The 288358-nt window shown below is 35.8% G+C and overlaps 2 protein-coding genes and 1 long non-coding RNA gene across 13 annotated transcripts; all 3 read right to left on the bottom strand.

The window, feature by feature from the left end:
- Positions 1–87726: 87726 nt before the first annotated feature.
- On the bottom strand, positions 87727–230993 carry LOC149572475 (ubiquitin-like protein ATG12). 11 transcript variants are annotated; one of them, XM_089813625.1, is made up of 6 exons: positions 230371–230993; positions 230201–230272; positions 171850–171918; positions 171486–171548; positions 137770–137820; positions 95882–96157 (listed from the first exon to the last, which is right to left on the bottom strand). In XM_089813625.1, exons 2-6 carry the CDS (start codon positions 230243–230245, stop codon positions 96077–96079), a joined length of 309 nt encoding a protein of 102 aa, XP_089669751.1. In that variant the 5' UTR covers positions 230246–230272; positions 230371–230993; the 3' UTR covers positions 95882–96076. The 11 variants fall into 11 exon arrangements, 7 of the variants coding, with proteins under 7 accessions (XP_089669751.1, XP_089669754.1, XP_089669753.1 ...); XM_089813628.1 differs by having other exon boundaries at positions 95882–96136; positions 230371–230992; XM_089813624.1 differs by lacking the exon at positions 95882–96157 and adding an exon at positions 121242–121574.
- Positions 119212–120255, bottom strand: LOC149572476 (uncharacterized). Its single transcript, XR_016359156.1, has 2 exons — positions 120007–120255; positions 119212–119766 (listed from the first exon to the last, which is right to left on the bottom strand). It is a non-coding gene; the product is annotated as an uncharacterized LOC149572476 (long non-coding RNA).
- LOC149572477 (uncharacterized) lies at positions 161673–165565 on the bottom strand. The gene is made up of 6 exons (XM_089813623.1): positions 164167–165565; positions 163723–164021; positions 163183–163580; positions 162854–163077; positions 162556–162743; positions 161673–162459 (listed from the first exon to the last, which is right to left on the bottom strand). Exons 1-6 carry the CDS (start codon positions 164904–164906, stop codon positions 161846–161848), a joined length of 2463 nt encoding a protein of 820 aa, XP_089669749.1. The 5' UTR covers positions 164907–165565; the 3' UTR covers positions 161673–161845.
- Positions 230994–288358: the final 57365 nt, after the last annotated feature.

The raw sequence follows: 288358 nt of genomic DNA on the forward strand, positions 1-288358 counted from the left end.
TAAAATAGCTCTCAGAATAGCATCTTAGTGATAGTTCTAAAATGGGAGAATGCTGAAAAATAAATATGCAATGAACTAACAAGTGATAAATGATCCCAAATAACACAAAATAATGCTAAAATGCTATGAAAAATGCTACAATAAGAATGCTAGATGATAAATCAAAATGTGCCTATAGTGAAAATGCCTAAGACTTGGGTCCCTTTGTTCTTGAAATCTCCTTCTATTTATAGGATTTTAGAAGGGGTTGGGGTAAGAATTTGGGTTTTACCTTTCACTTGGTGGATAGAAGTGAAATTGAAAAATAGCTCAAAAGTCCTGATTGGAAGCTCCATGTGATTTTCATGTTAACAAAAATGTATCATGAGAGACAAGAGAAAGATCTCAAAAGTCATGATTTGTGGCTAAATAAAGCTTCATTTCAACAAAAATTTCTCATGAGAGACAAGAGAAGGAGCCCAAAAGTCATGATTTGTGGCTAAATATGACTTTTATTTTCAACAAAAATGTCTCATGAGAGACAAGAGAGGGAGCCCAAAAGTCATGATTTGTGGCTAAATATGAATTTTATTTTCAACAAAAATGTCTCATGATAGACAAGAGAGGGAGCCCAAAAGTCATGATTTGTGGCTAAATATGACTTTTATTTTTAACAAAAATGTCTCATGAGAGACAAGAGAAGGAGCCCAAAAGTCATGATTTGTGGCTAAATATGACTTTTATTTTCAACAAAAATGTCTAATGAGAGACAAGAGAAGGAGCCCAAAAAGTCATGATTTATAGCTAAATTTGGATTTCTTTTAATTCTTTATATAAAAGGAGGATTTTTATTTTGTGAGAATAAATGAATTTATTGATTTAATAAAAGTTCCATTTATTCTCAAACATTTGTCTTTTCCCTCTCCTTTTTTTGAATTTTATTTTATGATTTTGAATTGCTTCTATCCTCTTTTGAAGTTGATTTAGGTCTTATTAATTTGATAGATAATTTTTTGTTTAATTTGCACTGATTGATCAGAATTGTGTGATTTATGTCTTTACCAATTTTTGAGTGTCTACAAATGCCCCTCTTTGAGCTAATATGTGAAGCATATTAGTTCAAAGACTATCTTGATTTTCTGATTTTAGGTCAAATTCTGATGATTGGATGTCTGTTCGTTGATATCTGATTGTTGACGATTTGATGATTTGATTGTTGCTGACTTGATGTTTTGATTGCCATTGATTTGGTGATTGGATTGTCATTGATTTGATGATTTGATTGTCATTGATTTGATGATTTGATTGTGATGTTGATTTGGTGTTGCAATAGTTTTGTTTGGATGTCTTGGTTTTGGTAGCCTTGATGTTTGAAATTTTTTGGCTGGGGTAGGATGTTTTTGATGTTTCAGAAAATTTTGACCTCGGCTTGAATGCCCTAGTTTGGATGCCCTTGGTTTGATATAGATATATTACCCCCTCAGAAATGAAATTGGAAAAAATGTATGTGCAACATAGGGACGTTCCAATTTTATTTTTGAAAATGTTGATGAGAACCATTGGTAGGGAAGGTCGAGTCACAAAGTGATGGGTAGAATCAATCAAGTAATGTTGATACATAGAAAAAGTGTCCCCCTCAGGATACAAAGTAGGGAGAACTAACATGTCCATCTCAGGATATAGAGTAGGACAAATAACTGGTTCAAGATAGAGCCATTAGTTGAATAGCTAGATGTTGAGATTTGATTAATGTAGGATGATCACTTGTGATGAAAAATTGATGTCATTTTTCGGTGTTCGATTGTTCAAGATGAGGTGAGTGCTCCTGAGTAATAGGGGATCTTCGGATTAGTCACAAACAGACGATGTAGGTGGTGTGACATAGGGTTGATTTGTGGAGCTTCATTTTATTGGCTATCATGTATGTCATTTATGATGAGGACCCTTTTCTGGTGAGACCTTATGATGTTGATGATTCAATCTTTTTGATATATGAGACATTTGAGATTTTTTGATGTTCGGACTTGTGCACTTGAGATATCATGGACTTATGTATGCATGTGATGATTCGATGTGATGATTATGGTAGTAGTGGATGCAAATGTGGATATATATGTGAATGATTAATGTAGATGGATAATGATGTAGAATAGATGGTATGTTATTGATGATGTAATGAAAATGTGAGTTAGTAATATGACATGACATGAAATGTGGTAAGATAGAATGTGAAAATGAAAGGAGATGGAGAATGGGAAAAGATGATGCAGTGAATCAGAGGAGATGGAATGTGGTGAAACAATATTATTTGAGATATGAAAGTCATGCAAGTCAACAGATGATGTTGGGCAATTTGATAACGACTAGAATTGTTTGAGATGCGAAAGCCATATAATGCAATGAGTAAAATGAGAAGATGAATGCATGAAGTGTAATGCTAGTGTGGATATTGTGAAGAGACAAAGTCTATGAGAGTGGAGTGCTAGGAGCTTGTCATGATGTGGATGTTGATGTTGTTGTCCACTTTTTGATAACCAATCGTGAAGCTATGAACTAACATTTGTGAATCATATCCTGATTTATGTGCCAACCATTTGTGTGCAAAGGAACCCAAGACGAATATGCAGACTAAATGAATGCAACAAACTGTCACTTTTTTTTATTTTAAAAAGATGCAAACTAATTGTCATCATAGAGTGTGTAATAAAACAAAAGTGATGAAGTACAACCACCACTAGCTCAGCTATAGTGATATGAATACTATGTCACACCGAGAAGTACCAGCAAAGATGAATAATGTACAAGAAAACATGGCAACCATTAAGAACCAGAAGCTATAGCCGCACAAATAATAAAAATAGGCATGCAAACAGTCACATGTTAGTGAAAAGATCTCACCCAAGATATCACACAAAATTGGTCGAGGTATACATGGCACTCCATATGAGAGGAGGCACTTATAAGTGGACACCAACAATGTGTGAAACCAAAGGATCATTGAAGCTAAAGAGTGAAAACCAAAAAAAAGATCATGAGTTCATCCTAGTACCTCTAGTCAAGTACATCATCGAGGTACTAAAAGCACATGATAGCATAGGAAATCATTATTTGCAGACCAGGCGTGTTTCCAGTTGTGCAAAATATTATCGAGTTTGTTTAGTTCTACTAGGGAGTAACTGATGTTGATTGTAAAGCATTGTCATGTGTATTTTTGGTATTTTTGAAATATATTTGGATGTTTTTGTGGTTTTATCAAATATTTAAATGTTTTTGGGATATTTGGTAGATATTTGAATATTTTTGTGGTTTTATCAAATATTTAAATGTTTTTGGGATTTTTGGCAGATATTTGAATGTTTTTGTGTTTTTGTGATAAATGTTGGAATGGCTTGGCTCTTGTAAAGGTGGGAACAATACAATCTGTAGAGTGAGGATAACTGTGATTGGTAGGTGAGAATGCCTGTTGGTAGGCAAGTGGGGAGCTAATGTCTTGTTGCATAGCCAAATTGAGAAATTGCCAAAAATTTTGGGGTGTTGTTGACAGGAATTGCCCTCGTTTTGAATGCCTTTGGCTAGTTGTGAATTTTTTTATTTTTTTTGCTATTTTTAGATGATTTTTGATTTTTTTTTTATAGTTTTGAATGATTTTTGAATTTTTTTGATAGTTTTGAGCTATTTTAAATTTTTTTTGGCATTGTTGGATTTTATTTTATTTTATTGAATTGTTTTATATAGTTTTAAGCTATTTTAAATTTTTTTTGGCATTTTTGGACAATTTTTGAATTTTTTGATAATTTTGGATGATTTTTGAATTTTTTTTTTGATATTTTTGGACAATTTTTGAAAATTTTGGATGATTTTTTATTTTTTTTGGTATTTTGGATAATTTTTGGGTATGTAGGGGTGAAACGGAGGATGTGAGTGAGATTTGGTGGAATACGGGGGTAACTAGGACCATGTGAGGTACCTAAAGAGGTAATGAAGGAAGTTCATGATGCCAAGTGGGTTGACTAAGGGCTAAAATTTATCTTGGAGATCATTAGCCAAGGGGGGATAGCGGAGATGTGCATTGATTTTCCTACAATTCATGTCTATGGTATCTCAATACATAATCAGACTCCATGTTTCCTCTGAGTCACAACCTTCCTTCTATCCAGCTACCTCTACTTTCATCCATTCCTAATGCTGAGCAACCACTGATTGGCAGAGTAGAACTTAAAAACCTAGAGTGTTTGTCAATTTGGGTATCTGTAAAATTAATTTGAGATCGAATACCAACCTGATAGACCACTCTAGTCTAGGCTATGAGCTTATCAACCCAAATAAACAAATAATCTTCTATCAAATACCTCCAAATAATTCAATTGTAAATGCTACCCCTTTCTCTTATTGCTATCTTCGACTAATTGTAATGGAAAGCCACAAAGAACCAAAATTTGTCTCAGAGAGGGAAAATCAACCATTCAACTATAGCCCCTTTTCAACATTGAAGGCCTTGTGTTGTTTAGGGAAGTCCAAAAGTGCTATCTCTTGCTCCTTTTCAAACTAAAAGTGGCATTCTCACTTCTTTTGTACCCTTTTTTTTCGAAGTTTTTCTCAAAGCTTTTAGACATAAAACCATTTGAGATGGATGCTATTGATAGGTTCTGCTAATTCTGTACCATCAAAATCTAAAAGTTGATAAGTACCAGTCCCAAAGGATTTTGTGATAAGGTAAGGACCGATCTAGTTGGCTTCCTATTTTCTTTTCTTTTCCCTTGCTGCTTGGTTCTTAGGATTTTCTCTGAGCACTAGGTCACCAATCTGGAAGACACGAGGTTTGACCTTTTTGTTATAATGCCTTGATAATCTATTTTGATACACTTTAAGATGTTCATGCGCTATATGTCGATGTTCTTCCAACAACTCTAGCTATTCTAGATAGGGCACTCTGTAATCCTCATCTGATAGGACATCTTGAAGAGTAACTCTCAAGGATGGGATCTCAAGCTCCAAAGGGAGAATGGCTTCACAACCATAAACCAAAGAGAAGGGTGTTGTGCCTGTAGGCATCCTAACACTCATCCTGTAGGCCTAAAGGGTGGGGTTCAACTGTAAATGCCAATCCCTACCAGTATTATTGACAATTTTTTTGAGGATGTTGATGATGGTTTTGTTGGTAGCCTCTGCTTGGCCATTGCCTTGGGGATAATAAATTGACAAAGAATGGTGTATAATGTAAAATTTTTCACATAATTCATCAATTATTTGGTTTTTGAAATACAAGACATTATTTGTGAGAATTGCATGAGGTATTCCAAATTGACAAGTGATATGGTTGAGAATAAAAGAGGAGATCTATTTTCCCATAGAGTCGGTAAGTGACACGACTTCAACCCACTTGGTGAAGTATTCGATGGTGGTGATAATCCATTTATGCCCACTAGAGGAGGGTGGATGGATGGATTCAATCAGATCAAAACCCCACTTGTAAAAGGGCCATGGTGTGGCCAAAAGATTTAGCTCTTGGGCTGGTGCATGAACAATGTTACCATGGATTTGACATTTTTTGTAGGTTTTGACAAAATCAATAGAATCCTTTTCCATGGTTGGCCAAAAATGGCCCATTCTAAGAATCTTCTTTGCTAATGTAAAACAATTGGAGTGTGATTCACAAATCCCTGCATGGACTTCTTGCAGAGTGACTATAGACTCATCCTTTTCAAGCCACCTAAATAAAGTACAGTCAAGACCTTTCCTATACAATGTATCAGCCACCAAGGTGTAGCAGGAGGCTTGGTGAATGAAATTTCATTTTTGGTTACATGAGAGGTCAGATGGAATGATGTTATCATGGAGGTAAGTGATAACGGGATTGTACCAAAGGGAATCTGGGGTGTTTAGATGGAAAATGATAAGGGAATCGGGTTGAGTAAATATAGGTTGAACCACCTCTTCCACTAGGAACTCATACCGCTCATGCTGTTTTGAGAGTTGAAGTAAGGAGGCCAAGGTGGCCATGGCATTTACTGCTCTGTTCCTTTCTCTAGGAATTTGTTCAAAAGTAATGTGAACAAAACATGTCTTGAGTGTATTGACTATATGTTTATAAGGCAACAATTTTTCATCTTTTTTCTGATAAGTATCAATAACTTGATTGATGATTAACTGGGAGTCTCCATAAAATTCTAGGGCTGTCAGTTTCCATTCCAAAGACAGCTTGAGACCCAAGACCAAAGCTTCATATTTGGCCATGTTGTTGGTGCAAGGGAAGAGCAATTTGTAAGATTTTGGGATGGTAACACCAAGTGGTGTGATGAACAAAATGTCGATGCCTGACCCATGGTGTGTGTAGGAACCATCAAAATAAAATTTCCATGTTATTGGCTCTGTCTAAAGGATGTGCATATCAGGGAAGTCAACTAAGATAGGATTGGAACTTTATAGGTGCATTTGCTAATTGATCAGCAATGGCCTATCCTTTTATTGCCTTCCTATCTACTTACTCAATATCAAATTCACTTAGGATCATCACCCATTTGGCCAATCTACCTATTAATGCTATCTTGCTGAGAAGGTATTTGAGAGGATCAATGTTGGAGATGAGCTTGACTTTGTGTGTTAGAAGATAATGATGTAGTTTTTGGGAAGAAAAAACTATGGCTAGGCAAGCCTTTTCAATGAAAGAGTAATTAAGTTCATAGTTGACCAAGGTGTGACTGATGTAGTAAATGGCTCGTTCTTTTCTTTAGTCATTTTCTTGTGCCAGGAGGGCTCCAATTGACTTATCTGTTACATAAATATACAATAGTAATGGTTTGTGTGATATCGAAGGTACCAACATAGGCAAATTCATCAAATAGGTTTTAAGTATGTTAAAAGCCTTCTGACATTGATCATCCCATTTAAAATGTTTTTCTTTATGTAGCAAGTGTGTGAAAGGTATACACTTTTTCACCAACTAAGAAATGAACCAACGAACTGATTGAAGCCTGCCTTGAAGAGAGCATAACTGATTTAGGTTATGTGGAGGTTGCATACTAATTATGGCTTGTACCTTCTTGGGGTCAACTTCTACCCCTTTGGCTAAGACAATGTATCCTAGGAGCTTGCTTGATTTGACACCAAAAGCACATTTCTTGGGATTAAGCCTGACCTTGAATGCTTCTAGGCGAGTGAATATTTTGGGCAGTATGGGAAGATGTTCTTCTCGACTATGGGATTTGGCAAGAATATCATCCACATAATCTTCCATGAAGATATGCATCATATCATGAAAGATAGTGGTCTTGGCCCATTGATAGGTAGCCCCAACATTCTTTAACCCAAAAGGCATTACATTCCAACAAAATGTGCCCCATGCACAAGAAAAAGCTATTTTCTCTTGATCTTCTGGTGCTATTCTGATTTGATTATAACCAAAAAATCCATCCATGAGTGAAAACATGGAATGACCTACAGTGAGATCAACAATGGTGTTGATATTAGGCAGGGGAAAGTCATCTTTAGGACATGCTTTGTTTAAATCTCAAAAGTTGATATAGATGCGTATGTTGCCATTCTTCTTTGATATGGGGACAATGTTGGAGATCCATGATGCATACGCTAGAGGCCGGATGAAATTGGTATTGATTAATTTTTCCAATTTTGCTTTCATAAACAGGGCTATATGAGGATGCATCTTTCTAAGTTTTTGTTTCACTGGCTTGACCTCTTGAGAGATGTTAAGATGGTGGAGGATTAAGGTTGAGTCTAAGCCAAACATGTCCACATAAGACCATGCAAAGTTTATTTGTCTTTCTTTGAAGAACTCGATAAATGCCGTCCTTTCCTCTAGGCTCAAGGATTGTGCCAAATAAATGACCTTTGGTTCTTGTTCCGTGCCAAGGTTCACCGATTTTGTTGGCTCAATGAAAATAGAAGATCACTCCTTGGAATGTTCAGGTAAGGTATCAATTATCCCATCCGCGGGTGCCATAGTTAGGTTTTCACCTTGGGATACGTCACTTCTGTTTGTTTCCATTTTTTTTATCAAGATTAGCCACAACTTGGTAGTGGTCAATAAGGTTGTGGGATGCTTGCCTGACTCTAGTGTGACTGAGGTGATTGATACCCAACCCGACTATATTCTCTTCTTCCATTCTTTGTTGACGAGATGGTTCAACCGTGTTAAGGTAGATGAAAACTTCATGGTCAGTGTCAAAATGAGGGAGGTGATGAGGCTCGGTTGTATCCTAGTTAATGAGTTCGAGATGGACTAGGGAAAGCAATTTGTAGTATGGGAAAGGTTCAATGTGGCTTAAAGACATAACTTCATTAGATGGCTCATACACTATGTCTGTCAGATCTATGACATGAACTTCTTCTAGAGTGTCTGGGAAAGTAGAGCTTGTGAGGGGCTTGTATTATTCATCTTCAACTTCTACTAGGAAGAAGTCAGGGAATAAGGTTTCAAATTGAAACCCTTCAATGTATTCATCTTCTAAGCCATCCTAATGTACTATGTTTCTTGGTGAAGTGGATCTAGAACTATGAGTTGTTCTTGTATTGCCAAACTATCAGGGGTGGGTAAGTGGACAACATCACATTCTTTGTCATGGAGAGATTCTTCAGATAGAGACTCAAATTCCCATTTAGCGGAATCATCATCATCTTCATTATTGGAGGCATTTATGGGTAGTTCTTCTACGAAATGTGAACTTGAGAGGGACAAATTTGCATTTAGGAGATCAATTGTTGCTGGGGTATAACTGTCCTTTTTCTTGGGTACCCACACCAAGGTAGAAGAGGAAGAATCATTATGCTTTGGGTGAGCTTTGAAAGAGGTTTGCACCTTGTTTTGTCCATCATACCCTACCCTTGCTTTAGATTTATTTGACTTGAATTATGCCATCAAAGTTTCGATGATTCCTTTCCCTTTTCCTAAGGGACCATCTCCCGTGTATCCCATCTTTTTAATTAAGTCAAAGCCTTTCCTATGTAGGTGGGAGGAGATGTTGATGTTTTGTTGATTGACATCTTCCACTGGGTTTGGAGGTGTGCCACTTGCTTTGATAAAATGCACATGATATGGTTTGGTGGACATCAATTTTCCATGAGACCTTGGAGGAAGTGGGGGATCAAATAGGGAGACTAAGTACTCACCTACCCCTTTACGGTGAAACTTACACTTTCTATCAAATTCTTTCATTAGTTTATCCATTTCTTAATAGTGTAGTTATTTATGATCTTTTGATGATGATGGTGGTGGAAGAGCGGAAGGACCCAAACAAACCACTTTCTCTTTACCCTTAGTTGATGTTGATATGTGACTACTCGTTTCATTAGTGGAGTGTGAAGTGCCTATAACTATGGATTGTTTGCTAGCATCTGTCAGTGTATCAACTTCTTTTCTGTTATGAGGGACAAGTGAGTTACAATATTGGGCAAAGTGTTGATCTCCAATTATGGTTATCTCTTGACCCATGTATGGAAATTTGAGGCACTGGTGGTAGGTGGAGGGAATGGCTTGCATGTCATGAATCCATGGTCTTCCCAACAAAATGTTGTAAGTTAATTGTAGGTCTAAGACCTAACAGATAGTTTCTTTCATGACTGGCCCTACTCTAATTGGTAATATGACCATGCCTTTGGAGGATCTTTCTTCATCATCATAAGCCTTGATGGTAATATTTTTTCTTGGGTCAACAACATCCTCTGCGTACCCGAGGGCTTTCACCAAACTGAGAGTGCAAATATTGAGACCAGCCCCGCCATCGATCAATGCTCTCTTAACTCGATTCCTATAAATGAATACTTCTATGTGCAAAGGAGAATTTTGTGGCTGTATGATAGACATGCCATCTTGGGAAGAAAAAGACACACAATAAGGAGCAACTAAATTGCTGACCATGTTTTGGAATCTATTCACATCTAAATCATTTGGAACTAAAGCTTTGGTGAGTATCTCTTTATGCTCCGGGGAGATTTGCAATAGTTCAAAAATGGAGATGTGGAACGAAGTCTTGAGTAATTGGTTAACTAGGTTATACTTGGGCATGGAGGAACTTGGAGTTGCTTGTTTAGGATTTGTCATTGGTCCTGGTAGGATAATTTTGGAGGCTTGGCCCCGGGTGACAACATTTGAGGACTATTTTTTATTTTTATCTTTAATTATGATGACATTTACAGTGTCATCAACTCCAAAAATCATGCCAATGGTATTATCATAGTGGTGCACATAATTAACCTTGGTTTGCGAAGGTGCATTTTGATTGGCCGTGGAGGATTCTCCCTTCTCATGACTCATGAAGGGGTTCTTGAAGGCCGTATGGTCTTCACTATTACTAAGATTGTTTACTTCAATGGTTCCATCTTTATCAATTTTTGGATGACCCCCTTAAGGGCAAAATAATTGTTTGTCAAATGCCCCTGATTGCGATGATAGGCACAAATGTGTTTGTCATTCCATCATTTTGGCTTGACTTGGAGTTCATATGGTTTAGCCTCCAGTAACACGATGAGGTCATCGACCAAGAGTGTTTGTTAAGCACTCTCATAGGACACCCCTATGGGTGTATACTCCTTAGGAATATCAGAAGACTAATATCTTTATGGTGGAGGAGCTTGATTGTAAGCCACTTGTTGGTTAGACATAGGGGGAGTCTTTGTGTTACGTTAGTTACGTCGGTAAAATAGGCAGTCATTATTTAGTTGAGGTGTGACACTGGGACTTGATCGATTTAAAGGGGGTTGAGTTTGAGTTTTGACATGATTGGCTTCAACTACCCCATCATTTGTGATATTTTTATTATTGTTTCTCCACCACGCTTTCTGTTTATCAGTGGACCGATTAGAGGAATTGTGCATTTATGTGAAATTGTTGGAGAAACTTTTACCGTCTTTAGATAATTTAATTGTCATTGTTTACCAAAGTTTCTTCCACTTTAGCCACATTTTCTAAAGTGGTTTTAAAATCTTTAGGCCCTTGGAGTTGGAGCCAATAATTTATTGGTTTTGAGAGACTATTGATGAAGATATCTGTCTTCTCCTTATCCGGTATGTCTCTATGATATTTAACAAACATGTGCCTCCACCATTGTAAGAAGGTCTTGAAGATTCACCTGGGAGTTGTTTTGTGTTACATAGATCAATCATTGTAACCTCTCTTTCAATGTTGTAAGAATATTGGGTGATAAAAATGGAGGCCAATTGATCGAAGCTTTTGATATTGGAGGGTAATTTGGAGAACCACTCCATGGCTTGTCCTCCAAGGCTCCTAGGAAATATATGCATTAATATGTTGTGTCATGGACAAACTCCATGCTTAGCATATGGAATTGCCTTAGGTGATCTTGTGGATCCGTCCTGCAAAAATATTTGTCATACTTTGCTATCTACACATTTGGAGGAAAATGTGCGAAGGTAATGTTTTTATCGAATGGCAAGGGACACACCTTTTCGAGCCTAAACTCTGTGAGTTGTGTTTTTCCTCCTTTCATCTTTCCATTTCTAGTTGTAAGTCTTGCAATTTTTGTGTGACTATGTCTAAAGGTGACTCTTCTTCATCTCATTTTAGGTTGGTCACATCAAAATCGAATGTCAATTTTGCACCTTGTTGTGCTAATGTGATTATGTATCATTCTTTGTGTTTATTCAGAATCTTGTCCATAATATCAACAAGTTCAAGATTTTGTTGAAAATTTTCAATTTTAGTTTTGATGCTTCTATCATCCCATGCATCAGATGAACCCATTGCAACTAAGGTTTCCAAATTTTGATCAAACAAGGGTGACTTGTAAGTAATCATGTTCGGCAAGCAATCTGTTGCTGTAGTAGATTTGAGGAGGTTTAGAGGTTCTGTGCGTTTGATGGTTCTACTTGCTATCCTAGCACTCACTCGTATGGGTGACTATTTTGGTTTTGTTGAGACACTTGTTTTGTGTTGTGGCATGAAAGATAAATTGGATTCTTTTAGTATCTAGGCATTCTTCAAAAGGTGAAAGTTTTTGTTGATCGTGATTTGTTTGTAGCAACAAGCTAAATTGGACAAGGTGTTTGCTAATGTTGATAGAATAAGGTTCACTTTTGCGAAGTCAGGTATGGATGTGTGTTTCCAAATGTTCCTAGCTTGATGTGCAAAGTGAGGTAATGGTAACTATTGGGTTGATGATGATGTAGCTTCGCTTGTTTTCAAAAGATGTTTTCGGTCAAACATAGAAATTTCCAGACTTTGTAAAATACCAGCATGGAAAAGGGTATCCAAATTTATTGTTTGTTCGCAAGTGTCATGTTTGCAGATAGCCTTTGTTTCATGTTTTTGCTTAGATACATCACAAGAATGGTCAGATGCACTATTTTAGTGATCAAATGCGCTATTTCATTACTTAGATGCGTCGTAGGGATGGTCAGATGCATTGTTTGAAGGCTCAAATGTGTTGTTCTACAGGCATATGCGTCATGATAGAGATCAAAAGCATTATAGGAATGTTCAAAAGCACTGTTTTATGTAGTGTAAGTTCAAAAATGTCTTGGTTTTGAACTTGGTTTCTTAATACTAGTTTGAGGTTTGTCCTTCTCGAAGGTTTATGATCCACACTGGTGTTTGTTATTAAGTTTTAAAACACTTCCAAGCATAATAGCAGTAGAACCAATGCAAGATATAAAAACTGCACACACCTAAAAAATGGAAGAAAATGGCTTCCTGATAAGGTTATCTAAAGGTTGGTGACTAGTGGATCTTAGTGTTCCAACTATGTTCAAATTTACCTCTCTTGTGATTGAGAGCTTCCCACCAACACCAGGGAGGTTTAGCACAATCTTTTGTGGGACTACTAGAGGAAGGCTATGTTCCAAACATAGGTGGCTTGCATTCAATTAGGAATACAAGATTGGAGGTAATCCCTCTCATTGGCCCTACTAAGGCAACTCGGGAGGTAGCCCTTCTATGGCTAGATAATCCTACCTAGTGAAAAGCAAGAAATGGAAGTCACAAACAGGTTTCAGACTCTAATCACTCAAGAAGAGTGAGAGTATATCCCTACTGTTCTAGTTCCCAAAACATGATAGACATAAAGGATTAATTACTAGCCCTTATACTACTGAAGACAGGGGGCTCCTAATTAGACTATGTGTGGGTTCTTTTCCTTGTTCACTGTAACTGATCTTTACAAAATGTTGGGCATTTTGATCAACTCCAAAGAGTTGAGAGCATAGGCTGACTTCTTTATCAAATCAACAAGATTGAATGTTCTTATTAAACTATGTTTGAAAATTTGAGAAATGCCACACTTTTAATTGACAAGAGCCGTGGCCCACCTACTTGATTCGAAGCTAGAAAGGGCTAGGCGCATTTTTGAGAGTCTTCATTCCTATCACACATTTATAGTAGCCTTGTGGTTGTGATTTTTGATAGATCTAATATTTGTGAGCTTGGAAATGCCTTTAAAAGTTTTTCGATCTTGGTATGAAGCTTTTCACATGCTATAAAACCTACAAAAGATCAAATTCAAGTACACCACAAAATAAGAGATTCAAGGATCCAATATGCATGCAAATGGAGATGAAAACTAATCTAAATGATAACAATGCAAAATAATGCAAGAAAGGAAATGTAATAACAATGCACTACTAATCTATGAAAATAAATATGGATCTAAGCTAATATGCAAATATAAGGATGAAAACTCATGATGGAAGCTAGGGATGTATGAGAGAAGAAGACAAGAAGATAGAAGTTCTCCACAAAAAGCTTTAGTATTTAAACTCCTTTAAAAATCACTCTCCAAACCTGCAACACAAAAATAGCATAATAATGGATCTAAAAGAATAATAATAGATTAGCAAAAAAACTTGAAGAACAAAGAGGCTTTAATACGAAGCCCCACGGTGGGTGCCAATTTGTACATGGTGTGAATGCATATTCATAAAACCTTAGTGTAGAATGCAAATGGACTGATGACAAACTAAACTATACCCAAGATATCATCATTAGAATGTAATCTCTATGAGCATCTCATGTTTCTCTAACTACAACTACTAAAATAGCTCTCAGACTAGCATCTTAGTGACAATTCTAGAATGAGAGAATGCTGAAAAATAAATATGCAATGAACTAACAAGTGATAAATGATGCTAAATAACACAAAATAATCCTAAAATGCTATGAAAAATGCTACAATAAGAATTCTAGATGATGAATCAAAATGTGCCTATAGTGAAAATGCCTAAGACTTGGGTCCCTTTTCTCTTGAAATCTTCTTCTATTTGTAGGATTTTAGAAGGGGTTGGGGTAAGAATTTGGGTTTTACCTTTCACTTGGTGGATAGAAGTGAAATTGAAAAACAACTCAAAAGTCTTGATTGGAGGCTCCATGTGATTTTCATGTTAACAAAAATGTCTCATGAGAGACAAGAGAAGGAAGGATCTCAAAAGTCATGATTTGTGGCTAAATAAGGCTTTATTTCAATAAAAATGTCTCATGGGAGACAAGAGAAGGAACCCAAAAGTCATAATTTGTGGCTAAATATGACTTTTTCAACAAAAATGTCTCATGAGAGACAAGAGAAGGAGCCCAAAATCATATTTGTGGCTAAATATGACTTTTATTTTCAACAAAGATGTCTCATGAGAGACAAGAGAAGGAGCCCAAAAGTCATGATTTGTGGCTAAATATGACTTTTATTTTCAACAAAAATGTCTCACGAGAGACAAGAGAGGGAGCCCAAAATTCATAATTTGTGGCTAAATATGACTTTTATTTTCAACAAAAATGTCTGATGAGAGACAAGAGAAGGAGCTCAAAAGTCATGATTTGTGGCTAAATATGACTTTTATTTTCAACAAAAATGTCTCATGAGAGACAAGAGAAGGAGCCCAAAAAGTCATGATTTATGGCTAAATTTGGATTTCTTTTAATTCTTTATATAAAAGGAAGATTTTTATTTTGTGAGAATAAATAGATTTATTGATTTAATAAAAGTTCCATTTATTCTCAAACATTTGTCTTTTCCCTCTCCTTTTTTTGAATTTCATTTTAAGAATTTGAATTGCTTCTCTCCTCTTTTGAAGTCGATTTAGGTCTTATTAATTTGATAGATGATTTTTTTAAAAATTTGCACTGATTGATCAGAATTGCGTGATTTATGTCTTTGCCAATTTTTGGGTGTCTACACTTTCTTTACATGATTTCACTAAAGGTTTTCAAGCTGATTGTGATGCTAGTGGGAGTGTAATTAGACCTGTTTTGAGTCAAGAAGGTAAGCTTGTAGATTTTTACAGTCATAAGTTGAATGATACTAGGAAGAACTATTCAATTTATGACCAAGAATTCTATGCTATTATTCAAGCCTTGAAGACATGGAGACATTACTTGATGCCTAGAGAATTTGTGTGGTACACTGATTATAAAGCCTTACAATATGTGGAAAGTCATAATAAGTTGAATCAGAGACATATGAAACGGGTTGAGTATATGCCAAAAAATTATTTTATGTTGAAACATAGGAGTGGAGAGTCTAATATAGTTGATGATGCTTTGAGTAGGGGAAGAACCTTGTTGACAGAGAGGAGAGTTGAAGTGCTTGGATTTGATGATATGAAGAACTTGTATGAAATTGATCTTGACTTTGTAGAACCTTGGAAGGATTGTATGAACCTTGTGACCGATAAGAAAGACAAGGGGATTGATTATTTCATTCTGGAAGACATGTTGTTTAAAGGAATTCAATTGTGTGTACCCAGATGATCTATGAGGAAAAATATCATTAAAGAGAAACATAGTGGTGGACTTGCAAGACATTTAGTGACTAATAAGACAACAAATTTTATTTTAGAGAGATATTGTTTTCCATAGATGTTTAAGGATGTTCTGAAGATGGTGAAGAGTTTTAGAATTCATCAAGTTGCTATTGTCACAAAAGCTTGCACCCTTGTCCAAAGTCATACCTAAGGACAACCTCGTGAAACATGGAAACAACCTCCAAGCTGTGGGACTTGAACTATGAGGTTGAGTCTCCGAAAAATGCCGACTTCCTCTACTATTAGGATGCACTTAAACTATTCTTGAAGAGAAATGGGAGAAGGAATGCATGAAAGTAACTACCTAATCTATTCTGAAGAGGTGATGCATGAAAATAGGGTGTCTTGACCAGTCTCTACCTATACATGCATAGTGCTATTATTATGATAGTCTAAAAAATATACGGATTCAACTTTGCTTTAATTTGTAAACTACACAAAGATCAGACAACCATATGAGTGACACAAGGAAAATGCTCACTCCTTATGATTCACGGGCCAAAGAGATACAAAGAATATAGATTATAAATATTCACAGTACGTTGAGGAAAGACAAACAAACTTATATAGTATGACGATGGTTGAAAGAGATAAGGCAGAAAGTCATATAACTCATAGGCAAAAGGGAATTTACAGTAGCATGCCAAGTTAGTACTAGAGAAATAGAGAAGATCTGACCCCAAGAAAGAATACAATATTTTCCTTTATAGTACAAGCATAACTTGGATGACTTCCTTCATAAGACAAAAAACCAATCACTCACATCAAATCTCTAGAGAATATTTACTGCAAAGCTGAAAAGATCTGGCCATTGAGTAAATCCACACATGAGAGGATCACTTCTGCACCAAACAAATCTCTGAGAGGTCAGGATAATAGTCATTTAATCTTTGGCTGAATGAATGGATCAATTAATGGTGGTGGGGTATTTCTTTTACATTTATCAAGCCTAGGGATTGATGAGAGTAGTTGCAAGGGATCAAAAATATTAGATTCATCATTCAATGAACTGCTCCTACTGCCATCAACTCCCAACTCAATCATGACCCTTCGTCAACTGAGGTTTAACCATTAAGTCTTGCTACATGGACCAAACATTTCTCACCATTATGCCACCCTATCAATAGTCCAATCCCTATGCCTTGTGTTCAATCATCTATGATTGCAACCTTGCCATCACCTTTCCTTAATAACTATTATTTCTTATGAAATCGCAATCCACTAATCATCGCTACCTTGCATCCTGCACTTGGCATTCTTTACTAACCATTGCAACCTTGCAAAAGTTAAGGTTAGACCATATCTGAACTATTGCAACTCAAACTAATGTTATTGTGTGACCCTTGTGATCAAGCAAAAAAAGGAAATGACTACTTTGCAACTCAAATCTTAACCATTTCTTGATTCATGGAGATCATGCACTGGCCGTAGATCTGGATGATCTAACAGTGCAAGATATGTCTTGAAACACTGAAGATCTATCTTTGTCGTATCATTGCAACTTAAACCATAGCATGTCAATATAACCATGTGATCAGGTGAAATCAAAGCAAAGCACACCTTTGCCATCTTGACCTTAGTCAGCACTTAACTGATTGCAACCATGCAAATCATATGATTGCAACTTAAAACATTACAAGGCATAACATGAGATAAGGAATATGGCCAACATTAAAACATTTCACAAGAACCCTATGTGATCATTACAATAGATCATTATTTTAATTTGATTTTTTGGTGAGAGGGAAACTTTGGGCTAACATTTCTGGTGACTTAGGGGGATTCAAGCCTGCTTATCATATGACCAGTGACCATCAAAAGATCTATTGGGCTATAAAGTCTCGAAAACTATGAAACTCGTCAATTTAACACCTTTGCTAGATTTTGAACCATAACATGCCTTCTTCCTATGCAATTTGCAAAAGCAACTTTATAACCAGACCCATTTCCTACAAAACAAAACATGTGCCTGTGCACTTCTTTGAAAACAAGAAAGAACAGGAAAAACAAAACTACTCTGACTATGTACATGATCATTGATTTTCATCAGAAATAGGGCTTAAGATATATCCCATTGACTAGAATAGGTAAGACTTCGCTATTAGGCCTGCTCAACTAAAAGACATTATATTGTTTGCAATTGATGATCACATAGGGGCCACTCCATAACACATCAAACTTTGAGTGTCTCCTTGCCTTTGCTCTGTCTGTATCTGATTTAAGCACAAGTTCACCTTCTCTAAAATTTCTAGCCTTAGCCTTCTTGTCAAAACTCCTCTTCATCTTTTGCTGATGTATTTTTAAGGTCTGTATTGCCTAACCTCTTTTCTCCTCTAGCTCCATTAGATCTACCATTCTTATAGACATAGCATCATTTTCAATCAACTCCAGCCGATGAGCCAATTCAAGAGCAGGAAACTCCATTGGGACAGGAAGCCTAGCTTCCCTTCCATAGACTAACATGAAAGGAGAATTTCCTATGGCTCTCTTAGGCATTATCCTATCAACCCAAAGGGTAGTCTTTAACTTCTGGTGCTAACACCTTTGGTTATCCTCAATAGTCCTCTTGATGATCCTGATCAAATTCTTATAGGATGACTCGACCAAGCCATTACCCTGAGGGTAATAATTAGAGGATGTGCTCAAGTAAATACCATGATCAAGTGCCCATGTACAAATCTGAGCTCCTATGAATGATTTGACATCATCTAAAATGAAATTTAAAGAGACACCAAACCTGGTTACAATTCCATCAAGGAATTTAGCGACTGGAGGTTTTGTGACATCCTTTAGTGCTAATGCCTCTATCTACTTTGTAAAATAATTTGTACCAGCTAGAATCCATTTATGACTAGAGTTGGAAGGAGGATTTATGGGACCAATAAAATTTAATCCCCATCAAGCACAAGGTTGATCAACTTGGATAGGATGAAGTGGAAGAGCTGCAAGTTTCTACTTACCTATGAAGACAACACACTTCTCACACTTCCTTGCATGTTTGTGGCAATAATGGAACAAGGATGACTAGTAGTAACCAGCTCATAATTTTCATTGCAGTAATTCTTGCCAAAAAGTGGCCACCATCAGGATCATTATGAAGTTCTTTAACTATCCTCTCTACTTGATCTGTATCAACACATCTTAGCTAGGCTCCATTGAAATCCTTCCTAAAAAGAACACCATCAATTATAGCATAAGGAATAGACTATAGTTTGAATTGTTTTCTCTTAGCTTTATCCAACCCTTGAGGATAGCCATCCCTAGTTAAGAAGGTCTTCATATGATCCATTCAACTCCTTGGATTGTCATCTCTTGTCTCTTGTTGTTCTGCCAACACCAAGAAAACCTCTTCATCAGTCGCATGCGATGAGATCGTCTATTTGCATAATCATTTTCCCCTTATCAATTTGGTGATCTAAATATGCACATCATATTCCATTACCTTGGTGATCCAACTAGATCTTTTCTCACTAATGTCTTTGCTTAACAAAAAATCCTTTACACTAGCATGAGGAACCAACAAATGGATTTTTTTATGAGACAAAAATTGTCCTTATCAAAATTTGGATTAGTGAGAGTAGGAACTGAAGCTATGGTTTCTTTGATATCTTCAAAACTTGCTTTCCCTTCCTTGATCCATAAGAAGGCCATATCCTTTTTTAGCATAGCTGTAAGAGGTTTCACCATGGTAGCTAGGTTAGGAATAAATCTTCTCACAAAATTTATTCTACCAAGGAAAATTTGCAAACCTTTCTTGTGACTAGGAAGAGAGAGGGCAAGTATTGCCTTTATCCTTTTTGGATCAATGGTCAAACCCTCTTTAGATACAATATGTCCTAATAGTTTGCCTTGATTAGTGGTGAAGACACACTTGCTTGGATTCAAGGACACCCTATACTCTCTACATCTCACAAATACTTGCTTGAGATGACAAAAATGCTCTACTACATCCTTTGAGTATACTATGATATCATCAAGGTAGACTAACACAAACCTCTCAATCATATTTTTGAAGGCCATCTCCATTGCTTTTAAAAATGTGGCACCTATATTTGTTAGTCCAAAGACATCTTACTATAGGCATAGGTACCCCATTTGGTAGTGAAAATAGTTTTATGTTTGTCAATTTCCTTAACCAACACCTGATTATAACCCAAGATTTCATCCAAGAAGGAGAATCTCTTTGAACCACTAACCTTAGACAACATCTATTCCATAGAAGGAAGAGGATGATGATCTTTAAGGGAGGCTTGGATAAGATCCATAAAATCTATACATAGTCTAATCTCTCCATTCTTTTTGCTAACTAGGACAAGGTTCACAACCCAAGAGGAGTGCTTGATAGGGAAAATGACATTGGCTTGAATTAATTTGGACAACTCATTTCTCATTAGGGGTTCAATCTTGGGATTTACTGGTCTCTATTTTTTCCTAACAGGCTTGACATTATCCACTAGATCTATAGTATGTTGAAACATACTTGGGTCAAATCCCCTAAGATCATCATATGTCCAAGAAAATATATCATTAAATTCTTGACACATTTGGAACTGTGATTGGCACATGGTCTCTTTTTTTTGTAGCAAGATTCATGCCTCCTTCCCTCATTTGGTCATTAGGGTTGAAGACACTCTCTAAAATAATGAGACCCTTAGGTAATTTTTTGGAGCTGAGTTTGATGATTTGGTCAACATATTGGTCATACAATCTCAACTAATTTATATCTAAAATTCTACTTCGTTCTGCAAGAAACTCACAATTTGTGCATTAGATTCAAAGACCTACCAATTGATACCATTATTAGGAACAACGGGCCTGACCACCTTTTAATTTTCTATCTCTTATCATCTTCAAGGCATCTTAGGACATCATAAGATGCATCCACTACCACAAGCCTACCAGCATGTCTATTTTCTTTCTAAGAATGATTTGAATATTAAATGCACTGAAACCTTCAAGAAAATCCCATGCCCTATGTTTTTAAGACTTTAGAAAATTATTCTTAGTGACATTTTGATTCCTCACTTGATTGATCACTAGCTCACTATCCCCATACACACTTAATGCTTGGATTCATCTTTTCTAAGCAATTAAAAAAACCCTGAATCAAAGCCTCATATTTAGTTACATTATTAGTACAATTGAACTATAGCCTAAATGAAAAATAGTACTTTTCTAGTGCAAGAGAAACCAATATTACACCAGCTCCTGACCCATTTTTATTTCTTGATCCATCAAAGTACATGCTCCATATCCCACTTGTGTCTTCTTTGACTTACATCAAGTTAGGGACAAGAGCATCCTTTTCTGCTATACAATACATACCTAAGCCAGTCTCTAAGGTTTCTGATATAGGATAAAACTGATAAGCATTAGCCCATTCATCCAAAAGGAAATCAGGTGTATTAGATAAGGAAGTGGCAAGCTCATTTGTTGTATCATTTTCATATATCTCTAAGATGGTACAATTCATATTGATGAGATTAGGAGTATAGGGCTCAATATGATGGAGGGCTAATGGTTCTACTTTGATTGAAGCCTTGGTTCCATATCTAGTTCTAAAAAAAATATATGACAAATTAGAAAATATTTAACCACCTATTTGAGCAGTGCAATCTCTTGACAAACAAATGGAAAAATATGGCTTGACTTCAACAATTGGTATATCCTAAACTATAGTGCAACCCGGACAGGCATGTAAGGTCATTTCAAAATTCCTAAGAATTTCCATAATCTTGATAGTACTACCATCTAATTACAATACCTCCTTAACAATAGGTTCATATTTCATTTCTAAAGTATCAGCAACACACTTGGGCACTATTGAACTACTGGCCCCTAAATCAATCATGCAGTTGTGGACTAGCCTATCTCCTATAAGTAGAGAAACATAAAATGGAGTAGGCCTAACCTTTTTGCTTATTTCTACCTCCTTTGATGGTTGTATCAAACTTGTGGCATTCTCTATGCTAGCCGGCTGATCTCTGAGTTCAATGCTTTCCAACTCATGCTGCAGTAGCCTCCTTTGTGAAAGTACAATAGTTACAACATCCCACATAGAAATGTTTGCTTTGGTCTTCCTCATTTTCTCTATCACACTAAAAGAAACATAAGATGTTCTAGCAGGAACCTTGGAAGTAGAAGCTTGAGGTGGGACAATCTATGTGTTATTCACGTTATCTCTATTTTCACCTTGCCTTTGTTGCTAAGAAGCATTGGCAGGCTGATCTGCATTATGTTGCTAGGAAACTGCTTGTACACATGGTGCTACACTTGATGCATATGAATCATTCTTTAAATTATCATGCTCTTCTACTAGGTGGTTCATAAAAGAACAATCATTCTGCTAAAAAGTATCAACGGGTTGATTAGCATTATGTTGTTGGGCAACCGCTTGCTCTAGTACAATTAAAGCCAAGTAAGATTCTTCCTTCTAACACATGCAGTATCCATAGGAGTAGTTACATGAAGGGAACAAATCTTGATCTTGGGCAAGGTAGTTCTAAGGAACTAAGGCCTTGTTTAGGTTGGTGTTTGAAGACTGAGGGTGATTGATAGGTCTATTCTGATTGTAGGGGGTATGACTTTGATTTGGAGGTCTACTATGAATGAGACCTTGACTCTGGAGTTGGAGAGGCTTATTATTCCGATCTTGTTGCCTCTTCATGGTCACCAACTCATTTCCCATTTTCTACACTACTACACTATTCTCCTCCATCTTCTTTTCTTGATCCAACATCCTTCTATCTACATTCTGCATCAATGTTTGCATCATACGCTCAATCCTATCAACTCCACTAGAGGATGTAGAGGCTATGGGGAAGAAAGGCATTAGGAGTCTTGGAGCTAACTTCCCTCCCTATATCAAAATATTTTCAGCTCTTATGAAAACCTCATAAGCATTTGGTAAAGTCTCTCCTCCCATAGATTGCAAGGTAGTAGCAATATCACGGTTGAAGGCTCTAAGATAATACAAAAATGCATTATTAGGAGAGGCCTTCATTGCAGTAGGCATTCTATCCCATTTTTTCTAAAATCTATAATTGAAATTAGTCATACATTCATTCAGGGCCCTCTTGATAGTTGTCAACTGCTCTAAAAGTGATAGGTGGTCACTTTTTTCCTCAAAGTTCTTGCATAGGGCTGCCCCTAACCCAGCCCAATTAGTAATAGAGTTATGAGGCAAACCTCTATACCATTGTAATGGGTTTCCTTTCAAAGATGAGGCTAGAAATCTGATCGTTAGATCATGACATGAATATTACAGACATTAGACACTTCTTGAATATGTTTAATAGGGAATGTGGAGGTCTCACTAGTAAACTCAGGTACACTTTTGATAGTTGATAGTGTTATGTCATGCCTTTGGGATAATAGGAGGGGGATCCCACCATTAAAGGTGGAAAAAATGTGAGCTCTAGCCATATAAGCAAGTGTTCTATTGATATGAGAATATGGTATCCTAGGATGAGACCTAACAAAATGAGGAGTGGAGATAGATCTTATAGGGGTATGTGTTTCTATCACACTCCTAATTGGTGATAAGGATACTCCAACCTTTCTTCCTGGATTAGAAAGATAAATTTCTTGATACTAGAACTTACCTATGGAAGATGCCCTTCTATGTCTCTTGGGCATGAATTACAAAAACTTTGGTCTAGAAACTAGATGCATTTGAAGCTTAGAGTCACCAAGTACTTTTGAACAATGAGCCTTTCTAAAGCTTTATATTGAAGGCAATAATATCTCCTCAACATGAACAAGAATCTCTTCCTGACGCCAGTGAACTTTAGAATATTAGAATATATGATGTCCCACCGGGTGTGCCAAAAGCTATTGTCACAAAAGCTTGCACCCTTGTCCAAAGTCTTACCTACGGATAGCCTCATGAAATATGAAAACAAGCTCCAAGCTATGGGACTTGAACTATGAGGTTGAGTCTCTGGAGAAAGTTGGCTTCCTCTACTATTAGGATGCACTTAAACTATTCTTGAAGAGAAAAGGGAGAATGAATACATGAAAGTAACTACCTAATCTATTATAAAGAGGTGATGCACCAAAATAGGAAAATGCTTCACTCCTTTATAATAGATTAGGTAGTTACTTTCATGTATGAGTGACAAAAGGAAAATGCTTCACTCCTTATCATTCATGGGACAAAGAGGTACAAAGAATGAAAATTACAGATATTCACAGTATGTTGAAGAATGGAAAATGAGCTTAGATAGTATGACGACGGTTGAAAGAGATAATGTAGAAAGTCATATAACTCATAGGCAAAAGGGAATTTACAATAGCATGCCAAGGCAATACTAGAGAAACAAAGAAGATCTAACCCTAAGAAAGAGTACAATACTTTCCTTTATAGTGCAAGCATAACTTGGATGACTTCCCTCATAAGACAAAAAACCAATCACTACCATCAAATCTCTAGAGAATAGTGACTACAAAGATGAAAAGATCTAGCCATTGAGTAAATCCACACATTAGACAATCACTTCCGCACCAAAAAAATCTTTGAGAGGTTAGGAGTGATGGTCATTTAATCTCTAGTTGAATGATTTGATCAAAAAATGGTGGTGGAGTATTTCTTTTGCATTTATCAAGCCTAGGGATCAATGAGAGTAGTTGCAAGGGATCAAAAAGATTAGATTCATCATTCAAGGAACTGCTCTTGCTGCCATCAACTCCCAACTCGATGATGACTCTTGGTCAACTAAGGTTTAACCATTAAGTCCTACTATGTGGACCAAACATTTCTCACCATTATTCCACCCTATCAGCCAATCCCTATGCCTTGCATTCAATCATCCACGATTGCAACCTTGCCATCACCTTTCCTTAATAACTATTACTGCTTGTGAAACTATGATCCACTGATCATCATTGCCTGGTATCCTACACTTGGAATTCTTTACTAACCATCGTGACCTTGTGAAATTTGAGGTTAGACCATATCCACACTTTTTCAACTTAAACTGATGTTACTATCTGACCCTTGCGATTGAGCGAAACAAGGAAACCGCTACTTTGCAACTCAAACCTTAATCATTTCTTGATTGTAGATCTAGATGATCTAACAGTGCATGATATGTGTTGAAATACTGAAGATCTAACTTTTCCTTATCATTGCAACTTAAACCATAACATGTCAATATAACCATGCGATCAGGCGAAATCAAAGCAAAGTGCACCTTCATCACCATCTTGAGCTTAGTCGACACTTAATTGGCCATGACCTTGTGAATCACACGATCACGACTTAAAATATTACAAGGAATAACATGATATAAGGAATATGGCCAATGTTAAAATATTTCATGAGAACACTAGGTGACCATTACAATAGATCATTTTGATTTTTTGGCGGGAGGGAAACTTTGGGCTAACAGTTACTTAAGGGACTAGTCAAACTTGTAGGACATTTTGAGATTGATAAGACATTAAATTTTATTTTGGAGAGATAGTTTTGTCTATAGATATATAAGGATGTTTTGAGGATGGTGAATAGTTTGAAAATTTTCCAAGTTGCTAAAGGGACTAGTTAGAATGTTGGATTATATACACCTTTGCCTGTTCCTCGTAAACCTTAGGAAGATATCAATATGTAATTTATTTTGGGATTACCTAAAACTCAAAGAGGTAATGATTATATCTTTTTAGTGGTTGACATATTATATAAGATGATAGATTTCATACCTTTAAAGAAGACATCACATGTGGTACACATAGCAAACTTATTTTTCAAAGAGATTGTGAGATTACATGGATTGCCTAAGACTATTATTTTAGACAAAGATACCAAGTTTACTAGATACTTTTGGAGAAAACTTTGGAAGAAGTTGAATATTAAGATTAAGTTTAGTTATATATTTCACCCACAACTAGATGGATAAACTAAGGTTGTGAACAAAATTTTGGGTAATTTATTGAGATGTTCGATTGGAGACAAACCTACTAATTGGGACTTGGTCTTGGAACAAGATAAATTTGCATATAATAGTTCAATGAACATAAATACTAAGAAGACATATTTTGATATAGTAAATGGAATGTATACTAGAGGAACTATAGAGTTGAGGAACTTGAATGTTGAGTTGAAACATAGTGCTAAAGTTGAGGAATTTGTTGATTTTAGGAAGAATTTTCATGAATAAGTGAGAAGTAATTTGAATATTAATAATCATGAGTATAAGAGAGACCAAATAAGAAGATAAGACATACTAATTTTTAGGTTGGAGATAAAGTGATGGTACATTTGAAGAAGAACACATTTCTTGTTGGTACTTATAACAAGATGAAGATGAAGAAGTTTGGTCCTTGAAAAACATCAAGGAAGTGTGATAGTGGAAATACCTTTGAAGTTGAATTGCCTAATGACATGGATATTTTTCCTATTTTCAATATTTAAGACATTTATGAGTATTATGAATCTAATGCAAAAACACTTAATAAACCTAATTATCCTAAGAAAAAGACATAGGGAATTGAAAACATTTTGGATACTAAGTTGACAAAAGCACTAGAGGAAGAAATTACAAAAATTACTTAGTAAAATGGAAGAATAAATGAGTTGAAGACAATTCTTGGATATCACAAGATGAGTTTGATATTTATGATACTTGTAAAGACATTAGAGCTTCCTAATGTGGACAAAAATATTTTATTTACTCCATGTTTCTAATGCAAAAGAATCTTGGGTAATTTGGAAATCCTACATCAACCAAAAAGATTTCTTTTCACTTGTTCATGTATGTTGTTTGAGGAATGGATCTTTTTTTTTGTTCTTTGTCTTTCTATGCAGTCGGCTACATAATCTAGACCTGTCATGGATCCTTTCCCTATGTTTGTAGAAAATAATTCATTCATTTGTTGGAGTTATGCTCTCTCTTTGCTTGTGGCATGTTCTTTCCTAGTAGCTTGAGTAGCACGTGGATTTGGCTTTGATGAGGTTCCATATGGTATCAAGACTTTCCATGACCTTGGAGTGTTCTTCTTGGATCACATGCAGACATATCTATGTCCCTACATATGATATTTTTATTGATTGTAAGGTCACTAAATTCTCCATTGGGGTAGGACCTATATTTTGTAGTAATTTGTTTGATAGGAACTCTTATGGTCTTGCTGGCTATATTTTTTGAGATTAAGGATTAGGGAAGTAGAGATTGAAATTAGATAAAAAGAAAACATTGATATTTGGTTCCTTAAGCCTAAGCTTTTAAGATCATAGAATGCATTTTAGATGTTTATGACTACAACCACATAGACCTTATACCTAACATGTTGATGGAAGATTATTTCACATATTTACATTGGGTCACGTATAATTTCTTATGGTTTCTACTATATATTAGCTTCTATATGTAACTCTTAACAAGGATACCTTAAGATTTCCTTCTTTGGGCTCCTAGCCCTCCTATCATTATCCCATGTGATGTCTTATATTCACTTGTATCTCAAGATTAGACAACTAAAAATCCATATGAATTACCTTTCCACTCAACATTAAATCCACTTTAGAGTATTTTCTAAGAAAAATAGAATTAGAGGAAAAAAAATCCATGCTATTGAAAATACCACAAGGAAAATAGAAGTGAAATAAATATTTAAAATTTGAAAATGTTGAAAAACACTTCCATTGTTGAATTTAAAGTTGATTTATAGTGGCCTAATAGGTTTTTGAGGTTTTTGAGATTAGTTACAATTGAAAGAAATGAAGATTGAAGTAGTACCATCCACTTCAAAGAAGATGGGGTTCAAATTGCAAATGCACACAAAATGCCTAGGTCTCAAGGTTTGTAACCTTCTTTCTCTACTTCCATTGTAATCGAGATCTATTATTGAATTTATAGTGTTGTAGAAGTTTATGAAGTATTTTTCATGGTCTATTGCAAAATTGAAATTAAATGACTTGCATTTCGTCTTGATTAGTTTTAGAAAAGTCAAATTTTATGGTTATTGTTAAGTGCCACTTAGGAAAAGAGCTTCAAAGGAAATTTGTATTTTTTCTTATTGATATTGGGTACACATATTCTATGAAAATTGTAAAAAAGAAAATGATTATATTAGTATTGTGTAGGGTTTCTAAAAAATATGGGTTTTATAATTTTTGTTCTTCCATAATTTCAAAAATCATGTGCTATTGTTGTTGATATTTGGAGTAGAAAAGTAAATAACTAAGTGTATAATTATATGAGTACTACTAGGGTTTTAGGGTTTATAATACTTAATTACTCAAATTTTTTGTGTGCTTGCTTAGTTTTTTTTCTCTTTTGTGGATGTAGGAGGATGACATTCTTTTGTCTCTAGCTATGGGCTTTGTTAGGTAGGAGCAAGTGAGAGAAGAAACTAAACTGGTGGCAAACATGACTCATCAAAACAATATTATTGTTTATGCCTTTCTTAGAGATAATCTTGGTTCTAGAAAAACTACTATTGCATTGGATATCTACTAGGAGATTGAAAGAAAGGTATTTAGTCCAATAGATGCATGAACACTCACAAAACAAAGTTTCAATGGTTGCAAGAATAGTCACAAAGTAAAGTTCATGTCATTGAACCACATAATTATAGGTCATTTTTGTTGTTATCCCAAGTCATATCTTATGTTGACTTAATTTTTGTTGTTGGAAATTTAATAGGGACAGTAAGGTGCTAAGCAAGGAGGGGTGTAAATCACAATCTATAAAAATCTCACCACTTCAAACATGAATCACATTTATACTTAATTTACACACATCTCAATATTTATTAAATATTTACATGCAACATCATATATCAACATGTAATGTCAGATCTAACATCTAGTAACATGAATAAAACTTATAAGAAAAAGATCAACACATGACATAAGATATGGTTACAGATAAACCCTCCAAGGTGGACGTAAAATTATGGTGGAGATGACACCCACACAATCTTCACTACTACAATAATAAAGTGTGCCTGCTAGGGCTACAATGTTTGATCACTTATAATGATCTACCATGTGAGGGGTTTTCACTATTAAGAGCTTACAAGACTATTAAATATACCTTGATTAAAGAATTTTACACCACAATAAAGTGAGCACTCTATTAGGAAATTTACAATAGGCCTATTAGGACCACTCTATTAAGAGACTCACCTGATTCACTAGTTAGAATGAAATCAATACCATGATCCTTTAGTTTACACTTGATTAATGATGAAAATTTTTGTCTTTCCAATATTCAATCACCTCAATGTGAAAGATATATTTTATCTCCTCTCTGCACTACTTGGTCACCTTAGTCATTTAACCTCTATAATACCTTCAACAATGCAATCATCTCTCTAACACTATCACCAACACTTCAACAACCTAACAACTTGAAAATGGGTCTCAAACCCTCCCTAAATAGACAATCTATGAAGCTTCTAGATCTTAATAATGATTAGAATTAATTATTTTTTCCACTTGACCTTTCCATTTTTTTGATTGTCTTATCACATAACATATAAAGGATTAATGATCTACAATTACAGGTGTAATTACCTCTATCATTGACTCCTTGATCATACAAACACGCTTCTAACTCAGTAAAACAATTTACATATGAGTTTGTGCCATTTGAAAATCAAATACATCAAACTGTGTTACTCGACTCATATAACTTCTGACACTCGACTCTTCTTGTTCTAAGATGTTGTCGCTCGCCATGAAGTTGACTTAGCTATAACTGAGTTAACCTTCTAGATTACTTAATGCTTGTTTCCCAGTGGATCACTCAACAATTATTGAACTACTCAATGATTCTTATGTGCACTCAACATCTATATATGCCTTGATACCAATTGAACTTCCTCATTGCACTACTTAATCACTCAACCTTTATAGTGGCAACGTTGCCTAGTTAATAACTAAGTGTTTAGCATTAACTGACAGTACTATAACTACCTTTAGGGTCAACAATCTCCCACTTTGGCATTAGTAGAAAAAAAAAAACTTATCATTATAAAAAATGCTCATAACAAAACTTAAAAACTTCAAAATTGTAAGTCCCCCTTTGGATATACTTCATACCTTGGCTTGGTAACTATATACATGACTTTGTTCCTCACTATAGAAAATTTTCCCTTAGTCTGATGCCGATCTCTGTACATTTCTCCCTTGTTTTTGTTACGATTGCCTTCTTATCTAGTTAGTTGGGGACTAGGAAGTAAACCATACTTAGTCAAAAATTGTTTATGCCATTCCAAGATGAGATCCATTGTGGTATCCCAATTCTTCTTTAGTGTCTCAAGAATGTGATGTTCAATTTCCATTCTACCAGTTAAATCTACCATATTGTTTGCAATGAATGAATTTTGATGACTATGAATCAGATCCTTGGCCTTCTGCAAATGTCTTTCTTGACCTCCAAATAAGGTGTCAAAAAATCTTGAACTAATATGATCTCGGTCCTTATCTTTCTCTCCTCCTATAGAAACCCAGATTGCTTTCCTTGCAAGAATCTCAATTTTGAAAAATGAACTGAGCTTGAACTTGCATCCAAGGTCAGTATATCTCCACTTTTCTACAAATCAACATCAATCTTTTCCATCTAATCTCTATTTATTTTGTAAATGATGATTTGTAATATAGCTTCATAAATAACATATTTACATTTTGAACAATTTTCTCAAAATCCTTTACAAAAATAGAAAGTTCAACCTACCTCACTGTAATCTTTGTCGCAACTTTCTCCATCACTTTATTCTCAAAATTTCTCTCTAACCTCTACATAAAATTTTCTCTTGTAACAATGTCAGGGTCATTTAAATTTTCCACAATTTGAACCAGTTATCATTCAATGATTGGGGCTTGTTCATTCAGATTATCAACATCAATAGTTTTAAGGAATATCTCCTTGATCTCAGATAGTACTTGCCTCTGTAGATGTTCTCTCCTCATTTCTTCTTGTTTGGTCTTCCTTACAAATAACCTAGTCAATATTTTCAACTGATTAAGAGTCAAATTATTTGTATCCCAATTGGGGATCTCAATCACTTTGTCTAAGGTAACAAGATTACCTTGAATTCCCACTAGAGATTTGATTTGATTTTTCTTTATCCTCTTCTCCTTTGAGTCTGGGGTGCTGGAGCTTGGCATAATCAACTGTAGACCTTCAGTTTATATACTAGTGCTCAGTTTAACTATCTCCTTGGTCTATTTCTATTTCATAATTATTGTTTGACTATCAATAGTAGTCACTTACTATTTAGGTGCATGCTCCTTTTCCTTCTCAATATTTGAAGTGAGTTCTCCTGTAGAACTTAGTTTACAACCTCCTTTTCTCTCTCAATTTGAAGTCCTAAGGAAATTGGTCTATTACCTATAGTGGATTGATTCACATGATTATTTTGGCTCTTTTCAGTCTTCTCTTCAAAATTCATATTTGCATTTCTCTCACTAGCATCATTTTGCTATTCTTGCACTTGGATATTTTTCTCTTCATTCATCAACACAAGTTGTTCTCATCCTAACCAACAATTTTGTCTCCTTTTCTTGACTTACTATGATAAATGGAATATTGGGGGTAAAATGTGTAGGTTGTACCTATGGTGTGGACTCCTGTGCATTAATTTTTGGGTAGTCTTTCACTTGCACAATTACAGGATTGTGGTGCAACAACTTTTCATGAGTTGAAATCTATACTAACTCGATCTGTATAGGGTACTCACTTTGCTTCCTTGGCTTAGATGTAACAATCCCTTCACTTAACATATTTTTATTAGGGCTCTTCTCTGGTTCATCATCAATGACCACTATCTTAGTCTTCCCTTCATTAAGTTGCACCAAATTGTTGAATGTATCAACAAGATTATCTTGACCATCATCAGCATCTTCAATGTTGTCCAGTTCCACATGTTCCTATTTATCCTTTTTTATCTCATTCTTTTGTTCATCATCAAGAATCAATCCATATAATTTATTCTATATTAATTCTCTCCACAACAATAGGTTCAATTTTTATATTCAAAATTAGGAAATCCCTCCTCTTAGGTACAAATCTATTATTGAACTCTTTCGTGGATTTTGCAATTTTCTTCTTATTCAACTGAGGCATGACTTGGGAAAGTGTGCCCTCTCTTATTGTACTTTCAATTTTTAGTGCATATTCCCATTTTCCATCTACTCTACCATAGATCTCACTGGGTATCATATTTCCTAACTCTAGTGGTGTATACTTAAAATTAGCCATCATATCTAACATTTCTTATTCCACCTTGTTTTTATCTTCATTGCCTAATTTATCAAACTTAATAGAATGAAATCTTCACAATCTTGCATTGCCCCTTATATTTTTACATACCTCATAATTTCTCCTAGGATTATTTTGTACAACCACTTTGAATTGGATTGTGTCCTTTGATTTTGTTCTATCTTCATCATCATCTTTTTTGGCAACTATGAGCCTTCTCTTCAACTTCTTCACTATTTGGCTTAGCTTGGCCCCTTTAGTATTAACCTTCCTCTTTGCTACACTCCATTCTTGAGTAGGTCTTGTAAATTTTACTATTCCCTTCCTCTGTGGCCAAACGACTACAATAGAAGCAACCTTATTTCTTTGTCATGGCACTCTCTATGTTTTATGGGTAGGCTTGGAATCCTTCTTCTTTCCTTTGATTGTCTGTGGCTCAGCCGTAATTATCTCTTTTCCTTTACCCTTGACCTCTTCTTCTTCTTTTCCTTCTTCTTCTCTATCTCTTACTTCTTCATCTCCTCCTTCTTCATCATCATCATTGGATATATCTTCTCCTTTGCCTTCAATGATCTGCAGGGGTGCCTCTTGCTTAGCTCCTTCACCCAAAATGCTTTCTAGATTCTTGATCATCCCTTTTCTCTTCCTCTTCAACTTAAGAATATTTTCTTCCATCATGATCTTAATCTTTGAAATTTCATATGTACCAAATGGCTTGACTTCTTTATCTATTGGTTTATCCAGTAATGCTATGATTGTTGTTACTACTTCATCAATGTTGATTTCATAACCTAGTGGCTTTAGCCATGCAATTCTAGGTATGGTTGCTTGGATCTATGTTTGATCTATATCTACTAGAAAAAATATACTTTCATAATACTTATCAACCAAAGACTTAGGGATCCTAAAGCTCTCCTTGAAGTTTCTTCTTGAATTCATCAAAGCATCCATCCATCAAATTCTCAAAATCATCTCCCAACTAATTAATAAACTCATTGATTTTTCGGGTGACCGACTTCTTATTCCATGCAAAATTTCCTTTAGCAAGGAAATAATTTTGCACATATAAAAAATGCAAACTAACAAAGAGCCAAACTTACACATGATATTCTTCCAACAGTTGCAATTAAAGCTCAACTAGGTCATATAAGTGACCTTTCTTTGCATTTTTCTGGGCGACATCAACTACAACATATGGAACATTGTCTGACCTATTGGATTGATAGAATTTGTGAGATATTACCCTCATAGAAATTTTTTTCTTGATGTTATGAATAGTGGAAATAATCATTCCATGCTTGTTCCACACTGCCAATGTATTGGCCTTGATCACATCTTGTCTTTGACATCTGATGGTCTTAACTTTGTTAGTTGTAGGTTAACCAGTCACTCAATGTATAATCTTCTTTTTTATTTCCACTAGTCCACCCTCAAGAAATAAATTCATCTCATGTACACGACTTAGGATAACCTTGATCCGTTCAACATTAAAAACATTTGGGAAACCTAGGACATGGGTGAGTTCGGCTTCAACAATATGTTTGTGCTCCTCCTTCAGCTTTCCATAAATGTATAACCTATCATATGCATTCCTAAGTTCAAAATAACCCATCTCACCAATCTTTCATGTGTAACATGACCTAACATCATGAATCATTATAACCCTAGGTGAGATGGATGACAAGGCACTAGATGCATCACCCTTAAATTCAATCTCAAGATAAGCTTTAAACATTGGTGATTTCACTGCTTCATTATAAATTAATTGTACATCACTAACCTTTGATGCCTCACCCTTCTCAATTTTTGAACTTGAAGTCATTTCTTTGTTTGGGGTTTCAAACTTAAACTCTATTTAGCCCAGTGATAATACAACTTTCAAATCTCTCCAATTGTCAATGATGCACTATAGAATATTCACACAAGTTACTTATCTTTTCTCTCAAATCACTCTAACTCTACTCTTATCTAGAATATAAAATGCAATGTGTTCAAAATGATTGAAAAAATTCATTATAATGGTCAAAATTTCAATTATAGGGCCTCATAAATTCTTCATACATATAGTGGGTGTATGGAAACTATCTCGTCTTTCACCATGAAAATTAGAAAACATAATTAGCACTTCCTCCAAATTAGTTAGTACCATAACTCAATCCATACTAGTGATCACACCTAGCTACTTAACACTTTCATCCTTCAATAGTGACACTCAACCATCTCTAACTTATCAACTTAGTCTCCACACACTACTTGTTTCTAACTTCATATTTGTCCTTATGCATTTGATAATATGGAGATTTGAACTTTTGCACTTTCAATATTAGGAATTGATGTATGATTTAGAAAAATTAGAATACAATTCCATACATACCTCTTTTTTTAGTTTGAGGTGGGGGAATCACCTAATCCATTGGATTGGGTGATTACAACTTCACCATTTGCACTTCTTTCTCCTTCAAATTTTTTTTATTAACCTGGCTTCTCACTTCTTTAGTATTAACCTTTTTCTTTCCATTGTTCTCTTCATTATTTTTTATTGGTGCTTGGTCCATGTAGTCTTTTCTTAGGTGACCAACCTTCTGATAGTTAAAACATATTGGTTTGAAATTCCTCCAATTTCTTGATCTTCCTCTAAGATGCGTCCTTGCACAATTTGCTGCAATATGTCCATACTTTCCACATAACTGAGAATTGACCCAAGTACGGTAATCTCAATTTATAACATTGCCTTGCCTACTTGCTTTACCTTGAACTTTAGGTGTCCAACTATTCTTTTCCTTAGATTTACAATCTTGTGCATTATGACCATACTTCTGACATGTGTAACAATAACCTTCAAATCTAGATGTAGCTTGTGCCTCATTAGTCTTTGATATGCATTCATGTGCTTAATGTCCATACTTGTTACAATTGAAACAATTACCATTGAATTTAGGCTTAGGAATTGACTTACCAATTTTATTCTTGCAGATGTTTTCTATATGCTTTGGTTTTCCATAGTGATTGCATATAGGTTTAGTGGCATTCCTTTGTTCCCCATGATTTGATGACTCTCCTTTATTGGTAGATAATATGAACTCAGTATAAACTATCCTAGTAGTGTTATGAGGTCTTCTTTGTGCTCTTAGTTGTTCATCAAGTTGTCTCATAGCCTCCCTAGATCTGTTCATTCTCTCTATGATTCCTTTTTCATCTCTCAATGTAGCTTTCAGTTGATTGTTCTCAGATCTCAGATTTGCAATCTCTTCCATCTTGCTAGCAATATCATGGTTGACACTTAATAACTTATTGACCATGTTAAATCTATTGTGAGTTAGCCTTTGTACTTCATCGATCCTTTCATCAAGATTTGTAGCCATCTCCCTTTTCTCTTCATCAACCATTACCTTATCTTCTTCAGCCTTTTTCTTTTGTTCCGTCACTTTACATAGCCTCACTGGTTGTATTTCATGGTCTCTTTTTAGTGCTATTATTTCTTCATTTAGAATGTTGTTTCTCTCTAATAGATCTACTATTGCTACATCAGTTTCACTACATTTTCCTTCATCACATAAGTCTTTAATTCTTTCTTCTCTATACTGTGTGTCATTTTTTTGAATTGGCATCTCCTTCCTTCTCTTTAGGGATTTATTTAGTTCCTCCGTTGTAGCCTTGAATTTTTCAAATGCAAGCTGTAGATCAATCTTTTGATTCTCAATAACCTTATCTAACTTGTAGGCTTCCATCTCCATGGTCATTGACTCTCAAGTGGTTAGACCTCTTCATTAGAGAACTCATCTTTAATGCCAATTGTTGGAAATATAATAGGGAAAGTAAGATTCTAAGGGGGAGGGGGAGGGGAGGGGTGAATTAGGATCTATAAAACTTTCACCACTTCAAACATTAATCACATTCATACTTAATTAACCACACATCTCAATCTTAACATACACCATTATATATCAACATGTAATGCCAAATATAATATCTAATAACATGAATGAAAATTATAAACAATAGATCAACACATGACATAAGACATGGTAATAGATAGACCCTCCAAGATGAAAGTAAAACTATGGTGGGGATGACACCCACAAAATCTTCACTATTGTAGTAATAAAGTGTGCTTGTTAGGGATACAAAGTTTGATCAATTCTAATGATCTACCCTGTGATATGTCTACCATGTTAAGAACTTATAAGACTGTTAAGTCTACCTTGATTAAAATATTTTCATCATAATAAAGTGAGTATTCTATTAGGAGATTTACAATGGACTTGTTAGGATCACTCTGTTAAGAGATTCACCTTATTTGTTGGCTAGAATGAAATCAGTACCATGATCCTTTAGTTTGCACTCGATTGCTAATGACACATATTCTCTTTCCAATATTAAATCACCTTAGTGTGACAAATATACTTTATATCCTCTCTGCACTGCTCAGCCACCTTAGTCCTTCAACCTCTATAATACCTTCAATTGCATAATCCTATCTCTAACAACTTCAACAACACTTTAGCAACCCAACAACTCAAAATTAGGTCTCAAAACCTCCTTAAATAATCGTTTGATGAAGCTTCTAGATCTTAATCAATGATAATAATTCATTCTTTTTGCTACTTGACCTTTCCATTTTTCTGATTGGCTAATCACATAACATAGGGATAATGATCCATAATTATCAACATATTTACCTCTATCATTGACTCCTCAATCATATAAACACGCTTCCAACTTGGAAAAATGGTTTACATATGATTTTGTTTCATTCCAAACTAAGATACATCAAATTGTGTTACTTGGCTCATATAGCTTTTGACACTCGACTCTTCTTGTTCTAGCAGACTGTCCTTCGACATGAACTTGACTCGGCTATAACTAAATTTACCTTCTGGATTGCTATACGCTTGTTGCCTCCTGAATCACTTCAAAACTATTGAAATGCTTGGCAATGCTTATGTGCACTTGAAAACTATATACACCTTTGTGCCAACTAAACTTCCTTATTGTGCTATTTAATCGCTCAACCTTTATAGTGGCTTGGTTGCAATGTTGACTAACCAACATTGCCTAGTTAATGACTAAGTGTTTTGTACTAATTAACAATACTATGATTGCATTTAGGGTCAATTTTTTTTTTGGTGCCTATGGTCCTTTATTTATTTCTTAATTTCTTGAATGTCATGGTCTTATTGGTATATATCAAAGAATTTTTCATCAAACCAAAATAATTGAAATTTAAACTAAAAAATAGAAAGAGAAGATAAAGGGACAAAGAAACAAAAACTAAATTGACCCCACCTCTACAAGCATTAAACAATTTACATCCACTACAACAAAACAATAAGCATTAAAATGTATTAATTCCCTCTCCTTGGTTATTCAAGATAAGGGTTCTCCCTAATGTGGCTGCCTTGCAATTTTTATGTTGTGAATAACAATTGTCTTATTTCTTTTCTTTGCATGTAAATCATGAATCTATAGCATATATAATGAGGTATTTGGGAAAGGGAAGAATTTTGTATCTACATTCCCACAACACTCACAATTTTATGTGCTCATTTTGATTCCTCCATTCACAAGGTTACTTGCACTTTTCTATTTGTTTCTCATTAGTTTGTCAGTAAAATTTTTTTTTCTTTCGAATTATTACTCTTTAATGCCCAATTCAGAACAATATCTTATCACAAATAGTTGGAAAGCTCTTTATGGATATTTTAGCTTTCCTCTGAATTGGTAGGTACAACCTAAAATAGATTTAGAATGAATTCTGTTTTCTTCCTAAACTACTTTAGGGTATGTTCTTAACCTGAGAACAATAGAGGGATAACCGAGCTAGACCCAAATAAAATCAAACTCAGGTAGGTAAAAAAAACTTCTCAATTTTGAAACAGATTTATGCATCCACACATCTTATGAATCCATGAATTCCATCCACATAATTAACTGATGCTTAACTAAGCTAATTCGAATCTAAACTATGTCTAATAAATTGGAAATACTAGCAAAATCTCTTTGTCGAATGAACTATAACAATACTTATCACATTCATCCGTTGCCTCAAAACAGGGGTGGTAAAACTCTATTCTTCCCTTATTCCAATTCACATGAAAGAGAAAACATAAACTAAATACAATACTCCCTGGAATAGAAAATGATTTACATAAAATACCATTCAATTGTCTCTGCAAAAAAAAGTACTTCACACCAAAAATTTGCTGACCTTTCATTAATCTTTTCAATTCATACATATAAAATTTTGAGATGACTGTTACAGAGGAAGTTTAATCGGTTCATCTTTTGAGGCTGACAAGTGGCAAGATGCCAATTTGTCATATTACAAAATTACAAAAGAAAATAAAAAGAGGGTATAATATGAATCATTTAGATTTCTTCCCCTTTTGAGTTTTCACTCTATGTGACTTGGCAGCAACCATTATTGGGATCAGCTCTTCATGATTGGGCAAGTGTATATTGGTGAATCTCAAAAGCCATTTTGCATATTCCCTTGCTAACTCTTTTATGACATTCAATTGATCTAGAAACTCTTCTGCAGCCACATGTATCCATCCATTGAGCGCCTAGAGTTCTACAGTTATGTTTTGGCTACTAGAAGCTACTGTAGACAAATTATCTAAAAAAGTAGAGAAGTTACTTTTCATCACTTCTATTCTAATGAGGTCCTTTCCTTGACCACAAGTTTGAGAGTTAGTGTGGAACCCTCTCATCAGCTCAAATCCTCTATCTTGAGTCTTCTTTATTTTTCCCTCTATCTCCTTGAGCCCCTTCTCAGCTTCTTGGATCATTTTTAGTTTGAACTGCATACTTTAGAACCATTCAAACAAAGGTTCATTCCCTTTCTTTAGAATCTTGGCTTTCACTACTTCCTTTGCTTTCATTTGGATGATCATCTTCAAAAGGGAGATGCATTCATCACACCTGACTCTTTCTCCTGCCAGAGTATTACTATTAGATAATATGTTATCCTTTTTTTTTTCAATCTAAGGATAACATTTCTAATTTGATCTATGAGAGAAACTCCTTCTGATTTGAGTCTTTCAATCCACTCTCTACCGATCTGACCATAATGCCTATCTTCCTGGAGCTGGGATATGAGAGCTTGCATTTCAGCTACACTAGGAGTCTGAGTCTCAGACATACCAGAAATAGTTGCTAGTGGAGTGACTAGCTATTTAATAAACTTATTCAATTCTTCTATTTCTACCTTCATCTTGATCTTTGACAATTTGAGACTCTCTAGTTGTCCTTCTATCACTTCCTTACTTGATCTCCATAAGCCAACCTTTGTATCATGTCTGGCTTCCCCAAGGTCGATTGAATGAAAAGTAAAATCATTAGGAGTCATATCCTCAATTCTCCCTCCTTGGTTTGGCTTTGCTATCTCCATTGTCAAGTGCCTTGTTTCTGGATCTTGCCCAAGTATAGACAGAGTCTTCTATTTCTTGACCTTTGTCAATGCAATCCCATAATGAATCGCAAGGGATAATGTGTCTTTTGTAGAAAAACCCTCATCCATTCTCTTTCTTTTCCTTTCCAAAGTATCTTCTAGCCAAGAATCAGTTCCTATCACCTTGGAAGCTATTCTGAGTGATTCAATGCTGAACATCTTCTTCTTCACTGGAGTCATGGCCACAACAGTTGAAGAGAAAGGATTCTTTGAATCCTTGGAGATGAGTCTGGAAGAAGCCTAGCCCTCCTCCATCTCCAAAGTCTTCCTCGTCACTTCATCCGATTCAACTGACTCACAGGTGCTACTTTTTCCATCCCCTAAGTCTACTATCTGTATGGGAGAGCCACCTAGTCTCAATAGGGAAGCATTTGCTGATGGCACGAAGCTATGATAAGGGGATGGGATTAGAGTGCTACACGGAGAAGGAACAGGGGTAGTGTGAGGAGATGGAACGAGAGTAGTATGTGGGGAAGGTACTGGGGTAGGAGCATTGTCCTTTGGTTCTTATGCTTTCTTCTCTTCAATGCCAGTTTGGGTTCCTATAATTGGCAAGGATCAATCATGACATGTTGGGGCTATAGGAACATTCTTACCTGGTGTTTGATCACCTCTTCCCAAAGGTTTGAGCTGATCCTTGGCTGGAAGCTATGGTCACACCCACTGTAGCACTCTGAAATGAAGTAGGTGTTGTAGCTACTGGAGAGGCTTGAGTGGCTGCACCCTTACTTTGACTCTTTTTGGTTGTCCACTCGACCCATTTCCTAGTTCTCTTAATTATCCTTACCATCATAATATCAAGACTCTCCTCCACATCCACATATGGCTCAGATTTAATAGGAATTCCTCTTAATTTAGTCAGATATGTATTGCTATACAAATTTTGACCATCATCCTCTAATCCCTCTATGTTGAGATCAATGCCATATGTCTTTATTTGTTCCACCGCGAGTCTGGAAAATGCATGATCACGACTCTCCAACTCATCTCTACTATCTACCTAATAATCCTCTAGAGTGGTGACATGTTTGATCACACTCTCGATTTGAAGCACCTCCCTTGCATATCCATTTGGGTCAAACATGGGCCTCATAACTTCATATTCCTCAAATTTGTACTTATTCTTGAATGCTTTAAGTATGTTTTTAGCATCAGACTGAGAATCACAACTATAAGCCCCGACATTCATGGGGAACTCATATACCTTCTTCTTTAGACTAGCACTCAACACGTTCACTTGGATAGCTTGTCTTATGATCTCTATGAGCACGATCATGTCGCTTGGGTATCTGGGCAGCTTCAGAGGAAATCCCTCGAAAGTTGCAAGACACAAATATGAGAAGGATGAGAATTGAATGAAGTAGCTACCAAACTAACTAATGGTCACCATCGCTTCTGCGCTAAACCTCCTCTCTGGGCATCCCTGTAGCTCCCTGCAAATCCTCATTGTAAAAGAGTCATTAACCCTGACATACTCTACATAACTATTCTATAACTGCAAGTGTGGATAAAATTCATAACTTTTTACATCATCAAAAAAATCCTCTATTCTAGGAAGACCCAACCACAATTGTAAAGAAGCCAACATATAAATCAGGAAAGAAGACACGTAGAAGGTATTGTAGAACTTTGCAGCACTGAGAGCTCTAGATAGATGTTCACTCACCTCATATACCCAATCAACATAATGTGTGTCTGAAAAAATGATTTTCATTAAAAAGAAATATTGTTCTATGAAATTGAGTGCTTCTACCTCACCTTTCAACTGGTGCAAAAGAACCTAGATATCCACGATTTCAGGCTTGAGATTAGTGCCAAAAATGGTCTTAGGAACCTTACTCTCAGGTCCTAGTGGCTTTTGGAACCAAGACCTCATAATTTCCTTCTACCACACCATCTTCTTTAAGGAGAACTCATACATGGCTCCTCCCATGGTCAAATCAAAAAATTCTTCCCGCTTTGGAATTTGGAGTCAATTGACTACAGTTTGGTAGTCAATTGAGATCAGAATTGTATGATCTGAAAACATAATTTGTTTAATATCTAGATTGTAATGGTCAATGCATTCAATGATTATCTCAGGGGCTTGAATTACTATTGGAAACCTAGCTGCTTCCACTAGTCCGCTTGCTCAGAGTTTCTCTATTATGGGGTGGATTAGCTCCATCTCCAACCTTCTTTGGAATTCTTGCATGTCGAAGAAGCAGAGTGAAGTATCTGTAACATTCTGCAATGTCAACTTAATCCCATTCAGTCCATCGAAACCAACAAATCTTGTTGCCATCTTAACTGAGATAGAGATGAATTGTAAATCTTAAAATTGGAAATAGTACATAGGGTAGAGTTTTGCAGCTATGAGGATTTTGAAATCACTATTCAATTCAATAGCATAACAATTCAAATAAGAAAGTGGTAGTTTGAAAATTTGTTATGTTCATCTCTATATAGAAATCCCAATCCACCTGTTAATCTTTAAGATCTGTGCCACACGAGTGAATTAAAGGATAAATCCATTAGATTAGTAAATGTGGGGGTTTCTAATGGATTTTTACATATCATTTCACTATTTCCCATTGGCCCAACGATTACTTTCCTTTATTATAGACTTACTTTCCCATTTTTTACCAAGTTGCAGAGAATTAAGAACAGAGTACTCTGTGGGAAAAAATCCACCTAGCCAGATTTTGCTCAAGAAACCTCCCCAAATGTGATCAACTAGCTTTCATTATCCTTTTTAAGCATCTTGTGATTGATGTATGAGCCCAATAGGTTTGCAGAAGTAATTTTTCAATGGATGCAGAAAATTGCTTCAAAGGATTGAAAACCTACCGAGGAGAAGGCAACCTCTGTTTTTTTGCCTTTGTCTTATTTTCACTTAGCCCTTTAATTCAATGTGTCTCTAAGCTTTAGGAAATTTTAAAAGGGCTACGAAAATGAAAAGGGACCCACTTACTTGCTTCTCTCCCTTACAAATGCCTTTGTCAAAAAATTGATTTCCTTGGTCGAAAACCCACAATGGAGAAGCTACTTTAGAGTTTTCCACTAGATGCTATTCTGATCATCATAATGATTTCATAGTAACTCCCGAGGTAGAATAATACAACGTAGGAACAATCTATCCATAAAACAACTCATTTCTTCTTTATTTTAACCTGTAAACCTCATTTATTGGCCTCCACAAAAAATTGCCTACACAGTGCAAAAATCTGCCAAGGAGAAGCTGATGCTAGGTTTTCCACAAACTTCATTTTCTTTATGTGTAAACTATAATGAGTCATGAGAAAGTTCATTCTTGGAAATGTATTTGTGAAGATCATTATACGAACCAAGAATCTCCATCGAAAGGGATCCTAGACTACCTGCAAAACTCATGACAACAAGGGAAACCCACCCAGTTATGTAATGCAAGAGAAGGAAGAAGATGAAAACTTGATGGAGAGAATTTTCACTTGAGGAGAAGAAACAAACTCAGACATACCTTAACCTAATTGAGACACAAGACCATTTTCCACTTTGCATAATGGGTACAAGATGAAAAGTGGGGCAACAACTGGCTCTAACTGGGGACTTGGGTTGAGCATACCCAAGCAAGGAACTCAAAATCTTTGGTTTCGCAAAGAAGGTAAAAAGGTGGCAACACAAAAAAACACAACGAGACAAAGAACAGGAAAACAAAAGCAAAGGGAAAATACTAATTAGGAAGCACAAGAAGATACTATGCCTAACTATAATACAAATAGAAGGGTTACCTATTTTCAGTCAACAATTTGATAAAGCTTTAGATCCTGACCATTATAGGTTAGGGGTAGTACTTCACTATCTTCATATGCCAATTTGAAAGAATTATTTTCAAATGCTCGATGAATTTTGAATGGACCTTTCCATAAACTATCAAACTTCTTTTTCATTCCTTTTGGAGCACTTCGGTTATCCTAGAGCAACACACTATCTCCAACCATGAATTTTTGTGGTCTTGTTCTCTTATCAAACAGATATTTCACTCGCATCTAGTGTTTTGTGATGTGGTCTATGATTTCCTCCCTTTCTTCTTCAAGTTTACTCAAGTACAAGATCCTCTTTTCTAAACCATCTTTGAAAATATCATCTTTGATCACCATTCTTAGTTTATTTGTGGCTAACTCCAAAGGTAAGGGAAGATTAGCTTCGGTTTCATAAACCAACTTGAAAGGAGATATGCCAATTGCCCTTTTAGGTGTCACTCTATCTGCCCACAATGCCTCATGAATCTTTTTGTGCCAAGTCTTTTGAAAATTTGAAACCATTTTCTTAACAATATTCATCAAATTCTTATTACTTGACTTAGCTTGACCATTTCCTTGAGGAAAATAGTCAGATGAATGACCCATGGTGATCCCATACTCAAAGCAAAAATCAGTAATTTCAATCGAAGAAAAATAAGATGCATTATCCATTACCAATTTAATTGGAACACCAAACTTGACCAATATGCTCTCCTTTATGAATTCATACACCACTTTGGAAGTAGTTTTCTTAGTAGCTTTAGCTTCTACCCACTTGGTGAAGTAGTCAATTGCAGTTATCACGTATTGGTGACTTGCACTAGATGTAGGACTAATCAGACCAATGAAGTTGAGACCCCATTGTTGAAAAGGTCCTTTGATGATAACAGGTCTCAATGGAAAAGCAACTAATTCAGGACGTCCAGAGAACATCTTGCACTTCTTGCATTTTGCTACCCAGGCATATCATCTTTAAACATCCTAGGCCAGTAATAACACTGCCTTAGTATCTTAAAAGCTATGTCTGAAGATGAGAAATGACCTCCGCAAGCCTCATCATGAAATGTTCTTAATAGTTTCTCCTGTTGTTGTTTGTCTATGCACCTAAGAAAGGTGCCATCAATGGATTTTTTGAATAGCTTACCGTCCCAAATCACATACTTAGCTACTTTCAATTTAAGATCTCTTCTTTGTTTTGCATTTAGACCTTCTAGAAATTCACCATATGTCAACATATAAGAGATATTTTCAAACCATGGATCATAGAGGCCTACAGCCAATACCAACTACTTCTCTCCTAATTCTTTCGATTCTTCAGTTATCTTATTTTTTGCAATCGCCTTGCACAGATCATTTCCCCTTATTAGCTTCGTAGGTTTTATTTCTATATCATACTCCTAGATTTTTGCCACCCATGCTCCTCTGAGATTACAACCCACATCCTACTATGTCAATACACTCTTTACTGCTACATCCGGGACAAAGACCATAGAATGTGAATGCAAGATATAAAATCAAAATTTTTTAAGGGCATTAACTACTGCAAAGGCATGCTTTTCAATCTGTGAATATTTTAATTCATGTTTCTTCAAAGGTATGCTCATGAAAGCTATTGGGGCTTGTACCCCCTCATCATTTTCTTGCATAGGTATGGCTGATAGGGTGTGTTCAGAAGCATAACAATAAATGATGAAATCTCGTTTATAATTCAAATGACATAACACTGGGGCATTAGCAATAGCAGTCTTTATATCTTTAAAGGCTTGTTTTCCTGCCTCATTCCATTTGAAACTTGAATTTCCTTTCATCATATCCACTATATGTTTAGTTGTTTTTACGAAATTAGGCACAAACCTTCTCAGGAAATTCAGCTGCCCAATGAAAGATTTAACTCCTATTTTATTCAAAGGCAAGCTCAATCTTTGAATGGCCTCTACCCATTCATGGTCGATCCTAATGCCTTCTTGGGAAACTATATGACCTAGGAGTTTCCCCTCTATTACACATAAAACTAACTACTTGGGATTGAGAGAAATTCCATGCTCTCTGCATCTTTGCAAAACTTTCCTCAAATCTTCCATATGATCTTTCATTTTTCTCTAGAACACAGTGAGGTCATCTAGGTATATGACTATGATTCGGTCTTTCAAATCAGTGAATGTCTTACTCATGCACCTTTGGAATGTAGCACCAGTGTTGATAAGTCCAAAAGGCATTCTGCGATATGCAAATGTACCCCAAGGAGTAGTGAACACCGTGTTATGCTGGTCTTTCTCCTCTACTTCGACTTGATTATAACTTAAGAAGCTATTGAGCATAGACATCATTTAAAATCCTACCACTGTTTGCAATAAATAATCCATATTAGGAAGAGCAAAGTTATCTTTTAGGGACAATTGGTTCAGATTGTGGAAATCAACAAAAATTCTTATTTCTCCTTTCTTCTTTCTAACGGGTACTATATTGGTTATCCAGGTGGAATGATGAATGGGATAAATGATTCTCGCTTTTAACATCTTATCTACTTCCTGAAAGATGGCATCAATGACCTTAGGATTGTAGTTCCTTTGTTTCTGCCGAAAAGGGACTGCATCAGGCTTCAGCGGGATTTGGTGTTTTACCTTCCCATCTCTATAAATTTTCAAATCTTCATAGCTCCATGCAAAAACATCGCTATATTCCATGAATATATTTCTCACGGATTCTTTCTCTTCAAGTGAACAACACTTCCTAATGTTAATCATTCTGGGATTATGAATATCTCCAATATTAACTCCTTCATATTCACCCATTGTTGGCCCCTTTTCTGCTCTCTTCTGCTTTATGTAAGCATCATGTCTATTAATTTTTGTTTTCTAAAGCCACGTAATATGGAGGAATAATATTACCTTTTAGCTGAACTTCTCCATTTTGATTTCATTCCCCACTTGCACCAGAGCTTTCATGATTACTTCCACTAGATTCATGCTCAAAACTAGACTTGTCATTTTCAAGGAACATCTTCAAACTCTTATCATCATTGGAAACTTGCCATGATTTTGTGTTATCTAGAATGGCAGATTGATACACAATTTCCATCTAATACATTTTGTCTTTGAAATCTAGGTGAGGAAGTAACAGGGATGCTGAGGCTGCTAAGGAATCAACTTTGGTATTCATCTCTCTCGGAACCGCTTCAATAGAGAAGGCATTTAGACTTCAATCTCATCCCTGACTCTGTTTCTATAATTCTTCAGCTTGTGATTCTTAACATAATACTATCCTTTTACCTGCTTTACAATAACCTCTGCATCGCCTTGAGCTTTTAAAATCTTTATCCATCTTTATTTTGTTGTCATTATTCCTAGTAATAAGGTCTCACATCCGCAATGTTATTTGTTTTCCCAAACTCTAATTTGAAAGCCAAAGGTTCAGGTTCTCCTTCTGGGGATATCAATACAAAACCTGCTCCAGATCCTGAGGTGGCACAACTTCCATCAAATTCAAGTGTCCATATACTCGATGCATCTTTATTTCCTTTAAAAACTTCATTGCTTTGACTCTCATCCATTTTTTCATCTGAGCCTTCTTCAGTAAACAACATATAGTTTTCGAATTCCAGCTCTTGGTAGAGATTTGAGCTTTAGGGTCATCTGATTTCAAGACTGTGAACTTTACCTTCTCCTCAAGTTCTAATTTGACTTTCTTATTCCCAATAGGTATCACTGCCTGTGACTAGTATAACTTTATTTCTCCTCCTAAGTCTCAACACAAACTTCTACTTAAAAGGAGTCCATAACTAGCTGGAATATCAGCTACCAAAATAGTCAATAGGAGCTTCTTTTTTGGGTGAGAAGCTAAGGCTACCTGAGCATCTTTAATTTTCCCAAGTAAGGGAACTTGTTTAGCATCCATCAAGTAGCACCTTCATGTACTTTTGTGAGACTGAGACCCAAGGCTTTGGCTACGGAATAAGGCATAACATTATTTGATGCACTTGAGTCTATTATACAATTACTGAGTTTACATCCATTAATATACAATGAAATATAAAAAGGCTCAAGTTTTTGCCTTGGGGATGTTGCCAAGACTGTAGAGTCTTCTTGGTTAAACAAACCAGATGTCAAGTTTTCATCTTCTTTCTCAACCATTACATTACAATTCGTATATGATGTACTTCCTTTACACTGGTCTACTAGCCTTTTTAACTTAGAAGGATGTGACTTTAAATAATCAATAGTGGAAATTTGAATTTTTGACTCTTCACAAAATTGAATGAAATCAAAGGATGTCTTGTCCTTACCCATTTGTGAAGTAGTTGTTCCTTGATCGATATTTGTATTATTTGTCGAAGGACTAGAGTCATTTTTGTGAGTGTGACTAGAGGATTGATTCTTCGACCTTTGCCCACAGGTAAGCATTGTGTATGAAGTTCCATCAATTGTTGCGTAGCACTCACCTTTTGATTCAGAATCTGATTTGTATTCCAAAAATAAATTTCTAGAGTTGCCATTTGGATAGGAATCGAGCTCTGAACAAGGAGTCGCAGTGTTTAATTTGTTAGTGGATAACAATTGCATCATGTAGGTAGTCTCCAAACAACTCTCGCTGTCATGATTTGTGGTCAAATGAAAGACACGCATATTTCCTTTTTTCAGTGCTACCTCAATTTGCAACCTGGGTTGTGAACTTGTAAGCTACGAAAATCTACTTTCATTGCTTCTTCCCGATGAATTTTGATAATTCCACTGATAGTCCCTATTGAATCCAAGTAACTGTTTCTTCATTGCTACTCATTTGACAACTTCTATATCATCTCCTCTAATGACTTGGTATTACTGGAACTTCCTTTAGTTTGAAGTTCTCGTTTCCATTTTCCTATAGAAATCAAATCATCCCCACACTCAATCACATTCTTTTGTGCGTCAGCTAGGTCTGTGGGATGTGCCCTCCTTAAATCATAATTGACATCTGTAGGCATTGCACTAATAAAGAAGGTTTTCAAATTACTAGTTGTGGGTCTGTCAGCAACTGGAATTTTGCTCATAATCTTATTAAATTTGGCAACGAAATTCCTCATGCTCATAGTTGGTTGCTTCTTAATTGAAGTCAACTATGTTAGCAGGGCATGTTCATCTTTTGCGGTCTTAAATCTTGTCTCAAAGGCTGTCCTCAATGTATCCCAATCAGTTATTGAGCCATCAGCTAGATGGTAAAACCAATCCACTGCATTGTCTATGAGGGTCTCTGCGAACAACCTTACAACCACATCTTCATCTCCCACCCCTAAGATATGAGTGGCTACAAAGAAAGCTTTAATGTGTTTGTTTGTAGTGACTTTCCCATCACCTAAGAATTTAGGGAAATTATTCCTTGAACCGACCAAAAGTGGATGATAAGCATTTAACGCTAAGGGTCCTATTACCACAGCCCATGGAGCAACCATGATTGTCCTGGTAGTATATGGCGGGAAATTAACAACTAGAGGAGCAATAACTCCATGTAGTGCTAACACCTGACATGTGGAATGCGAAGTGCTGGTGTCTTGATTTCTAATAGGGGAAGGGGATCTGCTCTGGCTTTTACATTCACTTTTCCACTTTGAGATGTCTAAAATAGGAAAGCCAAGATATGCAAGCTTATCAAAGATAGGGTCTTTCCCACCCTATTCCTTGGTACTTTTGAGGAACCTAAATTGTTCCAGGATGCTAGGTCTAGTTTATCTCTAAGCTTCTTGTCTCAATTGTCTTTTTGCTCTTTGGATATCTCTCCTTTGAACAAATCTCTCCAAGGCTTCAACTCTTCTCTCTTCTTCCTCCAATACTTGGCTAGTGTTCCTGTACTGTTCAACATTCCTTCTATGTCTCCAAACAAATGTGTTTAGGGATGAAATTATGTACTCTTGGTTGTCTTGAAAACCAAGGTTAGGTTGGAGCAATGGAATTATGTTTTCATGAGCTAGTACCATTTTCCTTCATGACATAGGCTTTTCGATCAAGTGACTGTTCGTCTCCCCAATAGAGTTGCCAAAAATTTGTTGGTAAATAGATTTGTTCTTCCACATTATTACTCTTTAATGCCCAATTCGGAACAATATCTTATCACAGATAGTTGGAAAGCTCTTTATGGATATTTTAGCTTTCCTCTGAATTGGTAGGTACAGCTCCCTAAAATAGATTTACAATGAATTCTATTTTCTTCCTAAACTATTTTAGGGTATGTTCTTAACCCAAGAATAGAAGAGGGATAATCGAGCTAGACCCAAATAAAATCCAACACAGGCAGGTAAAAAAACTTCTCAATTTTGAAATAGATAATGCATCCACACATCTTATGAATCTATAAATTCCATCCACATAATTAACTGATCCTTAACTAAGCTAATTCGAATCTAAACTATGTCTAATAAATTGTAAATACTAGCAAAATCTCTTTGTCGAATAAACTATAACAATACTTATCACATTCATCCATTGCCTCGAAATAGGGGAGGTAAAACTCAGTTCTTCCCTTATTCCAATTCACACGAAAGAGAAAACGTAAACTAAATACTATACTCCCTGGAATAGTAAATGATTGACATTAAATACCATTCAATTGTCTCTGCAACAAAAAGTACTTCACACCAAAATTTTTTCGACCTTTCATTAATCTTTTCAATTCATACATATAGAGTTTTGAGATGACCGTTACAAAGGAAGTTTAATCGGTTCATCTTCTGAGGGTGACAAGTGGCAAGATGCCAGTTTGTCATCTTACAAAATTACAAAAGAAAACAAAAAGAGGGTATAATATGAATAATTTAGATTTCTTCCCCTTTTCAATTTTCATTCTATGTGACTTAGCAACAACTATTATTAGGATCAGCTCTTCATGATTGGGCAAGTGTATATTGGTGAATGCCAAAAGCCATTTTGCATGTTCCCTTGCCAACTCTTTTACCGCATTCAATTGATGTGACAACTCTTCCATGGCCACGTGTATCAATCCACTAAGTGCCTGGAGTTTTGTAGTTCTATTCTAGCTACTGGAAGCTACTGCAGACAAATTATCTAAAAAAATAGAGAAGTTACTTTTCATCACTTCTATTCTAATGAGGTCCTTTCCTTGAGCACTAGTTTGAGAGTCAGTGTGTAACCCTCTCATTAGCTCAAATCCTCTATCTTGAGTCTTCTTTATTTTTCCCTCTATCTCCTTGAGCCCCTTCTTAGCTTCTTGGATCATTTCTAGTTTGAACTGCATACTTTGGAACCATTCAAACAAAGGTTCATTCCCTTTCTTTAGAATCTTGGCTTCGACTACTTCCTTTGCTTTCATTTGGATGATCATCTTCAAAAGGTAGATGCATTCATCACACTTGACTCTTTCTCTAGCTAGAGTATTACTGTTAGATAACATGTTATCCTTTTCTGTTTCCAATCCGAGGATAACATTTCCAATTTGATCTATGAGAGAAACTCCTTCTGATTTGAGTCTCTCAATCCACTCTCTACCGATATGACTATAGTGCCTATCTTCCTAGAGCTAGGATATGAGAGCTTGCACTTCACCTGCACTAGGAGTATGAGTCACAGATATACCATAAATAGTTGCTAGTGGAGTAACTAGCTATCTAATAAACTTATTCAATTCTTCTATTTTTACCTTCATCTTGATCTTTGACAATTTGAGACTCTCTAATTGTCCGTCTATCACTTCGTTACTTGATCTCCATAAGCCAACCTTTGTATCATGTCTGGCTTCCCCAAGGTCAATTGAATGCAATGTAAAATCATCAGGAGTCATATCCTTAATTCTCCCTCCTTTGTTTGGCTTTGCTATCTCCATTGTCAAGTGCCTTGTTTCTAGATCTTGTCCAAGTATGGACAGAGTCTTCTGTTTCTTGACCTTTGTCAATGTGGTCCCAGAACGAACCGCGAGGGATATAGTATCTTTTGCAGAAACACCCTCATCCATTCTCTTTCTTTTCCTTTTTGAAGTATCTTCTAGCCAAGAATCAGTTCCTATCACATTGGAAGCTATTCCAGGTGATTTGATGCTGAACATCTTCTTCTTCACTGGAGTCATGGCCACAATAGTTGAAGAGAAAGGATTCTTTGAATCCTTGAGATGAGTCTCGAAGAATCCTGGCCCTTCTCCATCTCTGAAGTCTTCCTCGTCTCTTCATCTGATTTAGTTGACTCATTGGTGCTACTCTTTCCATCCCCTAAGTCTACTATTTGTATAGGAGAGCCACCTGATCTCAATAGGGAGACACTTGCTGATGGCATGGGGCTATGATGAGAGGATGGGATCGGAGTGCTATGTGAAGAAGGAATAGGGGTAGTGTGAGGAGATGGAATGGGAGTAGTATGTGGGGAAGGTACTGGGGCAGGAGCATTGTCCTTTGGTTCTTCTTCTTTCTTCTCTTCAATGCTAGTCTGGGTTCCTATAACTGGCAATGATCCATCATTACATGTTGGGGCTATAGGAACATTCTTATCTAGGGGTTGATCACCTCTGCCCATAGGTTGAGCTGGTCCTTGGGTGGAAGCTATGGTCACACCCACTATAACACTCTAAGATCAAGTAGGTGTTGTAGTTGCTGGAGAGGCTTGAGTGGCTGCACCCTTACTCCAGCTCTTTTTGGTTGTCCACTCGACCCATTTCCCAGTTCTCTTGATTATCCTTACCATCATAATATCGAGACTATCCTCCACATCCACATATGGCTCAGAACTGATAGGAATTCCAATTAATTTAGTCATATATGTATTGCTATACATATTTTGACCGTCATCCTCTAATCCCTCTATGTTGAGATCAACACCATATGTATTTATTTGTTCCACCGTGAGTCTAAAAAATGCACGATCACGGCTCTCCAACTCATCTCTACAATCTACCCAATAATCCTCTAGAGTGGTGACATGTTGGATCATACTCCCGATTTGAAGCACCTCCCTTGCATATCCATTTGGGTCAAACATGGGCCTCATAACTTCATATTCCTCCAATTTTTACTTATTCTCAAATTCCTTAAGCATGTTTTTAGCATCAGACTGAGAATCACAACTGTAAGCCCCAACCTTCATGGGGAACTCATATCCCTTCTTACTTAGATTGGCACTTAGCATGTTCACTTGGATAGCTTGTCTTATGATCTGTATGAGCACAATTATGTCACTTGGGTATCTAGGCATCTTTAGAGGAAATCCCTCAAAAGTTGCAAGACACAAATATGAGAAGGATGAGAATTGAATGAAGTAGCTACCAAATCGACTAATGGTCACCATCACTTCTACGCTAAACCTCCTCTCTGGGCATCCCTATAGCTCCCTGCAAATCCTCATTGTAAAAGAGTCATTAACCCTAACATACTCTGCATAACTATTCTATAACTACAAGCGTGGATAAAATTCATAACTTTTTACATCATCAAAAAAATCCTCTATTCTAGGAAGATCCGACCACAATTGTAAAGAAGCCAACATATAAATTAGGAAAGAAGACATGTAGAAGGTATTGTAGAACTTTGCAGCACTGAGAGCTCTAGATAGATGTTCACTCACCTCATATACCCAATCAACATAATTTGTGTCTGAACAAATGATTTTCATTAAAAAGAAATATTGTTCTACGAAATTGAGTGCTTCTACCTCACCTTTCAACCGGTGCAAAAGAACCTGGATATCCATGATTTTAGGCTTGAGATTAGTGCCAAAAAGGGTCTTAGTAACCTTACTCTTAGGTCCTCATGGCTTTTAGAACCAAGACCTCATAATTTCCTTCTGCCACACCATCTTCTTCAAGGAGAACTCATACATGGCTCCTCCCATGGTCAAATCGAAAAATTCTTCTCGCTCTGGAATTTGGAGGCAATTGACTACAGTTTGGCAGTCAATTGAGATCAGAATTGTATGATCCGACAACATAATTTGTTTAATATATGGATTGTAATGGTCAATGCATTCAACGATTAGCTCAAAGGCTTGAATTACTATTGGAAACCCAGCTGCTTCCACTAGTCCGCTTCCTCAGAGTTTCTCTATTATGGGGTGGATTAGCTCCGTCTCCAACCTTCTTTAGAAATCTTGCATGTCGAAGAAGCGGAGTAAAGTATCTGTAACATTCTGCAATGTCAACTTAATCCCATTCAGTCCATCAAAACTAGCAAATCTTGTTGCCATCTTAATTGAGATAGAGATGAACTGTAAATCTTAAAATTGAAAATAGTACATAGGGTAGAGTTTTGCAGCTGTGAGGATTTGTGAAATCACTATTCAATTCAATAGCATAACAGTTCAAATAAGAAAGTGGTAGTTTGAAAATCTGTTATGTTCATCTCTATATAGAAATCCTGATCCATCCATTAATCTTTAAGATCCACGCCACACAAGTGAATTAAAGGATAAATCCATTAGATTAGTAAATGCAGGGGTTTCTAATAGATTTTTACATGTCATTTCACTCTTTCCCATTGGCCCAACAATTACTTTCCTTTATTACAGACTTACTTTCCCATTTTTTACCAAGTTGCGGAGAATTAAGAACAAAATACTCCGTGGGAAAAAATCCACCCAACCAAATTTTTCTCAAGATACCTTCCCAAATGTGATCAAATGGCTTCCATTATTCTTTTTAAGCATCCTATGATTGATCTATGAGCACAACACATTTGCAGAAGTAATTTTTCAATGGAGGCCAAAAATCGCTTCAAAGGGTTGAAAACCCACTGAGGAGAAGGCAACCTCTGTTTTTTCACCTTTGTCTTATTTTCAGTTAGCCCTTTAAGTCAATGTGTCTCTAAGCTTTGAAAATTTTTAAAAGGGCTGAGAAAATGAAAAAGGGACCCACTTGCTTTTCTCCCTTGCAAATGCCTTTGTCATAAAATTGACTTCCTTGGTCGAAAACCCGCCATGGAGAAGCTACTTTAGAGTTTTCCGCTAGATACTATTCTGATCATCATAATGATTTTTGAGTAACTCCCGAGGTAGAATACTGCAACGTAGGAACAATCTATCCATAAAAAAACTCATTTCTTCTTTGTTTTAGCCTGTAAACCTCATTTGTTGGCCTCCGTGAAAAATTGCCTACACAGTGCGAATATTCGCCAAGGAGAAGTTGATGCAAGGTTTTTCGCAAACTTCATTTTCTTTATGTGTAAACTATAATGAGTTGTGAGCAAGTTCATTCTTGGAAATGAATTTGTGAAGATCATCATACGAACCAAGAATCTCCATCGAAAAGGATCCTAGACTACCCACAAAACTCATGACAACAAGAGAAACCCACCCAGTTATGTAATGTGGCAGAAGGAGGAAGATGAAAACCCAATGGAGAGACTTTTCACTTTGGGAGAAGAAACAAACTTAGACATACCTTAATCTAATTGAGACACAATACCATTTTCTACTTTGCATAATGGGTACAGGATGAAAAGTGGGGCAACATAGTTCAACTTCTAAGATATTAGTTTTGGTTTGGGCTTACATTATTTATAAAGAAAGGAAAATGAAGATCATTTAATATCATGCTTCTCTTTAAATCATTTACATTTATAACTTTTAAATTTCAAATTTATTAGCCATTTACATGTGTTCTCATGTTGTGTCCATTAATCAACCTGTCTTATTTAATGTCAAAGCATTATGGTTAATGTTTCATGCTTCTGTCTTATGACTATATATTCTTATGTGTTATACTTTAGTGAAAATTTCCCCTTCCACAATAAATTAGCCTCATGTTTTCATGTTCTTTAAGTTGTGTTACATTTATTCTAGTGAGAAATGTGATAAGCTCAAGCCCAATCAAAACAATATGAATGGAGTAAGTTGTATTTGATAGGACAAAACACAATCAAACTGAATAGAAGGAACCTTGGCAGGAGAGAGAGACATGTATTGAGTGCTAGCAGAAAAAATAGAGGAAACCCATAATAATAATAATAATAATTATGTATTTTGATTAATTATTATTATTTTATTAAGCTCAGACCTCTCAGATAAGAATTATATTATTAATATTTGACTTTTGAATAAGTTTTAGATTAATAATCAGCTGCAGCAACATAAGGAAAAGTCGGCGAGCTATCGCCCAAGTGAAAGCCTATTGGCTAATAAGTGTAAGGAATGAAATAAATTTGATGTAGTTTTTAAGATCGAAAAATTTGTGCAACTATTTAAGAGTCCACAAAATGTGGATCAAGTAATAAACTTACCAAGTGTTTTTTTAGACTATTATCACCAAAGTGTATTTGGGCACAATACTTCTATATAATAATGGAGTATTCAAACAAGTCATGTAAAATTGAGATTGTCATATTTAATATGATATTTTGATGAAACATTCAAACCAATCAAATTCTTGTGTGGCAAAAAAAGTGACTCATATGGGAAGAGAAATTAGTAGCAATATGTCAACGAAAAGGAAGTGAATATATAAGTTGCACCATTTAGTTGGGAGTAACACTAATTATAGGAATATTTAACCTATAAAGTTAAGATGTAAATATTAATTGTTTTTATCTTATGAGAAATTAATGATTATAGATATGGGAAATTGGTCACCTTAGGTTATCATATGTGATATTAATAAGGATTTTTCAATTTATTAATGAAACTAACAAGTATATGTAATATATATTGGGATCAATAATTAATATGAAATAAGTTTCTTTACACTAATGAGATAATGAACATAGGTACAAGAGCTATGAAATATAATGTGACATTAATACTATGAAACTGGTTATTAAAATTGACTTTTTATGAGCTATTTGTCTTTATCTTTTCCTCCAAGAATGATATTGTAGGAAAATGGAGACTAATATTAGATTCAAAGGGAATTTGAAACTTCTTCAAAGGTTGAGGATCTTAGAATATTGGTGTTTAGAGGGAGTTTGACACATTTGCCTAAGGAGTGAATAGAGCATATGTCTCAGCTGATCATTGAAGATCTTGATCATATCAGAATCAAAGGGGGTTTTGAGTTCATGTAAAATTTCATTATCATGTGTGTGACTATATGATTTAATGGCTTGACCCCTATGCACATCATGATGAAGTGATGAATTCCAAATAATTTTCACTTGTAGTTGCATAAGTTATTGAAAGATGACGATCTTTCTATAACTTACTTTTCTATTATGATGGATATCTTACGATGTCTATGAAGATCAAGATAGATTATACTTTGCATGGTGAATGTTTATATGGTATGCATAATGAGAATGCATCTGCAAATACCTTAAACATTTTGAGTACATGGTGAATGTTATGCAAATTTATGTTCTAGAGGGCCATTACGAAGAGTACTTGGTGAATATCACGTGACTTGATTTTCTAGAGACCATTATTCACAATACTTGGTGAATATATTGTATCTCGACATTCTGGAAGGCCATTACTCAAAGAGTATTTGGTGAATATCATTGATATTCTAGAAGAATAATGCTCATGATATTAGATGTGATATCAAACCTTATTGAGTAATTGGTGAATATCATGTATTCTAGAAGACCAATACTCATGATATCAGATTTCATATCGAACCTTATTGAGTACTTGGTGCATATCATGTATTTTGGGAGACCAATACTCATGATAGCAGATGTGATATCAAACCTTACTGAGTACTTAGTGAATATCATGTATTATAGCAGACCAATACTCATGCTATCAGATGTGATATTAAACCTTATTTATGTACTTGGTGAATATCATGTGTTGATATCCTGGAAGACCAATATTCATGATATCAAATGTGATATCAAAATGTTACTTAGAGTATTTGGTGAATATTACATGTTGATAATCTAGAAGACCAATACTCATTATATACAATGTGATATCAAAATGATGGATATCTTATTATCAAAATTATCCTAATAATTTATCATTCCTTATATTACCAATGGTGTAATATATGTCTTGTGTTTATCCTCCCTAGCAAAGAGGGAGTGTTAATATTTGGTAGCTTTAGTTGGATAAACTCATGAGACTAAATTGAAGCTATATATATGAAATATATTTATGTGATTTATATATGTGTGTGATATATACATATACATGTACACAGACACATATATACATATATATGCATAAATACATATATACAAACACACACACACACACACACACACACACACACACACACACACACACACACACACACACATATTAACATATAATGAAATATCCCTAACCAGATATTTACTAAATTTCTTCTCAAAATAAGATTTACGTAGTAGAGACATAAAATCGTATCATAGGTAAACCAACAATGTAAACCATAGGAAATAATCCAACTGATAATTATCTAATTACTTCCTCAAACTGATATTCAAAACTTAAACCAAAGGTATACAAATTATGAACAACAGTAGAAAACCAGTTGATTCTTCAATAAATATAAACTTGCTCTTTTTAGATTAGTATTCAGGATTTGAAGCATATAGGAATGCATTACAGACCCATAATGATAAACTAGAAAACTCTCTTACAACTTCGTAAATACATTATTATATTATACAACAACAATACAATAACCTATAAAAAAAACCTAGTCTTAAATACATATTAACAATCAGATTGGAATACTAGGATAAGAACCTGTAAGTGCGAATAAAACACTTGAATTGATGTCTCTCAGACAATGGGTTTGTGTCCACTGTCTGCCAACATGAAGGGCTATATTCTCATACTAGCTGAAAGATGAAGCTTTTTGAATAACTCTCACAAAAGAGAAAATTAAAACTGAATCATAAGTCAAGCATGCCCAGGAATGAGCCTCTTTCCCCTTTTAGTACACAAACTAAGACTCTTTGACTCCCCTTTGGCTTTTGTCCTATTCCCTTGTGACTCTTCAACTTCCCTCTGGCATTTTGTCTTATTCCACCTTGACCTCCTACCCTCTTTATAACATTAAATTGACCTTTTAATAATTTGAGTCTACGTCTCAGAGTCGATTTTAACATTATATGAAATAAGACTTCAATATTTCTAATGTCCCAAAAATGGGACATTACAAATCTCCCCTCCTTAAAATTGTTTGTCCTCAAGCAATTACTACCAGAATCCCATACGAGTCTGCAAGTAGCCCTATAGTCCAAACTGAAAACAATTCTGACCACACTACGCATCAAGATGTCACTTTGCAATCTATCTCTCAACCAGATCCCTGGATCCCATATAATTCTCTAGAAAAACTCTACACCTATAAACTAAACAACTCTAATCATCACTAATACCACTGAATCCAATCAAAAAATAAGAAGAATTACAACAAAGTCCTCAACAAGACATGAATACATATGATCAACACCTGGATCCCAAACCCTGTTGTCATAACTAGCTAATATCATAAGATAGAAATGTATCAGTGAACTATGCATAACTCAATAGATGGTGATAACCAGACCAAAATAAATGATGAAATACACAAGCCTCTCAAAAATTGAAAGTAACACACTGGGCGCATCAAATACCATATGGTCATCATCAATTTGGATAACCTCTAGGTACATGGGTACTATGAATAAGAATGAAGCTAAAAGAGAATTCCCTATGATCAACACATAACTCTCCTCAATACTAAACAAAAAACTATCCAAAGCTTGATGTATGTAATTCAACCAACTCTTGTATGGTACGAAATTAGGAACCCTATGTGGATTGATCCAATGATGCACAACCATAGTCAAAACACCACTTCCATCCCATGACCCATATTCATTACTAGGAATCGTACCAAGATTCCACATCCTGAAATCAAAATAATTTTCCTTATGATACTCAAAAGGAGAGTCCTCATTTATCTCAAAAAGAGGATTATCAGAAATCCAATTAGCATCTACTTCAAACACGGGTTTATCAATAAGATGAATGTGATCTGAAACTTTAGTACTTGATCTTTTAGGACAACCATCCAAGTCATTAGTTTGCTGAATGCTACCAAGCTCAACAATGACTTCTTTGAAAAACTCTTGCCTCACCTTACCTTCATGTTCTCGAGAGTGATTCGTGATCCTAATCTGATTTTCTGCTTCCTGAAGGGAAATTTGGGCATCATTTAATGCCTCTTATGTTTCTTTAAGCTCTTTACTAAGCTCCTTAATCTCATTCTTTTCTTTACTTAGCTGATCAACACATGTTTCAACAACCTTAAGAAGGCTATCCCTATCAAAAAGCAAATACAAATATTCTGATTTCATAGTTTTAAGGGTTGTTTTTACCACTTGCAAATTAGGAACAAGCCATTATTCTTCCACTCGTTTTTAAACTTTCCTATAGAGATCCTCAATCATCTTGTGAGTGTTGTAATAATGTACCAAAGATGCCACAACCATTTCTTTGTTAACCTTCAACTAATAAGTAGGAGATGATTTCCACAGCTAGTCAAATTGTGATGTGAATATCAGGATTTAACTGTGTGATTTTTGAGTCAAACTCGATGACCCATGTTTCATGAGTAGTGATTCAACATGAATCCATCTCTCATGAGAATAAATGGAACACTTAGCATCACCTAGATCCAATGAGTGCTAAGTGTTCCATTTATTCTCATGAGAGATGGATTCATGTTGAATCACTACTCATGAAACATGGGTCATCGAGTTTGACTCAAAAATCACACAGTTAAATCCTGATATTCACATCACAACCTTCAACTAGTTTCTAAATACATGCATTTCATTATCATGTTGATACATCTCATCATCTTGTAGTGTCATCTTAGATTGTTACTCTAACTTCCTATCATGGATGTAGGAAATATATGGTTCATCATGTAAAAACTCCAACTTGCTATCATCTCGTGTGCAATCAATCTCCTCAACCTATTTATCAAAGCTAATCTCACAATCACCAATATAGAAACTTGCACCTTGTGTAACCTCTTCTGCATGATCATCAGAAAGTTGCAAATAAAATGGGGTTGACTACTCTACCTTTTCAAATTCCTCTATTCGATGATTTTGATCTACTGAAAAATCCTCATACCCAGTTTTGCACTGGTCTTTTTGAAGGAGATCTTGATCCAATTCCAAATACTTCCTTTTTTCCATATCCATCTTATTTTGCTGCTCTAGATGAAATTCTACGTAATCACTGAACGGTAAGTCATTCTGGATTCGGGTAGGAAGTTCTCTATACTCTCCATAAATGTCGAGTATTTCTGCTCTTATATTGAATTCAAAATTCTAGGTTAATTGCTCTTGCGGCTTCATATTACCCTTCTTGATTTTAACCAAACCTTTTCTCATTGTTGAATGTCTTCAAAAGTTGGGTAGATATAATCTGACTCGGATTATATAGAATAAAGCTTCACTGTATGACATCACAGATTTAAGAAATGACAGACTTGTTCAATTTATGCCAAATGAAGTTATCCACGTGATTGCAGACATCAATGAGAGACTCCAGCTAACTCTGTTAACACCACCTTCAGAGATTTACTAAGAACCATATCAAAATTAAAGTCACTTACACAAGATGCTGTCCCCTTTTGGAATACAATTTGCAAAAGATAATTTATGAGTAGTTTTGTTGATCTTGCATTTACTCAACTATACTAATAACTATGATGGTCTGGACTTGAAAATAATTTGTAATCATCTTTAACTTCCCTTCCTAACACTGAATTTGGTAAGCAATTGTTTTCTCGAAGGCTCACCTCTTTCAAAAGCAACCAGTATAGCCATAGTTATAGCAGAGATTTGACAAGGTTGTGTACAAACAATATTTCACTTCACTCCATGAGGTGGTTCAATTCATCTTCCAATATAATTTGAGGTATTTAAGTTATGTTGCCTCAACTAGCTTCATCAGAAACAATCACAACCTCTGTTTATAAATCATAACCATGTTCTAAAGCAACCCTTTTCATTTTATCATCTATCCCATCACCCAACGTGTCATGGTCAAGGCCTATTTGATCACCCTCCTAAACTAAGTCACCACTCCAATCCTCCTTACCTTTCTGCGAGTTTTTCAATTCTACCTAATTTCTAATAAAAAGAGTTTGGCTGTGAATAGTCAGTATGGAATCCTCCAAACAACCCATGTTCAAAATCGTCAGCTAACTCAATAGACGACTCTCTTTCATTGGAAGAAGATCTAGGATCAAAACCATCTGAAGTTCCAACGGATTAGATCCAGTTCCTAAAACTTTGGATGTTACCTGTTCCTTTTAGTCTATTTTCTAATTGGTTTGAAGTGTGGGTATTCTCAGCTTGATCTCCTGATAACTGCTTCCATGACGTTGTCACCTGTCGGATGTCTTTATTCCTTACTTAGTCTTCCCGCAAATACAAAATGGAAAGGTAAAATGGTATGTCAGGAATTTTCTTATAGGGATATAATGATAACATTTGTCTAATATTCTTCGATTGTGTTTCATCTCCAGTGGCGATAAATGCTTGGACGATAGACAAGGAGAACAATCATCCCATAGTAGAAGAGGAGTAACAACTTTCAACTAATCTTCCTTGTCCTCTTCTAAAAGTAACGCCTACCAATCTCCATTCATTAATATCAATGCGATGCTTCTTTGCAATGTAGACTAGTTTATCATCCAGTATGTTGAACCGGTGAGGATTATCATCCTCAAACTTGCCTCTGAACTATTCTATCTTCCTTCTTGCAAGATTCTAGATTGTGAATCAACTTTCTAGGACTCTGTCGAGGATGTTTGTATCTGCTCCCAACTTTTTGTAGTCTTATGTTCTTCAATCCTCAACTAAATCCACCACTCAAAATATGCCGTAGTATGAAGGAGCAACAATATAACAGTATAGATGATCAAGAGTCTGGTATTTTGCGAAGGAACATCTACCTCATCACGTAGCCAGTATCATAGAATAGAGTTTGTACAGGTGGTCTAGTTTAATTTTTTGAGATCTGCCTCAACATTTTTTGTTTTTTTAATGCCCTCGACTGGACTGGTATTACACATACCTGATGTCTTGTGGTGTTACTTGCTATGCCTACCCGAGCTGCTACTCCTTACAAAGTCAGTTTCCGATTTCCTCTCATCCTGAGATAAGGGCATGCAACAATGCCAGTCCCAATCCTCACACCATGTCCTAGGGAAAGAAGAATATTAGTGGCTTCTCAATCTACATCTTGTCTAGGACCAATATATATATTAGGTGCTCACTCTCTAAGTGGATGTCAAACCCACTAGTGTTGAATACAATCAGAAACTGGACGGATGCAACAATGACCACATGCCTCCTAGTTACGTTCGAACACTCTCACTAACTTCACAGCATGTTGCTAACAACTATAAAACACTACCCTCACTGTCGTATATACTGAAGACTTAGCTTGCAGTTTCCAACTGCATTAAAACTCACAAATGCCTACTCATACTACACAGACTTAATTCTGAGTATAGAGTCACTGAAACAAACATTCCTCTATAGTTTGACCCATTTCCAATGCAATACTGGAATATCATGTTTCTAGCCAATCCTATGAGCTCTTGCTTGTGCCTATAGATTGACGAGTCAGGTCTGTTGAACTGCTCAATAAGAGCTCCTCAATCATTTCCACTAGTATGTCCATCCAGGCGAAGATACTAATAGCCCTTCCATGTCCAGTACTCTTGCACCTCCAAAAGAGCACAACTTCAAAACATTTATCAGAAAATTTAAACCATTCTTTGTGAAATGTTTCTGATGAAATCTCTAGTTAGAATTTTTGATAAACAATTTTCAAAAACCACACAGGCTGGCAGAATACACTGCTCTGATACTACTGAAATATCCCAACTAGATATTTACTAAATTTCTTTACAGAATAACATTTAGGTAGTAGAAACATAAAATTGTATCATAGGTAAACTGGCAATCTAAACCATAGTAAATAATCCAACTGATAGTTATCTAATTGCTTCCTCAAACTGATATTCAGAACTTAAACCAAAGGTATACAAATTACGAACAATAGTAGAAATTAGTTGATTCTCCAATAAATATAAACTTGCTCTTTTTAGATTAGTATTTAGGATTTCAAGCATATAGGAATGCATTACAGATCCACAATGATAAACCAGAAAACTCTCTTACAACTCCATAAACACGTTATTCTATTATACAACAACAATACAATAACTAGTACAAAAACTCAATTTTAAATACAGATTAACAATCAGATTGGAATACTAGGATAAGAACCTATAAGCATGAAGGAAACACCTGAATTGATGTCTCTCAAACAATGGGTTTACATCCATTGTCTGTCGACACAAGAGTTGCATCCTCATACTAGCTCAAAGCTGAAGTTTTTTTAATAACTCTCACAAGAGAGAAAACTGAAACTGAATCATAAATCAAGCATGCCCAAGAATGAGCCTCTTTCCCCTTTTAATACACAAACTAAGACTCTTTGACTCCCCTCTAACTTTTGTCCTATTCCCTTGTGACTCTTCAACTTCCCTCTGCCATTTCGTCTTATTCCACCTTGACCTTTTGCCCTCTTTATAATATTAAATTGAACTTTTAATAATTTGAGTCTATGTCTCAGAGTCAATTTTAAAATTATATGAAATAAAACTTCAATATTTCTAATGTCCCAAAAAGGGGACATTGAATATACATACATACATACATATATTTTTGTATGTAGTTAAATAATATATTATTAAGTAAGATATTATTTATTAATATCTAATTATTGAATAGACATGTCCCATGAAGGGGCATGTATCTTCATAGCCTTTTCTTATTATAAATTAGAGGTTGTTTCCATTTGGAACACACATACCATACACCAACAATACTTAGTACATTTGCAACAATCCTCCAAAATCAACAAAAATGATTTGAAGAGTGGGTACCATCAAATGTGGATCAAAGAAGGTGATGAGTGGAAAAAAATATTCAAGGCTAAATATGGATTGTATGAGTGGCTGGTCATGTCAATTGGATTGAAAAATGTACCTTGCACCTTGATGAGATTGATGAATGAAGTGCTTAAGTTAGTAAGTTTGTAATTATTAATCTTGATGATATTTTGATTATTAGTAAAATAAAAAAGGATCATTTAGAACATTTTAGATTACAAATGAAGAAGAATTGTTGATAAATTTAAAGAAATATAAATATATTAAGGCGTTGTCATTTCATATGAAGGGCTAAGAATGGATCCAAAAAAGGTAAAGGCCTTAGTGTATTGGTCATCACCAAAGAGAAAATTGGAAGAAAAAAGTATTCATGACCTAGCAAGCTTCTATAGAAAGTTTATCAAAAATTTCAGCAGTACATGTGCTCTGATCACAAAGACTATAAAGGAAAAAGAATATGATTATTTATGGACAACAATAATAGAAAAGAGTTTTTAGCTCCCAAAAGAAAAGGTAACATCCCAACTTGAATTGGCATTACCAAATTTTAATTGAGTATTCTAGAAGACTATGAGCTGAGTAGAACAACCATTAAGGTAGTATTAAGTCAAAAAAGTAAACCCATAACCTATTTCAAGGAATAGTTAAGTAAAAGGCAAAAGAACCTAGTTTTCCTATGGCAAACAAATTATGCCATTATTCTGGCACATAAGATTAGAGGCACAACTTGCTTCAAAAGGAATTTATCCTATACAAAAATTATCAGGAATTGCAATACATAAATAGATAAGGTAAATTTAATTAATGACATTTATTGGGTTGAGTTTCTACAAATTTATTCATTTGTTTATGTTAAATTGAGTGATGTATGTCATGAGTAGGAGATGGTTGTTTCGTGTTGCTGACTAAAATTAGGATAAAGGTCATTGGTTTTGATGCAATGTAGTGTGAGAATGCTGCAAATTTACAAAAAAAAATGGGTTACATGTAAGAGCATGAATACAATGATTGGATTATCTCATCTACGAGGAGCTACTATTGAGAGGGAAATGCTTATGCATAACTCAAAGATCCGTGGGATAAAAATTAATGAATGAAACACAATGAACGATTAGCTAGCTCATTCAAAGTGCATAAGACATTGGCATTGTAATGGGCACCCACTGGTTATAATTTTGTGAAACACTTTGCAAGCAAGCTCTGATACCATTGTACTGGGCACCCTGGAAATGCCCAAGATCTGAACCAACAAGAAGGAATTTATGCAAATTGAAGATTGAATCACTGCTGAAATAATATTAGTTCTCAAACTAATAAAATCAAATACATAGAAATGAATTCCAAAGGCCAAACCCCAAGGGAATGACATCTAGAATGTCACAAGAGAGAATAGACATCCTCTAATGCCAAGAACAAATCTATAACTCACACCTCCAAGCTCTTATCAAATCCCATTCACAATAATCCGATGCTAAACAATGAAGCTTACACCTCTATTTATACTTTTCCTTCACCCTTCTAGAAGGAAATAAAATATTAATTAATTGCATTTACTAGAGGCTTCCCCCTTTCAATAATTAATGCACTCTCTTGAAACTTCTCCCTTGCAATACAATAATTAATTGTGCTTCTAGAAAATTAAATTACTAGAGGCTTCCCCTTTTCCAATAATTAACACACTGTCTAGAAGCTTCTCCTTGCAATACAATAATTAATTGTGCTTCTAGAAAATTAAATTAATTAAATATAAAGTCACCTTTTAATTTTAATTTATTTAATGACTTTATAAGAAATTAATTTGATCAATTTCTCCTTATTTTTCCACTTAGCCTTTGGAGAACGTAATTGCTAAGAACTCCACTGAGTTGCTAAAAAGATGGGGACACTACAATCCACCCTCCTTGAAATTACTTGTCCTCAAGCAATCCAGTAACACAATGAACTCCAACCTCCACCTAGATCCCAAATGAAGTAGTATGTGACATTCCAGTGGACATTAAACTGATTGCAAACTAGCATCATCAGGACCAACCACATGTCCTGCAGTCTAGCACCCGAAACTTGTGTTGATGATGTAGAAGTCAGAATGTCACCAGAAGGCAACTTTGTAGAAGATCTATGAAAACTCTTCTTCCCTATATCCACCTACATAATATATATTGGACTAGAATCCTAATCATCACCAACATGCATTGAAAAAGATGTAGCTACAGGCAAATAATATGCACTCATGGAAACTATATCAACAATAAGTGTAGCCACATCAAAGTATATGGACATAGGAACAACACTAACTGCCACAACAGAAAACTGAACCAAATCTATAGTTGATAAAAACTCATAATCATCGACATGTATGCCATCATTAGAACACACATCAACAACTGCACGCATACTGCTAAACTCCCTATTGGATGGATCAACTAACACAGAAGTGGTTGCTAATATGACAATATCCTTAATCCAACTATTATTGCATCACCATCCCCTGACAAAGCCTCATATGTGGACTCCTGACCCTGCACACATGACTCAATGCCAAATTGCGAATCAATAATACTAGAGCGCAAACCCACATCTATTGACTCTGTTGAAACACACACATCACCACTATCGTAGTTCGATGGCTCTATACATGTCTCGATCCCATTATTATTGCCCCTATTGTTGTCGTTTCCTCCATTGTTGACATCATCTAGATTAATATTGATGCCCATCTATCTAGCCATAAGCTACAACATCATATCCATTTTCTTATTCTGCTCCTCTTGCATATGTTGTCCCTCCTTTAATGTACCCAATAACTGTCTTAGCATTTTGTCAAACACTTTCCCCTCTATCTGGTTATCCCAAATTTCCTATAAGACCTCCATAGGATGGCAAGACTTATAGCTCTGATATCGCTGTAATGGGCACCCACTGGTTATAACTTTGTGAAACACTTTACAAGCAAGCTCTGATACCACTGTACTAGGCACTCTGGAAATGCCCAAGATTTGAATCAACAAGAAGGAATCTATGCAAATTGAAGATTGTGTGAGGCCTCGCCCCGACCCATCGTAGCATAGTGATACATTACTCCTATTTTTTTGTTATCCGCGACTCGAAATGTCGAGACATTATCTGATGCTTAGAACATATTTTATTATTTCATGTTGTGTGATGTTATTTCCAGATATATTTGATGATTGTCATTTAATGATCATGTATATGTATGTTGACGAAATCAGTAAAATTGAGATTTGATTTAAGATATTTCAATGGTTAAGAATTATGTAGGATGAAGAAACTCTTATTTGATGTATGTTTTAATTTATGAAGATTTCTGATACATATGCGTTTATATACATGTGATTTTACGGGACTACTGATGTGTGCAATGAGTGTGCAGATATTTAGCCGAGAAACCCTACGGAGGGACAAAACTGATCTCCATGTGCTAAAATTTGGAAACCCTTTTTGTTCGTAATTATGTTCTTTCAGTGTCACTTGATACTCGTAAAATGTTTTGTGCTTGTTTTGCTAGTTAGAGTTGTTAGATGGACCTATTTTATTCCTAGATTTTATTTTGTCTCTAAACCTTTTTCCTAGGCTTTTAGCATGTTTTTATTCTAACCAAAGGGTATGGGTATGGGTTAGGGGTCTTTTCCAACCCCTAAGCCCCTAGCTTTGACTTTTGAGGGCACTCAAAAAGTCCCTTTTTGCCTTTGTGCGAAAATTGCAAGTGGTTGTCATGAGTTGTCTTACCCCACCTCCTCTTAGGGTTTAACCATGGTGTAGGTTGAGTTAGGAGTTTCTAGTGTGGCTAGTGGGTGGAAATAGTTATTGCTCCTTTTTGGGTGGTTGAGTTGGAGGCTTATTTAGAGGCCTTCCTTGGTCTAGTGGTTTGGTTACCCAATCTCTACTTTTAGAGAAGATTTCTTGAAGCTTGAAGGAAGGAGGGATACTCTACTCAAATTGGTTCATTGCCATTACCTCTTTGTGAAGGTAGGAAACTCCCATCTCCCTTATTCAGTTTTTATGTTTTGTTTCATGTTCTTGTTACTTTGTTGTTGTTTTACTGTTGTATGGTTGTGGGTATGTTGGAAAGATTTGCAAACCATGTTTTTTTTTGTTATTTTCCTTTCTTGTTTATGTTTGAAATTTTGAGTTTTCCTTGCATGGATGTTTTGGTATTACTCACCCTAGGAGAGGGTAGAAGTGACCAATTTTGGGAGAGGTCTGTTTAGTTGGACTCCAACCTGTGTAGAGTCTCTTCTCAGGATGAGAAGAGGGATAAAGGGTAGGGTGTTATGGGCCCCTACCCGTCAGCACAAACCTGGTATGAGTATGGCAAGTTGGAATGGAAGAACGGAAGTTCTTGGTTATTAGCCCCGATTGGGCATCTGAATTGGTGTTGTGCTTGACTTCTCCAATTGGAAGAATCCACCTCTCCCTAGTCTTGATTCACTGTGAATCTTATTGTGTAAACCATGTATGATTATGCATGCTTGATGTTCCTTTGGTTCTGCTTGGTTGTCACCCAATCAGTCATTGGTTTCCTCCATGGTTCTTGAAATGAGATTCAAAAGACATTACAAACTCCTTGATTATGATCATGAAGAAAATTTGATAAAATTATTGAAAATTGGGATTGAGATCCTATTGTAAATTGTATTTTCTTAAACCCCATTATATATGGCAATGAAGCCGGGTTTTCTTCGTGATTCTTTCTCGGCTGAGCCTTGAATCAGGTTGATAATAAAATAAGTGATTGAGTAAATTTACTTCTCTTAAATTTTTCGTATTCTATGTTGTCATGTGAATGTGTATCAAAGACAAGATGCAACAATGATGTTCAAATATACAAGATTCAATTTGTGATGTGTGGTGATGCCTCTATTCATATGGACTGTAGAGAGGGATGTTGCTAATCCATGTAAATGTATGGTGTCTTTATCAAGTTGGAAATGATTTAGTTTATGTAAGGTTGTGTTGAAAGTGAAATTGCAAGAACATGAAGGAAAGAATTACGTCAAGAGATCCAAGCTAAAATTGAAACATGATAGAGAAATAACTTTGTGTATTTTGATACGCACTTCAAAAAGGAATGGAGCATTATCATTTTGATCTCTTATTTTCTCAATTGCCTTAAGACTAGTTTAGTCATCTTGTTGTTCCAATGTTGATCCATCAGTTTTATTAGATAGTTAAATAAATATGTAGATGGTTATTTCATGAAATGTGGTTCCATTGAAAATGCATGGCCAATTGAGGTTCATGGAAATAATAGAGTTGAAATTTATAAGAGAATGTATACACCTATTGCTGTAATATAGTTGCAAAGAAATATACAATGAGTTTCAAGAGAGAAAGAGAAGACAAATTATCAAATATCCACTTACAGGATGCTGGAAATTGTATGGGGAAGTAATTTACTCTCTTGATTGAACAGAGAATATTCCCCTTTGGATCCCTTGTTTAATTTTAAATTTTCAAAATTTATAATAAAAAAAAAAGGATTATGATTAACTAAATAAGCATTACACTAATAACTTAATATCTAATTGTTTTTTTGCTACCTATAAAACTTTATCCAATGAATGCTTTGTGCAAGTCAAACTGTCATCACAGGTGATGACATCATCCTTGTCCCATCACTACCTTCCTCCAAATTGGGCGCTCAGATTTGAGGGAAGGCATTAAAGTTTTGAGTTTAAAAAATATATATATATACAAAATCTTTGCAAGAAATTCCTCCTGCATCCGTCCACTTTCTACCCAATCAAGCGCTTGAGTGAGGGAGGGTGAGGGAGTCTGTCACGCCTCCCTTAGGCAGAGCGCTGTCCCAAGGACAACGCTTGGGAAGCACTCCTTGGGAAGCGCTTGCCCAAGTGGGGGCATAGGGTTAGTATAGGATGGAGTAGGAAGTAGTTAGTAGTTAGTGTTAGTTGTTTTTTTTGTTTAGTTTATGTGTAGTTTTTTTTGCTTTACTAATTATTAATTTAGTTTTAATTTAAGTTAGTGAGTTAGTTTAAAATGTAACTAAGTTGGATTTAGTAGTATATATTATGTTTTTTTTTTTGTTACTTATGTTATTGATTAAATTGTAGTTACTCTTAATTAGTTAATTTTAAAAGTAATTTAAGAATGTTAGTATGTTATGTTTATAGAAAAAAAAAGGGGTTGTAAAGTTTGCATTAAAATTAGTAATAGATCTTGTAGAATAGTTGTATCACTTTAAGATATTTGGTTAAAGTTAGTTTAATATTAGTTGAAATATAGTTAGAACTTTAAATTGACTGAAGTATAGTCAGTTGATTTAATAAAGTTTAGGGTCATTTCATGTTTTGATTAAGGACATTTGGGGTAATTGTTAATAATGTTAGTTAGTTAGCTATGCTTAATTTTATAATACTAATATAATTAGTTTTAATTTAAATAAACTTTAACTGCCTTAACCATGGAATAGTTTAAATTTATCGATTAATTGGCTATTTAAGTAAGCTTTAATGTAGGTTTGATTGATTCATTAAAGCAAGTAATTTTAACTCCGAACTCAAGTACATTGTTATGTAAGTAATTTTGATTGCATATCATTGCAAATTAATGTAATATCATAGGTTATCGATATCAATCTTGTAACAAAGTTTTAAAAATCTGAACGATGTGATCGTTCTCATGTTTTAATCTTAAGACATAATGTAGAGAACCTGTACTAAAACTTCTACCTCAATCATATCAAACTTAGAGCATGTTTAATTATTAGTTATTTTTAATTCAAAAAAAAATTGTGTGTGTTTTTGCCCTCTTAGTTTGGGCATGACAGATTGAATCACTGCTGAAATAATATTAGTTCTCAAACTAATAAAATCAAATACATAACAATGAATTCCAAAGGCCAAACTCCAAAGAGAATGACGTCTAGAATGTCACAAGAGAGGATAGACGTCCTCTAATGCCAAGGACAAATCTATAACTCACACCTCCAAGCTCTTATCAAATGCCATTCACAATAATCCAATGCTAAACAATAAGGCTTCCACCACTATTTATACTTTTCCTTCACCCTTTGACAAGGAAATAATTTATTTATTAATTACATTTACTAGAAGCTTCCCCCATCCAATAATAAATGCACTCTCTTGAAACCCCTCCCTTGCAATACAATAATTAATTGTGCTTCTAGAAAATTAAATTACTAGAGGCTTCCCCTTCTCCAATAATTAATGCACTATCTAGAAGCTTCTCCTTGCAATACAATAATTAATTGTGCTTCTAGAAAATTAAATTAATTAAATATAAAGTCAACTTTAAATTTTAATTTATTTAATGATTTTATAAGAAATTAATTTAATCAATTTCTCCCTTTTTTTCCACTTAGCCTTTGGAGAACGTAAAGGCTAAGAACTCCACTAAGTTGCTAAAAAGATGGGGATATTAGAGACATAGTTGAGAAAGCATTATTATTGGCCTAAGACATTCAAGGATGTGAATCAAATGATACAAAACATCAGAATTTGCCAATATGCCAATGGACGAGTCCAAAATATTGGACAACACCATTTACATATTGTTAATTTAAAGCCACAGGAGTATGTATGGGGATTATTCTTGGGCTTCCAAGAATGAAAAGAGGTAACCATTCAATCTATGTCGTAGTTAATTCTTTCTATGAGATGACTTGCTTCATTTGTTGTAAGATGTCAAATCTAATTTTACACATATGTTCTAGTTAAGGAGGTAGTAAGGCTCCATAGTTTACTGAGGAGCATAGTCTTTGATAGATATATGAAATTTGTAGTTCATTTTTGCAAATCTTAAGGAGAAAATTGGATACCCAATTAAGTTTTGATTTAGTCTACCACCTTCAAAAAAATGTACAAAAATAAGTTTTAACTAGTAGTTTGGGATATCTCTAAAGATATTTAGTAGGAAAGAAGCCCCCTCAATCATATATGGTGCTAGCTCTGGCAGAATTTTCCTACTAGAACTCAATAATTAAAAGAATAATTAAAACCCCTTTTCAAATCATGTGGGGGTAAAACCCAATGGAGGTAGGTACCTTAAAAGATGTCAAAGATTTAGATAGAAAAGTGTAGAAGTGTAAGACTTTTGTGAATATGTTTATTGATGAAGGATGTTCCCTTAATATCACAAACACATTAAAAAACAAAGAAATAACAAAAAATTGCAAGAACAAAATATGGGCTTCTTATTATTGTTGTAAAGGCGAAATTGCAAAATTTTGAAATGCAATACACAAACCCACATGGACGCCTTCCTTATAATAATTTGCAACAAAGAGCTATGAACTATCACCCAAAGTTGTCCTAGACAATGTATGAGCATTCCTAATATAGGCATTTTTACACTGCCCAAGAAGTTGCTAGACATCAAACCCTAACCTTTGAGACCAACTAACTCTAAAATCACATATAGAGTCAACTTGATACCCCTTTGACACTAATTTTGGACATTTTGGTCGACCTAACTTTAGAAGGCTATAATTTTCTAAACATTGCTCTAATTGGCTTTTATAACCACTTTTTAGAATCCCCAGCTTATGATCTATAGGGCTTGACTCATGCAAGCTCCAGTTGACCCCATTTCAGAGCCCATCTAGGGCCTCTAAGACCATCAACATTGATCTTAAAGTTTTTATACCAATTCACACACCAAAAATATATAATAAATCCATGAATACTCATGATATGGCATTGAGCCTAATCTGGTAAGCCGATATATCTAAGATAAACATCCACCTCTGAAATTAGGACATTCTAAGTTCGTATGACTAATTTACTAAGTAGAAAGCCTTTACAGACAACAACTTTGCACTAAGACAACTCTTATTTAAGAAACAAAAAGGGAAATATTATTGGGTGATGCAAGATTGCTCTTACACCCAAGATGCTCCTACATTAGACACTCGAGGTAATTTGAGAAGTGATCTCGCCATGTCTTAGGTAGTTAAAGGAAAACCAAGATAGTCAACCTCCTCATGTTTTAGCCATGATGAATCCTCCATTGGTTTCCCTTTCCATTTGATCATACACTCTTCATATGTTCTTCTCCTTGTGCTCTTGCCAACACAACTATCCAATATCCCCTTAATCTCCTTTCTAGTTGAACTAGTTGCTAGAATAATCCATTGCACTTCTACAACTTCATCTCTATCACCTCCTTCATAATACTTCATCAAATCTAAAATGTTAAATACTAGTGAAGTATTTAGTTCACCAGGCAACTCTACCTCATAGGCAAATCCAAATAATTCCTTTTCACTATCTTGCATGGTCCAAACTTCTTCATTTTCACCTTATTATATGTACCCACTAGAAAATGCTCCTTTCTCAAATGAACCATGAATTCATCTCCAATCTAAAATTTATTATGCCTCATTTTCACATATGCCTTAACCTTGTACTACATATTCATCTTTTAGAAGTGCTTCTTTACATCCTCATGGATGTTCTTCAAATGTTCAACAAAATCTTCTACTTTAACACTACTTATTTCTCCTTTATCCAACTGCCTCAATTCATAAGCATTTTTGGGACTGCTCCCATATACAATTTGGAATGGTAATTTATCAATACTCTTGTTAATAGAATTATCATATGCAAATTCTACATGTGGTAAAATCAGATCCCAACCTTTTGGTTTATCCCCAACCAAACATCTCAAAAAATTCCCCAAACTCTAGTTCACAACTTATGTTTGTCCACCAATCTGTGGATGCTGGGATAAACTAAACTTTAACTTTGTCTTCAATTTCTTCCATAATGTATGCCAAAAATACCATACATACTTGGTATCTCAACAAAAACTATACCCTTTTCCAGACCATGTAGTTTCACCACTTCTCTGAAAAATAACTCCGCAACATGAACAACATCACTAGTCTTCTTGCAAGGAATGAAATGTGCTATTTTTGAAAATCTATCAACCACCACAAATATGGGATCATGCCCTCTATGTGTCATTTGTAAACCAAGAATGAAATCCATGCTAACATCCTTCCATGGCTTCTTTGGTATAGGTAATGGCTGATACAACCCACTATTCTGCTTCACTCCTTTTGCCATCTAACATACTTTGTAACTCTTCACAAACCTCTTCAGATATAGCTACAACTATGGCCAGTAATAATTCTTGACAACCAAAACAATAGGACTATCTCTACCAAAGTGTCCAAGCTATCCTCCACTATGCTTCTCCTTGATGAGATTCTCTCTCACAGAACTTTTGGGAATGCACAACTGACTTCCATTGAACAACATACCATATTATAGGATTATGAAATCCAAACACTTTGTCTTGTCAAGTGTAATAGGTCTTCTTTTTCTCAACCTCATCCTTGTTCTTCTGATCCTCATTTTGGCCTCTAGAAGACCGTCTTCCAGAGCTTCCACTGTGACCTATACCACTATTTTTGTTATCAAATTTTTTTTTCAGCCTCTCCACAAATGTTAAGGAAAATTGGTACGCCTCCTCAATATTGGTCATTCAAACTATACTCACCTCCTCCTAAATGCTTAGCCTTAACCCATTAAAATAATGGGAAACTTTATCCTTATCATCTTCCACATGGATGGTTCTAATGCGAACTTGGTAGAACTAGTCTTTAGTATACTCTTGAACAGATCTTCTTGCTTGTTTCAACCCTTGCATTTTCTTTAGTAGATCAAGGTCATGATCCATAGGAATGAATTGTCACTTTGAATTAGCTATCATCTGGTCCCATATGGCGATTTTGTCCTCTCCTTTTCTATTTCACTCCAACTGAATCTCCTATCACCAGATCTTTGCATGCCCCTTCAGTTTTGCCTTCGCAAACTTGACCTTATTAGGATCCTCAATATCTTCATACTCAAAGTATTCCTCCAATTCAGTGATCCAATTAATCAACTCCTCTAGGTTAAGATTCTCCAAAAATATGAGAACCTCAAACTTAGGTCTTTTTCCAATCTTGGAGACGGCCTTAAAAATATGTTTTTCTTCTAGGTTTGGAACTGCCTCTACTTCAACATTTTCTTCTTCTTTCTCCTCATCCTCACTTTCATCTCTTATGACAACATTTATTCCTCTATGTGTTTTTTCTTTTAGTGCTTACATTTTTTCCTAGGGGGCTCTAAAACCGTCAAGTGTAACACCTACAACTCTTCCATCATGCTCTATTCGTGGAGGCATTTTTCATGCTTTTGTCAAAACCCCAATGCAAACTACCTCACAATCAGTAATCTCTCTACATGCTCAACCCAAACCATGGTCTTGGTGCAACTTCTTCATAGTCGGTGATTTGTTTACACACTTAGGAACTCCTTCTCTGATACCTTTTGATAAAAAAAATACTCCCGTTAATACCACAAACACATATATAAAAAAAAAAATAACAATTTGCGAGAACAAAACATGGGCTTCTTATTATTGCCACAAATGCAAAATTACAAAATTTTGAAATACAATATGCAAACCCACATGGGTGCCTTCCTTACGATAATTCACAATACATAGTTGCAAACTATCACCCTAAGTTTCCTAGACAATGTATGAGCATTCCTTATATAGGCATTTTTACACTGTCAGAGATGTTTCTAGACATCAAATCCCAACCCTTGGGACTGACTAACTTTAAAATTGCATATAGAATCAGACGGATACAACTTTGACACTTATTTTGGAAATTTTGGTTAGCCCAACTTCAGAAGGCCATAAATTTTTTACCGTTTCTCTAATTGGCTATTATAAGGACTTTCAAAATCCTCATCTACTCATATACATGGCCCAATTTGCGCAAGCTCTAGTCGAACCCATTTTGAAGCCCATTTGGGGCTCTGAGGCTTGCAACACTGGTCATGAAGTATTTATACCAAAATTGCACACCAAAAATTAGTAAGAAATCCACGAATACTCATGATATGACACTGAGCATCAAATAGTAGGCTGATATATCTGAGATGAACATCCACCTCTAAAATTAGGACATTTTGAGCTCATATGACTAACTTGCTAAGTAGCAAGCCTTCACAGACAACAACTCTGCACTGAGATAACCCTTATTCAAGAAACACAAAGGAAATATTTTTGGGTGATGTAAGATTGTTCTTACATCTAGGATACTCCTACATCATTTATGAACTACACCAAGGATTCATGAAGAACGTGGGGGTAACTACAATGAAATAAAATAAACATGTTGATCATAAAAATAAAGAGTGAAAATTTCAAGTTGGACATCTTGTAATAAGAAACTCACAAAAGGAATGATTTCCTCAAGAAACGTCCAAAAAACCAGAATGGAAGAAAATTGGATTATGCAAGGCCTTGAGGAAGTTTTAAAAAATTCTTATGAGTTAGAGCTCCCTAAAGTTATTGACATTTCACCAATTTTTAGTATCATGATTATAGAGGAAAAAATTATAGAGGAAAAAATTATAGAGAAAAAGGTGCATGTGCTCCATATAGAAGGAAGAATAGTTCAAAAAATGGAAGAGAAAGAGTCAGATGAGTTATACACAATCATTGATTTCAAAGTAGCCAAAAATACAAGAGGAAGGACAAGAAGTACTTGATAAAGTAAAAAAAAATACAATTAAAGAGGTGACTTGGACGATGAAGCATAAGTAAAAAAGTAGGAATTAATAGTTCTAGAATCATTCCAATGATCATAAGTTGCCAATGTACACATCATTTTGATCTATTTGAGCTATTTGATGCAAAACCATATGAATTTCAATAAATTATGCATTGAGAACATAGTTTCCTTTTTCTTTGTTGTCAATTTTAATTGAAATTCACTTGTAATTACACATGAGAAACCCATATTTAATTAACCATTAACTATATGAAAAGGGTGACAATTTTTGGGAGCTATTGCAAATCTTGAATGACTTGTAATAAAGTTTGAATACATTTTTCATCTCCAAAACTCCATGGTGGCTATTTTTAAATGCATTACAATGTATTTTAACCAAACAATTTTATAACATGCTCATGGGTTCAAACAACTAGTTCTCACTAAAGAGGCAATTTTGAAACACTTTACATGTTTGTTAATACATGTCCTTATGTGTGAATGGATTCCTAAAGCCTGTTATTACTTCTTGGGCATATAACATGCTTAAAAAACACATTTTTTCAATATATGTTGTGTTTTCCTTCTCAAGTTCAAGGCTAGTGATTTTTATGAGCTTTTTATATGCAATCTCATGTTCATGGGTCCAAATAGCTCATCTCAAGCCAAAATGACATTTTTAAAAATATTACATATTCCAAATGCATGTTAGTGAGTTGTTAAAACCTGTTATTTATGTTTTTTTTAATCAAAAACATCATGCATTGTGGGTTATAAATCTCATCATTGGCATTTCATATTTTTATTCCTTCTATAACAAAAGGACAACTCCTCATTATGTCAATTAACTACTCCAAGTCTACAACCAACTCAAGTGTCCAAAGACACTATTCAAGACCAAATACCAATTGTCCTTATTGACCCAACTCATAACAAATACTCCCCATACATGAAGCATAATCATTCAGTCTAGTCTAATAATAATGTTATGTATCACTAGAATGATGCAATCTTTGCACAATCTACTTAGAAGTAGGCATGGGCATAACCCCAAGCATACCCCTCAAGTACTCAAATGTATCTTTAGGTAAGGGCTTCATAAAGATATCTACAATCTGATCTTGAGTACTCACATATTCCAATCTAATATCCTTTTTTGTCGTCTTTTCTCTCAAGACATGATACTTAATAGATATATGCTTAGTCTTAGAATGCAATGCATGATACTTAGACATACTCACTATACTATTGTTATCATAGTATATGATAACAAGTTTTGCCAACTCAATCCTTACATCGTTTAGCACCTGTTTCATCCATATCACTTGATTATAATTGTTTGTTACTGCAACATACTCTACCTCAGCCATACTTTGTGAAATACAATCTTGTTTCTTGTTTACTCAAGAAACCAATCTTCCTCCAAGAAAGAATGATCCACCACTGGTGCTCTTTTTTTCATCCATACTGCCTATCCATCTGCATTAGTATTTGCACATAAAGTGAAATCACTCAATCTATCATACCAAATTCCATAATCAGATGTTTCTTTCAAATATCTGAATATCCTCTTCAGTGTTGCATAATGATACTCTTTAGGTCATCTTCAAATCTAGCTACAATCCCAACTACATTTTCTATATCTTGTCTAGAGTGAGTTAGATATTGAAAACCTCCAATCATAGATCTGTATTTCTTCTGCTCAACTGTAGGTATCTCATCTTTGCTAGATAACTTGTGACCAATTCTCATAGGTGTGCCAATAGGTTTACAATTTTCCAATCCAAATCTCTTCAACAAGTCTTTCAAGTACTTAGCTTGTGAAATGAAAATAGCATCACTCTTCTATACAATCTACAATCCTAGGAAAAACTTCATTTCTCCTATGATGCTCATCTCAAACTCATTTTTCATCTCTTCAACAAACTTATCAATTGCTTCATCATTACCTCCAAATAATATATCATCAAAAAATATTACTATTATCAAAAAATCATTCTTAATTTCTTTCAAATACAAGTTATTATTTGTCATACCTTTAGAAAATCCAAGTTTTGCCAAATAGTTGTCCAACCTTGCATACTAGGTTCTGGGTGCTTGCTTCAATCCATATAGAGATTTATTTAGTCCACATACCATATCTTTGTCTTCTATTAGAGGAAAACCTTTAGGTTGCTCAATATATACCTCTTCTTCAAGTTCTCCATTCAGGGAAGTTGATTTAACATCCATATGATATACTTTGAACTTTTTAGTCGTTGTATAATCCAAGAACATTCTTACTACTTCCATTCTGGCTATAGGGGCACATGTATCCTCATAGTCCATTCATTCTTGCTATGAGTATCCTTTGCACACAATTCTACCCTTGTTTCTTACAGCTTCCCCTTGCTCCTCCATCTTGTTTTTGAATACCCATTTGGTTCCTATCACATTCTTGTCTTTAGGTCTAGGAACTAACTCCCATGTTTCATTCTTCACAATTTGATCCAATTCTTCCTTCATTGCTTGAATCCAATGATCATCTTTACATGCTTCATCTGCACTTTTAGGTTCAACTTGAAAAATCAAGCATATCTCCTCATTAACTTAGTTTCTTGTCATCACACCTTCGTCTTTACTTCCAATTATCTATTTTGGAGGGTGATTCTTTGGCATGTTTCTATTAGGGGTAGGAGTTGTCATCTCAACTCTTAATCTCATCTCTAGGTTTAAATCTTTGCTCTCCTCTTTGTTCAACAATTTGCACATCATTCTACATCATTGTTAATCTTAAAGAAAACTTCTACATTTTGTTTTACAATTCCAAAATTATCTTCTTCTTCATTTGAATTGTAATCTAACATCTTTTCCTTAATTCCAAACTTTCCATCAATCTTTACATTTATGCACTCAACTATTGTCTTGGTTCTGTGATTAAAACATCTATATGCCTTGTTTTTCAATGAATAGAAAAGAAACATACCTTTATCACTTCTTGGATCAAACTTACCAAAATCATCATCTCTCTTAATATAACACTTGCTTTCAAATATTCTGAAATACTTAACTGGTGGTGAATGACCAAACCATAATTCATAAGGGGTCTTGCTCATACATTTTTTGATCTGTACTTTGTTCATAGTGTACATTGTTGTATTGACTGCTTCTCTCCAAAATGTATTGGATACATCATTCTCAAACAACATTGTTCTTGTTTCCTCTGCTACTGATCTGTTTCTTCATTCTGCAATCCCATTCTATTTAGGTGTCCTAGGTGAAGATAACTATCTCTTGATTCCATTCTCTTCACAAAATATATTAAACTCTCTAGTGGTGAACTCTCCTCCTCAAACATTTTTTCTTAACACCAGATTCAATCTCAACTCTATTCTTAAATATCTTAAACTTCTCAAAAGCTTCAGTCTTCTCTTTAAGAAATGCTACCCACATCATTCTAGTAAAATCATTAACGAAAATCATGAAATACCTTTCACCATAGAATTCTCTTGTTTTATAGGGACCACTTAGATTTGTGTGAACAATCTCCATCTTCTCTTTGGTTGTGAACTTCTTTCTAGGAAATGATACCTTCTTTTGCTTAGCCAAAATACATTCTTTAGAAACAACATTAGACAACTTTATTATCTGAGGCAAATCTCTTATTGCAAACGTGCTACTAACCTTTACAATATTATCAAAGTTTATATGATAGAATCTCCTATGCCATAACCAACTGTTATCCACTTCAGAAACCAAACATGGTATTTCAGTGAGATTTAACTTAATACATTACCTCTCGACCTAGTTCCAATTCCAATCATTTTACTACCCTTATCCTTGATAGTGCAAGTTATTTCTTGTGAATTGCAATTAATACCCTTTGTCCACCAACTATCCAACACTCAACAAATTATGCTTTGGTCCATCAACAAAATAAACATCACTAGTGTTAGTTCTTCCATCTAAAGCAATGGATTCAATCCCTGTAATATGACAAGTTGCATTGGTACCAACTCTAATAATACCTCCATCGTCGTTTTTGAATTTAACAAACTTATCCATATCACTAGTCATGTGATGTGAATAACCATTTTCTATTATCCAATTAAATTTCTTTTCAACTTGAGACACTAGAGCCTTTTCTTCTCTAATTTCTCTATCAAGATCATCTTCCTTAATAGCTACAAATCATAGCCCATCATCACTTTCACTCAAACCTTTTTCCTTTGATTCCTCTTCTTCATTAGCATACAAGCGATTCCTAGGTCTCCTACAATTGAACTTTCCCATATACTTTTTCTCTCTTTTAGGAAATTTAGATGCATAATGGCCAATCTCATTACATATCCAACATTTAAAGATATTCTTACCATCTTTTACTCTTCTCACAAGAAGTGTTATACCTTCTTCACTCTTCTTCTCTTCATCAGATCTAGTTCTATTGGTGCTAGAAAAATATCCATGTCTACTTGCGCTTCTAGACAGATTTGGTCGAACATTCAAGGCACGAAAAGCTATCTTTGCTCTTGTCAATTCTCCTGACTGCCTCAGACCTACTTTTTGTACATCTAATCTTCAAAGCAATATTTCCCTCATAAACTCCTTAGTACAGGGTATAAGTAGTTAAATCATTTGAGCTTCTTGCCTGAATGGTGATGTCAAAGTCTTCAAAATATTCCACACCACTTCATCGTCTTCCTTGGTTCCACCATATCACTTAATTCCTGAAACAATATCTGATATCCTTCAAATATAGCTTCTTATAGAGTCATCTTCCATCATGTTAGCATCTTGAAATGCACATATCTAATTCTGCAATCTTACTCTATTCATATGTGTATCACCTTCAAAAATAGATTATAATGTTTTCTAAATCTTCTGCGATGTTTCTAGTGATTTTACTTGACTGTATTCATTCTCTAGAAGAGATGATAGTAAAGCTTCTCTAGCTCTCATGTTGCACATGAACAAATCTATCTTTGCTTCACTACATTCTTCAAGTTTCCCTTCTTCGACAATTGCCTTTTCACTCTTTATCAAGAGCTAATAACCTAGAGCCATACACAATAGATGAGTCTTCATCTTCTTCTTCCAATAGTCATAGTTGGCCCCATCAAATGAGGGGGGGGGGTGAGTGTTGGTGAATTAGTTAGCTAACTAATATCACAATTATTAACCTTATTAAACTTTAACCATATGAGCAATATAATAAGAAACCACAACAAGATACTCATGCACAATAACACTAGATATGTTAACTAGGGAAACCATTGATCAGAGGGAAAACCTCGGTGGGGATGGTACCAACAAGATGATGTACTAATATAAATATTTCTTGTTAGAGGACGAACCATATTATGAGTCTTTGACAACATTCAGTACATATCAATCCCTGTTAGGAGATTCCAACCTTGTTAGGAGTTGTGAAAGATAACTGGACCCATTGCCCAAATAGCTTCAAGGGTAAAATCAATGAACCCACTGTCCAAATGATCTTTGTATTATTCTTTGCAGAATAATAGAAATGAATTGCACTTCCTTCCTCTTTCTCTATCCTGTCAACCAAACTCTTGCTCCTTTTGATCTTGTAACTAGATCACAAAACTCGCATGCAGTAAACCTTTGGATCGCTTACTCGCATTTAGTAAACTGAACTTCTGCTCCTTTTGATCTTGTAACTAGATCACAAAACTCGCATGTAATAAACCTTTGGATCGCTTACTCGCATTCAGTAAACACTTTGCTCCTTTCGCACTTCAAACTCAATAGAATACTTAATACACGCATAGAAACAAGGAAAACATCTTTCTTTTATACCATATCTTCAAAATAATTCCTTTAGTCGTCCTTGAGGCTTTCCCAATTAATTATAATAAGATAATTAATTAATTTACAATTACAATAGCACTGTTGGCTCACAGTATATACAAAAATTCACATGTGCGACTTTAGGACTTGTGCAATTGCTGACATCATCATTAGACTATCCTCTATCACTAGTTGAATGCACATCAACATATTATATCATTGTCAAAGGATATAATGCAAACATCAAAAACTGCTTCTCATGTACTCATCTCTGTATTGTTCTCTGTATATCAGAAACAAATTTCGTATGTCTTCGATTTATGTGTTGCACATTTAACCTTCACATCAGGACACTATACTGAACATGTCCATGAACACACATTGCCAGAAAATCAAAACATTGACTGTACAACTAAGATCTCTATTTGCTACTCTGTTAAGTCTTCATAGACTTGTTGCTATGTTACATCAATGACAAAAATGATCATGCATGCAAAATTTCAATACTTTTCAATTCTTAGGATACTACACCAATGTAGTACCATCAGCATTCATGCTAACAATGACATCTTCTAAAATGCATACAAACACATGTTTGTCTTCAAGAAGCATGTTTTTGGGCTTTTTCTGCAAAATGTGGTTCATAGAAGCTTGCATTTTAAATAAGAAGCTCAATACAACGATTTAGTAGGCGTGTGCAAGGCACAAAGCTCCAACTTGTTTGCATATGGAGTAAAGGATATGGTAAAGCTTGATTTTATCTAAGCTATTATCTAAAGTAGTAGATGCTAAAAAGAAACCTATTTTTAGGAGGAAGCATTTAAACATGCAAATCTTTCAAAGAAGCTTGTGTTGGAAAAACAACACAGCTCATTTGCAGCATGTAATAGCTTCAAAAAACCATGTTTTGCCTCCAATTGGCACCATTTTTGTACTACTTTGCATCTCCATTGCAATCTCAAACATTTGTAGGTTTGAAACATTCCACTTTTGGATTGCTTTGCATCTCAATTGCAAACTCAAACATTTGCAAGTTTGAAACATTCTTTCAGTTTCTATTCTTATGCATGGTAATCCTCCATAATAGACATTTTCAAGAATTTGTTCTTGACTAATGAATGCATTTATTTTAAAGAAGAATTAATCAAACTTCTTTGCCTATGTAGGACCAATCTTGGGATCTTTTCTCAATCTGAAATCACTTAGTTTTGATCAAGATTTGTTCAAATATTTTGAGAGATTTCTTTCCTTGCATTTTTCAAGAGAAGGTGAGCTTTACTTTGCAATTTCTAGGGCTTTCTTTTCAGGTTTTTGTAAATAATTATGCTTTTTTATTGTGAATGCAAATCTTTCAATTCAATTTAATATTTGTATATATATTTAAGAGTTGATTTCTTCATTTTCGTCTCAATATTTCTTCTAAGTTGCTTATACAAGAAGTTCATCATTCTTGCATATGCAGTTAGGATTAATAATCTTATTGTACATTTTGAATCACTTCAAAAAGAGCGAGTTTTTACCAACTATGCAATGCAAACTAAAAGGCCAACATTTAAGCATTTTTCATACACCTTCCCTCTTTTTCCAAGGCTGCAAATGGAGTTTGGAATCTTGTTTGTATGTATCTAGAGCCTTCTAGAAAACCTGTAGTGGAACATAAAAACCCCACATATGAGTATATGAACTTTATTTATATATATATATATATATGTAAATATTCACCCCATTTACTTGTTTCAAACTTGTTGTCCACATGTGCAATGCCTCCATAAAAACTTTCTTTTAGGTGTCTTTGCTCATTTAAATCAGCCTTCTATGCATCCATTAAATGATTATGTACTCCCACTCTGGGATTTCCACATAACAATGTCTCTTATGCACAATCTTGTAATGTCAAAAGAAGTTGTTCCTTGGAAGGGCAAAGAAAATAAGAAAATGGAGTTTTAGTATGATAAGTACCAAAATATATTTCTTCTTCTCAAGTCGCATCATATGTTGATGAGATTTGTAATATAGAGCTCATCACTTGAATATGGGTTAGTTTATTCAAAGGGCTAATGAATCTTCAACCATAGATAAGGAGGCAATTTGTTCATGTCCATCGTCTTGAGGACCTCTACATTGACCTAGTACAAAGGTTGATATCAAAACTTTAGACTTTTGCAGGTTAACTACAAAACAGACAGTGGACCTCAACTTGGCAAATATTTTTTACAAGGTTGAAGATGATGAAGATATCCTTGATCTCAATACAAAGTTTGTATAGGTATCGTTGCCTTATACATATGGTTTGAGCTTTATTCATGGTACAGTTCTTTGGCCATGCCAAAAATTTCCCATCCATGAAGGTAATTCTATATCTTTTGTCTTCAAAGGAATATATGTATACAATTTTTTTCTTAATTTCTAATAAAAATAGTACCCCAGTGAGTTGAATAGAGATTCTTGATTCCAATTGGACAGTGCAAGTTCCAACCCCTTTTTCTTAATTTCTAATAAAAATAGTACCCCAGTGAGTTGAATAGAGATTCTTGATTCCAATTGAACAGTGTAGAATAATCCTCAATTGTTACTTCTTCATCAGTTTCTTTTACCATAGCATCTAGGTGTTCTTTGAACTTTGTGATGTACCTTAATGATCCACTATCAATCACCCAAGTGTCTGATACTTGGTTTGATAATGTTGAGTAGAAAAACAACTTCTCATAATCATGTTCATTATTTGTTTTTCCAACTTTAGAAAATGATGTTTTTTTCTTTATTCTATCAAGACATTTGATTGCATAGTGTCCATATTGATCACATCTAAAAACATTGAGTTTAGGAAACTTCTTTCCTCTGCTTGGATGAACCCTTTCCATGAAAATTTCCCTTTCTTTTGAAATTCTTCTTATTTTTATAATGAGAATTTGTGTTTAAAACATGCATATCCTCATCTATAAGTTTCTATTTGTTTCCTTTTCTCATCTATCTTGTTTTTTCTTGTAGACAATCCGATCTCAATCAATCAAAATTTGGGAGTTTTGATCTTGAACTTATTCCTTGAACAAATGACCCTCATGAATTAGGTAGGTCTCTTAAAGCTATTAGTGTTAATTCTTTGCTATCAATTTCATACCCAACTATTGATAATTTATCCCTTAGCTTAGTGGTTCTGATGGAGTATGCATTGATAGAATCTCCTTTACTCATATAATTAATTTGCCTCTTTAGTGCAAGGGTTTTGGCGGTGTTGTTTGTTTCAAATGTTTTATCAAGGGATTTGAACATAAGGCTTGCAATCTCCTATTTTGCCAATATAGGTACTATATGATCCCTAATTGTGTCTACTATAAGTTTCATGGCTTTTTCATTGTTCTCAATCCATTGAGTTTTGTCTAGGTCATTCTTAGGTTATGTCCTCTTTTCTTTCACAAATGAGTCTAACTTATTATCTTGTAGTATTATCATAATTGTGAGTTTCCACGATGTGAAATCGTTTGCACCCTCAAGGCAATCCTCAAATTTGATTACACTTGACATAATAAAGAATGAAATGTGATTGTAATATCAAGAGAGAGTAATATGATATCTCAAATTTAATTGGATCTTCCTTAGCAAGGCTATGATACCAAGTAAATGTAAATTAAATTTCTATCAGATTTAGAGTAATGTATATCTTTTATATTTTAAAATTTAATGATTCCCAATCTTTGATTTTTTATAGGCAAATTTAAATCAGAAAATATGGATCTTGCTCTTATACCAAATGTAGAAGTGATGCAAGTTCAATATTTACAAAAAATGAATATTTCCAAGACTGATATGATTCTGATAATGCTCAATCTACTTTAGATAAATACTTATCAATTTTGATGTTGTCTAGGAACATTGTTTCAAGTATATATATTATTTTGAATGGACGTGTCTTTGGATGAACATGTCTCCACACGATGGAGACACGTCCATTCACAACATGTCCTCTAATATGCATTGGTTCATTGGAAAGGAGAGACCCAATCATTTAATTAGGATATATATATATATATATATATATGAATAATCTGTGTGTGTGTAGCTATATATTATCTACAACTAATCGTGAAGATAGAACATGAAATACTCTTAATTTGTACAAATAGATTTGATAATATACTTGGAATTTCAATTATGATTTGGTATGTGAATGATGAATAATTTTTCAATCTATGTAATGTGTGTGTATATATGTATGCACATCAATATCATTCATATTTCTAACCATAGCTATCACACTTTAACAGAAGTAACTTGGATGGACAATTTGTGACAGGCGAAGTTCTTTTTAACACAAGATAAAGCAAATAGTCAGGTACTGATATCCTAGGCCATTAATTCACAATATACTATTCATGGGCTCATTGGGAAGAGCCCAAACATGATATTTCTTGATTCTCACGTGTTGTGTCCCTCTTAATCTAAGAGGAGAACCGATATAAGAAGCGATCGCCAAAATTACACATCATATAATCTTCAAAGTATGGAAAATAAAAGCCTCCTTTCTATATGGTTGACAACTGTTAGTGATGAAGCTCAAGTAGCCTTATGCATCTACTAAGGGGAACACAAATGACGAGTACTTCAGAGAAGCCTAGTTGGTTACCAAGGATAATAAGGGTGGCTACTAGTTGGTTTATAGTTAGGTCTATGGTGTCCTCCCAATCAGTTTGTACGCATGTGACTCACTTAAGAGCCTAGTTGACCATGCCAAAATTATATGGATATTCACCTACCTTGATCTACCATCGACGCACCTCGCCTGAGCTTGAGAGGATAGACAAGAGTTTACTCAATGCCTTGTTTATATATTGGACGACTAATTTACAAGTTTGAGGTCGTACTCCAATGGGGAAGTGTGTTCGCATTGAACATGCCTCTCTAGGAAAAAAACAAAGCATTTTGTATCTTTCTCTTCACCCAAGTTCCATGAAGGCAAGGGGAGAGGATATAGATATCAAGAGACTCTATTTCACATCACGCAATTAATGGGATTTAAATAGCTCATAAGAAGTTTTTAGAAAAATTTCATCAAACACACCATAGTCTTGGGTTCTTTTCAAATTGAAACCTAATTAAAGAAACTAAATTGTCTAACTAGCAAAAGATACTCCCATAAAGCAAGTGTGTTCTTAGAGCATTCAAGATTGATCAATTTATTTCCAAAGCAAAAGATGAATTGTTCATCCAATTAACATTTATTCCAATAGATGTGAAAGTTCATTCTTCAATCATTCATTCCAATTGAAACAATAGTAAATTTCCTTCAGGCATTCAAGATTTGATTGGAAAATATTAGGCTTTAGCATACAAGAGTGATGTTTTGATTTTACAACTTTATTGCAATGTATATTCAATGACAAGTGTTTAATTCATACAAGTTTATTTTCCAAAGTTTAGGTCTCCAAAAGTAGAAACCTGCAAGTCAAGTGATCAATAGTCATTAAAATAAAATTGAGAAATCAACTAATGCAATAAGAAACATTATTAAATTAGTGAACTTAAATAATCTACGAAAACAAAAGAATATAGTCGCAGATGCCAATCTAAGTAGATGACAGAATAAAAATACCCAAGACACCAAAATACTAAAAATTATAATTATACTTTATTTTGTTACCTATCAAGCGTAGACACCAGATTAGCTACAAAGATGCCAAACTACGCAGATGACCAATTGTAGATGCTAAACTACAGAGATGCCAAAACAAAACTTACATAGATGACATAGTTAAACACATATAGAAAACAAGTTAAAATCACTAAAAATCAATTTTTCTAGTACTTCTACTATGTATGATCAATTTATTGTTAAAACCCCAAAAGTAAAAACTGTGAAATTGCTAGAAAATTGATTTAAAGTGGTTAAAAATTGATGGGTTGGTGAAACAACAAAAGCAATGAAGTCTAGGCACAAACACCAAACTGTGTAAATGAGAGAACATGCAAATGCAAAAATGTCAAGGTAGTATACTGATAGAGAGGCAGAGATGCCAATATACAGGCTATGCAAATGTTGAAGTGCTAAGCGCAAACATCAAAAGGCTCTACAAGGTGATACTGCCTATTGCACCAATGCCAAAGCATTTTTTTGGACCCGAGAATATGAATTTTGTGTTAAAATTTAAGAGCAAAAAAGGGACATGGGTCCCACTGGGTGTGCCAAAATGTATATGTGAAAACCTAACCTATTGAAATTATGCTTAAACAAGACACACATTACTTACAACAAGCATTTATATAAACCAAGAAATATAGTCTCCACACAACCTCAGAGCAACTCAACAAGTGCACCCTCTACTCAAGTTTGTGGTATGTGGTTGTGCTCTCCCAAAACACAAGAAGAATCCCACCATATAAATGAAATGTTATAAATGAGGATGAAACCAATATTAAATGAGATGGAAGAATGCCTTCAAGAAGTGGTTATGGAAGCAACCACTCTCAAATGCATTCAATAAAGATGGAAATGGTGGATGCACAAGTAAATGTAAGCTATTGCAAACTACTGAGAAGTAAATGCAAGATATAACATCTACCAAACAAGGTTAGAAACATAAATGCAATAAAATTTGTTTAAGAAATTTAGATGCAAACTAGCGTGATAACAATGCAAAATGGGAGATGATCAATGCTTGAGACAAGAGCTCTATTTATAGGATTTTGAGGACGTGTCATCTACATAGGTGCTACAAGGGAGACACATAAGTCATGCAAAGTCCAAGGTTTGCTCACACGTGTGAGAAACTTGGGATGTGATGGGTCAATTGAACCTCAATTACATGTGTAAGGTGTGTGAGAGGGTGTCATAAGGTGTAAGAGGAAAAGACCAATAAAACACTTTTAGAAAGTGTAAGAGATATTATAAGGGATATAAGAGTCCCTTATTTGGGGAAAATAAGGAAAGTTTGAGGAAAAATATTTGTTTTGATTTATTTGAATATTTTTTTTGTCATGTATTGGAGCAAACAATCAAGGTTAATTTGTGTAGTGAATAAAAAAATACTCTAATTATTAGTGAGTAGGGTTATAAGATAGAAAGTGTTGTTAGTAGGGTAGGATCTAGGAATAAATTAGGATTAAACTAAATAAGATTTGATTTAATAGTGGGTTTAAGAAGATTTAATCATGTGGAGGAATTAAAAAAATAATATTTATTTAAAATGGGACTTATGGAGGAAACATGGATTAAATTAAATTTAATACATTACGGACTTTGTATTTGAATTTAATTCAAATACCTTTGGAAAGTGAACAAAATTAATTAAATAGGTGGATACATATAACCAATATAATTAATTAATTAATAATTAACTATAGTGCTATAAGAGATAGTAAATACATTATAAAGTGTGGGATGATTTTAAGCGTCTACACCCATGATAAACTATATTGTGTTAGAAGTATAACTTATTACAAAGTGAATGCACTTCCATTTAGGCACACTAAGTAGAGCACAATATTCAAGTACAATGGAAGGTTCACTGCCTTACAACTTTGGACTACAACCCAATATTACATGAACTACTTGATAGCATTTATCTTATGCCTGTTTATTTTTGTTGAAGCTCATCATATTCCACTCGTGTCTCTTCCTTTTCTACTAATGCGTGGATCACATCCACAATCACACCACACACACTTCTCACCCTCAAAAAATTACATTCATTATGTAAGTCATCCACCTTGAAGAAGCAATACAAGGTCAACCCTATCTAATATTTAATTACAAAAGCATTTCTTAAATACAATACAATCAATCCATTGAGTGTCAGCTAAGACATAACAATGTCCCAAAACAACATGCTCGAACATGCCAATAAGTCTTCAAGCTTGCTATAATTCTCAAAATGTCTCACTACAAGTCGACCTCAAACACTGTCTATCTAGGAACCATCAACTTTGTCACCTTAGAACCTAACAGTCTCTGCTCGTTATCATGAACCAATCATATCATAGATACATAATGGTGTCCTTGATACAAAACCATCACTACTCATAAATTGTTCCCATCAACACTCATTGATGCTAGCACTGTCACCCTATCTTTCCTAAAACCATCTATTTGCCATTTTACTAGTCTACCTTACCCACTTAACATATATCATCTACGTGTACCTCTTAATCCATATGTCACATCGTGCCACTTTATCTTTCATACAGTGGCCTCACCAATCTAATCTTCTTGCTTGAACTTTCTTGTACTAACTATGTCAAAGTATTTGAACATAGAAATATGTTGACACAAATAACAACACATCTTTCAAATATGTGGCGACACATAGTTGTACAATACTTTGCATAAGGGTCACGCCATTGGCTAGACACATTGCCCATAGATATGAAGTATCAAGAAAAGCTTACATCAATTCTAGTTGGATGGAATAGGTCAAAAGAGAATATGACTTTTTGGAACGAAATGGAAGTATTGTTACTCACCTGTGTGTGATAGTTCCCTTATTCACTTTGTTTATGTCAAATTCTCTTTGGATATGTGGAATTGAAGTATTAATTATGAGTGAATCCAAGTAAGTTGATATGGATGCAACCAAATAAGATATTAAATTACAAATTGTTTCTCCTTTGTATAAGTCAGAGACTACATAAGATTTGGAAGCCAAAGAATAGTGAAGCCAACAAGGGCTTTTTAAGAGGAAACAACATTGATAGAATTGAGCATGATCTTACAATCATAAAATCAAGGATATTGATCAAAGCAACGAGAGTAACTGATATTAAGGAGAGGACCAAGGAGTTGGTGGGTTTGGATGATGCCTCTAAACATGGAGATTTGTTTTATTAATTTCCCTTCAAATTTACGAAAAATGGGAGAGCCTCTTTAGTGAGCCTTTGTGCCATCTGAAAACATTCTCTCTACAATTGGTATTTCTCAAACTACAATGGTGGTTGGAAGCTCTATTACAAAGTGGAAAGAGAACTAGTTGAAAAGACATAAAAAAGGACCATGGAAAGCTAACACAAATATGTCCCAATGTATCATACAAACCTTCTCACCAAGGAATAGAGAGATTTAACTCCTCTCTTGACTTCTAACATTAATTTTAAATTATAATTCTCAATTTAGTTTCAATTTTGATTTCTATGGGTTGGGTTTAATTACAGGCTTTAAGGACTATTAATGATGGTTTTAGTTTTAGTGTTTTGTATTGGGGTTGGTGGTATTTGATGTCATGGTTAGTCCAATCTCCTATATTTTAGTCTCTCTTGGTCAACTTGGCTTTGGTAAGGATCCTTTCAAAAAGGAAAAAAGACTTGCTAACTTGATAAATTGTGAATTGAATCATCCCCAATGAGGACCAAGGGTTCAGACTTGAGCTCAACCGAGTCTAGAAAAGACTCATTGAAACTTGCATATTTGTCGACTCCTATTATTTAGATGTACAAGTGAAACTAAAAAACTAAAAATGTTTTTAGTTTTTTTTTTCATTTATGTTTACTCCACACCCTGAAAAGCATTGCGATTTCATTTTGTTTGCAAAATAGGAGAAGAAAGGAGAGTTGTGGGGAAAATCAAGAACACATTATAGAGAAATCATAAAAAAAAGGTAGGGTAAAAGTCCATCAAATCACATTTGGGCAACTCCATACTCACATTAGGTGCATCAAGAGGTGTCTATCAATAATGATTGGAAAGCATTTTCATTTGATTTCAAGTTTTAATTTAAGAGGTAAGGCAATGTTGGTGAGGGTGTCACGAAGACACAAGTAGAGGTTATGGTTGTTGCATCATCGAAGATCTATCCTAGATGCTTTTACAAGAGGAATGCAAGCTCTTCTACGTCGTAGACTTGTAATTATTGTTTTAATATTTGTTTGAAACATTTTTTATATTGCATAAGTTTTGTCTACATTTGACAATATTTATATATCGAAGTATGTTATTTCTTGCAGCTACAATTTGCATTTATACATGTGATGATGTGCACTTCTGTATGTGATCAAATTAACTTCCATTTGATGATGTTATTGTGTCTTTAATGCCTTTTGCAAAAGGTGCATGAAACAAGTTTTAAATCTTCAAAAATCTCTAAATTTCTTGGGTTTTCACTTTGCCAAGTCTACACAAGTTCTTTTGCAGACTCTCAAGTCAAGCCACCCTCAACCAGTCTATGTTGAGCCCAAGTCTCATAACTTTGCTTCAAACCCTTCACTATTGAAAAAAGTGAAATCAGCACATTAATATACAATCTACTAATTTGTAAAACAACTAAATACACTTCTATAAGTCTTACATACCATAAAAATTCATCAGGTCACCATACGTCTATTTGTTCAACAAGTTTATCATACCATCGATAGCAAATTGCGTTGAAATACACACACACACACACACACACACACACACACACACATTGTGTATGTATGTATTCTCATTGTATATCAAGCTAATAACAGGCTAACAAGAGTGATCAAAAAAAGCTCAAAACGATTGATTTGGTTGGAATTAGCACACTAAAATAACCTAAATTTTTACATGCAGGGACTGAGAGAAGATAACATGATGATTTTATGGATTCTTCTTACAAGACTGCAAAAACTGTCAATTATAATGAAGATGAAGTCCTACCATCACATCTTGAACTGTGTTTGTCCGCATAAAACTATCTTTGTTGAAAGAGTAGAGAAGATTGTGCTTTCATGAATAACCTCTTAAAAAGTAGAGTACACAAGTTTCTGATGTCCTCAACAAAGTCCACAAGAATAAATAAGTTTCTACAACAATGAAAAATGTGAGATTCATTATATATCACTAAAATTCAACGAATACTGTTCGATTTCTTTTTTCACTCATTGAAAAGATTGATCAGAGAATATTATGGCCATTATTCATTTGTATTTTGTATTTGCTGACAATAGACTACTATTTAGAAGACTGTTAATGACACACGTTCATTCTATGACTCTTGTCAGGATCGTCATTTTTTCAATCGACATCGTCAACACCCCTATTAGTGTATGAATGTCTTATAAATTTAGCACACTGGGGCTATATTTTTCAGATTTATGGTGCGTCAGACTTTGGTATGTTAAAATTTGGTTGTAAAGGTGGGAGATATGGGAGACTCTTTAGAAGATTCCCTTATTTGTGATGAATAGAGTGGGGATGTAGAAGTTTCTTATAATTTGTAGGGGGTAATGAAATTTCATGTAATTTTCAAGGGAGCAATGAAAGTGGATCATTTACATGTTCAAGTGAGTTAGGAAAGAGGATTGCAGATGAATCAATGAAAATATGGGCTATTGCATGGCTTGACATATTCAATCGCCTAGCTCTGAATGGAACAAGTGTTGTGGCTCGAGCTTTTGAAGGACACCTGGGCAATTAGAACTGGCTATCATTGCCATTACCCACTATTATCATTTTGGGATTCAATTTAGGACTCTTTGTAAGTATATGAATATGAATGTAAAATTTTAAGTCAAGCTAGGAAAATCCAACTTTTGAAGTCTATTCGCCAAAATATGCATGTGTATGCATTAGGCCTTTTCTCTATTCTTGCTAAGTATGGTAATATAACTTAAAAATCTAGAAGTTTCTTTGGATGGACATGGAGGAGAAGGTTCATTTTTCATAGTGTCTTATGAAAACTACTGCAAACCAATTAAGAAGGGATGTATTAGCATCAACACTATCAGTATGATTAACAAATTTCTTCTCTCTGAACAAATTTAGAGAATATTTGAAGAGGAAAAAGAATGGAACTCTCTAATTAAGAAAAAGTATGTCTTTGCATCTCCTAACCTTGAGGATTACCTCTATTTAGATGTTTCGATTAATGGCTACTAGATCTAGAGCAGTATCCATAAAGATAAGAACATGTTAAGCAAGGAAAAAGATGGAACCTTGGTAATGGATGGAGGATCAAGTTTAGGGGTGACAGTTGGATTATGGATAATCCTATTTTTGAAGATCTATCTTCTTCCAGCATGCATAAAAATGCTAGAATTTACCAAGGATTGAACTTAGAAACTACTAGAGAAACAATTAATGAATTATAATTAAGGATGTGAATCCTACTCTTCCTCCTATTAAGTAAAATCCAAATTCCTATTTTACTAGATCGAGTATTAATGATAATATGTTCTACAACCATAAGTTTGATGGAAGGTTCTTTGTTTCCTCTATTTTATCTATGAGTTTTAAAGACTTTGAGAGTTCATTTTGATCTAAAGCTTGGATTAACTCTCTAATTCCTAAAATAAATATCTTTTACTAGCTCTTTCAAAATAAGGTATTGACTACTGACAATTTATGCAAAAAAAGGCTTTACTCCTCCTAATCAATCATGGGCAATATATATGATTTTGTCATTTTTTTAATCAAATATGTTTGGATCATTATTCTTTAGCCTAAATGGCCCAATGTGGGAAAATATTACTTATTTTTGCCTTAATGAAATTCATGAATCCTTTTGATGAGTTTGTTATGTTTGCTCATTGCTCGAGATGCTTTGTTCAACAGCCTTGGAAGAACATTTAAATCCACATTAAGGGTACAGTAGTGTCTCGTTCCATTTGTTGAATCAATTTTCAAGTTTTAAGGTAAGTGTACATTTCAAGCCTCAAGGTCAATTTGCTTAAGGAAATTTATGTCTTTCCTAGTCTTAGGTCTAACAAATTTCATGGGCTCCTTTAAATTTCATGGTCTAACAGATTTTGCCAACTGTAGGCCTATTAGATTTTGTCATTCATGTAAATATCATGCAAGTTTATAACCAATCCCTAGAGTTTGGTGAACCATCATTAGTTTTATTATTCATCTTAAAACCCTAATCGGTCACTACAAGGATTTTAATGTATTCTAATAATATTTACATGCTAAAGAGATTTGATCTCGTTCAAGGGTGTCTTTAACAACTAGTTTATAGACACTGTTGCTATGCAAATGAATCAAGTTCCTCTAACGACCAGTCTATAAAGACAAAGGTGTCTCATTTAAGGGTATTTGTAACCACCGGTCTATAAAGACACCAAAGATGTGGAGAAATAATGGAAATCTGGTTCCTTATCAAGTGCAATTTCACTCAATAGACCTCTTGATGGGACTTTCAATCTGTGGGAAAATCCAATTTTTGAGAACCTAGGCACAACTTATAGCTAGGTAAATAAGATATGAAGGATAAAACCTTCAATTTGGGCTTGCAAATAGCATGAATCATGAAATACTAATTTCCTCCTAGATAATGTGACAAATGCACTTAAGAAAATAGAAGAGTACTAGATAGAGAAAAAATGAATTTGGTTTAAAACAAGATAAGTCTTGCAAATTATTTTCTAAAAACCCTTACCTTCAAAGGCATTGTAAAAATCTTTGTGAAGCCTCCTTCCCACTCGCACTTTGCCATGTGAATAAATGAAGTTTCACCTTTCTTTTTTGTTTATATCCTTGAGAACGTAGAAATTTCGACGCTAAACTTAACTATCATCGAAATTTCGATGTTATTGGGATCATATTTTTAAAAAAATCAATTTGACAAGCCAAATTGGCTTGTTGTCGAAAATTTTGGTCAAAAATGACCCCCAAATGTACTAGTGAAACAAATGATCTTTATATTGAAAATTAAAAGGGATTAGCTCATGACAAGTTTCTTCGGTTCAAAAAATTTGATTAATATAATATATTGGTCTCTTGATTTTTTTGATCATATACAGATCAACAAAATAAACTTAACAAATGGATGATCAAGCCATCAAATTTAGAATTTTGAAACCATCTTTAGATAAAGTATCAACCCCATGCCATCGAGCAAGCATAATTCACCACCAATTTTCCATCACTAGCAAATTTCTGTTCACAATACAACCAAACCTACATCGTATAGTTAGTTTACATTCAGTGAACCGTAAATTTCTGTAAGTGCCATGATCACATATTCTAGATTAAGATTCATTGGTAGACTGATCACAAGGAATTTAGGCAACTAAGTGTGGAGTGGATGTTAGCATTAACAAAACTTCAAGCAAAATACTCAAAGAAAATATGTTTTAATATTCTAATGTATAAAGAGAAATTAAAAAGCAATCAATGCAAGTGGTAAGTACGTAAACCCAAACATCCATTCAACATCTACATCCTAAAAGTGTAATTTCAAAAGGAGATTAATAACACTACCACAGATAATGGATATGATAGCCTTGCCAATCCTCAAATGTTGTATAAATTGATATCTAAGTCTTGAAAAGAAATATAACATATTTCTATTAACTATTTGAAAATTTCTTAAGTAATTATGCTTTTGAATCTTGATAATTCTTGCTATTATTGATATTACTGCTTTGCATGTTGAATTAACATCTCCAATGATAATATCATCATCCTCCTATAACTAAATTACATCAACCCATGATCATGTGCTGCTAAATTATATCAAGAAACATGTAAATTCAAGCAAATATTGTTGGTAACCTATACCTGTGGTATATATATATCAATTCCTAAATATTTGATTTAGTGCAATTCATTTTAGCATTATAAATTATGTTCTTAAAGTGATTACTGATTAGAATAAAACTAAATTCTCGTAGCATATCCTGATTTAGAATATCATCAGAAATTCACAATCTTGTTTCAAATCAATAATAAAATTATCCTTGCAGAGAACAAACCTATCAAGAATAATATTCTATGAAAATAAATATGCAAATGATGGATACAAACAGAATTAAGATACAAAAAGAGAAGCCTCCTAGATTAATGGAAGATGAAATAGAATTAAATGTAAAATGATAACATATCTGAGAGAGAATGCACATGGTGACATAATCTCATGATACAACTACAAAGCATTACTTGGAAATTAGATGTTAGAGTAAGGTCATTTAGGATTAGGAAGTACTCTAGAAACCATTATAAAGTTGAGTTGTTCACCAATTCATTGCAGAAAGGCTTGTTGAATAACTCTTATTCAATAATACTAATAATTCATTTTAGGAACAACTGTATAAAAAACACATAGCCTATGTATAACCACGCACTATCTTTAGCACAAGAAAAACTATGCCTCTTCAGTACTAATGATATCAACAAAGCAATATTTAATCTAATAACTCTCCCTCCCCCTGATGACCAAACCCAAAATAATTCTAAGTTTATCTCTTAACAAACTTATCTCTACCAACTGGGATAGTCATTATCAGTAGTTAGGTTTGTTGTGGCATACGAATAACAACATGTGGCTTTATCATCAACCATCAAATGTAATGTGTTGTCGGGTTATTAGGTAGTTAGACGGCTGGCACGTCCAAGGGAGTTACACGGTTGTGACAGTTTGCCTCACGACCCCTCAGACACTATATGTATACATCATTTCCCTTTGCATTTCATGTTGAATATTTTACTTTCTATACGTAATTAGTCTTTGTTACCCCACGAGGCTAAACATTTGGCGTGGTTACCATTTCAAATTTGGGGAAAGTGATGCGACCAATGGCATACGACAAATAGAGTAAATGGGAATACCTCTAGAGGAAAACGTGAGAGTTAACAAAAATGGAATACTTGAGTTGTTGAAAGGGGAGCACGAATTGACGGAGAACTTCCACATTTTGTTCCACTCAAGTATTGAAACCTTCGTATGGAGAGAAGTTGTATGGGAAGAAGTTTCAGAGGACACTATATGGGATTCACTGAACATGAGCCCCACTGCCAACCAACAGAGTGTGATGAAAACAACTGAAGGTCCCACCCATGAGCCCTAGGCCATTGCGAATGTGAGTAGAGTGTGAGTGAAAAAGAGTACTAACCTTTGTAATGGTCGAACAAACGACCATAATGAAGTATGAAGATTTACATAAATAAAAGTGTTCTTGTTAACTATGATGTTTTTTTAGGATTAATGTGAAATCAATTGAACAAAAATAAAAATAAAAATGAACAAAATAATGATGATAGTTAGGCTGCACAAAGAGCTTTGATCCTCGCACAACAAGTCAAGCGACAACAAAGGCTGAAGCAACTCGCTGATGAGTACGATGGTGGGGTCATAGAGGGTGACTTCAGTGCCACAGGATGTGCACTGAACAAAGAGCAGGGTTCACCTAACTATCTGCGACTGAGAAGTACCAAGGATTTACTCGAAGAGACGTAGCAAAGGTTGAATTTGGTTGAGGAGATGAGGGAGAAATTTTTGAAGTTACATATGCCACAGGTGGAGAACCCAGACAAAAGTAAAGAGGGAACCAATGCGGCTCAAGTTGCTAAAGGAGCACGAGCACACATTGATTACTTTATCCAAGATACACCGTTCAAGGGAATACAATTCAATAGTAGACCATGCCACTTCGCAGAAATTATCGCACTGCAGTGCACATAGGCACAAGTGCACACACAACAACCGTTACAGACACAATAACCTATTGCACCACAACAGTCGCCTGTTATGGCAAGGTTGAAACATAAATTACCCAAGTTTACAGGAAGGAAGATCATGTCAGACATTGTCGTATGTGTGAAACTATCTAGGCAGCAAATGGTGATCCCGACAAAGATGAATGGGTTCAACAATTTCTTGAAACACTATGGGGTGTTGCCATTGACTGGCATTCAAACATGGACAAAGGAAAAATAAATACATGGGACAATCTCAAGAAAGAATTCCAAGTAGAATTTAAACTGCTTCAAGATGACAATGAGATCGTCGCAGATATTTACAATGCTAAGAAAAGAAAGAAGGAAAATATCCAAGCATACAATAAAAGGCTGAAGGAAGATGGAAACCCAACTGGCAAATGAATTAAAGAAGAGATGGTTCATCGACAGATTAAACACATCTCTAAAAAGAAAAATGAGGATGGTACCTCTAACATCGTACAATGACACGTACGATAGAGCGATGAATTTGGAAAGCAACAGAAAAACCTTAAAGAATAAAAAGAAAACAAAGTCATCATTCAAGAGCACAAATCCTTAGACGAGGATAGTAGCAATGACGATGAATCTAATAAAAAGGTACAAGCGTTATAAAAGGATATGGAACGCATGATGTGGGAGTTTAAAACAATGAAAGGAGGCGCATGGTGGAATGACAAAGGAGAAATGTGGTGCAGTGCATGGAGTGAAAAGAAAGCAGACATAAAAAAGGAGTGTGTCCTAAAAATTCATTATGTGATATCTACCAGGTGACGAGTCATTCCACCAAGGAGTACTCGTATAACTTAAAGACAACATGACCATAAGTCCTTTTCACTCAGGAACAACCATCTACCTCCGGGCCACCAACCAACAAACAAACAATGCATCATCTAGCGGGTTCCGAAATAATCGGTGAGGAGGAAGAGGAGGTAATGAAAACAAAATCCAAATACAAATATGATTCGAAGGGCTAACCGATGATTTAGTGTCAGGCATGCAACTAGTAGGGCCATTTTGCTTGAGACTGTGACATGAGTGACACAACACAAAAGTTGTATCGATGGTGTGGTCTTGGAGATCATGAAGAAGCCAATTGCACGAAGCCTCTGATCAACTTACTCAACATTGAGGAAGAAGAAGTATTGGCAGTCACTCATAACCAAGTGAAACAAGCCATTAAAGGGGAGATACTGAAAATGTAGGTTTTGATTAAAGTACAAGACCTCCTCCACACCTTACCCCACTACACTACACAATTAAGTGCCAACACCATACAATAGCCAACCCTTTCGGGAGGATTAGCAATAGACCCTATGCTACTTGCATTGAACAACTGACGGTACCCCACAATAGTGGAGATAGGTATCCTCGGGACAATCCTCACTGATACCATAGCTGATGGTGGGTTGAGGGTATTGTGCTTCCAGAGAGGACATGGAAAAAACTTGGGAAGCCTACCCTGTGGCCCCCTATTGTGGTCTCACAACGCACGCATCATTTCTCCTAGAAATGGTAACCCCCTAATAAAACAAATTCACCCAGACCCCTAATCCGGGGCCTGGTTCATTTTTGGACTCCCAAGGAGTACGGGTCAAGCCGCAATCTCTGACTGGGGAAGTCCAAAGTGTTTGATCCGGACGAAAATGGAGTTTTTAGCGTCAAAGTGCTAAAAGTCTGCACTAGTACACATGCACACCTCCTCAAGGTGCGCACGTGTGCTCGGTACACGAGTGCGCACTCATCTCCTGAGATCCACACACGTGCACTTGTGCATATGTGCACCTCTGGAAGGTGTACCCTCGAGCCTGGGGTCTATATAAACCCTAGAACCCCTTCCATCTCCTCATTCTTCCTCGCGCTCAACCAGCTTTCGCACCTTTACACTCCTAGACCTGCGCTACTCCGCTTGCACCTATAATCAAAACAGTCAAACAAAGACTAAGGTCAAGAAAACCAAGAAGGTGTGCACATGCGCAACCTAAAACAACAAAACCCTAAAACCTAAGATAAGCTATGCTACCAAGAAGGTGCGCATTTTGCTTTTAAAAACACTTTATAACGTACTAAGGGTGCACACATGTGCACCCATCAAGGTGCGCATGTGCATACCCTTGTGCACAAAAGATTAATAAATAAATTTTTTAAAAAAATTGGTTAATTACCCCTTGTGCACTTGCATAGAGCATGGTGCGCACATGCGCAAGTTCGCATAAATGGCCAAATAGGGGTCATTCAGTGGACCTAGTGCACCTATAACGGTGTGCTAGGTGTGTTGATCTGCATAACAGGGCTAATGAGGGGAATGACTAGTTTTTGACTGTTTTGGGTGGATATGTGCTATGTTTAGGGTCAATTAGGGTTTTTTTAAGGTTGATCTTTAGCTTTCCGGACTAATGTCTCCTCTCTTGTGCAGATAAAATGGCGTCATCATCCTCTATGGCAGAAAAGGTAACTCCCAAACCTATTGTTTTCAAATAGCAAGGTGCACCAAGAAAATCTCATTTTCAAGATGGACATGCTAAGATCAGAGATACTGAACTCGAACATATAGACCGGAACGTGTTCTTCACCATTTGTAACAAGCCGAAAGAACAATCTGCAATGGTATCAGCTATGATCAGATTAGGTCTAGTCAACACGACATCCTACATCCGTTCAGTCTTTGAAATTGATAATGGCTCTTGCAGAAAACTACTTGACCAAAGCGAAGGTCGTCAAGAGTGTCACAGGGAAGATAGTCCTAGACCTTCGATCTCGAAACATCGAGAAGGTGTTCCACCTTCCCAAAGTCTATCAATCTTTGCAGATTTCTTATGAAAGAGCTGAGAGATGGTATCAAGAAAATGAGAAAGAAGCTAGAGAGATAATCCAATCATCTTTCTTGATTGATAGAACACCAGTGGGCCGCAAAGTCGGCAAAGTAGACATGACCCGAGGATATATGAAGGATGACGTTGGATATGCCATTGTGCTTTTGAGAAGAGTTATGGGACTAGCAACAATAGGACACCTTCACATCTAGATGGTCCATTTCATAGAAACCATTAGGACATGTCGATTGATTGGGCCACAATTCTAAGTGATAACCTAGACGAGTAGTTGGTAGTTGTCAAAGCTGATCCAAAATTCTACATGACATCATATTTGGTGTACTTACTGGCGGTTAGAATGACAGACTACCTAGGACTTTGCAAGAAGGGAAGCAAGCAAGATGCTAATGCCTAGCCCTATGTGGTGTATCCTCAACTGGTAAAGAAGAAACTCTTAGAGCAAAGCATAAAATATAGGGTAGTGAATGACAGTTTCATATTTGCAATCATCTGATTCATAGAGGGTGATTATGCTAAATAGATGTCAGTAGATGCAGCAGCCAGGATCATAGAGATCAGCACGTACTACATCCAATTCAAAACATTCACCTACCTAAGGGTAGCAAGTACATTGGAGAACCCAAAGAAGCTCCTGAGATATCCATTAGATAGGCTCATTTTATTGGACATTGCCCAACAACTCACGTCTGTATATGATAGAGTGAGGAAACAACACAAAAAGATAGGTATGGCCTATCACAATTGGTGCTTTTGAGGTCAAGCAAAAGCAAGATATTGCCACTTTTGATTTTGAGTGGGGATCAATATCCATTGGAAGAGTGCAATTCCCCTCGCCCCTACTACGACAACATAAGCATGGTACAACATTTTGCAAGGAAGCAATTTGTGCATGAAGATGCATTAGAAGATCATTAGATGAACACAATAGATGACTATGATATCCGCATAAGGGATTATTGTAGGATGACTATATTTGGTGGAGAAGGGAATCAAAATGAAGATCTTGTTAAAGTCTTACCAAAAAGACACAGAAGACATCTTGGATCCTCTCTATAATAGGGACAAGATTTACGACAGGCCTATAATGAATGTGGAGATCGAAAGAGATGAAAATGCAGACATCAATCATAGGGCCAGGCACATAGTGCAATTAACAAAGGACTGGATCAAGAAACCTTTCAAACTTGATCCAATTCCTCAGGCTATCCTCTTCAAGCCACAACACACCCTATGAAGGGTAAAGGTGCAAAAGTTACAGTACCAACCTTCCTAGCACAATCTACCGTGAGGTCAAAAACAATGCATCAACATGAGCGGGAGATTGAGTATTTTGAAGCAAATAAGGCTGTCAAAAGGAGGAGAGCTCCTGCAAAGGCAAAGAAGGAAATGACTCGGGATCAAGTACCTCAACAAGAACAAACATAACTTGCACAGGAACAAGAGTCATGAGATGAGCTTGAAGCTCAGGAGCCCAAACAAGAGCCCAACCAAGAGCCATAGTACATCCACACAAAGAACAAATGCAGGATGAACAGACATAAGAAGGTCAGCTAGAAGAGCTGAGGGTGCCTCCAGCAGCTACACCAGAGGAAGAAACTTCACCCTCGACTCCAAAAAGGACAAGGATTGAATCGACTCTGGTGGGAACACGAAGGAGAAGACTAAAGAAAAAGGGTACTTCACCCTCACAAGTTCCTGAAACAATTCCAAAACCTGAAGCAGAAGAAGAGGCTGAGAAAATTGAATGTCCCCTTAAGTCAAAGGACTCGCTCAGCATGAGCAACAGAAGAGGAGAGAAGAAGCTTGACATTGGCACCTCCATCTGCTCCTAAAGAACCTATTCATGTTTCCACATCAAAAGATTTGCAACAACAATGGATAGATGATATGGAGGGGCAAGAAACAGATGTGTTCAAGCTCTCTGATTTTGACTTCATGCCAATAGGTACTAAGATGGTAGGAGAAAAGATAAGAGATAGCCCCAAGAGTGAATCCTTAGGAGAGGACTGGAGTCAAATGGCGCCTCTACCTCAAGTACCCCTAGGCATGCCACCACCACCACCATTTTAGGACTTAACATTCCTGAACAAAGGTTGAGCAACACCACTTCCTCTAGCTACAAAAATAGAAGAACGAGCAATGGAGGAAACCGAGCCCCAACAATTGCAAGTCGATGAAGTATCAGAGGAAAGGCAAATACCTAAAGAGCCTCAACAAAATCCTCATGATACAAAGGTTGGGAATTTAGCCCAAACAATTACAGAAACTCCAACTGGTGATCTTTCTCAATGGGAAAAGACTCCAGAGAGGACAGACAAGGGAAAAGGGCCTGCAATGGTAATCACCTCTTTAGTCAAGTACATGTCTCCAATGGGCACTACACTGGCATGGTTGAAGAGGGAGGTTATGTTTTGGCAAAAGAAGCAGCTGGATTTAACTGTTGAGGAGGGAATGAGAGAGTTGGTTAAAGCCATCGAGAAGCCTAAACCACCTACAGGTGATGCACGAGCACTGCCCTTCATAATGAAGAACCAAGATTAGGACTTGCTTGCGCAAATAGCTATTCCTCCTCTGCATGTTGACACAAAACAACTGACTTTTAAGGACTATCAAATAAAGGAGGACATGTTTGGAAGACCCACGATAGACGTTGCTAAAGTGATGATTACTACGGGTATGAAAGAGGTGTTCAGACATATGGACTGGGATGAGTCTGAATTGATTGCGTTGCAGAAACAAAATGAGCTTTTAAGAGGCTATTAGCATGGAGTTGTAGGATCTATAGACATGGATAATCCAAAGATCACTCTTGTTGCGGCACTAGGGAGGAAAGAGAAGAAGAATGTACAATTAAACCCATTTTTGGAGGCATGTTAGCAATGGCGGGACAATTTTGAGGAGAAAGGTGTACAAATAATACAGGGGAACTTGAACTTGTTACAGCTTATTCAATTGAGTGCTGATAAGCTGGCATCCATAGTGAACCAGGATTTTGGATTGATGGATGAGGTACATACTAGGGCTAAAGACCTACAGGTGCTCAATCAATAAAAGGTCAAAGGTATCATATGCTCATGGAAGTATATACAACTGAGTAGGATAAACTCGATCATTGGATTGAAAAGATATCTGCCAGCAATAAAGTCACGGAGGATCTACATGCAGATATTCAGAAAATAAGAGACCAAACTCAAGAGCAAATTTTGGAAGCAAAAAGGTATTACAACACTACTTGCCTTGAGTTTTTTGAAGATGAGTCACGGTGCAATCAATAGCCTAACAATTTCGAGGAACCTTTGAAGATGCTTCGTCAAATGAAGATATCAAGCAAGCATTCAAGACTTACGAGGCATCGCTGGAGCTAGACACTAAGCTTGAGGATTTCGTGGCAACCCGAATAGAAGTTAGCAACTATTGACAATTAGTAAAGGATAAATATGGAGCTCTGGATTTGCCTGAAGCAACTCAAGTGACGAAAATGGTAGAGAAATTCAAAAGCAAACATCCAAACATCATTTTGGTATGAAGGGGAAGAAAACCCAGATGTTGGAAATTCAGTATTGACACTTGGGGGGAAATTTTGCATTTTTGAAACCTGTCATCAAGTTGTGTAGGTGCACAAGTGCGCAGGTGTGCTATTCGCAGAGGTGTGCCGACAATTTTGAAGAAGCAGTAGTGCGCCGACAGTTAACTATTAGTTGCTATTTTAAGAGCATTCCATGCACCGATAATGCATTTTGACGGTAGTTCAACTCCCAGAAACATTCAAAGAAGGCCAAACTTCTATTTTTAGAGCTTCCAGTGACTCTCAGATCCTCTTACAACTTCCTTCTTCTTATCTACTTCTTTCATTGTTTTAAGTCATGCAAAGGCTCATGCACCCTATAATTGATATAAACAATGGCAGAGACCTACTTAGCACCATTTAGAGAGTTAGTTTGTATATAATTAGATTTGTTTTAATGGTTTTTAGCATGAATTGCATTTTAAGAACTCTCTCTCGTAACACAAAGGGAGGAGATGATTTTTTATAAATACATGGATGTAATATGTACTTCAAGCCATTATTTTGGTGCAATAATATATGCTATTGGTGCTCTCATTCTAAGTGTAGTTATTCTTGCTAGAGTGTATTATTTTTGTGAATGCATGTTTGTGAATAATAATGGAGCTAATGGTTTTATTGTATTGCTATGATTGCGCGACCTTTTAGTTATGGTGTTTGCCTCATGTTAATGAATTCCGCTGACATACCAAGTTGGAGAAAAGATCACCTATTGTTTATGCATAACTTCTTGTCTCACATGAGCGCACTTTCTGTGGCCTTGTGATTTGATGAGAAGTGAAACATCTTTCAGTTATTATTGAGTTCCCATCACAATTGCATTAGTGGAATTGAGGAAGCGTTGCTCCTATTTTCATTGGTTTCCTACCCAATCTTTTTCACAAATTAACTCGCAGACGTGTTGTTACCGTGGTTTATGTCCGTTAGGAATTTCCCTTTCAAGTTATTTGCTTTAATCTCTCGTTACCTTATATTTTTTATTTGCTTTGCTAACAATTGGTTAAAATAGGAATTCATATAGTTGCATCGATAAATTGCATTCATCATAAAATAGAAAATACCAAAATATATCTCTTTTGTGGTTACTTTTTAAACATCAGATCAAACATTGAATCTGAAATCAGTCGAACCAGCAAAGGCCTCCTCATGAACATACACATTTATCTTCAATTAAGCGAATTCCAGTAGATCGCAAGAGTGCCTGAAAGCTTGGAGTTGATCTTAGATTAGATTTTCAAGAGAAAAGTTCAAAAGGATTCCTATCGTTATGCATCGTGCAAAACGACAACTCAACACACCCCGCCTTCAACTTACTTGGTGCAGAATAACATGGAATCAAACCTCTGGGAACATTGATGGTTCAACAAGTCACCATTGGAACCCAACCATTCATACTAGATTTCGTCGTAATCCCATTGAGGAAGGGATATGATGCCATTCTCGAAAGGGGATGGCTAGTAATAGCAAGGGCAAACCACAACTGGAAGAGCAATACATTTTCATTGTAGAGCAACGAAGGAAGTTCGTTATCGACCTCTAGACACAAATGGTAAGTGAGGAGACGGCATCAGAATCTGAGTCTGACAGAGAATCTGGGGGAAGGGACGAGATCGAATGGAGCCTAATGACGAAGGTGTGTTGGAACTTAAAAGATGTTTGGAAGATGTCTTAGATTCCTTGAATGACCTTATTCATTGACAAATGGAAGATTATGAGTTATTTCCAAGCTGCAACATGCTAGGAGTGGAAGGAATGGATGCAGAAGAGGAGGATTTCCATCGGAGTTCAGAGAGTCCAAAGAAAGAGAAACTTGGGTGAATAAAAGTCTAGCTCACAACAAATATGAAGAACCATCCGTACGTGTCACAAATCTTGGGGATGAAGAGAGTTCATGCAACATTCTTGTTGGCGATGATTGGAATCCTATGTTGAAGGTGACAAGATTCAAATCCTTCGTGGAATACAAAGATGTGTTTGCTTGGAGTTACAAGGACTTGAAGGGTGTACCACCAGAGTTGTGTGTACACCATATACCCCTAGTGCTTGGCGCGGTACTTGTGCAAAAGAGAATGTACAAAATGAACAAGATTATGCAACTAGGGTTGATGAAGAGATCCAATGCATGTTGGAGGCAGGAAACATATTTCGAGTTGAAACAAGCGAATGGGTGTTGCCCATTATGATATCATTGAAAAAGGAGGCAAACCAAAGTAGGATCTGTGTCGATTTTCGCTGCTTGAATGTTGTCACTATAAAAGACCCCTTCCCTATCCTTTTCACAAATACAATACTTGAAGAAGTTGTTGGACATGAAATGTACTCATTTATCGATGGGTTCTTTGGCTATGACTAGATATCGATAGCAGGTGACGATAAGTTGAAGACCACTTTTGTGGTAGAAGATGGCGTCTATGCATATAACCAGATGTCGATTGTGCAATGCACCAACGACCTTACAAAGAATAATCCTCCATATCTTTGATAAAATGTCTATAGGGAACTTTCGTGCATTCTTGGATGACTGGTCTATCTTTAGTGGACAAAACACGCATTTGGTAGCACTTGAAAAATGCATGGAAAGATGGTGTTGGGTCAAGCTAGTACCGAACACGAAGAAATGCATATTCATGGTACCCCAAGGTAAGCTATTGGGGCACATTGTATGTAAGACGAGACTCAAAACTGATCTCGACAAGATACGCATGATTGTGGAGATGAAAGCACTGACCTATGTCAGTGGAGTCAAATCATTATTAAGGCATATTGGATATTATAAAAGAACGTTCATAAAGAACTTTTCTCAAGTTCTATGCCCCCTCGATGGGCTGACAAGAAAAGGGGAACCTATGTTTGGGATACGAAGCAAGAAACCTCCTTTACAGAATTAAAGACGAGATTGCTAGGGGCACCAATTCTGGCATACACGAATTAGGATAAAGAGTTTCACGTGCACGTGCTTGCATCTAACTTTGCAATTGGCACAAGACTTGCACAAATGGGTGATCATGGTCTGAGTCATCCTATCTACTTTGCAAACAGATTGTTGTCAAATGTGGAGAAGAACTACAACACGACGAAATGGGAGGTTTTAGGAATGGTGTACGATGTACAAAAATTTAGACACTATCTGTTGGCAACGCCCTTCACATTCTACGTAGACCATGACGCATTGATGTACTTGGTAAACAAACCCATCATTTAGGGGAGAGTGAGCATATGGTTGTTGCTGCTCCAGGAATTTACAGTCACCATCGCAGTGTGACTGGGGAAGAGCCATGTTATAGTCGATCAACTATCTCAGATCAGGTCAGAGGAGCCGCCATAAGGAGTTAATGATGACTTCCCAGATGCACATTTATTTTGTATAGCCATCCTTTCAGAGTGGTGCAAAAGCATTCGCGAATACCTATCCACTTTACAATTCCCCATGGAGCTGCCACCAAGCAAACAACAAAAGTTGGCATTAAAGAGTAGAATGTTTTCCCTAATCAATGATCTATTGCATAAAATGGGGCCAGACCAAGTATTGAGAAGATGCCTCATGAAGTACAAAGCATCCTTCGAGAAGCCCACGAAGGCTCGACAGGAGGGCAAATGGGATCGAACACGATGGTCAGGAAAGTACTTCTAGCAGGGCTATGATGGCCTACATTATACAATGATGCCAAGGAGTGGGTGGTCAACTGCAACACTTGTCAACACGTAGGTAAACCCTTGAAATGGGATTTAGTGCCGCCCAATACGTCACATGCCCAAGATAATTTGAACGATGGGGTTTAGATTTCGTCGGACCCCTAAAGCCAAGTTGAGGTTGGAGATGCCGCTACATTGTGGTAGCAATGCAATATCTCACGAAGTGGGTGGAGGCATGAGCATTGCCTGATAACTTGGCCATAAGCACAACAAAGTTCATTTATGAGTAGATAATCATGCATTATGGCATACCTATCTAGTTGACTAGTGACAAGGGAGGTCAATTCATCAATCATGTGATCCGACTACTCACAACCGAGTTAAAAAAATTTATGTCGAGCTTGTACTAACCGAGAGTCAACAGCCAGGTGGAAGCAACGAACAAAATTCTAGTGTCAGTCATATATAAGTCATGCAAGGTGGAGCAAGCCGATTGGGAAGAAAAAATATCATCAACACTTTGGGCATATTGCACAACGTACAAAGTCACAACAAGACAAATGTCATTCCAACGAATGTTTGGACAAAAAGCGGTCGTGCTGGCAGAATTTATGGTCCCAAGCCTCCAAATAGCAATTGACAATAGACTCGGCGATATGGAAAGTCTTAGGGAGAGATTATATAGGCTACACAAGCTAGATAAAAGATCGTTGATAGTGCAATTGGCAACTAAGGTAGTGCAAAGGCATCCTAAAGCATGCAATGATAAAGATTTGAAGCAGACAAGGTTTCAGCCAAGATAGTTGTTGCTAAGGTAAAATGGGCGTAATAAGATTAAACCTAAGAAGTTCAAGGTGAAATGGCTAGGACACTACAAGGTATAGGAAGTTGGTGACAATGGAGCCATTAAGTTATGGACAAGAGATATGAATGGCTCGAAACTCGAAATCTATCACCGACAACATGAAGGATGGAGCGACCCACTAAGCAAACTAGCTATGTGAATTAAGTAAAAGGAAAAAGAAAGAAACAACATATATATATATATATATATATATATATATATATATATATATATATATATATATATATATATATATATATATATATATATATATATATATATATATATATATATATATATATATATATTAACAACTTTAAAATTGAAACTAGTTGCGGACATGGTTTGTGAACAAGTCTCGCGGAGATGTCATGTCCCGCAGACATATGACATGTCCCACAAACACATAATGGTGTTGTTCAATATTCTTTCTTCAAGTATGATACACTCAACTCTTCAGAGCTTGCACACATTCTTGTTGTCCTATAAAAGAGGGGTGGTGCCAATTGATTAAGAACTAAAGAACTGAAGATGAAAATCACTAGAAATTGTTTGAGACCATATTGTTTTACAACCTACACTGACTACTACTAACCTATTGTTCCTTTTTAAATCCAATCCCACTAATTCCTTTTACTAAAGTGGCTGCTGGCAGTTACTTCCATCTTGGAGTTGGCTATAATCTCTAGCATATGGCCTTTTTCATTATAAATGCTATTCTTAATAGTTAGGCATGTAAGAATTTGGCTTGGGGAAAAAATAACACCAAGATCAAGAAGTTGAAACACTAGCACAAGATGGACCAATAATGGATGATCAAAATAACAATAATGAGAATATCATATGTACAATACACACTAGAAGTGCCTATATGTAAAGGCATCTAGAATGACTAGGAGTTAGCAAAGTGATAGGCCTCACAACTAAGCACATGTTCACCAAGACTGGATTATCCTCCATTAAGCACAAAAGTTAGTGTGATGATGAGAGGATAAGCTTACATAGGTGTATCTCGTAAAGAGATGTAGACAACATGTGCTCAGTTGAAGTGCAAACAACTGTGTTGTCTACGTGACAACTCAAATGAATATGCAAACTCCTATGTTGTCAACAAAATAACTCTCATAACTACGCATACTCCTAGGTGTCTATATGATAAATAATAAAATAATGCATTTAACCTAAGTAAATTTAAGTAAAGTGTAATAATAAGTAATTATTTACACTAACACCCCCACTTAAGTGCAACTTGGCGGAATGCACTTAAGCTCACAAAAGCTATGATGAAAATGCATGATGGGTCCCAACTACTAGGCCATGTTAGGTACCCATGTAGAAATGCAATGCTCTACACACAATGCAATGCAATCTCTCTGAAAACAGAGAAAGAGGAAAAACCGCATGGGAAAAAAAACCTTCCCCAAAAAGAGAGATACAATAAAGAAGATGAGAGAGAAGAAGACCTTATGTAAGGAAAAAATCCCTCTCATAAGAAAGAAGAGAGAAGTCAAGGGACTCCCCTTTTTGAAATATCCTGCACACCCAAGAGATCTCGCAAATGAAGATACTTGACCTCATTGAAGGGTTTGGTGAAGATATCTGCAACCTGCTCTAATGTAGGACAATACTGCAATGCAATGACCTGCTCATGAATCAGCTCTCTGATGTAGTGCATATGAACTTCAATATGTTTGGTCCATTGATGCTAAACTGGATGTTTTGAGATCTCAATAGCACTCTAATTATCACAATGAATGACTGTGGATTTAGGTATGTCAAATCCAAACTCCTTCAGAATATGTTGTAACCAAATAGCTTCTATAGCCGCAATGACAGCTCCTTGATACTCAGCCTCAGTTGAAGAAAGAGCAATAGTGTTTTGCTTCTTATTTTGCCAACAAATGGGGTCGGAACCAAGATGAAACATGTAACCTAAAGTAGACTTGCGAGAATCAAGATCCCCCGCATACTCTGAGTCTGTATAACCAACCAACTGAAGTTCAGTACTTGTTGCATTGTGTATCCCATGTCTATGTGTACCCTGTATGTAGTGCAAGATGCGTTTGGCGGCCTTCCAATGAAGCTCATGTGGCTCTTGCATGAAGCGAGAAACCATGCCAACTGCAAAAGCTATGTCAGGGTGTGTATGTGTCAAGTAAATGAGACTCCCAACCAACTATCTGTACAATGTATCATCAACAAGTGGAAAGGAACATTTGGTCTCTAACTTAACACCTGAAAAAAAGGGAGTAGGTGCAGGCTTGCAGTCACTCATGCGAAATTGAGAAAGTAAATCAAGAGCATACTTGGGTTGACAAAGTGTAATCCCAGTTGAAGGTTGTGTGATCTCAATACCAAGAAAATAATGAAGTGAACCCAAGTTTGTCATAGAAAATATGTTCTACAAAGAAGTCTTGACATTGGCAATGATGGATGAAGTACTTCCTGTAATGATCAAGTCATCTACATAAAGCACAAGTATCCATCTTGGCATACCAAGCCCGAGAAGCCTACTTAAGACCATAGATAGACTTCTTCAACTTGCAAACCAAAGTAGTATCCTGAATAAAACCTTGTGGCTGCTCCTTATAAATCTCCTCAAGAAGATCACCATTCAAGAATGCACTCTTCACATCCATCTGATGTACAACCCAACCATGAGCTGCAGCAATAGCTAGTGTCAAACAAATGGAGTTCATCTTAGCTATTGGTGCAAAGATCTCGGTATAGTCAATACCAGGAACTTGTGAGAAACCTTTGGCAACAAGTCTAGCCTTATACTTATCCACACTTCCATCCGCTGCAAACTTGGTCCAATAGATCCACTAACACCAAACCAACTTTCTTCCCTTAGGAAGAGGAACTAAATCCAAAGTGTTGTTTTTCATTAAAGAGTTGTATTCTTCCTTCATGGCCTTGTCTCATTCAAGAATCCTTGATGCTTCCTTAAATGATTGTGCATCAGAAGCAATGGCAATGTATGCATGTGGAAATGATTTGTGTTGTGACCTTGTCCTCCTAGTATCTGAAGGATTCCCCATCAATGAACTTGTTAAATCAAGTGTTTTTTGTGCCCATCGAGGTCTAGTGGAAGAAGAAGAAGGCATATCCTCAACTGTTTGTGAACCCTGCAAAGGTGGTGTTCTGCGAATCAAAGTTGAAGGAATACCATCTTCTAAGTCACTATCATCACGTTCCATTAAGGAGGAAGGAGTTGAAGGAGCCAAACTTGGACAAGTTTCTTCAAAGTGAACACTCCTCTCAAAGAATATTTCATGTGTCTCTAGATCCATGAGTTTGTATGCCTTAATGTGGTCAAGATATCCAACAAATATACAAGGTTTTCTTTGAGGTTCCAATGCCTTCTGTCTTTGTTGAGGTATCCTTGCCCATTCTGGGCAACCAAAAACTTTAAAGTGTTTTACACTTGATTTTCTGCCACACCAAGCCTCAAAAGGTGTAATTCCATCTAAGGCCTTATGGGGACTTCTGTTTTGGATGTAATTGGCACAACACATGGCTTCTGCACAAAAAACGTGATCTAGAGACTTATGTTGAAGCATACAAGTGGTCATCTCCTTAAGGGTTCTATTCTTCTGTTCAACAACACCATTTTGTTGTGGAGTGTATGAAATTGAATGTTGAAGATCAATACCCTCATGAGTACAAGACTCTATAAGCCTTGAGTTCAGATATTCCCTTCCATTATTTGTTCGTGGAATCTTGATGGCTTTCCCTGATTGCTTCTCAACTTGAGCTTTGAAGGTGATAAACTTATCAAACACTTCACTCTTATGAGCAAGAAAGAAGACCCAAGTATAGCATGAAAATTCATCAATGAAGGTGAGAACATAGCAAGCCTTTCCAAATGATGGTAATGGAAATGGGCCAGCTACATCACTATGAACCAATTCAAGAACAACAGTAGCTCTCCAAGACTTCCCCTTGTCAAACTTATTTTTGGGATGCTTGCCTGCTTCACAACCTGAACATATACCCTCTGAATACTTGACTTGAGGTAGACCTATGATCATATCCTTGTTGCTAAGTTGTTGAAGATAGCGGTAATTGAGATGTCCAAACCTCTCATGCAATAGTTTACTTTGTGAATTTCAGTGGGTCAACAAGGCAAGGGAAGTGGACTTAGGCACAAAATGAGAAAAAGAATAAAGTCTTGTTTCATGATTAGCCTTTCCAATTGCCACCATAGAATCATCATTTAGAATTTTCACCCCAACTGAATCAGGAATGAATTCCACTTTGTTGCCACATCCATAGTGAATTATTTGGTAGATTGAACGAAGGTTGGTGCTAAGGTTGGGAACATGAAGAACATCCTTGAAGACTCCATTGTCCAACTCAACATTTCATTTTCCTTCAACTTCTACTTGCATGTCATTTCCCACATAGATGTAAGGTACATGTGATGGTTTCAAAGAGGAAAAATGCTCCCTTGAGGCACCCATATGATGTGTAGCTCCTGAATCAAGAACCCATTCCTCATAATTGCTTGAACTTCCTAACAAAGCTTGTTCCTTACCTTTTGAAGTGGATGAAGATCCCTTGTCCTTATAGGCATTTGGTACATCAATTTTATGTTTCTTCATTAAGTTTAGCATCTCATCAATTTGCTTATCCTTGCACTCATGTTCATCATGACCATTCTTCTTGCAATAGGCACAAGTTTTCTTCTCCCTTTTGTTGAAGTTGTTTCCCTTCTTATTGTTTTTTCAAAAAGACTTGCCTTGTTGTGAAGAAGATTGTTGTGTGGAGGAGGATTGTTGTGTAGAGGAAGATTGATGTGTAAAGGAAAATTGTTGTGTGTCATCTTGTGGCTTAGCCTTCCACTACTTTTGCTTCTTGTTGGAATTTTTACCACCTTGATTCCCCTTATTAGCCACCAAGGCTTTGGACTTGGAAGTCTGGAAAATTCCCATACTCACTAACTTTTCATGTTCTAAGACTAACATTCCTAAAAATGACTTGAATGAAGGCTTAGTGAAGGCACTACCAATTGTTAACTTGTGAGTATTATAACTTGAAACAAAAGTGGCATATTCAAGAGGAAGATGAGTCATCACATGTTTGATCAACTTTCCATCCTTGATGGGTTCACCACAATCCTTAAGTTGTGCCCTATACATGTCTACTTGGGTAAGATAATCTTTGATGGTGTCGAAATTCCTAGGATCCAATTTGAGAAAATTGTCCTCAATGGTGTAGGCCATATCTTCATCTACTATCTCATACAATGCCCCAAGTTTATCCCAAACTTCTATTGGATTGTTAAGGTTCCTGATGTGGTATTTGACAAGATCTGAGATATTCTTTAACAAGGTTCCTAGGGCCATTTCTTGTTTTGATGCCTAGTCTTCTTTATGAGACTCATCACCATCATCATCAGGTTTCTTTACTGCACCAGTTACACAACACAATAAACATTTTTCATTCAATGGTTCCTTTATCTTTTCTTTCCAAGATTATGTGGTGTTAACTTAGAGAAAGAACCCATAATGCAAAAGAAAGAGCACAATATCAAGGAGACATAAGAACACAAGACACACCCACCCTTTTCACTCAATCAAAGAACACCCCCCCCCCCGAATGAATGCTTTAGGCACTTTATATGTAGTGTGTTTACAATAGGCCACTTGTCAAAATAGACAAAAGTGGACTTCTAATTTTTCTGTTTACAACCTCTTCTTGGAGTTCAAATCTAGTACTTAGCAATGTAGCTTAGATATACAACAAATTTGAAGTTTAATCAAAGCAATACAATGCAAAAAAAAGGACCTATTTTTTAAAATGGTATTTTTGTACACGCAAGCCTATAATCTGATTGCAGATGTGGAAAGTGTACAAAATTATGCACTTTCAAAAAAAATGAAACCTAAATATGTGTCCAGATGAGCCCGAACTAAGCTTTTAAAGTTGCAAAAATTGAAATTTGGGATTTGCAGAAAAATTCAGGAACAAAGATCTCAAACATCCTGCACCAAAGTGTAGATCACAAAATTCTACCCCAAAATTAAAAAAATTGCTTAGGAAAACGAGTTTGTATGAGGGAGATATCATTGTTTAAAAATCACTTTTGCAATTATTTTTCCTAAAACGCCACCGTCGCACATCCAAAAATCAATTGACTCTAGAATTCACCTCAGATGTTTGATTTTGATGAAACAAAAGTCAATTTGGGGGTTTTTTTAACTTCTGAATATGATGTCAATATTTGATTTGCACCAGCAAGCTCCAATCTTGTCTTGTAAAAAATCTCTCCTACTAGCCTAAAAGGCCAATTTTTTCAAAGAATTTCGGAAAAAAAATGCAAATCCGAAAAGTAAAAATGCAGAGACACAAAAATATTTAGATTTGAAAAATTAATTACACAAATCTAAAGAGATCATACCAATTTCGCAAATTGGATCTTCCGGTTTCGGTTTGTAAAATTTTTTTGCCTCAGATTTGACTATGGCCTAAGGTAGGCAAATTTATAATCAAAATTCATAAAATCGATCCTCTGGACGCAATGGTGAGGACCGCTTTGGCTCTAAATGCTCCCAATAACTATAGATACTCTGGATCTGAATCGTGCTCCTCTGAGAGGTGAAGCAAAAATGGTCTCCAATGGCTATGTGAAGAGAAGCTCCCTCAACTCTAGTACCATGTAAGAATTTGGCTTATGGAAAAATAAGATCAAGATCAAGAAGCTCAAACACTAGCACAATATGGACCAATAATGGATGATCAAAATAATAATAACGAGAATATCATATGTACAAAACACACTAGAAGTGTCTATATATAAAGACATCTAGAATGACTAGGAGTCAACAAAGTGATAAGCCTCATAACTAAGCACATGTCCACCAAGAGTGGATTATCCTCCATTGAGTACAGAAGTTAGTGCAATGATGAGAGCATAAACTTACATAGGTGTATCTCGTAAAGAGAGCATAAACTTTTGGATTTGTGAATTTAGGGCAAAATATAGGCTGATCCCAGGGAGGGATATTAAAAGGGTACTGTGAAAGTTTTTTTCCTAAGAAGGTATGGTAGCATATTAGTTAATCTGGTGGTATTCAAATTCTTTGACAATATTTGGGTTTTCAAGGCATGCATGCCTATTGTGTAGCAGTTAAATCCAGAAGGGATTATGATCATATTAAAACCTGGAAAGCGTTGTCTCATTCACTGCGTTTAAAAACATTTGGGTCTGACTGCACCATTTGTTATCAAAGCTGGAACGGCCTTAAATTAGTTGTGCAGGTCTTAAAGATGGCTCATGGTAATACTAGATAAGAAGAGGGGCTAAGAGCAATAGCAGCAAGCTTGGAATCCTCAGAAATGGCACAAAATATACACATACTAGTAGAATTTTTTAAATGAAGATGAACAAGCAGAAGGAGAGGCTGAACAAGGAGGAGAACATATGAATGAGCCATTCATTTGGACTATATCTCTTATTATAAATAGGTCATAGATGAAAACTCCAGGCTACAATTGAAGTTTGAATGTGAAAGAATTGATAGGTTGGTTTTCAAAGATGGAAAAAAACTTTTGAGTATGATTTTGAAGAGGACATCCATAGGTTGAAATTAGCAAGCACCAAGCTAAAGGGTCGGTCACGTGTCCCTTTAATGGGATCATTTGCAAACAGAGAGAGAAAGAAAGGGAAAGGGGAATAACCTGTCATTGAAACAGATGGTAGCCATGTTAAAATCAAGTTCCCACCTATTGATTATCATCTCAATTTGTTGAAGTAGTTGCCAAATCTAAAGCATATGGTACTGAGAGTCCTTGTATAGATTGAAGAGTTTCAACAGTTCAACGTTCGAGCTGATTGAGTTTAGTTTGATGAGGGAAAAAAAAAAGTTGCTATAGATGAGTTTAGCATAATTTGAGTGTGGACAGTAGAAGAAGCTGAAGAGAAGTTGGAAAGGACGTAATAAAATAACTCCAAAGGAAGAGAATAATTTGGTGAAGATAAAAGGCAGCAAAATTATTGAGAGTCTAGTACTCCTTGTAATCACAACCACAATCCGGACACAAGAGGGCAAAGAAACACCGTCAAAGGAAGAAATAGCTTAGAAAGAGGAAGAGATGGAATTTCACCTGTTATCGGTACGTTGAGGAGGGTCATAGGGCCTATGAATGTCCTCGAGGTTACTATAGGATTTGTTATTGAAGCCAATGAAAAGTATAAAACATCCCTGTTAAGATTTTGAACTCAGGAATCAAAAGATAAACAGCAATAAAGAAAACGTAAAAGAAATACAATCAACACCAGAAATATCCAAGGAAAACCCTTCAAGAATGAAGGAAAAAACCCAACCACACAATAAAAATATATCTTTATTGATAATGAAATGTTCAAGTGTACAATATCCTTTGGTAGATGCGAATACATAGCAATAGGAGAGACTCTTCACATTATAACTGAAGGTCTCTTGAGATTCCCATAACTCCTATAATTAATAATAACTATTCGAATATTCATGCCTCAATGCATGTGAATGACACACGTCATTACATTTGATATTACAATTTAAACATAAGTGTCCTTTTCAGCTGAACATAATAATAACGGTAATAATGTTCATATTTCCAAAGATAAAGATCTCTATCGTAGCTACCATCTTCAACACTCCCTCTTAGCCAAAGAGAGATCTTTAACTGTAACCAAAATGTTAATGATGAAATCTCATCCCGTATATCCTATAAGATTCATGAAAACCTATAACAATCAATCACATTCATGAAATCGCTCAACATGAAACATTATAACAATTAATCACATTCATGGAATCACTCAACATGAAAACCTGTAATAGTTAATCACATTCATGGAATCTCTCAACATGAAAACCTGTAACAATTAATCACATTCGTGGAATCTCTCAACATGATAGATTTGTAAGACTCATAGCTAAGCCTTTAATTATGATCTCATAAACTGTCATGGAATCTCTCAACATGATGTTTATGGACTCTCTCACCGTGATGACATCATGGACTCTCTCAACATGATGTTTACTATCGCATAGTGAAAAGGTTATCATAGCTGATCTTACAATCTCATTTATTTACACAAAAGTAAAAAATAGACATAACAAAATAAGACTTAGTTCCACTTAAGTCAAATTTACTAATACCATAAGCATCACAAGCACATATAACAATGAAAGGAATTCCATAAGCATTTCCTCTTAATTATGAAACCTCCCTCTAAAGCTAATATCTCCCTATAAAGCTAATATCTCCCAAAGCAACCTATTGGCTTTCTTGTTGCATCCTGCAATGAAGAGAGATTAAAAATCATAAAGATTAATTGAGGACCATTTTGATCATTAGAAAAATAGCAAAAGAAATCTCCCTCTTAAGCTGAATCATTTCCCTTCGGATGCAAAGCAACGCTCTCATCTTAATACATCTTGTTGCATCCTGCAACCAAGAGAGGAAAATCAACATACTATTTCAAAAACATTATGATCTAAGAAATATAATCATAAAATATTTTTCCTCTATGCTTGTGAGAAACCATTATCATCTTTCTGCAGCTTCATAATTGTATAATAACATACACTAATCAAATCAATATTCAATGAAGAAAAGCTTAGCTTTTTTATTTTCTTCAATGTCATTATTAGTCTTATCAACTTCTGACAGGTCTTCCTTTTCAACTTTATTCAATAAATCAACACCATGCAGCTAGGAGCTCACTCATCGAAAGCCCATGATAAAAAAGACACTAACAATCGCATTGGGCCATATAAGCAATCGATTCGTCAAAGCAATGCCTAACATACAATTCCCTTATATTCTCACCACCACAATCCACTGCAATCACCATTTTATCAATTTTTTGTCTGAAATTCTACAATCCACCATAAAGCAATTGCCTTGGTACTTCCAAAATACAGTTCAAAATCAACAATTTGCCATAAATATGGATCATGCGAAGCCTTAAACCACGATTTGCATACAGTGGATGCACTATTCCATCTCTCCTCCAAATTCAGCCTTGAGAATATTTAAACGAGCGCCTACTCTGTAAGATCCAACCAATTGATGTCTCGACATTTCAACCCCTTTTTTATTCTGTGGAGATTTGTCACTGTAGAATACCTCTTCAAAACCGTATGGAGAAAACTCATCTACACAATTTGCTTCCATCGAAGATCAACCAGAGTTATGCCTGAAAAAAATATTATCAAATCTCCAGGCATTAAACTAAAGAACGCATCATTCTGAAAAATAATCAAGTGAGTATGAAAAGAAGGTAATGCTAACAAAAGACTCTTCTCAACATGCGTTACTATCCTTTTAGAGTAATTGATGCGCCCATCTTTGATTTCCAAAACATACAATATGCGAACATTGTACACATGCTTTGAATGCTGACAACTGTTAACCTTCCAAAAGAAATGCCACTAACCTGGCGGTGATAGTTATAGATTGAATAGTATATCCATTCCTCTTACTTCCTGTGAGTCCCAACTGAGCATTCTCAACAAACACAGGATTAATCTTCTCAGTAAGAAAACATTGATGAACATCATAACACGATATCGCATAAAAATAATAAAAAATAAATAAAATTTAAATGAAAGATTGCAAGCTCAACTCCTGTTGAGCAAGGAAAACATCAGACCCAAGCAATCTCCAGAACCTCACATAACACGAGCATTCTTCCTTACACCATCAGACTTGCACAAAATGTAAAATACGATGCCACCAAAAGCTTGATAGCTTGATAATCAGAAAAATCAAGAACATATTCCGATGCCTGCACAAACTAACAGAATATACTCTTGAGATGACATTCAGCTTTTTCTTTTCTCCATCATGGTTGCTGGAAATGGATCCTCTTTGCCCTATCTTCTAAAGTGAGAGCTAGGTGGACGTCACCAAACTTTTCGCCAACGAAACTTTTGTGCATCAGGCGAGTATGATAAAGAGCAAGAAAAGCATCTATTTGGGTGCGTAATTGGCTAAGATTGAAGCTTGGCTTATCTACCTTTGTCATTAAAATTTCATCAATGAGACAGGTAGGAGTGAGTGCAAATGCAAATGGGAAGCAATAGAAGACATGTTCAGAGTAATGATTCAACCACAGGAGACTGCGCAAATGAATCTACCTCTGAAACCCTTAAAAAACACGCGGAAAGCTTTAAAAGAGTCTCCATGCGAATTCGATGAGAGCACGACCAAAACGAAAGGGCTAAAACTAGTAGTCACAATAAAATCACCCTGATAACTCTTGATGCTTCTCAGATTGCAAAATGCTAACAAATCTAATGGACGTTAAAAAGAATTCGACTCCGCAAAGAGAAGAGACACTGGATAATATTGCCAAATATCGAATTAGCCGGCATCCAAATTTGCACATGATTAAATAGGTGTAGTGTGATTCTAACGAACACTTCTAAGATAAAAACACCACACAATATACTTGTACAATAACAAGAAAATTCATCATTTTATTTGATCGGGCATTAAACCGGTCATGCCAAGGATCCTTAATTGCTATCATCAGAACCTGGCTCTGATACCATGTTAAGATTTGAACTCAGGAAGCAAAAGATAAACAACAATAAAGAAAGCATAAAAGAAATACAATCAACACTAGAAATATCCTAGGAAAACCCTTCGAGAATGAAGGTAAGAACCTAGCCACACAATAAAAATATATCTTTATTGATAATGAAATGTTCAAGTGTACAATATCCTTTGGTAGATGCGAATATATAGCAATAGGAGAGACTCTTCACATTATAACCAAAGGTCTCTTGAGATTCCCATAACTCCTATAATTAATAATAACTCTTCAAATATTCATGCCTCAATGCATGTGAATGACACGTCATTACATTTAATATTACAATTTAAACATAAGTGTCCTTTTCAGCTGAACATAACAATAACGGTAATAATGTTCATATTTCTAGAGATAAAGATCTCTATCGCAGCTACCATCTTCAACAATCCCGACATGCAGCAAAGCTAGAACAAGGAGAGGCTGTTATGATAAGAAAAGGTATCAATAAAATCAGAAAAGTAGAAAACAGAAACAACACAAAGAAAAAATATTTCTCAATCTCAAGGTAAGGTTGCGAGAAAGTAATTCACATTGGAAGCAATATAAAGATGAAATATTGTGACATCATGCACATCAATGCTTGCCACATTTTGCTTTCATGGCCTTGGCAATATAATAGGAGAGCTATTCATCATAGCAAGAAAAACACCAAAACTATCATAAAAAACGGAATGCAGTACACATTAAATCTATTGACTAGAGGAGAAGAGATCAACAATAACCAAAGGTATGCTTAGTTGCTAGAAAACAAATTTTGAATGATGTAAAGGAATAAAAAATGTGTTTTGCAATTGTTTCTAAGCCTACAAAAATAAAAACATAAAGTATAGAAGAATAGATCCCATTAGAAATACAATGTTTGCTTGAAGAAAAGGTCAATATCTTGTCACATTAGTTCCAAGACAAGTTGCCTCCTATCAAGAGCATTAATGTATTACATATATTTGATCCCTGTAGCCAGCTTACCAAACAAGGCAGCATATTAAATGACTTGTGAAGAATGAAGAGGTGAAGAGACAAGTTCAAGAGCTGCTAAAAACAGGTTTGATCAATGAGAAATAAAGTCCTTAAGACCAACAATACTATTACCAGAGAAAGATGGGGAATGGTGTATGTGCACATATTCTTGGGTCATAAATAAGGTCATGGTAAAATATCAATTATCTCTACCCAGGATAGATGATTTGATGGATTGTTTCAGCAGCAAAAGGCATTTCACAAAAAATGATTTGAAGAGTGGGTACCATCAGCTGCGGATCAAACAAGGTGATGAGTGAAAAAAAATTCAATACTAAAGATGGATTGTATGAGCAGTTGGTCATGCCAATTGGGTTGACAAATGCACCTAGCACCTTGATGAGATTGATGAATGAAATGCTTAAGTTAGTAAAATTGTAATTATTTATCTTGATGGCATTTTGGTTATTACAAAAATAAAAATAGGATCATTTAGAACATTTGAGATTACAAATGAAGAAGAAGAATTGTTGATAAATTTGAAGAAATATTAATATATTAAGCCTTTGTCATTTCATAGGAAGGGCTAAGAATGGATCCAAAGAAGCTAAGGGCCATAATAGATTGGTCATCACCAAAGAGAAAATTTGAAGAATAAAGTTTTGATGGCCTGCAGGATTCTATAGAATGTTAATCAAAAATTTCAGCAGTATATGTGCTCTGATCACAAAGAGCATGAAGGAAAAGAATCTGATTATTTATGGACAGCAGCTACAGAAAAGAATTTAGAACATTTAGAACATTTGAGATTACAAATGAAGAAGAAGAATTGTTGATAAATTTGAAGAAATATCAATATATTAAGCCTTTGTCATTTCATAGGAAGGGCTAAGAATGGATCTAAAGAAGGTAAGGGCCATAATAGATTGGTCATCACCAAAGAGAAAATTTGAAGAATAAAGTTTTCATGGCCTGCGGGATTCTATAGAATGTTTATCAAAAATTTCAGCAGTATATGTGCTCTGATCACGGAGAGCATGAAGGAAAAGAATCTGATTATTTATGGAAAGCAGCTACAGAAAAGAATTTTTAGCTCCCAAATGTAAAGGGAACAGCCCAACTTGAATTGGCATTACCAAATTTTAACAAAGTATTCTAGCAGATTGTGAGGTGAGTAGGACGGCCATTAAGGCAGTGTTAAGTCAAAAAAGTAAACCCATAACCTATTTCAGTGAACAGTTAAGTAAAAGCCAAAAGAAACTACTATGCCTAGGGCAAAAACAATTATGCCATTATTCTGGTACTTAAGATTGGAGGCACTACTTGCTTCCAAAGGAACTTATCCTATACAACAATCATCAGGCATTGCAACACATAAACAGATAAGGTAAATTTAAAAAATGACATGTACTAGGCTGAGCTCCTACAAATTTATTCATTTGTTTTGAAACAGATGAGTGGTACCTTAAATCGAGTGTTGTATGCCATGAGTAGGAGACGGTTGTTGCTTTTTGCTGACTAAAATTAGGATAAAGGTCATTGGTTTTGATGCAATGAAGTAGTGTGAGAATGGTGCAAATTTTCAAAAAACATGGGCTACATGCAAGAGCCCAAATACAATGGTTGGATAATTTCGTCTGGGAGGGGCTACTATTAAGAGGGAAATACTTATCTATACCTCAAAGATCCATGGGAGAAAAATTAATGAACAAAACACAGCGGAGGATTAGCTAGCAAAGTGGCTCGTTTGGAATGCATAAGATAATGGCAGAGTTGAGAGAGAATTACCATTGGCCTGAGACATTCAAGGATTTGAAACAAACGCTACAACACAACAGAATTTGCCAATATGCCAGTAGACAAGTCCAAAATACTGAACAACACCCCTTACATATTCCTAGAAAGCCATGGGAGTGTGTATGGAGGTTGTTCTTGGGCTGCCAAGAATGCAAAGAGGTAACCCGTTCAATCTATGTTGTAGTTAAATATTTCTATAAGATGACTCGATTCATTTGTTGGAAGAAGTCAAATCCTACTTCGCAAATTTGTTCTCTTAAAGGAGGTAGTAAGGCTCCATGGTTTACCAAGGAGTATAGTCTTTGACAGATATATCAGATTTGTGGTTCACTTTTGCAAATCTTGAGGAGAAAATTGGATAACCAATTAAGTTTTGATTCAGTCTATCACCTTCAGACAAATTTACAACTAGAAGTTTTAACCAGTAGTTTAAGATATCTCTAAAGATATTTAGTAGGAAAGGAGCCCCACCAATCGGGCATTGTGCTAGCTCTGGCAGAATTTGCCTACGAGAACTCAATACACAAAAACAAAATTAAAACCCCTTTTCAAATTGTGTGGGGGTAAAACCCAATGGAGGTAGATACCTACAAAGATGTCAAAGATTTAGACAGAAAAGTGCAGAAGCATAAGACTTTGGTGAATATGTTTATAAACTGCACCAAGAATTCATGAAAAACTTGGGGATAACTGCAATGAAATACAAGGAACATGCTGATCATAAAAATAGAGAGTGAAAATTTCAAGTTGGAGATCTTATTATAACAGACTCACACAGAAATATTTCCTCGAGAAACATCCAACAAACTAGAATGGAAGAAAATTGGATTGTGTAAGGTTTTGAGAAAGTTAAAAAAAAATCCTACGAGTTGGTGCTCCCTAAAGGTATTGATCATAGTTACGGGACTCTACGAGTCCGAGCAAGACTTTGTGAGTAAGAGCCAGAGTCCACATTTCCGAGGCAAATGGCCTCTGGACTCGAACTCGGACTCGACAGAGTCAGCATGGAATCGTCGAGTCCAAGGACTCTCTTGACTCACAAAGTCTTGAGCTCTGGTCTCTCAATGGCAGCATCACTCATAAAGTGTAAAAAATAATAAAATAAAGGGTTAAGTGAATTGTTTGTGCTTTATATAACATTTATTTTACCTAAAAAGGTCATTCCATCCTTTGCCAATGCTTGTGATAGAGAGAAAAGAGTTAGAGAAGAGTATTTGGGTTTTGAGAGAGAAATTAGCAAACCGGTTGACTCTCCCATTTCGATTGCTGATTGTTTGTGCAACTTTGTAGCTTGCACTTAAGTATTGAGAGGAGCTAAAGGAAGCATTGGAGGAGGCTTCTACAAACTTACTTGCATTTCCATTGTTCGTGCAAAACTTGAATGATTTTGTCTTTGTATTATGTTCACTACCACCTTCACCTTCTCCATAGACAAATCCAGGGCACCAATATATCACCGATTGTATTAGAGATTGTTGATCCACATGTAGAGTGGAACACAAAGATTATTGATCCTGTCTTCAGTGATGAAAACGTGGAGTGCATTGATTAGGTGGATTGGGAGGCAAAGGCAGTAGCGATGGCAGTCGAGGAGGCTACAACGCAAGGAGACTGAGTGCAGGACCCTGAGGCTAGGAGTGATGGGTTTGAGTCTAATGATGAAGATTATGTGGGTGTGGATGAGGATGAGGATGCCCTTGAGGTTCAGCCTCAAACACAAGGAGAGAGGATGGCTCTAGACTCTTCCATGACTTACCTTGGGCATATTCGTAGGAGGACATAGGCTAATATGAGCCTTAGTCTTCTACACTCTAGCTGATATTTTGATATATGTTTTGAAATTTTGATTCCATGGATTTCACATATTGTAGACATTTGATAGTGACACTATGTTTAAATTTTAACTTTATATTATGTTATTTAGTTTTTTTCCTTCAGAAATTTGCTTTTATACTTATGTGATCTTTGCAAAATTGTGTATGAGTGTTAAATAGCTTCTATTTATCTTAATTATTGTGTATTCGATGTTAATTGACTAAATGATGCATGAAAAAACCTTTAACTCCTTAAAAATCTTTGAATTTCATGGGTTTTTCTATTTTCCAAGTCCTACCGAGTCCTAGCTGAGTGTGAGTTCAAGCCCAATTTTGACTTTCCAAGTTAGAGGCGAGTCCGAGTCCCATAACACTTTTATTGATATTTCAACAATTTAGTACTGCTGATTATAGAGAAAAAAATTATGAAGAGAAAAGTGCAAGTGCTACATAACAGAAGAAAGTTCAACAAATGGAAGATAAAGAAGTAAATGAGTTATACACAATCATTGATATCAAAGTAGCCAAAAAGACGAGGAAGTATACGAAGAACTTGTTAAAAAAAACAATGATACAATTAAAGAGGCGACTTGGACGTATGAAGCAGAAGTAAAAAAGTAAGAGTTAATAGTTATAGAATCATTCCAATGATCATAAGTTGCAAACTCGTGGATTTTGATCTATCCAAGCTATTTGATGCAAAAGCATCTAAACTTCAAGCAATTCTGCATAGAGAACATAGTTTCCTTTTTCTTCCTTGTCAATTTTAATTTTAATTTGCTTGCAATTACACATGAGTTGTTGTCGGTAAACCTATAGTATAGTCAACAGGATTAGTTAGTGTCTGAAAGGTTGCATAACGGTTGAGTCAACCCTTCGGGACATATATGTACATCGTCTGAATGAAATTATGAAGCATCATTGTACTCGTGATTGTATATCTTCTTATATGAATAAAGTACTATCTTGTTTTGTGTTACATTCTAGTCTCTTAATGCGGTAACTATCTATTTACCCTGTACGGTAAACATTTGGCATTGTTGCTAGTCGAACCTAGTACAAAAGATGTGTTATGAAGATTAATGCCAAATTTGCTCAATAAAGATCAAAATAAAATAAAATAAAAGGATGATGTATGCACAGCACGGGAAGCATTAATTCTCACACAATTGCGGAGCGAAAGAAAAAGTTTCAACAACTCGCCAACGAACATTGAAGTGGTGAAGGAGCACGGATTGACAAAGTGCATTCACCTAACAAACTAAGGAGTGTCGAGGACTTGCTTGAGGAGACGTGGCAAAGATTGAATTTGGTGGAAGAGAAAAGGGAGGAGTTCCTAAACTTGTATACGCCAAGGGTAGAGAATCTAGATGGAAGACAAGGAATCCGCACGCCTTGAAGTGCCGAAGGAGCCTGAGCATGGGGTGAACTCTTCATTCTCGATATACCAAATAAACGGATACAAGCTGAGAATTGAACAACTTCACTTCTAGAAGACCTCTTCACACCATAGAGTAACACGCTTGTCCAAAGTAGTGCGATTGTGCAGAACAACACAGGTACACAGAACAATGTGGGTACTCAGAACAACGCGGGTGTGCAGAACAGCCCAGGTGCATAGAACAACATGGGTACCCAACAACTACAACAAATACACAAGAAGTTAACAATGGCAGCGCCAAAGGAAAAACTACCAAAATTTAATGGCAATGGGACGATCGATCCAATTTGACATTGTAAAACGTGTGAAATGATATGGACTGTGAACAGTGTAACAAACCAAGATGACTGGATCCAGCAGTTTCTAGCTACCCTACAAGGTGTAGCAATTGATTGGCTTTCAGACATCGACCAGACGAAGCTAACTACATGGGTGGATGTCATGAAGGAATTTGCAGTAGAGCTCCAACTACTCAAAGATGACAACAAGATCGTAGCAAAAATTTACAGTACAAAATAGGGGAAAAATGAAACAGTCCTTGTAAATGTGAGGAGATTGAAAGAGCTAGTAGGAAAAATGGAAAGCCAACCAATGGATAGGTTGAAGAAAAGATGGTTCCTCGAAGGGCTACGACCAACACTACAGAAAAAGGTGAAAATAGTACCACCAACAGCATACATTGATGCCTATAACCGCACGATAGACTTTGAGAGTGAACATAAACCGGCAAAAGAAGAAAGATAGATCTTCGGACTCTGAAGACTAATCCTCCGAAAGCAATGATGAGGGATCGAGTAAAAAAGTTTGTGCATTACAGAAGGATATGCTACGCATGATGAAAGAATTTAAAAACATGAAAAAGAACCTTCACCCAAAAAAAGGAAGGGGAACTATGGTGTACGGATTTCAAGGAAGAGGGCCAAACAAAGGGCTCTTGCCCTACGAAACCAATTTTGTGATATCTGTCAGATTGTGGGACATTCAACCAAGGAATGCCCATTCAATACGAAAACAAGGGACATCAGCAAGTGCTACTAATGCAAGAAGTGTCCACCTCGTGAGCAGGAACAAATACAAACAATGATGCGGGAACATCAAGAGGGTATGAAAACAACAATTGACGCAAAGGAGGTGGCAATAACAATAACAAGGGCCATAGTCGGATACAATACGATCCAACCGGATGGCCAATGATACATTGTTGTGCATGTAACCTCTGGGCCACTTCGCCAGAGATCATACTATGAAGGTCACACCGCAACTATTGTGTAGATGGTGTGGTCCTGGAGACCATGATGACTCAAAATGCCCTAAGCCTGGGGTGAACCTGTTGACCATAGAAAGATGTGACAAGGAAACATTAGCAATCACTCAAGCACAAGCAAAGAAGACAATGTATCTCGATTTGAAAGAGGAAAAGAAAAGGATGCAACAGGCAAAAACAGAAATAGAAAAAGAGATAGAGGCTAGAAAATCACAAATGAAGGACACCACTGGCACTTCAAGAAGGAACCAGGCAAAATAAAACATCATACAACAGGTAATGCAAGCTGAGGTTCCCATGAAACTAAACGACCTTCTTCTTGCAATGCCTTAGATACAGACTGCAATCTTAAACATAACACAATCCCCAAAGGCGGTGGAAGAGTCGGGGAAGAACACACAAGGTGGAAGCGGAACGACCATGGTAGACCCAATGCTACTCACACTGAACACAGTAAGACACCCTGCAGTAGTAGAGATGGGTATTCTCGAGACTATCCTCATGGACACCTTCGTAGATTGAGAGTCAGGCGTAAATGTATTGCCTGAAGAAACATGGAAGAAGTTGGAACAACCTACCCTATGGCCGCCTACATTCCAACTAGTCACTGCCGATCAACACAGAATCAAACCCGTGGGAACTCTAATGGCGCAACCCGTAACGATCGAGACACAACCCTTCTTACTCAACTTTATGGTCATTCCATTAAAGAGGAAAGGGTACGACACCATCCTCGAAAGGGGTTGGCTAGTACAAGCAAAGGTGAAACGCGACTGGAAAAGGAACCCTCTGTCCATAGAAAGAGGAGGTCGTAGGTTCGTAATTGACCTGCACACCCAAATGGTGGGAGAAGAGGCGGCATCGTCAAACTCTGAAGGGGAAGAAGGAGACAACAAAGGAAAGAAAAGAATGGAACCCAATGAAGAAGGAATCCTAAAGTTGGAAAGAGGATCCGACGATGATGACTTGGACTCGGTGAATGGTCTACTCCATTGGCAAATGGAGGACTATGAACTCTTTCCGAGTTGTCACATGTTAGGGGTTGAAGAAGGAAGTAAGGGAGAGGAAAAGAACGAATTTCCAACGGAATACAGAGAAGTCAAAGGAGAGGCGCAAATAGATGAAACACCTACACATACATTCAGCGACAAGAAGCCTATTAAATATGAAGAACCCACCGTGAAGACAGTGAACTTAGGGGATGAGGCTAATCCAAAAAACATATTTGTAGGAGATGACTAGAATCCAATTTTGAAAGCAGCAACATTTAAGATATTTATGTAGTATAAGGGTGTTTTCACGTGGACATAGGACCTAAAGAGGGTACCGCCAGAATTGTGTCCACCGCATCCCAAAGTGCACCATAGTACACCTACTGATATCTCAAAGGCTAAGACAGAAACTAAAGAATGCATTGATGAAGTGAAACCCATATGTATTGTCCATAGGGATGATGTATCTAATGCAACAAGGGATCAAATGTTGGGGATAAATGATTATGAAATTTGTTTATTTACAAATGCTCTTGTTGATAAGGAAAAGGAACAATGTGATATCATATTCAAGAGATTCAAAGTATTACATGATCAAAATCAGGTGTTTGATAAAGGAAAGAATCAATGTTCACTTTAAGGGGGCCTGGGGCCACCCAATTTCACTTTCCATCTGGTTAAGTGAGGATAGTTGGTCTTCTTCTCCAGAAATAGCTGGAATCTCGTTATGCCCACATGCGGCATATGTCCCCCATGAGCCACCAATGGAACTCTAAAATTTGACAGAATTTAGAGTCCCAAATGTCATGCCTAAGCGTGAACCTTCATATATGACTATGTGTAAATCCTCATCTTCAAAACATTCATGGAATGGCAATGCTTTCTGTAATACGAGCAGACCAATGAGACAATTTGCAGAGTTTTGATGACTATATGTTGTGAGTTTCTTGAGGACGATTGGGAAAAGGAAAGCACGATCTTTTACTCAATCTGAGTTGTCTTCCAATCAGTTCCAAAGAAAATGGTGGCATCACTTCGTCTATTATAAGTCGAAGTTTATCAGGTACAGCAATCCCATATCTCTCATAGAGCGCACAACATATGGAGATAATGCCTACAACTGAGGAATCATTTTAAGAAAAGAAAGCTTCAGCTTATGCAAATGTTGTGGGGAATCTTAATACTCAAAGAGAAAGTGGTCTTCTTTTCAGGGTAGCACAAACAAGCAGTCTTTTGCAGCATCAAAAGGCTCCATAAAATAAAAGGTCACTCACAAATTTCAGAGTTCGAATAATGTATGTAGAGAAGAGGATGACGAAAAGATTGTCATTGATGTCAGGATGATTTTCACGAGTAAAGAAGACAGCTACGACAATGCTCATACTTGATAGACACAAATAGTGGTGGAGCAAATAAGGCATATGCCATGTGGAAGATAATATTGCAATGATTAGAGAACATTGCAGATTTGTAATACACAGTGGAACATACAACAAAAATATTGGCATTCATTGATAGGTGTACTCATACACTAGTATAAAGCATGATGTGTTCCTTAGATACATCCAAAATTGTCAAAAAGTAAAGATGCGAAAGTCCTTAGGGGATATAAAATTGATGGAAGTTTGAACAAAACACATTAGTAGCATAAGTATGTCAGCAGTGGGAATTCACTACAGAAGCATGTTCGCTACCAGAGATAACAAAGTTGCTTAATTTTTATTCAAAGAATAATACCATAAAGAACTATTAACAGCAGTGCAGAAGAATTGAATTATGTTAAACATCATTGCCAAAGAAATAGGGGTTCGATATTTTAAAAGGTTGTGATGGTGCACAAGAAGGGACAAGTCAATTTGATAAACTCTGAAGATGAACAGATACACATATTCCTTAGATACCAGTGACACAATACAAAGACGAAGATAGTAATACAAGCATGACAGCAACAACATGGTCAATAGATGTCAAATAAGCGATGTAGTAAACAATGATAAGAGATAATGAAATATGGAAACAAGTATGAGGTTCAAGTGCATCGATAATATTATATATGTGCCCAATGACAATCTGATGTATCAAGGATCAGTATCCCAGAAAAGAGAAACGATAAATATGCTGATGATTCTGGAAGAGTCGAATAGAAAATTGAGATGCAACGGAAGTTTCTATCTCAGGAGTCAGAGTTGCTCGATTGAAAAGCGATAAAATTCATTGCGCCAGAAAGAATAAATATACTCTACACACAGGCAGCTCGAGTGATATGTTGGCCAGTATCACGTCAGTACCAATGATATTAAGGAAAACAGAGTTACATATTATGGAGGCACATGTTATCAAAAAGCAATCACAAAAATGAAGACCCCTCTATACGGAAGTATAAGAATTATGAAAAGCACATATGCAGAGGTTGAGACACGATAACATGTGCTTCTGTGCAGCTCCCGATACTGCTACATGGCGGACATAATTTTCTCTCACAAGTCAATGGACTGGAGAAGCTTCGGAGTGGAAGATACACAAGAAACCAAAGATGTCAAATCACCACAGATTAAATTTGTATGATATGCATGATAATCTTCATAATGATAAAGTACTGCCGATAAATCAAAGATATATATATTTACTGGAAACCTGTCTATGTACGCGATAAAGCAAAGATCAATGGATGCGGAGGCTCGGTGGATACAAAACCAAAATTTTGGAGTTTATGGAAAAACATAGAGATGTCGTTAGACTCTTTCTATATTTAATATCATGAAAACAATAATATGTGAACGGCATATAAGTCCAAAATGGAGTTCAAACAATAAGTGGCATGTAAACATTAATATCGAAATAGGAGATGAGAATAAACGAAGGCAAGGGCAAAAATATGCAATTTATTGTGTCGTCAATCCTGTTGGCATTCAAAGGGTTAATACAAAATTATTATGCCGCAACTAGAGATAATTTTATATTGATTAAATTATTAATATTGATTATATTTCGAAGAGGGGTGATTTAGTTATGAAGACAAGTATTCTTTCAATTTTATAAAGTTGCCTCCTTTTATTTATCGAATATAAATGAGTGAGAGCATATAAAAAAAGAGATAATTTTGAGGAGAAAAAAGAAATTGCAGGGAGATATAAGAAGTAAAAGGAATGACTTGTACTATGAATCCATATAAACTATTTTAATGATTAGTAAAAAATCTTCTTTTGTAAAATGGAAAGAGAATAAAATTACGATTTGGATTCGTCCTACATGATCAATAAGAAGATAATTGAATTATTCTGCAAAGGCTTTTGCGTTGGACGTTTTTCGTACTCTATTCAACAAATAGGGATGTCATGAACTATACATACGTTTCCTAGTCTTTGGCTAATCGGACTTCCCACTGAAGAAGTAATTCCTTTTGGCTAACATAAAATTGCATATTGAATTTATCTCTAGCAGAGCACAAGAGTAATTGATGGTATTTGATAAATATTGTTTCATAAAGTTGTACGTAATAATCTTTGTTGTGGTTGACTTTGTTGCGCGGATAAGCAAAGAGACCGGTCTTTTAATACAATTATTGGATTTATTGTTGAATTCATAAATCTATATACTTCCTTCTTGCAAGCATCTAATCTATTATTGATAAACATTATAGAAAACATTCAAGAATTTCAAGCATTCACAATACTTTATTTGATTGAGTTTAAGGATTTTGCCAACCAAATAACTCACAAAGACTAAATTCATATAAAAGCTTTGAGCAAGGTGATCAAGTTTGAAGTGAATGTCTACTTGCCTAGGTGTAGCGAAGCCTAAAGTGCAAGGGGGTCAAAGTCATTCCCATTCGTTGGCCAAAACTAATTGTAGACTCCTATTGGAGAATTGGCAAGCTCTTGGATTTCCAATCTGTGGTTTTGGGAACCAACAAGCCCTTCTATGATCAAACTTGCCATGCCCATCTTTTCAGTTGCTCTAGCATGTATATCAGAGGATCAAAATGGAAGCTTAGAGAACATATTTGATGCATACTCTACATTCCCCTCCATGACTAATGCACCTATGACATTGCTTGACACTAGAACTACAAAATTTGAGCAATTCATGGTTGAGGTTGCATAGAGTAGCTTGACACCAGTAGCGACTCACACAAAATCCCCTACTATAGGTCACCATTGTTGCAGGTGGAGACACTGACTATAATGGCTACTACATCAACATCTAGTTCTTCTTCTTTCTCCTTACTTCTATAGTTGAGTTCTATCACTCAAAAGAGGAAACAAGAAATTTTGGTTGAAGATTTTAATTCTAGGCAGGTCAACAAAGCCAAGACCCCAAAGAATAAAAAATGCAAAAATAGTTTCTAGGGTCATGGTGGATGAGCATGAAATCAAGTATGCTAAGATAGCTAAGACACTAGCTAATAAGCTAGACGGAGAGCAACAAGTTGTTGACTACAAGTTTTCCAAAGTTGAACTTGGCAAACAAACACAATTTGGGTGTCAGCAAGATTCAAAAGATGCACTTACTTTGCTTACACAAAGGAACAACAAAATGTAGAAGAAATATATTTTGAAGGAAGAAAATGTGCTTCTCTTGAAAACAATCAAGAAGATGAACAACTCCTCACAAAGAGGTGATCCCATCTCCTCATCTTACCTAGAGGAGCCTAGCAGACATACTAAGCAATTGGAATGTAAGGCCAAAGCCATTAATGATTAGCACAGTCACTTGGAGTAGCAAAGTGTATAAGTAATCCAAGATGGACTTAGCATATTGAAGAATGTTACGATAAGTGTTGCTAGTTTGAATGAACACCTCGCATCATTCAATCAATAACTAAAAGTGTTGAATGAAGATTTGAATGTTTGGAAGACTATGCCAAATGTTGAGTTGGAAACACTGTGTGAATATGAGATCATTCCCTCATTGGAAATATATTGCCTCTGCTTAGACTTGATGACAACAAACAAAATGTCATCTAGGAGCTAGTGATAGAGTTGAAGACAACAGTAGGCTTGTGCAATGAGCATGATCGCATGACTAGGGATGGCTTTTAGGAACTAGCATGCAGAATGGTCATTGAGAATGGCTAACTGGTTGAGGAAGAAACTGTAATGGCAGAGTTTGCGGAAGTGATTTGCCAACAGTTTGAGGTAAGTGACTTCGATTTCAAAACCATTGACATGTTGACAAGTTATAAATTTTTGCTGACCAATATTCAAAAGAACATAGGGGAGTACAACAAGCTCATCTCCAAAGGCACAGACACAATTCATAAAACAACTGTCATTGCACGAAACACAAGCATGCCAAATTTGAATGTTGTATATGAATCTCTTAATAGATTTGAACTTGAAAGGAACCTGAAAGTGTTGCTAGCCTAAATGAGCACCTCACATCATTCAATCAACTAAAAGTGTTGGATGGAGATCTAGAGTGTTAGGAAGACTATGTTTGGAAACACAGAGATAAACACCAATAAGGAAGACCCAACATATACAAGAAACACACAAGATTATCTTGGGAAAACCCTTCTAGAATGAAGGGAAAACCCAGCCATCAAAAGATCATTTTATTGATAATAAATTCAAGTGTACAATGTCTTTCGCTTGATGCGATATATATAACATAAAGAGAGACTCTTCACATTCCAACCGAATGTCTTCAATTTCCAAACCATAACTCTTTATTACAAATACAAATCTTCGTGTTTCTTGGCTTAACGCATGTCGAATGACATGTCTTTATATTTAATATTATAATTTAATCACGAGTGTCCTTTTTCAGCTGAAGGTGACCATAACGATAATAACGTCCATATTTCTACCGATAATGATCTCTATCACAACTACAATCTCCAACACTCTCTTTTAGCCAAAGAGAGATCTTTAGTTGAACAGTCACACAAGGTTGCAACCAAAATATCAATAATAAAATCTAATCACATGGATAAAATTCATGGAATCACTCAACATGAAACCCCTGCAAGAAACACAACTGACTTTCATCGTGATGTTCTCATGGAATCTCTCAACGTGACATTAAGATAACAATTTACTCGTTAATAATCATGGAATCAATCAACATGAAAAAGCTGCAAAAATCATATTCAACTTTCATCATGGACTCACTCAACGTGATGTTGTCATGGAATCTCTCAACATGACAAACCTGCAAAAATCACAATCACCTTTCACCATGGACTCACTCAATGTGATGTCATGGAATCTCTTAACATGACAAGTTAGTAAGGTTTGCAACCAGCATTTTATCACGGACTCAATGTGATACAGTCATGCACTCTCAACATGACTTCTAACTCCTATCATTGAATCTCTCAACGTGATGACATCATGAACCCTCTCAACATGAAGTTCATTATAAATCTCTAATAAGTAAAAGAGTTATCAGGTTGTCCTTACAGCTTATTAATTTTACATGAATAGAAACTCATAAAATCACAGTTGAAGCTCTTTTCCAACAAGAGTCTCAAAGTAAGCATCTACCACAAGCATTAAAAGCATATATAAGGAGGACAGGGATGCTCCCTCTCAAGAACAATTCCCTCTAAAGTTGAACATCTCCCTGTGAATTCCATATCTGAATGCAAATATGCATTTAATTTAATTCAATAAGCAACATCATCATGCAGTCCACATAATCACCTCATTGCATCCTAAATTAAATAACTCATAAAATCAAATAGAGATTAATGCTCTACACATTTTCCAGTGATGTAATAAGAATTGAAGAGCATAAGAGACTTATCTCTAATTGTGCGAATGTATAGAATCTAAAGAAAAATTGTTTCTGACATCTATTGGACTCGTGCAATTTTGTCTCTTTACCATATAAAGTTGCAGTTGCCTATGCTTTCCTTTACAACTGCCTATACTTTCCTTTAAAGTTATCTTCAAAGAACCTCATGGAACTCTGAGTATGACAAACTTTCTTCTTAAGAATGATATTCCATTGTCTCAACTAAATAATAGCACATATATATTCTAAAGTCAGAATAATGATCCATACTCGAAATAAAATACTATTCTCTTTTGTGATCTAAGCTCAGCAAGTCAGAATCTACTATAGTTGTTAAGGAGGCTCTCAAGTGTTCTGTCTAGCTAGTACGGGTCCTGAAAATGATTGATTTCCTCTCAGCTAACACCATACTACAAGCCCAAGATGATATTGATTCTTTAAACAATAGTCAATAGTCACCTGATACTTCAACCGTGTTTGTCACCCTGATGGAGGGGAGCCCGACTTTCAAACATCAACCAAAACGTCAGTTGAGAAGCATCAGTCCTGTTGTTTAACTTTTCCAAACACCCCCAACTTCTGCAACATAGTGCCTCTACAACCAACAGTGCCTTTGAACCTCCTTTCATTCTTTCTAGTAACCTGATTGGTTAAAGTCAAACTCTTGAACTCCTGAAATCAGCGGCTACAGTTCTTCCTCCGAACCATGGAATCACCTCTGTACTAAACTCTTGAGCTCCAGCCCTTTCAGCGATAGAAATATAAAAACACCTTGTATAAAGAACAAAATGTCGTCTCTTGAGAAATTGTAGACTTTAAGAGAAATCGGTGATAGAGACGTGCTCAAGAGTCCAATCACAATAAAAAACCAAAGTGGCAGTTACAAATAGGAAATAGAAACGAGAAAGTCAGAAAGGCACATGACGAGAAGGGAGCTGAGTTGCTGCGAGTGAGACACAACAAAGGTAATGGAAAATATAAAGAGATCAATATAGATGATCATGCTTGAATCTTAGATTAGAATGGACGGAGGCTTTTCCACAATTAAATGTCTGATGAAAAATAAAAGAATTGGTTGTCGCTGACAATAATGCCTTTCCGACTATACTTCACATAAAATATTCAAACCAAGAAAGAATGATGAATATGCTTGATGAACAAGAGTTCAACAAAAATATCGTCAATATCAATCATGACTGATCACCTGCATAAGCAACACTATCAACAAGGATAGAAACATACACGTAAAATTTAGTGAAGAAAAACTATTGCATAGACACCACGAGAAGATTTCCTCAGTAACAAACGTCTTTTTAAAAATAAAAACTTAACCAGCTAAAATCAAAGAAATGCATATCCTTTAAAGTTTCAAATATTGCAATATTCAAATAGAGAAAATATAAGTAAACTTATCTATCTAATGCAACACCTAAGATATAAACACGACAAGTTGAGATGCAAATATGCTTTTGTGAAGATCTTTGGAAGCATTGACAAGAAACAAGATTGGACCAAGTCAGAAAGCCAGGGCCACGGATATCTAAGCAAATCAAGCATTATGTGATAGAATCGAGAAATCAGATCACTCACATTTGTCTGCCTCCGTGATTTGGTGCAATAACCATCGCTATGTAAAGAACCCTAAGAAAGACAAGCGGCCAAAAAGCAAAACATGAACAACATGTAAAACAATCTGTGCATGCATCCTAGTTCATTGTCAATATTTCAAAAAATGCATGAACATGACTAGAAACAACTGATTTTATCTCTAGTAGGCTTAGGATGAAGCTACTATCACTAGCCAATACAAACTTTCTATGCCCAGATAGAGACTTCCAATATTGAATCCTTATGAAATAATGGAAGCAAGAACTACCAATAGTTTGTTTAAATAAAATAAGATATAGAGTAACCTAAGAAAATTTGATTTTTAAAATTATTTTTCTCCTGATGATGCTTTTTAAATATACATGCAATCCATGGTGCATGCAAACTAGAAATGTGGATGTTGTGCACTCAACACAAAGATGCCTACAATTTCCCTTAGTTCTTAGTAGAGCCTAGTGACTATTATACACAAAATAAATTTTCCTAAGGCACCCTTACAGGAATTAAAACTTCATTTTCAGAGACTTATTGTTGTAATCATAACTAAGCTCTGATGCCATGTTTGATTTAACCCAGAAACAGAGATAAACAACAATAAGGAAGACCCAAAAGATACAAGAAATACAAAGGATTAACATGAGGAAACCCTTCTAGAATGAAGGGAGAAACCCAACCACATGACAAAAGATCATTTTATTGATAATAAATTCAAGCTTACAATGTCTTTTGCTTGAAGCAATATATATAACATAAAGAGATACTCTTTGCATTCCAGCCGAAGGTCTCTTCAATTTCCAAAACATAACTCTTTATTACAAATACAACTCTTAGTATTTTTGTGCGTTAACGCATGTTGAATGACAGATGTCTTTATATTTGATATTACAATTTAATAATAAGTGTCCTCTTCAGCTAAAGGTGACCATAATGATAATAACGATAGTAACATCCATATTTCTAGAGATAAATATCTCTATCGCAGCTACAATCTCCAACATCCCTCACTAGAAATGTACTATGACTATTCAAACTTGATGACCAACAAACATGATGTCATCTAGGGGCTAGTGATAGAGTTCGTCGAAGTGATTCATCTACAATTTGACATGACTTTGATTTCAACACCATTAGCAGGTTGACAAGCTATAAAAGTTTGCTAAGAAATCTTTGAAAGAGCATATGGGAGTACAACAAGCTCATGTCCGAAAGTGCAGACACAATTTGCCAAATCAAAAGCCCCAATACAAAGAATGCAACACCACTGTAAGTCTCTACACATAGGTATCCGATCATCCCAATCAAATAATCCAATTGAACTGCAACCTTAATCAGCCTATCAATGATCTACTCAGATAGTCCTTTTGCAGTTATGTTGTGCCAAATAGACAATCATGCCATGTACGTCATCCTAGGGTCATTGGTTGTTTTCATATGATTGTAATACAACTGTCAATTTTAATCAAGCTAATACATGACATCATCACTGGTTTTAAATCTTTGGCTTCACCATTGGAATTTTTCGTTTTGCAGCCCAACTTCAAGCACCCATAACTTGCTCAATTTTGATCCTTTTTTCAAGCAAAGTTTTTAGTTTGTGGTAGAATTCTTTGAAGTTTTCAATGGTAGTAATAGTTTCAAATTTTGGTTGCCAGTTTGGTAAGAAATTGCAGATTTTCATGATTGTTCATGTCTAATCCTACATTTGACAACTTCCAGAGCTTCACTTGGGCACATATGATAACATTCTCTAGTGCAATTTTTTTTTTTAAAAGCATTATTTTTCGTCTAGTTTCCAAATCGGCCCTCGGGTTTTCAAAGATATGGAGTGGACATATCACTTCCAAAAATAGGTCATTCTAGGGCTATATTTGCACTTGGTTAATCCTTGGATTTCAATTTTCTTAGCTCAATCATCTCTCATGATTTGCTATATCATATCGCATCTTGCACACATCCTCATGATGCTTAAACAACCTTGGAGGGACGATGCAAGAGCATCCTAGGGTTTTTAGCAATCTTGCATGTTGGAGGCATCTTAGCTAAGTGTCGTGGACTCGGTCACCAAATAGTGGTACCCGGTCGCTGAACAATGTAGTTGTGGCTGAGGAGCTCGGTCATTGAAGGGGCTTGGTTGCTGAAGGAGCTCAGCAAATACAAATTGCTTGGCATTCACTGCAGTGCTTGACATGTGTTGGTTGCTCGACACTCTATGTGCTCGGCATGTGTTAGGAGCTCATGATGCACTGGGAGCTCAAGATGCTTGTGGTTTGGCTGATGTTTTTTCTGTCACTCAGTCTAGTCTTAATTTCTATAGGTGCCAAGTTGTCTATGAACCGATATTTGGCATTTAATTCTTGTATGGGTATTTAATTCGTGTTGTAGCCGACTTATGGCTCAACATATATTTAATGTAAGGGTTTTAATTTAATTTGTAATGAACTGGGCCGACTTGTGGTTTAGTTAGGTATAAGTAGGGGATCTTGTGAAGTCTTTTAAAAAAAAGTGATCCATCTTGGAGAATAGGATGCGAACTTTGAAGAGCTAGTAGCTGTTGCTTGAAGACTAGGAGATTGTTTGGTGGGCTTGCGAGCACAAGTTAAGATTTCCTTGGAGGTTTCTACTAGAGTGTGGACTGGACTAGCTGGGAGAAGTGTTTGGATTGGATCTTAAGGGATCTTGTAGAACTATTATTGTATTTGGCCCTAACCCGGAAGGCCTTATAGTCAGGTATATTGCAACTAAAGTTATTTTATAAATAAAGAATTGTGATTAGGTATCAGGTCTTGCATTATTGTTCTGTTTTCGTTGTGTGGTTATCTGCTAGGGGCTAGGACATCTCCTTTGGGAATTCTCCTGCCTTGCACTACATCAGATGGTATCAAAGCGAGGTTTTCCTAAGTGTGTAGATAGATCGCCAAAGCTGAGGCATTTTGCACCAGGACTTGTGTGAAGCTGGAAGAGAAGGTTGATCTAGTAGAGTTGATTAATCTTTTGGATTTGTGGATCTATTGTTTAGGGTTTGTGAAAATCTTGGAAAATGCCTCCAAGAAGATTGGACCCTAGGGCAATTGATGATCTTAGTGAGGAATATGAAAATATATACTTAGTTGTACTTGATAAATACTTTATAAATATTAGACTCAAATTGAGGAATGGATGCAATTTTGAATTTTATAGACAATTCATATACAATTCCCTAAATTTTATATTCCCAAATACACTATATGCCACTTGATGTATTATATTATTTCAATGGCAAATAAATGAAATTTTTGAACCAAGCCCATGGATTGTGAATTATTGAATAAATTCTTATGTGATTCTGGAGTCAGATTGTAATGGATAGATCATCCGTAAGGAGTGTCTCCACTGCAATTTTATTTCTAGCATGATCAGTAAGAAACATTTATTTTATTTTTTGCATGAAGCTTTAGAGTTTTAAATTATTATTAAGTCGTGTCCTTTATAAATATTTTATTTATTTTCTATAAATATTTTAATATTCGGATAAGTGGATTAGGTCATTATTACATTTCAAACTTGATAAACATAGATATTGTGAAATATTTAATTGTTTCCATATTTATGTCTAGTTTGTCTCCGCAGGAGTTAAATTGCATTGTAAACTAGTTTAGAATTGCATTCATATTATTGATCTGTTACGTCTAAATTGTTAAAATTATTTATAGTTTAAATATATTGAATTTTATAAAGTTGTTCGTGTCAGCTAATAATAATATTGACTCTGATTGCCAATTTAATTAAGCACTGGTCTTTTACTCTTGATTCATAATCCATATGCTGGCAATTGTTTCATTTCTTTCCTTTGAAGAGTTAATATATTGATTTGTTGCATTAATCTATACTTATTCTTATTTTGAAAACATTCATACAATCATTTACTTTTGTTCTCAATTCATAATTTGCAAGTTTGAAGTTTTTTATAATTCTAGTTGTTTGGGAAACTTTCAATACATTTGCATTCTAATCGAGTTGCTTTGAATATCTTGGATGCAAGGTTGTTGTCCAGGATCAAGTACACCTGCCTCGGTTTTGCAAAGCCGAAAGCACAGGGGATTTGGATCACATCGATCAATCCCATCAAGTTGGCCTTAACCGGATGGATATCCCAACATCGAGCAGGCAAGGTGTTGATGCAATTTTTGTATCACTTACATAACATATTAGGATTTGAAAATTCGATACAGAGTATCAATCATACAATTCCTCTCTTGAAAAGTTATTGCTCATGGGATATGAGAATAACTCCAATGTTCCTTACTCTTGTGGATACTCACTCAGTTTTATCGATGTGATTTGTTGGTAATCACGTAGGCGGCCTTATGCTATTCATTCGAGGATGACTTGGACTTTGGTGGAATGATGGAGATGATGATGGGTTTGTGAAATATGCGAGTGGCAGATAATGTTGATGGTGATGGTGATGAAGGATGTGTCTGCCAGTGATGATGTTGATGGGAAAGCGATGGTTGTGGAAGGTGAATGGATGTGCTCTAATACTTAACTTACTCCTCTAACTTGCTTCTCTAAGCTTCGACTACCCAGCTACTTACTATTCTACTCCTACTCCTATCAATGGAAGGTTAGCAAATGGACGGGGATCGAACCTAATGAGAGCTGACCAGCGGCCTCACTTTCACAGGTGCAATGATTCAAAGGAATAATAAACTAGTTTACCACACAAAGCTTCCTAACTAGCCGCTAGGATGCTAGTGGCCTAGTATTGATCCCTATCAAACATTTACCAATGCTACCATACAACTATCCATCTACTTTAACTTCACTTAAACAACTTCAAATGCAACCAACTTTAACAACTTGAAAGGAAATCTAACTAAGTGGAAGTAGAAAACATGCAATAACACCCAATGTTCTTAATCAACATGCCAATCGCAACAATGAAAAAGAGAGCAATTTTGGTATTATCTTTGCAACAATTTCTCCAACCACTTTACAAACAAGAGAAAATGGCCTTTTATAGGGGCCAGAAATACAACAGACGGAGGAGATCAAAACAAGATCAACGATCCAGATTGGATCCTCAAAACCCTAATTAGGGTTGCCACCCCATCGGCCAATGAGAAGATGCCACCTCATCAATGGACCAATGAAAAAAGTGCAAAAAGTGGCAACCAATGAGAAGGCACCAAAAATGGTGGCCAATCAAAAATAGGCACTTGTCCTATTCTAGAAGAAAGGGAAATTGCCACTTGGGCTTACATCAAATGATCTTCTAATATAAATCTTCCCTTTTCTTTCATTTTCTTAGCTAAGGCAATGAACTTAGCTAGCCTTTCATTAACTTCTTCCATAGGAGGACAAGGTGTGTGCTTCACCCTGAGTTCCGCTGACTTCGCCACCCTGCTTGCTGCTTGTAGTATCCTTTCATGATCCTTCTCATATTCTTTTGCAAATCCAATAAAAGCATTGAGAGAGGAAAGGATGCCCAAATGCTTCTTCTTGATAGCAACCTTTCCTAACTCACCCAACCTCTATCCAAAATCTGTTTCATTGACATCCTCTTCTCTGATATCCTCAAAATCAAGTGTCACCTCAACATTGCTCATCATGGTTGAAATAGAAGTGTTGACGCTTGGGCTGTGATGTGCAACTGCCTTTTGTATATCCTTTTATTGTACCACCATTGGTATTGGTTATTCGCCTCATTTTCAAGAAGAAGAGTGTTTTGGGCATCATATCCTCTTTGTCTTTCTCAGTGTTTTCCCGCTTGGGATTCTTACTTGCACTAACATCCTCCATGCTCGTCGCCCTATTACGAGATAGTAGAGTGGTGGACCAGAAGGCAAGAAGAACCCAGAGGAGCAATCCTTAGACTAGAGCAAAAGATGGATGTCAACTTAAGGACCCCTTGCAACTCTAAATGATTTAAAATTACCTCTACCTATAGCCAAGAGGGATTGTCCTTCCTTTAGTCTATCCTTCATCCGTATCATGTCCACTGTAGCGATATTGGTGTCGGTTATTCTCTTCATTTTCGAGAAGAAGGGAGTTTTGGGCATCATATCCTCTTTGTCTTTCTCAGTGTTTGCCTACTTGAGATTCTTACTTGCACTACCATCCTCCATGCTCGTCGCCCTATTACGGGATGGTAGAGTGGTGGACCAGAAGGCAAGAAGAACTAAGAGGAGCAATCCTTAGACTAGAGCGAAAGATGGATGTCAGCTTAAGGACCCCTTGCAACTCTAGATGATGAAAATTCACCTTAACCAATAATCTTACAGCGACTTTTTGGAACCTAGGATATGATTTCAAGAATTTCAAATCCCTTGCAAATCAGAAATTTATCATGCAATTCACCTCCAAATAAAATTACCCAACCTAGGGCAAAAATCGCAACCTCTTGAAAAATCAGAATTTTATCTTCCACAAATTTCGCCCTTCACAAAATTCGGCTCCCACAAATTTTGGCTCCCACAAATTTCGCCCTCCACAAATTTCGCCTTCCACAAATTTCGCCAAGCAAGAAGAGTGCAGATCTGCTCTTGCAAAATCACCAACACCTTGAGAAGGAGAAGTGAGAAGTGAGGAAGAAATGGGAGAGAGGCCTCCTCTTATACCCAACTTTCTTCTTGGACCCTGGGAGAAAGAAAACCAAATAATTAATGCAAAATTATGACCCAAAATTAAATACTTAACGAAAATTAATTTTGCCATGATGAAAATTAACTTTCTAAATTGCCAATTAGTTCTAAATTGCAAAAAGAAATTAAATAATGCCTTGAGGGTGTTAAATATTTCCATTTAATGGGGGTTTAGTAATTAATATGTCATTAAATTTGGATTTTGGCTAACCAAAAGCCATTTTTTCAATATTAAATCACCAATTTCATTAAAGGCAAAAACTTTTCAAGGCAACTTTAATCTATTAAAACCAATTTTTTGCAACTTCTCTCTAAATCGATTTTGCTATGCCAATAAAAATAAAATAAAATTGCATCTAAAACCAAAAATCAATTTTGCAATTTTATTTCACCATCACAAAAATTAATTTTCTTCACCAAAAAAAAAAAAGAGATTTTCCAAAACCAAATTTAACAAAAATTTTCATTTTTTGAAAATTATCCAAATTTATACAATTATATCCAAAATTTCAAAAGCAAATGTCTAAGTGCAAAATTTACAATTTTATCCTGCCAAGTGTTGCTCTTTTAAAATTTGTTTGGCCTAAGGATGAAATTGGTGGCTTTGGAAAATCAAGTTGAAACCGGTGAAAATAAATCTAACCCTCTCTCCACTGGCCCTGAAGGTGTCCAAGACGTGAAATCTTCAAATTTGAAACCTCTGGACCGAAAATTGCTAAGGCAATCGAAAAAAAAAAGGGTCCCCAAAATTTTGGGGCGATGGTGTGAAAACCTCACAACATCTAGCATCAACATCATCCCTGGCAGACACATCCTTCATCACCACCACCATCAACATTATCTGCCACCCGCACATTTCACAAACCCATCATCATCTCCATCATTCCACCAAAGTTCAAGTCATCCTCGAATGAATAACGTAAGGCCGCCTACGTGATTACCAACAAATCACATCGATAAAACTGAGCGAGTATCCACCGGTGTAAGGAACATTGGAGCTATTGCTTATGTCTTCATGAGTAATAACTTTTCAAGAGAGGAGTTGCATGTTTGATATCCCATATTGAATATTCAAATCCTAATATGTTATGTAAGTGATACAAAACTCGCATCAACACAAGGCTCGTAGGATTCCAATCTGCGGTTTTGATAACCAACAGATCTTTTGAATATCCTCAAGGTAGGAGAGTTGTTTTTGTTGTGAATGCGGTTGTAGTCCAAGACAGTCAGCTTGAGCAAGGAGAGAGTTTACTGGCTTGGCGAGTACCGGTTGGTCAAAGGAAACTGGAATCTTGTCAAAGGACAAGTTTGTTCAAGACTTGTAAGTCTGGTGGTAAAGTTTGCAAGGTGATTGTGGATGGTGGTAGTACTTATAACCTTGTTGCTGAGGAGATCGTTTCGAAACTTGGTTTGAAGAGAGTGAGACATCCTTATACGATTGGCTGGTTGCAAGGTGAGCATGCTTTGGAGGTGAGGGAGCAATGCCTTGTTAATTTCCAGATTGGGCAGTATAAGGATCAAGTGTTGTGTGATATTGTATAAATAAACAGTTGTCATGTGTTGCTTGGTAGACCTTGGTAGTATGATTGTAGGGTTGTGGATGATTGTGTCAAAAACGTGGTTACTATTGTGAAAGGTGGCAGGAAGCATTCCCTTATTCCTTTGCAGAATGAAGAGCTTGGTAGGAGGAACTTGAGTATTGGTAGCCGAGTTGAGTTGAAAGATTCTGAGAAGATTGGAGATCAGCATGGAAAGAAGACCTGTAGCACACCTAGGATGGATGTGAAGAAGCAAAAGAAGGAAAGAGTGTGTAAGTTGAGGACTTGGAGGACATGTATGTAAAGAACTAGTTTGGGATTTATGTGTTGAATCCCAAAAGATGTTCTTCCAACTACTGAGAACATCTTTTCGAACCTAGGGTGTTGTGGAATCGATCACCAAACAGTGGTGCTCAGTCGCTGAAGGGTGTAGTTGTGGCCGAGGAGCTCAGTCATTGAAGAGGCTCAATCGCTAAAGGAGCTCAGGAGATACAGACTGCTCGACATTCATTGCAATGCTCAGCATGTGTTGGTTATTCAAAACTCTGTGTGCTCGGCATGTGTTAGGAGCTCAGCGTGCACTGGAAGCTCAGCGATGCTTTTGGTTTGGCTGATGCTCGGCTTGGTTTTCCTGACGCTTGGTCTGGTCTTAGTTCTTGTAGGTGTTGAGTTGTCTGTGAGCCAACTTTTGGCATTTAATTTTTGTATGGATATTTAATTTGTGTTGTAGCTGACTTGTGGCTCAACATATATTTAATGTAAGGGTTTTAATTTAATTTGTAATGAACTGGGCTCATTTGTGGCTTAAGTAGGGGGTCTTGTGGAGTCTTTTAAAAAGGGCAATCCATCTTGGAGAAGAGGATGCAAACTTTAAAGAGCTAGTAGTTGCGGCTTGAAGACTAGTAGATTACTTGGTGGGCTTGCGAGCACAAGTTAAGATTTCCTTCGAGGTTTCTACCAAAGTGTGAATCAGAACTAGCAAGGATTAGTGTTTGGATTGGATCTTGCAAAACTGTTATTGTAATTGTTGTTGTATTTAACCCTGACCCAAAAGGCCTTACAGCTGGGCATATTGCATGTAATCAGTTATCTTATGAATAAAGAGTTGTGATTTGGTATCAGATCTTGCATTGTTTTTGTGTTTCCATTGTGTGGTTATTTGTTGGGGGCTAGGACATCTCCTTTGGGGATTCTCCTACCTTGCACTGCATCAAGGGAATCTTTGGTAAACCTGATAGAATGAGAAAATTCAGATTGGAGAATTAGCTCATAGCTCTAAATCCTACTGATTTTGACAATATTCAAGACTTTATCTCTAAGTTCAATTCTATTATATTAGAGTTTTCTAATTGTGGCATTACTAAAGATGATGAATAATTGATGTTATCTATTCTTCTGAAGCTAGGTTTTGAATATTCAATCTTTGTTTCTACATTCTATGCTACTATGGATGCTCTTGGTAGTGCATACAAAATGCCTTCTCTAGATGAATTTGTGGCTCAACTCACAAGGGAAAAAGCAAAGCTAGCATACATGGGTTAATTGAAGCCTTCAAAGCATCAAGCATTGGTTGCAAATGACTCCACCCTACAAACTTCTAAAGGTAAAGGAAAGAAGAAACATAAGGATCCTAAGAAACATGACAAAGGTGATGATTCTCCTTCAAATACTTTTGAATCCAAGTCATCTTCAAGAGAGGGATCATCTAGAAGAAAGAGAGATAAATATGCATATTGTAAAAAGCTAGAATATGATAAGCATAAATGTTTTCATAAAAAGATTGATGAGGTCACTAACATTCTTCCAATATTAAATTTACACATTTGGCAGCTTCTACATCTACATCATCATCCAAGGATAAAGGTAAAGGTGAAGCACTAACAGCTTCCACACATCCCAAGCAGGGTAAATGGCTTCTCAACTCACGTGCATCACATTGTATGGCATCTTCTATGGATATGCTTTCTTCTTTTAAGCCTTGTAATTATCCACACATATTGATGGGTAACAACACATACATGAAGGTTTGTGGGAAAGGTTTTATTACTATGGGAGATGGGACATTTAATGATGCTCTTTGTGTACCATTCTTGCTCACTAATCTCCTTTCTATTTACCAAATTACTAATGGGGCACAAGGTAAAATTGTTGAGTTCACTCCTAATTATGTCTACACCGAAGACACAAAGACTAAAGATGTCATAGCTATGGGAGTTGTTAATCATGCATCAAGCTTGTTTTCTTTTTCACATTTTGTTGATGATGATGATGATATTCATGATGTATTTGCCTCTTTACCAAGGGTGAATTTTGTATGTGAGAACTTTGGACACTTGAATCATTATGTTCTTGAGACAAGTGTTGATCTTCCTAATCCTCCATCTCCTGCTTCTTCATACTTTAGTTCTACTATTCAGCATGGTGATCATAGAGCTTCAAATCTTACTATGTGTAATGACTACTTGGATGACATTTCAACATTGTTTGTTGAGTCTCATATTGCAGACTTGGGAGACAAATTTGAGGGGGTTTCTCTTCGTTTTTATGACAATTTCATCATAGTTGGAGATACTTCTTCACCTTCTTTGTAGATTGGCATTCTTGATTCTTCTCCTTCACTTGGTTTGTCACATTTCATAGGCCAGCTTGATAACATAATTGAATCTTTGTGCTTGCAAAGACCTATTCAATCTTCAGAGAAATATGCTTGAAGAACTATTCATGTCTCCTACTATCCTTCCTATGGTGGGATCATTTATTGTATATACATGATGTATCTAGTCCTTAGGGGGTCTTGAGTTCTCCATCCATCCATGCATCTTGTGTGTTTTCATCTCTCTTTATGGGGGAGGGTTTTTCCCATGAGATTTTCCCTCTTTCTCAACTTTATAAGAGATTGCATTTCATGTATAGCATTACATATTGTACATGGGTACCTAACATAACCTAATTGTCAGGACACTGAGAGACATCCTCCATTTTGAGTTTAAGTACACTTCCTAAGCTGCACTTAAGGGGGTGTTAGTATAATTAAATATTCACTAATTACACTTTACTTAAGCTTCCTTATAATGAATTGCATAGTAGTTGTTATGAGTTCTCACACCATTGCCCCAAAAAATTTGGGGACCTCATTTTTTCAATCGCCTTGGCAAATTTTTGACCTTGTCCAAAAATTTCAATTTTAAAAAAAATTTACGTCTTGGACACCTTCAGGCCAGAGGGGAGAGGGTTAGATTTATTTTCACCCGATTTTAACTTGATTTTCCAAAACAACCAATTTCATCCTTATAGGCCGAACAAAATTTCAAAGAGCAACACTTGGCAGGATAAAATTGCAAATTTGTACTTAGAAGTTTACTTTTGAAAATCCGGATATAACTGTGTAAATTTGAATAATTTTCAAAAAAGAAATTTTGTTATACTTGAGTTTGGAAAATCTTAAATTTTTCTTTGGTGAAAAAAAATTAATTTTGCAGAAATGAGGCCAAATTGCAAAATCGATTTTAGACTCTAGAAGTAATTTTATTTTTGTCAAAAAAAATTTAAATGGCATAGCAAAATCAATTTGGATAAAAAATTGCAAAAAAGTTTTTAATAGATTAAAATGGCCTTGAAAACTTTTTGCCTTAATGAAATTGGAAATTTAATATTGAACAAAATGGCTTTTGGTTAGCCAAAATTCAATTTTAATGACGTATTAATTACTAAATCCTCATTAAATGGAAATATTTAACACCCCCAAGGCATTATTTAATTTATTTTTGCAACTTGGAACTAATTGGCAATTTAAAAAAGCAATTTTCATTTTGGCAAAATTAACTTTTAGCTAGGTATTTAATTTTGGGCCATAACTTTGCATTAATTATTGTTTTTCTTGCTCCCAAGGTCCAAGTCGGCCAGCTAGGAGGAAATTGGAAAGTTGGGTATAAGAGGAGGCCTCCCTCCCATTTTCTCCTCACTTCTCACTTTTCCTCCTCAAGGTTGGCGATTTAGCAAGAGTAGTCCTCTCTCCGTTTTGGGCGAATTTGGATTTGGAGCAGCTTTTCTCCTCCTAGGCGATTTCTTTTTCGAGGCAGCTTTTCTCCTCCTAGGTGATTTCTTTTTCGAGGCAGATTTTCTTGCATTATTGGGGCAATTTTGTTTGCAATCAACCATTTTTAGACCTTGGTGATTTCTCTTGGTGGCAGAATTTTGCATTATTTGGTGATCTTTTCTCCTACTAGGGCTGCAATTTATGCCCTAGGTGATTTTTGAGGGCAAATTGGAGACTTTCCATGCTTGGGCAAATGTGTTTGAAGGAAAAACTTTCCATTCTTGGAAAATTTTGAAGAGCAGACCTGATTTTGTGCCATAGGAGATACATGGTGAAAGTCTGATTTTCTCCTTTTGGGACTGTACTTTTTTATATCAGGCTTAAGCGATTTTGGTTGGGATAGGAAATACATTGATGGAAGTCTGATTTTTGTGGACAAATGGTGGATAGTTTCAAATGTTTAAATTTCTGATTTGCAAGAGGGTTTAAAATTCTCAAGGTCTGATCCTAAATTCCAAAAGCGTCAAGATCCGGCTATTGGTAGAGGTGACTTCTAATCATTATGAGTTGAAAGGGGTCCTTAAGCTGACTTCCTTCTTTCGTTCTAGTCTAAGGATTGCCTCCCTTGGTTCTGCTTGTCTATTGTCCACCACTTTACTATCCCGTAATAGGGCGACGAGATGGAGGATGTTAGTACAAGCAAGAATCCTAAGGGGACAAACACTAAGAAAGACAAAGAGGATATGATGCCCAAAACACCTTTCTTCTCGAAAATGAAGCAAATAACCAACACTAATATCGATTCAATAGACATGATACGGGTAAAGGACAGACTAAGAGAAGGACAGTCCCCCTTGGCAAAGAAGATATACAAAAGTGGAATTGTGCACGCAGCAACTTTTCCTCCTACATTGCCCTGTCCGGAATTGATTATGGAATGTGCATCCCAGTTCGATCTAATAAGTAAATCCATCATCTTTGACGAAGGGAAGAGTGTGTTGGCCAACATTGGCGGACTAGCAATTGAAGAAACATTTATCATTCTCCAATATAAGAACATGACAGTAGTGATGATGGATCAAGCAGCTAAATCATTTCAGGAAAATCGAGAGGCCTATTTCACACATCTAAAGCAGAATTGGCTACACGAGGGTAGGAAAGGCATCAACAGATCATCGAGGCTTACAGTGGCGGACTTCAAATCAAAATACGGAGATCTCATAGCGCTTCTCAGTTGAATCATGGGCCTAGCTCAGGGGATGCAATTTGAAAATTAGATGTACTTCTTCATTGATGAAATTGAAAAGGGAAAAAGAAGATTGATTGGGCCAAGATCATAAGCAAGCACCTAGAGTTGCAACTTAGAACCGTCCAAAACCAAAAGCAATTCTACATGGGATCCTATCTATTCTACCTAATTGCTAGATTATACAAGAGTCTGGGGCTTAAAGCTTTAGGAGAAGTTGGCAAAGGGCCGGGGCAATATTTGGTGCACGAATGCTATCCACAGCTTCATTTGCACAACAACAAGGATTACAAGATATTCTGTGATGCCTTTGCCACGAAGACAGTAAGGGTACTACAAGGGACACCTGCTAAGAGACTTTCATCAGAAGCGGAGGCAAAGATAAAGAGGTTTGGAAGTTGGTTCATCCAATTTTCGCAATTCACCTACATTAGAGTAGCAGGGAGTACAGTTTGTCCCAAGAGGCTTCCAAGATACCCACCCAACAAGGTAGTTTTAATGGAATTGGCTAGGCAACTTGAGCATTATGATAGAATAATGAGAAATGAAGGTAAAACAAGCATTACCTTCTCACTTGCAATTGGTAATGATAGTTGCTCCAATCGAGCTGCCTTTGCAGCTGCAGAGAAAGAACTGCAATAGTATCATCTGGGATGGTACTAAGCAAGGCAAGGGTTTGATCCTAATGGTCTTATCAAGGTATCTCATGGAAATGAATTTAAGCATGTTCCCACTATAAAGGACTTTTGGGCCAATGCCAAGGATGACTTTCATGTGAGAAAGCTAGCTTTCTCAAGGCTATTGGTGAACATGATGAGAGATATCAAATGGAGAGGCCTTGATATTTCGGATCAGCTGGAGGATGATGGAAATGTGTTGAGAGAAGATTATTATATGGCAGAAGGAACAAAATTGAATCCAGTTGATTGGGATGATCATCAGGATCCTTCCTTGGAAGCAGTCACAAGGGCAGTAGAATTGCATACCAAGTCGTGGTATAATGAAAGATTAAGGAGGCTACAAAGGCAAAGGGTCCCCCTTACTTATGAGATGATGAAGCCAAAAGTGAGGCAAACAAAATCAGTCAAACAAAGGAATGAAGGAAGTAGCCGGCAACAGGAAGCAGCCAAAGACAAGAAGAGAGCCTTGGAGGTAGAGAAGGGCAAAGAACATTCAGAACCTCCGGCTAAGAGACAGCATACAGTTCCATCGAGGGAAAGCATAGTTGAGGCTAGAAGCCAAGAGGTCAATTCAAGTGATAAAGGGGCCGCAATAGAAGTGAGCTTTGATTCAAAATCAAGTGGTTACAGTGAAAGCACCGAGTACTCCCCTCTCTCAGAAAACTAGCAAGGAGATGATATGGCAGAAACTAGTGGAGAAGAAGATGGGCCGATTGACATCGAGGCAATAAGTTAGGCACCCGAGGCCGTTGGCGATGCTTTGTTAGTCGAACCAAATCTAGATTTGGGGAGATGCACCGCACCACTATGGTTAAAACAAATGCTTATGCCAAGAGGCGAGGTAGTAACTACCCGAACAACAGAAGACATCCAAGGATTAATAGAAAAGGGTGATAGTGAGAACCAGAAACAAATAGCAAAGACGGTGGTGAAGGTATTTAGGAGCGACAATGATGGTCACCAAAAGGTTCAAATTGTTATACCAACAGTCAATAAGGCAATGGATGAGATCGCAGCCCAGGAATATGAGATAGTGGAACATAACTTGGGAAGAAACACTGATGATATGGAATGTGAGGAGATTCAGAAGGGTATAGCTTCAATCAGAGAAAGGTTGAGGAAGGCAAATGAAAGGATTGTAAAGTTGGAGGCCGAGAACAAATATTGGAAAAATTGCCAGCCTATCCAATAGTTGCACCAGGCAGCCCTTCCTCAAGACAACAGGAGCAACCTCGAAGAGATATCAGCTCAGCTACATGAAGTTAGGGATTGGATCCATGATCCAATCCAAGATGGACGAAATTTCTTGCCTTCCTTCATCTCGACATTCCGTTCATTAGTCACTATTAGAGGCAAGTTCAAATTATTTGAAGAAGAGTGGAAGGATTTCCTTCCCATCAAAGATTTAGCTATTCCCAAGCTACAGGTGTTCATTGGGCTACTGGAGGCATATTTGCAAAAAGTCAAGTTGGTTGATGAGAGAGCATTGAGTACGATCAAATCTTGGTTTGTCGCCTTGACTACTAGATTGAGAATACTCGAAGAGATACGAGAAGCAGTTGCACAGCACAACCCAAGTGTCGACACTTTCATTTCAACCATGATGAGCGATGTTGGGATGGCACTTGATTTTGAAGACATCAGAGAGGGAGATATCAATGAGACAAGACTTGGATTGAGATTGGATGAGCTAGGAAAGGTTGCCATCAAAAAGAAACGTTTGAACACCCTTTCCTCCCTAAATGCTTTCATCGGATTCACAAAGGAATATGAGAAAGATCATGAGAAGATACTACAAGCAGCAAACAACATGATGAGATCAACGAAGCTCAAGATAAAGCACACACCTTGTCCTCCTATGGAAGAAATCAATGAAAGGCTAGCTAGGCTCACTGCCTTAGCTAAAAGAACAAAAGAAAAAGGGAGTCATATTAGAAGATCATTTAATGTAAGCCCAAATGGCAATTTCTCTTTCTTCTAGAATAGGAAAAGTGTCATTTTTTTATTGGTCACCATTTTGGTGCCTTCTCATTGGTTGCCACTTTTTACACTTTTTTCATTGGTCCATTGATGAGGTGGCATCTTCTCATTGGCCGATGGGGTGGCAACCCTAATTAGGGTTTCTAGGATTCAATCTGGATCGTCGGTTTTGCTTTTGATCTCTACCGTCAGTTGTAATTTTGACATCTATAAAAGGCCATTTGCTCTCATTTGTAAGGGTTGGAGAAAATTGTTGCATAAGATAATACCAAAATTCGCTATTTCTTTCCCATTGTTGTGACTTGCATGGTGATTAAGGGCCTTTGGTATTATTGCATGGTTTCTACTTCCAAAAGTTAGAGTAGATTTATTTTCAAGTTGTTCAAGCAAATTTCATTTCAAGTTGCTTAGTAAGAGTAAAGTAGATGGATAGTTGTATGGTGGCATTAGTAGGTGTTTGATGGGGATCAATACTAGACCACTAGCATCCTAGCGGCTGGTTAGGGAGCCTTGTGTGGCAAACTAGTTTATTTTTCCTTTGAATTATTGCACCTGTGGAAGTGAGGCCGCTAGTTCACTTTCATTAGGTTCGATCCCAGTCCATTTGCTAGTCTTCCATCCATAGGAGTAGGAGTAGGATAGCAACTTAAGACTTAGAACTTATGAGAAAAGAGTTAGAAAAACAACAGTCGTAAGAACCATTCACCCTCTACCACCATCACTTTCCATCAACATCATCTAGCATTCACACTGAACCACCATCTCCATCATCCCACCAAAGTCCAAGTCATCCTCAACAATTTGCGTAAGGCCACCTACATGATTACCAGCAAATCACATCGATAAAAATGAGCGAGTATCCACAAGAGTAAGGAACATTGGAGTTGTTCTCATATCCCATGAGCAATAACTTTTCAAGAGAGGAATTGTATGTTTGATACTCCGTATCGGATATTCAATTACTAATATGTTATGTAAGTGATACATAACTCCCATCAACAGTAGTTTGTCATTGAAACATCTAAGAGTTCACACCTCAATTAAGTACATGGTATTGAAGAAATCTACTCTAGGTGGTGATGGTTGTTATCTCATTCCACTTTTTGTGTAACATAAACCTTTAGTGCACATATCACATTATCATCCTCATCATTACATAAATTCATTGCATAATGAAGGATGATCTTCCTTCGGTGGACATGTGATTCCACCTTGTACAGGTGATAACGTATCTAGATCTTATCATTGTCTCTTATTGCCTTTCCTATATAAGGAGGCCTATTATGCAAATTTCAATAATTTCGAATAATGTAAGGATCATGTCCATTAATCAATAATATAAGATAATAACTCTAATTAATTAAATTAAGCCAAGAGTTGCAACCCTTGGTGTGTTAGAATCTAAAAAGATTAATAACCCAGAAAACTAGTGCAAAGAATAGATATCTAAACTATGAATGCAAATGATACAAAATCAAAATAGCAACACAAAGTTAGTCTCCAAGAGAGTAATGCAAATGCTAGAAGCAAAATAGCATTAAGAGGATGCAAAAATAAGAGATGCAAATACAAGTCAAGTAGCATGCTAATATAGGCTAGGAAGAGAGAGGAGGTGGCAACACTGACCAATGAGGAGCAACCATCTATCGGACTAAAGATAGCAAAGTATCTTCCTAAGATAGCTAATGGATGCTCACATGTAAGAAGATGACACCTTGCAACCATTCACCTAATAAGACATGCTTTATTAACCTAAGCGAGATTATTAAAAGTGTAGGAAAAACCTAGCAATATAGGGAAAAATAAATAACCTACTAGGAAATAAAAAGCTACACTAACACCCCCCAATAAGCGAAGCTTAGGTGGATGTAGAAATGGGTCCCGGCAAGTCAAGCCTGATGAGGTACCCATGTACATAAAATTCTCCCGAAAGAGAGACAAAAGAGACCTCCAAAAAAAGTCAGGACTCCGAGTGAGAAGAAGAGGCCCCCCTAAAAGAAGAAGAGGCACCCCTAGCAAAGCTTGCAAATGAAGGAACTTGCTCTCAGTGAAGGGTTTGGTGAAGATATTAGCAACCTGCTCAGAAGTTGGACAATAGCAAGGTCGATGACGTGACCATGGATGAGCTCCCGGATGTAGTGCATGTGGACCTCTATGTGTTTGGTTCGTTGATGATGGACCAGATTCCGTGAGCTCTGAATGGCGCTCCAGTTGTCACAAAATATGATTGATGGCCATCTAATCTGGATACCAAACTTAGTGAGAAGATGTTGAAGCCAAATGGCCTCAGTGGCGACATTTACAGCCCCCCGATACTCAGCCTCAGTAGAAGATAGAGCAATAGCAGACTGCTTTTTGCTCGATCAACAAACAAGACCTGAACCAAGTGAGAAGCTGTAACCTGAAGTAGACTTGCAATCCTGAGAATCACCCGCCCAATCTCAATTTGTGTAGCCCACCAAATCAAGCTCAATACCTACTGCGTAGTGAATCCCACAACTGTGAGGACCCTGAATGTAGTGAAGGATCCACTTGGCTGCTTTCCAGTGTAGCTCATGAGGCTCCTACATGAATCGAGAGACCATGCCTATAGCATATGAGATGTCAAGTCTCGTATGAGTCAGATAAATGAGACTCCCAACAAGTTGGTGGTACAAAGTGCCATCAACAAGTGGAGAAGAACATTGAGCCTCAAGTTTGACTCCAGAAAGGAAGGGAGTCAGAGCAGACTTACAATCAGCCATATGAAACCTCGAGAGTAAATCTAGAGCATACTTGGACTGTGTGATGGTGATCCCAGAAGGAGACTGAAAGATCTCAATCTCGAGAAAGTAATGCAACAAGCCCAAGTCAGTCATCAAAAAATTGTCCTAAATGGCAACTTTGACAACCTTAATGGTGGGTGAAGGACTTCTTGTGATCAGCAAATCATCAACATACAAAACCAAAAATAGAAGTGAATCACCCTGTTGCAAAATGTAGACATTAGGATCAGAATGGCACCGAGTGAACCCAACTGATAGAAGGAAGGAGTCCATCTTGGCATAACAAGCCCGAGGAGCCTGTTTGAGGCCATAGAGAGACTTTTGAAGACGGCACACAAGTGAAGAATCCTGAAGGAATCCTTGTGGCTGCTCCATGTAAATCTCCTCATGAAGGTCATCGTGAAGAAAAGCACTCTTCACGTCCATCTGATGTACTTCCCAACGATTAGCTGTAGCAATAAAAAGAAAAAATCGAATGGAATTCATTCGGGCAACTCGCACAAAAGTCTCAGAGTAGTCAATCCCAAAAACCTGGGAGAATCCTTTGGCGACCAAGCGAGCCTTGTGTTTGTCAACTGACCCATTTGCTACAAATTTTGTCCGATAGATCCACTTACATCGAACAAGTTTTCTTCCCTTAGGAAGAGGGACAAGATCCCAAGTGTGGTTCCTCATCAAGGAACTATACTCTTCCTGCATAGTTGTATCCCACTCAGGAATACCAAAAGCCTCATGAAAGGACTGTGAATCTGAGGCAGTAGCAATGAAGACATGTGGAGCATCCTGGAATTGTGAACGAGTCCGCTTGGTGTCTGATGGATCCCCAACCCAATCACCTGCAGATTGCAAGGTCTATCTAGCCAAAGTGGACCAAAAGATGGGGAATCTGGAGGGGAATCATTAACCTCTGAATGATGACTAGGAGAGGAAGGAGGTGAGTTCTCTGAATCACTCTTTGCATCAAAAATGGAGGTAGAAGACTGCTCAGGTGAATCTGACTCATCAGAAGATCTGTCATGTATTCCAAGTGACTCCAATGTCAAAGTAGGAGTTGGAGAAGTGATAGAAAGTGAGCTTGACGATCCCTCCTCAAATTGAACACTCCTCTCAATGAACAACTCATGTGTAGTAGGGTGGAGCAACCGATAACCCTTCACACCATCAGGATAACCTACAAATATGCACGGTCTGCTCTGCGGATCCAAGGTCTTGTGTTTCTCTGCAGGAATGTGGGCCCATGCAGGAGAGCCAAAAACTTGAAAGTGCTTAACTAATGGTTTCCAACCGCTCCAAGCTTCAAAAGGAGTAACTCCCTTCAAGGCTCAGTGAGAAACACGGTTTTGGATATAACAAGCACAATTAATGGCCTCTCCCCAATACTATGGTGCAAGAGATCTAGAGTGAATCATATAATTTTCCATTTCCTTCAAGGATCTATTCTTTCTTTCTACAACACCATTTTGTTGAGGATTGTAGGGAACTGAATGTTGTAAATCAATCCCCTCTGAAGTGCAAAATCTTTCAAACCAATGGCTGACATACTCACCACCATTGTCTATGCGCATAACTTTGATAGCTTTCCTCGATTGCTTTTCTACAAAAATTTTGAAGTCCTGAAAATGATCAAATACCTCTGACTTCTGTTTGAGAAAGTACACCCAAGTATATCGAGAAAAGTCATCAATGAATGTGAGGACATATCGAACCCTGCTGAAAGAAGGATGCTGAAATGGACCAGCCAAATCACTGTGAACTAACTCTAGTATCTGTGAAGCTCTCCATGCCTTACTTTTGTCAAACTATTCCTTAGGATGCTTACCAAGAATGCAACCTTGGCAAACACCGCCTGAGAGCTGAACCGAAGGCAACCTTGTGGCCATGCTCTACTAGTTGAGCTGATGTAAATAGCAGAAGTTAAGATGGCCAAACCGCTCATGCCATAATTTACTCACATCATTAGAGTGAGTGAGCAAAATAGTCGAAGGAGGATCAAGAACAAAGTGAAAAAACAGATAGAGTCATGACTGATGATATGCTCTCCCAACTGCAACTGTAGAATCACTGTGCAACTTATGTATCTCCACTAAATTAGGAGTGAACTCAACCCACTTGCCTGAACCTGCATGAGTGATCTGGTATACCAATAGGAGATTAGTTGATAATGAGGGTACACAAAGAATGTCATGGAATGTGCCATCCCCCACATCAACAAACCCTCTCCCACACACCTCAATAGGAGTGTCATCACCCATCAAAATAGAAGGCATAGTACACAGCTCCAAGGATGCAAGTTCTTCCTTAGATGAAGCCATGTGGTGCGAAGCACCCAAATCAAGAACCCAAGTGGATGGTGAGGAAGCAACTACAACAAGGGCCTTGCCCTTTCCTTTGCCCTTGTTGTTTTCTTTTGCCTTGTTAGACCCTTCATCAAAACTTTGTTTGATAGACTCAAGAACACTGATATTATTCTTCTCAAGAATGTGTGTCAAGTGATCAATTTGTTTCTTCAAACATTTATGTTCATTATGACCAAGTCTTTTACAATAGGCACATTGGATTATTTCTTTCTTAGGCTTATCACCCTTGGAAGATGGGGTATCAATAGTTGCTTTTGAAGCAACCGGTATCTAATCTTTCTTCTCCTTGCTATTATTTTGTTTCTCATCCTTACTATTGTTGTTACTACTTTGTCCTTTTTGTTCTTTTGTACCTTGGTTGGCAGCCAAGGCATGTGACTTAGAGGACTTCAGAGTGCCCATCTAGATTAGTTTGTCTTGTTCTCGAATGAGATTGACAGCAAAATCATCTAAAGATGACATGGTAAATTGAGTACCAAGTGCACCCTTAGTAGCATAGAAGGTAGAGACAAACACAGAATATTTTGAACTTAGCTTAGAGTGAATACTAAGAATTAGTTGTTCATCTTTCTTTTCAATTCCACATTGTTTTAACTGCAGCTCTAGTGATTTCAATTTAGTGAAAAAATCCTGGATTGTGTTGAAATTTCCTAGACTTAAACTAATTAGTTCATTTTCCAACATATGACCCCTCATTGAATCTTGTGTGCCAAATAGTGTTTCTAGCTCTGTCCATATTTCATTTGGTGTATCCGAAGACTCAATGTGAAATAGCAAGTCAAGAGAAATAGACAAACACAATGTTTCATATGCCTCGTCACATTTGTTAAACCACTTACGCTTATCTTCATCTTTATCAGGTTCAATTTCAAGTCCCATAGTTATCCTATTTAATCCAACTTTTTTTAAGTGAATTGTCATGCGTGATTACCAGTCAAAGCAATTGTATGGAGTTAGGATTGGCATATTTTTGTTTGATCCATGGTGAAGAAATGTAGAGAAGAAATGCTAAAAAAAAGAGAACCCAACCACAACAATGCCTCCCATTTTACTCAATCAAAGAAACCCCACCAAAGAAATATGATTTGGCACTTTATTTTAGTGCATCTACAACTACCACTAGCAAGAAACACTAAGTGGTCTTGATTTCAATGCATTACAAAAACCCTCATGAAGAGCATATGTTGAACGTGAAACTTGGGCACAATACTCAAGGAAACAAATACCACCAATGCAATCTACTCAAAAAATCATGCACTTTCAAAACAAGAATCGCCACGATACGAAGTCGTATGAGAAACTTATGATCCTCCGAAGTTTCCAATACAAGAACTGTGCAAAGTCACGGCCGAGAATCTACAATTTCTAAAAAAATTATGCATGAAAATCAAAAAACGACTGCACTAGTGGATAAAGCATGAAAAAATAGCCAAGATCATAACAAGAATCATCGAAATCGGAATCCGTATGAGCAAGAACGAGGCATTTGAAAACTGCATTCAAATCTACAACTGCCAACGGAGAGGGGTACGGCTGTAGCTTTCCGTGCTTGATTCTTAAAAATATACAAATTGCATGCAAAAACTAAAAGATACCCAGATGGTATTTTGGGGCTGCAAACAACATCTAGAAAGCGTTTTTCTTGCTGATGTACAGAAGATGTAGCTATAGTGTAAATCAAACGCCTTTAACAACAAAAAACAGCCCCAACAACCAAAAAACAACCCCAACCACCAAAAGACGTCATGAAAAGGTTGAATCAGCTACCTAAGTCAATCAATGGCATGCTGGAACCTGCAATATTGATTGAAAATACCAAATATGCAAGTTGGTTGTCAGATTTGAGATTGAAACTCCAGTTTCACAAATTGAATGACGATCTCCGATCTTAGTGAAATGAAGGCCAAAATATGACTTTTTCAAACCTCCTGGACGCGTTGGAACAACCAAAAATTTTGCCAATATAACCAGAAATGCTGCAATCACCCAGATTTCATAAAACACGTGTAAACCCCAGAGATTAAAAACGTTGTTGTCAAACTTTTCTGATTCTCAAGATCATCCGAAGATGCCAGAGAAGATCATACTGGGTTTTTAAAAACCCTACAATAAGATTTATTAGCCCCCCGTCACCCACCCTCCACCCTCCCACCCCCCAACCACCCGACCCCCAAATCTCTCAAATAAGGAAACTAAAATCTATTCTTGCACATAGAATGGCTCTAATACCATGTTAGAATCTGAAAAGATTAATAACCCAGAAAACTAGTGCAAAGAATAGATATCTAAACTATGAATGCAAATGATACAAAATCAAAATGGCAACACAGAGTTAGTCTCCAAGAGAGTAATGCAAATGCTAGAGAAAAATAGCATTAAGAGGATGCAAAAACAAGATATGCAAATAGAAGTCAGGTAGCATGCTTATATAGGCTAGGAAGAGGGAAGAGGTGGTAACACCCATAGTTGGAAAACTCGCCAAATGCAAAAACTCACCAAGCCCCCCAAAAGTTTAATCGGGAAAAACTCGGCGATTTAAAAAAAAAACTCGGGAAAAACTCGGGAACCTAAAAAACCGCTGAAATTTAATTAAAAATACATTTATTTTGCAAAATTTAATGAGAAGATGCATCTAATAAGTTAATTAAAGACAATACAAAAGAAAGAAACAAAGTTTAGATATATATAAATGCATAATGCGTACAAAATTGCATTCTCATGCAGAATGCTCATGGTAGGAAGCAAAATAGTAAATTACTAAATAGTTTCAATCTGTCAAACTAGAAGTAAATACTAAAAGTCTAAATACATCAATACAATGTGACAATGCCAATCACATCTTCCTCTTTCCACTTGCACTAGCAGGAAAGCGAGGGGGTCTAGTCCTAGAAGAAGTGCCCCGCACTGGGATAGGGCGTGAGCTGCGTGACTGTGAACTCTGTGGCTGTGCCCCCTCGCTCGACGTCCCTACTGACTGGCTCGGCGTCCTGGAAGAGGATGCATCTCCTCCTAATGGTAATGTCTGATCCTCGCCTGAATCATCATCATCCTCGTCCTCATCCTCAATGTCATCCATAGTGAACTGAAAATCAGTGTCAACCTCCCCCTCCATGGCCTGCCTCTCCAAATCAGCGATCTCATCTGGTGTAAACAATGGACTTGGCTCCTGTGCTGTCCAATCAGAATAAGGATCTATCTCATCTAGATCAAGCGGACCAGGTAGTTCTAAGAGTTGTGACTTTTTTATGCGCAACTTAAGATTATAGTGCACATAAACAAGGTCATTAAGCCGTTTTTGAGTCATTCTGTTTCTTTTCTTTGTATGGATGGACTCAAATAAGCTCCAATTGCGCTCACAATGGGATGAGCTACAAGGTTGGGATAGGACTCTGAGAGCAAATTTCCTTAAATTGGGGGTATTGCCACCCCAACTTGCCCACCAAGCATCTGCAAAACAAAATTTAAAAAGTTATAAAGCAATAAAAAACAAAATTAGAAGCACAACTTATCAATTAGCAAAAGTTTTAATGTTTGACGCTTTACCTGGTGCTTGAGTAGATCTTGCTCTCTTTGCTAGCATAGAAGAGAACAAAGGACCCCTTGATTCCACATAGATTTGTTGTTCGGTCACAATAAGGTCTCTCTCCTCTTCACTTGATATCATTCTCTCAATGCATTTAGAGAGACCTTCCATGACCTCTCCATTAGGATCTGAGTAGGAATCATCAGCCCTAAAACAAATAGAAAATGATATCAAGTCTTACTACACAACCTTAAAAAGTAAAGTAAAATAAAGACTTATTAAAATCCCAACTTCAAGGACAATCAATTATCATAATACCTGAATTTGGGATTGAGGAAGTAGCCTGCTGCATGAATAGGTTGGTGGAGCATATTGTTCCACCTCCTATCAATTATTTCCCAAATGGGGTCAAATCTGAGACTGTCCCCGTGATAGTAACTTCTAACAGCCTCTTTCGCCCTATCCATGGCCTCATAAAGACCTCCCATTGGGGATTGCTGCCCATCACATGTGCGCAAGACTAGAACCAGGGGCAGAGACATCTACATTTGAAATTTGAAAAATACAAATTAGTTAATAACATAGTAAGTTATGAATTGAAAATGAAACTTGAATAAACTAAAAGTCTAAAAATATAATGAAGTTACCTCCACAATCTCCTTAGCCTTTGCAAAAAAGCTATCATCAAAGACTATTCGTGCCACAGCTTCTCCTTCGGGCTTCTTTGAGTAAGGTGAAGCAACCCAATCAGCACACACAAACATTTGCTTCAAAGCCAATATGTGGTCAAGAATACTTTGCAACGTCAAGAAGACCGTTGCAAACCTTGTCATAGCAGGTCTCATCAAATCTTTGCCTTTAGTGGCTTTTCTCATCAAACTGAGAACCCATGGGTGATTATAGATATATTTCGTGACTCGCCTAGCATCTTCCACAACTGGACTCACCCAATCAAGTTTTCCTATGTCCTCCAAAAGAAGGTCAAGGACATGTGCTGCACAAGGTGACCAAAAAAGTGTGGGATGCCTCTCTTGGAGGATTCTACCTAAAAGATTAGCAAAAAATCAATAATCAGTAACAAACTTTCCATATTTAGTATTTACAAATTACATCAAATCTAAATTGAATAATACCATAGCATTACATTCATGATTCATATTGATTAAAATATAAAAAATTAAATCTACCTGCTGCCACATATGCTGCTGCATTATCTGTGATTATTTGCACCACATTCTCTATTCCCACCTCCATGACAACATTCTCCAACATTAAAGCCAATGTGGCTGCATTTTTCACTTTGTTGGAGGCATCGACAGATTTCCAAAACACCACATCATCTTTGCAAGCAATCAAGAAGTTAATAATGGTTCTACTTCTTCCATCTGTCCACCCATCAGATAAAATGGTGCAGCCATACTTCTTCCACTCTTTCTTTTGGTCTTCTATCAACAATCTTGCCCTACCAACCGCTTTGTCAAGCAACCTACAAAATTTAAGTGTAATATTAAATAAAGTGTAAGTGTTAGTAAAAAATTAGGAAATAAGTTATAACAATTAAGATTTAAAATATAACAATGAACTAAAGTGAATCTCAATTATTTACAATTACTAAATAGTAAAATACTAACCTTCCACTCATATCCTTGCGATTAGGCGGCTTGTACCCTTTGCCTGATATTGTCATTGCATTCACCATATTGACCCAATAGGGACTATCAGCGGCATTCATTGAGATATTGTTGAAAAACCAAAAATCAGCTGCTGCAATATCAGTTTGCTCATGCACCTCCTTAAACCATGCAGTGCCCTCTAATGATGGCTGTGCTCCAGGTGTGTTCCTGGGCACAAAATAACCACCTATCCCTGATGGGGATCTAGATGGTGATGATGAAGAAGTAGGAGATGTAGAAGAAGTGGAACCGGTAAAAGAGAAATTTTGTTTGCGGATCCGTGGGCCACGAAGAGATCCGGGTATGTTCTCAAGTGCTTCTTCTTCCTCTTGCATATCAAAAGGAGCTCCTTCAGATTCAGCTATGGCTGCCCTCATAGCTATTTTTGCCCTCTCCCTATTCAATTTTTTCTCTTCAGCAGCTGCAAGTAGGGCATGGATGAATCTTTTTTCTTCATCAGTTACCTTGAGACAAGGATTTGAGTCATGTTTCTTTATGCCTGCAAGGTGGTATTTGAGGCGGTTTATGCCTCCAGAAATAATTCTCTCACAGGGAATGCATATCACCTTCCCAATATCATTTGGATTTGGAGCTTCATAGGCATACCGCCATGCCTTATCTCTTGCATTTTTAGGTCGAGTGCCTATATATCCAGATGGGCATGGTGTTTGTGGCCACTCTTCTTGTGGGTTTGTCATTTTTTTAATGGTTGACCGTTGCCCTACACATAAATATATAGAGAAATGAATAAACAAAGTTAGAACTTAGAAGCTAGGGTTTCAAATGATTCAAACTTCAAACTTGAACCATATCCTTAGCAAACAACAAACTTCAACCATATCCTTAGAAGCTAGGGTTTCAAATGATTCAAAATGATTTTAAATGATTTGAAAACATTTACAAAAAACAACAAAAACAAAAGAACATTTGTTATAAAACTATAAAAAGTTTTCAAACTATGATAAGATGAACATACCTGGAAAGAAATTTGTCTTCTAAAATCGGTTAGAATCCTCTACAATCCACTCAAATCCGCCTTGAATCACTTGCAATCAGCCAAGAATGCCTCCAAACCTTCTTCTCTTCACTCCTCAAGGTTCTAAACAATGCAAATACAAGAAAGAATGAGAAAAAACACACTCACTGCCGCTTAAATCCTCACAGGCCGCGTTCACCAGTAAACCGCGAGTTTTTAGGAAAAACTCGCCGAGTTTTTGCCGACTACTCGCCGATTACTCGGCGAGTTTTTACCAGTTTGCCGAGTTTTTAAATCGGCGAGTTAACTGGTTAAAAACTCGCCGAGCTAGGAAACTCGGCGAGTTTTAAAAACTCGCCGAGTACTCGGCGAGTTTTCCATCTATGGTAACACCGACCAATGAGAAGCAACCATCTATTGGACTAAAGATAGCAAAGTATCTTCCCAAGATAGTTAATGGATGCTCACATGTAAGAAAGTGACACCTCACAACCATTCCCCTAATAAGACATGCTTTATTAACCTAAGTGAGATTATTAAAAGTGTAGGAAAAACCTAGCAATATAGAGAAAAATAAATAACCTACTAGGAAATAAAAAACTACACTAACATGGTGAAGGGCACTAAGAATGTATAAAAAGGAAGACCAAATCTTCCTCTTGAAAAAAAAAGAATATACATACATAATCTGAAAGTAATCAGAATTTCAACAATATAGAGTTGATGACAGGCAAAGACATAAGTGCAGACATGAGAGGATAATAAGGAAAATATATAAGGAAGAAAAAGCAGAAAGAGATACTAATAGCAATGACCAACTTAGGTATATAATATTTTTACTATTGATAAGGGGAAACGACTATAGAGATAAAAATTTATGGATATAATGTTTTTAGAGAGGTGATATAGATATGGTATTGGGATACATATACATATGTGCAAGCTGTATTTCATAAATGTAGGATATTAAATGGGATATCAATATATAATATATATACTAATAGAACCCAGTCAATTACAATTAGGGTCATACCAAGACATGTACATATAGAAGTATATATACATCTCATAATGATAATTAATAGATTTATATGGATCATTTGAATATATCAAAGAATTAGAATGTCGTCAATCTATTCCTTTATCAGTTATTATAATCCCTTAAGATGATAGGTTCATGTCAATTTGAGAGAGGAAGAATAAAGCCTAACAAGATAAGTGAATTCCAAGATGATTAAGGAAATGTATTTCCAATGCCTTGAGGGTCAATTTTGAGATGGGTACAAGCATACAATCCCAATGCCTAAAGGAAGCCTACTTGTAGATTGTTGTCTAGCACCTTGTGACATGGGAATTTCCCATCCCTCTTAAGGTTGGCATGTTAAGAATGAAAAAGGAATCATTTGTTAACTGTCAAATTTATTATGAGCTATTCATTGTTTCTTTAAAATTGATAGTCCTTGAGTAGGGGACATTACACTAGTGCACATAACAAAAAACAACAAAACTAAAAAAATGCATGCATACAGAAATATGGACACTCGTAAATGCAGGTTGAGAATATTGCCAAAAATAGGCCAATGACCACTAACAACCAAATAACCAAAAAGTTCCTTGCAGCTACTAGTGAAAAAAAACACAAACCTACACGCCCTGGTGATGTGGAACTGTGAAAAATTGTATCACAAATTATAAACAAATTGGGTGTGAGAAATCTTTAACCTTGGACTTGGAAGGCTGTTGTATGCAAGAAAAAATGGTTTATGCCTTAAAAAAAACTCCACTCCAAACAAAATCGTAGGGGCAGGCCAAAATATTGTCTGACACAATTTGGTGGTTTATCCTGCTGAAACAAAAAAACACTTACAAGAATATGCAATAAACCCTAACAGGTTTAACCGGATTGCATAAATTTTTTTGAAAAGTTAATTTCAAAATTCACCTTCAAAAGAATTCACCCAAAGAAACTCAACTGCTCTGATACCATGAAATTGTTAAAAATGGGATAATGATTCTGATAACAATTATCTCTTTATTTTCCAAACACTACTTATAGCATAGTGTAAACATAAATTAAACTAAAAAAACTAAAAAAGGCCTAAATGACCATTAATTAAAGTTCTAGAAGAACAAGCTAAATATAACAAGATACTAAAAACACTAAAAGTATTCCAATAGGGCATCAACTTTGTAATAAGGGGATGAGGTCTCCCATTTGTGGCCTCAATGGTTCATAGCTCTAGGTTAAAAACTCTTCATGTGGAGTTGGAGAGCATTTCGTGCCAACATCATTGATCGCATTAAAAAGTTAATCTAGCATTTTTAAAAAGGCATTTGGGTCCACAAACAATTTTGTGCCACCAAAGAAAATATTAGTTTATGATTAAATGGATCATGTGCTCTTTTAAGTTTGATTGTTTTGTTTGGAAGGTTTTTCATTGGACATGCATCTCAAAGCACTATTGCAAGTTGCTATAAGTATGTGTCAAATAAGTTGTTTTGGGTATTCTATAGTGCGTCATAGGTCGTATAGGAGGTAGCCATAGGTACTCTAGAATGAGTTATAGGTACTTGAAGACTACTCCAAGTATCTTATAATGTTGTGCAATGTCATCTTTTTGGTATTGCCCTAATTCTTGCACTTGAATCACAAATTCCATTAAAAACAGATTAATACGATGGCTAGAAATATAACTCTACCAATTAAATTGCCTTTTAACAAGAAAAATCCTAATTTAGGTCTTGCAATCACCAATAAGAAATAAGTGCACATATATTTATATAAACTAATTATATCATTAGTATAATATAATCAGTCTTAAGCTTACAAATCGATAAATAAATTAATGTATAACCGTAACCTAGAGATTTGGCAACATAAACAATACATATTACTCTACCCTACTCACCCCATATGATTAGGGATCACAATAATTATTTCATATGAGTTGGGGTAAGGAATACAATAGGGCACTCTTAACTTGACCCTAGGCCCAAGAGCAGAATCTCTTGTTCCTCTTGGTCTCATGCTTCATGAGGTAGTGTACCTAGTGAGGCCTCACTATTCTCCCTTATTGAAATTACATCCCATCCATATGGACCATCCTTCACAAATAGTGCCTCTATATGATGTCGCTCATGCCCATTCCATCGCAGGCCTTCTCCCCTTGCCTTTGTATGATGTAGCTCCAGTCCATTGCCCCCAAGGACTTATCCCTTGGCTTTGTATGATGTACCATGGCCAATTCCACCTTTGTATGATGTAGCATGGCCCATTCCACCACAAAACTTACCTATCTTGCGAGGTATTAATTTAATGTGATTAAAAATATAAATACATGTTCTATTCTACCCATTTCGCATATTCCACAAGTCCATTTATCAAACTATAGATACGAATTAGCAATTATCTAAATATAAGCACAGTGCATCCTATCTTAGAAGTATGATACTATATGGATGTTTGTTGCGAGTAATATAAGCATTCACAAGTATTAATTATATGCACTGAGCAGTAACGATTATTATGTCATGAATATCAGATACTCATAACAAATATCACAGGCAATCTATTCTATTGATTGTTGTCCGTACTTTTCCTTCTTTGTTTCTATTCGATGATTATTTCCTTGTGTATGTTGATGGTTCTCTTGTAATCTCGGTTGTGTTTCTTGGATCTTCCATGCTTGGCTTCCTATACTTCTCCAATGAAGTTCTTCTCTTTTATATCCCCTTCAAGTGCAAGGAGTCTCACCCTTTCATTTGTAAATGCCCTTATGAAAGGGTCACACCCTTTCGTTATGAAAAGATTATATATGTTTGACAATTACTGCCCATTTCACTTCTCTCTCTCACTTCTCAAATATGTCTTTACTACTTTTCAGATATGTACATATCCCATTTAAGATCTGCATATATTCTTCTTCTAGATCTTCATATCTTATCTTCTTATTTCCTTCTCCATTCTTATTTTAAATACCTCCTAATACTTCTGCTCTAAATCTGGTCTAAATCTCTTCTACTCCTTTCTTCCTCCTTCCATTTGATCCTTCTTCCCATGTGAGGGAGAGGTCACACCTATTCTTCATGTCTGCATTTTGGCAAGAGTCGGAACTCTTCATAATTGTCCATCTTTTGAAAAACCACAACCCTTTCAGAAAGTTACAACCCTTTTGAACAGTCATAACCTTCTAATTACAACCCTTCCAAAGAGTCGCACACCTTCATCATTGTTGTCATTTAAAAGAGTCACTTATTTTCTTCACATTCCTTTCTTCTTCCATTAATCCTTCTTTAGTTCCTGCTCTCTTCTTCTTCCTTCCTCTGTATCCCCTTTCAAATGAACTCTCCTCCCTTTTATATCTTATTTTGAGGGAGCCACAACTCTTCATTACATATCTTTTGACCTTTCATTAAATTCAGCTAATTTGATTATTTATTTATTTATTCATATTTGATTTTTATTAAGACAGGGGGCATGACATGTAGTAAAGGCACCCTGGAGACTGCGACCAGTGTTTGGGAAATGCTATATGCATACAGGAAATCGCTACAAATACATTGGGAAGTGGGCACGATAATATGTTACAGGCCTTTTATGATAGATCATAAACTTGGTTGACTTGATCAGGTAATTATAATCACTGTTGGTAAAAGAATTAATGCCAAACAAATGTGCAGCAGTCTCATGTGCAGCCATTGCTCCACTTGAGGATCAGCAAATCGTTATGGCTCAGCTGTTGATTTCTAGTTTTCTGCCATGTCTTTCAGTCCTTTAAAGTGGAAACTATTCATATTCTTTTCGGTGGATGCTTTCATTATTTGCTAGTGATTGTGGAAGTTGGATGGTGACATTTGGAGTCCAAGCTGACATCTTGGATTCATTGGAGAATTATTTGGTAGTTGACTGTGGACATACAAATCAATTAAGATTCTTTCGTCAGCATCCAACAGGAAATACAGGGGGAGCTTGATCAAGAATATAAAGCAATACTTATAAAAATGAAAATAAAAGCCATAAGTCAGAACAGAAGGCTACAAATAGAATAGGGCAGAAAAATGAAAAGATAAAAAAAATGATTTTAATTCGCAGTTTATACATCAAAGTCATAAACTGTTATTTGGCTGGCTTCTGATCTGTGTAACCATTATTTCTTCCTTTTACCATGTTTATAAGTGTTTGAAATTTGAAAAGACAGAGGTATCCAGATTAATGCAAATAGAAACAATTTTGTGCTTCAACTGACTTGAGTGACTGTTTGAGACAGCCTTTTGCTAGACCCCCTTCCCTACACTGCATCGTCTTTGTTTGATCAAACATCAAATGCAATTGCATCTTCGAAGGTGATTTTATCTTTCATTTGAAATTATTAGATCTACTACATGCAAGAATTTCCTTTATCAATTATATTTCAATACGGTTAATTCCTTAACCCAGGGCTTGACCAAGGCCAATCTTTAGGATCTCATAACTTCATATTCTACCAAACAACCAAACAATGTTAAATACCATCCATAACAATCAAACAAAAAAACCTCCTAGACCACAGGAACAATTGAACCTGAAATTCTCTAATGCAAAGAGAAACAATTTTGTGCTTCAACTGACTTAAGTGACTGTTTGAGACAACCTTTTGCTAGATCCCCTTCCCTACACTGCATCGTCTTTGTTTGATCACACATCAAATGCAATTGCATCCTCAAAGGTGATTTTATCTTTCATTTGAAACTATTCAGATCTACTACATGCAAGAATTTCCTTTATCAATTATATTTCAATTTACGGTTAATTCCTTAACCTAGGACTTGACCAAGGCCAATCGTTAGGATCTCATGACTTCATATTCTACCAAACTACCAAACAATGTTGAATACCATCGATAACAATCAAACAACAAAACCTCCTAGACCACAAGAACAATTGAACCTGAGAGACTCTACCTTCTTCTACCAAGCTTTCACTTCTATTGCCCCTGCCTACATCATACAGACAAACTGCCAAATTTTTACCAATATAGACCAAATGCTCTCATATGGATCCTTAAATGGCAGTTCAGTATTGTGTAATGTAACATGATTCAAAAAAAAACAATCTCAAATTAAATACACATGTTAGTAATCATCCAAGGCAGAGAAATAAGTGAAGATGTTCAAGTTTGGCATTATGGAAAAGGTTGTAGGGTAAGATCTTTGGTAATTATGAAAAAGTGCTCATAAATAGTGGCAAAAAAGTTCATAATTTAAGTAGAATAATGCATGAAATAAATGGCTACAGGTAAAAGAGATGGAAGAATAGGCTTACATCATATAAATCAATGACCGTACCATCAGGATTGGGAGAGAAGGCACTGTTGATATACACAAACTGGAAACCCAAGTGAAATCAATAAATTAATGATTTTAACAATAAACAAGAACCTCTCTATAATCACATATTCATAAAAATAAAACAACACTAAGAAGTATAGAATCATACAAAAGTACCTTGTTGATACTAACACCTCCCTAGAAAAGACTTTCAAAATAACATTTATACAACTTCTTTGATAAATGGATGTAAACATAATTACTGATGGCCTACCCTATTCAGACATTCCCTGAAACTTTAAAGCTTATCTCCAATGAATTGGTAGTTACAAAGCATATGATTTTGGAGTAGCAATTACAAGAGCGTCCCTGTGTAGTTGCCTTCTTAAGAAGTCAATAACCTTGGCAAACTTCTCTGTTGCTCCAATCTATAATATTGAGATTGAATTATGAGGTCAGGGCAAGATCAAGATGTTCTGATATAAAATTTTACATATATGAAATGAAAAATTGAAGATAAAAACTTACTTTTTGCAGCAAACGAATTCATTACTATGTCACAGCAAGTTGTCATTCAACCAACACAGATACATAGACTTTATAGCTTTCTTCTCTCAGACATTTTCCTTTGACTTAATTATCAATATAGCTTGCATCAAGGATTTGGTGCCGACAATTTTGATGATACACTCATAATCAGATTTTGTGAGGGTTGCAGATCAATCAAGGTTCTCACTTTTGGAAGGGTGAAATATATTGATGTTTGTCCAATTCAAAGGTTCAAGAGTTGATTATTTTCTTTCGGCTGTAAACAATTTAGCTGATAATAAACTATTCTCCACTCAATTTCCATTGTGGATTAGACTCGGCAAGACTTGTTTAGTGTGTCTATAAAACTTAAAAGCTAATAATAAACTACTATCCTTTTAAGCCTCATGCTGAGTCAGGTGTCAGCAACAATTTCCTCATCCTGTGGCCGTAATTTTTTTAGCTAATTATAAACTATTCTACTTTTAAGTGTCATGCTTTAAGTGTTGCATTTTTAAAAAGCAATTATGAGTGTTGAAGAAATTAAAATAATTATAAAATGAATTGAACTTTAAAGTGATCCAGTAAGGGAGAATCCTTCTGTGGCATGTTATACACTGGGATCCATGATTGTTAATTCAGTCCATTCCCCATATTAATGTTGTTCAAGTTCAATTCAATTGCTCACACTGCCTTTAAAACTGTTTAAATTCAACTCAATTCCTAAAACAGGAGGTATTGTATAAAACAGGAGGATGGCACCTTCTTTAGATGTGTTGACAACAAGCAGCAAGAAAATTTGTTGAAACTTTATCATGCTGATGCTTGCGGTGGACATTTTTCCTCCACAGTAATAGCTTTTAAAATCCTCAGAAACTGTTTCTATTGGCCAGGGATGTTCAAAGATAGCTACCTCTATGTCAAAAACTGTGAGAAATGTAAGCTATTCACCAGTCATCCTCAGCTTGCAGCCTTACCCCTAAAACCTGTGGTAATAGATGAACCATTTAAACAGTGGGGCATAGACTTCATTGGACCTTTGAACCTACCATCTAGTGCTGGTCATGTTTATATTTTGACGACAACTGACTGTTTTACCAAATGGGTAGAGGCGATCCCCACGAAGAAGGTCAATTCCTAGGTAGTATGTGATTTTTTGATGAACTTCATATTCGTCAAGTTCGAGATACCTCAGATAGTAGTTACAGACAACACTACATACTTTTCCTCTGAAGAGATTTCAATGTTCTGTTATGAACATGGAATATCCCTGGCCCACTCTTCAGATTACTTCCCTCAAGAAACGGACAGGTGGAGTCTAGCAATAAAAATCTGATTGCAATAATGAAGAAACTGGTGAATGACAATGTTCGTAATTGGCACAAGAAATTGTATGAAGCTTTACAGGCCAATAGGATTACACCAAAAAGAGCTATAGGAATGGCACCTTTTGAACTGGTCTATGGAGTAGGAGCACAAGTGTCTTTACCTTTGGAACTGTCAGCTCCAAAACTACAATCGGTGATTGAAGATCCACTTTTCCAAAACTCTTTGGAGAAAAGAGTAGTGTACCTCACCAAACTCAAAGAAGAGAAAGACAAATAGGCAGATCATATCACTGAACATCAGATGAAGGTCAAACAGATTTTCGACATGAGAGCTTGAGGTCATAATTTCATGAAAGGAGATGAGGTCTTATTGTGGGACAGAAGAAGAGAACCAAAGGGGGCGCATGGGAAATTCGGTTCTTTGTGGAAAGGTCCTTTCATTATTTCAGAAGTGATTGATTCAAATGCCTTCCGTTTGGCCTATCCGGATGGTACTCCCCTGCCTTTTACCTATAATGGGCAGGACCTGAAATTATTCAAGCTGTAATGCTTCTCTCGAGTTCTTCTCCTGTATATAATAGTTAGTCTTCCCCTTTCTTTTTTGGTTTTGGGTCTTGTGGTTTGTTTCTTTCCCTTCTTGCTAGTTTAAGTTTCCAGTGATCTGAGTTCTCTGTGCACCTCATGCACGCAGTTCCTAGTCAGAGCCGAGTCACCATTTATATACATCTTCTCTTTCATTTCTCTTTTCCGAGTTAGAGTTTTCAAACCCTTATTGTCTCGCCTCTTTTTCGTCTCACCCCACCGAGTGTGCCCTTCATGAGTTATATTGATCCCTTCAAAGGTCCATGTGTCATTCTAGGTGTATAGGACTAAATGGATTGTATAATAGCTATGACCAAGTCTTTTGAACCAGTCCAAACCACTTTGTACCGAAGTTCAAAAGAGTTCAAACCAATTCCATTGAAGAATTTTGGACTAACGCTTGTTTTGCAGGTGGACCTACCAAATGAGTTGCAGGCTGTATCCAAACCACTTTGTATGAAGTTTCGAAGAGGTTTAAATGAGTTTCAATGTTGAAAAACAGCGTCGAGAAGTATAATCAATGATTGATGGGATAGCCACCTTTAAAACGTGAAAAGTAACATCCTAATAATGATGGAAAGGTCGTCTTAGAATCAATAACATCAAGTATAGATGATGAGTTGGCAGCGCAAGTTAAAAAGCCAAATCTTCAAATGAAAACTAAATCTAAATTGTTAGAGGGATATTACTGATCATTTGGACAATTTTCTCAAGCGATCATTTAATGAAAGTGTAATGTTCCCGTTATAAAATAAATTATTTATCAAACTATTGTCAATGGGCCGATTGATTTGATATATCTCAGACCCATTTTTGTTTGGTTTCCATAGTTTTGTGTATCCGCCAGCTATCTTTGTACAACCTCAGAAAGCTTTCCCTGATGATTATTTAAGCACGACTTGTAGGTAGTCGTTAGGCATGCAATTATGGATTATTTCTTTATACTGCGAATGCCCATTGGGATTCTCTGTTGTTCGCCATTTCGGAAGTGAATGATCTTCCCTACTTGGCTTGTTCGATTTCGGTGGGATTCAACCATCACCTTATTCCGTTGCATGTAATACTTCGCTTCGATTTGGCAAATCAGAGCACCATCTTTTCGCAATTATTAATTGAAAGATTATTCATGTTCAATCTCTTGTTTAGCCTTATTTCATGAATTTGAATCTATAAGTTTTGGTTGCATGATTGAATCCACCTTTTATCGGTACACCATCCGCTACCCTTGGTTTGGTGCAACACACAGTGTATCTATCCGTGCTGCAGCATTACCATTCTGTACGGCCATCTCTATTCATGCTACAACATTACCATACCGTACGGCCATCTTTGTCCGTACTACAACATCTCCATACCGTACAGGTCCCCAAGCTACCGTACGACCAATCAACACCACCGTTTGTACTCCATTCCAAGCTATCATACGGTCCACCCCAAACAGGTCATGCATCACTATTCACTCCATTCAACTATATTGTACGACCATTAGGTCATTGCCTATTAGGCACACGGGACCAATGGGTAACTGGTCATCAAGCACACGAGACCAACGGGTAACTGGCCATCAAGCACACGGGACCAACGAGTACCTTCCCATCACGCACATGGGACCAATGGGTAACTGGCCATCAGGCACACAAGACCAACAGGTACCTGGCCATCAAACACACGGGACCAATGCGTAATTGGCCATCTGGTACACAAGACCAATGGGTAACTGGCCATTACGCACACGAGACCAACGAGTAGCTGGTCATCAAGCACAGAGAACTAACGAGTAACTGCTATCAGGCACATGAGACGAATGGATCATTATAGTGGTATTAGAGCTTTGATCCTACCAACCCATGGACAATGAATGAGTTTATAGCCAAAAGAGAAGAACCCATTCCATTGATAGAATGGCTGCAAAACCGGAACCCACAGCTGCCAAACAAGTGGCACTACTAAGAGAACTTGCCAAGAATCCGGCATAGATCAATGATACTCAGCGACTCATGAAAGAAATTCTCAAGAAGCTAGCGGATAATAAAATATTCGGTGTACAAAATGGTCACAGCGCGGACTCGATGTTGGGTAAAGCAAACCCTCATCTAGCATGCTCTCGACCTTCCATGCCGTATTTTCCACCACGGACGGAGGCACCGCATGGAGAGAAGTAGCCGACCTTTGAAGAAATGGAAGAGCAGCTAAGAGAAGATTGAAAGAATGTGAATTTTGAGAAAGATATATCCTACAAAGATTACGCAGATCTGAGGATGAGATATTCGAGAGGCAGAAATAGAGGATATTTTAACGATGATCTCAGGAGGAAGTTGAGTAAAGTAAATCTGCCACCATTTGAGGGATCTGTATCCATATTTGTGCAAACATGGGTAATGAAGTTGGATACTTACTTCCAGCTTAATCCCATGCTAGAAGAAGCAATTAAATTAGTAGCCTTACAGTTGGAGGGAGTAGCGGATAAATGGTGGCATCATGGTACCATCACACTAGGGCATGATCAGATAAATACCTATACGGAATTCACTGAAAGACTAATAGATTGATTTGATGGTAAAGATCCAGAACTCAATTTCAAAGATTTGGTACAATTGAGGCAAATTGGATCGGTTGACTAGTATATTGCGAAATTTCAGAAACTCTTTGTTTTGGTCACAGACATTTCTAAAAGAAGACGGATAGTGCTTTTCATGGACGGACTAACATGACCACTAAAAGGTTGGATAAAAGGGTTCAATTCTGCCACCCTGTCGGAAGCCATTAAGAAGGCACAGAGTATGGTATCATCATCAACATCATCCTCTCGAGGTTACTCAGATTCCAAACTGCCGAGAGACAGATAATAATCCTCTATTGAGGAAGCCATTGTTGGACGAAGCTACCAGGCAAGAGCTTTGAAGGAAGAAACTATGTTTCAACTGCAAGGGACCATGGGAACTTGGGCACAGATGCCTTAGCAAAGGAAAAATCCACTACATTGAGGTTGTATCTGATGATGAGGACGAACAAGAAGATATAACTTCCGAAGACAACCAACCCCACCAGGACACCAAAATGGTTAATTTGAAATGTACAGAAAGAATTGCAGCATTGGTACAACACAAAGGAACTATCGCCCTAGCCGGTAGCCCGAGGTGCACGGTGTTTCATGTACGAAGAACCCTTCAAGGACAAAGGGTTATGGTGATGCTTGATAGCGGAGCCACTCTAAAATTTATACACTCATCTCTGGTGAAACAAAGAGGTCTACCTACGGAGACACACGCAAGATTCCAAGTCAAGGTTGCTAGAGTAACCTTGCTGCCATCACACACCTTGTTCCTCAACTAAGTATCACAATGGTAAATCACACGGTGACCAAGGATTTCTTCATAGTGGATCTTAATGATATGGAGGTTATTCTAGGCATACAGTGGATGGAGACACTTGATAAATACACTCAGAGCCTCAAACGAATGGACTTCACTTTTGTTGATGATGGAAAGAAGGTTGTTCTCCGCGGAATGGAATATGAGGGTCCAAAGGAAGTTTCTGCACATCAAATGGAGGCAATTTTTCAACGTATTGATGTTGCTTGGGTTACACACTATTTTGTCTTTGCAAAACCTACAAAAGGGCAATGAACACCTCTCTAGGATGATGATCTCCAGAATATCTTGAGTGATCATGATAAAGTTTTTATAGACATCCCTCCTGGCATACCTCCTCATCGAGGGTTTGAACATACTATAGAGTTGGAAGCAGGATCCAAGCCGGTCATAACCACACTGCCATCCCAAGAAATTCAAAGATGAGATCGAAAAGACGATTCAAGAACTGTTGGAGAAAGGATGGATCCCTCCTAGTTCTAGCCCTTTCGTATCATTAGTGGTACTGGTTAAAAAGGACGAGACGATGCGCATGTGTGTGGACTAACATGCGTTGAACCAAAAAAAAAAAAAATAGATATCTCATTCCAAGGATAGATGAGTTGCTAGATGAATTACATGACACAATCTATTTTTGAAAATAGATCGTTATTCCGAATACCATCAAATCCACATGAGGGAAGAAGACGTGGAAAAGACGACCTTTCATTGTCACTATGGGCATTATGAGTTCTTGGTCATGCTGTTCAGATTAACGAATGCACTTGCTACATTCCAATCATGCATGAATCACATCTTCAACAAACAATTGTGTAAGAACTTACCAGTATTTTTTGATGATATTCTTATGTATAGCAGGACATGGGAAGAGCACCTAAAGCATCTGGATGAAGTCCTAAGGATCATGAAGGATCAGTCCTTGTTTGCCAAGCAATCCAAGTGTGAATTCGATATGACATAAATATTGTACATGTGACATGTTGTCAATAAATATGGAGTTCAATTTCATCAGGAGAAGATTTAGGCTATCCTTGATTGGCCTCCCCCAAAATCACTCATGGAGTTGCGAGGATTTTTTAGACTGTGCAGTTATTACCGAAGGTTTGTAAAAGGATTCTCTCAGCTCAGCGCCCCATTAACAGATCTGACAAGAAAGGGGTTCTTCCAATGGAATGAAAAGGAGCAACTCACTTTTGATAAGCTGAAAGAAGCAATGAGCACTTGTCCTGTACTTTCATTACCTGATTTCATTCGACCATTCATTTTGGAGTGCGACGCATCTAGAGAAGGCATTGGCACAATACTAATCCAAGATAGACACCCCATAGCCTATGAGAGCAAGAAGCTTACGCAAATAGATTGCTTATATTCCATTTATGGCAAAGAGATGTTAGCCATCACACGCACTAACCAAGTTCCAACAATATCGAATGGGTGCCAAGTTTGTCATTTGTACGGATCACAATAGTTTGAAATATTTTTTGGAGCAACGGGACTTGAATGAGAGGCAACAAAATGGGTAAGAAAGGTTGAGGCTTTTGATTTTGACATTGAGTATGTGAAAGGAAAGAACAATTTGGTTGCTTTGTCCAGAAAACCCACCATTTGTTTACTAACCCAGATTTCAACTGACGGGAAAACACGTGTTGGTAGAATATTCCAAAAACACATTTGCCTATGAGCTAATGGGTGGCAAAACCCAGAAAGATCGATACAAAGTGGTGGATGACATCATTTACTATAAGAATCAGATATATTTAGTGCCAGAATCCAAATTGAAACAAAAAATCCCAAAGGAGGTACATGACTCACCCTTGGTAGGACACTCAGACTTCCTCAAAACTTACAGAGGTCTCAAGGAGAGGTTTTCATGGAAAGGTCTTAAAGGAGACGTATTGCAATATGTAAGAGAGTGTGCGGTCTGCCAGCAGAAAAAATTTGAACATACTCTAACTATCGGGTTACTGCAACCTCTGCCAATTCCAGAATAGAATTGGGAAAGCATCTCAATGGATTTCATTACTAGATTTCCCAAGGTGAACGAAAAGGATTGTATCTTCGTGGTGGTTGATAGACTAACGAAGTACGCACATTTCTTCGCCATCCCCTCAGATTTCTAGGCCACGCAACTAGACAATCTATTTTTTAGAGAAGTCTTTCATCTACACAGGTTACCCCAAAACATTGTTAGTGATTGGGATGGGTGATTTATTAGTATCTTCTGGAAAAAACTATTTCAGTTGGTAGGAACTGAATTGTCACCCAGTACTAGTTACCACCCTCAGACGGACGGGCAAATGAAGATTGTAAACAAGTGGCTCAAAGGCTACCTTCGGAACTACATTTCGACACAACAACGGGTGTGAATCAAATGGATGCACCTAGGTAAATATTGCTACAATACCACTTAGCACATGTCTATCGGGATGGCACCTTTCAAAGCACAATACCCCTTTCGTTCATCAACACAATTCTGGGTGATAGTCGCGCACCAAAGGCGAGGGACTAGCTTCAGGAGGGACAGGACATCTGAGATGCTTAAAGGATAACTGACAACAGGCACAAAATCAACAAAAGATGTATGCCGACAGACAGTAAATCAAAAGAAGTTTCAAAGTGGGAGACTTGCTCTATCTCAGACTTCAACCATATCGACAATCCTCATTGAAGGAAAAAGGGAAAGAAAAACTAAAGCCATGATTTTATGGCCCTTATTGAGTAGTTCACCACATCGGTGAAGTTGTCTATGGGATGGACCTTCCAAAGGGGAGCCGTATTCATAACATTTTTCATTTCTCCTATCTTAAGAAAGCTTTAGGACAGAATGTCACAGTAGTTGCAGACCTTTCACCACTCAATGAAGAAGGAAAGCTAATATTGAAATCGGCCGAGATCATTGAAGTATGTGAGAAGACCCTACGGAACCACACAATGAAGGAATATTTAGTACATTGGAAACACTTGCTGTTGGATGACACGACGTGAGAGGACGAGCACATTCTACAGCAACTGACATTGCATTTGCTTGAGGACAAGCAAAATTTGGGACGGGAGGACTATAATGTTCCCATTATAAAATAAATTATTAATAAAATTATTATCAATCAGCTAATTGATTTAATATATTTCAGACCCATTTTTGTTTTGTTTCTGTAGTTTTGTGTAGTTGTTGGCTATCTTTGTACACCCTCAAAAGGTTTTCCCCAATGGGTTTTTAAGCACGACTTGTAGGTAGTCGTTAGGCATGCAATCTTGGATTATTTTTTTGTACTTCGAATTCCCGTTGGGATTCTCTATTGTTCACCATTTCGAAAGTAAAAGATCTTCCCTACTTGGCTTGTTTAGTTTCGGTGAGATTCAACCCTCACCCTATTCCGTTGCATGTAATACTTCGCTTGGATCTAGCAAATAGGAGCACCATCTTTTGGCAATTATTAATTGAATGATTATTCATGTTCAATCTCTTTTTTGGCCTTATTTCATGAATTAGAATCTGTAAGTTTTTGTTGCATGATTGAATCCACCTTCTATCAGTACACCATCTGCTACACTTGGTTTGGCACAACACACAGTGTATCTGTCCGTGTTGCAGCATTATCATTACGTACGGCCATCTCTGTTTGTGCTACAACATTACCATACTGTACGGCTCTTTGGGCTACTATACAACCAACCAAAACCATCATTCATACTCCATTCCAAGCTACCGTATAGCCCACCCCAAATAGTCTATACATCACTGTTCGCTCCATTCAGCTATATTGTACGGCCATCAAATAATCGGCCATCAGGCACATGGGACCAACGAGTACCTTCCCAGCAGGCACACAGGACCAACAGGTACCTTCCCATCAAGCACATGGGACCAACAGGTAACTGGCCATCAAGCACACAGGACCAACAGGTAACTAGCCATTATGCACACAGGACCAACAGGTAACTAGCCATTAGGCACAAAGGACCAACGAGTATCTAACCATCAAGCACACGGGACCAATGGGTAGCTGGCCATCAAGCACACGTGACCAATGGGTAACTGCTATCAAGCACACAAGACGAACGAATCATTACAGAAAGGACATCATAATTTATTGAAGCGTGTATTTTGTGCCAAGATTATCTCGCTATTAAGGCCTAAATATTTAGTTGTACTTTCTGGGTATGCAAATCATTTTAAAACCCAGTCTGAGCTTATTTTTATCTAGTCTATAAAATTGAAGGTTAAAGCGGTGGACAGAGAAAAGGAAGTGTTTCTAGTTTTCAACTATCTGTAGGTAGCATTTCCTCAACCAAAAAGAAAAGGTGTTCGCCTCACTTGAACCAGCCACCAAGGCGCCACCAGTCCATCCCACAACTCCTAGAATGAGATCCAAAACTAAGTCCATGGCACAATTCAAATAGCAGTTCAAGAGCCTAATTTCGTGGAATTGGAACTAGATAAAGAAGACAACCTTACAGTACCTGAAAACCAAGGGATGGATATAGAAGTGTCTAACAGTATGAATGTGGTTTAGCAAGCTTTCATGACACCTACCAGACAAGATGAAGGGATGATAGCCACAACTGCTATCCCCCCTTGGCTATCTAGCTCAGTAAACTAAAAGCGTAGCCTGAGACCTATCTCTCTACCAATCAAAGACACAGTTACTAAGTATGCTACTCACACTCCTAAAACAAAAAAGCTAAAGAATAATGCCTACTTGACCAAAGACCCTACTATGGGGAAGGTGACTGCAGAGATAGCCACTTATAAGCAAAAGGAATGTGTGCATGAGGTGGAGGCTAAAGATTTTACGGTTACAAAAATAGAAATGGGAGTTTTGAGCTGAGATACCAGTAATCATCTGTTTAAGTTCTCAGTCGATCACATGCTGAACCAGTCTAAGAAGGATAGTCAAGAAAAGAGGGAATTAAAATGGTTAGTTATCACTATGGCTGAGTACGTCAATTTCCTGATGAATGTTGGGGCGCTTCCCTTGATCCAGGCTCCCCAATCATTTGATCCTAACTCCTCTGACAACAAGCAACTATTAAAGCAAATGCAAAGGGGACAACTCTTCTTGGAAGCGATGAACACCTGGATAGGAGCTGTCATAGAAGAAGGAAAATAAGTTCATCCGAGAGTTCACCGCTACCTATGTGGACGGAGAGGGGCTACTCAGAGAGATCTAGACCCTCATACCAGCATGGGAAGTTGATGAAGCTAAATGTCGAGCGATAGTGTGTCAAGTGCAAGAAGTTGAGAAATACGAAGTGATTAAGTTCCTTGCTAAAAATCCTATGGAAACCATAGACCCTTGCATGCTCTGTATAATGAAACATAATATGAATTGGAAGAAATCCTTGTTTAAAGCCGCCATAGAAGAGGTGCGAGGAATTAAGAATGAAATAAAGGAAATGCATAAAGAAGTCCTAAAAGACATGCAAGTAATTAGCCCCACTAGCATATTGCACTTTGACGAGGGCAACATAGATTCAGAGGGTTCGGTGAAAAGTTTCCAAGATGTCATGGCTAAGATTAAAGACAACGATAATCCTACGCCCCAAGGTTTCACTATGGTGGCTAATGTGGAGTCCATGTTGTACATGAACTGGGAGTATTTGCCCAGACAGAGCAAAAGGATCAAAGAACTCAAATGGCAAAAGGATGCCTATAAAGCAAAATTGCTAAGTTTGAGAAACCACATTCTCACACGGCTCAGGAGTTCATGAGTGTTTTCAAAAGCTAGAAGCTAGTTAAGCAGGCCAAGTTAGAAGAAGATAGGCCTGATGAAGCCGATTAGTTGCATGGCGTATCAGTTTTTGAATTGGTTGTCTTTTTGAAGGCTTTTATCTTAAAGATTGTTTTTAGTTAGTTATTAACATAACTGTTTTGTAAACGAGAGAGTTGGGTTATGATGGCGGCCTCTTGTAATTGATACTATATATGTTGGAGCATAAAACTAGTTAAGGGTTAGATTTTAGATAGGGAAAATAGCTTAAATATTAGTTTCAACTAAGATACTTTTTTTTGGGTTCTGAAAGGAAAGTTTGGTAATTTGAATGTTTATTTTGAGACTTTGGGCTCGAAGACATATATATATATATATATATATACGGTACAGCTTAAAACTATGTGTTTGAACTTTGACGTAATGATTACTTTGTGGATTGTTATATCAACTGCTCTGTGATATTGGCTGTTGTTTATCTCAGGTTATCATGCTTTTCGGTGTTTCTTTTTTTTAATGTCTCTAAATTCTCTCTACTTTTCAAGCCTGGGTAATTTGAGAAAACTTTGTGTTTCTTAACTTACTTGAACTCTTTTGTTGCTTCTGAAAATTTCCCTCCGTAACTAAGAGTATGTTAGAGTTCCTTAAGTACTTTCTGGAAAAAGTACACATGTATGCACTTTTACAATAGGAATTTATTGAAAATCTATAAAGAGGGAGCTGTACCTCACAAAATTCAGAGGGAAATGATTAGCATACATTTATCCAACTGTTGTGAACTTTTATTGTTTCCCAAATAGGGGTATAGAATCAGCTATTTCATATCATAAAAGGGAGGCAAATCTGCTCGCCAACACGATAGCAGTCCAATATTGATTAAATTGATAGCAAGGCTAATGATATTCAATATCATTTAAATGCAAATCAATCACTACAGATTTATACTTGGAAGATAACATTACTGATAATCAGATTATCATGAATGATAATTTACTCCACAAATCAATATAATGACTTGTGGCTTAGTATTGAATTATGTATGTATATATATAAATATTCTTAATGTACATTGATATACATACATGCGTAGAATCATAGATCATTCTATTGGTAATTATCATTCATGTTTATCTGATCGAAGCTACCATTTTTAACATCAAAGATCTTACTATCCATGATCATTTCATTCATGCTATAACGATAATGACTACAGCCTCAAGTGAATTAGCAATGAACTATATGTGAATTGAGAAGACCATGCTATCCTGGTTATTATTCCAGTCTATGAGAATGTTGAGATGAAACAGGTTGCTTAGACACCAAACTCAATAGTTTACCTCAAGGCTTTTACAGATCAAAGACCTTAGGTTTTTCTTGGACTTGTCCGCAAGGCGCTCGGGGTCATGGATACCTACCCTGTCTTGGGAATGACCGATTGGCTGGATTTAAACATGCCTCTACCTTACTGCATCTCTGTTCTTCCTCCCAACTTAGAAGTAATAACTAGTCTTGAGCATGTATATTTAATTAAGAGTAATGCTCTGATATTATTTGTTATTAAAATTATGAATATGCATGATTATATATGAACAACACTATACATACCAATTACAAAGGCGTATAATGTTCTGGTCTTATAATCTGAACTCTCTTATTACTCTAATGGTATTGCCTGACTGTGTCAAAGATAAGTATATTAAATACATATTGTCACTGTAGGATTGATATACACATATACATACTTCTTTCTCTCTTTCTTGTTCAATGGTTATCTGTTTTATCTGTAACGTTTTATTCTCTTATCACTGAAACCCAACCTTTATAAGCCTGGCGCTGCGATTGACTTTACCACTCGTATATATCCCTAATATTTGTGCATAACTTTGATTATAGTCATAATTCCTTATCCATGAGATTGCATATCCAGATAATAATGCCTACTGATGCATGCATTCATCTTCACCGCTATCTCTCAGCCCATCTGTAGTGTCCAGATAGTTCTGGTCTTCTCGTTTGGTGGAATAGATCAACTTCTCTGTTATGATCATCTCAGGTCTATATTTAGTTAGCTTCATATCCATTATATTGATATTTTTACTATCAATTCCACTATATATGCTATTGCGGTTATGGACTAAAGTCACTATCATTACTTATTACAACCATACAATGAAATTATATCTTTGTATCCTATAGCTTGTGGAATGTATGACTCGTAGCCTGATTAACAAATTACATGGAAATATTTTTCATCCTACCCATCTTGTATGGTACCATCTCCTCAATGTTTCCTTTGCTCTCAGGTAATTTTGTAGGCTGACAAATCTTATTCTCTTTTTGACAATTCAATGACCTTTCACATTCAATCCAAGAGAGATATGAAATAAGAAAACATATAAGTTTAATTACTCTCTTAATCCCTGCAAAACCGAGGGAACTACTAATGCTTATTACTCATCGCTGATTTAGTCTCACATGCTGACTTAGACGTCCCCATTCACTCCTATAGGCTTTGGGATGAATTTCCTTCAATTTAGTTGTGCAAGACTTTTTTTTTATCTATGACTTATACTTGATTCCTTATTTTACCAATTTTTTTGAGTAACGATATTCTGTAATTCATCACTAATCCATAGATAAGTGACAACTTACTACTCTGTTGTTACATGATGCTTGCAAGAAATTAAATGAAATTTAATTCATTTTCTGAGCACTGACATTTTGTAGTCTCTTTTCTTTGATTCCACTTCATGATTCCTTTGCTATTTTTGTTTATCCATTAATATACTCTGTCGGACTTGATATAATCCATGAGTTGCCATTTTAATCTTGGTTTCTTGAACGGTTTACACCGGCAATTAATAAATTTGAGTTTGGAATGTTCAGACTTCATATCATAGGCAATATTAAGAATGATAACCATGATTTTCCAGTAAACTGTATATTCAAGAGGCTGAATGTGTATTACTGCCTGTCTTTCCTAAATGTTGACTGCATATCAAGTTATCCTGATTTGATTTTTCAAGACAACATTTTTTAAGTATGTATAGAAATACAAATAAGAGAGACTACAATGAGTAGATAATTGTAATACTTAAGGATAACAATTACTTATCTGCACATCAACATCCTTGACACAAGTTGCTCAATGAAGGTCCATACGTATCAATTCAAAGGATGGTTCAAATATGAACTTTGATGATGTCCCTTCTTTGACATCTCCCCTCTAAAGATGATTCATATGGGAATGAAACATTGAATATTATTCCCCCCACAATGTAAAATTCCCACTCGTATGTCATTGAACAATTCTGCATTACATCAAATGTGGCAAACTTCTTTATGTTCTTTTTCTTCTTTGGTATGTTATGATTGCAAGAAGATGGGAGGAGTGAACATAACTTCACTCACCCTCTTCCAACTGATCTTTTGTTGTATGGAAGTGCTAACACTTTCTCTTGAGGGAACACCACATGCATTTCTCTTGCACAAAGCATTGACTACAGGTGAGCAATTAAAAACAAAGTAGTTCTCTTATCAATTACTCTGCCTCCAATCACACTCTCGTCAATATTTATTGTATGAGGAATAGCTCTGGTCAACACCATGAGAGAATGAGAAATTCGCTGATCATGTGCCACCACAACAATATATTGCTTACCACATCTATTATACAACAATGCTAGATTTATTACTGCTCCTCTTATGATTCAAGCAGATTTAAATATTGATGTGAATCATATCACATCTCTTAATGCAATAAGTGGTAAAAATCTGGTTCATTTTCCTACTCACTGCTGACTCTGTTATGAATACAATGTTCTCATTTTATATTCACCGATTCCAGACTTAATTTATTTTGCTTGTTATATTTATTTCTCATCTCGGTATGTATACTCTTATCACCTTATCTTGTTGGGTGTACATATTCCTTTGGTATTTATACATCGCCCCTTCTCATGCTATGGAGATATATTTAACTTTGTTCAATTTTTCTATTGTACCCCTTAGTACCCTTGTATTGATTGCAGATTTGGAATCCATGGTGGTGGATAAGAAATGATTCTTTGTTGGTTATATATTTTTGTTCACCTTTTTCTTATCTCCCCATTTTTGGGTGACGTACTAGAAACTTGACCATGTAATCATGGGTCAACTCAAAGGGACAGACTTAGAATATATTACCTCCAGTCTTTTCCTTTCATTGGCCATAATTATATGGGACCCAACTGCATTTATCTTCTTGCTCGGTTTCCTAAGCCTTTTACTTTTCTCTTCGGTAATCCTCTGTATTAGTCTCTAACCGAATGAATTCTCATCCACGATGCTACAACCTTCATGAGGATCCCTGTCTTCTAACATTAGCATATATGTGTTTGCGTGCGCATGCTATTCCTACAAAATTGATCCTTGGTCTCTTCCCTACGCCAATAATCTGCTCTAATAATGAGGACTCTCGATTAGGAGGGTCTTCCATCAACTTACATCATTCATATGCTGAGGTGCCCATTTGTTTTATTCCCCAAAACTTCTTCAGTGATCCATCTTCCTGTTAATATGCCTCTGTTTGGTATAAATGACTGAGTTTAATCTTATATCTGATGTTATGCATTTTTGACTCGCAGCAATTTCTTCAACGGCATGCCTAATCAAGTCAACTTTCATCCAATCATCATGCAGGTTGAAGAGATCACAAACAATCCAAATTTAATTCTTCCTTGGGAGCCGATGTTTATAATCCTTCAATGATTGTGGATAAATTCATATTCTTCCCCATGAACTATACGCACCATACATTTCTTAATCAAGCAAGGGTAATATACCATCTTTGATCGATGATTTCTCAATTGATATTTATTCACACCATACTCTTAGTGATTGATATCTAATGTAATAGATCTTTGTCTATATAAATATTGGATAGATGTGATGCCAAATCAGGGTCCAAACATATTATAGATATTTATCCACCAAAATGTTATAAGTAATAATCTCCTTGTATATAATAACTTCAACAATATGGTCTGTGCTGAAAGATCCCAAACCAGTCTAAAGGCAAATAATTGTCTTGTTTGAAGAACTTATCTTTGACCAGTGTTTAAACCCTTGTTCGGGTAAGTGCCACATTCTTCTTGTTGATTTTCTCTAATATTCACCTTTTTTTGGTCATTTGGAAATACAAATAATTGCATAGAAAACAGTAAACAAATTCCAGCTAGAACAATAAGCAAAATGCTAAGAATCTAGTAGTACTTTAATTCTGAAACAGTACATACCTGTACAGGCAAACAATCTGATTTTTCTTTAATTCAACAATGGATCCTTGCATTAGTTTGATGCCAACAATAACCTGAATTAATGCCAATTTGAGGAAGATTAACAGCCGTAAACAAAATGATAGAATTCTTTGTCTATAACCTCTTCTCAGCAATACTCAACAATGGCGTCAGCTACAAGATGAATGACGCCTCCAAGAACACTCACGTGAGCTGCTACAGAGGCACGTGCAAGCTGAAATGAGCTGGCAAATTAAATCTGCAGGCAATGATGAAATCGATCTATACCTCTAACAATCTAGGTGCCCAATCGAACAAACGCAACAACCAATCCTTGCTAAGGGTTACGTCCCAGCAATTCCAATCCCAGGGTTTGCATACCAGACCTCCAATTCTCTCCACCAGAGCAATGGCAATTTTTAAAAGTGTAATGTTCATAAGATGCTCAGAAAATAGGGTTGCTTCTCCTTATATCCCCTCTCCAAAGAAATTTGAACCCTAAAAGAGAATTTCCCACTTTGCACTTTAATTAAAATAACATTTCCCATCTAAATGGCGTCCAGACTTAGGAAAGAGAAAATAAGTTATAATAATTCAAGACCTTTCCAATGAGCTATCGCACATAGTATAGAAGCCCAAATTATTAGTTTATTCCCTTATTACTCCAAAATGACTATAAATATAGCCTTATTATAATTTATTTAATAATCAACTTAGGAAATATTAAAATATTTCCCTTTATTCTTCCAGAAGCCCAAATCAACTAGATAATCATAAAATTGACCATGTCACCTATCTGTGATTGACACCGAACAAGATGGGTCAACTAGCAGTCTTGTCCCTAAAATCTAGGGATGCTCCTAAAAACTAGGAAACTCACCCAATCGTCCTGAAACTGAAACTGTGGACTGGTCCCAAGAAGCCACATATCTAGAAGCAGCCACATCCTCCTAAATTTTAGAGAAATCTCCTAAAATCAAGAAATTGCTCCAAACTAGCCCAAAAGTGCCTAGAATGCCACGTCTGGCCACTGATTATCCTGCGTAAGTCTTTGTCCAACACTGCTAGCCTATGAGACTCCCATGATAGGCTAACTCTCATGACCTTGATAGTCCAACTAAGGAGTAGACATGACATGTGCAGCACTTACAAAGGTTGCAACTCCAACAATGTTCAGTTCTACACCTGCGTGGAAGGCTTCATTCCAACAGACACTCATGCTTGGGCTTTGTGAAAATCATGGTCAAGTGGTTGTGTCCGCCAAGGTCACTTAACTGCACTGCATAAAAAATGGGATCAAAGACAAATTTCTTGAAGCGAGTCGCATGTCCCCTAATGGTGATATCGTCCATGTTCAGTAAATGTTGTCCAGTTACATGGCCCCTTCCCTTGTCGCTAAGGCAAGGTGCTCATGGAAATTCTTATTGTTAATAGGTCTCTACGCAAGCTTAGTAATTCAAACTTGGACCAAAATACATAGCCACATCGCCCACTATGTTAGCTTGGTCAATATTAAAATAGGTTCGCAGTGATATCACTCCTAAGAAGCATTTTTCATACTTATGTTATCTATCTCATCATAGCAATTTGTTGGCTCTCCAATGACATTAAACATAGGAGGATCTCCATTTCCACACTGATTTATTCAAAACATTTCTAGTCAATTTTATTTTTCATTTCTAAATCTTCCAATGAACCTAGCTCTAATACCATGTTAAGGTATGACCAATTTCTCTGCAAATGTAATAGCACTACCATTATTTATGTGTTCCAAGTGCAAATTTGAAAGTCTATAAATATAAGTAGAAGAGACATGTCTCTATGGTAATTTGTAAGTCAATAACCATTTAGACAATATTAATAATTATATAAACATATCTATATCTATATATATAAGTAAATACACGAGAGTTCGTCTAATTGATGATTAACTAATAACCATAAAATGATTGTCTCTAAGTCAATTCATTTTGACTGAAGCTACAACATTGAAAAAAAACCTCAAGGGTAGGGGATAGTATGCCTCAAAAACCCATAGCAATAATACTTAATGAGGAAGAAAGAGGCTTTAGAACTAAAACAAGTCAAAGGAGAGAGGAAAAGGATTACGAAGGAGAGGATCACCTGGATAATGAAATAGATATCCAAGAGGAAACATTATGTCCATCAAGCCCTTCAAATGAGGAACTTGATGGCTAAGCTAGCATGTATAACGATAATAGATAGCTTCTATTATTATTTATTTTTATTTAATGGTTATCTACTTGTAATCTATTGTAAGCATTAGAATGCTTCTAATATTTAGTTAGTTGTTAGTTTATTATTAGTGAGAATAGAATGTTTCTATTGTTTACAATTGTTTCCTAAGGAAACATCGTTTATTCTTTTGTATATATTGATCTATTGATCATTGTTAATAACAAAGCATGTATATTACCAATTAATTTGTAATATGGTATCAGAGCAAATACTTAAACAAAAAATTCATTTTTTTGAAAAATTTCGAATGAAATTTTCCGTTGACTTCTGTAAAACAATTTTTTTGTCTGCATCATTTTTGGGCTATGTTTTTGGAAAAACTCGAATAGGGTTCTTGTGATTGGGCGTCATTTTTCTTGTCTACTTCATGCATTTTATATCCGGTTCTAGTGCATAGCCATTGCTCCTCGATTTTTGTTGCCTCTTTTTTGCAAAACATGTCTGTATTGACGCCATTTCTAGGCCACAATCTACAAATTTTCGGCACCTGCCTGCACTCGATGGTCTCTTAAACCCATTTTTTCAAAAATCATAGTTGTTCTTTTCTAATTTTTGACCCTAATCATGATTGTTTTATGCCCTATTGGAGGTGACTAGGGTTTGTGTAAACCCTACCTTAGCTTTGCATCCAAAATCGGTATTTTTCTGCTAACTTCGTTATTGTTTAGAAGCTTTTTTCAGCCCAAGACATTTTTGTTTGAAACCCTAAATTTATGTACTACATCTAAGAATTTCTTGCAGATTATTGATGGGTTTTTTGAGAGCTCAACTAGGTTGTTCATTTTTTAGGGTGCCTCAATTTTTGAGCCAGTGGATCCAGAATCCGACATCATATTCTTTCTAAGTTTTTTGAGCTCTCTTTTGGGTACCTCTTCATTTTTTTTAGGTCTTCTAATTTAATGCCTTGAAGTACATGCCTCTACAGATTTTCATGTTTTTCACCTAAAAATGTGTCATGGCATCTCTGACATATTCTGCTCGAGGGAAATCAGAAGTTCAATGGTTGCAATTATGGCACGTGGAAGCAGTGGATGCTAACAATCTTTGAATATCAGAATATTGATCAGATTGTTCTGGGCATTACACAACATCTGACTACAGCTAGTATTGATCAAGATACATGGGATCAGAATAATCGAGAGGCGGTGATGCTTCTCAAACTATCTGTAGTTGGTAATCACCTCCCTCAGATTCTATCTGACAAGATAGTTACCAAGATATGGGAACATCTCAAGAAACTTCATGAGACTTCAGACAAAAGCTAAGCCTTCTTTCTCAAGAACTCTTTATTTTCTATTGTCATGGAGGAGCAAAAATCACTCCAGGAACACCTGAATAAGATTCTAGATATCTGTGATCAGTTGCTTTCCACTGGACACAAGATGGAGGAAGAGGACATTGTAGTAATAACCCTTAAAAGTCTACCCAAGTCCTACAAGCATTTCATAGAGACTCTCAACATCACTTCTACTAGTGTTGATCTGAAGTTCACAGATCTTTGCACACTTCTACTTCAGCAAGATTGGTGAAAACAATAGTTCCACCTCCACCTCCACCTCTACAGAGCAAGCCTTTATTGTTAAATGCTTTCGGAAGGATGAGGGCAAGTCTCATTTACAACAGTCTTCTCAGCAGAAGTCCTCTGCTCTAACATCAAAAGACTCCAAGAAAAAGAACATTCAATGCAACTGTTGCCACAAGTATGGTCACATGAGGGTTGAATGTTAGAAACACTTACCTGCCCAAGCTAAGCAATTTGGTTCGCAGCCAAAAGAAAACAGTGCAAAGCACACTAAGCAAGTTTGTAGTTAATAAACTAATGAATGAATTTGTGGATGAAATTTGTGATGAGGAAGAACTACTGAGACATAAGGAATTGTTGATCAAGGAAATTATGAAAGGTGATGATTTGATGGTGAAAGTGGAAATGGAATAACCGCTAGCAGAACTAGAAGATTGGGAACTAAACAATTAGGACCAGACAGGGATAGCCTTGACGCGGTGAAGTAAGAATAACCCTGACTGTGCAAAAACAAATAAAAGGAAGGGAAGAAAATCCCTACAAAACTAAGAATGATAGATTGGATTAATGGTCAATCCAAATTAACCAATGTCTTTAATGCAAGGAAGGTGAAGATCCTTCCAAAGTTGCCATGAATGTCCTACCTTGAAATGTTAGGGGTTTAAATCCCCTAACAAGCAGCGGGTCTTAAAAAGCTGCATATCAAAAAGAAAGCATAATTCATTTTATTAAAAGAATGAAGCTAGATAGGAATGATCTAGAAGGTTTAAAAAAGAAGCTAGGATTTAGAGAGATATGGGGATCTCCAGCTAGGGGAGCCTCGTGAGGTTTAGCTTTCATATGGGACCCTAGATTTCTGACTATAACATCTTCAAAAGATCATAGAAATTTGAGTTGTGGCTTAGAAAGAAGCTCCCAAATGAAGTTGAGCTTCAGGACTTTTAATGTGTATGGCCCTATTCAAAATATGAAGAACATGATACATCAGAGTTTGGAAAGAGATTGAAGATAAATTAATTGTTTAAAAAGGAGATATTTTAATCATAAGAGGGGATTTCAATACTATAACTAAGGCATCAAAAAAATGGGAAGTCAAAAAATCCCTAAAAAGGCAGTAGATTTTAACAAATGGATTAACAAAAATGGACTAATAGATATTGTCACTTCCAGAGATAGCTATAGTTGGAATAATAGGAGAAAAGGATTCAATTTTATTGTGGATAAACTAGACAGATTTCTTTTAAATGGGGATATGGCAGAAACCTGTTACTCTAGTGGAAGTGAAACTCATCTCACGTTCAAATCACTACCCAGTTCAATTATGCATCATAAAAGATAAAAAGCCAAACAATTGTCCTTTCAAATTTGGACAAATGTGATTCAAGGATGAGGGCTTTCTAAAGATGATAGAAAAATGGTGGAACAAAATTCTGTCATTTGGGTCTAAACTTACCAAGTGGTTAACAAACAAAAAATTATAAGCAAAGGCTTAAGGTATGAAATTATGAACACTTTAGGAATATCTTTTAAAACAAGGAAGAATTGGAAGAAGAATTAAAGAATCTAAACAAGGAGGTTATATAGAAAGGGATGAATTTAGCCTTATATAAATAGAGAAGTGCCTAATGAAGGATTATGAAGACATCTTAACCAAAGAGGAACTATTTTGGAGACAAAAATCAAGAGAAACATGGCTAGATGCAGGGTATAGAAACACAAAATTATTTCACAACAATACAAAACAACATAGAATAGCTAATAGAGTCACTTCCATTCAAATTAAGGATTGGGAAAAACAGGAGGACCCAGTTGATATTGCAAAAGAGACAATCAAGTACTTTGAAAACATCTTTAATAATAATGGTAACCAGAACCTAGGGGCACAAGGAAGCATCATTAAGAACATCTTAAAGCTTATATCCAAAGAACAAAATAAAACATTGTTGGGGAAATTCACCTTTGAGGAAGTAAGTGCGGCACTCAAGCAAATGAATTCAAATAAATCTCCAAGGGCCAGATGGATTTCTGACATGTTTCTTTCAAAAATGTTGGGACTTCATAGGGATGAAGGTAACTGGGCTTTAGAAGGAGTACGAAATTCCAAAAAACTTCTCAGGGAGGTGAATAATACCTTTATTGCCCTTATCCTGAAAAAGAAGAAACCGGAGAGCTTTAATGATTATCATCCCATAGCTCTTTGCAATACTCTCTATAAATTATTTATTAAGACTATGGCAATGAGACTCCAAAAAAATTTCGCAAACTTGATTAGCAAGGAAAAAACATGATTTGTACAGGGCAGATCTATCTTCGATGGGGTAATTATTGCCTAAGAGGCCATACATACAGTTCAAAACAACAAAGAGCATAGTATGTTAATTAAGCTAGATATTAAAAAGGCATGTGATAGATTGGATTGGGGCTTTTTGATGAAATGCCTCAAAGCCTTTGGGTTCACAAAACAATGGTTGAATTTGATCTTTGAAGGCATATCCTCCCTTAAGTAGTCAATATTGGCAAATTGATCACCCAAAGGCTTTTTTGGAATAAGCAAGAGACTTAGACAGGGGGATCTGATATCCCCTTTTCTTTTCATCTTATGGCACAAGCGTTAGGAAGATCAATAAACAATGATAGGTATGAAACGAATATTAAAGGTATAAGGATCACTAGTGACATGGATTCGACAACACACCAACAGTTTGTTGATGACACTATGCTTTATGGACAAAGTACCATAGAGGAGGCAAGAGCATATAAAATGATATTAAGTCAATATACCAGTGCATCAAGTCAAGAGATTAACCTTGAGAAGTCGGAAATCTTCTTCTTTAATACCCATCCTAATCAAGAGCAACAGATTCACCAAGTTTTAAATTTCAAAAAAGGAAGTTTACCTTGTAAATACATGGGTCTCCCTTTAGACAAAGGGGCGCGCTCAACAAAATTATGGGATTAAATAATAGAAAAGATCAAAAGAAAAATGGATTCCTTGAAAGGAAAATGACTCTCTTCTACAGGTTGAGCAACAATGATACAATTTGTCCTTTCAACACAACCATTTTATCAATTATCTTGTATTGATCTCCCCGGAAAAATTACAGACAAAATTAATCGACTCCTTAGGCATTTTTTTTGGCAGGGAACATGAGAAATGAAAAAAAAATCCCTGTTAGCTTGGGACAAGGTATGTAGACCAAAAGACAAGGGAGGTGTAGGGATCAAGGACATCAAATCCAAGGTAAAGCTTTAGGGACTAAACTAGTATGGAGAATGTACAAGAATCCACACCTTAGGTGAACAAAGATACTAATAAAGAAATATCTGAGCAATACTAATCCGATCAGCATATTCAGGGAGAATTCATCATCTAAAGGATCAAGAATTTGGAACTTATAATAAATTGTAGATCCTATTGGACAAATGTTCGGTGCTCCCCTTGGGATTTGTGACAAGGGCTTAACCACCTTGTGTGTATTATAAGTTGAGTGGTTGTATCGGGCATTGATAAATCGATCTTTTGGTGCAATGACAACCCCACTCTAACAAGTGGTATTAGAGCTCGGTTACAGGTTCGAATCTTTAGACCTTTGGGTAACATTGAGGGGGAGATTGTTGGACAAATGGTCTGCGCTCCCCTCGGGATTTGTGACAAGGGATTAATCACCTCCTGTGTATTATAAGTTGAGTGGTTGTATCAGGCATTGATAGATCGATCTTTTGGTACAACAACCACCCCACTCTAACAGATCCTCCATCCAAGATAGACTAACATAGAATCTAGGGATAGGGGAAGAAGCTCTTTTTTGGCAAGACTCTTGGGGAGGATATCGTGATTTGGAAAAGGATGATAAACGAGCCCAATTAGGGTTGACAATTGAAGCTAGATGGGGGAAAAATGTTATAGATTTGTGACCTTTGAGGAAGGAGGAAAAGGTTGGAAATGGAAGGATTTTAAGGACATGGACCTCCCACCTAAAGAAGCGGAAGATCAAGGGCTTAACCACCTCATATGTATGATAAGTTGAGTGGTTGTATCGAGCATTGATAGATTGATCTTTTGGTGCAATGACAACCCCACTCTAACAAGTGGTATCAGAACTTGGTTGCAGGTTCGAATCCTTAGACCCTTGGGTAACGCTGAGGGGGAGATTGTTGGACAAATAGTCAGCGCTCCCCTTGGGATTTGTGACAAGGGCTTAACCGCCTCCTGTGTATTATAAGTTGAGTGGTTGTATCAGGCATTGATAGATAGATCTTTTGGTACAACAACAACCCCACTCTAACAGATCCTCCATCCAAGATAGACTAACATGGAATCTAGGGATGGGGGAAGAAACTATATTCTGGCAAGACTCTTGGGGAGGATATGGTGATTTGGAAAAGGATGATAAACTAGCCCAATTAAGGTTGACACTTGAAGCTAGATGGGGGAAAAATGTTATAGATTTGTAACATTTGATGAGGGAGGAAAAGGTTGGAAATGGAAGGATTTTAAGGACATGGATCTCCCACCTAAAGAAGCGGAAGATTAGAAAGAACCTTAACAAACAAGAAAGTAAGTTGTAACTTTCAATTTTGGAAAGGACAATTTGATGTGGGATGGAAGTAGGAGCAGGGAGTACAACTCAGAGGAGGGGTATAAATTCCTCAGGTCTCTCCAAATGAGCACAAATGACTCCCTCTCTACAACATTATGTTGGAATAAAGCTTGCCTGCCTAAGGCAAGATTGTTTACCTAGTTAGTTTTAAATAGGAAAGGTCCTTACTATTGAAGTTGATGAAAGATCAACCTTACAGCTCCCAAGAATCACTTGTATGCAAACACCTGTCATAAAAAGAGAGAAGCAAAATCTATGGAAGCTAGAATTCCCAAATCCACATATGAGACATTCTTGATGAGAAAAAAGAGATTGCTTATATCAAAACGGAATTGGTTATTAGAATGAAAGATCGTCCTCATTAAGGAGATCGAAACCCGAAAAAGGTCTAACCTAAGTTGCATCATAATAATTAATAAAAGAATTAATTATTAGATGCCTAAAGTTTAGCTTAAGCAAACTAGAGTTAATTAGGAAATATCTAATTACTCTAACACCCCCCCCCCTTAGGATAAACTTAAGGAGTAACTAAAAACCTAGAAACTACTATAGAAAGTAGAATTATGTCCTAGCAAACAAGGCCTAATGAGGTACCCAAGCACAATCAAATCTGTAAAAAGAGGAGAAATAGAGAAAACCACATGAGAAAAACCCTACTCTAAAAAAAGATGGAAAACATGCTGAAAGAAACTAGTGAAAGATTGAAGAAGCCTCCAAACTAGGGAATGTCCTAGAAGATAGGAACAAAAGATGATCATGAAGAACCCCACTAAAGCATATAGAAGCTGCAAAGGTCTATCAAAAATAACTATTCATCTGAAGAACCTCCACTGAAATAGAACCTTACCAGGTAGAGAAGATTGTAATCTGCATCGAATCAGGACGCACACAAAGGCAAAGAACTGAACTCAAAAATATAGATGACATGAAACACCAAAGCCTGAAGAGCTGATCAATCGAACATGGAAGGCTGCATCCAAAGTAGGAACAAAGAGAAAAGTATCTATATGGTGAATGATTCATCTCACTGAAATGCATAGGTACCCAGCCATTGCATTCACCTAGTACATAGGAATCAATACTGAATACATAGCTCACTCTATCGAACCAAGGAAGCATGAGAAACAATGGAAGAAACCCCCCCCCCCCCATATGCAAACAAGGGTGAGGTGACAAGCAACTAGAAAAGTGGGCAAAAAGAACTGCATGTCAAGGAACCAAGATCAAGATGCACAGAAGAATACATATGTGTGTACTAAGGTGATCAATCTTAGACACTGCATGAGGCTAATGTCACAGAAGGGAAGCTCATTGAACAAAAGAAGATGGCAAACAAAGGCAAAACATCAACCCCCCATGGCACTTTAATCATGAGTAGTGCATGTACAATAAGGCACAAGATATAATGAATCCCAAGAATACAATAATCTACATGAGTGTCCTCAGATGACACTACTCAAATCAGAAAGCAAAACAAAACAAAACAATTGACACGAAAATACATATGCAGTATGGCACTTTATCTCAATGCATTTGCAAGAATGCATACAAATGATGTCTGTTAAGTTTCAGGATTTGCACGCAATGCTGAACTGAAAGAGTTCAACAATCCTAACCTAACATGGGAATCATTTCACTATGTGAGACATGCAAATGAAATGAGACCTTCGGGTTCTAGGCCGACTCCTATTTGATATTTCAATGAAATCTCTAAAATACTTAATTTAAACTTGCAAGGAAAAGGAGAGAAACTGCTAAAAGTAAACCTAAGACCTAAAGCCTAAATTAAGAAAAAGAGGTGATACACCAAAAGTGATTATGGAAACTCAAATACACTTGACGGAGAGGACTATACAGTTATTCGAAATGCAATTCCTGTAAAGATTTGCACAAATAATTTATATCAAAGTTTCAATAATGAAACAACAAAAGGAGGAACATGGACACCTCACTTTAATCAATTTCACCTTTAAACACACATATTATAACCTGAAAATAAACTTACTTTCTTAGAAACAGGTGTTGGAATGAGACAAAAAGACAAGGAATAATGAAAATTCTCAAGTTATTCTATCAAATAACTCAAAAAACACACACAAAACTTGCAGAAAGAAAGAAGGCTTAATAGTGAACACAAAATAGCATAATCACACTACTGTCACTTGTATTATATCTCCAAAAAACGAATTATAGATTCTGCAACAAAGTTCAGGACTCAGAAAAGAAGTCACAAAACTCTCATAAAATCAGAACCCTCAAAAAATGAGTCACAAAACTCATTAAGTACAATCTCAACCCCCTTGGGTCGAATACAGAATGATAGCCCCAAAAAGAGGTCTTAATAACTCACATAATGAAGTCCTATCACTGGGAAAACTCCATTACCTCATAAAGAAACCAATGAATCACTGATAACTGCCCAAAAAACGCTCTAACAGCCAATAAAGACCTCTCAACTGCCTTAGCAAAATCAAATTCAACCCCAAACAAGCCTATATTCCCTCCACATGTTTCTAAACTGGTTTGACCATGACATATGAAGATAAATGACTCACTTTCTTTTGCATCAAAAATAGGAAAATATTTAATGATTTATAAGTCATCATTTAAATATTTATCCTTAACAAGAATATTTATGCAAAAGAAAAATAATGAAAATAAAACCCCCCCTTATTTTTTGCATTTTAAAACAAGATAATAACATTAAATGATTTGTTTGTATCATTTTAACGTTATTCCCTTGCATATTTAAACTTATGCAAAACATAAGGTAACATTTCAATTATAAAAAGAAGCCCACACTAATAAACCCTCCCATACTATGTTTAATGCAAAACACAAAAGAGATTAAAATCCCATACCGCAGACTCCAAAAGTTATACAAAAGAAAATAGGGCATACATGTTGAAAGAACCCTAACTCACCTCATTTTCACATTCTGGAGGTTTCGAATGGTGAAGAGGAGGAATGAGGGTTCATAGAGATTTGCGTGGCCTCCATTTTGAGAGGGATTTGCTGTTGTTTGATGGCCTTTACCTTGCTCTCCTCCATGTGTATTTGCTGAAGCTCACTCTGTGATAGCTGCCCATATTACTGGAAGGTATGTTTTTTAAAACACTTGCTGAATATTTATTGGTTTTCAAAAGCCGCCATGGAAAACTTTACTTGCTGCTATACTTGAGTTTTGGTTTTTCAAGGAACTTGCAAGTTGGAAGGAAACTAGCTCTTGGTTTTTCCCTTTTTCTTGTTTTCTGAAACTGCTCTGTAGGATGATCTAGTTGCTGAGTCTCCCCGGATGCTACATCCTTCAACTTTTCATACATAAGGTTGAGCGGCTCACGAACCCACATTTCCAAAACCTTAGATAACAAAGAATATGCCCCGAATGCTATTCCATATTCAGATAACCAGGCTTCTATTACAAACATTACTAATCTTTCTTTTGTTAAAAGCGATTTTGATAACCATATGGCGGCATTCATCAATGAAGACACTCCCAACCCTGATACCTTGGCAACTGGGCTGAAACACTGCCAGTCTGGCAACCCTTTACTGTGGCGTGACTGATGAGTGCAAAAATGTTAACTTTGTTGTTTTCTGCAATTCATTGCTTACTCTCGTATGTTGTTGATTGTAACATTGTGAATACTCCTTTGCTGTTAGTGATCCAAGCACATGGGTTTTCACTATTGAGATTATTTGCTCAAATAATACCTTTAATACGGCTGCTATGAACAAATGCTGAAGCTTTATATTAAAGGTTTGTTGTTTTTGGAATTCTGGAAATGTATTTCATAAAGCCCAAATGGCATGTGCACAGATGTTACTAAGACAACACCACTGTAACTAGGGCTCCTATCTTCATGCTTTTGGAAACCTTCAGATGATTTTGTTCCTTTTCAATCTGTCTGGAACAAGAGGATATTAAATTTTTGAAAACTCTTTTGATAAAGCTTGCATAGATGCGACCACCATTGCTGGACAATTCATTAAGTTCATTTTGTGTCAAGAATTCTCAGATAAACACACTCGATGATGCATTCTAAAAATCTTTATGGTTCACAACGTATCATTTATCCTACTTTGACCCTTATCCATCATTGTCTCAGGTCCTCCTCCTTGTCGTTTCAAATGCATTTGCATTGTATCAATATGATACAGCTCCAAAAGTTTCAATCACCGGATGAGATAGGTAGTTCTATGTACTGTGAGCAGTAGTTTTATAAGTGATACCCAATAATGCCATCTATAATTTTTATGTTGATAACTTTGTTTGTTATAGAATTTTCTACAACTTTTAATTATAGACTCATTACATATGTTGCATCCTTCCCAAATGGATATCTCATGCTCCAGATATATCTTCTACCATGGAAATTATGCTCGTATTCCATGTCTTCCCCCAGTTTATTCAACTCTGCCAATAAATCTGCAGAAGAAAGTTGTTTTCCATTTACAGAAACTGGTGTTCCAGCCCTTATGCCTTGTCCACAATAAGTCTTCCCAAATTTGTAACTCCACATTGGCAATGTTCATGAAGATGAATTTTACGCTGAAGAATCCAAATCCTCAAATCAGCTACCTTTTAGTCCATTAAAGTCAGGAATACCACATGATATAGAGATGTCAGTACTAGTGAAAGCAACTAGGTGTTTGCTCTTTTCAATGAATTTAGCCAGCTCCTCTATCTCATTTTTAAATAAAAAATCTGGAATTTGGGTTTCCATTTATTTGAACAGAAAATGCAATTATATTTTTCCCTTCTAATATGCAGAGTTCTTTGGTTGATATTTGCAACAAAACATTTGAGATATCCATAGAAATGCCTTCTGTCACTCTTCAATGGAGTTGTTTGATTGTTTTGCATTGAGAAAATAATCACAGCAGTGCTGTTTTTCCTTGCTTGTAGTAGGTGTAATTTGCTGATAACAACCATACTTTCGCAGCTGTTACTTATGTGGATTGCATTGAGAAATCTGATTAATTTCATTTAATGTTAAATCACTTGTTTCCTAAGAGTGGATTTTCTCTAACACAAGTTGTCACTGTTATTAGCGTGTTGCAAACAAGTCTGCAGTTCTGGGCATGTAGCTTTTGCTTTTTCTATTTGATTGCTGTTCTTGTTTTGTGTACTGGAACTTCCAGGATATCTCCCTCACGGCTAAGATGCCATAGATTTTGATCTCTGTTGTATTTTGATTTCTTAATTACTGGAACAGGAACTCTATGCCTTTTAGCATAGTCAATGGCATCTTCTCTGAAACAAGAAATTCAACATAATGAAATGAACCAACAGCGACTACTTATAACAGTACAATGACATTATGTTTGACTTTGCATTTGAATTTGCTCCATAATCCAAAAATGCTTTTGCTGCTCCCGGTCTATCACTCCTTTGATACATCTACCCCAACCACCACATCATTGCTTGAATTGTGTGATAGAACTGAAAGCTCTTTGTTTATTTCATTATTATCTGGGATAACATATTCTTCAACATTATGATCAGGCACCAATATCAAAGCGGGTTCTCTCCTTGTTTCCTTTTGAATACATTGTGAGTTACAGCAGTGATAATGATGATTGTTTCATAAGGTTCGAGCACGGGCTCGTGACACTCATAAAACTACTCTTTTTGCGATTTGCATTTAATCTTGATTATAATGAAAGGTTTCATACCAGAGTTAATATGTCCCTTTAACACCATATTTTTCCGCTTCTACATTAAAGCACTTCTGCTATTTTTTGTATGTATTCAAAATAAGAAGAATATGACATGTGCAAGTATGGAGTTGATAATTAGTCATTGCTTAGATCGTAATGATCTAACCCCACCTCTTTCTCTTGCAAGGGAATGAAGAACCAGGAGCTTGCTAGATCGAGAGCTAGACCAGGGCGACAAGGTGACAATAAAGAATACCTAACCAGTCAAAGTCTAAAAGGCAATGACTGGTTATCTCTATCCTTCTCTCATATGTTTTATTTTTCTTGTTTTTAATACATATGAAAGACAGTAGTACTCACGATTTGTGTGAGATATGTCATTTCCAGCACTTTTCCATTTATTTCGTACTTTGTAAATATGAAAATTGTACATATCAGTGATGATTTATACAATGAACATTATATCTCTTTTGCTCATGATTTTTTGTATGATTGCAAAATGATGGAATGTAAATGAATAGAAAATAAATGTTTTCCTTCTGCAATGTTACTCGGAGTAAAATTTTCAACATGTGTAAAATTTTGGTAACAATGTATAAATAGACCAGAAGAGATAAAACTAATACAGTAGATAGTACAAGTCATGACGAATCATCTGAAGCAACGAAATCAATGCCCAAGATATGTCTCTCGGAGTGCAAAATTGTACTCCTGACTTCGACAACAAAAAAAGCAATAAAAAAAGCATCAAAACTGAAAACTAACTGTACCACTATGACGGGCTTAGAACTAGCTTTCCGCTGATATCTTTTTCCGAAAACGGAGTCCGTATGCATGAGATATGAGCAAAAATGCAAAGGTAGGTCCAAATAAAGCCTGTGATAGGATATGTTGATGCAATGCTGATATGGCATTGACATCAGCAAGTGACAAGCCCAAATTTGACAGTCAAATGGTAGTTGAGCCAAAAAAAATGCCAGAAAAATGACTCGATAGCCAAAAAAAAAAATCCAGTGCTAGAAAATCACTATTGCTCCAAGTAAATTTAAGAAAATGGGATACCAAGGCGTCAAGTAGATGTCCTTTAGCGAAAATGAGGAAGAATCCATTTACCACCTTTTTTTGCATTGCCCTTATTCGAGTCAATGTTGGAAATGGCTCTATTCGCAATTGGGGTGGGTATTAGCATTTCCAAGAACTATAACAGATATTTTACATGCTTGGCCCCTCCTTCTAAAGGATAGTGTTTATAGCTCTTTATGGATATATACACCTTCCATAGTCCTATGGGAATTATGAAAGGAACATAACTGAAGAATTTTCCAGGATAAGGAGATGAGTGTAGAACAACTTCTAATTGTTGTCTTACATTTTGTCACCACAAAATGTAGGTAACAGTATGAAACTTTTTCAAATTAGTTTCGCATTTCGTTGAGTTAATTCATCATTTAATTGGCTAATATTGATCAATCAATTGATCCCAATTGGTATAATGAATCCTTTTACTGAAGATTTTCGTCAAGTCCTTTTCGTTTTTCATTTTATTAAGTCTATGCTTGATTTTTGAAGCCTTCAACGTCCTTTTTTGTGTTTTTGAGTGTGTTTTCTTTCGGTCTTTTGGTTTTGTTCAAACCCTTGCTTTCAGTTTTCCCTTCGATTCGGTATATCTTAGTGCTTAACCTAACTTAGTAGTCAAAAGATATGATCATTTAAGTGCTCAAAAGGTGGACTCTCCAGATGAAATATTACATTATATTTTAATGTTGACATTCATTTTTTTTAAATATAACATAAATTCACTTTATGTTATGTTTTTAAGTTACTTTGTCACTTAAATTTGTCACTAAGTGACTATAGAACACTTTATGTTATATTTTAATGTCGAGTTGGTTTTTAATTTTTCACTTAAGTGACTTTATTAACTATATAATTTATTTTATTTTTGAAAGTCACTTTAAGTTTTATTTAAAACATGTAAGTTAAATATTGTTTTTTGAAATAATATTTGCACATGATATATTTAACTATGTAGTATAAATATTATTTTTAACCCAATTAAGTGATATTTCTTCAAAAATCAATCAAACATGTGCTTAATTGATCATTTAAGTTGTCAAACCCAACTTACATGTCTTTTACATGTTTATATGTAAATGCCTCCCTAGAGTACGATTTGCACTAGAAAGACAATTTTAAAAACATTTAAAACAAGTAAAAGCCAAGTTTCTAAAATATGCAATGGTCATCCTAGAGTGCGATTTGCAAGAAAGTGGCCTTTTACAAGTTAAAATGTTACATGTAATGACCTTGAGAGAGTGCAATTTGGCATTCAAAAACATGTCATAGCATCTTAAGACCACGATTTTGCCTTGCAAGGCTAAAAATGCCCACTACATATTACATGTTACATGTTTTTCTAAAATATGTAATCAAGCCTAGAGTGCGATTTGCATTGTTTGCTACTTGTAGGCATCTTAAAACATGCAAAAGCACATAGAGAGTGTGATTTGCTTCTTGACTCCATTTACATGTTTTTTAATACATGCAAAAGGGCTTGGAGTGTGTGATTTGTCTTCTTGACCTCCAAATACATGCATTTTGAATATGCAAACTCTCCCATAGAGTGCGTTTGGGCATTTTGATGCATTTAAATGCTATTCAAGTCCACAATTTTGCTTCTTGAGGCCAAAAATGGCTCATATTCATGCAAAAGGAGGGCATGTTTTTGCCAAAAAAGCCCAGATTTCTTCCTTCCAAGCCACGAAATCCGTCAAAAAATGGGAGTTTTTGAGTTTTGATACATATTCATGCATTTGGAGATCACGTTTTTACCTTTCCTTGCAAAAAACAATCTATGTGATTGCATTTGGAGGCCAAGCTTTTGCCCAAAAACGTCCAAATACATGGTAATTTCTAAAAACATTTTGCATTTCGAGGTTTGAAGATCACATTTTTGGCATTTGCATACAAAAGCACCTCATACAAAGCCATGATTTGCAAGCATTGAAAAGGTCAAGGAGCTGTTTGGAAATTCAAATTTGGAGGAAAGTCAATCAGTCAAACCTATCAATCTTCCACATTTGACTCTTTGAGCTCCAAGTAGAAGTTTTCAACCCTTCACTATTTTGTTGCATATTTTGGCTTATCATTGTACACTTCTTCAAAGATATGCCATGTATTTTGCAAGATTCCTTCAAATAAGATGAAAGCTTCTATTTTCAAATGCTTAGAATTTCCACAATTCCAATTTCAAAATTGCATATAGGAGAGCAACTTGATATTTTGTCATGTTTGAGTCAAAAACCAAAGGTATGCTTTTGTTTTGTGCATAGTTTTGTTTGTTGTTTGCTTCTTGTTTTGATTTCCTTTTTTCGAAAAGGCAAAGAATTCTTTCCCAAGAATGCGAGAACATTTCACACCATTTCATGTTCCACCTCCTTATGCAAGTACATCACATCTTTTCACCAATGCATGTCAAAGCATATCTCATCCATTTTCTAATATATGCAATTACATCCATTTTCATTTACATGCAATTCCATCCTCCATACTCACATGTAATTACATCTTCCAAACCTAATTACATGCTTACATCAAATATTGATTACATGTAAATCACTTTACATGTAGTTACATCTAGAGAACCTGATTTTGGTAAAATGTCACTCTTTAAATACCAAAGTCATCATTTGTACATATCCTCATGCACCTAGTTTACATTCTTGAAGCATTTGCATGAAACTCATCCTTACTCATATGTGTTCCATCATCCTAAGTCTCATTTTGGTCATCTGCATATGATTTCCATTTCTTATGTTCTATGAGTATCTAATCAATACTCTGAATGTATTTGCCAATCAAAGATCAACATCTTCATAGAATCAATACCTTCCAATGATATATTCACCCTTTGGAATTTTCATGTTGCAACACAAGACATGACTGCATCTACGAAGTCCAAAGGAAAGATGAAGTACCAATATGACAAGGAGTTAACTCATGCATTTGCATCTCATGACTCATCTCCTCTAGATCAAGTATCCGACACAGAGATTGGACATGTTGACATGGTTGATTTCCTACAAAGGGTCAAAGCTCCTTCCAACAAAGAGATGAGATGCATCAAGAGAAGTAACATTCATTTGATAAGGTTATCATCAGTCTAGATCCAGAAGTTATTGAACAAGTCTTCCAAGTTCCTCAAAGTGCAAAGTATGTAGACTTGTCAAAGGAGATGTCTTTGAGTTATGGAATGAGAAGAAATTAGATTATCAAAGGTATATGAATGCATATTGGTTAGATGTTAGAAGAAATAACTTTTCAAGATGGCCCAAGACAATTCAAAAACCTAATTTCAAGTTAGAATGTAAGGATTTAATTACTCTTCTTAGTAAAGTATTTGGCCTCAAGGAATCTAGTGACTTTGAGCCATGGATGTACAAGTTCATCTTTCAAATCTTTGATAATGAAGAACCCATCTTCTTGGGAGAGCTTATCAGTACAACACTATGCAAACAGTTACTTAATGTGGGAACGTCAACAGCATTTCACATGAAGTCATACCTGGTTTACATTGATGCGTGCATGGGATCCTTCTCAGGACTTTCAACCAAAGGGGATCGGCTCAACTTCCTATTTAGAACTATTATGATCAAATCACATTGACATAGCACAAATATCACTATAGGAGAGTCCAAGATGCATTTTTTGGACATTTCAAGTCTCAGCTTGATAAACAGCTAATAATCAAAAGAGTATTAGATGAAGCTTGGAATAGGGTAAATCAATTTGGTTGCATCTTTTTACAATTTCCAACTTTCACTTATTTAAGAGTTGGTTATTTCAAAGGAGAACCATATACCTTGCCGAGATATACTAATGATAAAATCATTTTGATGGAGTTGGCCAGACAACTCATGGAGGTACAAACATATCAAAATACTCCACACATGCTACGATTCGGTATCACTACAGCCAAGCCCTTAGTGATTGATCAATATATGATCAATTCAATCTACAAGGCAAAAACTATGGAAGCACAACTTCAACTTATCACATTGAAGAAGTTCAACGCCAGGTTTAATTTTGATCACCAAGGAATGCATTCAAAAATCAAAAGAGCATTCACTCATGTTCATCGCATAGAGGACATATGGATCAACTTGAACACAGAGTTGGATATCATGAAGATGGATTATTGCAAGCTCATGTTACAACAAATCATTGACCTCAACATGGCTAAGATCCCACCCAATTTTCAGATTAAAGATGATAGCAACATTCTTGATCCAAAATATCATCAGGCTGGCTTTGACAAGCAATGTCCTTTGCCCATGCATTGGCAATAGAAAGAAAGTGCTTCTATCTTTGATAGATTCCAATCCATCTTGGCCAATACTAACAAGTGGTTGAAAATCAATCATCTTAAGAAAATCTATCCTAAACTCTAGGTGGATTGTGATCATTTTGGACCAATTGGAAGGACAACTCAAGTGGAGATTACAAGAAAAGTTGGTGCATCTTCCTTAGTTCTGGCTAAATTTCTCAAGTTTAAACTTAAAGGAGGAAAGGGACCAAAGTCACTTCAAGACCCCTCTCAAGTGCCTGTGTAGGTTCACGAATCTGAGGAAGAATTAGAATAAGAGTCTGATGAAGAAGATGAATAGGAAGGAGAGATTATGATCATATCTCCTCCGCGGCCGACAAACACTCAAGGTCCATCCATTCAGGAAACACCCTTCTTGGATCATATAGACAATGTTGTGGATCCATTCTCCACTGTTTTTACATCTACTATCCCTACTTCAAAAGTGAACATTTCGGCACTCCCCATCTCTTCGATAGCCCCTCCTATTCTCACAGTTGAGCAATGTGAGAATTTGGGAAATGTGTTTGAAAATTTTCTAACACTCACAAAAGGTTAGGTTTCCCAACTTGATACCTCAATGGTTGGCTTCAAATTGTTCATGACAAAATATTCTTATCAGGCACCCATGAATTCAGTCGTGCAAACTGAAGCATGCATGGTCACAACGGAAATACAATCAAGATCAATGTCTATGGTAGCCATTGTCCTTGTTTCAACAGATGAGGGTTTCAGTTTGCCTGCATGGTTGGGTAAAATCACTACAAAGAGAAAAAAGGTAGTCGTACCTCCAGATAATCTTCCTATTAAGAAAGATAAATCTAAATCTTTGAAAGACAAGATTGTTTCAAGGATTGTGGTGGATTCTGAAAAGACTAAATTTCCAGAAATTGTAGAACCTTTGGTAGATAAACTAGCTAACGAACTTAACCATTCAGATTACAAATTCACCAAAATTGAACTTGGTAAACAATCACAGCTAGGTTGTTTACAAGATGCTCAAGATGCACTTGCCAATGTGTCAAAACGAAATCATGAGTTGTGGGAGAAGAAGAATCAGCTTAAACAAGAAGTTGTCTAAATGAGGTCATTCGCCAATAGTCTTCACAGCATACAGTCACCACATCTCAGACACCTCAGGAAAAACAGATAATTCAAGCAACAAAGACTTGGTTTGGAAAGGTTGTCTCTGAAGGAGTTCAGGCCATTAAAGATGTGGTCAAAGTTCTTGAAAGTATCAGAGGTGTTGAAGAGATATCACATGACCTAATTGCATCATTGAATCAAGAAGCCAATACCTTGAAAGAGATTCTGGGTGATTAGGATCAAATGGCTAATGCTGATCTAGACAGCATGATTGCACGTGAATTCATTCCATCTTCGGATATGTTCTACATGTTAGTAAACAATTTTGCCCCTTCAACAAGAATTACAAAACATGACTCAATACACCCGACAAGAAGGACAAAACGTACTACCAATTGGATTAGTTATCATTGATTGATAACTATCCTCTGAATTAAGAGGTATAGCTCCCTCATAAAAGATATTCAATGAATGTGATATCTAGTTATGTCTTTAACCTAAAGACACGAAGGGTTTTCTAACATTCATCCATCAATATGGAATGCATGCGATTATGCGATTATCAGATTAACACCTAAAGAGAGAAAGCAAATAAATAACCCCATGATCACCTATTTGACTTTCCGCATTATAGAAGAGACGGGAAGAGTTACAAATATCATTATGCAATAGCGTGAATACATAACCACAAGACTATATATATCACGTTCAACATAATAATAAAGGACTGCATCTAAAATAGAAACAAAAGGACTCAAAATCCTTCCAGATCAGAAATGCAAATGTATATGACTGTAAAATCAAACACACTTATATCCCTCTTTATTTTAAAAACATGATAAAACAATAATAATATTGCTTTATTCCCCTATTACAACCTATCTACATAAGACAAAGCTCCTTCCCTTGTCACAAAACCGAACTGTCTTCTCCCCTGTTGTAGCAGCTGTAGAACTTCTTGACTGGAAAAAGAAGAACCCTATTACAATAGAACTTCCTCTTTTTTCAAGATTTCAACCCCCCGTTGCTAACTGCCCTAACTTCCTTTTATTTTGAAACTACTCCCCAATAGTTTCTTCCCGTACAATTTTTCACAAATGCCTTAGGTTACAATAATAATTAATTCTTTAAAAGAATTAATTATTTAGAATTCTTCCACATTTATCTTACCCCCTTCAGCTTACCAATTCACTTGTTTGCTTTTTTTTAATATTACGTGCAATAATCATTTAGCACTTTACAAATAATTAATCTTGTCCTTTGTATTTTCTCATTTTCACCCTCACATCATAAAAATAATTAAATTTTTTTTAGAATTAACTATGTGAGATTAACGTTGGTTTAAATTAAATTGATTATTTAATTATTTTGCATTTGATCGTGATAATATTTAATTTTTAAAAGAATTAAATAGTATCCAATGCAAAATAATTTTTAAATAATTTTTTTTTTTTAACTTACCTTGTTTTTACTTCTCACATAGTTGAATGAAGAGGGGAAACACTTTGGGTTTCAAAACCCTAGGTAACATTGGCTCTCTCTAGGGGCTGCATTTAATGCCGAGATGTAGAGAACTCCAAAATCTTTGGCTCTCGCTTCAATGCTGCAATCCAGTGTCTGTCCTTTGGGCCATAGAGTCATCCTCTAATATGTTCTCATTTTATTACTGCAGTTGATAGACAAAGCATCAATTTTCATTTTGTATCTTTGACACATATCTCAAGTAGCCAAAAAAATTTTGAGGATAAAACATGAGAATGAGGTTATTCTTCAAACATTCGGCATCTCCTCATGAACTCAAAGTTGAAGTGGCTGCAAGGTCGCCTGAACTTCAACTTCAGGTGTCCCCATAACAGCACTAGAATGCACTCCAACTATCAGATGCGTGTCTAGGTGTTTGTATGGTCATGTGATTGATGTACACAAGAAAGGATATGATCAAGGTTGGTGTTTGCATTGGGGTGATCCACCCATTCTTCCATGGCAGCACAGGTATCTACAATAGCATTGTTAAGTGCAATAAGCACACCACTGAGAACAAATGTACTCGTCACAAGCAACCATCCAATAATGACCAGCCCACGTATAATATGTTGGAAGTCAAGAATGGTCAATAAGAAATCAAGAATGGCTACCAAAAGCATCACACCAGCTACTGCAATTAAAGCATTCCGAAGAGCATCAAGAGCCTTCTGTATTTTCTCTTCGTTAACTATTGATACTTCAAGTGTGCATCAATTTCAGTCAGAAGGTGATTATCTTGATACACATTACATTAAATGTAGAGGTGTCAAATGACATTAGTATTCTCCATCTTTGAACAATTCATGCTATCATCCTCCAAAACAGCAATTCTAACAATATGGACTCACAGGCTTTGGAAGGACAAATCTGTTTTGACACTTCATTGGACAATTCTCTCTTTAATTCCCATCTACTGGGTTGGCTCTATATTTATTTCTACCAGAATTTAAATTAGGTCTCTATGCTGCATGTGTGTTGGGCATTACACACGTACATCCACAAACATCCTATGTCTCAAGGCATGACCGCAGGCTCTCCTTATTCATATATAATGGGACTTGGGCACATGGCCAAATGACTTTATCCAATATTGGGGTGAAGTATGTAATAGACACTGCATTCTAAAACTCTAGTTCAAATGGCTTCTGCAAGTATCGGGTGACGTTGGTGATTTTGAGACTGGTAAACTGCAATCAAAACTAGTCCCAAGAGCATTCGGACCACTTGCAAAACCTTGTTTTTACATTCTCACAGAGTCTTCTTGATATCAAGTGACTCATGTATCGAACAATGTCACAAGATACTCAAACATGTCATGAAAACAAAGTTCTTTCTACCTAAAAGCCTCGCTCAGAACCACAGAACTCGATTTCTCACTAGGCTTCAACTAAAATCCACTCTCTACTCAAATTTCTTTGCTAAAAGAACTCTGGCAGCGATTTCTTCCCTAGGATGCATTTTGTTCTTCTGATGCTCTTGTTGCTGGTGGACCTAGATTTGTTCAAACATTTTAATGCGCTTTGAATCAATCGCAGTCAAACACAATTCATCTTTCTTGAAGCCTACGGGATGAACAGTCGCGCCACCACAGCAATCTTCCCCCATGACGTGATTCACAACATTGTGGTTTTTAGCATTACATCTATCAGTGGGAGAGGTAAATCACATACAATGATGTATGATTCAATTGCAGATTTTCTCAGGCGACTATGATAATAATGCACGTGCTCTTCGTGTTTTGGATCTCTATCACCACTCACTCGTTCTCAAGCCATTGCATCAAAAAAAAATTAACTCATGAACAATCACCCATTTTTCTTGCCAATGTTGTTATGCCTTCATTTGAACACGGTAAATTGCATGAACTTTTGTTTGAAGTAAATCTTTGTCAATTTTCCTTATTCCATGATCATTGTGTTGCACCCGATTCCACTGATGACCGCTTCAAGTAAATAATGAGACATAAAATTCTTCTTAGCCAATAACTTCATATCTCAGGTGCCATCTTCAGAATTATATCAAAAGCATTAACCTTAAGTGTCGTGAAGTATTCTGTTTTCCTTTTTACTTTTCACTTATTAGTTTAGGGATCCCATCTTTATCGTGCCACCATATATAATAGAGTCAAGTTGGTTAAAATAGTGGAAAAATTATTTTCAACCTTCTTCATGATTGTGATCTGCAACTTATTCAACATTTTATCATCACCACTCCCAAATATTTTTAACTCTATACAGGCTGCATTTACAAATACCCGATAAAGATGAAGAAGGCATAGTTGCTCAAGATTTTTACTTTGAACCACTATCATACTATCAAATGAAAAGGCTCAATAGTAACCAACTATAGGTAAAATGTGGCCCATGATGTAATACACAATGCTTCCAAGTCTCCAACCAATAGATATATTCCTTTTTCCAAAAATATTCTTTTTTAACTATAGTCTGGCACCAAATATTTACCCACACATTTAGCCTTTAAAGTGTTGCTGAATGAAACCCTTGAATGTTAATATTACTGTCCACATATTCCATCGATGACAAAGATGAATATTATTCCATTATACCAACTCATCATCATTTATTTTTCAACGAACCCTAATTTCTTGAGGTGTAAGCACAGAAATGTCTAGAGCCCATGTAGTTTGAAAAATATATCCGCTCCATTAATGAAAAGAGCCATTAGGGATACAAAATCGTAGGGCGGAGAACAAAGAGAGTTGCTTGCAGAGAGAAGAATAGGGGAACACCAAAAACACTAAAACTACTAGCACCACAAAAGCGAACAAAGCAAAACACACCTAGCCACAACAAAAAATTTATGTACAAAGAATAGGGCAAGCAGCCCATACTCAAAAGAATGTACCTGGCTGCTCATGGAAAACCATTAACTGGTTGAGAAAAGTACGCACCGGTGCGAAACAATGGTTAGTGCCCAAGTAAGTCCATTCCTGAAAATTGGAGTACAACCATTGAAAAGAAAAACTCGATAGCCACAAGGTTTTCGAACAGCAAACTAAAACCAAGGAGCCAACCAACATTATAGCTCATCAATCGTGATGCATTAATGCTCCCTTGTGGAGGCTAGTTCTTATCAGCACCTTTGATGTCTTCCATGAGATAATCAGAAAACGAAATGGGGCTTTTATGGTGAAATCTTTTCTCGGAGTTGCCAGAATGATCACTCACAACTCTCAGTTAAGTCTGCATCTTCCTCTTCCAAAGATTTATATTCCAAGAACCTATCGACACATTTGGTCTCAAAACAAAAGAATTCCAATGTACGGCCAAAATCCATTAGCCCGTCTTCTCAATCAAACCTGAACACTCCTAATTCAGGTTGTGTACATGGGATTGGTCTGGGAGTAAAAGAATTTTCCTTGACTTCCATCTCATCTTTCTCAATATCTTTGGATGCCTTGGGATGAAAAGACTCTTCATTCATTTCGATGTGATCAAACAAAAACAATTCATAATCAGTTTCAATCTTTTGTTGTGTATGTTGATCTTTCATACCTTCCTGAATAACATCATTTGATGAAATATCAATAGCAGTCCCAAATACAAAAGAACCAAATTCTGCATTTACAACATCCTTTGATAAGTTTTCATTTGACTTGTCACTCTCCAAGCTTTGTTCTATGGGAGATATATCAAGGCCAATCATCGAGTCAATTAACCGCGAGGCGTATTCATCATCATAATCAACATATAGATTGTAGGCTCCAACTACACTACAGGAAGTGCTTTCAATCACAGGAGGGATTACGAGATCTTCATCATTGAAAACTGTTAGATTTTGACAAAATGAGGTAGGGGGTGCTGATTTGACCACTTTGAGAATGAGCCTTTTCTGTTTAGGCTTTACTTTCAGATAATTTTGTTGTTCACAGAGACAAATTCCTGCCTGTGCAATTTCTTTAGACTTCATTCCACTTAGAATCATATCATCATCTAAACTAATAGCCTCCCTTTGTGTATCTTGCAATGTTTGCACTTTCTAAGGCTTTAATAAAACCTTGATTTCAGTTTGTAAAGCAGCAATGAAAATACACAGTTGATTATTCTCACTTGATTGGCTATTTAGGGGTATCTTACCAACAGTTCTATTGAATCTGTCAACAAACTCCCTTATAGATTCATTCTCTTTCATCTGAATTTGAAAATGATCCGTCAACAATTGATAGGCATCAATGGTGAGTTGAAACCTCTTAAGGAACTTTTCCCTAAGACTATCCCAAGTGGTGATACATCCGGCTGGTAGATTTTGAAACCATTTTGCGGCATTTCCCACAAGACTTTGAACAAACAGCCTGATGAACATGTTCTCTTCCTACACACCAAGAACACCACATGCAACAATGACTACTTTGATGTGATCATTTGGATCCTAAATCTTATTTCCGGAAAACTTGGGAAGGTATTTCCATGATCTTTTAGGCAATTATGAATATTGAGACAAAGCAAACGGCCCAATCTGAGCCCCCCATGGCTGGGCTGCAACCAAAGCCATAACACAATAATTCTTTCACCAAATCAATTAGAGTCACCAACCATCCTCGGGGAGGTAACCTTCAGATTTCCAAGAAAAAAAAAGCACTGGAACTTGCATTCCTTCCCCAGCAAAGTTGCCAAAAAATTGTTAGTAAACAGTTTTGCCCCTTCAACAAGAATTACAAAACATGACTCAATACACCCGACAAGAAGGACAAAACGTACTACTAGTTGGATCAGTTATCATTGATTGATAACTATCCTCTGAATTGAGAGGTATAGCTCCCTCATAAAAGATATTCAATGAATGTGATATCTGGTTATGTCTTTAACCTGAAGACAAGAAGGGTTCTCTGACATTCATCCATCAATATGGAATGCATGCAATTATCAGATTAACAACTAATGAGAGAAAGCAAATAAATAACCCTATGATCGCCTATTTTGACTTTCCGCATTACAGAAGAGACAAGAAGAGTTACAAATATCATTATGCAACAGTGTGAATACATAACCACAAGACTACATATATCACGTTCAACATAGTAATAAAGGACTGCATCTAAAATAGAAACAAAAGGACTCAAAATCATTCCACATCAGAAATGCAAATGTATATGACTGCAAAATCAAACACACTTATATCCCTCTTTACTTCAAAAACATGATAAAACAATAATAATATTGCTCTATTTCCCTATTACAACCAATCTACATAAGACAAAGCTCCTTCCCCTATCACAAAACCGAACTATCTTCTCCCCTGTTGTAGCAGCTGTAGAACTTCTCGACTGGAAAAAGAAGAACCCTATTACAATAGAACTTCCTCTTTTTAAAGATTTCAACCCCCCGTTGCGAACTGCCCTAACTTCCTTTTATTTTGAAACTACTCCCCAATAGTTTCTTCGCGTACAATTTTTCACAAATGCCTTAGGTTACAATAATAATTAATTCTTTAAAAGAATTAATTATTTTAAATTCTTCCACATTTATCTTACCCCCTTCAGCTTATCAATTCACTTGTTTGCTTTTGTTTAATATTAAGTGCAATAATCATTTAGCACTTTACAAAGAATTAATCTTGTCCTTTGTATTTTCTCATTTTCACCCTCACATCATAAAAATATTTAATTCTTTTTTAGAATTAACTATGTGAGAGATTAACGTTGGTTTAAATTAAATAGATTATTTAATTATTTTGCATTTGATCATGATAATATTTAATTCTTAAAAGAATTAAATAATATCCAATGCAAAATAATTTTTAAACAATAATTTTTTTTTAAACTTACCTTGTTTTTACTTCTCACATAGTTGAATGAAGAGGGGAAATACTTAGGGTTTCAAAACCCTAGGTAACACTACAAATGTCAAGGACTCATGGGTCACAAAGAAGAGACACTTGGAAAGCTTCTGACGAAGTTGCAGGCAGTCTTAGGTTGTCAATCAATTGAAATAGATACCATGTGCAATTTGGAGCAAATGGGATGTAATGTCCTTACTGAACATGATAACTTGGTCACATAAGAGGAAATAACTTTAGAGTATATAAACAAAGTCACTGTTGATCTTAATTCAGAAGAATTCAGAAATGAACAAGTTCGCTGCATACAAATCAGTAGCAAAGCACCTATGGGATTCACTTGCAACAAACTACAACATTGTAAAATCAGCATATGTCGAGATAGTCAGAATTGAAGCTATATCAAAGACAATGGATATCTCAGATCTTCCTATAGTGCATGATGGCATCGCCAAATATAAAGACTTCAGAATAATCCTTAAGATTGTTTCCATTTCTTTCGTCTTCTTCCTTCTTTAGTTTGCATGTTTGTAGTTGGAGAAGATGAATTGCATGAGATGCACTTACATGTAATTCAATTTACATGTCCTTTAGACATGTAATTTGATTTACATGTCCTTTCAACATGTAATCCAATAATTCTTCTCACCTAGTTAGACTGAGTCAAAGTTGGTTGAGTTACTCCCACTTTTTCCTCCTTTTTCTCACTTCTTTTCCTATATAAGGAATGCCCCCCTGATTGTAAAAATCATATTTTATTGTATGCAAGAAAGCTCTGAAGAAATTGTGCAACCATAGCTTTGATTGTGTAGTACTATTTTGGATGAAAAGTGGATAGAAAGAAGCAACTGGAGCTAAACTATGACTAAGTGCAATTGTGATAAGTGCAAATTGGAATCTTTGACTATACTTTGCGTTTATCTTCTTTGATTCATGTTATTGTTGTATGTTTTAAACAATTAAGCATAAAGAGTTAAGATTGTATGGTTTAAATAATTGAGCATAAAGAGTTAAGAAACAATTGGATTTGAAGCTTTCACTGGAAGTGATTATTGTGATACATAGGCTAGGAGCTTTGACTATAGCTTGTATTATCTTCTCAATTCACAAAAATAGTTAGAATGCTTTACTTCTAGAAGTCTTTGAGCCCCAATAGTATAGGTTATTCTTATAGAATAGATTAAAACCGGACTAAGGCCAAACCGGTATGCTTTGAACTAGCCTTTTAGTGTTGGTTTATCAGTATCACCGTTTCCACCTTTTATATAGAAGTGTAGCTAGAGATTTCATCTTGCCCATTACTCACTTTGCACGTAAGTGGATTCTTTCCGAAACGTTAAGAGGAAAGAATATTCGTAATACCCTTTCAAAATCTCTTAACTTCTTGCTTATCTTGAGTTGATTCAAGGAATGATGAGAAAAGGGAGCCTTCCCTTTAAGGTAGGAGAGACTTTGTCTCATATGTTGTGGTTGGTCTACCTATTTTGCGGTTGGATTTTAACAAACTGTTGGTTGCAAAATATCCAGCCAACACTAATTAAAATTGAGACTTTTTTTATTGAACTTACCAACAGTCGAGTTTTGAATAAACAAAAGGAGGTGGCTATAATGTCTCATTGGGATGAGAAAATGAGAGGCATGTGGATAGGTCTAAAATTACCGCCCTTTATAGGAACAGGGGGGAACTTCTAAAAGAAAACAAGAAATGTACCAATGGCAACTACCCAAGGAGGGATGGCTTCAACTCAATTTTGACGAAGATTCAAGAGGGAATTTGGGCAGAGTAGGCATTGATTGCAATATCCATAACTCAGAAGGCATAGAGATAGCAAATTAGCAGGATATAGTAAAAGAAACTAATAATTGGGCAGAATTAACGGCCTTAGTTGAAGGACTAGAATTGTGTAAAACTATTGGTTGCAAGAATGTAGAGATTGAAGGAGATTTTGCAATTATAATAAATGCTATAAGGAAAGGATGCCTCATTAATTGGAGATTGGACTAAATTTTATCTAGAGCCCTCTCACTATGTCAGACCTTTGACAAGATCATAATTAATCATATATATCGAGAGGGAAATCAAAGAGCAGATGAATTAGCTAATAAAGGTGAAGAAGAAGGTTAGACATAAGAAGTCAAAATTTCAATATAGAGACTCTATATGAATTAGGGACTCCATCTGAGTTAGGTAGCAAACTGATAATCACGCTGCTTAAGCTATATTTTCACAATTGATGAATGACTACTTTGCTCTATTAGATGTGTTTTCTAAGGATTTAGATGTATATTTTACTTTTGTTAGAAAATGTTTTTATCATTTACATTTCGTTTCTATGCCCTTTTTGTATTCATGTTTCATAACTTTTCAAAGATTTATCCTTAACATAAGTGCAAGATGTAGTGCTTAGATTATATACAGATCCTAATCGGAGGCAGTTGAAGAAGGTGGAAAAATTTAACTTGGAATTAAAAGCTGATTATTCGGATGTATCTATGTACTTTATGATGTATCAAGGCTTAGCCCGTTTATCTATCATAAAAAAATTGAAAATATTATTTATATCATAATATTTAATTAATTTCAAATATATATTATTTGTCATAATATCTTTATTCATAATTATATTAGATCATTGTATCATTATAAAATATATTATATTATAATTGTATCATTATTTATATTGTAATTATATTATTCTTGTTTATTAATTGTACATTTAATTATATAATTCATATTTTGACAGGGATATCACAAATAAGAAAACTATCCATATAACTATACGATTGTGCTGAAATATATTGCTTGTGCGGATATTTGTTTCCATCATGGTAACCAAGAGATGCATCTCCCACCCCCTACAAAACATCTCAAAGACAGACATGTCTGCAGTACTAGAGTCGTCCCAAAAAACAGCTTGATGAATAGGTTTCTTTTGGCCACCATCTCCAAAGTCTCCTGACCAGAAATTGGCATCTCCTGCCAGAAAACTTAGGGAAAAGCGTGTTAAAAGGAAAATAAATAAAATAAGTCAACACAATGTTTCATACTGATATTTTGGATGATACAAAAATCCATGCAAAGACATAATGATTGATCTGCTAACAGTGCAAGCTTTCCGAGAAAGACAAACAATTGTATGATTGATTTCCTAACATTGTAATGGACTAAAGAGAAATTGCCTTTACTATTTACTATTCTTGTATGACTGATTTAGTGTTCTTGTTTTTCAAAGTTCTCTATCATGACATTTTCTAGAAATTATTAAATTATATTAATAAAATAGCATCTTTAAATCCCTTGTTTCCTATTTGGCTATTTCTAGAAATTGCTCATAACGATATTGTTACCACTCTCTAACATCTCCAAGTATGTGATGTCATCTTTTGTGATAGAATTTAATAATAATTTTATATATATATATATATAAAAGAACAAATATTTAAAATATAGTTAAAATTTAAAATATAGCATAATTAGATTAGTTAAATTAAAGAAGGGTCAAAAGGTATCAAATAAAAAGGGAAAAGAGAACTTCATTTGAAAGAGGGGGAGAGGAATTGAAAAGGCAAGGTGTGAAGAAAGTGAGTATTAATAGAAGGAAATAAGAAGAAAATAAGGAAGTCCCTCCTTCAAAGGCAAAAATTATAAAGGGTTGAGACTCTTCCAAAGGCAATAATTATAAAGGGAAAAGAGAACTTCATTTGAAAGAGGGGGAGAGGAATTGAAAAGGCAAGGTGTGAAGAAAGTGAGTATTAATAGAAGGAAATAAGAAGAAAATAAGGAAGTCCCTCCTTCAAAGGCAAAAATTATAAAGGGTTGAGACTCTTCCAAAGGCAATAATTATAAAGGTATGTAACTCTTTCAAATTGGTGCAATTATTAAGGGTTGCAACTCTTTCAAATGGCATTAATGATAAAGTGTTAAGACTCATGCAAAGGGTGGTAATTGTGGGAGATTGTGACCTTTGCAAAGGGCAAACATGATGAACAAGTGTGACTGTTCCTCAAATTGGAAGATATAAAGGGCAAAATGTTTTGTCTGAGGACATCCAAGGGAGAGTAATTTGGTGAATAATATAGTGTTCTCGAAGACAACAATGAAAAGTGTTGACTCAAATTCTAATGAAAGGTGGTGACCCTTTCACCAATAAAGTAAAAAGTTGATTGTAATATCCCCTCCAATAATGAAATATAATATTAAAATTAGAATCAACTAAAAGAATATATATGTAATAGTTAATTGATTATTAGATAAATAAAATAATTATACACATTAGATATATTCAAATAATAATTAAAATAGATAATTACCAATATATACTCTATGAAATCAATATAAAAATCATTGTTTATTAGACATCAATTACGAAATAATATTAAATATTTATTAAATAACTAACTAATATTAAATATTTATTAAATAACTAACTATTATTAAATAAATAACATTATTAAACTAAAACTATCATTAAAATATTGAAAGGGCCAAAACATCAAAATGACCCTATATGAGTAGCACCCTTCCCTATATGAGTAGCACCCTTTCAACACTGCCACATATAAATGGGAAGATAGGACATGAAAGTAGAGGTGGAAAAAAAAACATTGTAATGAGAGAGAAATTACATACAGCCCAAAAAGGATAAATAATAAAAATGTAGATTGCCAAGCATTCAACTACTAAGGGGAGTACGCACATCATTTCATACTAATGAAAGGAGAAAGAATGGACCAAAAGTCTGTCTTGGCATTTATGTGGACAATTTCTAAAATTCTAAATAGGAATGAGATAATGAATAAAATAAGGAGGCCTATATGTAGTTCAACACTTTGAAAAAGGGAGTAATTAAAAAACATATTTATGGAAGGCAACCACTACACAAAAGAATAGGAGAAAAATAATAATGAGAAGCAAGCTATTTAGTAAGGAACCAAAAAGGATATACACATTGAAGTTATAAAAAGGATACATAGATCAAGAAATATGTCCATTACAAAAAGGTATGTATGTTTTATTTTATTTGATTTTATTCATTAAGAAAAATATTTTTAGGATTTGTCATATTTGTTTATATATATACTATTAAGAAATAGATTTATATTATATAATTGAACATGAAATATTTTAAAGATAGTAGTATTAAGTAATTATATAAATATAATTACACATGAAATAAATTAATTAATATGTTCAATATATAATATAAAATTGTAAAATTGTAAATGTGTGTATTAATGAAATAAAAGCTATAAAGATATGAAATCTCATCTCTTACCTATTACTAAGGTATCTTAGGGTAGGGAGTTTGTGGAAGGGAGAGGCAGAGTAATTTCAGGCACATGACAGATTATCCCAATATTAGGGTTAGGCCTTAAGAGACGTCGCTTGTAGTCTGTTTCACGCAACCTTCACACAGTAAATCTATCATCTTAAGAAAAACCTTTAGATTATGGGGAAAGTGATAGAATTTCATGAAACCCATATAACAAAGATCTCTTAATATGTTACAAATAAAATCTCTAAGTACAATTCAAACCCTGAAAGGGTAATCATAGAACAAATCAAGTAAGGTCCTAGAAGAGATCATTGCAAGTGGTATCAGAGCATGATACTGTCATCTTGTAGGGTAAAAGACAAGACAAAGAAACATTCTAGTAGATAAGATAAACACTCTCAATCTTCAAATTTGTGTGTATAGTTCATGTCTTCATATAATCGTGTCTATTCTTTACATGACTTATGCTCTTTGTGTATTGATAAACTCAGGTGTGCTTTCTTACTCATTCAATGCCTATTATTTATTTTGCCTCAAACCTTACTTGTATTCCTTCATGTTTCACATGTTTGGTGTAAATTCAAGTAAATTTCTTCATTCTTTATGTGTCCAACATGTATTCAATTATATTGTTGTATCCTAGTTCAAGTATATTGCTTCATGCCTTGAGTGTCTAATATGTACCTAGGTATTTCTTTGTTCTTTTGATATTTGATGTGTATTTATAGCTCAATGTTAATGAGTGTACTTATGTATTGTTTCATGTATTATATGTTTGGTGTATAATTAGGGGTGCTGCCTCATGATTTAAATATCTGGTATACATGTCTTATGTGCATTTTTATGGATTCATTTGGGACGCTTTATGTGTGGTATTTCATGCCTTATGTGAATGTCTATGCATTCATGTACATGGCTGCTTCTTGTTTAATACTTTATATGCTACATGAATGCATAATGTGTATGCTTTAAGTGAATCCTTCATGTTTTATATGGATTCTTATTGTTTTCTTCATGAGTATTTCTGTACAACTTCATGTGAGGTATATATCTGAATATTCCTTATTGTTACATGTATTCATGTTGACTTAACACTAAAAATTATGGCTTCATATATATGTGATTCATGTCTTATGTGCACTTATTTGTGATTCATGCCTTAAGTGTATTCTTGCTCCATGATTTGAGTGTGTTCACAATTCATGTTTTATGTGTAGTCGCATGTTTCTAACCCATGTGCAATCATGAGAATACCTCAGACTTTGTGTATTCATATGTATGATTAATGACTTAATCAAACTTATGTGTATTATGTGAACTCGTGTTATGTGTTAGGTGTATACTTAATGACTTAAGTGAATCCATGTGTATCTACATGCCATCAATAAATTTATGTGTATATTTTATGTACCTTGGTTGTTCACATATGTGCTTCTTGACATAGGTAATTCACATATTTGTGGTATAGTACGTGTGTGTTTCATGACCTAAATGTTCATATATATGTCATATGTGTGACCAATACCTCACATATATCTATAGGTACACTTATTGCTTACATGTCATCAACAAGTTGCTTCATAAGTACTCTTTTCATATCTCCCTGTCTTATGTGTATACTTCTTGTAAATATACCTTTTGCATGCTTTGTGCCTTCAACATGTATGCTTCGTGTATTCCTGCATCAATATATATACTTCATATCTTCTTGCATCAATATGTATGTTTCATATTTTAAATGTGTACGATTCATGTTTTTAATGTACTTACCTCGTGTTTTCATGCCTAGTGTATACTTCATGGACGTACAAATTTCATTTTTCCATGTTGACATCCAAGTCTATAATAACTAATTGGGAATAGTCATGATACTACACAACTACTTACATGAATTCCATAAGTTACCAATCGTCGTTATCAAATAATGAGGAAGCATGTAATTGTTTGAGAACAAGCAATTTTGAGAGGGTAGGACTGTAATATTCTCTCTAATAATGAAATATAACATTAAAATTGTAATCAACTAAAAGAATATATATGTAATAGTCAATTGATTATTAGATAAATAAAATAATTATACACATTAGATATATATTAAGGTAATAATTTAAATAGATAATAGGCAAGAGCCTACAACGCATCGGTAAATTGTGAGCCTCTTATCAGGGAGGTCTTGGGTTCAAATCTACTTGAGATTAACACATAATAATAATTAATCTAACTATAAAAATAAAAATGAATGATAAAGAATCTAGGCTTCGGCCGATTACCTATCAAAAAAATAATAATAATAATTTAAATTAATTATTACCAATATATACTTTATGAAATCAATATAAATAAATCATTGTTTATTAGACATAAATAACTAAATAATATTAAATAAATAACACTATTAAACTAAAACTATCATAAAAAATTTAAAAGGGGTAAAACATCAAAACAAACCTATAAGGGTTGCATCCCTGTCAACATTCCCACATATAAATGGGAAGATAGGAGGACACGAAAGAAGAGGAAAAAAAACATTGTAATGAGAGAAAAATTACATAAAACCCAAAAAGGATAAATAATAAAAATGGAGATTGCCAAGCAATTAATTACTAAGGGGAGTCTGTACATCATTTCATACTTGAATGAATGGAGAAAAAATGGACCAAAAGTCCATCATGGCATTTACGTGGACAACATCTAAATAGGAATGAGATAAGGAATAAAATAAGGAGGCCTATATGTAATTCAGCACTTTGAATAAGGGAGTAATCAAAAAACATATTTATGGAAGGCAAAAACTACACAAAATAATAGGAGCTAAATAATGATGAGCAAACAATTTAGTAACGAACCAAAAAGGATATACACATTGAAGTTATAAAAAGGATACATAGATCAACAAATATGTTCATTACAAAAAGGTATGTTCTATTTTATTTGAGTTTATTCATTAAGAGAAATATTTCTAGGATTTTTGTCATATTTCTTTATATATATACTATTAAGAAATAAATTTATATTGTATAATTGAAAATGAAATATTTTAAAGAATGTAATAAGTAATTATATAAATATAATTACATATGAAATAAATAAATGTGTTAATATGTTCGATATATAATATAAAATTCTAAAATTGTAAATGTGTGTATTAATGAAATAAAAGTTATAAAGATATGAAATCTCATCTCTTACCTATTACTAAGGTATATTAGGGTAGGGAGTTTGTGGAAGGGAGAGGCGGAGTAATTTTGGGCACATGACAGATTATCCCAATATTAGGGTTAGACTTGAGGGACACCACTTGTAGTTTGTTTCACGCAACCTTCGCACAGTAAATCTACCATCTTAAGAATAACTTTGGATAATGGAGAAAGTGATAGAATTTCATGAATTCCATATAACAAAGATCTCTTAAAATGTTACAAATAAAATCTTTAAGTGCAATTCAAACCCTAAAAGGATAATTATAGAACAAATCAAGTAAGGTTCCAGAAGGGAACATTACAGAGATATCATTCTGAGAAAAAAAGGAGAGGCAATAATAAAAGAGTATTATTAAGAGTTTGAGAGCCGACTGGACAGAAGAATTCCATATGATAAAGGAGATCGGTCCAAGAGATCAACCTGATATGAGACATTAGACTTTGAATATTTATACAACTTATCTGATCTTCGAATAATGATTACATCTGTAACTACATTGTTGCTCCTTCATTTTGGATTTGTGAATTTAAGTCAAAATATAAGGTGATTCCAAAAGGGGACATTACGAAGTACCCCATCTCCTAGTGACTATGGTTTCTATCAATGATGGGATTTTGCACTTAGTTCTTGTAGAGCAATAGATATTCAAGATTGAAAACCCCTAAGCTTTGTTCAAGTACAACAAATTGGTTAACAAATGGATGTTAAAAGCTCGGAAGGTGATGTAGGGCTTCTCTGGTACCACTTGATGAAGGTACGCTCTGATACCACTGATGGAGGTACACTCTGCTACCACTGACAAAGGTATGCTCTGATACCACTGATGAAGGGCCAACACCACCCTTACAAACTCACAAACAAGATCACAAAAATATGGAGATAGAGAGATGACAAAAATGCTCCATAAATCTTCCATTAATACTTGAAATTCATTACAATATTCTCCACATGGAAGAACTCCAAACTCTTATAATATAAGAGAGATTCCTCACTAAGGGCTTTCAACTAGAAGAGCTTACAACAAAAGAGCTTGTTCGCTACACCTTGAGAGCTTCCTTACAAGAGATTACATTCGAAGAGCTCCACTACAAGATCTTACACTTGAAGAGCTTCTACAAGAAATTACATTCGAAGAGCTTCACTACAAGAGCTTACACTTGAAGAGCTTCTACAAGAAATTACATTTGAAGAGCTTTTACTTCCCCAACTTCTACTATTCGAAGAGCTTCTACTTGAAGAGCTTACACTTGAAGAGCTTCTACAAGAAATTACATTTGAAGAGCTTTTTACTTCCCCAACTTCTACTATTCGAAGAGCTTCTACTTGAAGAGCTTGCTCACAAATGTTCCTATGGCTTGCTTAAATAGCCACTTGACACCCAAGGCATGATTTATCCACAACATTCTAGAATATCCACAACCTTCTACAATATCCACAACCTTCTAGAATTTCCACCTAAATACAACTAAGCACCACCATGTGGCCCAATTAGAAAATTACATTTCCTTTATGGTTCACAACAAATATTAAATGCATGATTTAAGGAACTTTCCACAAACTTCTAAGATTCCACCTACACACCTCGATTAATGGAATGACAACTATTTTTCTTATTTTTCTATTTATGCCACCTATGCATCTTGAAAATAGAAATTCCTCTTTCCTCCTTTTTTTTCCTATTTTTCTATTTTTTATTATTTTCCTTCTATTTTCGTCACTTTCTCTCTCCTCCACAATTTTTTTTTTTTTTTTATTTTTTTTAATTTTCCCATGGAAGATGCTGCTGCATCAAAGGGTGTTCATTGATTAGTCAAACTATGAAACTTTGCACAGTTCTAAGGGGAGAACATATTTGATGAGTTAGTAGACTATCACACAAACTTGGGGGGTAGATCTGGAATTCTTCTAGTTTTTTAAAAAGGGTATAGAAAGGCTGCAATTTCGTCATCTAGCAAAAAAAATCTTATTTGAAGATTTATGGCTTCAAATACAATCCTTATCACACAGTTTCTAGATTTGGTCAAATATGAGATTCTTGTGAAAATATTGTCAATGTTCATCAATATAAATATGGGCCATCTCATGGACTTAGCATTACTGAGTGTTTTTCATCTTTGCTTCCCAAAAGTTTAAGAGGCTATTTGTCATATCTAATACCATTAATAGGAGAGACAACTTACTTCAATTATATTTGTAATTTTTAATTATTCATTACATGTTTTTATTGACATTGATAGTGTGTTTAATTATTAATTCTAGTAATGATGATTAGTTATGTTTGATCATGTTTTACTGCTATGGTAATCAAGTATTGTGTGTGCTTGTACGAACACCCTAGCCCATGATGACTATCACGGGAGAGTGAATTTAGCTACATTACAATAATTGAGATATAGATCCACACAACACTCGTAATTTGATTGTTTGTATGGGCGTTTGAAATGTTGTTTGATTGCATATACTTGGATGAGCGGATTCTTGATCTATGACTAGTGTGTTTTGTGCATTGTGTGTGGGAAAATTTCTAATTCAAATTCCTTTTGATTTGTTTTTATACATATGCATCTTCTTGGCATTTGTGACCAAGCATTGTATCAATTATTTCATGATGTATTCATGTATGTTCAATACAAGATTAAAGTTTTGTATATAGTGTTTAAATTTACATATTACAATGTTGTTCTTAATGTCGTAGGCATATAATGCAACCATTAATAGAAAGTTATATGCTATAGTTGGTGTAGTCTTAAAAAGGGTGGTTCTCAAATGATAATGGGGAGATGTGTTAAGAAGCGTCACCCAATTTCAAACCCTCAAAATGATAAAGTGGAAAAAAAACATTAATTTATCAAAAATACCCAAGGTAATAAACTTTATCATATTGAGATTTGTAACTATGTAATCCAGATTCCAACCCCAGTGCAAAAAATGAGCCATACATTGTTGAATCCCCCAATACAAAATTGAAAATTGTCAAAAAGAATCATGGTTTTATGGTAGGGAAGGTTTCTACGTGCATGACCATGAACTGACCTCAAGACAATGAAGTGTACCATGACTTCAGCTGGCACAAGTTTACAATTTAAAAAATGTGATGCAAGGTACAACAAACTGAGTTAGAGGCTGCTTTTTACCTGACCCAGTAATTGCCCAGAAATCTGATAAAATAAAGGGAAGAAAAAATATTAAAAACTCTATGCCTACAACATACTAAATCCATCTTCCATTCTTAAACCATCTGAGGCATAAGGATTTAATTTCCATTCTGTTTTTTTGCTTCACTCTTTGGAAAGCAATGTGCTTGATGTTGTTAAAGCCAAGGTCCAAGGTAAAAAACATGTTATCCTTCACCAAGGTTTCATGTTCAGACTCTAGTCCTTGCCATCACCCACCAGCAGACCAACCTTTCACCTACGACGCCTGGCCTTTCTGAATTTAAAATCGAAAATCCTATGGTTATCTGCAAGCCCTGTGTCTTCTGGCGACTCACCCACTCTGGAAACCCAAGGTGTTAGAAAACGTAGGGAGGCCCTTGAAGCACAGGATTCCTGCCTCGATAAAAAAGCCAAAAAAAACACCCTTAACCGGGATTATGAAAGTGAAGAGGAGACCCAACAGTGACAAACCCATCACCCCAGTAGACTGGCTAAGGAGCAGGGGAAAAAGCTATCAAGGAATTGGCTAAAAATGAGGAGACCTCGGCAAAAACTGGTAGTAAGAAGTTTGATGCTAGTGAGTCAGATGATGACTCCTCCTGCAAGGAAACCAAAAGCCCTGTGAGGAAGCCTTCCCCGACCCCCCTGCTAATCCCCCTTCCCCCTGCTCCCCAGCCCCTGCAGAAGTACCTTCAACCCCATCCCCCATGTCCCCCTTGTTGAACTTGAGCAAAGCAGCGATTAACAACCTTGATAAAGTAAACTCTGGTGGTGGGATGGTGGGCACCCTCCAGTACCAAATTGCTAGCCTGGATATGTCTGACAAGCAGCTAAAGGAGGAAATGGCAATTTTGAGCAACCCCCTAAATGATGTGAGCAAGTTTGTGCTCAATATTATGGATGTCCCCACCACCGCTCTTTGTCTGTTGCAGGGTAAGGCTTTTGGAGGCAACCTTGCTGAGGAGGACGATGCTTGGAAACTCTTCAAGTTCCTAAATGAGGAATGGGCTGATGTTCTACTGTCCAGGCACCTAGGGAAAGAAAATTGATGTTGCTGCTCATGTGTTACTACCATATTAATGCTGCTAGCCCTTGAGGCTGTTTTTATACTTTTGGTTTTAATGGGTTCTTAAAAACTGCTAATATGAACTTTGGTTATAGCCCTGTGTGGCATGATATGCTGTTTAAACTCTCTCTCCAGTTTAAGTACTTTCCTAATGTTTGTTGTTATGGACTCTAGTTTTTGAAAATATGTGGTTGTTTACTGCTTTCCTGAAGTTAGTTTTTCGTAGAGGAAGGTCTGTGCAAGTATCTCAACGTTATTAGTTTTTGATAGAGGAAGGTCTGTGCAAGTATCTCAATGTTATATGTACTCCTTTTGCCGTCAATGTGCTGTTAATGTGATTCTAGAGTACTGTTGTACAAGACGGGCCAGCACCCTCTTGCTGCTGCTATTTTCAAAAACATAACAAATAATTTCCCATAAGTTTTAAAATATCAAAAATTTAAAATTAAGTTCAACTGAAAAGTCATGATTATGTTCCACAACATCAAGATTTTGTCTTCTCAAGGATCATGGTTCCAGTTCATCAGTTTTGAGGGGCAGCCTTTTAGGTGCTTCTGCTGCAATCATCTGGGGCACAAACTGACAGCATGCCATTCCAAGAATCCTCTGGGTTCTAGCTCAGTTCGCCTACAGAAATGGATTCAGCAAGCTCGCAGCCCAGACGCTGAGTTTGTGAAAGAAAAACTGAGGACTTTTCTGCTGATTGCCCTCCCCCTCCTTCAGACCATTGCAAGGTTATGGCATTCAGCATTAGAAGAGCGCCTTTTTGACAGTGTCTCTCCCATAAGGAGGCTCCATGTTCAGCTATTCCTGAGGATGACACATCATAGGATGTCACGGTTGTGGAAAGAATCATTGAGAGGATGATGTTCAGTGGGCTTCTTCAGACATACTTATGTTTCTCACACAGAACCAAAGAAATTTCAAAGCCAAAAGTAGGTCCTTGGTTAAGTGCAGAGGAAGGAAGACGGATAAAGAAAGATTAAAATTGGAATACATGAACAGAATTGCCGAGGGCTCTTAACGCAACACGAAAATCCGTCTTTCACAAAAAGGAAGAAGGGTGCTCTCCGCTCATGGTTGTTCGTCACATGTAAAGGGCTGGTTTTCGCGTCTCTCAAGATATTTGGCCATTCGTAGTCCGTAAATATCATTGGTCTTAGTATGGTAAGACATTTTCAGGCTTTGTCGGGAATTTATGCTCCATCTAGTTTCTATATGGTTTGCTTTGTTTTGAAATGAATGAGGGCTTCAACGGATTCATTACAAAAATAATCATATACTGCCAAAAACAGAACTAATTTCAATCCAATGCCACATTGAGATTCTAAATAACACAAATAAAATAACTAATTTCAATATAAAGCTAACCTGCATTAAGAAAAATAATAATAGGTACCTTAAACTTCGATTGCTTGAGAATTGGGGCATAGAATTGGGGCATCCCCTGTAGCCTTGAGAAGTATCACGACTGCCATGCATTCCCATTCCAGTTAATTATATGTGTAAAGCAAACCTTGCGAATCGAAAAAAAAGAACTAGTTCAAAAATCACTACTCTATGTTTTACCTTTGCGAGATGAGACGTCTGTAGCCATCTAGATTTTTACCAATTCTTCGTATTTTCAAGTGCTTATATTTTCGCGCCTGTAACGAAATTCATCCCAAACAAAACAAGGGATGATGTAGTTTTTTTGTTCGCGTGTTCTAGAACCCCACCAAATATTATTCGCAACGGAATCAGACAGAGGTTAAAGACAAATAATTTTTTTCTCCTCTATTCCAGAAGCCAATGATAAGGAACTTTGACCTGAAGTCCAATTAGGGAGAAAGGACAAGCTACAAATAGCATATTCTGCCGAAGCGTTGGGCAAAAGAGATTTCAATGTTCTTCTAATTGATTTGTAAGACGGATGGGTCTGAGCTTATGACTTTGAATTACTTATGATGCTCAGATTCGATTATGGTAAAAACTGGTATTGCAGATTGCACCCCTGTCGTCCCCTTCATTGTGGTAGTTCGTCATGTCTTTGAAATGGTGTAAAGAAACGACTGCAAAATCAAATTTAAAACAAATTTCGATTGGATTTCCACGTCACCAAAAAGGATTTTCAGTATACATTTTTGCGATGTTACAAGCCGACTTCGTTGAATTGAGAAAGCCTGTACGTTCGGTTCGAGTATACCACATCCATTTTTCATCTCGAAAAGGAGAGTTCAAAATTTATAATTCAAAATAATTTCAAGATACTCATAAAGAATACCTGTCATATATCATTTAGAATGATAGGTATCTAATTGTCTTTAATAACATGTATGACTATGCCTTAGTCTCTGGTTTTTAGAAGTAAAATATATTTCTTTCATATTGATCTAGTCTCTGGTTTTTAAAAGTAAAATCTATTTATTTTATGTTGATTTAGACCTTAAGAATAAAATCACTACAATTATCAATTGTCAAGAGGTGACTATCATGGATATTTACCTAGGTCTTCTACTAACAAACAAGGAGGTGACCCCTGAATTCTGCAACTCCGTTCTAAAACGAGTTCAAAGAAATTGGCGGGCTAGAAATGAAGGACTCTTAGTAATGCTAACAAACTACAACTCCTACAAGCCTCCCTTCAAGAGATACTTGTGTGTTTCTTGTCCTTATTTAAGATCTCTAAAAGTATGGTTGACAATGTGGAGAAGCTCTAAAGGAATTTACTTTGGACGAGTCTAGATGAGAAAGCTAGACTTAGTCTTGTTAATTGGGACAAAATTTGCAAACTGAAGTCTTAGGGTGCTCTAGGTATCTGAAAGATAACATATCTAAACAAAGCCCTTCTGGCTAATGTCAGTTGGAATTTAGCACGTAAGTCGACTAGTTGGTGTAGAACCATGAATGTTAAATATCTAAGAAATGACTCCTTTGTTTACCTTTTAGTGACTAAGGATCTTCCTTTAGGTTCCAAAATTTGGAACAATATTGTCAGTTCACTTGTAACGTTATGAAACAAGGGCTCAAATGGCAAGTGGGTAATGGTAATGAGATCAATTTTGGGGAGGACAGATGGGTGGGGGACAACGCACTGATTAAAAGAAAAATCAACCAAATTATGAGACAAAGCAAGGAATTTTTTGGATCTATGGTTAGTAATTACATTTATCCTAACAAAGTTGGGTTAGGATTGTTGAGTGTCATGGGGATTCTCCCCAACCTCCTTTATTTGGCGAAGAACCTCTAGGAGATGCTAAATGACGTCAAAATATTAATTTTTCAAAGAGAAGATATCTTCATTTGGGATAGAAATTGATCTAGTGTGTTCTCTGTCAAGTCAACTTACAATCTCCTAATTAGCTCCTCCAAGGATCCTACATGTTGGGGGAAAGTGTACTCTCAACTCATCCCAAGATCAATTTCTTCTAGTAGACAACTTTGCATGGGAAAATCTTGACTATAGATAACCTCAAATGGGGGGCTTCCAACTCGCCAATTGGTGCATTCTCTGCAATAATGCAGAGGAGTCTATAACTCACCTCTTGATCCATTACCTATTTACCTCCAATGTTTGGAGAAAGATACTTACCAAATTCAATATCTCCTAGACTTTCCTTGACGAGCTATAGTAGTTTATACACAATTGGGATTGCCCCTCCAACTACCTTATGATTTGACTTACATGTGTTGGAACATCTAGAAAGAAAGGAACAACATAATTTTTAGGGAATCTCATAATAACATTGAGATTATGGTTAGCATCACAAAGAAACTTCTCATTGAAAATGCTTTTATCTAGAAATGAAAAATCCCAACTAATTCCCCTTCATCCACAAATTGTATGTTGTTAATAGAATATCCTAAGCTCCTTCTTCAAATTTGATAACTCTAAACCTATTGCTAGACTCAATTCTAAATGGATGGCTTCCTTGGCTTAAACTTAACTTTGAAGGCATCATCAGAAGCAGGGTGGTTGTTGGAGGTGGAATTCTGAGAAATCATTAGTGTGGTCTAACTTTAGCCTATGGGAGGAACTTCATTTTTGCAACAAGAAATTTAATTGAAGCATTGACATTGTTTTGGGGTCTTAAATTTGTACTAGGAATAGGGGCTACTAGCCTTTTCATTGAATGGGATTTCAAATTGATCATTGGAGCTACCAAAGGAAATATGTGGGCTAGTTAGCATGTGATAAATATTATACAGGACATCTAGGCCTGCTGACCAAGCTCGATGAATTCTCTCTACAACACACTTTTAGAGAAGGTAATACATGGTTGGTCTTTGGATCAATGGTATGAGATGCTAGATGCACATTTCCTCCCTCATAGGAAACACCACCCCACTCATTGGAAAGGAGTAAAAACCATGTTAATCCTAGGTGATGCATAACCCTCGTGGTGTTAGTCCCTTGTAGAAGCCAAGTTGGTTGGTAATCCTTATGGTGGGTATTTCCATGTCAATATTTTCAAATTTGAATGTGCCTCTTATGGTGGAGTAGGATGGGCCCCACTATCATGACAACTATGATATGATGGTGGAACTAGCTCAATTTAACCCTTGTATTTCTATGATGGTTTTTTATCAATGATGACATGAGTAGTGTTTATTTAGCTTATGGTTATCTACTTATTAATGACATGCATCTTCATCTGACATTTGATATTGGACGAATTTTGAAATTAGATAGTTCACACATGTTGCATAATTGGGATGTCCTTTCCTTGTGCAATGCAACTAAAGTTTATAATTTTTTTCTTATGTTATAAGCTAGGGTGGTTGTTGCATCAAAAGATTGATTTAGCAATGTCCAATACAACCACTAGACTTATAGAACATAGGAGGTGGTTAAACCATGTCATGAGTCATGAAGGGGGACATTGGTGGTTAGTCTAACAATTCCCCCCCCCCTCCTTTACGTTTCCCAAGGATATTCAAACATGTGACCAAGCTTTGATACCACTTGCTACAAGTTGTGGTTGTTGTTGTATCAAAACATCAACTTTTCAATACATGATACAACCACTAGACTTATTGAACACAAAAGGTGGTTAAATCATGTCACAAATCCCAAAGGGGAATGTGGGCAGTTAGTCCATCAACTTCATTGGTTTTTGAGTTGCCTTCTCAATGATTATCTAATCTCTTAAACTTCTCTCTGTGATCACTCTAGGGTTTGTTTATTTCTGTCATTAACATTCAAGAGAACAAAGATATAGATGGTGACAAGGTTCGGGTGGAGGCAAACAAAATTGATGAAAATGTTCCCAATGACCCCAAGTTTTGGCTCATGCTAGATGAAGGCAACATTGCGCCCTCTATGGAGGCCATGAGTGGGCATAATGAGTGTCTTTCTCTATAATTTATTAACAATTGGCATGAAAAATAGGTCACCATGGGTGGCATTTCTTTTGAGATAAATGAAGATGTTATTGCTCAGGCAACTAGGTTGTCTACAAAAAGCTGAGAATGAAAGAAAATGAGTAGGGTTCCTAATGAAACCAACCTTAATATTTGTTTTCAAAAAAATGAAGTGCTTGTCAAATTATGTGGGGGCTTCAACAAAGATACGCTACCTGAGCCATGGTATTAGGTATGCATGGTCATTATGAAGTACTTCACCCTTGAACGAATATCTAGGGTTTGTAATTACTATCACTTTCCTTTTCCCAATCAATTTTGGCACCATTACATGATTTCCTTTACTTTCTTCTTGTTTCATTCACTTGAGTTTACTATTAATGATGTCAAATATTATCATGGCTAGAGTAAAAACTACGCCATTCTCCATCGAGGTATGACTTTGTGTTTGCATGATTTCTGCCATGCCCTCTATCCACCTAAGAGCATCACAATTGAGGAAGTCAGTATACCTCCCAAATCCCCCAAAAATCTTATTAAGGTTCCTATTAAGAAGTAAGCCCACAAAGCTAAAATCTCCCCTCTAGTTAGGTCCTCATCAATTACCCCACCCAAAATGAGTAAAAAATCTAAAAAGCCCCCACCAATATTTGTGTAGCTACAAAAAAACCAAAATTTGAACCTCGGATTCATGTGGTTGACTCTGAAGGTGAGATTGGGGAAAACCGTCATAGGTCCCATAGGATTTCTAGTAAACCTAAGCCCATAAAGAAGGAAGAGGCTTATAAAGAGAAGTTTATGATGAGGACTGTAATCACCCAAAAATTGTCATCTAGACTATGAGTCCCATTTCTAGCATTTTGCATAATTTATTAATCACTTATTCCTAATAAAAATTATATTTATTTGATTATAACATATGGTATGACCACTTTATTGTAAGTCTTCTATTTAATTGAAATAAAATGCTCCCTTTTAATTAAATAAAAAGCTCCACTTCTCACTTATCTTAAATGTGCACACATAAAGCATGATTCATATTTTAAAAATAATAGGAAAAGACATTTTTGTCTACACATGAATGAACAATTTTCTATGTGAGAGGAATCTTCAATTTTTATAATTCTCCTCCACACTTTTCTTTCCCTCTCAAAAGTCATCTGTTGATTGTGATTGGTGGAGATGCTTGTGCACATGGATCACTCAAGATGCATTCTCCTCTCTTGATTATGTCTCTTTTGCCTCTTAATCCCTACCATCCATTTATCTTTAGGAGGGCTCTCTCCTCATTCCATCATCTTAGACTCTCATGCCAACTTATGTTGCAAGTTTTCTTGGTGACTTTGGAGCTTTGAAGGACTTGGAGCACTCTTGCATTTGCATTTCATATTTGCTTTCTTATTCTTGCATTATGGCATTTTTTTCTAGATTTGTTTTTGTGCTCTGGAATAGCTCACCTACTCTAAATAGGGGTTTTGTAATCTTTCATACTTGTTAGCTTGCATCTTGCATCTTAGTTAGTTTAGCTTTCATCTTGCATTGCATATCCATTCTAGGATTCTTGGATATTGGCACTCATTACCTCTACTCTTTGAATCTCTCATTCTATGGTGCACCTTGCAAGGGTTGCATAGCTTTGGTTTATTTGAGAGCCACCATTTTACTTCTTGCACATTTGCACATCATAGATAGAGAGCTATAAGCTACCTCTTGAGATGCTCTCTTTCATGGGTATTCTTGAGTATAATTATTTATAGAAGTGTGACACAATTTTAACACACAAGGACACTAATATTTCTAAAAATGAGAAAAGTGATACTAATAGCTCCACCTATATTTCAACTAGCATTGATGAAGATATTAAGGGTGTTGATTGTGTTAGAGTAAATAATTAATTAATTAATAATTATTTATTCTATTTACTTAAGCTTGCTTAGGTAAATGCATTCATTTATTTATTGTAGTCTAGGAGTTTGTTATAAGTTGTTGACAATACAGGAGTTTGTTCTCTCCTAAGTCATACTTATCCTCTCACATTGTTCAAGGACTTTCCACCTTATGTGGATGTATGCTTAGTTGTCACACTTATCTCCTAGCATCTTCTAGCTTGTTTTAGGAGATTCCTGGAGCTCTTTCTATTCGGGCTCCCTCATTGTATCATCACATTAACATTGCATATTGTAAATATATTTTTCCTTGTGTTTGCATATTCTCTCTCATGTCCGTTTAGGGTTTTTCCCTTGCTCCATGCTCTTCCTTCCTTGGCTTCTCTTTGACAGGTTTTTGCATGCAGGTGATCTTGGGCATCTTCGGAGTCGGCTTTCATGAACTCCAACATGGTATTAGAGCCTCCCTACTGCTGCTTTGTTGAAGATTTTTGAAGCCGTGATTCAAAGACAGAAACCCTAGTTTGTTTGTGCATTTTTTTCAAATTAGGAGATCAGCAAATTTTTGGAGCACATTGGGCCCAAATAGATGCTACCATTGGATTCGAAAGGCCATTTGCAATCAAGATTCATATAAATCTTGTAGATTTTGGAGACAAAGCTCTGAGAGGCAAAAAAATTTTGCTAGCAGGAGGTTTCGTACGAATGTACGGACGATTTCAGCATTAAAAAATTTAAAATATATATTTTTAGGGCTCTTCGCCCAGCGACCAGAGCCGCACCACCAGTGTGCAGCTCGAGCACCAACGGACCGCTACGGCGCCACCCACAAACCCCGCCGGCGGCACTTCCTGCTTGCAACACCTCCGTCACAACGACGCCTCTCGACTCTTGCAACCTTAGCCTTCAGATTGCTGCCCTCCGCCCAGCTCCTCCAGTGGTTCCTCCGCCCGTGGACACATCAGCTCCTGAATAGTCAGCAAACACTCAGCACCACCTCGACAGCCCAGTTAGCGGGTGTCCTAGTCACTCAGCAGCACAGTTGGCACCGTGTGGGGGTGACACGTGGCGTGGGTGCCACGTGGCACATTACCACAAGGACCCTGCCATATCACCTACCATGTCAGTCGATCCTGCCACGTGGCACTACCACGTGGCATGCCACGTGACATTTTTTTTTGTGGCGACGACCACGTGGCCGTCAAATTTAATCGCATGAAATGCTGATGTCAGCACTGCATCAACCTTGCTTGCACATCTCCAGGGTCCTTTTTGACCTACTTGCATTTTTTGGCCATAACTTGAGCATACAAACATATTTTTTCAATCCGAAAGAAGTGTCAGAAAGCTGGTTCTGAGACAGAGACATTGGTGCAGGTATTTTTGGGTTTTGATGCTTTTTTGTTGCCCATTTTTTCAATTGAAGTCCAAAGTTCTATTTTTAACTCTAACATGCATATCTTTTGCATCTCATGGCCATTTTTTGAAAACTTTATATTTCTAGAAAGCTAGTTTTGTCATCTTTTCAGAAATGTCGTCCTTTTCCTTAGTTTTTGGCCCATGCTCTTTCTATTATGTTTTTAGCATTTTTGCTCTATGGTGGATATCTTAAGTGTTTTAGGCTTGAGGATCATTTTCCTGGCATGGTTTCCTTTGTTTTGAGTTGTACTTTCTTTTGTATTAGCTTGTTTTTGGCTTTGACCATTGTAGCTATCATTTTGAAGCACTTTTATGTATCACACTTAGATAAAGTGCCACTTTTGCATTCCGAGGATCATGAACTTTGTTTTTGAGTCAGTTGTACATGCACTATTTTCATAAAGCACCATGGGGGGATAATTGTTTGTTGTTTTAGGTCTTCTCCCTTTGTCAAGTGAGTGTCCCTTCCATGACATTAGCCCCATGCAACATTATTGTGACCGTGTCTTTATAGGTGTTTGTACCTCTTCCTCTCTTTTTGTTCTTAGTTTGTCTGCAAGAAGCTTTGGCCCACCTTCTTAGTTGCCTATCATCTCACCATGTCTGCATTAAGGGGGGGTTATGTTGTTGTTCTATTGCATCTGTGGTTTGATGGTTTGATAGTTTGAATTATGTATTTAGCGGTTGATCCTATGTACAAGGCAATTGTAGTGGCTGGCTACCTATGCATTTCGGTGAGATGGATCATCTACCATATAGACATGCTTGGTTCATGCCTTCTTCCTTGGTGGTACTTCAGATCAACAGTTTGATAGATTTGCGGCTTCTTCATGCTTCAGTGATGCTCTTCATGATCACTCCTTGTTCCTATTTTAGGGGACATTTCCCTAGTTGGAGGCTTCTTCAGTTCTTCACTAGGTTACCTCTTTTTGGGGGAGGGTTTTTCCCACGTGGTTTTCTCTCTTTCCCTATTTTTAGAGGTTGCATTTAGTTGCCTTATACATGGGTACCTAACATGGCCTCGTTGCTGGGACCCATTTTGCATTTTCATTTTACTTTTGCAAGCTTAAGGCATTCCCTAAGTTGCACTTAAGGGGGGTGTTAGAGTAAATAATTAATTAATTAATTATTGTTTATTCTATTTACTTAAGCTTGCGTAGGTAAATGCATTCATTTATTTATTGTAGTCTAGGAGTTTGTTATAAGTTGTTGACAATACGAGAATTTGTTCTCTCCTAAGTCATACTTATCCTCTCACATTGTTCGAGGACTTTCCACCTTATGTGGATGTATGCTTAGTTGTCACACTTATCTCTTAGCGTCTTCTAGCTTGTTCTAGGAGATTGTTGGAGCTCTTTATATTCGGGCTCCCTCATTGTATCATCACATTAACATTGCATATTGTAAATACATTTTTCCTTGTGTTTGCATATTCTCTCTCATGTTCATTTAGGGTTTTTTCCTTGCTCCACGCTCTTCCTTCCTTGGCTTCTCTTTGATAGGTTTTCGCATGCAGGTGATCTTGGGCATCTTCGGAGTTGGCTTTCATCAACTCCAACAGATTGATGGAAGTATAAGCAAAATAACAAGATACTGAGAGGGGGTGAATCAAAATCTTAAGCACTTTTACTTTTCAACAGTTCATTCACACATTCACCAGTTAACTTGTGTATGTAAAACTTCTAATAATAAACATGTTGTAACATGTAAATCTAATCTATCACATGCATGAAAATAAACAAATAACATAATATATATCATCTAGAAACCCTCCAAGGTGAAGGGAAAATTGGGGTGGGGATGACATCCACAAATCTTCACTACTCCAGTAATAAAGTTAACCTATTAAGGTTACAATGTTTGATCATAATATATGATCTACCCTATGAGGGGTCTTCCCTTTTAAAAGCATTTGAGACTGGTGGGTCTCACCTTATTAGAGGATTTAACACTTACAATAAAGTAAGGACTCTGTTAGGAGGTTTACAAAGATCTATTAAGATCACTTTGTTAAGAGATTTACCCATATTCGAGTTGGTTAGAACTGATTCAGTACTTGACTCTTGGCATGCTCTGTAAGCTGATTTTGAGTCTTCTCCTTGCTAACTAATCCTCTTTTTTGATCTAATAATACTTTTCTTCCCCTTCACTGCTCTAATTAGGTCACTTGCTCTGTTAAGAGATAATAGAGCACTTCCATTGACTTTTGGTTTGATCTTGATCTCTCTTTTCACTATTAGCATATTACTTCTTGTTTGCACACACACACTCTTCTCCTTTCATCTCCATGCCATAATAATCATCATACGATCTAGGTTAAGATCTTCTCTTTTTAAAGAGTTCCATAAAGAGTTTTCTAGATGCTTTCAAATTTTGCCTCTTCATCTAAATCATTGATCACAAAACATAGGGATATGTGATTCACATCATAAATGTGTAACAACCTCTACATATATTAAATGTCCTCTCCATTTTGACTTGAAAACAAGTTACCTTAAATATGTATCATTCCTGACTTTCGTATAAACTTTGCATTGCTCGGCCTTTACTATTTTCTAATACTTGGCATTGTTGTTGCTCAGTCTATATTGTGATCGACACATATTATGTAACTTGACACTTATATGCTTTGAACTACTTGGTCAATATTGAGCTCAACTTGTATAGAAAATAATCGATGACCATACACTTACTTGACTCCTATAGAGCTTGGTACATACTTGTGTACATCACTCAGCCTATATAGAGTAGCTCAGCTGCAGTGATGACCAAGGAACTCTGTCTAGTAAATGATTAAGTGTTTAACACTAATAAAAAAAAATAGTTAGAGCTACCAACAATCTTGGCCTTTGACATTAGTGAAAAAAATACTTTGTCATACTTACATTGTTACAAATACAATCTGATATAAGCTCTCCTCCTAAGTCTTATGACTTATGCCAAAAATGAATAATGAATAAACAATGTAAAATGAATATGACAACAAATTCATTTCCCCCTTCATAAAACAATGTAAAATGAATATGACAACAAATTCATTTCCCCCTTATCTTTGAATACTTAAGTCATGACTATTGGGGTTGAATGAGTGGAAGCAAACCATATTTCTCAATGAATGTCTAATGAACTTGGGTAATCATGGACAGTGCATGATCCCATGTGGTTCTTGTTGCCTCCAAAATGTGATTCTACAACTATAATCTTGCAGCTAAATCAATTAAGTTGCCATCCACTAAAAGATTTTGATCTTCTTTGATAAGATCCTGGACTGATTTCATTTCTCTATTCAGGACCTCTAAATGAGGTATCAACATTGCTTGAATAGAGAATCAATTTAGGTCTCATGTTGTTGTCAGTTGTCTGAAGTTCGACCAATGTTCCTTGAGCATGCAGTAAATTATTGTAATGATCAATACTAGATCCTACTGACTATGCAATAATGTTGTTGGATCTCTTCATCTCAGCTTGAATCTGGTGTATTTGTGCCTTAATATTATTTATGAATCATGGCACATCTGACAAAATGTTGTGTAAATGTTGTACTTTCTGTATAAGTTCTGTCATAACTTGTACACACTCTTGCAATTGCACTTTCTACTCAGTAATTATTATGGAAAATTTATCCACAACCTTATCCTCAATCTTCTTGTAGACCAATCCATCAATTTCTCATTGGATTCTATATTACTAGCATTTACTTGTTCAACAATATTTACAAGCTAGGTAATAATTAGGGCATCTTCGTCAAAATTTTGAATATCAAAAGCATCAACAAAAATGTTTTTCACATCACAAAGTACTTTCTTTTTTCTATGCTCTCTCCTTAACTCTTCTTATTGTTTCTCTTTTGCCAAAATCTCTCGCAACAAAATTATTTGTTCCAAGGTGAGATTTGCCAAATCTAATTGTGGCATCTCAATTATTTCATCTAGACTGACTTCAATATTTGGTAAAGAGTCCTTTATTGTTTTTCCTCTTCTCAATGAAGGAGCGTTGTTGCTCGGTACTAATTTGGGAGTGGGTGAGGGATTTTCATGACTCGGTCATGCTAGTGCATCAGTGTTAGAGACAACAATGGTCAGATTCAGTTTAGCTCTACTCTTCTCTTTATTTTTCTCAATGTGAGATGTTGAAATAGTTTGACTTTCTATACTTGTGTCTTTTACCTCGATTCCTATCTTTGTACCTATGAGCCTTGATTGCTCAACCTCTGGATTGTCAGGGGTGTTGACATATACAGGTGACATGCTTCCTTGCGGACTCAACACACCTGAACTTTCTCCATTGTTGTGATCATTTTCAATGGTCACAGTTTCAATTTCTTTCTGTCTCTACTCCCTTGGTTGATAGCCCAAAAATGCTTTTCCAAAGCAATTCATCATGTTGTGCTACAACTTCCATTTTATTCTATAAAATCAAAATATTATATATTTAGGAACAAATCTATTCCAATACTTTGCCAAAATATTTCTTGTTGATCCACAGATAGATTAGGCATGAATCTAACTAAAGTGTTAGTCCTTATCTTTTTTTCTTCATCTTCTACCTGTTGTCATCTTCTTTCTAGTGTATCATATAAGTCTTTGGGTATCTTCTTCTCAATTTCATTAGGAGCTAGCTTATGATTAGCAATCATATCTACCATAGCCTCCTCAATTTTGGTTATGTCAATACTATCCAATGTATCATATTTTACAAATCTAAAGTTGGATAATCTTGAAGATCTTCTTAGATCTACACATACCTCTTCAATAGACTTGGTTTTCCCTTTGGGTGGTCCTTTAACCAATCTCCTTCTCTTTGGTTTAGATGCACTAGGCTCAGTAGCCTCTACTACTCTTTGTTTTGCAATCTGCTCAACATTAGCAGTTGCCCTAGTTCTTGGCTTGGTGGTCGAGGAGAGAGGGGTGTCACTACTGGCTTCTTGTTAGTTCTTTTAGCCTTCTTACTTGATGGAGTGACAACAACTAGGGATTTACCCTTGTCTCCTTCTTCTTCTTCCTCTTCCTCATCACCACTATCTTTTTCTTCGTCCTCTCCAAGACCTTGTGTTATCTACTATATAGTTATTTATTTTTTCTTTCAATGAATACTCTACTTACTATTAGTAGAAACACTATGATGGTTATGTGGCTTTTATGGGATGAGTTTTTGAAATTACGGGAAGGGATAGGTTAACAATATTGTAAATCTTTATGATTTCTAGTTGTTGTTGATGTGATGTGATTGATGGTTTGTTCTTCATGGGTTAGATCCCTTGTTTTGGTTGCTTTTAATTTAAAAAACATGTGTTAGTTCTTGTTAAAGCAATACTATTGCAGTTATCATATTTGATTTTTTAATTAAAGTAATCAATGATATCACAAGATTTAAATACAATTTCTATAGTATACATCTACTTTTCATTTTATCATATTATATAAATATTTGTTTCTTTAGTTTAATTGAAGTATTGTAATTATTATAAGAATGAAGTTTAATTGTCTCTAACAAAAAATACAAAATTTTCTATGAGTACATTAATGACATTCCTTATCTTATCTTATATCCAAAACCAGTCATTGAGGCTTATTTTGAAAATAATTTTGTATCTTTATCATTTATAACGAGACCTCATGCAACTAGTAGGCTTATTTTGTCTAGTAGCCACTTAATAGTTTTTTAGGAGTTTGATCGCCCCATGAACTGCTAATATTGTTTCTTACCATTTTAATATCAAATTTTTATATAAAAAATAGAGCTTTGGAGAGCTTGAGTCTCTGCCTTGTGCAAGGGGTTAGAAGGTAGATGAGACAACTAGATATTTCATCTTGGAGTATACATTCAAAGGTATTAACAATTCAATTTGCAATAATATTGCCAAGTTATCAGTGATTCATATGCAAAAATTCAGAGTGTAGAGACAATGTTATATAACATCAAATATAAGATTAACAACTTATTTTTTAGATTACTATAAATAGATGTTATTTTATTAATTAAAACTAACATGGAATAGCTTACATGTTATCATGTCAAATGTTGTATAAATACCATATTATCATACCATTTTTTTATGTGGAACTATTCAATAAAAATACTATTAAAACACTGATTCATTCATTCAATATAATATAATGTACAAGCAAAAATTTTAATTTTAAAAAATTATGTTTGTTGTTAAGTGAGAATGTAAAGTCAAGTGATAACTTTTCATATGTCCGGAACAATTATTATCTCAAGCCTTATTTATCATTATATTATAATATTTGTATTATTGTAATAATTTGTGGTTCATAAAGGTTTCATTTGAGTAAAAACACTTAAATAATTAACATTGAACCAACTACAACAACATATTTCCACAATCTATAAATATATGCTTTTGGAAAATATTATGTGCAAGTATTTAGTACAAACATTTCATATCATGCTCCATGATCTATTATGAAGATAGATCATGTAGTATGATCTGAAATATTGAACTAGTTGTTTGATTGCTAAGAAAAATCATGGTATAAAAGTTTATAAAACACATCGAAATCCAAAAGTATTATCAATGATTTAATTTTTTTACTATTAAATGCAAATAGATGATTGAATTTGTTTTTATGGACATGAGTTAGAAGATAATGGTAAAATTTTGATTAGATCATTTTTCTAGTTTTATATCTTTACAAACTATTCAATTGATTTATATAAATGTACAAAGTTAAATCAAAATTCCCCCACATTAAATTTTTAAATAGTACTTCAAGATTGAAGTTCCATAAAAGGAGATGTCCTAAAAGATTTTAGTAAATGTTGTAAAGAATTTGTAAGAATATTTCAAAGTTGATTGTTTTAGGAATATAATATTACACTGTAGGTTATAAGTTAGAAGTCCTTTTAACATATTCAATAAGAAAATTGAATAAAATCAACTAAAACATATTTTTAATATCTTCCATCCTCTCAGAGTTGTGAAACCAACATAGGAGAAATCTACAATAGTGTTGTGCCAACTATCTCCCGATGGAGGACACTCTCCTTCTACTGCCTTGTCGCCATTTGCTTGTGTGTTTTTCATAAGTGAATAAATACTATCTACAAAAGTTAAAAACAAAGGCTAAAAAGGTAGGGATGGATTTATCAAACCCCTGGAAGAACCTTTTGGTAGCAGTCTAGATTCAAAGCCAAATTCCTCAACAACATCATTGCAATCAAAACAATGGTGTCATGGCCAAAAATAATATTTTGTTCGTTGCTCAACCTATTTCCACTTCCATTGACTTTGTAGAACAAAAGGGGAAGAAAATCTTTCTTTAGAGAAGTAGATCTACAAGCCGATTATGCTCTCCTCTGCTCTCCTCTTCTCAATCACACACTACAAAATTTCAAGGATATGGTTGCTACCAATTCTGGATTTCTATTACATACACCCAAAAATCATTCAATGAAGTATTCAACCTCATGGAAAATCTTCAAAATCATTGGAAACATTTATAAAGTGCACTTTGTTATTTTTGGTGAACAAGGAAAGAGAAACGAATAGGTAATAGACAACTTCATTTTTGTTGTTTGTGGTAGTTTTCCAAACATGGAATCTTTTTTCATATCCTTATCTTCTTGTCTTTGATTTTCCACATAGTCGTGCAAATGCAAAGTTTAGCTATGTTGCAATTTGAATTGAAGAAAATACATTAAAAAGGATTTGGGCAATTTGATTTGTTGTAGGTCAAATTGGACTTTCATTCCATAGTTTTAGGGCACATATTTTGTATTTAAGAGTCTTTTTGAGTTGGAGCTTGATGTCAAAACCATTACACGGTAGTTTAGGAGTGATTTTAGGTAGTTTCACTTTAGATTCTAGTTTATTTTGACCCAAACAATTGTTAGAGTAAATAATTATTTATTTATTTATTAATTAATTATTCTATTACTTAAGCTTACTTAGGTAAATGCATGTAGTTAATAGTTGTAGAGATAAGTTGTTGACAACACAGGAGTTTGTTCCCTTCTAGCATGTTCCACCTTTTTGTGGAAAGTGCGCTTAGTTGTCAAATTTATCTTCTACCACCTTCCAAGCTTGTTCCACAAGCTTCCTTGAGGTCTTTATAAGCAACCTCTCTCTCATTGTAAATTCATTCCATTCACATAGCAATTCTAATTTTCCATTGTGAAATATTCTCTTGTGCGGTATTTGCTTCAGCTCTTTGCTCCCTAGGTTTCTCTTCAGCAAGCTATTTGCATTGCAGGTGATCTTGGCACATTTCCCGAGTTGAATTCTCAACCCCCCCTAAGTAATAGAATAAATAATAGAATAAATTATTTACCTAATTAAGCTTAAGTAATAGAATAAATAATTAATAAATAAATAATTATTTATTTACTCTAACACCCCCCTTAAGTGCAACTTAGGGGAATGCCTTAAGCTCACAAAAACTAAGATGAAATGCAGGATGGTGTTATTGCATTGGAGTAAATTCCTATTGCTGGATAGGTTGTAGACATCTTCACTAAGCCTTTTGCATTGCCTCGCTTTCTTCAGTTGTGGTCAATGCTTGGGGTTACGAAACTTGTCCTTGGGGGGATTGGTTGAGGCCATCCTTCCTTCACTTCATGTTTTTTTTTCAGCATGTTTTTTTTTTACCTCTTTTTGGAGGAGAGTTTTTCCCATGGGGTTTTCCCTCTTTCTCCATTTTTAGAGGTTGCATTTTCTTGCATTGTTCATGGGTACCTAACATGGCCTTGTTGCCGGGACCCATCCTACATTTCATCTTAGTTTTTGTGAGCTTAAGGCATTCCCCTAAGTTGCACTTAAGGGGGGGGTGTTAGAGTAAATAATTAATTAATTAATTATTAATTATTTATTACTTGTTTATTCTATTACTTAAGCTTACTTAGGTAAATGCATGTAGTTAATAGTTGTAGAGATAAGTTGTTGACAACACGAGAATTTGTTCCCTTCTAGCATGTTCCACCTTTTTGTGGAAATTGCGCTTAGTTGTCAAACTTATCTTCTACCACCTTCCAAGCTTGTTCTACAAGCTTCCTTGAGGTCTTTATAAGCGACCTCTCTCTCATTGTAAATTCATTCCATTCACATAGCAATTCTATTTTCTATTGTGAAATATTCTCTTGTGCGATATTTGCTTCAACTCTTTGCTCCCTAGGTTTCTCTTCAGCAAGCTATTTGCATTGCATGTGATCTTGGCACATTTTCGGAGTTAGATTCTCAACTCCTACAAAAATCACTAGAAATTGTAGAGTCCAACCACACAATTGTGTGGGAGAAGATAAGGATTTGAAGAGGGGAAGACAATTTTTTTGTTCTAATTATAGTTCTATGCCTACCAAAATATCATGGCGACTTCAGTGTGGAAGCAACAACTTGTGTTTGCAAATCCTAAGTGGATTGTTCCCAAGTTTCCTAGAACTTTCTAGAGACTATATATTTTTCTTTTGATATTTTTTAATTAAAAATGTAAAAAAAATGATTAACAAGATTTTAAAAATTTGGAGGAAGTTTCTAGAATTTAATTTCTAGTAATTGTTTGTAGCAATAAATCAATTTCACCCCTAGGAAAATCTAGATCAACCAATTAGAAATAAAAAATTCGTGACTAAAAATTAATTTAAAAATAAATCTATTTTTGAACTTTAGCAATATGGAGATTTGGGTTATAAGAATTATTTAAGAACCTGCCTTATAGATAAGGCATGGACTAACTAGAGAGAAAATTTGGTGATAAAAATTGAGGGAAATGAATTTATGATGACACATCAAGTTTTTCAATAAGCAATGATGGCTTATTTAAATCTTGATATAATAATTAGTCCATAAAAATAGAAAAAAATCAATATTATCCTTTTTCCATAATTGCAATTTTCCATTGGAACACTTTTTACTATTTAAATTTAAGCATAAAATGGAGTTAAGAAATCAAATGGGAATATGGTATTACATTTAATGGGATAATAAATTACTATTTAATAGTATTTAACTTTTTAATAATTATTTATATGTTAATTTGATTATTTAATATATATTTTTTGAATAATCATTTGTTGGTTAACAGTTTTTCTTCCCTGGTATTTTGATTTTAAACTTTGACTCTTAGACTATCCAATAGCTAATGGAAAATAAAGAAGTTAACAATAGAATGGGTCAGTGTAGTAATCTATCAAAGACCTATGAATTGAGAGGTACAATTTCCTTATGAGTGCAAGATATGCAATGAATTTGCCTTTCAGGTTTTGTGGGTATGCTCTTAACCAGAGAGCAAAAGAGGCAAAAACCAAGTTGCTCAACACCTTAAACAACCAAGGAAAATAAAGGGGGACTAACAACATGCAACATATTACAACCAAGATGCAAGAAATGGAAACATGCATAACTAGCTACAACAACAGGAAGCAACAAACATATGGTGAAATAAGTAATTCCTAGATTATATAGATAGCTGATGCTTTGACAATTCTTGGATTGTCTATCTCTTAGCTACTCCACACACCATTTTCTATCTTCCTTATGCAATGAACTAAACTAAACACACAAACCATGGTGAACAACAGAGAGAACATAAGACATGCTTATGCTAAGGAAAATAAGACATACAATCTTTTGGACGAAGGAAACAAAACCAAGTTCATTCACATTCATTCAACTCTTCAACATTAGCACATTCATTCCATATAATCTACTTTAACCTACATGAATAAAAAAACTTAAAATGAACTTAGAGTCACACATAGTAGTCCCAACTACAGGGGTTTTCCCAGAGTAAATTTAGTCGATGGTATTAACTTCATCAAAGATTATAGTTATAGGCCTTCTTAAAATGGTTGGTTGCATGGATGATTTCATCATAGAGCATCTATGAATAGAAAGACTAAGAATAGGAAAATCTTGAATCATTGTCCATTATACAGACTAAAAAAATTCTAATAATGACTAAAAATAGGAAATAGAAGAAGGAGAATGGAAGATGTCTGGAAAATCATTAGAATCGTCATGCCTTTTTGGAAGTAATTAACTTAGCTCTGCAAGCTTTCATAACTTTGATTATTTTTTCCAGCTCTTTGACATTTGGAATGATGATATTATCAACTCAGACCATCTAGTAGTCATGCATTTGCATCATTTCATCAATTCTGACCACCCTTGACTAGAATTTCTCCATTTCCCTCCTTATGATTGTATCTGTTGCTGAGAGTTCTTGGATCTTGGACACTTGGAAGTTGAGTGGATCAATAGCTTCATCAAAAAATACCAAGAACTTGGATTTCATTCTTTTAATGTCTACAAACTTGCCATTAGTGGACACAAAGAATTTTGTGAGCAAGATCTTCAAATATTGAAACAACTTTTCAATGACCTTTTGCACCAGGTCATGCACATCCTTGAGTTCATTTGTAGATCTCATGGACCTTTCTATAAAAAACTCCAAGGATTGCTTCTAATGAAATAGTGACTCCTTGCTAGTCTTCAAAATCCCATGAGCAATGGCCACATTTGTCTTCATGTCTATCACTTCTTGTAGAAGGGCCAATTGCTTTGTCAGCTTGTCTGCTACCTTCTGTATGGTTATTTGATGATTTTAAGTTGGCTTCCTAAGCTTGTGAGCATCCAATACTAGGCTTCCCAAATTTTCAACCAGTGGGGGACCTTGAGCCTTTATTTGATCCACCCATGCTCAACCTACCTACCCGAATTGCCTTTCTTGTTGTGGTTTTAGGAGTAATTTCTTCTTCTCAACTGCATTAAAGTCAAATTGACTTGAAGAAGCACTCCTGAGTGTAGACCTTATGTATTCCACTAGCTCTTTGTTTGAGGCCTTCAATATCTCCTTCTTTGCTCTAAGCTCTTCTAGCTTGTCTTTGATTTTCTCATTACTGGACTTCTAGATGTTCACCATGGAGTCATGAACTAGGATGCCAAGATCTACTATCCTAATCTGGAAATCATCCTTTGAGGGATCATGAAATTTTCCCTCTTTCTGTGGCTCAATAATCTCAACTAGCATGTGTCCATTCATTGAATGTATAGCTAATGCAACGATTGTCTTTTATTTCTTTGTCTTCTTGGATGGTTGAGAAGAGGTAACTTATGTGATCAAGTCCTTTGATGGGGCTACATCCTCATATCTCCTCTTCTTCCTATCAATGGTATCTTTGAGCCAAGACTCTATAGAGAGCACATTGATTGCAGATTGCAATGCAGTGGGGTCGAACAACTTCCTTGGGATTAATGGAGTTGGCTTGCTCTAGGAAGCAATAGGGAAGGCAACTACCTTGGTTACTGAAAGGGTTAAATTATCCCCTTGCTGAGATGTTTACTATTCTTGGCCATCCATGGGGTTAGTATTGCCATCCAAATTTATGACTCGAATAGGAGAAGATGGCTTGGCCACTGATTTTTTATTGTTCCTTCCCCTTATCTTGTCATCTTCCTTCTCCCCAACTTTTTCGGTGTTTGAAAGAGAGACACCTCCACAAGTAAGAGTAAGTGGTACATTCTTTTCTAGAGGTTGGTCTCCACCTTGGCCAATGGACTGTGAAGACCCTGCATATGTTGATGTAGTGGTCATTGTGGTTGTTGTTGTGATTGACTAGGTGGCTCTAACTGATACTCCACTGGTAGAACCAATATTCTCAGTCCTCCTTTTCCTCGCTCAAGTCCACTCCACCCATTTATTTGTTCTATTAATTATCCCTTGCACTAGAACCTCCATTGTGTCAATGACTGGATCTGCAAGTGGAATAGACAAAATTGGTGTGCCCTTGATATTCTCATAAGATGTGGGGTGCATGTATGTTGCATCATCTACAAGGTCAGAAACATAAACATAATTGTTGTATAATTTAATTTCTTAATGGTTAGCCATGACCAAAATCTCTCCCATGTTTAGTACTCATTAAGACACCCAGAATAGAAATCTTCAATATCTGGGACATGCCTATAGGCATATCCCAAATTTAGATGATCCCTTACAAAATTAATTAGATCATATTGAGGCCTAAGCACCTCATTGTATAAAAAATTAATCTTTCTCTCAAATCTCTTTACCAAATTCTGAGCATCTAATCTAGAGGCACATGAATACAGGCCTATCATTATAGGGAATGGAATCCTGACAATCTTCTTCACATTAGAACACAGGGTGTTCACTTCCAAGATTTGTCAACATAGTTCAACTAGGACTGCCTTGTCTTCTGGATATCTGGGAAACCTCTTAGGAAATCCATCATAAGATCCTATTCGCAAATAGGAAAAATTCATAAAATAGATGAATGAGCATTTGAATTGGCTTATGGCTAAAATAGTCTCTAGTGAGAATCTCCTTTTAGGGCATCCTTACAATTCTTGGCATAACCTTATTGTAAAAGCATCATTGACAACTATGTACTCCTTATAATTTCTTTGTAGCTGCAGATGCAAGTAGAATTCATAGACTTTGGTGTGTTCATCATAATTTGGGATGCTAGAGAGGTTGGGCCACAAGTGGTGTGTGCCAAAGCATAAATCAAATAAGAGGACATGTAGAATTGTTTGAATCCCCTAGCTAAATTCAATCATGAGGTGAGCTCATCATAGATGACATGTGTCCAGTCAATCTACATATCTTTAACGCAGATCACTTGCAGTAGGAAGAAATGGTGCTCAATGAAGTCCAAAATCTCCTCTTTTCCTTTCAGTCTAAGAAGGAGTGCCAGGCTATCCATAATCTCTCACTTCAGATTTGTGCCAAACAAAGTCTTCGACATTTTTCTCTTCTTTGAGTGGGTAGTTTGGAACCATGTCCTTTGCATGTTTTCCCATCTGAGGGTCTTCTTCTCATTGAACATGGATGCAGAGGACCTAGGATTGACATCATAATACTACTCCTTCATGGGAATACCAAATGCAGACTGCATTAGTGCCTTGTTGATTGATATGAGAATAGATTGGTCTGGAAACAAAATTTGCTTTGTTTTTGGGTTGTATCTTTTGATGCATTCCCTCATGAGCTTAGGTGCATGAACATCCATAGGAAAACTAGCTACTTCAACCATTCCACTCTCTTTTAGTTTATGAGTGATTGGGTGAATGGGTTGAGAATTAAGTCTTCTATGAAGATCACCTATATAGTAGAATTTTAAGGATGTATCTGTAAGCTCTTTTAACTCACTCTCCAAGTCAATTAATTTATCATAACCAACAACTCTTATTGTCATTCACTAAGATTGCACAAGATATAATTCTCAATAAATAGTCATTTAAATATACTTGAAGAAACCAATTTTATGCAATTCTGATGAAATAGCTTTAGGAATTAGAAAATTGGTGCCGCACAAATAAAATTAAGTTCGGCCAACGATTATAACGACATGATTTGCATTTAATTTTGTGAGTAACAACTATTTAAACATTTCATTTTGGAATTCTTTAGAATAACTAAAAAGGGGGGTGAATCAGTTATCCAAGGTCCATATGTCCAAATAAAACTTTTCACAGCTTAGTGAACCCATATTCATAAAACCTTAATATGCATGCATCCATTAGATCATACAACTCTTATACTTTGTAGGTTACTATCCTAGGTCAAAAAAACTTTGTAGAAATGTAAACATGAAACATAATAGATTCAATAACATATTTGACACAATGATTTTATGTGGAAACCCAATTTGGGAAAAACCACTAGTAACATGCTACTAATTATCGCTCTTCTGAAGTGATGCCCTGTTAAAGGTTACAATACACACTATTAAATGTGACCTAGTTAGAGGATTTCAATCATCCTATAAGGAGTGAGCCTTGTTAGAGGACTTTAGACCATTCACTTGGAATGTCACCCAGTTAAAGGATTTATAAATGACTGTCGGGTTAACCTTAAAATCCAAAGGATTTACCCTAGACAGCTACAATAATTAGAAAGTAACAATAAGGCTTGATTTGATAACAAATTACAAATCACTTGCAGATTACAAATCTATGTTTTAGTCCTCCATTGTGCTTGGCTTTCATACTCCTTTGATTTGATAGGTGTTCACCCTCCAACCATTCATACTCTTAAGCCTTCTTTCTTTACATGCCAATAACATTCTCTTCTATTCAGCCACTAAATGAAGGAAATACCCTAGACTCCTTGCCTTCCTTAGGTTATTGCACATGACGACCTTTGCTTCTGACCAAATCTCTCTATAAATAGATATTTTAGGTCTTTTGTCATTCAACCTCAATTATTCATTTTAGGGTGAGGTAGGATTAGGTAGGATACAATGAACCTACCCACTTTTCCATTTGGTTCTTCTAGAAACTTCTCCCTTAATTTTCTTTAAATTTGCCACAAAATGGTTTACCTTGAATTTTGTGCCACCAGCTCATCATAGTTATCTTACACATGCTTCACACAATTCAAGAAAACAAAATAGTTAGCTCAATTTTTTCATATCTATGATTTAATAGGAATACTAGCACTCGACATCAATATGCTATCACTCGGCTTCCATACTGTTCTTTCACTCTTCTTCCACTAGTTAACTTAGCAAACACTAAAGTTAACTGGTACTCGACATCAACTAAAATTAACTAGACTTACACTAAGTTCACTCGACATACACTAAAATTTCACTTTGTTTGGCTCCAACTGATTTTCTGCTTAGCTTGAACTAACTTTGCTCGACTCCTACTGTGCACTTTGTCAAGCTTTACAGACTCAATTCTTGTTACTTGTTCTTCTAAACTTAATTAGTGTATCCATCCTTTGTAGCCTTAAGTAGATAATCAATACACTATGTCATCATTGTCTTAACTCATCTTTGTACTCCTTTTTTATACCATAACTCAACCTTTCCTCTAGGTTCTCTTGTTATCATATTTGATCAAATCCTCTTCATCAATTAAACAAATGATAGTACTCAAATCAACTAAGCAATTGTCTTACCAACAAATAGTAGGTTTGAGATCAGTGACAAAACAATGATTGTTCCATTACAATTTCTTCACTTCAAAACAATATCATATCAACATTTTGTTTATTTTCATATAAAATACTAATTTCTCGAAAGATCTTTTACTTTACTTAAAGTAAAGTGATATGACTAAGAGTCACTAAACAACACAAATGCTTAGCTTTGCAGGAAGTTCCTTAATTTGCTTCAAAATCATGAATGCATATATACTTGATGATGATATATGTGGGAGAGAGAGAAACACTTAGCTTATCCACAAACCCATTTTCTTTTTGTCTAGGATCGCAGCATGGGGAGTAATCCTTTTACTAACCTACACACTTTGTTCTTCCATGTTCTGCCTAAGGTTTTTAATACTGCATTTCCATTATATCGGGGTCACACTTTCATCACTAACTTTTCCAAAAGTATCTTTTAGGCATCTTTGAAGAATATTCACATTTTAGAGTGACTTGACTTTCTATTCTCAAAGCATCTAGATAAGTGACCTTTTTCATTGCCTTGGGATGGAATATCCCTCTCTCAACAATATTTCTTGGATTGAAGCACAACAAACAACATTCAACATTTTACTTCAATTTGATGGCCTCAAAGCTAGATCTTCGAGTACGCCTCACTTTTTATGAGCCTTAAATGATTCATTTAACATCGTGCTCACACTATTTGGTCATTGGAGTTGAGATTTGGTTCAAATTCATATAGCTTCAGAAACAAAACTCAACAAATTCATTTCTATGAGTATGCAACAAAAAGACCATAGACCCGTGCTCCCTCCTAGTACTTGATCTTATCTCCACAAATTTGAATGAGACTCACTCTGACTTCTATCCATATCTTCATAGGCCTTTGGGAATTTGTAATGTCCCCTCTCCTTGGGACAAATTTACCTATAACAATTATTAGCAACATAGTCTATTAGTCACTAGTTCTACACATCCTTAAGGATTCCTTCACTCAGGCTTCCTAAACCTCTATGAGGATCCCTTGTGTTCCGAGGAATAGTCTTCGATTATTTGGCCTTCTTTCTTGAAACTGACTTTCAAGTTGGGCTTCATAATCCTCTATGAAGACCCCCTGTGTTCCTTAGAACAATCTTCGGTTATTAACCATCATATTGAAGGTCATCTCTAAAATATCTATAGAATTCTACCTTTCCTTTCTAAAGGTTCATATTATATTGAATTATCCACTACATTTGAAATGGTCTACATTCATTACTATAACTATCTATTTCTACTTTAAATCCTACTTGTGGTCCTTACATATTCATCAATTATAAATTATACAAACTAAGTAATAATAATATTATTCCATATTAAAGATACTACCAATACTAAGTATTCCTTACAATAAAATATTCTCAAGTATGATTAAATATGATTAAATAGTCCTACTCATATTGTTCTTATGATGTATGTACTTGCTGATCGTGGGTGATGTGAAATCCTCACTCTGTATGGCAGTTACTCTTCTTCCCAACCTTCAATCCCGACATGACAAGGTGAACTCTCCTCAATATATATGAAAGATGACTTGACAGTATTTGTACTATCTGATTGCTTCTCTTCCTCTCATGAATGGTCCCTATGCAATGATGTGGCATATAATTGAGTGTACATGGATGGGCTTACATATAACTAATTGCCTCCCCGATGATCGATCATGGTGTTGTAAGGAGCCCAACTTTAATACTTGGCAATCTATCTAATTTCCAAACTTCTTATGCTTGACTAAGTGACAGTTGATGTATTTCCTTCTTCCTAGCCTACCTCCCTCCTTGATTAGATGTATTCCCCTATTTATGTGTGGGAATGGATATGGGTTGTGACCCATTATTATTTTATTTGTAATGTTATATCTAGTCAATTTTTCTTAATATAGTATAATATTAGAGATTTAATTGTTACCTTTATTTACTTCATTTATTGATGAAGTAGTGAATGTATTTAGGAGTTTATGCTTTATAATTCATATGTAAATATAATTTATTGTATTGAATAATTTTGTACAATTAGAAATAATCATATATTTTAAATGTAGTATTATTGGTACATTTAATAATTATATCTCATGACTACATATAATTATTATTTGATTTATCCTAATCCATTAAAAAAAATAGAATTATTGATTAATATATGAAATATTTTTATGAATTTGGGCTCATCACATCATTGACAAAATCATATTCATAGCCTATTAATCACTATCACAGCTTCATCCTTTGGATTCACACTTGATGTAGTTTGCTGAAGGGGAAATTAGCTCAAAAGCTCATAAACTGTGGGATATGAATGTTAGGGAAAGATAGTAGAATGAAATATGGAATACTTACTTCTCATTAGGAGGATGCTAGAACACACTCCAACAATGCCTAGATCACTTAAACTCCATGCACATCGGAAAAATAGGAAACCTGCTTAGAAATATTAGGTAAAGGTAATGCAAAGGGAGAACCAAAAAACAAGGAAAGCAAAGTACTTCAGGAAAGATGAGAAGTAAGTGACCTAAAAAATACGTAGACACATCTCTCTTGGAAACACACTCACCTCTACCAATGAATTCAATCTTTTAAAGGGTAAGACTAAAACTTGTAAACAATTGGCTCTGACTAGGGACATAGGCATTGCAAAATGTCTGAGAAGGGACCCAAAATCTCTAGTTTCCCTTAGCTAGAATAGAAAAATATTATGGGGAACTAAACTAAGCATTCAATAGAAGAGAAAACTAATCTAGGAAAGTAGGAAAATAAAGCAAGAAAAGACACAAAGAAAACCTACCTAGACTAACATTAACTGCAAGGGTTACCTACTTTCAATTTTGAACTTGATACAACTTTAGATCTTGGCCATTGTAGGAAAATGGAAAAATCTTTCCAAAAGGATACACCCAAATGAAATAATTTTTCTGGTTTGTTTGCATAATATTGAAAGGGCCCTTCCAGAGGGAGTTAAATTTATGATGCATACCTTTGGGCTCATGTCTTCTATCCCATAATAGGACCAGGTCACCCTCCATGAACTTTCTTGGTTTGGCCTTCTTGTCGAAGAATGTCTTTATGTACTTCTGATGTTCTGTAATATGATCAACCATCCTTTCAAATTCTTCTTCCAACTTAGTTAGATACATAATATGCTTCTCCAATCCATCTTGGAATACTGGATCCTTGATCACTTGTTGTAGTCTACAAATGGATAGCTCTAGTGGAAGAGGAAGACTAGCTTCAACTCCGTAAACCATCTCAAATGGGAAAATCTTGATTGCCTTCTTAGGTGTGACTCTGTCTGCCCAGAGTGCATCATGCAATTTCTTGTGTTAGTTATTCTAGTTCTCAAAAACTAGCTTCTTTATGATATTGATCAAGTTCTTGTTTGATTCTGCTTGACCATTTCCTTGAGCGAAGTAGTTAGATGAATGACCAAGATGTATACTATTGTCATAGTAGAATTTTGTAATTTCTATAGAATAAAAATAAGAAGTGTTATCCATGAAATGCTTCATTGGCACTCCAAATCTTATCAAAATATTCTCCTTGATGAACTCACAAATGACCTTAGAATTAGTCTTCTTAGTAGGCTTAGCCTGCACCCATTTGGTGAAGTAGTCCATGGTAGTGATAACATAAAAATGACCCACAAAAGAGGACAGATTGATTGGTCCAATGAAATCAATCCCCCACTAATGAAAGGGGCCTTCAATAACAACTGGCTTTAGAGGTAGAGTAGCTAATTGAGGCTTGTTGGAGAACATCCTACACTTGTCACAATTGGCTACCCACTTATAAGCATCCTTGAACATGCCAGGCCAGTAATAAAATTTCCTCAAAATATTGTATGTTGTAACTATTGATGAAAAATGACCACCATAGGCCTTATTATGGAAAATATGAAGCAACCTCTCTTGTTGAGGTTTATCCACATATCTCAAGAAGGTCCCATCTATGGCCGTCTTGTACAATTGGTCACTATATATGACATACTTAGTTGATTTGATTATGAGGTCTCTTTTCTTCTTGTATGTCAGTCCATCAGGGCAATCTCTGTAAGTTAGAAAATAGGCAATATTTGAAAATCAAGGATCCTAAAAGCTGACCATTAATGCCCTTGAAGATTCATATTCTTGGCTCAAGTCCTAGTTTTCTGCAATTGTCTTGCACAAACCATTCCTGCACACCAACTTTGTTGGCTTCAGTTTGATGTCATGCTCTTGAACCTTTGTTATCCATGAACCTCTAGTGTTGTAGCCCATCTCTTGTTGGTTCAATATGCTTTTGGTGGGAAAATCAAGTACAAACACAACATAATGATAGTGCAATACATAGAATCTAAATTTTTTGAGTACTCTTACCAATGTATAAGCATATTTTTCCATTTGCGATTATCTCAACTCATGCTCCTTAAGGTGGGTACTCATGAAAAAAATTGGTGCTTGGATACCTTCCTTGTTCTCTTGCATGAGTATTGTAGATGGCATATGAGTTGAGGCATAATAGTATAATATGAACTCCTTGGTGTAGTCTGGATGGACCAACAAAGGTACTTTGGCTATGGCATCTTTAATTTGATTGAAAGCCATTCTTCCAAAGTTGTTCCATTTAAAACTTTGACTTCCTTTCATCATATCTATTATGCATTTGGAGATTTTAGAAAATCAGGGATGAAGCATCTCAAAAAGTTGATTTGTCCAAAGAATGATTTGATTCTAGATTTTCATCCTGACAAATTCAACTGCTAGATGGCTCTAACATGTTTTGGGTCAATCATGATGCCTTCTTGGGAGACTATGTGACATAGTAGTTTACCTTTTGTAACACAAAATATTGATTTCTTGGGATCGAGTGAAATCCCATGTTCCCTGCATCTTTTCAACTCTTTATCCAAGTCCCTTAGATGATTTTCTCTTTTCTTAGAGTAGACTATCAAATCATCCAAGTAGATAACAATAATCTTATCCCTTAGATCAATAAAGGAGGAATTCATAGCCCATTGAAAGGTGGCACCAATAGTAATGAGCCCAAAGGGTATTCTATCATATGAAAATGTTCCCCAAGGAGTGGTGAATGCAGTCTTGAACTGATCTTCCAGGTTTACCTCAATTTGGTTGAAACCCGAGAATCCATCTAGCATGGACATCATTTCAGAGCCAACAACTATTTATAGTAGATGATCGATATTAGGTAAGGTGTAACTATCCTTTAGAGATGCCTAGTTCAAATTGCTAAAATCCACACAAATTCTAATCTCCCCATTCTTTTTTTGGACTAGGACAATGTTAGCTATCCATGTGGAATGATGTATGAGGTAGATAATTCTAGCTTCTACCATCTTGAAAACCTCCCTAAAGATGTCATATGAGACCATAGGGTTGTAGTTACACTGCTTTTGCCTAAAGAGAGTAGCCTCAAGCTTGAGGGGAATTTTGTGCTTGAACTCACCATTCCTAAAGGTCTTTAGTTCTTCATATCCCCAAGAAAAAACATCTTGGTATTATGTCAACAAACATTTTTCTTTTTCCCTTTCTTCCTTTGAGAAACTACTACTGATTAACCAACTTGGGTTTATATTCGGTACTAATATTCATCCCTTTATATTCTCCAGAGGTTCCACCTTTTCTTCCTCTCTCCCTTTTGATAAATGCATCATGCCTATTAAGTAGAGTCTCAAGTGAAATAAGGTGTAAAGGGATCTTGTTACTTTGAGTTGTTCAACTCCAAGCTCCAATTCTTTCTTGGTGCTAGGGGAGAAATCCTTGCAACATTTTCACTCCCTTCAATATATTGGTCATTGAAAGGTTAAGATCCTTCCAAGAAAGACTATATTTTCTTATCATCATTGAACACTTGCCAGGTCTCAACATCGTTAGGAACGTTCAGCCTAAACAAGACCTCAACCTTGTATTTTTTTCCTGTGAAATCTGGATGTGGGAGTAGCAATGAGGAGGATGTGGCTAACAAGCCCACCCTTGCATTATATTCCCTTGGAATAACTTGAATTGAGAATGCATCTAGCTGCTCAATCTCATCCCGGACCCTGTTTCTATAATTCTTGAGTCTAGCATTTTTTATAGTGTATTGAGCTCAAACTTGCTTCACTATAAGCTTTGTGTCTCCTTGAGCTCTTAAGATCTTGACTCCTCTCTACTTTGTAGCAATGATACCTAACAACAAGGCTTCATACTCTATTTTGTTGTTGGTGTTTCTAAATTGTAGCTTGTATGCAAGTTGAGTCACATCTCCATTTGGGGATACAAGCACTACTATAGCTCCAAACACAATAGTAGCACAACTACCATCACTAGTACATTTGGGTTCAATTTTTGACCTTTATTGGTCAAATTTTTGACCTAATTTTTGACCAAATTTGACCAACCCATTGGTCGATATTTAGTTGGTCAAAATTTTGACCAATCTATTGGTTGAAAACCCAACAAGCCATTGTCTAAGGTCATGCAAGAATTGGTCAAAATTTTGACCAATGAAGGTCAAAATTTCAACCAACAAAGATAGAAAAAAATTTGCACATTGGTGGAAATTTTGACCAACAAAGGCAAAAAATTTTTTAGGCGTTGGTGGATATTTCGACCAATGAAGGTGGAAATTTCAACCAACAAAGGTGGAAAAAATTTGAGGCATTGGTGGAAATTTTGACCAATAAAGGTAGAAAAAAATTTAAGCGATGGTGGAAATTTTGACCAACAAAGGTAGAAAAAAATTTAGGTGTTGGTGGAAATTTCCACCAACAAAGGTCGAAAAAAATTTAAGTGTTGGTGGAAATTTCCACCAAAAAGGTCAAAAAAACCCAAGCGTTGGTGGAAATTTTGACCAATGAAGGTGAAAATTTCCACCAACAAGGTGTAAATTTTTTTCAGGCATTCTATAAAACAGTTCACATGTCTTGCCTATGATACGACATTTTGCATGCATCCTACACTCTCTCATCTGGCAGATGATGGATTACGCAAAGTGATCTGAAACCATGATTCTAAAAAACACACACAATCAAATCCAAAATGAACTTGCACTACAAATGGATTATGGAAATCTAATATTGTTAATTTTACATGCATGTCTACCAAGACAAATATATGTTTAAGTTGTGATTGTCCTCATAGACATGCATGCAATTTTACCAATATCATATTTCCACAATCCATTTGTAGTGTAAGTTCATTTTAGATTTGATTGTGTATTTTTTAGCATCATGGTTTCAGATCACTCTGCGTAATCCATCATTAGCCAAATGAGAGAGAGTAGGATGCATGTAAAATGTCGTATCATAGGCAAGACATGTGAACTGTTTTATAGAATGCTGCAAAAACATCGACAATAACTAATATGAAAAATATATAATTAGTTATAAAATTGAGAAAAATCATGTACCAGTGAGTTGGTCAAAATTTCAAGCAAAAAAATTTTCACCAATGGGTTGGTCGAATTTGGTCAAAAATTCGACCAATAAAGGTCAAAAATTAAACCCAAATGTACTAGTGCAAGTATGCTCACCAAGTTGACTCTTTGAGTTTGGTCATCAAGTCACCCCACCAAAGTGCCTCATCAAGGTCAGTCTTGAGGTCCGCTCATCGAGCTTGCTCACCAAGTCAGCTCGCCATGTCACGTCTCTAAGTGGCCTCGCTAAGTCGGCTCACCAACTTGCCCCACCAAGTTGCCACTTTAAGCCCACTCACCATGTTTAATTTTGAAAATAATGTCTAGTTACCAAAAATTGACATATTATGTCAATGATTAAATGGAAAATAGAGTAAGAAGGTATAGAAAATACCTTTTGTCCTCCTACTGCTTTGATACTATGTAGACCAAAAAATTTAGTGATCAATGTGCTTTCATAAGTATGAACATGATTATAGTAATTTGGTAGCATACGAAGAAGTACCTGTAAAATGGTCACATTGATAAACAATGAAGAAAAGAAAAACAATAGGATGCTGAAACCCTATGGAACATTAAGGAAAACTGAGGAATCCCACAATATAAAATTTGTGTACCTTACAACTAGCATTAGTTGGCTACCACACCTAAATGTATAGCTTAAAGGACTCATTTAGTTACAGCTAGCATCTTAAGATACAAAGATGCATCGATTTCCAAGGATGCTAACAAAAATTGCCAAATAAACTAAGAACAATAACTCCCACTTTCTTTGACTAATTGCAAAAATTGCATAGATGAGACTAAATTAGTATGCATGGTGTTTAAAATGTAAATCTCTTGTACACCCAAAACAAAGTGTGGCAAATTCAAAATTTTGTGAATCCAATATGTCTAGGGACAAACACACAAACTCAATAGTATATTTCAATACAGTCTTCTTCAATAACAAGAAATTGAATAAAAATAAATACACATTTTAAAATCATATTGTTTTCATCATTCAAATATTACACATATACATTTTTCATTCTCTTGTTAGTCTGACTCTGAATTTCTTGTCAGCAAAATCAATAAACATTACAAGGCATATCCATATAAATGTAAAATATTGAGCAAGTCGCTAGTCATATGCGTGAATATGAAAATAAATATGTGAACCTGATTCCCAATTGCAGATTGAGCATTAAGTCATAATTTCTGTGCCCTTTATAGATAATTTCACCCAGTCTCTTACTTTCATTTGGCTGCCATTTATGCCCTCTTTTCACAGCCTTGGAAGGCACATTTATTCTGGATACCTCATTAATCAAAACTCCTTGAACATATTCTCTTTTGACAACAGATTGCACAGGAAAAATTTTGGGATCACAAGTTCTGACACCCTCGTCATTATCATCAAATTCCTCACTACTTGAGCTTCTTATCCCATCAAAGGAAAAGGTTCTTACTATTCTGGATTCAAGGGTTTTTGAGGATGTTGTTTCGGAGCTAGGGGCATAAGAAGTATTCAAATAAACCTCAAAATTATACATAGAAGAGCTTCTCTCCTTCCAACAAGATTGCTCATCAACAGAGAGATTGTCATGCTGATCCACATTGGAAGGCGAGGATTCCAAAAGGTAGCATAGCCTAGTCTAATTGCCACATGCAGGATAAAATGTACCTTTCCCATATTTTAGGCCCTTACTCCAGGTCCCCATATAACAACTCCCATCTTCCCATTTGTAGACTCCATGGCCATGCTTCAACCCATCAAGCCATTGCACATCATATTTCTCCCCATTGGTCTGACTCATAATCCCCATTCGATCATGGGTTTCCACCATATCTTCTAACTTGTCATAAAAGACAACAAGGTTAAGCCTACTAAGGTTGGCATGAAAATCTAGCTTCTCTTTTTCTTCCTTGAAAATCACTTCTTTGAAGGCATCATAGTATACAATCTTCATCCTCCCACATCTGTTTCTATAATCTCTTAGTCTTGCCGTGTGTCCCACTTCCTCCAATTTCACCATTTTTGCCTTTAGCTTATTGATGTTCTCCATGAGCTTTTCCTCCACCTCCCCTGCCGCTCTCAAGCAAAGACTGGCCTGGTAAGAAATAAAAAGAACAATTCTCATTACATATTAATTTAACAAACAAATTGTGCATCACAAAGCTTTTCATAGTTAAACTCAGTTTCATATGTACCAATTTACTATGGACTGATGTTTTCTACTTATGTATAAATATATTCCAACTATAAGACAATTATTAGGATTCAATTATATAATTTTTGAATCCAATCTATTGATTCATTTACAAGAATAAATGATCGACTGTATATAAAAATCTATGACTTTCTAGTTGAATTTATGAACTCATTTCTCATGAGTAGTTGTATACAAGAATCTCTCTCATGAGAATGATGGTAGTAGATGGATGCAATAAAAAGACAAATAAAGAGGAAGGCAATAAATGGAAAAGTTATTATGGATCAGTTAAGTGGGTTCTTATCACTGATTACTTATGAAAAATAGACCCAAAAAATTAACTGAAAAACTACACAATTAAGTTCTAGTTCTAGAAGTATCATAATTTAACTTGCTATGAAAAAATATCAAAAATTTACATACTAAACAGATAAAAGTAGTTTTCATTTTAGAAATTATAAAAAATAAATTAAAATATAGATCAAAGTCTAAATGCTAAATTCGCCATTCGCTCTTGCAAGTTACATCATGGATCCAATGATAGGCTTCCAAACCTGATTGCTAAGTAATTTGTAGTTCTCTTTAGCTGGCTAAATTAACAATTTAACTCTAAATTCTATTCTTCTAGACCCAATTCTGCTCTTCTATCAAATCAAGCAAGTGAAAACTAAATTCTATTTAGGAAATTGCATTATGAGTACAATGAAGGATAAAAAAGTTCTTAAAAAACCAAGCAAGATGACAAATTAGAGGGCATTTTGAAACTGGCCTCCATGTTTTATTTTTTGGCTTGCAAATAATTAAAAAGTAAAATGAATAAATGGGGAAGAAGGGAAAAGGAAATCACCCTTCTATGTTATTCAGTTATAAAGTCTTGCAATGACCATGTTGAAAAATTGTATGATATTGCTAATGACCTGTCAGATTTTGATAACAGGAGAGTTGCTCTGCAACTAAAAATTGTTTCTTATTTGAATAAGTACAAGAATACAAAATTTGATCTATTTCCTTGTGCCTTGGATAGAAAGAAGAAATTGAAAAATAAGGAAGAGTGGAGTAAAGAATTGGATGACTTTTTCTGCACAAGGATAAATAAAGTTATTAATGAAAAGGGGCATGCCTGGTGGGCCACCATGACAGAGGAATTGGTTAAAGTCCAATTATTTTTTAATTCTTTGAAGCAAGAATTTGTTGGTTTTGAAAAGGAGGCTGGTTATATTTTAAAAAAGAAAAATGATATCCTACCATTCAGCTAGCCAGATGATATACAATTTGAAACTTGGATGGCAGATCTTCTCTTGGACAAGTAGTTAGAGGAGGACAATTCAGATGATGATGAGAAACAAGAAGGCAAGGCGCAGGTTATTGACACCTTTGCACCAGAATTGAAAAAAGAAGAAGGGGAAAAGGTAATAATGCCTACTCAGGGTGAAAGCAATGAGAACCCGTAGGAGAAAACCAATTTGGAGGTATCACAAGATTATCCTTCTTTGGCCAGCTTGGTAGCCACGTATTCTAAGGAGTCGAAATAATGAGAGACAAATTAGAAGTTGATGATTCACAACAAAAACTGGAATGGGCCTACCTGAAGGAATATTTGATACGCTTGGCATTTTGTTGTGATTGTTTTTGTCTTTTGTATGATGCTTTGTTCCTTGGACACTTGTTAGACCATAATTTCCCTTTGCTTGTTGCAACTCATGCTATATAAATGAGTTTTCAAGGCATTGTGATGGTCTGAGACTTGTGAAATTTTTTGTTTCTTTCAAGAAGAGTACATATTTAGTTAGTCCAATAGTATGCAGAGGTTTTGAGTTTGCTTCCATTGTACTTTCTGATAAGCAAATTGAAATGACAGAAATGGCAATCTATTCTGGGCATTCAATTGGTTTTCTATTGGTTATTGTATTAGTCATATGAAAAGGATAATACAAAGGGGTATTTACACTATATCTGTGTCATCAATTTTTGTCTCCAGTTTATGGGTTTGTTTACTTTGAAGTCATTTAAATAAGGTTTATTTGGCTAAATGCAGTCTGGATGGGTTGTATGCTAGTTTTATTATTGCTTTTAATTCAAGCAATTATATAAATGCTTCAGTAAATTAGTAGGGTTTATGAGTTCATAAAAGGGATATTGCATAAGAATGGAGATAGGTGATTGCAGTTGATTAATTCTTATACAAGTTATTTGAATTAGATCTCCTGCCAATAGTCAATTTCTTGCCCAATGGATAAGGCACGGGTCCTATAAATCAGAATTAAACAAGGATGAATTATGTTGTTGCATATCAAATCATCTTACAAAATCAAAATTATTTTCAATCCTGTTCAAGAATTATAAATTCTGGTCTCAACTCTTTTATATCTAATTCCTTAGTCTTAGGTAGCTGCTATTTCTAGGAATATTTGTAAATTTTAGGAGAATTATGACCAGATCTACTGATAAGGGATGTGTATAAGTTTGAGAGCATTGAAGAATTGAAGTGAGCTATGTATGTATGTGAGGGTAATAGATGAGAATCAGAATGAAACTAAGATAATTTCATACACAGTTGCATTAGAATTATCCCTAGGTATACCCGCCTTGGTTTAGCAGAGCCAGAAGAGTAAGAAACCATCATTTGGTTTTGTTGAAGTTGGGTCATAGTGATTCATTCATATAGTTGATATTGGGAATTGGCTAATCCCTAGATTGTGTGAGTCATTTCATTGTGATATTAAGCATTTTGTTGCTTGATAGTTTCAGCGGTTTGAAACACCAAAAACTCACACACTACTTGAGATTTGAAATAGAACAAGCTTCAACAATACATTGCAATATATATATATATATATATATATATATATATATATATATATATATATATATATATATATATATATATATATATATATATATATATATATATATATATATATATATATATATATATATATATATATATATATATGGATCTTTTGGCACTGTTACTAAAATCGTTTACCTTCTAGATAAGAACATAAGTTTGTTTCAATATACAAATCTTCAAAAGTAATTTCATATCAAAAAAAAAAATTAATAAGAAATAAATTAAATTTTAGTGCACTAGGAATAATATAACACATAATGAATACTAAACCTCAATTGAACAAAAGACTATATAGTGTCTTCGATAAAACTGATGCTACACCTAAACCATCACTTGTAGCAAGCTACTTGAAGATATGTAGTACAAACCATCCCAGAGAACAACCTCTAATTTTTAAAAACTTTCACTTTTACTGGGTGAAGTTTTACTTTTTGCCTTGGCAAAGTCAACCAGGTCTTCAAACAACTTATCTTCAGGTTTAACTTGTTTGCTAGAAGTTAAAGATTGTTGTGGATATGCATCATTGTAAGTTCCATCATGAATGGAGATGAAAGCCAATTTACCTGACTAGATTCTTATAATGAATATATGAGAGCACTTCAATTTCATTTTTGAATTCTACTGCACCGTGCACTTGTAGAGATCCTTTCTTGTTCCTCTTTGCGCCCACCACTTAGCCCACATTATTAAGTGTCCTATACAAGAAAGGCTTATAGCAAGCAATTTACCCAAGATTCTTGGAGTTGTTCCACTATAAGATATGATGAAATCATGAACTAATTGCTTATTATTTAAGAAAATGAGAAACACTATAAGACACTTTGTAGTGCTGCAATAATAGCCAAATCACCAAAGTAGGCATGCCTTTTGGATCATATTCTCTCTCAGACATAGATGTAACATGCATTTTGGTTGCAGGTGATTTCTAGGAGCTTGGGGTTCATTATCAATTCCAACACCTTCGACTAAAATTTTTGAGCAAGTCAAAAGTTGTTCCACTATAATGATTAATAATAAACTTTATCACTTTTCAAGTCAAAAGTTTATCATTAGCAAAAATGGTAGATAATTTTGTTCATGGTCTCAGGGAAAACAAAGTCTGCTTGACAATAGCAAGAAACAACACAGATGACTTACAAATAGTCTATCATAATGAAAGACATATTTTGCCCATCATAACACTAGCAGTGCTCTACTGTCTCATTTTTGGTAAGAGAGACACCCCCCAAACATGAAGGATTCACCCCTCAAACATCTTCAAACATGAAATGATCCACTATCTATTAGACTTGTGTCTAATCTAGGCTAAACCTCCATCAACAATTACCATCCAACACTGCACTTACACCAAGTTTTCCCACTCTCCTGCATTTGGTTAATATGGTACAAATAAATTATCACAACCTTATTGTCTCCCACCAATAACAATGACTACAGGTGGTAGGAGAGAATCTACATTGGAAACTTCAGAATAAGTACAATTGACTATGCCTAACTAGTCACTGGTTTGAATGCACCAGTCTATTATTCCTTACTCAACCCGCAATGAAAATTAGAAGAATGCGTGGAAAAGATAACAAAAATAATAAAATGTTCTGACATTAAATATTAGTCAAAATGCATTTGATACATCATAGGAACTCACTGTTCCATGGGATAGAGACTGAATTGCAGAGAACAAGATTATTTTATTGATTAAAATTTTTTCACAATGCCTTGTCTCACCACCCCAACTCTACTTCTCCCCCAAACACTCGACAAATCCCTTCTAAATAACCAAATAATAGTAAACAACCACTAATGTCTAACTATCTGACTGTTACCAGTTAGTTATAAATTGAAATTCGTTGTCTAAGTTGACACAAAGTGTCAACTTTGACAATTTACAATCATATATGCCTTTAATATATTTCACTAACCTTTTCAAAGGTTTTATAACTTCACTAACCCTTCCAAAGACACCTAAAACCCTTACAAGTTGTACTAGGCCTAAAGACACCTAAAACCCTTACAAGCTTTTCTTTGCATTTTTTCTACATCTGATACTTTTCTTATAGGTGGACATGTCTATCACAAACATCCAACATGTCTATCCTTAGACTTCATGGCAAAAACCCTACAAACAACACAAAAAAAATAAGGACATGAACCATCCAAACATCTCTAATAGCTTGTGGATATCCCAAAGATGCATAAGTGCATGACTCGTGAAAACCAAAAAGATAAGACTAACTTGTATAACAAGCGAATAACCAAAATGATTTTATGTCTATGTTATGTTTGACAATGATAATGATATTTGGATTCAAGTATGAGGAAATTTGTATCAATCAATTCATTAAATATCATTTGAATACAAAGAAGATTTTAAGAGATTTAAGAGCATAATTATAAGCCAAATTTGTGGAAGACCTAAATCAAACCTAAGTGAACAAACATGTGAAGGCTTATTTTGAATATGATGAGCAGATCTAAGGCAGATTTTTTATGGAGATATATTCCAAGTTTAGAGCATTTATTGAAAAATACTATTTCAAATCTTGGTGGATTATTCATAAGTACAAGGTAGATTTGTTGAAGACCTCGAAGGAGATCTAAGGCAAATCTACCTACATTATAAACACTTTGCATTTCAAAGGTCAGTTCCTTCTGCATTGCAAGATTTGTGGTTGGTGTCTCTTGCTAATTGAGTCTACACATTTGTTTGAAGTTATATACATACATACATATGTGTGTGTGTGTGTGTGTACATACACACACAATTCACCTACAAGGATTTCCATGCTAAATAGTATATGCATCTTGTCTTCTTTTGTTAGACATCAACTATGTGAATGCTTTCTACATTGCTTTCAGTTGACTAAATATATATAATAAAATATGCAGGTTTCTATGCCAAACTAACTCCAATGTGGAAAAATATCTAATAATTAGGATTTAAACTAAGCAAGAACTACATGTTCAAGGAACCAAAAGATGACTACAATGAGACTATTACAAGCGAAAAAACTTCAGTCTCATTAAAGAGAATTGGGATGTGTGTTTGAAGACTTAACAAATTTGAGCTTCACTTGGTTTCAAGAATACTATAATATTCTCTACTTAACAAGGCCAACCATGTGAAGGTGGAAGCTCATTTGCCCTCACCCCCCTCCCCCTAACACCAATCTAAAGTACTTATTATCATTTAATTACATACTTCATTCATTCATTCATCCATTTATGAACTATAACATTCAATCAATACAATCACATAACATTCATTAATATGATATAAAATTCATTAATACACAATACTAATCAAAGATTCATTAACACATAACAATATTTATTAACATAAACTAAAAATCACTATTAATACGCATCATTCATACAAAATTACTTAAAACAAAGTTCTTTCATTATCCAACAAGGTTTATCAAAGAAGATTTTTAAAACATCATTTCTTTTTTTTGTTTTTCTAAGCTCTCTTAAGAAAAGCGCTCATAGGAGCATCCATATCTGCTTCATTCTCCTCCTCTTCTGGCACATGTAATGTCAAATTATGATGGCTCCTTCTTTTTGAAGGAGCAGGAGGTTGCTGCACTAAAGGGGGCTCTGTTGCAAGAACAAGTGAATGCGATAAATTGGCATACTCTTTTTCTTTTTGTAACTATTACAAGTTTGTAATTAAGTATGAGTACAACATAAAATGCATTTTTCTTACCTGACAATGCCACATTAACATTTTGATCTACCACTGCGTCAACATGTTGAACACTTGGAACATGGTCCACTGCTTTAGCATGATGTTCAACATGCTCTGAAATATTCAAAAAAAGGATACATGTCAAATTCCAATTGAAGATGTTAAATTGTATTCATAATTGCATAATTAATTTCCAATAGAAAATTAATATCTCCACCACTATAATGCACATCATGGCCTTCATCAGGAGCAGGTTCTGTGGTAGGATATGAAGGCTGCAGTAAAATGTTATGCACATTGTTATGTAGTCAATTTATGGTTAAAACTAATACCAAAAAAGAATCTTCTCAACTATTTAATTTAATTTACTTTTCATCTGACCAATTTACCTATGAGATATCATTTGGTGCACTAGATTCTTGGGCAAGGCTTATAGATTCTTCACGTAGGTGTGCAACCACAACTTTATAGCCTTCCTTCAAGGCAATTTTTCTATCTTCATCTGTGACCTCCACATTGAAATCTATGCCCTATGTTTTTTGCTTGATAACATCAGTTTTCCATTATGGTTTCATTAAACAAAAATGTTTGCAACATTATATTAAAAAAAAAATACAAAATTCATTGCTCTACTTACAACTCGAGAATGCAGATTCATATAGCCACCAGAGCCAAGTTTGTGTTGGCCAACCTTTTCTATTCTCACTTTTGTAGCCATAGATGTGTCCTGCAATTTATGAACAATTTCAAACATCTTAGATTATATATTTACAAATATCAATAATTAGTTCATGATTACAATGTACTTAATACTATAATGACATACCTCTATTTGCCCTGTGCTGCTTCATTATCTCTATCTTCACATAGACTTTTCTCCTTTGCATCTTCTATTATTTCATTCCACTCCATCAGTGGAATCATAGGAGGATGGTTGTACTTTGGGTTATCCTTAAGAGCCCTTCTATATTGATCCCTCATAGTCTTTAGATGCTTTGCTGCTCTTTTTAGAAGTAGGCCAGTGTCAAAAATGTTTTTCCCAAATTTCTCCTCAATGGATGCAATCAGCTGATTTTTTAATTCCATAGCTTATAAATTCCACCTTTTTAAAAACAAATAGATTATTAGATTAATAAATTTAATATATTACAATAAATAGAAGAAAACAAAAATTATGTAGCAATGATATGAAACTACGTACCTTCTACATATGGTGGGTCCAAATAGTCTCAATGTCATATGAAAAAGATGTTCAAAGAAAGCATTATTACCTACAAAAACATAAAGGATTTTATCAGTCCAAAATGAGTAATGTAAAAGTAAACTAAATTTACACTTTAAATAATATCAATTTTAAAGCACCTAGAAGCTTTCGTTCTCTTAATGGAAACATAGTTTTCTTATTTAGCAACAATGTCCCTCCATACAAACCAGTACTAATCACACGAACTGCTCCAGGAAATGGATCAGCTTCAGTAGTAGTGCTCTCTGTTGCTCTATCAACTAAAACATCATATAATTAAATGACAATTTTAGTACTGCTCTCTATTGGTCTACCTCCCTGCCTATGTCCATGTCTCCCTATGTGTGGCTATATATATATGTATGTATGTGTGGTGTGTGTATGCATGTGTTTGTGTGTATGCAAGCTTCTGTAGACATCATTTAAGCACTAATATGCTACTTCATTGTTCATCAACTTGTAGAAAGACATTACAAAATATAACACATTACAAAATATAGCAAAACAAGGTTTTACCAATTCTACTGGGCATAGATGATGATGTTTGCATGGTCTTTGTTGCCGACAATGCAACGGACAATAGTGGAATGCCAATTGAAGGAGGAGTCCGCACTTCATCATGAGCTGAAGAATAGAATATTGTTAGCAAAGACATTTGCAATGGATAAATATCAAATGGGATACTATCGAGAAACATCCACAAAAAAGAAGGTAAATGTTATAATGTTGATAAACAAAAACAAAGTGTTACTTACACAAAGGTACTACACAACAATCCTGACCATGTTACCATGTGACCTCGCAACTAGCACATATGTTTATACAAGAACACATAAAATTAGAGATCATGATCCATAAGATACTATAAAAGATTAATATCTATTGAACTTCTATTACTACTTACTTTCAAAGATTGGATTTTGCGGTTCAATTCTATTCTCAGTGCCTCTTTCTCCTCACTTCTGTCACCCTTGATGATAATTTTAACAAGCTCATCAGTGTATCTTTGCGTAATTTGTTGGGTGATGAATACATGGTCATTACTGAGGCCAATGTCATGTAGATATGACGCCCGTATTTCAGATTGCATTTGATCAATGATGATTGTAACTTTTTCCTATCATTTGTGACATCAAATATTCGTATATTTTCATCAAAATAACTCCAAAGCCATAAAGAAAAAAACATAATAATAGGAAATGTGTTTCTATATTAACATTAAAATGTACAATAATTAATGTTTACCTCTATTGAAGGTGTCTAAGATGGTGCATCCATATCGCCCTGTGAAAAAAATGAGTAAGTCTTAGAAATCAGCAGCAAAATTAAAGTAATAGACTTACCAAAAAAAATATTAATAATAAAGTAGATTGTATATGTAAATCATTTGTCTTAAGTTAAAAATTTAGTGTAACTAATGTTTATATCTAAAAAAATATTTGACATGTTCTACTTAATGTTTATATGTGCACATATGGTTTGGAAAGAAATATTTGGTCATACAAGACCCTATCATAGTTGACATTGATCGTATCTGAAGATTTCATTGATCATCATGATCTTCATCCATGTCATCATCATCATCATCATTGAACTTGTCACTTTGATCATCGTCGTCACCACCACCATCTTAATCACCATCATCATCCTCTTGATCACTATCATCATCATGACCATCATCGCCATGATCATCACCATCTTCATCACCATGATCATGATCACCATCAGCATCATCATCATCATTATCACCGTTATTGTTAGCATAACCAAAATCATCACCATCTTCTTCTTCTTCATCACTGGGTAACTGTCATTCCTGATAATCATTTACTTCCTCTTGTGCTTCTTCAATATCTTCTTCTTCGATCACATTATACTTTACTGGCCTTCCTCTTGGGTCATGTTGAATAACAAATGACCAACCTGGTTTTTCTGGAACACCAAAGTAAAACACTTGCTCGCATTGACTTGGAAGAACATAGGGCTCATCTCTGACTAGCTCAAGTGACCTTGTATTAATCATAGTAAATCCACTATCGTGTTCAATAACAGTCCTATTGGGATCATTTTGATTCAGTTGTAACCTAAACCATTTGACAACAAATAGAACTATTTTGAATGAATGAAATTTGCACTCAAGTATATCATCCAAAATGCCATAGTATTGATTTTCATATTGTTGAGGATGTATGTCAGTTCTAGATGAAATATTGGTGATCGCGTGTTGAGGATGTATGTCAGTTCTAGATGAAATATTGGTGATCGCGAAGACAACACTTATCTTAGAATCACACGTTTTCTTCATTTCATCTAACTTTTTTGTGCAGAATTTATAGCCATGGTAGTACATAGATTTGTGGTGTTTAACCTGAAATTATTCAAACATGTCAAAAATCTTCTCATTGATCTGTGAGTTGATATTAAACTTATGTCTCGTAATTAGTAATCTTATGCATACCTTTGTATCTTTTAAGCCATATATTAGATCAAGTACCATTGGTGTAACATTGGGATCTCCATTATGATGAGCTTCTTTAACCAACGATGCAACACCATCCCATGTTAATGAGCGACCATTTTCTTGAGACTGTTCAATCCACACTGTCATCCAATCAAGATTGTTTGCAATGTACAAGTGTAGTGCATCCCACTCACGACCAACTATAAAGAAGACAATTACACTAGTTAGAAACAACTTATATATATTGATGATGGATAAGAATTGTTAAATTACAAAAAAAAACTTATAATTACCTGTCACCCTCCTCAATCTACCTTTCCCCGTCAGGTACTCCCCTTTGAATTTGTCATTATAGTTGGGATCCCAAATGCGATCTACATGGATACCTGCTACAAACTTTGGAAGATATTTATTGATATACACCATGGTCTAGTATATCATATATCCCTCTATCATAGAACCCTCATGATGTGCTCTTTGTTGAACCAAGCCCTTCATAAATTTCAAGTGACTCTCAACCATCCACATTGATCTAGCTTGTACAGGTCCACACAATTCAATCTTCTCAACTTGATGTATGAGGTAGCGTTCTTGAGCATTAAAAAATGTTGGAGGTAAACACTTTTGCATTTCACACATAAGCTATGGAATTTTTCTCTTCCAATATTTTATATCATTTTTGTCAATTTCTTTAGATGATAACCACCTAAAAGAGATTCAACACGTAAAAACACATAGAGGAGATTTCAAATAAAATTATACAATAGCTTTCAAATAAAAAGCTACAAATCTATGAAAAAACACTCTTCTAACCTCATGTATTTCCCAAGATCATATATAACTTGTTTAATACTATTGTCAAACTGTTGTGGAAGGGATAGAGGTAGGACGAACTGCAATCATTAAAAAATGATAATTTCAATATATTATTAAATAATGCAACTGGTACTACATTCAATCTTACAAATATATTGTAAATAGAAAACATGACTTACCTTGAGGAAGGTATGCCAATCATGTGTCTTCAACCCTAACTCAAAATCACCTCTCTTTGATAGAAGAGTGCTTATATTTGCAGCAAATCTTGTTGGAAATTTTGTTTTTTTATGACTTCTTTTAATGCATCACTTTGTTGCTCTGTTAATAACCAAGGAAGGGCACTTGTATTTATGCGGTCTCCATTCCTATTTGATTCAATGAAAACTTTTAGTACATGATTAGATTCATGAATGTCAGTACAAATTTTAGCAATTTTTTCTCTATCACGCCTTCCATCCAACATTTTCCATAGTGTCTTTGTTACATTCTTTCCAATATACATAGCATCAAACAAATGCGCGATTAGGAGATCCTTGTAGTATGGTAACCTACTAAATTGAGTAGGATAACTTTTCATTCCTCTAGGAATTTGGTCATTGATGCCTTGACAACCTTCACGAGCATCAGTTACAGCATTAGTAAATATAAGGCAATATCGAAATACAAATTGTAAACTTCGGACGACCAATTGGACATTACCTCGACGATTTAGTCGATCGTATTTCAACTTCCATAAATGAGGTGTCATTCTTCGTGGCCTTGATGATGTCTCTTCTTTCCCATTGAAAAGATGTTTTTCAGCAATTCGATACTTATGATTATGGTGGAGAAAGTGTCTAAACTCATCAAACACTTGCTTTCCTAAACTGCTCGAATGATGACATTTCATCTTCAGACCACAAATTGGACATGCAAATTTTCCTTTTTTCTGAAAACCTAAAAGATCATGTATAATTGGATCATGCACAATGATCACACACAACTTAAGCATTCGATAGTAATGTGTAAGCACTATAACATACCAAAAATATGTAATCTTAACAATAAAACATACCACAAAAATGAGTTAGCCCAGGGGCATCATGTATTGTCCATACAAGCATTGCATGGAATTGAAATTGTCGATGTCCTATTGGTCTAGAGATGTCATACATAGTGATGCCATTCCATAACTTCAACAACTCATCAATTAGGGGCTCAATATGCACGTTCATATCTTTAACTTGGTATTTACCTAGCAATTGAATGAACATAAACATTACATAATTATTATAACCATTTTCATGCACTATTTATAAATTAATTTAGATAACTATAAAATAAAAAAATACCTGGCACAATCATTGACAACATTATGTGCTCCCTCTTTATGGACATCCAAGGAGGAATGTTATTGTTAATAACAAAAATAGGCCATATTGAGTACACAGATCTCATATCTCCATATGGATTGACACTGTCCGCTGCCAATGAAAGTTTCAGATTACGAGGTTCTTCTTTAAAGTGTGACCATGTTTCTTCTATCTCTTTAAATGCAAAACCATCGGTAGGTATTCACATAATGTCATCCTGACTTCTATTACGTGCATGATAATTCATAAATTATGCCAAGCTAGTGCACCTGAATAACCGTTCAAGATGTGGAATAATGGGAATGTACCGAAGAACCTTGTGAGGCACATTTTTTGTTATTTGATCTGACCGATATCTACTAACATGACAGTCAGAGCATTTTATTGCAAATTCATGTTGTTTATGATATAGAATGTGATCATTGGGACATGCATGTATTGTCTGATACTTCATTCCAATCTAATCCATAATGTTAGATAATTCTTGGTACGAACGAGGCAAAATGTTTGATGGTGGTAACAAAAACTCACTAACCAACCTACAACAAAAAATATGCATTGTTAATATAATGAATAGTAATTGTATGCTAACATTGAAGATGACAAAAATGACATAACTTAGCATACGTGACATTGCTACATTGGATATACTATTCATAACCTTAAAGTTCACCAACAACACTATAGCCGATAATAGAGTTGTTTGGGAGCCTTCGTATAAGGGCTAGTGTGCCTTCTCAAGGAAAGGTATATCAAGACCATCTTCATCATTATTATCAGATTCGCTAGTACCAGCATTATGAGCCTCTTCATCACTTGCCTCAATACCATCTTCTTCAATCATGTCCTTTGGCACATTATCATCTTCTTCCATGAGAGTGTTATCCTCAGCTTGGATATTCACACCTCCATGTTCCTTTAGTAGGAAATCCACATTCAGCAATGGAGGAAAATTGTGGCCCCCTTCAACATGACCATATTGCCTACAATGACTCTGGGATGTTGTGGTTAGAATTCTTTGATTCTTTAAGCCCTTACACTTTTTGCAAGGACAATAACATTTATCAAGTTTTCTTTGAAACTGAACCCAAAATGCAGCCATTGTCTCATTATTTTGTTTTGGGTTCATATTGTCAGGCATGGGCTTTCTTCATAGAAAAATATACTTACTTGCTGAAGATATTTTAAGTTCAGCAACTCTTTAATCACAAGATCCACAATAGTTGGAAGCTTTGACCTATCTATCAGCTGTGGCTTGGCCTGCAGTAACAAAAAATTCTTAGGATATGCATCTCAACATTTAAAAAATACATGAAGCAATTCAGGTCAGTTCTAGTCTGTAAATTAACTGGCATTTGTTTCTTCTTTAACATTTTCAACAATCAAGTACAATTAATAGGAATACAAGAGCAAAACTTGGAATTCTACTAATGTCACCAATGTTAATCTTGGGTACTAGTACAAAGCCAGTAAGAAATCTGCAGTTGTACCAACCAAGATATTTACAAGACTTGATCACAAAAGGTTCATTTAGCACAAAACAACTTCAAAAATATTGTATATATACACTCTTTGATGTTGTCAAAGGGAAAAATTATTTTAATGATGTTTTACCTAAGAATTGCTAGAGGAAATGATAAGCATGGTCTCTTTGTTTGGTAGAATCCACCATTAAATTCCCTTGTGATTCACTCTCATTATGTCTCCCTTTCCACCTAGGATGATTTTCTAGATGTACTCCTAATTTATTAGTATGACAAGTCTTGTTGGAGCTGCAAGCTTCACTACCATGAACATGTTCGATTGGAGATCTCAATTCAACATCTTAATCATGCTTATGTGAGAAATTTAATGGGAGTTCATACATCACCATGTCATTTGAAATGGTTTTAATAACTACCTACTCTTATCCACTCCTAATGTTAATAGTAGAAAATTCATTTGAGCATGTATTATCTGGATTGGTATCATCTATAATTAGCTTCAATGATCTACTTGTGAGAGAGATGTCTAAACCTATCAAAAAAAGTCACAGATTATGACAATTTGAAGTAATATCTTGCTGAGGATAAATTATTTATTTCAATAATTATTGGTGTCTCAAAACTAACAAAAGACACCCTTTGAAAATGCATCTTGCATTTTCCTGAATCCATAAGTAACCTTATCTGAGGGAGAAATTATACTAGAATGTACAAGGTCTCTATATATACAATATTCTTGAACGGGGTCATCAAGCATTCACATGTTTAGCTTCATTTGGCTAAGTTCATTCTATGAGAAGAAATACACATAAGAATAAATTCATTCAAAAAACCTGTGACAACTTATCATGACAGACAAAATGGAGATGATACCTTCTATTTGGCAAATAAGTAAATATCCCCAAGGAAATACCAAATTCAAACTCATGCTCAGGTTGCATGTGTCAACATTCCCAATCGACCTTAGTCGCAAGGCTAACTAACTTATCAAGAGTGTGTATCCCACAAATGAAATTGGTATAAATGTTACAACCACCAAATTTGGAGGGCATGGAAATTCAGTCATCATTATCCTATGTAGTACACTTAATTTCATATGTTGGAATCATTTTGTGACTTGTACACATGATAGTCCAATAGTTTTTAATGTCATCTTCATCACAATTTTTCTATGATAGTCTAATAGTTATAGTTGGCATCTTCGTCACGATTTTTCCATGATAGTTTTTTATTCATTCAAATGGAAACCCTTGTAGGGAAAACCTAATTGCAATGCAACAATTAAATGTAATGTTGAAATATACGAGAGATATTCTTTTGGTTGAACTAGAAGATAAATCATCTTCTAACAAAATGACAGAGACTTTCGGTGAAGGATCCAAAGTACATCAATTCAATTATAGTCTAGTAAATTTAGGTGCCATCTTCATCATAAGTTTTTGAAGATAGTCTAGTATTTGTAGGTTTCATCTTCATCAAAAAATTTCCATGATAGTCTATTAGTTTGAGGAGTCATCTCCATCACAAGTTTTCCATGGCATACTTGTAATTAGAGGTGCATTGAAGACCTTTTATCACTACATGAGCTAGTAGTAGATGGTGATTATTCATTATCATCATCATCATCTAACATAGAATCACATGAATATCATGTTTTATAGCCCACATGGCCTAGGTATTGAGGGTACAACTCCAAGCACTAAACACACCAGATTTCAAATTATTATCTTTATGTGTTGATGTTTAAGTTGAATGTTCTAGAGTTGAAGAGAGAAACACACTCAATTTTTTTTTTTCTTTTTGTTCTTTTTTTGAATATGAAACTGTTGTCTAAATGATATAATATAATTATGTATTATTAAAACAAAAATACAAGAAAAATATGATACCAACACAACTATATTTATAAAACAAAAATTTGTCATTATTATTTCTTCTAAGCTTTTACAACTACAGCTTTTGCATATACATTTCCTTTCTTTTCTTTCATTACTATAAAAAAAAGTATAATAGTTGTTACAATAGACCAACATTCCAAATGATAAATCTGCATCTACACACTTTCAATAAAATGAAACAAGTACATTACATTATTTTTGCAACTAGACTCTTTTTAACACTTATCATCAAAACATCACTAAGAAAAAACACTTGAGCGGAGACTCTCCCATTTATATTACACAACAATGGCTGAACTTTGGCATAAAAAATAATAATAATAGTAATAGTATTCACTTCCATCTTCAATATTATCATAAAAACCTACAACAAAAATACACATGTACCTATGGAAATATGCTCGAAGAGAAATCCCTCTGCTCGACTACAACAAAAATACACATGTACCTACAACAAAAATACACATGTACAATGTTACAATGCACTACCTCGCTGTAAATTAACTTTCTAGAATGATGACATGGTGAGTAGACCCAAGTGGGGGTATATATTTTACAGATTAAAATGTCCATAACTATCCAAGCTATTATTACAAATTCAAGTAATAGTATGAAAGAAACATTTCTACAAATGCAGGAATGAAGTACGAAAAAGGGCTAGACTTAAACTAGTGCATTCTTCAAAATTCATAATGTCAACAGGAAAAAGATCATATAATGTATCTCACTGAACAGATAAGCATGCAAGCCTAAAACCCAGACATCAAAAAGCTTTGGCTTAGCTTAAAAAGTTATAGCACAAGAACACAAAGTAAACAGGAATTTTATTGGAGGACTGGAAGTGATACAAGAGTTATGTGAAAATTTGACAAAAAATAGTTGAAGAGTTGGAAATCAAGAAATGACCTAGATCTGTGCTCGAAAGCATTCTTGATCCCACTAATCTAGGTAGTAAAATTATTAAGTTTGTACTGCTTAACAGTCACAAGGTTTCTAATGCAAAAGTAAAGATTTGCAATATATTTTGATACCTTTGAAAAATCTGTGAAAAGCCTTAGGTTTGTCCTTTTAAGTTTTTCTTGGTGCGAAAATTAAAAAAAAAAAAAAAAAAAAACAAACAACAAGGAGTGAATATTCTTTTCCCGCCTGCTTGATCACCTTTGTTAAGTCTTTTGAAAAAGGGGTTTTAATCTTGCCATTTGATCTGATTTGAATCTACGGTTGTCACACGTTCACTATGGCAAGATGCTCGTATGTTACACATAGCAAGGTAGCGACCATCGAAGAATTATGTGTGATATTGAAAAGTGGAGTTCGGTGTTGCACAATGTGTTGGTGGGAAGATCTATTGACCATGTACTATGTCCCAGACTAGAGTGGTGTCACCAAAGTTTAATTTTATTTGGCAATTCGCCAAGTCGCTAACTAAAAACACTTGTGACTTGCCGGTGGCGATATAGCGAATGCTCAAATTTTCCAAAGATGATGTCTTTCTGAGATTAGAAGTAATTTTGAGGATCTCGAGGAAGATATGGTACACATTTCACTTTTGTCCCTCTGAAGGTTATTGTCTTTTGTAGTTTCTTTTTTTGGGCATTGTTTTTAAAGTGCTTACCGAAACTTGCCATATCGCTAGTTGGATTTGTGGTTTTCATGTCGGTAGCGATGTAGCGATTTCTCAAAAAATGGTAATGAAACTGAAAAATCCTCAATGGTGGGCCCCGAATGAGTGATGTGATAAGACTGAGCTGTGTAGATCAAATTACATGGTGGCGTCCTGTTGAAATATCTTTGAGTCAAAAATCTTTGATTCGTTGGAGCTTGCCATGTCACTAGCCGAATTGTTGGTTTTTTGTCAGTAGCGAAATAGCGACCCACCTGAAAGTCATAAACATGGTGAGGCCCAAGACATGTGATGTCATCAAGAGATTTAAAAATATATATATATGTGCCAGCGTGTTGAGCCAGCTCAACAACAGCGATATCATGGACCCACTTCCCATGTATAAAGTACAAAGATTTCTGATCATGAGATCGAGCTAGGATCAAAGGCCATTGTTAGCTCGCTATGAAGAAGTGCTTGGAAGTTATGTATAGCAAGTTGGCGAGTGGTAGCCCACCACTGTTGCAATAAATTGTTGACCGCAAGATCAAATCTAGATTAACGATGCTCGTTAACTCGCTATGAGGAGATGTGCAATAAATAAGTATAGCGAGTTAATGAGCAAGGGACCCACCATTGTGTTCTTAAGGGTTGTTTCAATTATCTGCCACACGATTAAAGTAAGATCAGTGGTTATCGCTAGGTCACTGTGGAAAGGTGCTCGAGAGTTATGTATAATGAGTTAGCGAGTTGATGACACGTGTCCGTGGTCATCCATGGGCCCCGTTTGAAGTGCCAACCTTGAAGGAAAGGTACAGATGGAGGTATTTCATTGGTTTGACTACCAATGTGTTAAGAAGAAAGCTGAGTCAACCTAGTTGTCATTCCCAGGTCATAGGATTTTTCATGGATCAATGGTGCAAGTTTAAAAAAGAAAATGCGACGCCACTTTGTTTTCCTGTCCTGCCCATTTATGATGAATGAAAGCTTCGCGTGTGGAAAAAATAGAGTATAATACAGGAGATTTTTATTAATTCTAGTCCCACACGAACAAAGATTGAAGATTTTTTGAGCACAAGAGCCTATTGATTTTTTCATGTTAAGCTTAGTAAGAACGTGAAAAATATTCCTCAGTTGTTCGAGATCAATTACAGAGGTTTAGAGAAGAACAAGTTTAGCAAGTCAAGTAAGTACTCATACTATAACATCTGTGGCATTCCAATTCTCAATACTGTCAAAATGCCTCCTAAGAAGCCATTTTCTAGGCAAATTAACTATATGGATAGGAATGTCCATGATGATTTATTAGAATTACTCCCAGAGTCTACTGTAGAGCCTGCACAAGTTAAAAATTTGATTTCCTTAAATCCAAGGCTTAAAATTGCGGATGGCCTGTATGACAAGGGGAATTGGGCAAGGGATGCAACAACTACTCAAACTAATCTTATCCTGTTTAAAAAGTGGTTTTCAGAAAGGAAGTTGTTTGCCCCACATGCTAGTGTCTGGAATTTTGATTTGGGAAAGTTAGTAGTCCCAAGTGTTTTCATGGATTATGATTTACTTGAAGCCATTGCTAAGAATTATGACTAAGCCATTAGGGTTGTAAGAAGAAAGGATGGTGTGCCTCTGGTCTTGATCACTCCTGAAGAAATTAGAGAGGTTTTTCACCTGGAACCATTATCAGATTACCATTTGCAAATCAATTTGCTAGAATTAGAGAATGAATATAAAGCAAAGAAGGATGTAATCAGGGGAGGTGCACTGAGGGCACATATTGGTACAATAGGAACTTTGCCAGTAATTACTGTAGCCTCTAGAGAACCTTTTAAGAGGAGTCTTTTTACTTCCTAGGCTGTAGAGATATACAGGACCTTATGCCAAGTTTTTAGTGAAGATGAGCAAGAACTTATGCCCATTGGTTTCATGTACATGATGGTTCAGATTGATTTCTTTGTTGTAGATGTTATTTTTGATTTTGCTTCCTTTTTGGCTAAAGAAATTCACATTGGTTTAGTTGGGATTGCGAAGGGCAAGGTGGAAAAAAATTTTGGTCACTACTCTTTATTAATGCATATGTTTAAATTGTTCAAAGGAGTGACATATTTTGGTAATGAGATGGAACTAAACAAAGAGGAGAATGGGGAAATACTGCCAGTCCAGTTGTGGAGTGCAGATATGACCTGGAATGCAAGTAATGCTAGTTTTCTCAGATTTGATAGATATTTTGCTTCTAAGCTGAGGTGCCTTATATTGAGTGACAATCCCAGAATCCCTAAAGCACTAATGAGTCTCATTAGGCCTATGGATAACCCCCATGACTTGAAAGTTTCACATAATTGGGGAGATATTATACCTTACCTTATTTCTACTATTTTTAGAATATATGGTTTTAAAGGAAGTCCTCATGTTTTTCCTTACCAAGTACCTTTGAAGGTAGGATTGGCTGAAGTTTTGTGGCAGTTAGGGGGAGTTGAAGAAATGTTTTTGTTGAAAAGGCAATTAGGGTCAATTTTCCCTACCTACACAGTGGCCCATCAGTTTGTGATTACAAAAGGGGGATGACTCTTTTTGCATAAAATTTTGGAGCAATATATGATGGCTGTCTCTCATCCCTGTTTTTGTGATTCTGAGGGATTTTTCAATCAGATGTTGAGGCATAAATCAAGTTGGGACCAGTCAAGCACGATTCTTATTATCTAGAGGACATTATAAGGAATGAATTCTCATTGCAAGAGCATGAAACTAAAAAGGAAAAGTGGAGAGTTTATTCCTGGGTCTTAGAATTCATTCATTGTTTTGATAATAAATATGATCCTTTAGATAATGTTATTACAGAGGCTAACAAAATAAGTAAACTCATGAATACCTTCCCTGAAATAATGGAAGTCATGAATGAAAAGAAACAAATTTTTATTGATTCCTATCTTGATAAGGCCAGAGAGCTCATAAGGAGATTGGCTTTTACCCCAAATGTGGGAGCTGGTAAAATAATTGTACAAAAGAGGCTTGGGTATACTATAATTTAGAATAAAAGGGTTCTTATAGATAAGGGGAAACAAATAAAATGATCCACTAGTATAGCCCAAGAGGAGAGACTTGATGAGCCTATTCCTAAGAGGCAGAAGGTAATAACAGAAGAAAGGCCTCAAGTTGAGGAATATTCGCCCACTTAGTCCCCTCTGAGGATTGGAGAAGAACATCTTACTGGTGAACAGATCAAACAGATGGGATCACAAGGAGGTATTTTTATTACTCGAGCAGAATTAGATGAGGGTAACCCTCTAGAACCTTCCCTCCCAAGTTTGGATATAACTGTAGTAGATTATAGTGGTAGGGAATTGGACCTTGTGTTAGAGCAGGCAAGTCATAAATTTTTGACTAATGACAGTTTTGTTAAATCTAGGGCTTTTCAGCAGTTTGCATGGAGGGAAAACATGAACATTTTTGAGGAGAAATGTAAAAAGATGAAAACAGAGCATCCATAAATGGATGAAACTTCCATTCAGAACCAAACTAAAGAAGAAATGATAAAAGAATTGCAGAATATAAGCCCTGAGGAAGGGAGGAAAATGGTCAAGGCATTTAACATTTTACTGTTACCAAATTGGGATATTGCTGATGCTTTAGTTTTTAGTTCTATTTCAAATAAATTGACTTTGCAAGACTAGAATAAAGAGAACTTTCAAGGCATTACATTCGTTGAAGATCAAGCTGCATTGGTCAGTTGGTCACTAAGAAGAGGATCCAGACCCACATCATCGTAGTTAGACGACTCTGGTTTGATGGGAAGCTTAATTGTGAGAAGAGTTGCTGATACCTCATATGTGTAGGCAGCATCTTGAAATGTGGAATCTTCCAAGTTTCTTTTGGATACTGCAAAGAAGGAAGAACAAGCCATGTCTGAGTTACAGGGTAAATATGAAACACTTCTTGAGGCCTATAATAGGGAGGTAAAAAGGAGAATTGAACTTGAAAATAAGGTAATGGGGAAGTCCACAAGGCCAAGAATAACATAACCCCGTCCTCTAGTGGAACCTTTTAAATCCACCCCCCTTGTAGAACTACCAGACACACCTCAAAGGCCAGAATATTATACAACTGAGGATTTTGAAGAAGAAAAAAATATGCTATGGGCTTTACATGTAGAGTTAAATATGCAATATGAGGATAAGCTTAGAAAGGCCCTAATGTATTTGGTAGATAAGATTGAATGACCCTTGTTTTTTGATCAGTTGGCAAGAGTAATAAGTATATGGGAGCAACTGAAAACCCATGATGAAATCCTCAAGCCTATTGTTAACAAGTGGGGAAAAAGGGAAAAAGAAATCACCCTTTTATGTTATTCAGTTATAATGTCTTCAAATGACCATATTGAAAAATTATATGATATTGCTAATGACTTGACAGATTTTGATAACAGGAGAGTTGCTTTGCAACTAAAAATTGTTTCTTATTTGAATAAATACAAGAATAAAAAATTTGATCTGTTTCCTTATGCTTTGGATAGAAAGAACCAATTGAAAAATAAGGATGAATGGAGTAAACAACTGGATGACCTTTTTTGCATAAGGATAAATAAAGTTGTTAATGAAAATGGGCATGCCTGGTGGGCTACCACGATAGAGGTATTGGTTAAAGTCTAGTTATTTTTTGATTCTTTGAGGTAAGAATTTGTTGGTTTTGAAAAGGAGGCTGATTATATATTAAAGAAACAAGATGATATCCTGCGGTTCAGCTGGCCGGATGACATATAGTTTAACACATGGATGGCAGATATTCCTTCGGACCAGCAGTTGGAGGAAGGCAGTTCAGATAATGATAGGGAACAGGAAGATGTGGTGTAGGTCATTGACACATCATCACCAGAATTGAAGGAAGAAGAAAGTGAAAAGGAAATAGTGCCTACTCAAGGTGAAAGCAGTGAAAACCCACAGGAACAAATTGATCTGAAGGCATCACAAGATCACTCCTCATTGGCTAGCCTAGAAGCCATGTATTCTGAGGATCCAGAACAATGAGAGACAAATCAGAAGTTGATAAGTACAGCAGTAATAGGAACGAGCCTACCTAAAAGAATATTTGATACACCTGGCATTCTGTTGTAACCTTTTTGTCTTTTGTGTAATGTTTTGTTCCTTGGACACCTGTCAATCACATTTTCCCTTTGCTTGTTGCAACTCATATCTATATAAATGAGTTTTCAAGGCATTGTGATGGTCCGAGACTTGTGTAATTTTTTGTTTTCTTTCAAGAAGAGTACATATATAGTCGGTCCAATAGTATGCAGGGGTTTTGAGTTTTCTTACATTGTACTTTTTGATAAGCAAATTGAAATGACAGAAATGACAATCTATTCTGGGAATTCAATTGGTTTTCAATTGGTTATTATATTAGTCATATGAAAAGGATAATACAACAAGGTATTTATACTATATCTGTGTCATCAATTTTTGTCTCCAGTTTATGGGTTTGTTTACTTTGAAGTCATTTAAATAAGGTTTATTTGGTTGAATGTAGTTTGGATGGGTTTTATGCTGGTTTTATTGTTGCTTTTAATTCAAGCAATCATATAAATGCTTTAGTAAATCAGTAGGGTTTATGAGTTCATAAAAGGGATATTGCATAAAAATGGAGATGGATGATTGCAGTTGATTAATTCTTATACAAGTTATTTGAATTAGATCTCCTGCCAATAGTCAATTTCTTGCCCAATGGATAAGGCACTGGTCTTATAAATAAGAAGTAAACAAGGATGAATTATGCTGCTGCATATCAAGTCATCTTATAAAATCAAAATTATTTCAATCCTATTCAAGAATTATAAATGCTGGTCTCAACTCATTTATATCTAATTCCTAAGTCTTAGGTAGTTGTTATTTCCAGGAATATTTGTAAATTTTAGGAGAATTATGACCAGATCTGTTGATAAGGGATGTGTATAAGTTTGAGAGCATTAAAAAATTGAAGTGAGCTGTGTATGTATGTGAAGGTAACAGATGGGAATCAGAATGAAACTAAGATAATTTCACACACAGTCGCATTAGAATTATCCCTAGGTATACCCGCCTTGGTTTAGCAGAGCCAGAAGAGTAGGAAACCATCATTTGGTTTTGTTGAAGTTGGGTTATAGTGATTCATTCATATAGTTGATATTGGGAATTGACTAATCCCTAGATTGTGTGAGTCATTTCACTGTGGTATTAAGCATTTTGTTGCTTGATAGTTTCAGCAGTTTGAAACACCAACAAGATACATGCTACTCCTAATCATTCAAAGCACAAGCATGAGGGAAAAAATGAATAATTATTTATAGCAGGACTATCTATGAGAGAATATAACACAGCTTCAAGAGTATGAGCTGCGTCTTTAGCTAGAGATGATAAAGCAAATTGCTTCTTTTCTTCTTCTTTTTTCTCCCACACAAGCACACCCATTTGCACGTCATCTGCTAGAATCACTACATTACATTTTCTATTTTGGAGAAATAGTTCCTTAAAATGACACTTCTAGATTGCACCAAGAAAGCTTGTATAACTTATAACAATGCATCGCGTATAGTTTCCTCATAGTATTTACATTGCTGGGGCTCCAAACTCTACAATGAAGTTCTTTTGAAAACTTGCAAGCTAATCTTCCTTTCTTCTTTAAATAAAGTAGTGAAAAAGACACTTGACTCAACAAGGTCATGTTGTGGATGCAAGCCATAGAGAAAGATGAAAATAAACTACTGGAATGAAGAGGAAAGGAATGCAGATACAGATGTTCTACAATATATCAATCCTCCCAAAGATTGAGTTCTTGTTTAATGTCTTGCAAAGAAATCTACAGTAAAATGGCCACAAACTTGTGTGAATGGGTTTGGATCAAATTCTATCAGTGGTAATGCTACTAATTTGAGTGAAAAAGAAAATGGGAGTAGCTATGGCATTATTACATTCTTTGTTTCCGATCTAGAGTTTTCCAACACCAAGACATCTCGAGATTTGCTACATACAAAAGAAATACAAAAAATGAATAGTGCATTTTATCAGAAATATAAATTTTCCACAACTTTATCCTTGCACTTAAATATATGCTAACCCTGAACCTAAACATCATCTATAAAAAAACTTTGTGACCTAAAAGAATTAACAGTGGCTCTATTTTTTAAATTGCGATGAGTGGAAGAGAAAGAGAAAATGTAAAAGCATTGAATAGCTTTGGAATCTGCCTCTACAACTTAATGACCAGATTCTTACCTCCTTTCTCCTCTCCTGTTGACCCTGCACCAAACTCCTACCCATTGTAGTCACGGTGCGCTCCAAAACAAAATTAACACTGCCATGACCTTTTTTCTTATGTTCTAAAGGTCAAAATTTAAACAATTTTACCATAGTCAAAATTTGGTCAAAATTTTGACTATATCAGGCCCATTTTTTCAAAAAAAAAGAATTTAACAACCCAAATAGGCCTTTGGTCAAAAATGGGGGCCTAATGTACTAGTGCATCAAACTCTAGGGTCCAAATCTCTAGATTACTGGAAGGCTCTAGATGTTCCTTAGAATAATTAAAGTCAAAGAGCATCATGTAATTTCCAAACTCCATCTCTTGATATAGAATCTGCACCTTAGGGTCATTGGATTTCAAAATCGTAAACTTGGCCTTCTCCTATGGTTCTAACTTGATATTTTTGTTACCCACGGGGATTACAACATGAGACCAATCCATCTTGATTTCCCCTCCCATATCTTTGCAGGGTAACTAGCCAAAATGTCTACTACCAAGATGGTTAGCTTCATTCTCTTTGCAGGGTGAGCAACCAATGCTACTTGTGCATCTTTCACTTGACCTATTAGAAGGACCTGCTTTGCATCCATGGAATAGCAATGTACAAAGGTTTTGGTAAGGGTCAAGCCTAGGGCATGAGAAAGTGAAGAGGGCATGATGTTATTAGAGGCTCTAGAATCAATAATGCAATTACTAAGCTTATGACCATTTACGTATAAGGACACATAGAATGGGTTCGACTTCTAA

The sequence above is a fragment of the Cupressus sempervirens genome, chromosome 2 (assembly GCF_028749045.1).
Source record: "Cupressus sempervirens isolate cs-2001-9-10 chromosome 2, ASM2874904v1, whole genome shotgun sequence".
NCBI classification, from domain to species: domain Eukaryota; kingdom Viridiplantae; phylum Streptophyta; class Pinopsida; order Cupressales; family Cupressaceae; genus Cupressus; species Cupressus sempervirens.

Bases quoted from the DNA above. Each gene is read 5' to 3' on its own strand.
- LOC149572477 (XM_089813623.1), bottom strand. From the start codon at position 164,906: ATGACAAACCCACAAGAAGAGTGGCCACAAACACCATGCCCATCTGGA. The intron at 163,581-163,722 runs GTAGATTTAATT...CTAATCTTTTAG, and splicing joins AGCAGCATATGTGGCAGCAG to GTAGAATCCTCCAAGAGAGG. The intron at 162,460-162,555 runs GTAAAGCGTCAA...TTTGTTTTGCAG, and splicing joins AAGATCTACTCAAGCACCAG to ATGCTTGGTGGGCAAGTTGG.
- LOC149572475 (XM_089813624.1), bottom strand. From the start codon at position 230,245: ATGCCCCAATTCTATGCCCCAATTCTCAAGCAATCGAAGTTTAAG. The intron at 137,821-171,485 runs GTAAGCCTATTC...TGTCTTTCTTAG, and splicing joins CGGTCATTGATTTATATGAT to GGTTCTTTACATAGCGATGG. The intron at 121,575-137,769 runs GTGAGTGATCTG...TCCTTGTTCTAG, and splicing joins AATCACGGAGGCAGACAAAT to CTTTGCTGCATGTCGGGATT.